Source organism: Pelodiscus sinensis, chromosome 14 (assembly GCF_049634645.1).
Source record: "Pelodiscus sinensis isolate JC-2024 chromosome 14, ASM4963464v1, whole genome shotgun sequence".
NCBI lineage: Eukaryota > Metazoa > Chordata > Testudines > Trionychidae > Pelodiscus > Pelodiscus sinensis.
The window spans coordinates 11,570,680-11,859,037 of record NC_134724.1 but is presented as its reverse complement, the minus strand read 5'-3'; the positions used below and the strand labels follow the sequence as shown (position 1 = coordinate 11,859,037).

The 288,358-nt window shown below is 43.2% G+C and overlaps 1 protein-coding gene and 1 long non-coding RNA gene across 13 annotated transcripts; one reads left to right on the top strand and one right to left on the bottom strand.

Moving 5' to 3' along the window:
• Positions 1–63,337: 63,337 nt before the first annotated feature.
• Positions 63,338–245,978, top strand: MCTP2 (multiple C2 and transmembrane domain containing 2). 11 transcript variants are annotated; one of them, XM_075896995.1, is made up of 24 exons: positions 63,339–63,829; positions 78,905–80,194; positions 88,602–89,134; positions 101,622–101,684; positions 106,427–106,535; positions 133,920–134,062; positions 134,858–134,934; positions 135,649–135,760; positions 138,041–138,076; positions 145,460–145,624; positions 147,616–147,746; positions 159,020–159,206; positions 160,110–160,203; positions 166,880–166,982; positions 169,135–169,237; positions 181,487–181,588; positions 183,134–183,208; positions 184,004–184,123; positions 215,585–215,707; positions 218,525–218,566; positions 232,827–232,936; positions 235,388–235,497; positions 239,909–240,006; positions 243,041–245,978. In XM_075896995.1, exons 3-24 carry the CDS (start codon positions 88,673–88,675, stop codon positions 243,107–243,109), a joined length of 2,634 nt encoding a protein of 877 aa, XP_075753110.1. In that variant the 5' UTR covers positions 63,339–63,829; positions 78,905–80,194; positions 88,602–88,672; the 3' UTR covers positions 243,110–245,978. The 11 variants fall into 11 exon arrangements, with proteins under 11 accessions (XP_014430897.2, XP_075753115.1, XP_075753110.1 ...); XM_075896996.1 differs by lacking the exon at positions 63,339–63,829 and adding an exon at positions 76,069–77,243; XM_025186568.2 differs by lacking the exon at positions 78,905–80,194 and having other exon boundaries at positions 63,339–63,783.
• Positions 77,372–83,883, bottom strand: LOC112546392 (uncharacterized). Of its 2 annotated transcripts, XR_012895718.1 has the most exons (5): positions 83,805–83,883; positions 83,091–83,144; positions 79,872–79,987; positions 78,282–78,405; positions 77,372–77,520 (listed from the first exon to the last, which is right to left on the bottom strand). It is a non-coding gene; the product is annotated as an uncharacterized LOC112546392 (long non-coding RNA). The 2 variants fall into 2 exon arrangements; XR_012895719.1 differs by lacking the exon at positions 79,872–79,987.
• Positions 245,979–288,358: the final 42,380 nt, after the last annotated feature.

The window sequence follows — 288,358 nt, the reverse complement described above, 5'->3', positions numbered from 1 at the left end:
ACATCAACAGCTTTTAATGGAAAATATGCTCTGGGGAATCTATGAGGGACAGTGTTGGCCTTTCTCCTCCCCTCCCCTTGAGTTAATATTCTTTCTGTGGTCATATGACATCTGACCCTGATCGCCAGGGGAAATATCTAACTCCACATTCCCTTTGTGGAACAGCTACACCAAAGAGTGGAAAAAGTACTGTTAGCAACCTCAGGGAGTCCGTAAACATCAGGCCTACTTCAAACCTAAGTTGCAAGGAATGGGGAAAGATCCATACATCCCTAAACCCCTTGCCTCGCCAGTGGAGAAATAGTTCTCCAAAGCAAATAGAGGGCCCCAGTGTGCCATGGGTGAGGATGAACAAGCAGTAGGTAGCATTTTTTTTGGTAACAAAGTGGAATGTAGAGCCTGGAACGTGAAAAAGGGAATACAATCCCTGATCTGAAGAGCTTCGTCTAAATTGAAAAGACAGGCAAAGGGTGGAAGAAGCAAATATTATCTCCAATTTTACAGATGGTGAGCTGAGGTACAGAGAGACTATGGGTATGTCTACACTACCCCGCTAGTTCGAACTAGCTGGGTAATGTAGGCATACCGCACTTGCAAATGAAGCCCGGGATTTGAATTTCCTGGGCTTCATTTGCATAAGCGGGGAGCCGCCATTTTTAAAACCCCGCTGGTTCGAACCCCGTGCAGCGCGGCTACACGGGGCACGAACTAGGTAGTTCAAACTAGGCTTCCTAGTTCGAACTACCGTTACTCTTCGTGAAATGAGGAGTAACGGTAGTTCGAACTAGGAAGCCTAGTTCAAAGTACCTAGTTCGTGCCCCGTGTAGCCGCGCTGCACGGGGTTCGAACCAGCGGAGTTTTAAAAATGGCGGCTCCCCGCTTATGCAAATGAAGCCCGGGAAATTCAAATCCCGGGCTTCATTTGTAAGTGCGGTATGCCTACATTACCCTCCTAGTTCGAACTAGGAGGGTAGTGTAGACATACCCTCAGTGACTTGCCCAAGGTCACAACGGAAGTCTGTGGCAGAGTCAAGAAGCAAGCCCAGATCTTGCACCCCCCAGTCTAATGCCTTAAAGCACAAACCCATCCTTTCCTGGATAAACTTGGACATGATTCTGGCACTAAGCAAAATACATTTCACAATCACCCAACCCAATTTATTAAGCAGATGCTGATTTGTAGCTAAGCAGGCTGGAACTTTGTACAGTCTGCCACATCCTGGAGATACAGGTGCCCTGTCACAGCCATTCAAACACCACACTATCACTGATCCTTTGAGGTATGTATACACAGCAGGGCTAAACTCGAAATAAGCCACGCCACTTGAGCTATGCTAATTAAGTAGCTTAAGTCGAAATACCTTATTTCGAATTTGGGAATGTCTACACAGCATTTATTTCAAAATAGAGCACTCTTCCTCCGACTTTCCTTACTCCTCGTACAATGAGGGATGCAGAGTCTGAATAAGAAATCCTCTAGCTCAACAATATTTTGACGTTATGTCGAAATAACTGTTTGTGTGTAGACGTGGATTACGTTATTTCGGATTAACGAAGAGTATTCCTCAATAAGGCCACTGTGTAGACATAACTTTGGTGTCCAGCCACATGAATACCCTGCTCTGGACAATGTATGCACTCACATCTCCGAAGCAATAAATTACCCTGCTTCTCTGCCTATTATACCCTGTCTTCTGCGTCTTGGAACTGCTAGTTCGAAATCACCCTTCCTTTAAGAATGCAATCTCAGCTCCCCCTTTACACTACAGATTTGTATGTAGATCCATATCTTCCCCTAGGCCAGACTGGAAACTGGATTTTGCATCGACCTTTATAATGGAAAGAAATTGCCCTCGGAGAAGAGATAGCTTGGACCTGTTCAGACAGGAGATGTTGCAAAATACTGCCACACTATAAAAGGCCCTTTATCATCACACTTTATTGTAGATCCTCACATCACAAGCTAATAGGTATGTATCCTCTTGGGATACCCACTTTGTATCCCAGCCTGTCTCTCATCTCATTTGCTGCCTTTTCTATGTCTCCATTAATATCTTCCTCACTTCTTTCTTATTTTTCTACCTTTTCAACTTCTTTCCTACAATCAGACTTTTACTTTATTAACTCTCTCTCACCCCAAACAGTGACAAACACCATTGATCAGACTGAAACTTTGAATGTTTTCCTTCTGAATTTTCCCCTCTGTTGTTTTCTGGAGAATTGCCCGGACAGACTCCCATATCACCAACCCAGATATTCAAATCATATTAAACACCCAAAAATTATGAGATTTTAAAATACATAAGAAAGGCTATACTGGGTCAGACCTAAGGTTCATCTAGCCCAGTATCCTGTCTTCCAACAGTGGCCAATGCCAGATGCCCCAGAGGGAGTGAACATAACAGGTAATCATCAAGTGGTCCCTCTCCTGTCATCCATTTGCAGCCTCTGACAAACAGAAGTTAGGGACACCTTTCCTACCCATCCTGGCTAATAAGTATGGATGGACCTAACCTCCATGAATTTATCTTGTTTTTTTGGAACCCTGCTAAAGTCCTGGTCTTCACAACATCCCATGACAAGGAGTTCCACAGGTTGACTGTGTGCTATTTGAAGAAAAACTTCCTTTTGTTTGTTTTAAACCTGCTACCTATTCATTTCATTTAGTGACCCCTGAGTTGGTAATGATTTTCACCAAAAAAAGTATTATTTTGGAGGGAATTTTTTTGTCTTCTTGTTTTTAAACAGTTTCAAAGTTAAATTTTGTTTTGTAAATTAATGTTGAGATTCCCTCAACATCACATGACTCAAGGAGCTGACGTTTGGAGGAGAACATCAAACATCATGAGCCCAATGATAAAATAGCAAGACTGTTAACAAGTGACTGATTCTGTAATATCTGCTCATTCTTTGAAATTGTATTTTGTTGGATTGTTATGGGGAGGAAACAAATAAACAAATCACTTAAAACCATCCATATTTAAAGAAGAGGAAAAAAGTGACAATCATGGCTATATCATTGGAGCAACTCAATGTAACTAGTGTGAGAGAGGCACAAGATGGGGACAAAAGGAACTGTTGCTGTCCAGATTTGAGTGAGGTGCACTGAGCTGTGTAGGAAAGGAGCTGGACTAAAGTCAGGCCTAAGTTAGCTTTTGTATATGGGTTTAGGGCTGCTGAAAAGAGCTGGACTGACTGTTGGAGAGTGAAATCTGCTTCTTCACAGAAAAGGCAAACCATGGGCAATGGCAGGTCAGGGATTTCTGCCAGTGGGCTTTCTGCCATTTCCTCACCCCTTATATGGGAGAGACCATTTATTGGGGCAAGAGAACAGTTAGTCTGCACAGTTTGCTATCCCTCCTCCAGGCTGAGCGTTCCTTAAGGTTGCCTGTTAAATGCCAGCAGTGGTGATTATTTCTGTAATATGGACACGTGTCTGCTGGAAATTAGACTGGGTGCAGGTATGTAGGCAGAGCTGTGTGCAGGAAAGAGAGTGATATGCAGTGTCAAATGCTTCTACTCTTACCACAAAAGAATTGTCACGTTAACCTGTTATCACCATTTCTCAAGTCTTGAAAAACTTTCTATTTGCCTTTGTCACTTACTTGTGATGTCCATTTCTGTTTTGCTCTACATTTTCCAAAGAGTAAATAAAAAGTCTTGCATGGTTTCCTGGAACCTGAAATCCTCTCCAAACCCTCAGTCCTGAGAATGAAGTATTGCCAATCCTGAGATTTTTAGGGTTTCACTAATGCCAATTTATATATTTGACTATAGATCTAGGCGTTAAAATTGGAAAGGGTGCTGGTTTGCAACATATTTACTCACATATGAAAAGGATGTATGTTGTACACCAATACATTCCTGACAATATCCAACATGTGGGACAAGGACACATATAACATCCAGGTCAGAATGTTGCAAATATCTTAACAGAAAGTAGGATTCATTTTGTATCGATCAAAGTTGGGATCAAACTAGACCCTAATATTAGCAAGTTTAGGCCAAAAATCTGAATTCAGACTTCATCACTTAGGGCATGTCTAGACAACACCCCTCTTTCAAAAGAGGGATATAAATTAGACAGATCAAAACTGCAAATGAGGCAGGGATTTAAATATCCTGAGCTTCATTTGCATAATTGTGTCACAGCGTTCTTTCGAAAAAGGGTATCTCAAAAGTGAAACTGCAGTCTAGACGTGGTTCTTTCGGAAAAATCCCCGCTTCAAGTGCACTTTCAATCTGCCTAATTTACATCCCTCTTTCAAATGAGGGATGTAGTCTAGACATGCCCTTAGGGACATGCAGGTACAGGCCTACCTCTAATCCTGGAATTGAAAATACACCATATTTGGGGAAAGATCAGAATCTGTTTTGAGTCAAATGCCAATCTGGTGCCCATTCCCTTTTCTACTATACATTACATTGCTGCAGCCTCCGGGCATTGCTGGTGTAAACAGTTTGTGATGATACAAGTGACATACTCAGGCCCGGTCAAAGAGTGTGCGGGGCCCAAGTTGGCATGTTATGGTTGGCTGCACCACGTAGCTGGCCGGCTCTCAGCCAGGGCAGTGAGCAAGGAGCTGGGCGGGCAGATGCCGGGCAGCATGGGGCCCTGAAGGCATGGGGCCAAAGACAACTGCCTCGCTCGCCTTGCCCTAAGGCCGGACCTGGACATACTAGCATATTTGTGTGAAGCAAGTGGGTACAAAAGAAGATCTGAGAGCAGAGCGCATTCTTTGTAATGAATAGCTAATCTGACCAACTTCCTTTCCTTTTGTTCTCTGAGCACTGGACAGTTTTCTTATATGTATACATGGAAATCACTGGACTGAACTTTTCATGAAATTTAATGGTTCTGTGGGATGTTTCTCACAACTAGCCACCTGCCATGAGAGCTGGATTGTTTAGCTGTCGGTTACATAACCCCTGTTACTCTGCATACCTCTTCTCTTCTACTGTCTGTGCCATGCCTGGAGATTTGAGTCTGTTACTGGGTGGGAATGAATGCTCATGCACCTGTGCTAATGCATGTAGATCCCAAGGTTCTTGTTTCAGGGCCTGCTGCCTCAAAACCTGGCCAGGGATATGATATGAAAGGCCATATGGGATTGTGTCTGTTCCCTGACTGAAGGACTGCAAAGGGATCAAAGAGGAACATCTCCTCATCAGCTTCCATCCAGAGATGCAGTTAGCCCTCAACTTTAAGGTGGCTATGAGGGAGGAGGGGCACAGAGAGGAGACTCTGAGCTTGCTTTGTGCAGCAACACTTAATAGATTCTTCTCCTCGTTACCCTCCTGCTAGATTGATAGGCTCAGGCAGGCCCCAGACACTCTGATTGTGGCCTCTGGGCAGCGGGAGCCACTATGCCTCGCTGCTGGGCAGACGGGAGGCTTCAGATGTGGCTGTCAGCAGCCTGTGCAGCGCTGGGTTGCCCGGTTCCCTTCCATGCTGGCAGGGGGCTGGCTGGTGTAACAGGTTTGCAATCAGCACCATGGTGCCTCCTTCTGGTCATTCCTATAATTAGCTCTTTCAACTCCATGGTACCCTCCTCCAGCATCTTCCCTGCTATTACCTGCTTCTCCTAAGTTTCCACTACAGCCCTCTATCAGGACCCACATTCCTACCAGACCACAGTACCCTCTTTCTCTGGGTACTGCCTGTTTCAGCACCCATGTTCTGGGGTCATCTTCTCCCAAGGAATCCCGTTGCCCCTACGCCTACTCTTTGCCTCAGTGACTGACTGCCATCTTCCTCAAGCCCTTCCCCTTAGTCACATACTACAGTTAAATTTTCCATGCTCATCAAGGAGAAGGGGTGGGGTGGGGTGGGTCTGGATCTGATGCCTATCTCTGCCTGGGCTGCCCTGCTGCAGCCCTAGTTCCTTCTCAGAGCTTTACAACAAGGTCCCAGTCTGGGAGTTCACTAGGCCAAAGCTTCCCAGTCCCTCCTGCCCTTCCCCATCACTGCTCTGTTCAAGACACCCCTATCTGTATAGGCAGAACATCCTCTCTCCCATACTGAAGAGAGACTGTCTCCCTTCTGCACTGCAGCCCTTTTTATTGGGCCTAGCCCAGCCCTGACTGGCTGCCTCATGCCCTCTCCTGATTAGCTCCTGGGACAGTACTCTCCAAGGGCTGACTTTAACCCTCCACATTCCAATGCACGGCAACTTCCCTGTCACAGCTGGGAGAGCAGCTGCTTCTCCCCTACACTCCTGTCCAGCTTTAGGGGATCAGTACGAGCAGGGGTAGGGATGTACCAATATGGAGAAAGATGGCACAAAGGAGCAATAGGAATGGGGGTGACATTGAAGGGCACAGAGAAGATAGGCATAAAGAAGCAGTTGTGGTGGGGGGAGGCAGACAGTGGTATACATGGGAGTAAGAGAGCAGCTAGAGGGGGTATAAATGCTAAGGATAATCTAGGCACAGGGGACAGCTATGTGTGGGAATTTGAGGAGGGGGAAAGAAGATGGCAGAAGTTTGGAGGGAGGAAAGAGACTGGGTGAGGGGTAGTTTGGGGAAGGTGTTGGGGTGCTTGAAGTAAGCAGGGGAGAATGAGGCAAGTTTGGAAGTGGAGCAACTGAGGTTGGAGATTAGAGACTGGGATTCGGGGAAGGAAGAATCTGGGGAGAGGGAGGTGAGCTTGGAGTGGAAAATGGGGGCATTTGGGAGGGTTTCACATAGAAAGGAAAGCAGAGGTTCATGGGTTGGAAATGCTGTAGGCTATTGCAGCATAAGAAGGAAGCCAGTCCCGCACTTGTACTGCAGGAAGACTAGAGGAGGAGGCCAGATGAAGTGTTGGGGTCTTGATTTTTATTTTTACCAGCCAGAAGGAAGGAATACATGTGTGAATTTCAGGGGAACAGCTATGAGGGGGGATTAAGGAGATGCAATGTCGTTGGGTGCTATAGGAGAATTTCTCTCCCCACTCTCCCCCAGCTTTTTGGCCAAAATGACCATGTTGCACTGTTTCTGAAGAGCTTTTGAGCACACTCATGAAACATCACTGTCTGCAAAGGACACGACCTGAGCTTACTATTTGTCTTCTGCATGGGCAGCTCTATGACACGCGAGTTTGCAGTGCATGAACAAAGAAGGAGCATGAGCATAGCTAAGCCAATTCATTAAGCAATTCTAACGAACGTTTCCCAGCTCTTTGAGGGATGTCTCACAGAATGTAGGTCATCTGGGTAATTAAGGGCCTCATTTGCAGGTGCAACCAGGCACTTAGTTGTCTCCATGATGTGAATAGGTTAGCAAAAATAATTGTGGCCACTGTTTAATAATCTGACCCAATGGATGCTGAGACAAAGAATAATATTTGCAGTGGCGGTTATGGATTCTGCTGGCATAGACTAAGAAGTCTGTGCAGAATAAAATCAAACGCTATGGTAATGTAAGAATGCACCGTTGATATATATAAGTAGTAGAGGGATACTTGTGAATAGTTTACTGAAAGAGGCAGCATCTGGAGCCACTTCAACTCACTTCCTGCTGCGGCTGCATCCCATCTAAAGTCAGGAAAGAATTCTCCATGGCAACATCCTTCCTTAAACACCATAACAAGAGAGTCCCCTGCTGGAGCAAATGTACCCTGACATAAAAAACTCAACACCTCTACTTAATATGTTAATTTGCATTATGGCAGCAAATAGAGACCCCAGATTTATTGTGCTAGGCACAGTACAAACTAATAACAAAAGGGTGGACCCTGTTGCAAAGAGCTTATGCTCTAATGATAGACAACAAGTGGATACAGCAACTAGATTTAGGGAGCTGAGGGTAATGATGAGACCATGGGAACCATGTGATAAGCTCTTGGGCACAGGGAGTGCTGGAGGGGTTATAGAAATACCTAAGAGGACCAGATAGTGTGAGAATAAAGTAGCATTGTGTTGAGACTTCAGGAAGAAATGATCTCCCCATTACAGAAAGTGGAACAGTGTAGCATGCTCACCAGACCCTGGGGTAGATCCAAGTTTCTTCAGAGCAATAAGTCACAGATTTCTCTAGGGCAGGGGTGGACAATAACATGGTGATGGTTCACCAAGGTTACCCCAGCAGGCCACTGTTGCTATATTTACCTGTACCTCTGCAGGTACAGGTGCCTGCAGCTCCCGTTGGCTGGAAATGGTGATCCGTGGCCAAAGAGAGATGCAAATGCTCATATCTGCAGAGACACAGGTAAATAGTGGCAGCAGGCCACCAGGGGCCTATCCTGGCAAACCAGATTTGGCCCGCAGGCCAGCATTAGCCCACGGCTGCTCTGGGAACTTGGAAGAAGCTTTCTGAAATGCACGTGGTACAGGTTGAACCTCTCTAGTCTGGCACCCTTGGGACCTGACCGGTGCCAAACCAGAGAATTTGCCGAACTAGGAGAGGTCAATATTGTCTAGCAGCATTACCAACACTTTCACTGCTTACTGGACTCTTAGAAGACATTTAGGGGTAAATTAGAGCTAAATAACAGTACAGAGCATTGAGAGACAGGACTGGTGTAAACAAACTTTGAGACCATGGAAAACTTGGCCACACCCATGGTAAGTGGACATACGGCTAACTAACATCATTCCAGACCACAGATGTTGCTGGATCAGAGAGTGCTCGACGAGAGAGGTTCAACCTATAGTTGCATGTAGTTAGAGGCAGCTTGGCTTGCTGCCTATAATGATCTTCTAACCTATGTGCCAGGCTTAAACAGGCAATTGCTCTCTCTCTGAGCAGCAATATTCATGACCTGATCCTCCTCCCTCTGCAGTCTGTGGCATTACTCTTTTTCCACCAGGGCAAGGGGAGAAGCAGGTCCAAGTCTCCACAGAGCAAAAGCAGGGAGAGAACGAATGGCATCCGGAGGGCACGATGAACATTGGAACGCAGTGGCAATAAGATATCAAGAAATTAAGTGCTGATTTACAGTCTCTGCTTTCAGAGCCTGTAATAATCATAACTTGTCTCTGCTTTCAGAGCCTTAATAATCACAACTTTTGGCAGCAGCAGCTGCACCTAAGAGCTTAAGTGTTTATTAGATTGTGTTACTGATTGTCCCTTGAATACAATATTACTTGAATATCAAAGACACGATCTAGGATGCTCAGCCCAGTCATCCAGCATTATTCCTAGAAGAGACCCTGTAAGTTACTCAAGGGCTCTTCTCTTGTCATTCTGCTCAACCTTACATGTCATTACTGTCAAGCAGACAATTTCTCGAGGAGTCAGTGCACCTTTGATGGATGGGAATTGGCAGGGGGAAGCAGAGTAAGGTGGTAAGTTTTCTTTTGCATCTTGGATTCAATTGTGTGGAGGAGGTGTCTCTGGGTAGCAATAACAAATGGCATTGCCTTCATGAGAAGGACATCTGGGGAACATATCGCACTGCTGCTAAGAAAAGCGAGCATAGACTCAAGGACGATAAAAAGCAAAGGGATTTGCACACGTGCTCAAGAGAATATGGAAACAAATATACTGCGCATGCCCAGCACTGGAGTGAGTTCACTCAGGAAAACCTGCTGGGCCATCAAAGTAGCTTTGTGTGAGGGAATGAGCAGCACAGCCTTAAAAGGAGAAGGGAGTTTGGGAAGTATCAGATGCACCCTCCCCCCCCCCAAAAAAAATCTTTAGTTGATACTAGTGCGGGCAATTGGGATGGAATAAGTCCTATGTCCTCAGCAAATTTCTAGTACCAGTTTCTTTTTAGGACAGGCAAACCCAGTTTTGGTTTCCTATTTCATGTGAATCGATCAGAATGTGAACCCCTTAAAGTTTGAAAACATTACCTAGTGGCTAGAACGCTGTCTGGGGACAGTTCCCAGCTCATCTGCTGGCCTGGACAAGTCTTGGACAAGTCACTTTGCATTTCTGTCACTTGGTTTTCCCATCTGTAAAATGGGGTAATGATACTAAGAATGCCTTTGTAAGGCACCTTCCAAAGATTTACTAATGAAACTGCTATGTAAGACCTAGGTATTGCTAAATAACTTTCAGAGTTGTCTATGCTTCCAGGCTCATGATGGGACCAGAAACAAGAATCTTGTCAGGAGTTTTTCAAATCTCCATTTGCAAATGTAACACATTGTCTGGGCCTGTCTTTATTTCTAGGATATTCTAGGAGGGTTATTCTAGGAGGGGGTGGGTGAGATTCTGTGGCCTGCATTGTGCAGGGGGTTATACTAGATGATCATAATGGTCCCTTCTGACCTTAAAGTCCATGAGTCTATGACTATATGGGGGGATATCAGCCTACTGCTATTATAAGCTAATTGGTTTAGTCCTTTGGTTTAGGAGGCAGAAGCCAGTGCTTTAGACACAGGATCCTTAGATTAAGTTCCAGCAGATAGTCCAGTCGGTGGGTCAATCAATAGGGTAAATGGAATCCAGGATCAAAAGAAGGAATAGTTTGGGCTGGATAAACATTTGTCTTTTAATATGTTTATCCAAACCACACCTCTGAACACTGGGCATGTCTACACTAGGGAGTTTTTTCAAAATACTAATTTCAAAATAGAGCTGTTCCTCTTCAACAGCAGGAGCTGTTATTTCGAAATAACAAGTCTTTTATTTTGAAATAACAGTCTTGGTAGTGTGGACACTCGCCTTGTTATTTCGAAATAAATCCCTAGTGTAGACATGCCTAACTGTGAGATTTTCTTTTCCTCACTGCCACCAAAGTGTACATGTTATGTATTCTTGTGTGGAAGATGATAGTCACAATGATAGCAAACCTGGCCTATGGGCTCCACACCACAAATATCCAACCAGTGTCTTAAAGCAAACAGTTAAAGGAGACAAAAGATTTCTATTGCAATTCATCTCAAGGTCAAACTAGAATCTGCCCCTACTAGGGACCGGACTTCCGTGGAAGGTCATGTCAGACAGATTTCCGTGCATTCACAAACTTTTGAGAATGTGAGAAAGGCTAAACATAGTTATTTCTCCTTAAACTATTATTAGAGTATAATTGACAAAATTCAGCCTTTTACCCTCCCTCGTGAGAAAAATGAGACAGTTTTGGGGGACAGTTGCTATGATGCACATTTTCCAGAGTTTCTTCATAAAGCATCACAGAGTGCATGCCTGCTTTGCTCTCATTTATTCTACATACGTCTGGGAGAAACACACACATACATACACACACATACACTAGCAATAGTGGCAGCGAATATTAGAATGCAAATGAACAGAGCGTGAAGCAATGCACATAACTCATTTGTTTTGCCGCTTTTTCAGAGTGATCAGCAATGCATTTCTCCCCTGTTCCATTCACGGGCAGAGCAGGAGGTGGGGGAAATGCAGTCAAATGACATTAATGACTATCATTTCTCTAATGCTAGAGGGCTTTTTTTTTTTTTTTTTTTGATGAGTGATGAGAGCGTGAGGAGAGAATCCCTGCTGATTCCTCTTAATGAAGCTTTTGTTTATAAAATAGCTTTCCAAAGCATCTGCACCGAGTTCTGTTGAGAACCTGCCAAATACAGATATGAAGCTGCAGTAGTTACTGTGTGGCCATATCATCATCCACCTCGATAGCATGCCCTGGTCTTGTGGCTGTGGTAACTCATAACCAGTATTCCTATGGGAGAATGACCACATTCACTCAAGATGATGTTGTGTAATGGCATTGTGACAGCCAGTAATTCAAAGACAATCAGCTTTAAGTGGATGCTGGAACGAATTATGGGCCTGATCCAATGTCACTTTGAAGTCAGTGAAGAGCTGTGTTCACATCAACAGTTTTAGCTCTCAGAAGACTTTATGATAACAAATCTCTGTGAAGCATTGGTAGCTCCTCAATAATGGATCTTATAATAAGCATGCATTAGGAAATTAACTAGTATCAGAAAAACTAAAGTAAATTGAGTTTCAACCCCCCAAAGTGGTATTAGTAATAAAAGCATCTCATAATCTTACTTTTCAGAGCATACCAAGTATCTCAAAAGGGTCCTTTTGAGAGTGTCAGATTTTTACCTATTTTTATCTTTTTTTAAAAAAATGCCGAGGGTATTTCTAAAACTAAAATAATCCAGATTCAAGCAGATCAGCTCCAAGCATAACAGGACAGAACCAGCTAGGTTCCTTCTGCACCTTTGAATTCCCCAAACGGGTATTGGGTTATTGTTAGGTCCATACCAAATTTACAGTCCATTCTGGTCAATTTCACATTCATCAGATTTTAGACATGGTAAATTTCATGAGTTTAGCTATTTCCGTCTGGATTTGCCCCATGCTGTAATTGCAAAGATCTGACTTCAGACCCAAAAAGGAGTTGGGGGTCACAAGGTAATTGTAGATGGGGTTGTAGTGTTGCTACCCTTATCTCTGTGCTGCTGCAGCTGGCTGCAATACTGCCTTCAGAATTGGGCAACTGGAGAGTGGCAGCTGCTGGCTGGGGGCTTAGCTGCCGCCAGCAGCAGTGTAGAAGTAAGGGTGGCGTGTATGGTATCACTACCCTTATTTCTGCACTGCTTTTGGTGGGGTATTGCCTTCAGAGCTGGGCACCCAACCAACAGCCACTCTCCAGACCATCAAGCTCTAAAGGTGGTACAGAAGTAAGGGTGATAATACTGGGACTCCTCCTAAAATAATATTATGACTCTCCCTGTAGCTCCCTTTTAGGTCAGGACCCCCCAATTTGAGAAACCTGTTATCCCTGTCAAATCTTTATAATATTGACGATAAGACAGGATACTAGGCTAGGACTAGAGGACAATTGGTCTGACCCATATGATTTGAAATTCACCACCCTCAGGCAAAGGGTCCTGGTTCAGGAGACCATATCAGATAATCATAGGGTTCACCGGGCCCTGGATTTCACTTTTGAGCTCTAAATTCAGCTCTGGCACTGACTTGATGACTTTAAGCAAATCACTTACACATTTTGCTTCAGTTTCCCCATCTGTTTTTACAATAATGTCTCTAGTCACTTTTCCTTATCTGTAATTCTGGATATGTGTGAGGATTACTTAATTACCATTTGTACAATCCTTTGAAAAAATGTAAAGCATTTTATTAGGTGGTAAAGATACATATACAAAGTTGGTGAAGACTTTAAAGGGATTTATAAATGGCAATAATTATTAGGTAGAGGTCCCGATTACCTTCAGAGAAGGACATTAGAAATCCCTGAAAGGTGAATGTAAAAGCTCACTTTGGTTTAGCTACTACTCTGAATTTCTCCCCACCAGTTTTTTTAACCCAGTTGATTCCTGGGAGAACCCCACGGAAGTTAATGGAAATTATGGCCCCTTCAGACTATATAATACTGAGCCAGAACTTCAGAAGAATAGGGCTTATGGCACGATTTGTAGCATGTCCTTCAAATCAGGTTCAAAACACTTGGAAATGAGCCTTTTTCGTACTTCATTTCTACATTCAGTCCCAGCTTAAACCATGAAGTGTAGAGCAACACGAAAATGATGAAGAAAAGATAACCAAATTTTGATTAGCTGTCCAGAAAGGTTCAGTGTGACCTACTGGAGAGCACATTGAAGTAGGAAGTAGGAGAGCTGGTTTCTATTCCTAGATCCACAAGGGTGCATCTACACTGCACTGCAGCTCAAAATAAGATATGCAGTTTGAGCTACACAAATTGAGGATCTTATTTCAATCTTATATCAAGATAGCTTATTTTGTACACATTTCAAAATAACTTGCTATTCCGAAACATCCCTTACTCCTCATGGAATGAGGTTTACAGGGACTTCAGAACAGCAATCCCATTATATTTTGAAATAACGGGCTTTCTGTTAAGACACGGGATAGCTATTTCAGGTATCCCAAAATGCAGTGTAGACATAGCCCAACTGTCCTGTTGGGTGATGTTGGGCAAGTCACTTTGCCTTTCTCTGGGATTATGGTCTTTTGCAAATAACTTTGAGCTCGACTGTTGAATTAAGAATTATTTGGGCTTCAGTTTAGTTGTTGTTGGGAGCTGTTCTTATTTACTCTAACCCTGTTGTATTGGCACCTTCCTATCAGAAACCTGTGGGATCTTTAACTTTGGGACAATATTTGTTTGTCAAATGAAGAGCCTGTCTGTCCGCAGGAATAGTCAGAACCACCTTCCCACACAAAGTCTCCCAAAGTGCATCCATAACGTTGTACTACACACCCTTCCCAGAGCTCTGACTCTGCATTTACCAAGCAATGGGGCATGTTGCTCAGGCACTTCTGGCTGTTACAAAGGTCACTCTGAGAAATCTTGTCCCTGGGGGCCAAATCCATAAAGTGTGGCTCTGGACTGTTAACGTTTTGGCCTGGCTGTTCCCAGCGCAGGGTAACATGGGAAGTCAGGAATGTGTCAGTCCTGGGCATGGACTCTACTACTTCAGCTTCTCCTTGACAAAGTCATTCTCGTTTGATTTCCAGCGGCAAACATTTCCAAAGTTGTGAACACAAGCGCTCGCTAAATATTAGCTTTCAAGGCTTTAAGTCACACACTGTTTACACTAGTTACCTCCTCTTGAAGTCTATATAAAGGGTCATGTTTGCTCAGGCGTACTCTTAAGGGCCACAAGACATGGTTCTGTAAAGAGGTATGCAATAGAGAATGTAAATATTGCTGGCTCTGCTGTCGTTAAAAAGGGAAACCTTCCACTGAATCTATAGAAGGAGCTGCTGATGCTAATGCAGGGAAAAGAGGTTATAACAAGGCACAGAGATAACACTAAAGACACTGCTTGAGATGGATCATTTAGTAAAGGACCAAGGATTGTAAATATATTTCTTTTCTTATCCCAGTTTTCACCAAAGCCCTATGGTTGCATCTGCCCAGTTTCCTTGTTCCCAAGCATGTGCTAAAAACCTCCCTGCTGCCTTTTCACCAGCTGGGTCTCAAGTGGTGGTTTCTAAGCTGTGATGTGTGTAGCAGTTACTGGTGGTTTGTGGGGAGCTAGCTGGACAGATTGTGCTAGCTTCTCCTTCTTGTTTCCAGCTGTTATTGTGCAGTAAAAACTATATCACCAGCTTTCCTAATGTGACTAGTAAATGACTGGTGAAGTTGCCCAGGGATGTTTTGTGATCAGGGATGTGAAGGGAAGCAGATTGCAGGGTGGCGGTTCCAATCAGAGGTGTTCCAGGCAGTCAGGAACAGGAGAGGAGCTTTGGCACTTCTGGAGAGTCAGAGGGAAATAGTTGCAGATCAACCCAAAAACAACTTTAAGAAAATTTGGTGAATTGAAAAGCATTTAAAACATTTTTTTGGGAGGGCAAACAAAACACTTCATTTCAATGTGAGGGTGCTTTACTTTTTTCCCCTGTGATTATTAAAACTTTAAAAACTAAAGGACATGTCAAAATGTAAGCTCATTTGAATTGAAAAAAAAACATCATTTTTTTGTTTTGAAAATGTTGCCATGAAATATTTTGATATTTGTTTAACTGGAACAATTTGACAAAATGAGCTTGAGAGCTTGAAGCATTTTGGTGTTGCGAAATCTAGTGTTGTTCACTGAAAAGTTTGTGTCAAGGATTCCACCTAGCTTTGCCCTCAAGACTTCTTCTCCAAATGGTGTCCCGGAATATGAAAAAGTTTGAGTTAAAAATCAAAACAAATAATTGATCATTACATTCTTAAATTGACCTTTTCTATTAGGATGAAGATAGCTCGAGTCTTGAGAGCCCCTCTGTTGGCTTCTCTTTCCTTAGGATAGCGGAATAAGTATCAGCATTCCTGGGTTTTATTCTTTATCCTGCACACTCTGCATCCTTGGGTAAGTCTCTCAAGCCTCTTTGTGCCTCAGTTTCCCCATCTATGCAGTGTTTCTGCCCATATTTACCTATTTCACAGAGATGAGTGAAGATGTAATGATCTAATATTACGAATCCTTCAAATCCTTGGATGAAAGGTTATCAAGTGCACATTAATAAGCATATGATAGCTAGGTATGTTGCTCATGGAATTATCTTTATGATTGCTCTTGTCTCCTAAGGGTCTGTTGTGTGGGTGTTGAACAACACTAGATAAAAGAGAAGAACTATAGCTACTAGGGTTGCCAGGTGTCCAGTTTTGATCCAGACAGTCCAGTATTTGAGCTTTCTGTTCGGGAAACAAATTGAGAAAATATAAATGTCTAGTATTTTCTAAATAAGATGTAATGTAGATTGTGATGTAATGTCAAGCGTGCCCAGTATTTTTGTTGAAACCATCTGGAAACCCTAATAGCTACAATTGTAGCTACAATGCTGGTGTTTTCAGTTTAAGGAAACGAGTGGGAATATCAACCGTTATAATATGAGTGATGACATTTGTTGAATCATGTTTATGATCAGAATCAGTTCATGCTTCTGGGGCTTACATCTTTACCTTTGTTCAAAGCCCATGTAAGGTCTCCCTGAGGAGACTGAAAACAAATCCGCCCTCTTCTGGATGTATCCATGACTGGTCTGAAATATTAACATGTAGAGTAATGGCACCATCTGCTGGACAGAGTACACAAAAGTTTTAAAAGTAAATGAAAACACGTGTAAGGTCCTGGTTTCCTGTAACCCTCATTTAGAAGGTTGCATAACTCGGGAGATTTGAACTAGGCTTTGTAACCTTTAACTACTTGGTCAGTGGTTTGAATTCAGCCCAACTTTACAAATATAATTTTTTTCTGATCAATCCCATGACGGGGCTCCAGCCCCCGCACTAAGAGCCACACTGTTTCCATGATCTGGGGAGCGGGCTCCGAGCCACGCTGGGTCTGCCGCGCATGTGCAACAGCACACCCAGAACCGGCGGGGCTTAGGACCAGGAGGAGAGGGAAGGTGGGGGAAGCTGCAGTGTCACCCCGACTCTACACTGAGCGCGGGGAGTTCAAAAGGAGATTGGTAAGCGTAGGAGGAGGGGGAAGAGAGCCGGGAAGAAACAGAGTGGAGGCTGGCGTGTTCTCCCCAGCAGGAGACCGGAGGGGTGAGCCGAGAGGACTCTGACCCAGACCCAGAGCATCCTGCCCAGTCCAGAGGAGAGCGGAGAGGCTGGAACCCTGGAGGAGAGCCCTGCCCAGACATTGAGTGACGGGGACAAATGGAACTCTGTGGCATAGATATTGAGAGAGGGGAGGCCAAAGAGGGCTAAGAAGCATAAGAGAGACAGAGTGGGGGATATGGTGCGGGATGGATCCCGGAGGCAGTCCCTGGACTCTGTTATAGATCACTTTTAAGTAAATTCGTGTGCAACTGTACAAATTCCTTGTCTCCGTGGAGCAAAGAGCAGTGTGCACCCGATGTTCTCTGGAGGGGAATTGTGTGAAAACACCAGAAAATGACCAGCAGCATAAATCATATTTTTGCTCAGTATAAAAAGGGGGATATTTTTCCCCAGGGGAAAAATTGTATGAAGAAGCTGCATTTGCCAGAAGTTTCATTGTAGATCAAGCATGAAAATTCTTGGGTTCCAACAGAGAATACTCATGGTTGTTTCATGTACCTCAATTAGAAAAGAGGCACATTTGTAACAAGGGCAAAAATAAACAAAGACATTGATAGCTTGTTTCATCTTCTTGGTGCACCTTAGCAGTTGAGAATTAAGAGTGCACCTACAGTTCCAGGCCTTCTCCTCCACAGATGTCCACAGCTTTTGTAACATGTTGTGATGCAGATTTGATTAGCTCCATCTAGGCATTTTATGGCTTAACCCCACTCCTGATCCTGGCTCTCTAGTTCCAGTTAAAACTGGAAACAAAGTGAGGGTGCTAATAGACAAAGATCCAGTGTGATGAAAGGGGTTAGTGATGGTAGGCACCAAGCTGAATTCAAATGAGCACCTTTGCAGATATGAACCTGGAGCTAACAATTGTAAGAGTTGTCAGAATGAATTGAGACAGGAAGCCGCCAATCAGCAAGCTGTCAGGAACTAATGTTCACGGGAGTGTCTCTAAATACAAATTTGATTAAGGCAAGTGTTTCTTGGCCTCTCTATCAGAATATCCCAAGACTAGCCAATTAATTCCTGGAAAAAAGGAAGCAACCATCCCAGTTCAAGTGCAGTTACGTGGTCTCTTGCTTTGTTTTCTGGCTGCTAAAGGGTAGAGCAATGGTTCCCAACTGGTGGACATGGACCCCTGGTGGTTTGCAATGGTCCTGTAGGGGACCCGCAGAAAGTTTAAAATAGAAATTAAAATAAATGTACAATGTATAAAAACACCTCAGAGTTGTTACATTTCAATGTGGACACCCTGTATTATCTCGCAATACTACTATATTTGTTTAGATAACGTGAACTATTATACATTTCAAATGATTATCAAGTAACAGCTATATGGTTGGGGGTGGGGTGTGTCCCTACAATTGTAATAGATTGAAAAGGAGTCTGTATGCTTGGAAAGTTTGCTGTGGCCACTGTGTAGCAGCAAACAGTTCATGGTTTTTCCTATGAGCAGCACATCTGAGTGATAGAGTATGTCTACACTTGCACCCTCTTTCAAGAGAGGGATGCAAAAGAAGACAATATCCCGTGCTTCATTTGCATATTCACGCTATGGTGCTATTTCAAAATAGTGCTATTTCGAAATAACAGACACTGTTAAGACGTGGTTATTTTGAGAGAAATAACTGGTAAACCTCATTGTGGGGGTATCTAGATTATAGGGGGGGTTTTCGAAAAAAGTGACCTCTTTTCGAAAAAACTTCACCTGGGTCTAGACTGCTTCAGCGTTCTTTTGAAATTAAATGGAAGGAACGGAGCAGTTTTTTCGACTATGGTAAACCTCATTTTACAAGGAAGAATGCCTTTTTTCGAAAGTGCTCTTTTGAAAAAAGGTGTTCTTGAATGCAAACAGGGCTTTTTCGAAAGAGAGCATCCAGACTGCCTTGGTGCTCTCTTTCGAAAAAGCGTCTCGCTTTTTTGAAAGAAGTGGTTACAGACTAGATGCTCTCATTCGAAAAGGGCTTGTAATCTAGATGTAGCCTGTATGAGGAAAAAGGGTTATTTTGAGAGAAGGGTTTTCTCTCGAAATAACGGCGTCATAACAGCATCTGTTATTTCAAAATAGCGCCATAAAGCAAATATGCAAATGAAGCATGGGATATTTAAATCCTGGCTTCACTTGCAATTTCGAATGTCTTCATTTGCATCCCTCTCTTGAAAGAGGGTGCAAGTGTAGACATACCCATAGGGGTTAATACAATCCTATGTGCACAGAGTCCAGTCTGTGGGTTGGCCCACCAACCAGCTGTTGAAATGTGCACTTAATAAAACAAATTATGATCATCCGAGCATAAAGAAGCTTAAGGCAAACATTAGTCTCCAGTGTCTGGGTGTAGCACCTGTTTGATATGCCTGCTAAGGTAGGGAAATGCTGATGTCACTGGAATAATGAGCTGTATTATTGTCCTTTGTTAAATCCTCAACTCCGGTTAAGAACACCCAGATTAATTCTATGTCCTCCTGCTGGTGAGGTGACAAGATAACCAGAGGGACACAACATGAACAGAAAACATCATTTGTTCAAGTTTCCAAGTTTCACTATAATGTGATGAGACTTTGTAATGGGGGCTTTCTGGAGGCAGAAGGAAATAAAATCTAAGGAAAGGTAGATGCAACTGCTGAAGTAGGAAGAGAGAAAATCAGAGGAATAGCTGGAATGCAGTAAAAATAGTCTTTTTTAAATAAAGAGAAAGCACAGGCACCTGCACACCACACAGATTTCAGGGGCTCACCCAGAGGTTCAGAAGCTACTCGACTTCTTTGGATTTCAAATCAGGCTGCAAATGTTACCAGAATGGCTTTTGTGGGGTATCTGGTAGTATTTCCTGCCCCAACAGCGGTGATAGCAATTTAAAATTTCTTACAGGTACTGTCCTATCGCAATCCTGGCCCCTGCCAGCTTTGTAAATAGCTCCCAGCTGGTTTTTACTGCAGCTCAGCCAGCTCTTGCTGGAGCTGCGCAGCAGGGCACACCCGCTTGCTTTCACCTCTGTTACCCAATCAGGCATGCCAAAACTCAAACGATCTTTTCTAAGCACTTAAACATTTTATTTTTGAACCTCAAAACATTTTTTGTTGGAATTTAAGTCTTGAGGGTGATTTAAATTGGTTCTTTTATTTATGAAAATATTGATCATAAAACCATGCAGGGGAAAGCATTTAAAGGAAATAAGAATTAGAGTTAAAAGCATGACCAAAAATCAAGCTAGTCTCCACCAAATCCCTGCTCAGTTGTTATTATACTTCATTATTTTTATTTCAATAGTCCTTGGAAGCCCAGAACCCATGGCTCTATGTACAAGGCACTATAGAAACACATAGTAAGAGATGGTCCCAACTCAGAAAAGTTTACGGTTTAAATAGAGATGATGGACATCAGATGAGAGAAAGAAAATATTCAGTCCTATTTCACAGCTGGGGAAATGGAGGTGCAGAGACTAAGGATGAAGTTTGCAAGAGCACCGAAGTGGAGACAACTAAGAAGTCTAAGTCTGATTGATTTTTAATAGGGCATAGGCTCCTAAGTCACTAAGGCCACATCTCCTCTTGCTGTGTTGGAGATCAATCTTCGGGCATTTGATTTAACAGGTCTAGTAAGACATGCTAAATCAAATGCTGAGGGTGCCCCCAGTTGTTGCTGGCACTCCTCACAGTCATGAGGAGTAAGGAAAGCCAAGGGGAGCATATACTTCTGACAACCAAACACGGTGAAGATGGCGCCAAGCTCTGCTTAAAGTATGTTGACTCCAGATATGTTATTTACGTAGTTAGAGTTGTATATCTTAAGCTGACCTTCCAAGTCTAGTGTAGACCTGGCCTTAGGGTACAATTTTCAGAAACCCCTTTAGGGTCCACATGAAATCTGCAGAACAGTCAGAAATCAAGGGCGGAATTTTGGGCAGATGGGTCAGGCAGACGCGGCTTGCTTTTCATCCGGTGCCTTGGATGCTAAGGGAGTGAGGGGAAAGTACTTGCGTTCTGTGCATGCCTGTCACACCTGGCTGGTGAATTCCCTTCACCTTACTCCCTTAGGCTACATCTATACTGCAGCATTCTTCTGCAAAAGCTTATGCAAATGAAACTCAGAGTAGAATATCACCGTGCTTCATTTGCATAATTAATTAGCAGCCGTTTTTGCTCCAGAGGCTTTTGCGCAAAGAACTGTGTAGATGGCTCCTTTTTGCGCAAAACCCCCCTCTTGCACAAGAGCTGTTCTTCCTCATTCTTTCACAGCTCCTTTCTGTGCAAAAGCCTCTTGCACGAAAACGGCGGCAAATTAATTATGCAAATGAAGTGTGGCGATATTCTACTCTGAGCTTCATTTGCATAAGCTTTTGCGGAAGAAGGCTACTGTATCATCGTAGCCATAGTGCCCAGGGCACAGGATGAAAAGCAAACCATATCCTGGAGCACATGGCTGCTGCCCCTCCTACCCATCCAAAATTCCGCCCTTGTCAGAAATTGAACCGTGAGCCCCCCTGAACCTCAATGGAGTACCTTAATCACAAGATCTGCTTGTTCTAGGAAGCCTTCAAAGAACTAAAATTGAAGGGCAGTCAAATAGAGATGATGGCCCTGTGCCTGAATTATGCTCGATAGTGGGAAAGGTATTTTTGTCAGTGCCAGCTTACGTTCAAACACAGTGCGCTTAGGTGAGTGTATTTAGGGGAGGAGCTGTGCTTGATAAATAATTGTAAAATAGAGTACACAGCCAAAGGGAGCAGAAAAGACAGAGACTTAAAAAAGCCACAGAGTCTAGGAAGGAATGTGGTCATGCAGGCAGGCAGGAGCAGAATTCAGCAGAGCCATGAAGTTAAGTTGCAGCAGTTTGACTTGGACATGAACTAAGGAGATACTGATAAAAACGCAGGGAGAATATTCTGATTGTGGCTACTTTTAATCAATGGCATAATTCAATATTTTAGTCATATTTTATTTTACTTGCCTTAAATAGGAAATGACACACTTTGCTTGCTAAATAGCTCAACAGATGAAAAATATCTGCTATTCAGCCACTTTTTCACCTTACCCATGATAAAAGGGTGCATATCTAAACCTAAGATAATAAAGCCATAAAGACGTGTTAGAGCTGTTTGATGAAGCCTGTAGTTTGGTGTTGTTTGGCTGCGGTTCCCCTTTACAGTTGCATGCCTGTTTAGTACCTTTGTTCTCTTTATCTTTTCAAATTCATCAGAAATGATGTATTATAGATCAGACTTATTTATCTTAGAGCTATCAACAACTGGATGGAATAAAGGGGTTGACACCAATGTTAAGCTTTTCTTTTTCCACTAGCCATTTATTATATAAAAAAAAGTCCACTACCAACCAAAATAGATTTTGTTTTACCTCCTGCTCCATAAATCTTAGTTGTGTTTCTCTCATTCTCCAGAAGAATAGGCAAGGAATCTTCTATCAAGATTAATACTTCTCTCCGTCCAAGGTTGAGCACAGGATCCAAATGCTAACAGAGCCCCCTGCAAAGTCTCACAAATAATGTGTCTGCTCTGAAGACAGATGAACTTCCAAATATACCTGACAAATAACATGTTATAACATGAACTGTGTATCTGGATGTTCACTAAAAAGTAACTTTTTAAAGGATCAAAGGCTGGCCAATTATCAGTCACAAGATGCAGACACCTGAGATATGTTTTGACAAATCCTTCATGAAGGGTTTGAAGATAAGATTTTGTAGACTGGTAAGGATGGTTACACTCACCTGATTTATGTGTATAGAGCTGTGTGTGAAAACTGAATATTTATAAGCACATGTATCCAATCAGAGACAACTACCTGAAGAATAATATGGAGGTACATGCATGTAAAATTTAGGACATGTGTGTGCCTTTGGAAATCTGTCTCTTTTGAAAGCTATCTGGTTGTATCAGAATAATTTTCTCTCTTTCTGAGTTGTATGGGAGAAATACAAGGATCAGAGTGCTATCTGCTCATTTACTCCTTTGTGGGTCCATGTTGTTGCTACTTTACTCTGTCCTTTTGCTTGTGCTGTGGATCCTTCTCATTGCCTGGTCTTTCTTGCTTCTAGTCTGCAAATTGGTTGAATTCCAAGGGCAGTTTTTCATTTTCCCCCTTAATCTTCAGCTTTTTCGATACCACCTGCTACTGAAACAGTGAACTCTGTCTGGAAAGAACGTTGTTGCTGCTTCAGTCTTTAATTTCCCCACTCTCTTCTAGGTCATCCCTGAGATCTCACTCTAGTTGGTCCATTCTGGCCTCTGTGTCCCTCAAAATCCACTATTTCGGTTGTTGATTTGGGCATGTCTATTAAGCCACCTCCTGGTTCTGGAATACACTTCTTTTCTTACCTCAGAGTATAGCAGTCCACCAGCTGGGCCATCATCAGCTCTTGAGAGTTTAGTTGTCCATCTCTGCATAATCATATGAACTGACTTTTCTTGAAGTACTCATAACTCACCTTACCTGTATCTTTCCCACAAATACGACAAGACATTTTTTTCTCTTTACTTTTTCTTACTACTGCACCATTCCTGCTTTTAGCACTCTTGGGGTACATCTAAACTACATGGCTCCATCGACGGAGCCATGTAGATTTGTTTGTTTGGCAAAGGGAAATGAAGCCGCGATTTAAATAATCGTGGCTTCATTTAAATTTAAATAGCTGCTGTGCTGAGCCGACAAACAGCTGATCAGCTGTTTGTCAGCTCAGCACGCTAGTCTGGACGCTCCCCTGCCGACATGAAAGCCTTTTATCGACTTCCCCGGTAAACCTCATCCTACAAGGCATAACGGGGAGGTCAATAAAGGGCTTTCAGGTTGGTGCGGGAGCATCCAAGCTAGCGCACTGAGCCAACAAACAGCTGATCAGCTGTTTGTTGGCTCAGCGCGGCAGCCATGTAAATTTAAATGAAGCCACGATTATTTAAATCGTGGCTTCATTTCCCTTTGCCGATCAGCCTAATCTACATGGCTCCATCGATGGAGCTATGTAGTTTAGACACAGCCTTGGTGTTAAATGGAAATTCTCCATTGTCACTAATCCATCATGCTGCCACCGTATGTGTCATAACTTCTGGGGTAACAACACCATGGACCCTGACTTATCTTATGATGTACTGTCTCCAATGTTCCCTCTAATCTTTTCTGATCATGTTCAGAATAAATTTTGTTATATGCACCAGGACAAGTGTAAACATGCACCATCAAGAGAAAGACAAACCTAGCTGTGGGCACTCTGCTAATCAGCTTACAGGGAACACTGCCCATTTTAGGCCTCCAGATCTAGTCTGAAAGCAAGAGAATCTTCTGCAATCCAAAAAAGAGAACTGTTTTAGGCCTGAGATGTGAAGGGGGATACACTGAAACAGACCACAAGGTCTCAGGGGTGCAGTTATCCTTGTAACTCTGCCACCTATGATGTAATAGAACATATTATTTAATATAACACAATATAACAGCTGTTCTTCTTGCAGAGTAATTCTCCCTCAAAAATGCTGCAAGGTCTCCAGAAGGAATGGGCATGTTCTAAGGACCACAACAAAATGTGGATGGTTTCTGAGTAGCTTTTCATTGTGTCACTAATGTTTTGCACGCCTCTAACAAGCATACCAATGTATAGTTCCTTATACCGGTTCAAAGTCCAAACCTCCAGCCAAATTCTGCATGCCTTATTCACGTGGCAGACGGGCGAGCGCCTCTGAGTGAAATAATAAATACCACTCTTGATGAAGGTAGTCCTTGCACAAAGTTCACTAGCATGGCCTGACCAACCTCTTCACAGTGATATTGGGGGGAAGGGCAGATTCTGGTCTCATTCAGGGATGTAAAACAAAGCCATTCTAATCCACTTAGTGGTACTGAAACACTTTCAGTGATGGGGGTGCTGAAAGCTAGCTCCCTTACCTTTGTGCATGTCCGTACTCCTCAGCTGGGGCTGGGAGCAGGGCCTGTCTCTGGGAGGGGGGACCCAGATGAGGTAAGGGACCACGGCTGGCATCACAACTGGGGTGGGCACGGGTTTAAGTGTGGATGCCCAGCCATGGACTGGTGGCCAGGACCTCGGGAGCCATGCCAGCTACAGGGCCCCAGGATTGGGGCCGGTGGCCAAGGAGGGGGGGGTATGGTGTTGGTGCCCAGGAGCAAAGCCCCAGACATGGGGCCAATGGTCAGGATCTGTATAAAACCTGATGGCACTGCAGCATCCCTATCCCCACCCCTCCTAGTTTCTGCAGGTATGAATCCAGTGTAACTGAGCTCACCACTTGCCCACAGCCCATCTCAGTAGCCTCAAATGTTTCTATGCAGTGCTACATCCACATCAGTTGAAAGCCAAATTAGAAGCAATGAAATGACATGACTCATCCATCTGCCATTTCTAATGCACGCAACATAATCTACGGTGCTTCATAAGCAAAAGGAATTCATATTTGTCATAACAAGAATAGGATCTGGCACTTCTCTGGCAGTAAAGAATGGGGAATTTAATGTTCATTTCAGATGAAGGACTAGAGGGTTGAAGGTGAAAGAGGCCTTCTATCAAATGCTGCCATTCTTTGGTAGCTTTGGGAGCAATATTTCATACACTTTCCTCTTTATGTACTTTAATAAATCATAAAGGAGCATCAAACTCTGAGTAAAGAATAGCAGCAAAGGGGAAAAAATTACCCAGATAGTGATCTGTCTTCCTCCAAGCACGGATGGTCCTTGTGTCTGTGTGGCCACAATATTCTTTTTAATGCTATTTTCCCTGTCTTAAGGTTTACCCTTGATGCCTCTCCTCCCAAACTTATGACTGTTGTTATAGGAAACAAACATTACTGAAAGTCCAGGATGTTTATCATGGTCTCAATAGTTTAAAAATATCTTTCCCAGTTGCAATGAAATTCCAAGGGCTCTTCCCAAATGTGACAATTTTAGAATCACAGAATAAAATTCTGGCACATTCTAAAGAACATTGTCTACTTACAAAAATATGATGTTGTAAACAAAACAATGACCCCACTTATATCACTTATACCTTTGATTATTAAAAATGAATGAATTTTAAAAATCCAGTTTACTTGACTCTTTGCATTCTCTACTTGCTCTCGGCTTGGACAACACAAATCAGTGAAGTCCATTTTATTTTTGCTTGCTATTGGTTTCTCATTTGGGTTCTTTTCACTGGCTGCTTGGGTTTTAGACTTTGCAAGGGGACAGTTCTTTGTTTTAAAATAGTTGTCTTTATTAGAATCTTTCCGAATGTGGAAACCTTCCTGACGATCTTAGGTTGCTTCCTTTATAAAATGTGATGTGTTGCCAAATTTGTCAGGTTGCAACTTAGCCAACTTTCCCAGGAAGGACACCCTGCCACAAATCACACTTACTATTTGTTTGCATAGACTTTTCAATTTAATTCCCAATCCGTATGTATGAGAAGGACTATATTCCATCCAGTTTGTCAGACCACTCTTCCCCTCTCACCCCCTCTGCACAGGCATCTGCACAGCTTTCATTGTAGGGTTTAAAATAGAACAGCATGAAATGTTCATAAATAGTGGTTCAGGTTTCTGTTCTGTTTTCTCATGCATCTGAAATGAAGCGTATATTGTTACCTCAGACTATTTGTATTTCACTGAGAAGAAAACAAAGCAAATACAAACAGATTGTCTCTGAATGGCAGAGTAACTTGCCCTGTAATGTTTGCAACAAAGTCAGGCCAAGTGGCTTCAATGGAGGGGGAAAAGGCAACCCTAGAAGGGTAAAAGGCCCACTTTCCTATTAACTAGAAGTGGATTACTGCAGGTCAATCAGAATCAGGTAAGAAGGAGTTGGCTCAGACAGATTAGGGTCAGTTGAAACGGGGCTACCTTTCACCAACTAGGAGCAGCTGATTGCATTTCAGGGCTGCCTCCCTGTTGGGAGAAGTGGGGAAGAGGAGAAGCATGCCTGTGTGTGGATGTAGGCATGCACACACTAGAAACTGTAGGGGAATGTTCATCTTCAGGAGGGGCGCTCTCTACCCATGGGGAAGATGATGAGCCTAAAACCTCTGCTAAAGGGAAGGCTGACTGCATGAACATGACAAATAGGGGTGCTTTACCCGAAGCCCATCTTGCCAAGCGGGAGAAGTGCAAAGGCTAGGAAGGGAAATAAGAGCCCTTGACACATTTGTACATCTTGGGTATACAAAATGACAGATGTCCCTGCAGCTGGCATGAAGATGCCTCCTTATCTAAAATGCCATGCACTGATAACAGGATGACAGCATTCCCTCCATTTTGTGACTATATACAACCCATGTTCAGTTTGGCTATGTCTACACTACAGCGTTATTTCGAAATATCTTATTTCAAAATAGTTAATTCGAAATAAGTTATTTCGAAATAACACGTCTACATACCAAATGCATTTCAAAATAGCATTTTGCTATTTCAAAATAGCTCATCCACACTGACTGGATGCTGAATTGCATTTAAGGGCAGCTGAAACTGGTTCCAGAAGGGCATCAGGTCGGGAGTTACTTTGTGTGGCTGCTGCCAGAGGCTATCTGAGGCTTGTGCTTAAAGGAACCCCCTTGGACAGCCGGTTCTCAGCTTTCCCTGCTTGCTTGCCTACCTCACTGAGGGACACCAAAGCATTTTTGTCTCTTTCTGCCTTAGTTGCCCTGACTCAGGACACCACAGCACTTGGCATCATGGAGCCGGAGCTGCCCCTGGGCACTCTGGTGCTCATTTTGGACATGTTGCTGCAAGCCTGGCTGCACTTTCTGCAGGCTGCCTTACAGCATCTGCTGCAGTCCAACCCCCACACCATCCTTCGGACCCTTCTGGAGGATGAGGAGGAACAGCTGCAGTTCCTGGATTCCAACGTGCCCCGCCGCATCTGGCGTCTGGACACCAGCAGTGACTGGTGGGACCACATCATCCTGGAGCACTGGGGAGACCAACAATGGACCCAGAACTTCAGGATGAAGAAGGACACCTTCCTTGAGCTCTGTGAGTGGCTCGCCCCTGATCTGTGGTGACAGAACATGCACATGAGGCCCGCCATTCCCCTCCACAAGCGTGTGGCCATCGCCCTATGAAAGCTCTCCACACCGGATAGCTACCGATCCGTGGCAAACCAGTTCGGCGTGGGGAGATCCACCACTGGAGCAGTGCTCATGCAGGTATGGCAGTCTCCAGCCACTGTGCCAGGAGGGGGGAGGGGTGGTGCAAGGAGGAGATGGGCTGCCCCAGGGAAAAGTGGGGGAGGTGGTGCAAGTCTCCTCCATGGGAGGGTTTGGTCTGTCCCACCCGCACTATGGGCTTCCCATGGTGGCCAGGATTGCAGGGGGGGTTGCTCCTGGGCATGGGGGCACTGGGCAGTGGTGGGGAAGGAGCACTATCAGCCACCCTGGCACCCTGGTGACTCTCAGTGGTTTTGTGTGTCCCTCTGCAGGTGGTCAAGGCCATCAACAGAGTGCTGCTCCACAGAATCATCCACCTCACTGATGTGGACACAGTGATTGAGGGGTTTGGTGCCCTGGGCTTCCCCAACTGCAGAGAGGGGGGCAATCGATGAGACACACATCCCTATCCATGCCCCAGATCACCAGGCCTTCCTGTACATCAACCAGAAAGGAAACTTCACGGTCATCCTGCAGGCTGTGACTGACACCCGGGGCCAGTTCATGGACATCAAGGTGGGCTGGGCTGGCAAAGCACATGACGCTTGGGTTTACTGCAACTCCTCTGTGTGCCAAAGGCTGCACGCTGGGACTTTCTTCCCTGACTGCCACATCAGGGTCGGGGACATGGACGTGCCTGTGTGCCTGGTGGGGGATGCGGCCTATCCCCTACAACCCTGGCAGATGAAGCCCTACACAAGACACCTCAACCCCTCCCAACAGGCCTTTACTTCCAAGCTTGGCAGGGCCCGCATCGTGGTGGAGGGCGTTCGGTCGGCTGAAGGCCTGTTTTAGATGCTTCCTCACCCACCTGGACCTATCCGAGTGGAATATGCCACACGTGGTGGCAGCATGTTGTGTGCTGCATAATTTGTGCAAGAGGAAGGGGGAGGCTTTCCTGCCAGGCTGGATGGCAGAGGCCAACCACTTGGCTGGCCTGTATGCTCAGCCCACATGGCTGCCAGCTGGGAGGCCCATCAGGAGGCTGTCCATATCCCGGAGGCCCTGCGGGAGAGCTTCCACCTGGAGGAGGACTAAAGTCTCCCTGGTGTGCCCCACTGGGGGCTTGTGCCTCATTTTACCCTCACATCTTTTCACTGACCCCTCCATAACCCCCTTTCTATTAAATAAAGACACATGTGTTGACAAAAACAAACTCTGTTTATTGAACAAAACTGGGGTGGGGGGGAATGAGGGTGGGAGAGGGGAGGTGAGAGGGTGGGAGAGGGGATAGGTAAACTTGGGAGGAGGGAGCTGGAAGCAGGAGGTGAGGGAAGGAAGGGGGAGGAGAAGCTCAGGTTTGGGGGTCTTGCTGGTCCACCTGTCTCCCAGCACTGTGGGTGTAGGGGCCTCAGCATCCCCGGGGGGGAGTGGGTATGGAGAGTGGGGTAGCTGGGGGAGGAGGAAGACGCTGGAGGGGGAGCAGGTGTGGGAGGAGGAGCGGTAGCTGGGGCTGGAGTGGCAGGAGGCAGCAATCTCTGCACCAGAGTCTGCAGGTGGTAGGAGATGGCACGGCCCTGGACAAGCAGCTCTCACCAGCTCTCCCGCCGCAGCTGCAGGTCTTAATGTACCCAGTGGTCGAGGGTGCAGTGCTGGCCTCGCAGGATCTGCAGGTGCTGCCGCTGGTATCCCTCCTGGTTACAGGTCAGCCTGCTGGCCCGGATGCAGGAGGCTGTCCTGGGCGGGGTGGTGCGCCCTGCACTCGCAGCTGGTGCAGCTGTGGAGAAGAGAAGTGGTCAGTTCTCCCTGGGGACACAGTGGTGAAGCCCAGCCCCGCTCTGCAAGGCAAAGACGGCAGGTCTCCGCACTATCGGCTGATGTGCTTGCACACAGGCCATGTTTGGCATGTCCTGCTATCCCCGGGAGTGTGAGCTGGCCCGGAACTGCACCTATGCCCCTGTGCTGTATCTAGTGCGGGGGTGAGGGGAAGGGGAGATGTGCCCTGACTCTGCGTAGAGGGGGCTTGTGGAGGGAGGGCATCATGCAGTACACACATGTGGATAGCAGGCCAGGGATGTTGTGTGGCAGCCAGCCAGGGCCACATGTCCAGGGTGGCACGGCACATGCACAGGTTGCTGCATGCTCTGTGGTCAGCAAGGCCCACACATGAAGTCCCTGGTCTCCCTCTCCTCCCCTCCACCCCTCACCCCCCCCCCCCCCCCCCGCATAAGGGGACAGTGATGGCACTCACATGTCGAGGCCTCCCTGATCTCGGATAACATCGGCGACAGGCTTGCTGGGATGGCTCGGGGGTCCTGGGTATGGGACATGCTTCCTTCAGGCTCCTGCGGCTCCTGGCCATCCTCCTCCTTCTCCTCCTCCTCCGTGTCATGGGCAGGGCCCTCTGCCCCAAGGTCGATGACTACCTGGGGGGTACGGACCGTCTGACCTCACAGGATGCGGTCCAGGGCATCACAATAGGGGCAGGGGTCTGGATCAGCCCCTGGTTGGGAGCTGCTCCCTGAGGCCCTGGCATAGGTCTGCCGCAGCTCTTTTATTTTCATGCGCACCTGATCCTGGGGTGCACATGTAGCCTTTGGTGGCCAGGCTGTCAGCCATCCACCTGTAGATGGCTGCATTCCTGTGTCTAGTGCAGAGATCATGGACTTTGGAGGCCTCCCCCCAAACCTAATGAGGTCCACAATCTCCGCATTAGACCAGGAAGACGTCTGCCTTTTGCGGCCCCTGGCAGACTCCTGGGAGCTGCCAGCCTGCTCCTGGGAAGCGGTGGAGGGCTGGGTGCCACTGGGTTGCTGGCTCATGCTGGGCCAGGTGCACGGACTGCTGGCTCTGTGCTGGAAGGCTTGCAGCTGGCAAAGGCACTGTGGCCAGAGTCTACCCCTTTAAGGGCTCCGGGGCTGGGTGGGGAGAAGAAGAGTTTTCCTGGTTGTGCCCAGACTGGCCACCAGGCCACCCTAGGAAGGGCTGGAGGCCCCCTATTTTGAAATAAGCATCTACACAGCGCTTATTTCGATTTAGCTACTTCGAATTTGGCATTATTCCTCATGGAATAATGTCTACCAAATTCAAAATAAGCGCTCCGCTATTTCGATTTAATTTCAAAATAGCGGTTTGGCTGTGTAGACGCTAGGAAAGTTATTTCGAAATAATGGCTATTATTTCGAAATAACTTTGCTGTTTAGACATACCCTTTCTTTGCAAGCCTGTTACCCAAACCACTGGCCATATTTGCCAAAATATTCATTCCAGGTACATCTATACTACAGAGGAAGATCAAAGTTGCCGCTGTTGATTAAGACAGCTAATTTGAAGTGAGGGGTGCTCTGGTCAATGCCGGTATCCCTGCTTTCATGAGGAGTAAGGGAAGTCAAAGGAAGAGTGTTCTCCCTTCGACTTCCTGTAGCATGGACAGTACCAAAGCCAAGTTAAACTACTTCGCCTTCAGCTACACAATTAACATAGCTGAAGTTGCGTATCTTATTACGACTTTGTCCCGTAGTGTAGACATACCCTCAGACTGGTAACACTGGTCCAGGTTATAAGTGATGCCAAAGGGGACAGTTTAATTGGCTTCACTCTGAGTTTTGTGGGTTGTTCAACTCTGAAAACTCCAAAGTCAGCGCATTGGTTGCAGTGTTTTTGGGGAGCTTGGAACGTTTTGCATGGTTTCCTGGGCAGTCAAAGCACCATGTTTTATTTAGTTCTAGTTTAACTCTTGGAGTGAGGTTCTGGGGGTTACACATGCAGACACTGGAAGGTATGGTGCAGGGGAAAGGTGACTGTACACTGTCTTTTCACCCATCAGCTTTCTGGACTGACCAGAGGCCAAACGAGACCAAAAAGAGCTGTAAGTTAGGGTTGCCCCGAGTGGTCACAGCAGTGTGAACTTTGTCCACACTCTTTTCTGTCTCACCCTGGAATACCCCCAGCATGAGGCCTTGTAAGGAGGCCAGCGTGGGGCTCTCTATGGCAGGCCTGTGTGATATCTGTACTATGATACTTCTAAAGCTAAAGGGCTTTTATGGTCCCTACACTATTATTTATTTTAATCTATTTGTGTTACTGTAGCACATATGAGCCCCCATCATGGACCATGTCCCATTGTTGTACAAATAGCAAACAAAAAAGACAGTCCCTGATCCTGCATCAGACTAGAGACAACATCTGGATACACATGCACAGAGGGGGACGTACAAGGAAACAATGGGACAACGTTAGTCAGGATATTTGGAGGCGGTCTCAATATGCCGGCAACCTAACCATTGTCCATCGTTGTGTAGTCCCCGTGTCAAAGGAGGGTTTGAGGGAGTTTGTTTCACAGATGTTTTTAGGGCGCTTCTCCCAGACATGAGGAGCAGCAAAGGAGACAGCCCAAAGGTGTGTGTTTGAAAGTTTCACAAGTGGGTGATGGAGGCTGGTATCCTGAGCAGATCGTAGGCAGGAATTTTAATAATGAGAGATAAGGTGAGTGAGAATCAGCTGTAAAGGGTCTTGGGAGTGAAGGACAGTGGCATAGATGGGAAAGGCCCTCCTTGTATTCACAGCAGTTTTGCATTCTTGCCAGAAGAGGCAGCCACATCTCCCGCTATCATGTGGCCTAGGATTGTTGAACCCCTGTTAGGCTACTAGGTGGAAGTGCACAAGGTAGGAACCTTGAGAAAAACAAAACTATTGACAAGAGTCCAGGAACTTATGCTTTGTGGTTGGTTTGCTAAGAAATATACTGCCTTACCACAGTTACTTCAAAAACCCAAAGTCCTCCCCCCCCCCCCCCCCCCGAACCAGTGCTGCCCAGAGGATTCAGGAGGCCTGGGGCAAAGCAATTTCAGGGGCCCCTTCCATAAGGGGAGCACGGGGCCCAAATTGACTTCAGACATTCTCATGGGGGCCCCTGTGGGGCCCAGGGCCTGGGGCAAATTGCCCCACTTGCCCCTCCCCCCCATCTGGGTGGCCCTGCCCTGAACCTTTATTCTAGGCAACACCAAATTCTGCCCATTACCTGATTTTCAGTCTTGTTTCCAATGTTTTCTGACAATGAGGCTCAGAGCTGGAAGGATTACCAGGGTGTCTTATTGAGACACAGTTGGAGCTATGATTTCACACTGGAGTTATGATTCCACCTCCAGCTGGATTGGGTTCCTCATCCCTTGGAAAACACTCTAATGTGCATAAGAGAGTAAATAAAGCACCTAACAGTTTGGATGACCTGCTGTTTTTTAAAGATTAAGGTATTGTGATAGTGCTGGCTTGATAGGCAGTTATAGATGCTCTGAAAGGTGTTACATAATCCTTCAGAACACTGTATTCAGACACAGACATTTATGCAAAACAGCTGCAGATTCATATGCTCAGCAATTCATCTGTGCTGGCAACAGGTATCTTACCTCCTACATCTCAACTATTTGATCCAGTCTTAATCCCTCCAATATTCCTTACCCTTTTCCAGCTTCCCATCCAGAAGTGCCCATCTGGGTTACCCTATCCGCCTGCTGGCTCTGTCCTTAACGCCCTACAGATGTGCCCTATTGGCTGACCTATCTCTAGTCAAGAGATGGCTGGCTCAGGAAAGCTGGAATGGGAAAGCAGATCACAAAAGGGGAATGTATGGCAATGACTACGGTGTGTTTCCTGACCTTGCTCCACACAAAACCCAAGCTCTTTTGCTTCCTGTCTGCTTGACACCTCTGTTATATCACTCCCTCCTCTCTCCGCAAGGGGAATCAGTATCCTAAGGGTTAAAAGGAAAGTAAATGTTTTCTTTACTGTAAGTTTTATTTCACAGTTTCCTTCTTGAGTTGCTCCATCACAGTCAGTGGTTTGCAACATTTAAAGATTGGTTGTGTTGAGAACATGGGTCATTTACACCCTGAAGTAAGGCGAATGTATTTCTCAGAAAGGCCAGGGAAAGGGCATTGTGACTTGTCACCAGATCTGACAAACCAGTGAATGCCCCCCACTCTCTCCTTCATTCAGACTTGGGGACTTAGGAGAATTTGTACCTTCAGAAGTTATCTTCAGTGCTAAGGTTAGAAGGGGCTAAGATGGACTATCCATGGGATCAGCAAAGAGTTCTCAAAAGCAATGACTCCTGTTTTTCCTTAGGGCCCCAAAAAGCTGGCAAGTGAAGACTTCCCTTTTAACGAGTCGGCCTCATGTGCAGGAGTCAAATGATGTAATAGCATGCTGCAGAAACATATTTCAAGAGCAACAGTAGTGGATTTACCTAATTACTATTAATTATTCTTTGCTAACCCGTGACAAAATATAGTATATCAGCATGTTGCAATGGCAGAGGGAGGCAGCAACAGCTAGAAGACAGGGTAGCAACGCTGACAGCCCTAACATTACATCATTTTTCGATCTGAATTGTGTGCTTCTAGTGGGTAGGTGAAGAAGTGCTCTGAGACTCCACCTGCAGATGCTGAGGGCTCTAGATGGAACAATCACAGGATGATGTCAATGACGATGTCTTCACAAAGTTAGATGTGATTGCTGCAGGAATCTGACCAACTGACTCAGACCTTTCCCCCTATGTCATCACATGAACAAAGACATCAGACCGTACCCGACAGTCCTCAATGGCTGTACAGTGAACTGGAAATTAATAGCTGCTATAATCTACCCAGGAGGAGACTGCATGAAAGAAAATATTCCTATAAGTAGTTGGTAGAGCACTTAAAGACAGATTTTACATGGTATTTGGGTACCAAAAGATTTATTAGGGAATGAAGTGCCATTTTGCACCTCTAAATATTTAGGCATCTATTAAAAGCTAGCCCTTTGTGAACATAAGGACATATGAATGGCCATCCTGGATCAGACCAAAAGTCCACAGAATCACAGAACACTAGAACTGGAAGGGACCTTGAGAGGTCATCAAGTCCAGTCCCCTGCCCTCATGGTAGAACCAAGCACATCTAGATCATCCCTGATAGATAGCTATCCAACCTGCTCTTAAATATCTCCAGTGATGGAGATTCCACAACCTCCCTAGGCAATTTATTCCAGTGTTTAACCACCCTGACAGTTAGGAAGTTTTTCATAATGTCCAACCTAAACCTTCCTTGTTGCAGTTTAAGCCCATTGCTGCTTCTCTTATTCTCCGAGGCCAAGGAGAACAATTTTTCTCCCTCCTCCTTGTAACATCCTTTTAGGTACTTGAAAATCGCTATTATGTCCCCTCTTGGTTTTCTCTTTTCTAAACTAAACAAGCCCAGTTCTTTCAGTCTTCCCTCATAGCTCATGTTCTCTAGACCTTTAATCATTCTCGTTGCTCTTCTCTGGACCTTCTCCAATTTCTTCACATCTTTCCTGAAATGTGGTGCCCAGAACCGGACGCAATACTTCAATTGAGGCCTAATCAGCACAGACTAGAACTGAAGAATGACTTCTCATGTCTTGCTCACAGCGCTCCTGTTAATGCATCCCAGAATCAGGTTTGCTTTTTTTTTGCAACAGTGTCACATCGTTGACTCATATTTAGCTTGTGGACCACTCTGACCCCCTAGACTCCTTTCTGCAGTACTCCTTTCTGGACAGTCGCTTCCCATTCTATATGTTAAAACTGATTGTTCCTTCCTTAGTGGAGTGCTTTGCATTTGTCCTTCTTAAACTTCATCCTATTTACCTCATACCATTTCTCCAGTTTGTCCAGATCATTTTGAATTATGACCCTATCCTCCAAAGCACTTGCAACCCCTCTCAGCTTGGTATTATCTGAAAACTTAATAAGTGTATTCTCTATGCCAATATCTAAATCATTGATGAAGATATTGAACAGAATCAGTCCCAAAACAGACCCCTGCGGAGCCCCACTTGTTATGCCCTTCCAGCATGTTTGTGAACTGTTAATAACTACTTTCTGAGAATGGTTATCCAGTGTGACAGACCGGGCCGTGTCTGGGCACAGCTGAGGACATCCGCTCAGGGCAAATTGCTCAAATTCGGGGCTCCTTACACCCCCAGACTGGTGACCTCTCCAAACAGGCCACAAACCAGTCCCACAGAGTGCTCCAGCAGCCTGCCTGAAGCCTCACGAGCAAAACCCCTCTGATACCCCAGCAATATCCTTGGCCCAGATGGCCCCGGGCCTCATAAACCGGTGGGGGGGTCTTGGAACCCAATCCTACCTACCCTGAACAAGATCTGTCCGGTTCTAAGAAACCAGCCACAGATCCCTGGTCAATTTACCCTCTGGATCTTACCCACAAATCACGCTGAGCCAATACTTTAGCATCTAACGTCTAAAGCAGTGGTCCCCAACGTTTTGGGGCTGCTGGGCGCCTGGGGGCGGGGCCGCTCACATGCTGCGCATATGGGGGCGGGGCCGCTCACAGGCCACATGACTGGGGGCGTGGCCAAGCATTCGCCACACGCCCGAGGTCAGCACCGGTATGTGCTGCGATCCCAGGCAGGGGCTGCCCAGGTTCCGCGCGGCACCCCCGGGGCTGGGGCCGGGGCCAGGGCCGGGGCCAGCGCGGCGCCCTCGGGGCTGGGGCCAGGGCCGGGGCTGGCGCGGCGCCCCCGGGGGCGGGGCCAAGGCCAGCGCCAGGGCTGGCAAGGGCACGCGTGGGGGCCGAGGCCGGGGCTAGGGCCAGAGCACACGCAGCGCACCCGGGGGTGGGGGTCAGGGTCGGCACCGGCACGCGCGGCGCACCCAGGGCCGGGGCCGGCCATGCGCCCGGGGCTGGCACCTGCCGCACGCCTGGGGGCGGGGCCAGCCCGGATTGCTCCGCGGGCGCATGTAAAGGGCCCGGCGGGCGCCATGGCGCCCGCGGGCACCGGGTTGGGGACCACGGATCTAAAGGTTTACTACTACAATAAAGAAAAGCATGAGAGTAAGGTTGTTAAAGGATAGTACATTACATGCATCGAATCTCCCAGTTCTCGATGCAGGCTCTAGCAGAGATGTTACAGCTGCTGGCTTAAAAGTCCTTGTTGCGCATCCTAGGATCAGGATGGGTCTACAGTTCTTTCTGGCTCTTCGATCCCTGGCTCTTCGATCCGGGATGAAGTGCTGAGCTGTGAACAAAAGATGGAGTCCACCACATGGCCTCTTTATACATCCTTCCTGGTCTCTTCTTGGCTGCAGCAGGTCACCTGGCCAGCAGCCTATCCCTGTGTTCCTTGCTGGCAGCCCTTATGTGTCAGCCCTCATTCTTTAGGTGTGTCCTTGGCTCATTGAGTGTCATTGTCCCTCAGGGCCTCGCTAATTAGCATGTCCATAGGCCGGGCTCTGCCCAATGCTCAACCACATGCAGAGAAATATTCAGTATCCACACAGATTACAGATTCCTAACTACACACACAGACATTATACAATCACATGACTAGCGTGCATAGGGTTAGCAGACAGTAAGCTTCTATTCAACACCTCACATGGCCCCTTGTTATACCATTTTTGGGGCCAACACCCCCACCTATGGGTGTAACAGTGATCTGGCTGCTTCTCTCAAATTCAGTAACGTGACATCCAGCCAGTTATGGACCCTCCTTATAGTAGCCCCATCTAAGTTGCATTTGCTGAGTTTATTGATAAGACGATCATGCGACCATATCAAATGCCTTACTAAAGTGTACGTATACCACATCCACCGCTTCTCCCTTATCCACAAGACTTGTTATCCTATCAAAGAAAGCTATCAAATGTGTTTGAAATTATTTATTCTTTACAAATCCATGCTGGCTGTTACCTATCACCTTATTTTCTTCCAGATGTTTGCAGATGAATTCCTTAATTACTTGCTCCATTATCTTTCCTGGCACAGAAGTTAAACTAATTGGTCTGTAGTTTCCTGGGTTGTTCTTATTTCCCTTTTTATAGATGGGCACTATATTTGCCCTTTTCCAGTCTTCTGGAATCTCTCCTGTCTTCCGTGATTTTTCAAAGATAATAGCTAAAGGCTCAGAAACCTCCCCCGTCCGCTCCTTGAGTATTCTAGGAGGCATTTCATCAGGCCCTGGTGACTTGCAGACATCTAACTTTTCTAATTATTTTTAACTTGTTCTTTTTTATTTTAATTTCTAAACCTACCCCCTTCCCACTGTCATTCACTATGTTAGGCATTCCTTCATTATCAGACTTCTTGGTGAAGACCGAAACAAAGTCATCATTAAGCACCTCCACCATTTCCAAGTTTCCTGTTATTGTTTCTTCCTCCTCACTGAGCAGTGGGCCTACCCTGTCCTCGCTTCTAATATATTTATAGAATGTCGTCTTGTTATCCTTTATGTCTCTAGCTAATTTGAGCTCATTTTTGCCTTTGCCTAGCTAATCTTGTGCCTGCATAACTGTATTGTTTGCATATATTCATCCTTTGTAATTTGTCCTAGTTTCCACTTTTTATATGACTCCTTTTTTATTTTGAGATCATGCAAGATCTCCTGGTTAAGCCAAGACAGTATTTTGCCATACTTTTATCTTTCCTACGCAGCAAAATAGTTTGCTTTTGGACCCTTAATAATCCCCCTTTGAAAAACTGACAACTTTCTTCAGTTGTTTTTTCCTCTTAGTCATACTTCCCATGGGACCTTACCTATGAGCTCTCTGAATTTACCAAAATCTGCCTTTCTGAAATCCATTGTCTCTATTTTACTGTTCTCCCTTCTACCATTCCCTAGAATCATGAACTCTATGATTTCATGATCATTCACCCAAGCTGCCTTCCACTTTCAAATTCTCAACCAGTTCTTTGCTATTTGTTGAAATCAAATCTAGAACAGCTTCCCCCCAGCTTTTTCAACTTTCTGAAATAAAAAATTGTCTTCTTCCATCTATCCCAGTATCCTATCTTCCAACAGTGGCTAATGCCAGGTGCCCCACAGGAAATGTACAGAACAGATAAGCATCAAGTGATCCATTTCCTGTCACCCATTCCCAGCTTCTGAAAAACAGAGGTTAGGGACACTATTCCTGCTCATCCTGGCTAATAGCCATTGATGGACCTATCTTCCATGAATCTATCTAGCTCTTTTTTGAAACCTGTTAAAGTCCTGTCTTTCTTGTGCTCCATTTAACTACATCAAGTAAATGAATTAATTACTATTTAGGAATATGAACAGCAAAACCACATTTTATACTCTCGTGTACCTAATTCCATGGAACATTTTATTATACGGTTTATAGCGATGTTATGTATGAAATAATAGAAAGCTCTTTATAATACCCATGTTCAACCTTTTTCTTTGCCTTCCTCCAACTTTTACTTTCTTTTTGTCTTTTTAAAAATTCACTTTACCTATCCAGTAAAATATGTTCATACTCATGCAAACTTGGTTTATGGCCTCTACATTCCAGACCTTTCAGAGCTGTTCCTTTGCAAAGGTACATGCCATATCACTTCCAGGTTTCATGCAAATCGAAGATGATGACAGCATATGCATGGCTCTATTATCAGATACTTGCTGAGGCTGGATATGACAAACCCCAGCCTTCACATGCCCAGCTGTTACCTGGAAACGTAATTCTCAACTTTATTGATGTTTATTTTTCTTGTTCTTGACATAATCCATTCGGATCAAAGGCTTTAATGCCAATTGGTCTGGTTTATCAGAACAATTTGCAAAGCATGACATCCTTTTTAGATATGTGTATTCATTCTTAAGCTCCTGAGGCAAAGATATTTGTATTCTATCATTTTTAAGCTCCTGAGGCGAAAGGCAGGCATTTTTTAAAGCTACGATTAAAGAAATCTTCAGCATGATGTTTTGGTGGCAGGATGACTATTGGAATCCTAGACTGAGAATTTAAGCAAACATACAATGCATTTTGCATTATGTTTCATAAGGATAAGGTTTACCTTTCATCTTTGCATTTGAAAAATTTAGCCAGTGTTGTCTCACTTCAAGGAGACAAGTCTGAGTAATAAAGTCTGGATCCAGAATAGGGTCATGTTTGAATATTCCCAATGTTCAGGGAAGATAAGAGCAGGCTTGAATGTGTATGTTCAGATTTGATGTCCCCATTGGGACCAGTATAAAAACCTAAATCATTTCATTTGGCTCAGGGCTATAACAACGTTTTTAAAATAGAGTTTTAAGTACCTCCTTTGATTTTTCTTTTAAACTGAATGGGATCTAACTCCTTGCAGTTGAATAGGTGGGAGGAGTGGAGAAGTAAATCTAACCCCACAGTCTTCATCTCCATTCTTGGGGTGGCCAGTGGCTGGCTGGCAAACAGATTCCCAAGTAACTTAGAACAGCCTCCAGGACTGCTGTAAATCATACCTGGCTAAGGATCTGGCAGAGTGTTATGTATGAGAAGATAGAGAGAAGCGAATGGGTGTTTTAGAGCTGGCTGTGCCAGCATTGCACTTACTGAGGATTGCTGAGTGCTGGAGAAATCCTCAGCTGTCCTCTTAGGCAGCCTGGAAAAGGAGTGAGGATGAAACCCAGTGTTTTTATTCGGAAAAAAGAGACATAAATCAGTCAGGGAGATAAATAGTGATACAGGGTTACAGTTAAGCCCACAGAGAGCAGGGGTGGGAGATGCTGCAAAGTACAAGTTAAATGTCTCTAAATCTTATGCTCTGAGACCTAAGCAACCAGAATAACTAAGGAGTAATTTTCCTAAGTGCACAATGTTACACAATCTGCTAGGTACATTAGAGGGGGTTTCTACTTTCTTCTGCAGCAACAGGTTTTGCTCACTGCTAGTGGCGGGACAGGAGATGGCTCAATGGACTGATCCGGTATGGCAAATCTCTCATTGTAAAAATAACAGGTCATTCTTACCATTTCCTTATATTCAAACAGAATTTCCTGCTCCCTCCTCTCCCCCAGATTTTTCTCAGGCATATGTAGGCGCACTGTTTTGAAGAGTGTTGAGCTCTGGTGGAAAGCTCTCCATGTGCTGAAATAACTGCATTTAAAGAGGAATGAATGGGGACTAAGTTGGCAGTTTGGGCCCAGCATTTAGAGCCTTTGATCACAGTCAAGGCAGTTGTGGTGGATGTAAATTAGCCAGCGTGCTGCCCATTTTTATCTTGTTTCATGTGTGTGTGTCACATAAAGATTTAGCAAACGCACTCTGTCAATTAGCTTCATTTTATTTCTATGCCCAACGGCCAAAGGGTCTCATTTTACTGTTACTTCTAAGGAATTAGATATACAGGGATAGATCCCCTCCTTTGCCAACAGAGACTTAGCTCAGCAGAGTGGGGTGAGGGACTGATGGGCATTATATGATGGGACACCAGCAACTGCCAAGAGCAAAAATCCCCAGTGGTTGGAGATGGCACACTAGATAGGAAGGGCTCTGAGTTACTACAGAGAATTCTTTCCCAGATCTCTGACTAATGGGGCTTGCCCACATGCTCAGGGTCTTACTGATCATCATATTTGGAGTCAGGAAGGAATTTTCCCCTGGGTCAGATTGGCAGAGACTCTGGGCTTTTTTTACCTTCCTCTGCAGCCTGGGACACAGATCCTTTGCATCTTTTAACTAAGGGTATGTGTACACAGCAAAGTTATTTCAAAATAACTTTCCTAGCGGCTACACAGCCAAACTGCTATTTTTAAATTAATTCGAAATAGCGGAGCACTTATTTTGAATTTGGTAAACCTCATTTCACGAGGAATAATGCCAAATTCGAAATAGGGGGCCTCCAGACACTTATATCGAAATAGGGGGCCTCCAGCCTTCCCAGGGTGCCCTGGTGGCCCTCCAGCCTCAACCACGAACACTCCTCTCCCTCCCTCCTCCCCCCTCCCTGGAGCCTTTAAAGGGGTTGACTCTGGCCACAGTGCCTGTGCCAGCTCCAAGCCTGCCACCCAGATCCAGCAATCACTGCCCCGACCCAGTGGTCGCAAAACATGAGCCACCAAGCCACTGGCAGCCAGCCCTCTACCGCTCCCCAGGAGCAGTCTGTCAGCTCCCAGGAGCCTGCCAGGGCCTGGAGAAGGTGGGCACCTTCCTGGTCCAGGGTGGAGATCATGGACCTTATTCATGTTTGGGGGGGATGCCCCCAAATGCCCATGATCTCAGCACTGTATGGAGGAATGCAGCCATCTATGGCAGGATAGCTGCCAGCCTGGCCACCAAAGGCCACATGTGAACCCAGGAGCAGGTTTGCATGAAAATCAAGTTGGTCCGGCGAGACCCCCAACCCTGAGCCCTGAGCTTCTGCTCCCCCTTCTTCCCCTTGCTTCCTCCTTCCAGCTCCCTCCTCCCAGGTTTCCCCCTCCCCTCTCTCACCCTCTCTCTTCCCCTCTCCCACCTCCTTTCCCCAGTATCACCAGAGTTTCATTCCCTCATCCCAGTTTTGTTAAATAAGGAGAGTTTATTGTCATGAAAATACGTGTATTTTATTTGATATCAGGTAGGGGGGTTAGGGAGGGGTAAGTGGAAGGATATGAGGGAGGAATGAGGCACAAGCCCCCAGTGGGGCAGACCAGGGAGGCTCTGAGTGCTCCTCAGGGTGGAAGCTCTCCAGCAGGGCCTCCTGGATACTGACAGCCTCCCAATGGACCTCCTGGATGGCAGCCTGCTGAAAGTGCAGCCAGGTTCGCAGCAACGCATCCACAAGAAGCACCAGAGTGCCCAGGGGCAGCTCTGGCTCCATGTTGCTGTGGTGTCCTGAGTGAGGGCAACCAAAGAACACAGAGATAAAATGCTTTGCTATCCCTCAGCAAGGTAGGCAAGCAAGCAGGAGAACCTGAGAACTGGCTGTCCGGGGGGGGAGTTCCTTTAAGCACAGGCCTCAGATAGCCTCAGGCAGCAGCCACACAAAGACACTCCTGACCTGATGCCCTGCCGAACCTGGTTCCGGCCGGCCTTACATGCGATTCAGCATCCACTCAGTGTGGATGCACTATTTCAAAATAGTAAAAAGCTATTTCAAAATGCATTTTGTGTGTAGATGTGTTATTTTGAAATAAGCTATTTCAAAATAACGCTGTAGTATAGACACACCCTAATGGAAATGGTGACTTATCTGATGAAGTCTTTGAACTATGAGTTGAGGACATCAGTAACTCAGCCAGAGGCTAGGGGCCTACTACAGCAGTTGGCAGATGAGGTTCTGTGGCCTGCAATGTGCAGGACATCAGCATTAGAGGATCATGATGGTGTCATCTGACATTAAAGTCTATGAGCTGGTTATGGCTCCTGAGTCTAGGGACCAAACATTGGTGACCCCAGCAATGGCACAAATTAGAACAGGCTCGGAGCCAGGGCCAGCCCACAACATTTTGGCACCTGAGGCGGGGAGCTCAAATGATGCCCCCATGCCCTCTTTTCTCCTGCCTGCCTGTTACATCTCTTGTGCCCTCCTTCCTCCAGCACAGCACTCCACCATCTCTGTGCATCTAGAGCAGAGAGAATACATATGCACCAGCAGCAGACACAATTTTCTACACTCTGGGTCCTAGTGGCGCCCCCCCACAGTCTGGCACCTGAGGCGGCTGCCTCAGAGTGCCTCATGGTAAGGCCAGCCCTGCGTGGAGCTTCTCTACCACCTCTGCAGAAGCCCTAGGGACAGAAGATGTTGGCAAGCTGGAGAAGGGAGGAGTCAGTGGAGACTTATATCCTGGCTATTTAGTGATGTGCAAAGGGCTGTAGGCCATAAAAGGCATGCACCATGGGCTGACTTGGCTCTGATTAAGGGTGGCATTTAGGAAACTAATTCCCTATTAATTAGGTGCCTAAATACATTGGCATACCTCTCTTCCTTTCATCTCTGTTCCGGAGTAAGGCTGATGCTCCTATGGAGGTGTAGATAGAGTTATCAGTGCTTCATTTACCATTTGGCACAGTTAACTTTTATAATCCTGTTGTTTCTGATTTTCCAAACAACCCTTCTGTAGAAAGCCAGTTACAAAGCCATTGCATGGAGGAAAGAGAATTTCTTCCTTAAAGATAAATAAAGGTATTGACAGTCCTTTTCTAAAGGCTCATTAACATTAGTTAATGATTTCCAGCTTCTCATTAGTCATTTCCTATTGCCATATGTTGAAAAAAAAATAGTGTGAGATTAAAGAGGCAGAGTCTGAGGGCCATTGTCATGCACCGTGGAATTTGTAGCCAGCTAAGCACAAAGATGCTTAGTGGCAGGGTTGGTGTCTTCTTTGTCGTTTCAAGCTGCTGAGCTCTGAATGCGCTACCCAGGGCTTTGAGTCATAGGCTGTGTCTACATTGGCAAGATTTTGCGCAAAAGTGCACACTTTTGCCCAAAAACTTGCCGCCTTTCTACACTGGCTGCGAGTTCTTGCGCAAGAACACTGACGTTCTAATGTGTGAAATCAGTGCTTCTTGCGCAAAAACTATGACGCTCCCGCTCAGGAATAAGCCCTCTTGCGCAAGTGTTCTTGCGCAAGAGGCCAGTGTAGACAGGCAACATCAATTTCTTGCACAAGAGAGCCTCTACACTGGCATGGATGCTTTTGCACAAAAGCACATCTCTTGCGCAAAAGCACATGCCAGTGTAGACGCTCTCTTGTGCAAATACTTTAACGCAAAAACTCTTGCATTAAAAGTATTTGCGCAAAATCTTGCCAATGTAGATGTAGCCATACAGTGAGGAAGCATACAGCAAAACACAGTGAGGAGGATGCCTGAGGTTGTGTAGCTTTCATCTATTTGTGAGATCTAAACTCTGGATTGAAGATGCAGCATTTCCAATATTGAATTCACCGGAATGGGCACCAAGAAAAGGGTGAAATGTGGATCTAAAATTTCTTCATAATCCATAGGCAGAGTTTCCAGATAACACAGATGTTTGGTGGGAGGAAATACAAATTGTGTAAAGTAATTTGTATATGGTCAGTGGTCATTCTGTGAACAGATGAATTATCGTTATTAATCATCATTCCCCTAATAAACATAGATCGTTCTTGATGACATTTTCTTAGGGTGGGAGGATGCATTTACCTATACATCTGCATGAAGTAACAGAGACCTATTAGTTGGTTCTTGGTGGAATTTTGCATCACATAAAAAGAATCTGATATCACATGTCTGTAATCAAGGTGATTGCTGGCAATCACTCGATGCATGCAGACCTGCATAGCTTAGACTGGGAGGGAAGAGGGAGAAATGGTGGTTCTATTCCAAATTCTGTTTCTAAGCTAAGCTCTACCCTAATGAGATGTGTTGTGCAAAGCCTGTGCTCTTAAATCCAAGGTAACAAATGTCCAACACTGGCTGTTACGTAAAATTATTTATCATAGACTCATAGAATACTAGGACTGGAAGGGAACTCGAGAGGTCATCGAGTCCAGCCCCCCGCCCTCATGGCAGGGCCAAATACTGTCTAGACCATACCTGATAGACATTTATCTAACCTGCTCTTAAATATCTCCAGAGATGGGGATTCCACAACCTCCCTGGGCAATTTATTCCAGTGTTTGACCACCCTGACAGGAACTTTTTATAAAAATAAACATAAAATGGAGAGAAATAGAGTGGTGCAAACTCAGTTGTGTAGATTAAAAGAACTGGGGCCTGGGGTCTTCCAGGCTCCTGGCAGAGTTTTAAGCTGGCCTGACCAAATTATGTTACAGGTTTCTAGAAATGGGAGGAAATGTTTACAGTTGAAATCCTTAAAATGGGTTTGGATCAGTAAATGTTAATGGGATGAGTGGCCACCAGGGAAACCTGAGAAGCCTTAGCCTCCCACTAGTTCGAATTAAGGGTCTACACAGCCCTTAATTCGAACTAGCTAGTTCGAACTAGGCTTAATCGTCGTAAAATGAGGTTTACCTAGTTCGAACTAAGCGCTCCGCTAGTTCGAATTAAATTCGAACAAGTGGAGCGCTAGTGTAGCGCCTATTAAAGTTAGTTCGAACTAACGTCCGTTAGTTCGAACTAACTCTGTAGTGTAGACATACCCTTTGTATGCCCAAAACCTGGGTCAGGGCAGAGCAGCAACAAAGCAATTTGTAAATCTGAGCCCTGGTTCAGCACCGGGCTGCAGCAAGGCAGTTTATATGCTGAAGCCCTGAGTCAAGGTCGGACAGCAACAAAGCATTTTGTAAGTCTAAGTCCTGGTTCAGGGCAGGGCCTGCAGCAAGGCAGTCCTCACGTAATGTCCCTGGCAGCCCAGGCCAGTTGTCAGCTTCCCCAGGGTCTAGGTCCTCGCTTGGTTGTTCTGGGGAGGCTTCTGAATCCTCGTTGGCTGGGGCTTGACTGACCTTTCTGTCATGTCTTTTATATCTCTGGCCCCTCCTCCTGGCTTCCACCCAGGTGAGTTGTTAGAGCCAAGTTCTGCCCACCAAGGCTCAGGGAGAGGCTCGTCCCCCTCGGGGTCAGTGGGTAGCCACTCTGACCCACTACATCCCCCAAAAGGACAGTTAATGCCATCTTTAATACCATCTGAAGCCAGGTCTACACTAAAAGAGAAGGTCAAATCAAGATATGCAACTCCAGCTATCTTAAATTAGTAGCTGGAGTTGATGTACCTTGTTTCAAGTTTCCCTATCATCCCCACAGCGGGAGGCTGATGGGAGCCAATGCTCCTGTCAGCTTCCCTTACTGCTTGCAGAAGCATGAGTATGGGCCATCGAGGGGAATGAATTCTGAGTTTGATTTAGTGAGTCTTTACTAGACTCGCTAAATCAAACTCTGGAAGCTCAATCGTGGTAGTGCCAATCTTTCATTTAGTGAAGACATGGCCTAAGACTGCCAGACACTAGGAGTTCCTGTAGGAGAGATCTCATTAAGTAAAGGAAAAGGGAAAAAAGGGATACTGTTAAAATGGAAATCCTCTTTGATGTTTTACATATAAACCCTAAATTAAAAAATTAAATTAAAAAAGAGTCATTGTGGCTTAACCACCATGTAAAAGAAGCAGTTAGGGACAAAAAGGCATATTTCAAGAAGTGGAAGTCCAATCCTAGTGAGATAAATAGAAAGGACTGTCAACTCAAGTGTAAAAATGTAATAAGAAAAGCAAAAAAAGATTTTGAGGAACAGCTAGCCAAAAACTCAATTAGAAACAGCAAAATGTTTTTTAAGTACATTAGTAGCAGGAAGCCTGCTAAAAAACCAGGGGGTCCCCTAGACAATCGAGATATAAAAGGAGCAATCAAGGACGATAAGGCCATTGCAGAGAAACTAAATGATTTCTTTGCTTCAGTCGCCACGGCTGAGGATGTTATGGAGATTCCCAAATCTGCACCGTCCTTTGTGGGTGATGAATCTGAGGAGCTGTCCTGGATTGAAGTGTCATTAGAGGAGGTTTTGGAACAAATAGAAAAACTTAATGTAAACAAATCTCCGGGACCGGATGGCATTCATCCAAGGGTTCTAAAAGAACTCAAATGGGAAATTGTTGAACTCTTATCTGTGGTTTGTAACCTATCCTTTAAATCGGCTTCCATACCTAATGACTGGAAGATAGCTAACGTGACACCAATATTTAAAAAGGGTGCTAGAGGAGATCCTGGCAATTACAGACCTGTAAGTCTAACTTCAGTACCGGGCAAATTAGTCGAAACAATAGTAAAGAATAAAATTGTTAGGCACGTAGGAGAATATAATTTGTTGGACAAAAGTCAACATGGTTTCTATAAAGGGAAATCATGTCTTACTAATCTATTAGGGTATGTCTACACTACAATGTTAGTTCGAACTAACGGATGTTAGTTCGAACTAACATTCATAGCCGCTACACTAGCGCTCCGCTAGTTCGAATTTGAATCGAACTAGCGGAGCACTTAGTTCGAACTAGGAAAACCTCATTTTACGAGGATTAAGCCTAGTTCGAATTTACTAGTTCCAATTAAGGGGTGTGTAGACCCTTAATTCGAACTAGTGGGAGGCTAGCCCTCCCCAGGTTTCCCAGGTGGCCACTCTGGCCAACACCAGGGAAACTCTATGCCCCCCTCCCGGCCCCGGACCACTTAAAGGGGCACGGGCTGGCTACGGTGCCCGTGCCAGGTGCAAGCCTGCCAGCACCCAGCCAGCAGACCCTGCACCTGGCACGGCACAGAGCCACCCACCCGATGTCCCCCAGCCCACCCCCTCTTCCCGGAACCAGGCTGGCGGCTCCCAGGAGCTTGCCCAGGACCGCAAGAGGCGGGCACCTTCCTGGGCTAGTGCGGACATCGTGGACCTCGTCCACGATCTCCGCACTAGGCACAGGAAAGTGGCCGTCTAGGGCAGGAGAGCTGCCAGCCTGGCCACCCAGGAGCAGGTGTGCATGAAAATCAAGGGGGTCCACTGAGACCCCCGATCCTGAGCCCTGAGCTTACAATGGCCATCCTGGGTCAGAGCAAAGGTCCATCTAGCCCAGTAGCCTGTCTGCCGACAGCGGCCAACCCTAGGAACCCTGGAGGGGATGGACCGAAGACAGTGACCAAGCCATTTGTCTCGTGCCATCCCTCTCCAGCCTTCCACAAACTTTGGGCAGGGACACCACTCCTACCCCCTGGCTAAGACTACTCCATGGACCCAACCTCCATGACTTGATCTCACTTCCCTTTAAACTCTGTTCTAGTTGTAGCCTTCACAGCCTCCTGCAGCAAGGAGTTCCGCAGGTTAACTCTTTGCTTTGTGAAGAAGAACAACTTTCCCTTACTAGTTTGAAGCCTGCTACCCATTCCTTTCCTTTGGTGTCCTCTAGTCCTTCTTTATGGGAACTCATGAAGAACTTTTCTGAATGCACCCTCTCCACCCAACCCCTGCTTTTAGAGACCTCTATCCTGTCCCCCCTCTGTCTCCTCTTTTCTAAGCTTAACAGTCCCAGTCTCTGTAGCCTCTCTTCATCTGGGACCTGTTCCCAACCCCTGATCATGTTAGTTGCCCTCCCCTCTCCCAGCCTTTCTCTTCCCCTCTCCCACCTCCTTTTCCCAGTCTCCCCCAGTTTTGTTCAATAAAGACAGAGTCAATGTTGGAAGAAACGTTATCTTTATTTTGTACATCAATAAGAAGGGGGGCTAGGGAAGGGTAAGTGGAAGGAGGTGAGGGAGGAATGGAGTACGAGCCCCCGATGGGGAGGACTGGGCTGGCTCTGCGGGCTTCTGGGGGTGGAAGCTCTCCTGCAGCCCCCCGATTGTCCCCTCTCCCCAGATGGCAGCCTGCGGCAAGTGCAGCCGGGCTGATGGCCGAGTGGTGTGATGTGCCCAGTTTGGGTACTCCGGGCACTCCAAGCCAGAACTTCTTTGCAAGCGGGGCACCCCTTAGAACTGTGTGTCCGGGGTGGGGGTCGGGACCCTTTAAGCGCAGCCCTCGGCTAGCCTGAGACAGCATCTCCACGCTCTAAGTCCTCCTCTGATGCCCTGCCGGCACTGCTTCCGGCCATCCTTAAGCCCTGTTCAGAGTCCACTCAATGTGGACTTGCTAGTTCGAATTAGCAAAACGCTAATTCGAACTAGTTTTTAGTTCTAGACGCGTTAGTTCGAATTAGCTTAGTTCGAATTAACTAATTCGAACTAAGTTAGTTCGAACTAGCGCTGTAGTGTAGACATACCCTTAGAGTTCTTTGAAGGGGTTAACAAACATGCAGACAAGGGGGATCCAGTAGATATAGTGAACTTAGATTTTCAGAAAGCCTTTGACAAGGTCCCTCACCAAAGGCTCTTGTGTAAATTACATGGTCATGGGATAAGAGGGAAGGTCCTTTCATGGATTGAGAACTGGTTAAAAGACAGGAAACAAAGGGTAGGAATAAATGGTAAATTTTCAGAATGGAGAGGAGTAGCTAGTGGTGTCCCTCCAGGGTCAGTCCTGGGACCAGTCCTGTTCAACTTATTCATAAATGATCTGGAGGAAGGGGTAAGCAGTGAGGTAGTAAAGTTTGCAGATGATACCAAACTGTTTAGGATAGTCAAGACAGAAGCAGACTGTCAAGAACTTCAAAAAGATCTCACCAAACTGAGTGATTGGGCAACAAAATGGCAAATGAAATTTAATGTGGACAAGTGTAAAGTAATGCACATTGGGAAAAATAACCCCAACTATATGTACAGTATGATGGGGGCTAATTTGGCTACGACAAATCAGGAAAGAGATCTTGGCGTTATCATGGATAGTTCTTTGAAAACTTCCACACAGTGTGCAGCGGCGGTCAAAAAGGCAAATAGGATGCTAGGAATTATTAAGAAAGAGATAGAAAATAGGACCCAGAATATCTTACTGCCCCTGTATAAACTATGGTACACCCACATCTTGAATACTGTGTACAGATGTGGTCTCCTCACCTCAAAAAAGATATTTTGGCCTTGGAAAGGGTTCAGAAAAGGGCAACTAAAATGATTAGGGGTTTGGAACAGGTCCCATAGGAAGAGAGGCTAAAGCGACTGGGACTTTTCAGTTTAGAAAAGAGGAGACTAAGGGGGGATATGATAGAGGTATATAAAATCATGAGTGGTGTGGAGAGGTGAATAAAGAAAAGTTATTTATTAGTTCCCATAATAGAAGAACTAGTGGATACCAAATGAAATTAATGGGTAGCAGGTTTAAAACTAATAAAAGAAAGTTCTTCTTCACACAGCGCGTAGTCAACCTGTGGAACTCCTTGCCAGAGGAAGCTGTGAAGGCGAGGACTATAAGGGTATGTCTACACTACAGCACTAATTCGAACTAACTTAATTCAAATTAGTTAATTTGAACTCAGCTAATTTGAACTAGTGCATCTAGACCTAAAAACTATGCTAATTCGAACTAGCATGTCCACATTGAGTGGACCCTGAACCGAGGTTAAGGATGTCCGGAAGCAGTGCCGGCAGGGCATCAGATTAGGACTTAGAGCGTGGAGCTGCTGCCTTAGGCTAGCCAAGGGCTGTGCTTAAAGGGACCTGACCCCCACACCGGACAGACAGTTCTCAGGGTTCCCCACTTGCTTGTCTAACTCGATGAGGGACAGCAAAGCAGTCCTGGCTTGGAGTGCTCTGAATGCCCACACTCGGCACATCAGAGCACTCGGCCATCAGCCTGGCTGCACTTGCCGCAGGCTGCTATCCGGGGGGGCAGAGGGTCAATCGGGGGGCTTCAGGAGAGCTTCCACCCCGAGGAGCCCACAGAGCCACCCCAGTCCTCCCCATCGGGGCTCATACCCCATTCCTCCCTCACCTCCTTCCACTTACCCCTCCCTAGCCCCCCTTCCTGATGTACAAAATAAAGGACACGTGTGTTCAAAAATAGAAACTCTCTTTATTGAACAAAACTCGGGGAGACTGGGAAAAGGAGGTGCGAGAGGGGAAGAGAGAAGGTGGGAGAAGGGAGGGCAACTAGAATGATCAGGGGTTTGGAACAGGTTCCATATGAAGAGAGGCTAAAGAGACTGGGACTTTCCAGCATACAAAAGAGGAGAGTAAGGGGGGATATGATAGAGGACTGTAAAAGCATGAGTGGTGTGGAGAGGGTGCATAAAGAAAAGTTCTTGATTAGTTCCCATAATAGAAGGACTAGAGGACACCAAATGAAATTAATGGGTAGCAGGCTTCAAACTAATAACAGAAAGTTCTTCACAAAGCAAATAGTCAACCTGTGGAACTCCTTGCCGCAGGAGGCTGTGAAGGCTAGAACTATATGGGTATGTCTACACTACCCCGCTAGTTCGAACTAGCGGGGTAATGTATGCATACCGCACTTGCTAATGAAGCCCGGGATTTGAATTTCCCGGGCTTCATTAGCATAAGCGGGGAGCCGCCATTTTTAAATCCCCGCTGCTTCGAACCCCGTGTAGCGCGGCTACACGGGGCTCGAACTAGGTAGTTCGGACTAGGGTCCTATTCCGAACTACCGTTACTCCTCGTGAAACGAGGTGTACCGGTAGTTCGGAATAGGCACCCTAGTCCGAACTACCTAGTTCGAGCCCCGTGTAGCCGCGCTACACGGGGTTCGAAGCAGCGGGGATTTAAAAATGGCGGCTCCCCGCTTATGCTAATGAAGCCCGGGAAATTCAAATCCCGGGCTTCATTAGCAAGTGCGGTATGCATACATTACCCCGCTAGTTCGAACTAGCGGGGTAGTGTAGACATACCCTAACAGAGTTTAAAGAGAAGTTAGCACTCCATAGACCCAACCTCCATGAATTAATCTATTAGCCAGGGGGTAGGAATGGTGTCCCTGGCCTCTGTTTGTGGAAGGCTGGAGATGGATGGCACGAGACAAATGGCTTGGTCATTGTCTTCGGTCCACCCCCTCTGGGGCACCTAGTGCCGGCTACTGTCAGCAGTCCATCCCCTCCAGAGTACCTAGTGTGGGCTGCTGTCGGCAGACAGGCTACTGGGATAGATGGACCCAGTACGGTCGTTCTTATGTTTTTATGTTCTAAGCTCAGAGCTCAGGGTCGGGGGTCTCACTGGACCACCTTGATTTTCATGCAAACCTGCTCCTGGGTGGCCAGGCTGGCAGCTATCCTGCCCTAGACGGCCACTTTCCTGTGCCTAGTGCAGAGGTTGTGGACGATGGAGGCCTCCCCCAAACCTGGATGAGGTCCACGATCTCCGCACTAGCCCAGGCGGGCACCCTCCTCTTGCGGCCCTGGGCAGGCTCCTGGGAGCCACCAGCCTGGTCCCAGGAAGAGGCAGAGGGCTGGGTGGCAGTGGGTGGCTGGCACGTGCTGTGCCAGGTGCAGGGTATGCTGGCTGGGTGCTGGCAGGCTTGCACCTGGCACAGGCACCGTAGCCAGGCCGTGCCCCTTTAAGGGCTCCGGGGCTGGGAGGGGGGCAAACAGGTTTCCCTGGTGGTGCCCAGAGTGGCCACCAGGGCAAGCTAGTGAGGGCTAGCCTCCCACTAGTTCGAATTAAGTGGCTACACAGCCCTTAATTAGAACTACTTAATTCGAACTAGGCATTAGTCCTCGTAGAATGAGGTTTACCTAGTTCGAATTAAGCGCTCCGCTAGTTTGAATTAAATTCGAACTAGTGGTTTGTATGTGTAGCGCCTATCAAAGTTAATTCGAACTAACGTCTGTTAGTTCGAATTAACTTTGTAGTGTAGACATACCCTAACAAAGTTTAAAGAGAAGCTAGATAATTTTATGGAGGTTAGGTCCATAAAAGGCTATTAGCCAAGGGATAGAAATGGTGTTCCTGGCCTCTGTTTGTGGAAGACTGGAGAAGGATGGCAGGAGACAAATCGCTTGATCATTGTCTTCGGTCCACCCCCTCTGGGGCACCTGGTGCCGGCTACTGTCAGCAGACAGCCCTACTGGGCTAGATGGACCTTTGATCTGACCCAGTACGGCCAGTCTTATGTTCCTATGTTAAACGCTTTAACTGTTTTTCCTTTTTCTGTATCCTTAATACAATTTTTAAAGATGGTTAATGGTGGCTGTTACAGAGAGCATTCTATAAAATCATGGATCACCCTTAAGTGTTTAATGTTATTATTAGGATGAAGTTTAATAAGGACAAATGTAAAGTACTCCACTTAGCAAGGAACAATCAGTTTCACACATACAGAATGGGAAGGAAGGAGTACTGCCAAAAGGGATCTAGGGGTCATAGCGGACCACAAGCTAAATATGAGTTATCAGTGTGATGCTGTTGCAAAAAAAGCAAGCCTGATTCTGAGATGCGTTAACTGGAATGTTGTGAGCAAGACGTGAGAAGTCATTCTTCTGCTCTACTCTTTGCTGATTGAAGTATTCTGTCCAGTTCTGGGCACCACATTTCAGGAAATATGTGAAGAAATTGGAGAAGGTCCAGAGAAGACCAACAAGAATGATTAAAGGTTTAGAGAACATGAGCTATGAGGGAAGACTGAAAGTATTGGGCTTGTTTAATTTAGAAAAGAGAAGACTGAGAGAGACAGGATAGTGGTTTTCAAGTACCTAAAAGAATGCTACAAGGGGAAGGGAGAAAAATTGTTCTCCTGGATCTCTGAGGATAAGACAAGCAGCAATGGGCTTAAACTGCAGCAAGGGAGGTTTAGGTTGGACATTAGGAAAAACTTCCTAACTGTCAGGGTGGTTAAACACTGGAATAAGTTGCCTAGGGAGGTTGTGGAATCTCCATCTCTGGAGATATTTAAGAGCAGGTTGGATAGACATCTATCAGGGATGGTCTAGACACTACTGGGTTCCGCCATGAGGGCAGGGGACTGGAATCGATGACCTCTCGAGATCCCTTCCAGTTCTAGTGTTCTATGATTTTATGTTGTAATAGTGAACACGGGTTTCATTAACATATTATCCCTTGTTGGACTACAGACATTCCCTTTGGCACACAATGTGTGTCACACAAAATATATAGTGTAGGTATTCAGAATACATTCTCCTTGGGCTCTGATCCTCCTCATCAGGGTTTGAATATGCTCATGGGGTCTCCTGAACTTCAGATTGGTGGCTTCCTCTCTGTTAGGATCAGGTACCCCTGGCAATGTTCCCTTTAATCTTTTCCATCCATGTGCGGAAAACATGTTGGCTGTGTCTACATTGGCATGATTTTGCACAAAAGCAGACGCTTTTGCGCAAAAACATGCTGTCTGTCTACACTGGTGGGGAGTTCTTGCGCAAGGACACTGACGTTCTAATGTGTGAAATCAGTGCTTCTTGCACAAGAACTATGATGCTCCCGCTCAGGAATAAGCCCTCTTGCACAACTGTTCTTGCGCAAGAGGCCAGAGTAGACAGGCAACATGAATTTCTTGCACAAGAAAGCGTCTACACTGGCACGGATGCTTTTGCGCAAAAGCACATCTCTTGCGCAAAAGCACATGCCAGTGTAGACGTATTTGCGCAAAATCTTGCCAATGTAGATGTAGCCCCAATATGAGAACATGTGCCACCAAAAGAAACAAAAAACCCAGCTGTGGGCACCCTGTTAATCAGTTGGACGGTATCTGGATCTCTTTTGAACGGCTGCACATGTGCACAGCTTAAGGGAGGACACTGCTCTCTGGATTCAGACAGGTTCCTCGGTCTTGAGTTCTTGTTAATTTGTATGGAGTGGGGAATAATAGTATCTCCCCAGAGCTGTAACTCAAATCCCTGAAATGTCCAGCAGACCTGCATAGTAACGCCCTCCCACTCTTATCTCATGTTGTGATCAGTGAGTGATGAAACTGTTAAGGACTGCACATTTAGAGTCTCTTGCTTAAGTGTCTGGGTTAACACCTTCCTGAGAGGGCGAGGGCAGTTTACTCTTCCCACCACAGCTATTTTTTGAGTTCTCACGAAACTCAAGCAGACATCTCTGCAACATTTACACTTGGCTCACATTTTGAAGGTTTGCTTAGTCCCTCTAAAAAGGAAGCCTTCACTGAGGCTTGAGGTCAATTGAGCTAAGCAAGTGAATAACTGCTGTAAATAAGAGGAGATGCAGGCTCTTTCTTTTTCAGAATGAAAGCATACACTTGCGAGCACAAGATGGTATCCTGCAGAGATGTCGGCGTGCCAAATATACACCCACATAGGCTCCCACATTTGGGCATACTACTGGTCTTAAGGAGTGTATAATTTATCTGCCTTATGCTTAGCTAACTATGCCCAGAAAGCGTGTTAAAATAGATGATAAATATTGTTTCCAGCAATTTACTTCAGTGACAGTAAAAAAACATGGGTGATTCATTGGAATCTTAATAAATATCTATTTTCAGCACAGGATAAGATCAGGACAAGTTCTCAATATTTCCTGTTTCTTGCTTATTCTTATAAATAAATGTCCTAGACACTAGGGTTCAGAAAACCACAAATAGAGCAACTACAGGAAAGGTTCCGTGGAGAGTAGATTCTGGTGATAGATGAGTCATTAGAGCAGGAGGTGACCAACTTACTGACTCTCCGACATCTTCAGAAGTTAGAAAGCTGGGGCTGAAGCTGTGAGACTCCCAATACTTGCTGCCAGAGATGATGAGTGTGGGAGGAGGCATATGGGGTTATATGCCTCCTGCACCCAATTTTTGCCAGGGTTTGTTGGCTTATTCACGTGGTGCTGCCATGCCCCATCTCTACACGGTAGCAAGTTGGGAGCTACAGCTGTGGGGAGAGACAGCGGCAAACAGCTGGGAGCTGTAGAGACAGCTGATGCTTTTTCTGCTACCTCTTCCCATGGAGCGGCCCCTCCTGCTGGCCTCTGCACATGGAACGAACACCTAGGAACTGCAGCGAGGGGACGCTGAGGGTAAGAGGCGGGGTGTGCATGTGGGGGACATGACTATTGGGGGCAGAGGTGCCAACAGCCTCTGCAAGCCCCTAAGCAAGGGAGGGGGGCGTCTGGCTCCACACTCCTGGAAGAGGTAGAGCCCTCTGGCAGGAGTGGGACTGGGGCAGCCATTCCTCCTCTCCCCCTCGCTAGACATTAGAGCCACATGGAGCGTGCTGTGCGGCCGCTTTGACAGTGTTTTAAAGGGCCCAGGGCTCTGGTAACCGGTGCTGCTGCAGTTGCAGCGGCTGGGAGCTTTGAGCCTCTTTGAATCACTGGACCCCTGGGCAACTGCTACCTTTGCCTCCACAAAGGGGATGATGAACCTTTAAATTTCCCCCCTCAGAAGGCACCAGCTGTCTCTGAAGCCAGTAGCTCACCACACTACCGGTCCGGCAGAAGCCCCAAGATTCCCCCTCCCCTAGTCTGGTGGTTGGGGAAAAGGAAGGGTGAGGCATTTGGGGTTCTACAAACCCCACATTAACTGTAAGCTGAGCCACATGCTACTCTTTATTTGGCCACCCCAGCACTAGAGCCACAGAACTTGACTGGAACTGAAAAGCAGACATCACTTTCCTCCCCAAATGCCTTTTTCCACTGGGACGGCACGAGCAAATGCAGGCAGGAACAAAACATATTGCTATGGAAGAGAGGCTTTGGTTCCAGCTCCCTGTCAGCTTATGTGCGATAATCCTTTATTTGTTTTCCAGCTATTCTGTTGTCATTTTATTTTATTTACAGTGAGGCACAGACGCACCTTCACTGCTGTTCTTTGAGCAAACACACTCACTGCATAGTTGTTGAAGACAAATAATTACAAAATAGCATACACCTCCGAACTGTGCTGATGGTAGAATGCACAATGACTAGGGATAACTTTTAGTCTACACTACGAGTTTTCACTGCAAAAATATGCAAATGAGGGACTCATTTGCATGAGTCACAATCTCATTTGCATATTTCCTGCCAATCCATTTTTGCGCTGGGGTTTTTGCGCAAAAACGAGCTGTGTGGTCATTTTCTTTTTGTGCAAAACCCCCTTTTCCCTCAAGATCCTTATGCCCCCAAAAAGAAGGTTTAGTGTAGACATAGCCATAGGGGCAGCTGCAGCCACCAACTGCAAAATAATGCCACTATATTTAGACATCCCACATTTCCTATCCAGGTCGTTGTCTATCTCTATTGAAAATAGGGAACTAAAATGTGAAGCAGTTAACTGGTTACCCGGTAAGCATCAGCCTTACCAGCATGCTTACCTAATAAGGAGCAGCCCGGCAGCTGGCTGGAGCAGCCCTGCCTGTGGTGAGGTGCAGCCAGCTGTGCCCAGCCGCAGTGCCCTACCTATGGTGCAGTTAGGCAGGCCTGGCCTGAGCTACCCCAGCACAGCTCAGCCTGGCATGGTGGGTCCAGCCTTCCAGAGTTAACCAGTTAAATGCATCGTTTACTTGGTTAACTTTTAAAACTGGTATTTACATCCCTAATTGAAAATACTCCATAATTAATGTTTTGGCCTCAGTCTAGGCCTTCTTGCATGTATAGCTCCTAGTTTACTGGCCTGTTCTACCTGTGTCTGTATTAATTTGCAATGCCAGGGTTTTTTTTTTTTTTTTTTTTTTTTTGTTCCCATCTTCCACCTCTTTGCTTTAACGGCCAGTATACACAAGTGCTTTATTTTTTGTTTTATAACTTTCACTTGCCACATCTCTGGAATCTTGCTGAGTCCTGTCATGGTAATTTGATAGTCCAACTAGTTTGCTGATTAACCGAAAGAAAAATTCTTCATGCTGCATTAATGGTTTTGCATTACATTTGAAGTTTGGCTGTCTTGGCTGTAACACAGTGCAATACAAATGTATATGCAACCATTATAATTAGATTTAGCAGAACTAAATTTTTATTTTTTATAATTCTGATGAATAATGTCGATGTTATTTTTAAGCATTTTTATTTTTAACAATTTAAATCTTCTTAGCAGTGGCTATATTATGGAGGGGTGGTCAGACAATTATTCAATAACAGTAGATGTTGAGATTCAAAAAGTTAAAGTTTTATAAAATATTAAAACACAAATTGTTAACAATGTATGTTAAAACATACAAAATAAATATAAAATCAACAAATCATACTCACATTTAGGCTATGTCTAGACTAGAGGCTTTTTGCTCAAGAAGCTTTTTTCCACACACAAAAGTGCATGGAAAAAGCGATGCGCTTTTGTGAAAGAGAGCGTCCAGACTCATTGGACGCTCTCTCGCATAAAAGGCCACCTGGAACCACTTCAGGCAGGGTTTTAGATCACCAGTTGCTTCTGAGTGCTGGTGCCAGAGCCTTGCAGAGACACACGTTTAAAGGGACAGCTATTTCTCTGCTTCTGCTGCATGCTTGCCTACTTCTTCAAGGGACAGCAAAGCTCTGGCAGTACCTGCTGTAGTTACCCTGTTCTTTTTGGATGCCACCGTTTTTTTCTTTGTGCCATGGAGCCGGACCTGCCCGATGGCATGCGATGGCCCCACACAGCCATGCTGCAGGTTTTGCAGCACTTTCTGACAGCTGCCTTCCTGGTCCTGCATGACCTGGACACCGAGTTCATTCTGGGGACCCTCTCCGTAGCTGCGGCTGCTCCACTCTCGCAACCACACCCCACTGGGGAGAGGAATTTCTGGAGACTCAACACCAGTTCAGACTAGTGAGACCGGCTGGTCATGGAGCAGTGGGACGACCAGCAGTGGCTCCAAAACTTCCACATGCGAAAGGCCACCTTTTTGGAGCTATGTGCCTGGCTCGGCCCTGCCCTCTGGAGACGCAACACCCACCTGTGGCCCACCAAACCTCTGGAGAAGTGGGTCGCCATTGCCCTCTGGAAGCGTGCCACCCAACAGCTACTGGTCGGTGGGCAACCAGTTCGGTGTGGAGAAGTCCATCGCTGGGGCCCTCCTCATGGAGGTAAGGAGCTCTTGGGCTGCAGTCCCTGCAGGGAGGTGGGGATAGTGATGCATAAGGGGGACCCTTGGGAAAGGGGGACTGGGAGCTGTGGGGGGTGGAGTACGTGGGGAAAGCCCTGTCCCTGGGGGGGTGCAGTCCTGCCCTCACACAGGCCTGCTGCGGGGAGGGGGAAATGGTCTCATAAAAGGTGGCTCCTGGGGTGTTTGGGGGGGGGGGGCAGGAGAGGGGAGCAATGCAGGCACCCTCTCTCTCATTCTCTGTTTTGTGTGTTTCTTTGTCTCCTTCTGCAGGTGGTGAGGGCCATCAACTCCATCCTGCTGCGGGGCATCGTCTGTTTGGGAGATCTAGATGCAACCGTGGCAGGATTTGCTGCCCTGGGGATCCCGAACTGCACCGGAGCCATAGATGGGACCCACATTCTGATCCGTGCACCAGACCATTGAGCGGCCCAGTACATTAATTGAAAGAGCTACTTTTCAATGGTTCTGCAGGCCTGGTCAACCACTGGGGACACTTTACAGACATTTTTGTCATGTGGTTGGGCAGGGCACATGATGCCTGTGTCTTCAGGAACTCTAGGCTGTACGGGAAGCTGGAGGCAGGAACATTCTTCCCACGCCGTGACTTTGCGGTGGCGGATCTGCAGATGCCATTGTGCATCCTGGGGGATGCGACTTACCCCGATGCTGTGGCTGATGAAGCTGTACCCCGGCCACCTGGATCCCATCAGGGACCAATTCAATGCCCACCTGAACCGAGCCCGGACCCAGGTGGGGTGCACCTTTGGTTACCTCAAGGCACGTTTCCGTGTCTGCTGACCCACCTCGAGGTGGGGGAGCACAACATCCCCGAGGTGGTGGCGGCATGTTGTGTCCTCCACAACACTGTGGAGAGGAAGGGGGAGGCCTTCCTCCTGGGGTGAGAAGCAGACACTGGACACCAGGGGCGAGCCTTGCAGCAGCCACAGACAGTTGTCATCCAACAGGCCCATCAGGTGGGGTGCGCATTCAGGAGGCCCTAAGGGAGAGGTTCTTTCAAGGACCCTGGTAACTCTCCCGAGGGCCTCCTCTCTTGGGTCCTCTGCCTTGTGGCTCTATCCCTTTCCCACCACAACCGCTCCCTTTGCCCTTTCCTTGACCTCCCAATAAACACGCCTGTTTGGTTTTTAAAGAGCTCTTTCACAAAAAGGCTTCTTCCTCGTAGAATGAAGATTACTGCTGTCGGAAAACCCCTCTGTTCTTTCGATTTGCTTGCGAAAGAACACGATTGCAGTGTGGACATGCCTCGAGTTTTGTCGGTGGACATACCCTTACTTTTCATTCACTAGTCCATTTGTAACAAGTCTAACCCAGAAGTATAAATCACCGTGATTTTGATTTTAATAAGTTCTCAAGTAACATGTTTCCCATTTTGGCTATCTGTAAAATTTGATTATTGACAAAAATATGTTTTCATCAGCTTTGTACGTGTGTACAGTAGAACTTACATTTCCCAAATTTACCAATAAACATCTAATCCTTTGAAGGCTAAATAAAACTAATATGGGTGTGTTCAGAACCAATAGAACTGGTTTTTCAAGGGCATGTGGCTTTTGTTCCGGAAGCTATTTGGATAGCTGAAACAATTTTTTAAATATAATTTTGCGAAGTCGGAAAGAGAATGATGAAAAATATCACACCTATAGGCAAAAGTTGTTTCTTCTTGCAGAGATACAAATTTTTGGTTCTAAGGTAACTTCCTCTGGGGCCATTCCTTTCTACTTGCACAAGCTAAGCAAGATTGTCCTGGTAAGAATTTGAGTGAGAAACTCCCATGAAGTGGCTCCCTTTGAGCCAATAATGACTTAAGTGAATACTGCAGCTCAGCGACATACACCTAGAATGTGCATTCTTCCTAGCATGTGGGCAATGTGCCTCAGGAGGCATGTAACCTGGATTCATAACCGATTTTGGTCTGCTGGTTGGATCATTAGCTTGCAGCTGGGGAGTATGATATTCGCATTGATCCATGTCCCCAAAACTTGAATTGCGGCCCTGACATTTCTACAGTGCGATGTAGTGGATGGGTCTGCCTATGCAACTGTATCATGAATTATCGGTCTCCAAGTTAAGTATAGCCTTGGCCAAACATGCTTACACATGTGGTGAATAACCCTACTTATGTGCGGAATCTCATTGCCCCTAATCCTGCATTCAGACTCATGTGGAAACCCAGCACATACACCCAGTCTGCCTGTCCAGAACTGAAGGCAGACTAGGTCACAAAATTCAGTGGCACTGCTCCTCTCTCTGTTTAAAAGATTAGGATCTGGGGCACTTTGGTTACAAGTGTTTTTTGTACAGATGTAGCTACGCCACAGAGCCCCACAGTCAATTCACTACTCAAGCCCTGTTTAGTACCATGTGGTGTATTTACACTCATCATTTTCACCAAGTTACATGAACACAAATATCCCTCTTTTGGGACAAGCCCTTAGCTAGCATTTCTACTTCTACTGAAGGAACAGTGTCCTTGCCCTACATAGGGATGTAAAATCCCATGTAATCAGTTAAACATTAAAACATTAACTAATTAAATAGGGGCAGGTGGGGTGGTTAACATTAATTAATTAAATGAGGACAGGTGTGTGTGTGGGGGGGCTGATCTGTCCCCTTGCCCACATTAGCCAGGGTGGAGTGGCCCCCACACCCCAGGCAGGGGGCTGCTTCAATCTGAGTGCTTCCAGCCCTGTGTGAGGCTGCTGACTTCCAACCTACGAGCTTGTGTGGGCTGGCCCCCGTCCTGCCTCCTCTGGGCTACTGCTTCCAGCCCCACATGAGGCTGCCAACTTCCAAACCATGCAGGCTAGAAGTGGGCAGCACCATGGGGCTAGAGCGGGGGTACTCTCTGGTAACAGTTTACCATGTAGCCAGTTACCCATTCACATCCTTAGTCCTGCAGTTTGACTTACACTAAAGTAAAGCAATTATTAATTGCTATCAGATAAGAATGATAGTACATTACCCCCATTTTGCCATGATGAAAATGTACCCAACGTTAAGGCAAAGTAAGAAAGAGGCCTAGTCTACCCTTGAAGTTACAGACTAACACAGGTACCCCGCAGAGACTTAAACATTAGATTAACCTAGCTATATTGCTCAGGACTGTGAAAAATTGCAAAGGACTGAGACTGACCAAATCCCTGCTGTAGGCAGATCCACGGAGTAATTCTTTAGTAGGCCTCGCTATGGCCTCTAGGAAAGATGGATTAATTACCTGAAGCGTTTAGTAAGTGTCCACCCATTTAGTAAGTGTCTACACAATGACACTACAGCAACAGCTGATGTGCTATAGCAGTGGTTACCAATTAGGAGATCGGGACCTACTGGTAGATCTTGGGAGACTCTGACAGGTGATCCTGACTGATTTGGCCAAGAGGCTATCAAGTGCCAGCATTTTAGCTGCGCCTCCCCACACTGCTGCACAGCTCCTGCCCTATGCCTTGGAACTGTCCTCTCAGGAGCTTCCTGCATGCTGTGCAGGTGAGGGAGAGGAGGGCATGCTGATGTCAAGATGGTTCCCTCCCACTCTGTATCCTTTCTCCAAAGAGCAGAGTGGGAGGCACAACAGGACTTGGGAGGGACTTTGTTGGCTGCTTTTGGGACTGGTGCAGGGCCAGGGCAGGGGTGAGCCTGCCTTAGCCCCTCTGCACCAACGACAGGGCCCAGCTAGAGCCCACATCTGGAAACCCTACCCCAGTCATGAACCTCCTCTGCACCCCAAGCCCGTCCTAGCCCCAAGCACCCCTGCATCCAAATGCCCTCCCAGAGCCTGCACCTAGAACCCCCTCTGGCCCCCCCAACTGCCTGCCCCAAGTCCAGCTCAGAGCCCCTCTCACACACCAAATCCCTTAAGGCAAGACCAGAGCCTGCACCCCAACCCTCTGCCCCAGCCTGGTGAAAGTGAGGGAGGATGGAGTGAGCAGGGGGCGGGGCTTCCAAGAAGAGGCACAAAGGAGGCGGGGCCAGTGTGTTTGGGTTTGAGGTAGATCTCGGATAGCACTTAAATTCAAAAAGTGATCTCATGCTTAAAAAGGTTGGAGCCCCCTGTGCTATAGGAACCCTAGTCTAGATGTACTGAGGCCTGAAGATACTACAGACAAGCCCTGCACTATTACAACCCTCTGTATATTTATTACAGCCATTAGAAAGAAAGGTGGCTTGAAAACACACCAAAACCATTATTCACTTTCATACACGATGAGGTCACCTTCGTGTTTGTTAATGTGTTTCCATTAACGAGCTTGTATAACGCTATTGCACAATTATTTTCCTGTGCCAGCATTATAACTAGGCTGAGAAGTCCATATAGGTAGGTCGCACCCACAAAAGGTGGGTCTCCAGCTTTGAGAACAGAACTGTACAGCTCGGCTAAGGCTGCTTTAGAGACCTCCATATGGTGCCTTTTAACCCGGGGTGACGCCGCGTGGCGTGCTCGCTGGTCCCAAGCGGCATCTTCAGGAACCTCAAGGCCGGGCCGTGCATAATTATTGGCTGATCCAGTGACCCTCCCTCCTCCGGTTTCCTGCAATCGCCACCAGCCAAGCGGGGCGCACCGCTTAAAGCCAACACCCCGAGCCGTCTCTCTACCTGCGGGGCGGGGAAAGCGAGGAGCTGGCCCGCCGCGGGATTTCCCAGGCTGGGACTCCAAGGCTCCCCGGGGCGCTGGGATTTCCCTGCCCTTTGGGACCCGCCGGCGGCCCGAGCTGCAGCTGAGCTGGGGCTGTGTTGGTGGGAGCCCGGCGCGGCTCGGCTCCTCCCCTGCGGCGGCGGTGAGTGGCGGCGAGGCTGGGAGAGCAGCCCGGGGCACCCCAGGCGGTAAGAGCGCGGCTCCCTCGGGGCGGGCGGCTAGGGGAGGCATCGCGGCGCTGGGGCGGGCGCGGGAGGGGGCCCTGCCCGTGGAAGTGGAGCGAGAGAGGCTCTGGGGGGCACTGACCGACGGGGAAACGCGGGGAGGGCTCTGGGTGCAGCCAGGGAAGACGGGGGCAGCCCCTGGGTGCACTGATGAGGGGAAGGCACCAGGTGCAGCCCCTGGGTGCACTGGTGGGGTGAGGGGTGGTTATCCGGTGCACTGAGGGAAGGGGGCAGGCACTGTGGGAAGGGGGACGGCACTGGGTGCGCTGGTGGGGTAAGAGGTGGGCACCCGGTGCACGGTGGGAAGGGGGAAAACCCCTGTGTGCACTGGTGGGGTAAGGGATGGTTATCCGGTGCACTGTGGGAAGGGGGCAGCCCCTTAGGGCTTAGGTGCATCGAGGGAAGGGTGGTGGGCACTGGTTGTACTTCGGAGGGAAGGGATAGGCTGGCATTGGGTGCTTGCAGAGGAGGTGGAGGGTGGATGCTATGTGGGGTGATGGGGACTGGGTGTATGTGGGGCAAGTGCAGCAATGAGTGCACTGATGATGATGGGGGCATTGGGAGGAGATGAAAGAGTGCGCATTGGGCAAGGTGGGGGACACTCAGGGAAAGTGGAGTGCTGGACACTGGGTATACTTGAGAGGAAGGTGGGGAGCTGTGGGCAGGTGGCTTGCTAGGTGAAGGGATGCGAATAGGGGTGGGTATTGTGGCAGTAGGATGTGCCAGAAGAGAGGCTGTTCTGCACCGTGCTTCTCCTAACTGTGAAGCTTCTCCACTGTATCCTTGTGTTTGTTGACAACCTAGTCTGGAGACAGACAAAGGGATGGTGGGAGTTAAGACAATGAGCGGAAAGTCCAGGTCATCTTGTGTAACAGGGATTTCCCTCTGTTTAAGTCTCTTGGGGGCTCACACGTGCAGCTCATCAGCACAGCTAATCACTACTACTTGATTACTAAACCTGGGTACTGGCTTCCTTTTTCTTGTTCCTCAACCTATCACTTACAAATCCTTTTCAGACAACTGGGGATTGATTCGCTTAGGAACACGTAAGCGGAAATCCAATGGCTAATTCTCGGATTACAGACTCCACTGTGTGATTGTTGGGAAATCTGTATGTCTGGAGCAACATTTGAAAGCCAAGTGATGATGACTGGGTTCAAGAGTAAATGTTAAAATGATAAATATAGTAATCAGATTACATTTGTTTAAGCAAATCATGCAGTTTTGAGCGCTGGGGGGACACAGCAGTTGGCAAACAGTGCATCTCCCTTCCTATCCAGAAGCAAATAGGTAATCTGGTGCTGTCAAATCTCCTTCTGTAATATGCTGCAGGACAAATGCATTTCACTGGCAATACACCCTAAGAAGTTCTCCTCCCAACAGCCCTCTCCCTGCTGGCTTAATGCATTTTACAGTATAGAGTTCATCAGCATTTGTTACCTTGTTTGAGGTTAAGTACAAAATTGTAGGCTGGGTCTTGAAGGGAATGTACGGTACCACAACTAAATACAACTTTCTGGGCACTTGCTGAACTTTGCCAATTATACATCTTGGCTCTTGGCCAGGTAATAACAATACTTGACCCCTTGCATAGCAGGTTTTTATCAATAGATCATAGAGATGAAGCCTGATTTTTGTGGCTGAAGACATGGGATTGGATCTTCCTGTGGAACTTTTCTCAAGTTACTTAGGGTAAAATTTTCATGCTTGGGTCATTAAAGTTAAACCTCATCTATGGGAGAAAAGGATTTGCACTTGTTTAGCTACATCAGCTTAAAAACAGATTTCTGTTAAACTGGTTCTGTCTATGTGGACTCTTCCCCCACCCCCTCTTCTTTTGGGGGGGGGGGGTGGGAGGAGGAGGCAGGGTAGGATAGTTTAAAAGAGGCTTTACTTTGGTTTAAAGTCAATCAATTCCCAAGCAAACTTAAAACTCAGCCTAGTTTAAACTTAGAAGAAGGGCACCTCCACTGGTGAACCCCAGTGTAACAAAACTGGCTTTGGTTTAAAAACTACAAACTTCTTGTGAAAGGAAGAAAAGGCCTTTGCTCCTTTAAAGTCCCTTTATGCAATAGTGTTACCACCTACAATGTCAATTAAAGTCAAGGACCCTTATTATTTTCCTTGTTTTATGCATGCCGGTCACTTGTAGCATGCTGCAGAGTAAAGCAACTTCCAAAGCACTTGGTACCAGAAATGACTGGGATATTGCAGTGTATTTATTTGTACAAATTCTGCCTCACGTGCTTCTTCATGGTGTCTTTTAATTATTCAGTGTCCAGTATCACTGTGAAGGGGTAGTTCACATGTGAGAATAAATAGATGGAAAAAGCATAGGGTTTCATTGCCATTATCTTTTGTAGTTATAGGAAAAACTTTACACAATAGCTCATCAGATATATGCTGATCATGTCTTGTAAATTATCACCTGAAAGCAAGTTCAGTTGCCATAAACTATTGTAAAATAAGACCAGTAAGTTTTCAGTATTCATGTTGATTTGGTGGAAACTTAAATTTCTCAGCACTTTAAAACACTCTTAAAATTATTTATGGTGTGAGAGAAGCTGTAGGGTTTTTGTTGTTTGTGTCTTTAAGAAGCCCCTCAGTTTAATCATCAGTGTCTTAATTTTAAAAAACAAAGTTCCTGACTCAACCCATGGGAAGTCATTGGGGGTTACGGCACCTTACTGGCATTCATGTCTGAAAATTGTCCCTTTTTTGTCCAGTGAACAGTAAGCTATTAGAGGATTAGTTGCATTACTACTCATGTCAGTCAAGTTAATTATTACTGTACCTGGATCAGATTCAATACTAGGTTTTTGTCAGCATCTTCTGCATGTAGCAATGTAAGCCACCTCTTTCCAACTCACTAAACTGATGAAATTTCCCTTATTTGAATGCTGCCCTGATAAGATAATTAGTCAGCATACTTGCTCGGACAAGTAATGCTCTTCATGAGATTGTCTTTTGGGGTTAGAATACTGAAGTCAAAGGGCATATGTCACTATCTCCAGTGTAAAGAAGATCAGGCTCTTAATGTACACAAGGTGTAAAGGGTGGTTGTGGAGGAAAGCTTGTTGTTGGTAAGTACTTTCTTTTTTAAGAGTCTTTCCAACAGTGCTATTTTTGTGTAATGCAGTAGTTTCAGTCCATCATTAGCTAACTTATTTTCTTCTTCAGTAGCATCTAAAGGCTGCAGCATGGCCCATGCAGTAAGGGTACATCTGTACTACAGAAAAGATTGCAGCTGCCACTGTTGATCTTCCAGTGTTCGAATTAACACGATTCCCTGTCCCTTTCTCACCATTGAGTGGAAAGTTGCTCCTATCTTCCTCTGACCTCCATGCTTTGCTGCCACCTCTTTGTGCTCTCATGTTCTTCCATTCTTCACTGTTGAATAAGTCTCACACTTTTTTTCTGTGAAATTAACATTTCACAATTTTTTTTTTTTTTTAAAAAACCTCTGATTTTCTTCTTCTACAGAGGTTGTTTAAATCTTCAGAATTTCTCACCTGGATATAGCATTACTGACAAATCCCCTTAGATGAAGCTTATACTTCAAAAAAGACACTTTGCCAGTATGTGACCTACACACCAGATGTGTGGGTTACATCTGTCCTATGCAGTGGCACCTAGACCACAGAAACAGACAAGATCGAGAGACCTCTACAACCAAGGCTGAGAGCCAACTGGCTTTATAACTCTAAAATCCAGAGGCCCCAGCTTCAGATCCACCTGGTGATCAGTTACACCAATTGTCAGACTGAAATAAGCTATATCAGTGGGAGTACTCTTTTGTGATAGTTATGCTGGAAAGTTATCACAATGGTAACCTACATAGCTGTGGCAACAAAACTTGTAAGTACAGATGAGGAGTCGGTCTGTGCAGGATTGGGGCCTTAGTGCATGAACATGAGAGAAACTGATTAAAAATTGCCTATAAACCAGAGGTGGGGAACTTTTTGGTGGGGGAGGGGAGGATGCTGACTCAGAAAAATCTGTTAGGGTACCACATAATCAAAACCAAACCAAAACACCCCTCACTGACATGGCCTCTGAGAAGTTGAAAGTCCCCAGGTTCCCCTTGCACACCAGAGCCTTGGGCAAACCAGTCTAGCAGATTTTGTGTGCTCCAGCCTCTCGGAGAGGGAGAGGGAGCTTGAGCGTTGCTGGGTGGTAGAAGCTTTGAGGGCTGGATCCAGACAAGCTAAAGTCTGCATCTGGCCCCCAGACCCAAGGTTCTTCACCCCAGCTATAAAGAAAACAAACATGAAAGGCATGTGGTGTTACCCAAATTGAATACAATTCAAAATAACAAACAGTGGGGGGGAAAAAAAAGACATTTTGAGCCTTCATTCACTTATACAAGCCTCTTTTTACACTCAGCTTGCTCTAATATTCCTGAGAGAAGATCTCCACTGGTGTTTCTTCTAAGCTGTGCGGTAGTACAGCCTCAGAGCTGCTTAATCAGCCCTGCCCAGTCAGGGGCTCAGGACCCTGAGCAGGGAGCTGCCTGACTGGGTGGGGCTGGTTTAAAAAGCTGTGGAACTGTGCTGCCATGCAGCTTAGAGGGAACACTGATCTCAGCTAGCGAGAGAGAGGCTCCAGCTGCAGCAATGTACCCTTTCTTTGGACTTAGAACCAGCTGCTCTCATTCGGTTCTCAGCTTAGCTTAGCTTAGGTGATAACTAGCATGGAAGTGTCACCAGTCAGTTTAGCTTTAGGCCTGGATCTAATGTGTACGCTCTTTTGTTTGATCTCTTATTGGTGATGGATAAAAATCAGGTGTACATGCTGATTATTTAGTTCAGTCAGCTGCCTCCAATACTGATCACTAGAAATTGAGTGGTCAGACATAGTAAACAATGTGTGGTCAGTCAGCTGTAGACAGTGGCTTTTAGATGATTCAGTCCTTTTCTCTCTGAGGATCTCAGAAGTTAGTATTGGGCAATTGCTCCTTTGTTCCAATGTCTCACTGCTCTTGTTCCACATTGTACTATCTTGCTATTCCTCCAGCTTAACATGTTTGTGGGATTGTTAGGAAGATGACTGAAGACAGGCTGGTTGTGGTGCCTTCATTCAGCTGATAACATCCTGCTTCATTGATCTATGGTGTTTCTGCAGAAAGCATGTTGTAATGTGATGTGCAGTTGATTTCTCGCTAGTAGTTAAGACCTAGAGGTTGCTCAAAATGATCATTTGGGTCATAGATAATTAAGAACTGCATCTCTTCTTGTATCATACTGTGTTATATTTACAGTCCTTTGTGTAGCAAGAGCAAATGGCCTCTTGTTTAAATAGAAAAAAGTGATGCCAAGAATTCTTTAATGGTTGCGACCTTTGGAATTGGCTCTCCAGAGTCCAGATTTGCTAACATTCAGGGCATCTTGGTTCCCTCAGCTTTTTCTTAATTGATGAAGGTCTTGGTTGATACCCATAGATTTGCAGGGCTCGAAGCATAGTTATTGGCTTTATATCCATGGTATGTGCATCTGTGGATGCATATATCTGCAGCGCAGTTTGCGGCTATGGATGCAGATGTGGATACAAATTTTGTGTTTAGAAACCTGCAAATTTGTAGGCATCTGAGGACCAGGTTGAAGATTTGAAAGTGGAGGGCAGCTTGGGTGAAAGTGATCATGAAATGGTAGAGTTCATAATTCTAAGGAAAGGTGAAGGGAGAACAGCAAAATAAAGACAAAGGATTTCAAGAAGGCAAACTTTAGTGAACTCCAGGTGCTGGTAGATAAGGTCCCATGGTAAGCAAGATTAAGAGGAAGAACTGAACATAGTTGGCATTTTTTTCAAAGTGACACTGTTAAAGGCACAAGAACACACCTTCCTGTCTTTTCTATGCAATGGAATGTATGGAAAGAGACCACTCCGGCCTAACCATCAGACCTTGAAAGACCTACAAATCAAAAAGGAACCCTACAAAAAATGGACACTGTAAAAATACAAAGGATGAATATAAACAAACAACGAAAGTATGTAGGGGCAAACTTAGAAAAGCAAAGGCATAAAATGTGCTCGGTGTAGCTAGAGACGTAAAGGATAGCAAGAAAACAGTCTCCAAATATATTAGAATCAAGAGAGAGGCCAAGGATAAGGTAGGCTCACTACTCAACGAAGAGGGGAAAAACAATAACAGAAAATGTGGAAATGGTACAGGTGCTTAATGAAAAGAGGCAAATATAAAAAAGGGAAATAAGGACAACTCAGGAAACTACAGATCAGTCAGCTTGATTTCTCTGACAGGAAAGATAATGGAGCAAATAATTAAGGAATCCATCTGAAAATATCTGGAAGATAATAAGGAGGTAAGTTACAATCAACATGGATTTGTCAAGAACAAATGTCAAACCATTCTGATCACTTTCTTTGATAGGTTAAAAGGCCTTGTGGATAAGGAGGAAGCAGTAGATGCAGTATACATAGACTTTAGTGAAGCATTTGATACAGTATTTGATACCTTTTTTTATCAATAAACTAGGAAATACAATGTAGTTGGGGCTACTATAAGGTGGGTGCATAACTGGTTGGATAACTGCTCTCAGAGTAGTTATGCCCTTCCAGCATGACTGCAAGCCATTAATAACAAGTGCAATTCTCCAGGGATCAGTTCAGTTCCGTTTGTTTGCGGCCCATGGTGTAGTTTGGGTTCATGCAGGGCTCAACATGTGGCCTGCGGGTGGGATCCTTTGAACATGGCCTCTGCTGGGAACACTCCACAATGGCGAGGCAGGGTGAACATTGAAAGATGAAGTGGATGGGCTGGCTGGAACAGACAGGTACAGGGTGTTGGCGTTTCTAACCCCCCAGGGAGGGAGGTGCCGGGGGGACCAGGGCATTGTGGGACGTGCTTTGTATTCATTTCCGTCAGTGTGAAAGAAGCTATTTGCATATATATTTTCATGTATATGCAACCGCACTTAAGTTGCGGCCTTTGGCATATGCTGTGAGTATCATTGTGACCCCCGGGATCTCCAAAGTTGAGAAGCCCTGATTTAGATAATGGCATAGAGTGGAATTCAAGGAACCAGGACACTGTGAATGCGGCGTAACATTAAAAACTGGATTTCTCAGCTTGACACTGGTCTGCTGTAAAACTGTCATAGTCTGTCAGGGATCTTTCTGCTTCTGGCTTAGCTTCACATACTGATGATTTCTATGTAAGAAAATTCTGTCTCTAACACAGTGGTTGTCCCTGAAAGGGAACAAAATACAAGACCCTTCAAATCAGAATGTAACACTCTAGTCGCAACTTAAGCTGATAAGAAGACTTGATACAGCTTTGTATAAAGGTTGAGATGTCATTCTAAGCTCTGACATAGAAGACTGATTTTGTGTCCCAGTCTTAAAGTTGGGTTGCAAAATTGAAGTGAGAATTGAGTTAAGCATGGGTTTGTGCTGCATTTTGTCCCACAAGCCATGTCTCTTGACATGCCATGTCTCCTGAAATATGAAGGAAGAAGAGATCTGAAGTCAACAGGCTTGTTAATCTAATATACAAAGATCTAAAGATCCAATAGGTGAAAGTTGAAACTAGCAGAGCACAAACTGGAAATAAGATCCAATTCTTCATTACCTTCATTGTTAAAATTTTGTAACCATTATCAAGGGATATGGTGAATTATCTACCACTTCTATTTTTTAAATTTAGAATGGACTGTATTTCAACCATATGCTGTTGGGCTGGAAGCATGACTCACTGGGTAAAAGTCTGTGTTTGTCTTATGTTAAGTAGAAGGTCAGACCAGATGATTGGAATGGTCCCTTCTAAAAAAACAAGCCATGTATAAGTCCACACAATAAGTACAGTGTGGACAACGGTAGCGGAGTTTTATACAATGCCCTACAAATATCCCTCAGAACTTCTCTGGAAAGATCATCCTTAATGGGAGAGAAGGTTGTTCATTTTCCTTGGGGATTTAAATGGCATAATGCTGTGGCTTTCACCACTCTTTCCTTATCTGCCATGAATTCTCACATAAATTTCCAGATAAGTCTATTTTCTACTAACAAGAATATTACTCTTCAGACTGAAATAAGAACCAGATGTCTTAAGAGATCTGAAAGTGAAATTTGGAGTTTGAATCAAGGATTCTGTTTCAAACAATACTGGGAATAAAAGTGGTGGCATCTGAATTTAAAAAAATTAAGTGTCCTTGCCTTTAAGAGCATTGTGGCTAGATTATTAGTTGCTATCCTGTCTTGAAGTTACGGTGAACATAAGTCTGTACTGTTGAGTTGGGCTTTCAGAGAAGCTGCAGTGAAAATGCAAGTAGGTAACGACACATCAAATTAATTTTAAGTTAAGGTTAGTAAGCTCCAGTATTGTGCATTTTGACTTTTTTTCTTAAATGCCTACTGATTAGGCATAATAGAATGATGCTTGAGATGGTGGTGGACATTAGGGACTTGTTTGAAGTCCCACTCCAGTTTATAAGTATTGAGATTCAACAGAGCGCACAACTGGCTGCCAATACATATTAATTTGATTAACCCAACCTTGTCAGACCCATTTCAGTGGGAAATTATGCAACTAACATAATCTCAGGCATCCTTTTGTATGTATTTGCTTTTTCAACAAGGACAAGATAAGAACATTTCTGGTGACATGCCAGGGACTAGAACATAAACAAGCAGCATTGGGAGAAACCATTCACTGTGGATTGCAAAAAGCTTGTCTTGATCTCTGGGACAAGAGCATTATCCAAAAAAAGAGAGACTCATGCAAACAAAAATGGCCCCTGCTTAAAATTAAAAGGTTCCCCCGGGACCTATGAATTTGTCACTCTTTGGGCATAAAACGTTTTACTGTCACATTATTCCCCTTGGGAACAATGCAAGTTTCTTAAAGGATTGCCCATTTGTTACCTGCATAAATCAGCTTCGTTTTGCTTGAAGCAGTAGCTTCATATCTATCAGAATGGTTACTATAAATTATGTAAATCCAGTGCTTAATTGGTAAAGAGAAGTGCTGTGGCTCAAGCAATCTAAATTTCAGAGATCAAATAATTCTTTTACATTCCTAACCAGGTGTGTGAATATGTGGCCAACAGGCTAGATGTGGTTTGCCAGGGTTAACCCCTGGCTGGCTGTCAAGTGCTTTATTCACTGTGCATCTGCAGTTCCTGCTGACTGACTGGTTTGACATTCCTAGCTAATGAGAGCTGTGGAAAGTGGCATAGACCAGGTCACCGCTTCTGTAGCTCCCTTTGGCTGGGAATGGCAAACTACAGCTAACTGGAGCTGCAAGCAGTTGTACCTGGGGAGGTACAGGTAAGTAAAGTACCTGGAGGGTTGTTAGGGCTAACCCTGGCAAAACGCATACGGGCCTCTTATTGCACACTCCTGCTCTTAACTGATGCAGGAAACCCAGAGGTGCCTAGATTATAAACTGCCAAGTTTAATGGCAGTGGGTTCAGCCCTGGCAACATCTGGCACAAATTAAACACTGAGTAAACCCACTACGCACTAGTATGATAAGACCCTTAAGTTTAGATTTCTGAACACAATCCCTAATTAAAATGGAGCAGAATCCCACCAATTGACACTCCTTCATATTCTGATGTCTAGGTAGTGTAAGCAACAAGTCCAAATTAGTGGTGTTGCATTATCTTGATATCAATGGAGCTCAAGGTCTTGTATGTGTCTCTCTCTCTCTCCCCCCCCCCCCCCCCCCCCCCCCGCCTTTGTGTGCTTTACTAAGTGTCTTGCTAATATTTACAGTGACTTTGTTTCTTTATTAGCTAAACTTTGTGGTGTCTTTTTGTTACCTATTATCCAAACTACTGTTTTCTTCAGGAGCTCATTGCTACCTGTTACAAAACAAAATAGGGGAATCTTAGGGGAAGTTATGTTGGGTGATGTGCATCTTTTTTGACATTTTTGAGTCCTCGTTGGATAAGATCAATGTTTTCAGAACTGTTTCCTAATTTGGCATACTTCTTTTTGGAGACCCAGCTTGACAAACATTGTCCCTTATTGTGGGGTGGCTGAGGGCCAACAGTCCTTAACACAGAATTCAAAATAAGATCAGTGGTTTGTTACTGTAGCCTTGTACGATATGGCATACAAAACTATTGTTGATCTCCTGGGGATTTAAGAAATGTCACAAATATCTTTAAGTAATACTAAAATTGAGGAACACATCAGTGGGCAGGAAGTAGTTTCTCAAATACAAGAATTGCTTATATAACTTGTGACCTTGAAGTAAAAAATATTTATTGTGGCAGTGAATATACTCTTTCTGAATCCAGGTATTTTAACTCCCTTGGAGCAGACCATCCTTTCCTTTGCCTTAGTAATTGTCCCCCCCCCCTTTTTTTTGCATATGAAGATTTTTTCCCAAGTCTCAAATTTACCATTTAAACTTTTCTACTATTTTTGTTATCCAGTCATGAATTACTTGTACATTCAATGATGTGTGAACTAATTTTCATGCTCTCTGAGCCTTGTTTAAAGTGACTGCAACAAATGGCACTGAAGTTCCAAAACATTCATGTGTAACAATGGATTTCCAAGCTGCAGTATTACAAGGGATTCAGAATCTCTGAATCTTATTTAATACAGTCTTCTACTTTTGTGTGAATCCCTAATGCCACATATAAAACAGGAGAACTTATCTAAGTTACATTTTTCAGCACAGTTACACTGTTTGCATTTCAGAAAAGCAAGGGCTTTCTTGAAGAAAACAAGGACTGCTAAAAGATGAGACCTTATTAACTGTTTGGGTCTGATATCCTGCACAATTTCACTTTTTTTCTTCCTCCATCCTTTGTCATGAAGTGGGCAAAAGGAAAATGTAGTTCCTTTGTGTGCTTCATTCTAATAAAAGATAATGTTAAACAGAAGTTCAAATTGTAGGATTAAAGATCCCTTCATATCTACAAGTCTGAGTGGAGGTTGGGATTCAATAATTAGTTACTGACTCTTCATAGTGCATTCTGAACCCTAAATCTAGGTGCTTAGGGCCTGGATGCAGGCTAATGGAGCTGTCTGAGGGAAAACTGGGCAGCAGAACAGTTGAGTGAGTGTGGTTTTTGATGGACCCTAGTCATCAGCAGGAGGGATTGAACCTGCAATGTTAGGTGCTAAAGCCATGTGCCCATAGCAGTAGAGCAGACTCTTTACTCTGAGAGTATGTCTACACTACCCCGCTAGTTCGAACTAGCAGGGTAATGTAGGCATACCGCAATTGCAAATGAAGCCCAGGATTTGAATTTCCCGGGCTTCATTTGCATAAGCGGGGTGCCGCTATTTTTAAATCCCCGCTCGTTCGAACCCTGTGCCGCGCGGCTACACGCGGCACGAACTGGAATGAGGAGTAACGGTAGTTCAAACTAGGAAGCCTAGTTCGAACTACCTAGTTCGTGCCGCGTGTAGCCGCGCGGCACGGGGTTCGAACGAGTGGGGATTTAAAAATGGCGGAGCCCCGCTTAGGCAAATGAAGCCCGGAAAATTCAAATCCCGGGCTTCATTTGCAATTGCGGTATGCCTACATTACCCCGCTAGTTCGAACTAGCGGGGTAGTGTAGACATACCCAGAGAGAATGAGAGATTAATACCAGTAGATGAGACAGTACACCACACCCAGAAGGTGTATGGGTTACACTTTAACTTGAAGGTGTAACTGGCAGTCTCAGAGCCATTCTTGCTGTGTGAGGTTGATCACAGTGGTCTGTTTGGTTCTTTGCTAAATAAAAACACAGTACAGGGTCACATTGCTGAGTCAAACTACTAAATGGCTAACACATGTAATGCCCAAGTCCTTCTGACTTTTTTTTAAAGACTTCTATAGCTGTTTTATCTCTCTACTTTACATTTCCATCTTCCTTATGCTGTTTGTGCATCTTCTAATAATTTTTAGAGATGTTTTTACAAATTTCTATTGCTTGAGTGTATAGCTGCCAAGTTTTGAGGCGCTCCATGTGACATCTTATGAAGTTATTTAATGAGTTAATTTCCATAGTACAAAACTTGCATAGAGGCACAAACATTTTTTTTTTTTTTTTTTTTTTTAAAGCTTTGTGCAGTTAGGCCTGACAAAAGGCAACAACTTAGTTGACCTCTAGTCGAAACAAATCACTAATTTCCTTCACAGGGTTGGCTTCATTGAGGAGTTGTGAGAAGGCAAATCCTTATTCCTGGCACCCCTGAGAATTAAAGGGAAAATTTAGCTTTGTGGCAGGTAAATGAAGGTCTAAAGGAGGTGGTGTTGATGTGCTGGAGGGAGTTAGCACCATTACCCCCTTCCATGCATTTGCTCCAGTCTCTACTTTGTCCTTCTATTCAATTGCTTAAATCCCCTATCATTCCTACTTCCAATCTGTTTCCCTTATAACTCTATAGCTACCTCCAGTCCCACTCTTGGCTTTGGACCAATAGGCCTTGAGTCCTCTAAATAGCTTCTCCTTCCCCTGGGTACCTCCCGTATCCACCCACTGGTGGGCAATATGCTGTAGCATATGATTTATGAGGAGAGGCTGAGGGATTTAGGCTTATTTTGTCTACTGAAGAGAAGATTGATGGGAAATAGCAGCTTTCAACTACCTGAAGGGGGTGGAGGGGTCCAAAGAAGATGGAGAGAAGCTGGTGTCAGTGGTGACAGAGAAAGGAACAGTGGTTTCAAGTTGTAGTGGGGAGGTCTAGGTTGGATGTTAGGGGAAACTATTTCACTAGAAGGGTGGTGAAGCACTGGAATGGGTTACCTAGAGAGGTGGTGGGATCGCCATCCCTAGAGGTTTTTAAGTCCAGGCTTTACAAAGCCCTGCCTGGGATGATTTAGTTGGAATTGGTCCTTCTTTGTGGTTGGACTCATTGACCTCCTGAATTCTTCCAACACTATGGGTACATCTGGCCTACATGCCTCTGTCGCCAGAGGCATGTAGATTAGGCTACCAGGCATAGGAAAATGAAGCGGCGATTTAAATAATCGCCGCTTCATTTAAATTTACATGGCTGCCGTGCTGAGCCGACATACAGCTGATCATCTGTTTGTCGGCAAGAGTGGAGAGGCATAGAGGCTGCCTCCTTTTTTTGCAGTAGGGGCCACTGGGAAGATACTGGCAGCTCCCTATTTTCTGGTTTCTCTGAGCTCAACTGAGTGCATCATATTTTATTCAGTTTGGCCTATGGGGATCTATAAGCTGGGGCCTGCATGCACGAGTGACCTGGGAAATGCATGGCATTTAGTGGCTCTCCTTGTGATATTCTGACAGTGAGGGTTTTCTCCGAACAGGCAGCTTGCTGTGAGCCTGGGTGGTAGAAAACCAGCATGAAACAAAGAAGACTTTCTGCCTCCCACTTCTATGGCTATGGAGCATGTGGTCCAGTGCCTTGCTTTCGGTGGCAGAAAGGGTGAAAAGTATTGGTGAGAAATATGAAATACAGCATTTCTTTTTCTGTTTTACAAGATGATGTAAGAAGTGAAAGTAACATGCCCACAAGTTGGAGGCAGGTGACGTGTGTGTTTCTCTCTCCCCCCCCCCCCCCCCCGGTTCCACTAGTAGGTACTATTTTAAGATGTCTGTCTCATTTATTTGTCTGTTACTTCCAAGAGTGGTTTGCTTCTGCATGAAAATTAAAACAAGCTCTTCAGATTGTGGTAAGAAGTATCCAAGGAGATAAGGCTTCTTCCTTCCTCTCCCCTGTCAGGACGGCAGAGAAAAATGAGAGTGCATGTCATGTACTTATCATTGCAACTCATTGTATATGTGATGGATAATTTTTTTAAAAAGCAAGAGCGCGGGGCTTAATACCCCTAGGTATTTATATTTGTGTGTACGAGAAACAAATATTACAGCAAGCCTTGTAAAATGTTTCTGTTTGTTAAATTCAGTGCTTTCCCCTTGAGGTTTTTATGTTGGCATTCATCTTCAGAGACATAGATTTCCTTCAGATAACTGAATAAAAGGAAGTCTGTTTCTGTGGTGGGTTTTTTTTATTCAAGCATTGTAGCATGTAAGTTGTCTTTCGTGAAGCAGTGAGCATTTAAAGATGCTGCCTAATGCAGTAAAAAGCAATGTTAAGAGTGGAATGGACCAAACCAAAAGACTATAGTGTACCTGATTTCAGAATCTCACCATTTTATACCTTTTCTAGCTAAAGAATCCCAAAGTACTGTTTAATCATGGATAACTTCCAATTGAAGCTGCAGGGAAAATGTAGGAAGATAAGATGTAATTTCTAGGGTTAGAATCTGGTTGAAACACTTAAATTCCTGTGGTTGCAAAAAGTCCCATGAAGTCTTTAATGACCGTGTTTTATTAGACTTTATCTGCACACTTGCCCTGCAATATCACACATGCAATATCAAATTAAAACACCAGCCTGGGACAGGTATTAGTACAGCATAGGGAAGAATACACTGCAACATGAGTGAGGCATTTCTCACTGAGGCACAACTCACTGAGGCATTTCTTGTAGACCACATTTTGCCCTTGTTTGTTTAGATTGTGATAAGAGATCACAGCACCTGGAGGTATGGCTGCAAGTCCATCCAAATCAATGCTTCATTTTGGCATCAATTTTTTCTGCAGGGAAAATTTCAATGACTTAAGCTGTTAACATTCTCAGGATAAAATCATGATCCTATTGAAGTGAATGGGGCTCAGATTTACCTTTAAATGCTTAAAATTGGTGTGTCAGAGGGATTGAATTTGAAACCCCAAGGATAAATGGATACACCTGAATGCAAACACAGGTACTTTGCACAAGTGTTTTCAAAAATCCTTTTGATCAGGATTGCTTATCAGAAGGAAGCTATGTATCCAGATAATTAACTAAATGTAAGTTTGCAAAGCTTTCTGCCACTAAAATGACTTGCTCATAATTCGTATTTGAGTGAGATTCTGTAAGCAATGATCAGAAAAGTGTGTGTACACACACACACACACACACACACACACACACACACACGATCTGTTTCATATCTCACCATACTTTAACATACCCATTGTTCTCTTTAATTACTTCAGCCATTTGGTATAAGATAACAATTTATTTGCCCTGCTTTTTTCCTTTCCTCCACAGGAAGGAGTTTATATTCCAGTTAGTGTAATTTGTGTGCGGAGAGCCAGAAGAGATGGCAGAGAAAGGAACTACAAGCTGGACCTCCCTCATCCAGCACCATCAGGACCTGACCGGTCCCGAATGAGGGAATTTGTCAGATCAGGGGAGTCCCCTTGCCATCAGCCCCCCCCAGACCACTGCCCCGACCTGCTGTGGGCCCTGCTTTTGATTCCACTTTGGTCCCATGGCTACAGGGCCCCAGCCCACTGCCACTGGCACAGCTGGGGCTCCCAGGACTAGAGCTTGCTGGCCATCACTGGCCCTGCTTCTGGGCTCCCCAGGCATGGTGCTCACTGATCCCATTACTACTTGACTGGGGTTCCCCGGGGATGGGGCTCCTGCGTGGCTGCTGGCCCCGCTGCTGCCAGCACACGCTGGGGCTCCTAGCTGCTGGACTCCTGGCCAGTTTCCACTCCTGGCCTCTGGGGTGCTCTTGTAAGTTTGCAAAGCTTTCTGCCACTAAAATGACTTGCTCATAATTCGTATTTGAGTGAGATTCTGTAAGCAATGATCAGAAAAGTCCTGGATTTAGGAGGTTCAACTATGATAGTAAGGTGTGAAAAGATGTAACCACCAGACAACTGTGGGTGTTCTTTCTGTTACACCTCTCAGCTAGCACCATGCGTTTTAATTAAGAATTCTTGTTTAAATCAAAGAGGGATTTTCCCTAAATGTGGCCAGGCCAGACGCTTGTACCTATATCAATACAAATTATTTTCGGCAGGCAAAGCTGCTGTTGTCACAAGGGAGACTTATCCTTGCTGGGACCCAGGAACTGGAGCATTCCTTTGATTTTACATTTCTTGTTTTCATTTCCAAGGGCATTTCTGCAGGGATTTGGTCCTTTGTTGGCGGTGGAGTTTCTCATTTTGTACATCTCTACCAAGCTGATTTCTCTTTGATCCAATCTGTTAAACGCAAACACTACCTGTCACTTGTTGGTCTTTTCTTGCCCCCTGCCTGTCCCTCTGGTGACTCCTCTCCTCACACTGCTTGCACCAAAAGATATCAGTTGCTTATGACTCAGCACGGCACAGTGTTTCTCTGGATGAATGTGATTACATAGACAACAACTTATGATGTTAGCACCAAGCATTTGATCTTTACAGTAGGAAAGGCAACTCTTCTTCTATGGTGGAAGAAGAATATGTAGAGAATGCTGAAAGTATTGAAAATAAGATCAAGCTTCTTATGAGCAAGTGAGAACCTGCTATGTATTAAAATATGGTTACTGTGCTGCTGCTAAAGATGGTGAGTAAAAATGGGAAAAGATCATTGTAGAAAGGCTGGGGTTTGGCATTTACTGTAGATCACTTCTCTGTTAAGAGAAATACACACATTTGTGCAATCTCACTAGCATGTACTTCCTTGCCCACTGTTTTGATAAGACAGTACTGTGGTGAGATGTTTTTGGGATGATCTTTCTTCTTCCTGTGACGTGCTCTCAGGGTGTTTACAAGAGTAGTCACGCAGTCACCCTTCTGCATTAGTGCTTAAAAGACAAAAGTGTCACTACTCAAAGTACTAAAATGTCTTTCTCATTTTGTAACCTCTAATTATACAGTAAATCAACAGAAAAAAATAAATATTGTACTTACATTTCAGTGAGATAGTTGAGCCAGGCTTCACTTGCAAACCTTGTCTGAAGCCCAAACCTTGATGCCCAAATTGAAACATAAAATCCTGCCAGAGGCCATCAAGTCCAGACCCATTCTAGATCATCCCTGATAGATGTTTTCTAACCTGCTCTTAAATATCTCTAGTGATGAAGATTCCACAATCTCCCCTAGCCAATTTATATCCATGTTTAATCACCATGACAGTTAGGAATTTTTTCCTAATGTCCAAACTGAGCATCCCTTGCTGCAGTTTAAGCCTAGTGCTTCTTGTCCTATCATCAGAAGACAAAGAAAATAATTTTTCTCCCTCTTCCTTGCAAAACCCTTGTAGGTACTTATAGACTGATATCATAGCCCCTCTGTCTTTTCGTTTCCAAACTAAACAAACCCAATTCTTTGTCTTCCCTCATAGCTCATGTTTTCTAGACCTTTCATCATTTTTGCTGCTCTTCCCTGGACCCTCTCCAATTTCTTCACATCTTTCCTGAAATGTGGTTCCCAGAACTTGACACAATACTCCAGTTGAGGCCTAATCCATGCAGCATAGAGCAGAAGAATGAATTCTCGTGTGTTGCTCGCAATACTCCTGTTAATGTATCCCAGAATCATGTTTTTTATGGGGTTTTTTTGCAACAGTGTCACACTATTGACTCATACTTAGCTTGTGGTCCACTTTAACCCCTAGATCCCTTTCGGCAGTACTTCTTCCTAGACCATCACTTCCCATTTTGTGTGTGAGAAACTGATTGTTCCTTTTGTGAAGTACTTTGCATTTCTCCTTATTGAATTTCATCCTATTTACCTCAGACCATTTCTTCAGTTCAGTCCAGATAATTTTGAATTATGACCCTATCCTCCAAAGCATTTCCAGCCCCTCCCAGCTTGGTATCCTCTGCAAACTTTATAAGAGTATTCCCTCTGTCATTATGTGCAATTGTTGATGAAGACATTGAACAGAAACCATCCGAAACTGAATCAGTTTTGTACCTCCAAGCAGAAAACTGTAAAACTATGAGGGTTTAATGCTTTCAGTGGCTACTGCTTTGATATCTAACATTGGGGTACTTAGGTCAGTCTGACCAGTGCCTGTAATTTCCGAATACTGTATTGTTTTCTTTAATATGTTTTGTTCCCCCCCCCCCTACATTTCTTTGATAAGATTGTCATGAGGAAAAAAGTGTTCCTTTAGGATGGTGGAATAGATATTGAAACACACAATTCTTTTTTTCTTGAAGGATCTTGTTTTTATGGCAGATGATAATGTCATGCAACTTATTGAGGAATTACTTCATTTATAGTTTGAGGAGTATCAGTTAGTCTGTAACAGGAAAATCGTAAAAAAAAAAAAAGTCTAGTAGCACCTTAAAGACTAACAAAACATGTAGACCGTATCGGGAGCAATTGTGGGCGAAAGAAGTGGGTTTTGCCCACGAAACCCTCTATATGCTTTAGTAGTCTTTAAGGTGCTACTAGAGGGTTTCGTGGGCAAAACCCACTTCTTTTGCCCACGATTGCTCCTGATACGGTCTACATGTTTTGTTAGTCTTTAAGGTGAACCTAGATTATTGCTTTTTAAAATTGTATTAGAAGATTTATCTGGCATTGCTTGGAACCCTAACTTAACTTTTTTGTTGTATTTGTTTTTTGGGAAATAAATAGGTTTTCAATTTGCTGAAGAATCTTGTCTTGTGGTTGTGTTTTTTTTTAATTTATTTATTTATTTATTTATTTTTTTAAATTTTAATTGCGCTGGGGATGAGGGATTCAGTGTGCAGGCTACCTGGGGGAGAGAGAACTATCCCAACCTCCTCTCACTGCAGTAGCTTGGGGTCAGGTGAGAGGCGCCGATCCATGGTTGCTGCAGCTCCAGTGGGCATACTTAGGGGAGGAGTGCGTGTTCCCTTCCTGGGACAGATCCAGGTTAAGCTGTATGGGGGTCACAGGAGGCCCACCTGTTCCCTGGCATCTTTGAGTTGGGTACCATGGCTGGGGGGAGGTGTTCCCTCCCCTGGAACCAGCAGGGAGCAGATGCAGTTGGGGACGGGGGAATCCCCCTCTCTCTGGCCTAAGCACATTGATGCCACCGATGGGTGGAGGCAGAGCCCCTCCACTAGCCCAGAATGGAGCTGCTGGGGCTGGTGAGCAGAGGAGGCACCCTGCATGCTTAACCTGAGCCCCTGCCCTCCTCCAAACCTCATTTGCTTAGTTATATCAATTTTGAGGGCTGTGCTTGATTGGTGACTGTCTGGTTTTCTGTTTGGTTTTATGAGAAGCAGTCCCATTCCCGGCATGTCCCATTTTCCTGGCTCAACCAAACCCTTCTTGATTTTAGTTATGGTAAGAGGAAGCTATATACTGAATTTGGTGATCCTAACGCTCACCATTTAGGAGGTGTTCTTGAACAAACAGACATACTCTCTCAAATATATAGCACATGTACCATATGCCTTTATAAGGGACTTTACCACAGCAGCTATCATTCAGAGGGCCCTGTTCTACAAATATTGTTTACTGAGTGAAGCACTTACCATCAATGAGTCCTTTCATTAAGAACTTTGCCTTGTAGCGCTGGCATGACCAGGCTGTACGTTAGATAACGAAACAAAAACAAACAAAGAAAATAAGCCGTGGTGAACAGTCAGGAATGTTGGCGAGGCGAATAATGGAAAAAATAGGAAGCAAAGCTTTGAAGAGCCTTGTTCGTTTAGGGAAGCACAAGTTATAACCTGGCCCTGTCTTCATTTTGAATGTGATAGACTCTCTTACCCTTGGGGGGGGGGGGGGGGGATGTCTAGACTACATTGTTTTTTCCAAAAAAAACCTGCCCCCCCCCCCCCCCCCCCCCCCGGGAAAAACATCACCTGCTTCCACACTGCAATCCTGTTCTTTCAAAATTAAATGGAAAGAACACAGGAGTATTTTCAACATTGGTAAACCTCAAATTACAAGGAAGAACGCTTTTGAAAAAAAAAGAGCTCTTTTGAAGAAAGGGGTGGGGGGAGAGGTGTGTGTGTGTGTGTGTGTGTGTGGAGATGCAGAACAGGGACTTTTCTTCCTCCGCCCTCTTCTTCCCCCCCCCCCCCCCCCCCCCCCCCCCCAAAAAAAAGGCAATCAAAAAGAGCACAGATACCCTGGTGGCCATTCTATGAATACTAATCAGGGCTTTCTTTCGAGAGAGTGTCCATACAGACTGGACACGCTCCTTCAAAAAAGCAGATTGCTCTTTCAAAAAAGCTTCTTACCCTAAGAGCCAGTAAAGCAGAAGGTGCTGGATAAAGATGAATTTTAATTTCAGTAGCATTATTTTATGGCATTTTCTACACACGTTTGACCTAATAAATGCTGCTGATTCTAAATGATGTAATAATAGAAGCATAGGCCCTATGACTGCCAGTGGCCAACCGTTTTTTTTAAGGGGGAAGGATTTCTACATGAACAGTCAACAAAAGAGAGCTCAGTATGGCATCCCCTGATTAAAGCACTGCATTGGGATTTGAATCTTGCCTCAGTTGCTGGCTTTGCCATGGACATCCCTGTGTCCTTTGGCAAATTAAGGCACAGATTTATTCATATTTATCCTCCCTACAAGAGCAGTCTATGTTCTTGGGTACGTCTAGACTACAGGGTTTTGTCGACAGGAGAGATTTAAATGCTGCCCAGCTGCTTTAGCAGAGCACCTGCAGCTAGGTTTTTGTTTCTACTAGTGGTGCACGTTCACACACTTCTCGGCACACACAAAAATGTATTCCACAAATGGAAAAAATCCATACATGGATGGTAAAGATTAGAGGGAACATTACATACCTCCTTTAAAAAAACAGGCCCCCTAACTTCACCATTGGTGAGATGTGAATAATTCTTCCTACCTCACGAAGATAAATTCATTTAGGCTTGATCTAAACATGGTTTTTATGTACCTGTATTACTATCTGGGTTAAGCATGTGACTGCTTGTTTTTGTTTTGTAACCAAAATAATGGTACGGCCTCTAATGGACACAGTTTTTATACCAGTAGAAAGATGCTGTAGATGGGTAGAGTTGACTTTTCTTCCCTGTATGGGATAAGCTATGCTGCTATAAATACCTTTATACTGAATTCATCACACTGCAGTATTGCCACCCCAAATACTCAAACCACACATTAGGGTCCCTCCCAAAAATCAAAGGATTAGGTTAAAAATCATGAGATGGGGGGGGGGGGGGGGGAGGGAACCAAAACAACCCCAGCACAAAAGAGGATTATTTTTGTGTTCCTTCCGACTGGTAACAGATTTCTTTTTTTTTAAGCTGGCTATAGGGTTTAGAAAATGTACAGTAAAATTGGACAAATGTGTTTCCTATGTTCCACCCATCTGTGATTTGTCCTGGTCCACATTTTTACAAAGATCTAATACCCTCTGTGCAATTTATTAAGCTTCTTTCACATATAGGGGCCTTACAAATGTATAGTATATTTGGTCGCTGTTTTCTCAGGATGTGGTAAACGCCTTTTTTTTTTTTTTTTCTCTCCTCCCCTCAACTCATGGACAAACAATGTTTGCACACAGAGAGGTTGTTTGCTTCCACAATGACCTGCTTTGAAAGGAAACCACTTTCCTGCTTGATTACTTGGAATATCACTTATATAGCGAAAGCAAATCCTCCCAAAGGAATTGCACTACAAGAATAATTATGAAGCATTAGATACCAGTAAGTGATTCAGCCATTAAGTGCCTAATCCAAAGCCCATTGGAAGCCGTGGCAATCTTTCCATAGACTTCAGCAGGCTGTGGGTCAGACTTTTAGAGTTACATATAGTTGCAGGTTGGTTTCTTGTTCCCTTTGCACGTAAATCAGCTTTGGAGTCAATGGAGCATTCAGTGACGTTTTTAAGGTCTGCTCGGGAAAGTGTGTTTGGGAATACTTTCTTCTTTTTGAGTCAGGTTATTATCCAAATAACCTATTTCTGAGATCCCATGCTATTAATGCTGTAATCAATAAGGTTTGTATTTAGTTCAGTTCATTATTAATTGGTTTTTATTATTCTAATACCCAGAGGGCCAATTTGGCATCACAGTCCAGTTGCGCTAATTGCTACAGGGAGGAGAAAACAGTCCTCGCCTGAAGTGCTTACAATCTAAGATGATGAGCACTGTGGCGGGCGAGTGATGCATTTTCTGTTTCATAGGTTGTAAGATTGTGTAACTGTTATGAGGTCAGCAGGGACCCTTTTGATCATTTAGTCTGGAGTGGGGACCCTAAGATCCAGGGGCCAGATGAAGCCCCTGGCTTGCTTGGATCAAGCCCCTGAGGCCCGGAGCTCTCCTCCTCCCTCCCCCAGCATTGGGGAGCCCCTGTTGGAGCTCCAATCCCTTCCTCCCCCACTGTCCACCTAAGGGGTTGGAGCACATGTAATTTACTAGCCTGGGCCCTGCTAGACTTGGTGTGTGAGAAGAATGTGGGGGATCATTCTCCTTCTTAGTCGGGGTCCTGACAGTGAGGATTTGCAGGGTGGAGTTTTTTTTTTTTTGTTTGTTTTTTTTTTTTTAAATTGTTGGTCAGCAGCCCCCAACCTAAAAAAGTTCACCCTTGTGATCTCTAGCATAAGACAGGTTAAAAAAACACTCCCAATAACTTCTGCATCCAACCCATAACTTCTATTTGAGCAGTCGCTTCTAGAAGAATGTCTAACCTTGATATTTATATGCGTGTTCTAACTTTGTAAAGTTTTATTTCACCAAAAATATCAGCATCTCTCATTTGTCTTTGGGTCTTGCTGCATCACCACTGTCTGACTGCATGAAAGCACCATGGCAGAAATGGGTATGAGGGCATTGCATGTAAGAGGAGTGGGATGGAAGGATGTTCAAATGCCTTCATGGGAGGAGTTGACAAGTGAGCAATTGAGGTTGGTGTCATTGGCAGAGGGAGGGAAACAGGGAGAGGGGTAGAGAGATACAGTAAGGGCCATATCCTATACCCATCAAAGTCCATGGAAAGAGTCCCATTAATCTCAGGAAACTTTGAATCATCCACTCCTCCCCTCCCACAGGCTAAGTAGGAAGGAACAAAGTTTAATATGTGGATTGGTGGCTTGTCCAGCAGCAGCTGGCTAGTTAAATTAAGTATATTCATCTCCTTTCTACTGTTGAAAGCCATAGCTTGGTTTATAAAGTCGTGTAGAGAGAAGAGATGAGTTCCCTAAGTACGTTGGCATCAGGTACAAAATGCCCCGTGGCTGATCTAATTGTATTTCACCTCACACCTGTCTTGAAGTCCATTTAAAACATCTTCCTCCCTTGGTCCTCTCAATCTGACTTTGGCCATTCTAAATGAAATTAAAGGGCCTTTCTGATGCGACTAGTCTTTCTGATATCAAGGCGGCTATTTCTGTGGCTTCCTGATTCAGCGGATGCACTGTACTCTAAGTGCCAAGGTGACACCGACTTCCTACAGCCACATCCTCTGCCCTGACACCAAACACCTAATGTTGGCCTGCAGAAGAAAGGGAGGCCGCATGAAGTGGTGGTGGAGAGTGAGCCTGTGTCACACGCACCCTACAACATTGGCTCCTGTCCTAGAGAGGTGGGCCTGACTCCTTGCTCCAGGCCTAGTGATCTAGTGCACAGGGTCTCAAATGCCAGTAAGTCAGATTTGTCCCCACCACCTCTCCATCGTGATGGAGGAATTTTTTCATGCAAGTAGTACAAAGATCTGCAAGATCAGGCCCCTAAAGCATCTATGACTGGGGGACATACATTTGAACAAGTTTATCTTTTTGTGGGTGTACAGATTAAAGTATGTTTCTTTAATCCAATTCAGATTCGTGCTCTCCTTGCCTGCAGGCACGTTGAAGGTCTACTACACCAAGAACTATACATCCAAAGTGGGTGCCTACAAAGAATAATTATGACGTGGTGGTGTGTTTCTGCAGAGGGAGGCTTCCAGGGACAGTAACGAGTACAGAGAAGTCAAGGAGAATAAGTTCAGAGAAGGTTGTTAGTGGTGTGTCAGTTGAAGCCTAGATGTTGCCTTGAGTCATCTCTGTTCACGCCACCGTGACTGATGTGTGGTAGTCCTTGGGGTTCTGTTTCTCAGTTGATACCAACTGGCTGCCCAAGAACTTGCTGAAAGTTTTAGATACTCTCACCAGAGCTATCCCTTCTGGTTGATGTGGCTGAAGTACTCTTCTCTCTTCCCCCCCCCCCCCCCCCCCCCCCGTGAAGTGTCCGAAGGAAGCCTTTTAGAATGAATTGATTATTTAAACAGGAATAAGTCATTAGGGTCAGATTTGTATTTACCCAACAATTCTTAAGGAACTCAAATATGAAATTGCAGAACCAATCTATTGTTAAAACCTCTAGACCAGATGACTGGAAGCTAGCTAGTACAATGCCAGTTTTTAATAAGGTCCTTCACCAAAGGCTCTTAAAGAAATTAAGAGATTGTGAGATAAAACAGAAGGTCCTGACATGGATCATTAAGGTTAAAAGATAGGAAGCAAATGAAAAGACAGGGATTGATCATTCCAGCTGCCCCAGTCTATACACGATCCCTGAAGCTTTGGTACTGGCCGCTCTCCGGGACAGGATACTGGGCTGCATGGACCACTGGTTTCATCCATTATGTCATTGTTTATGCTCTTAGAGGCAGGCAAATGTGCACAGAAGGTATAATAGTATTGCAAATTTTTTTCTCCTGCAAATGTTACCATGAGTCAAATTGTTGTTCAATATTTAATAAGCTAATCACTTTTCCGGGTTACAGTAACTCCAGTAGTTGTCCAGTTGAATAATTTAATTAATAGTTTGATAACACATTTTGCGTTTGAAAGGGAAGAAGTGGAAATTGCCTACTTCTGGATCTCCCATAATCTTTACCATCATTTGTTACTGTATGGCACTCTTTCTGCTGGTAATTCCCTCCCTTACTAATGCAGCCTGAATTCCTCTTGCTTGTTAGAAAATGGACTGCATGTGTATGGTTGAGACATTGTCATAATCCCCAATTCCTGTTTACTTTTAATAACTGAACTTTCATTCTTTCCACATTCTTTTTAGTCACCCTATGAATTACTGAAGTTGTTTAAAACCAAGAATGCCAAGGAATTGTTGACAACCCCTTTGCAACTATGGATTTGGATAGATCAACTCTCTGGGGATCCCTGAAACAGAAAACCAGGCCTTTGTTACAAAACTTCAACATAAAGAGGACAAGGAAAAGCTCTAGAAAAATGGTGGATGGAAGGCAAAGGCAGTCATTTGACCGACGCCTCAGCTTATCAGTGCCTGACCTACTGGAGAGTGGGTCTGTCGCAGAAGAATCTACTTATACAGATTCCCAGGCCTTGCCCACCTATATCCCCAGCATTCTTTCCAGCTCAATTGTGTCTCTCAAGAGCAGCAGCACTTCTTTGAAATGGACAGGGGAGGACCGGCAATGGAGAGAGCAGGGATCTGTGCGCACAGAGATCAACACAACAGAAACGGAAGTAATACGCGTATCAGAACCCAGGCGCAAATCCAGCATTGACTTCTTTGCATTGCTACAGAGAGCACATCTGAGTGGTGATTTGACAGATGCAATCACTGAGGTAAGGGGCTATTGGATAAGCCAGGGTAAATAACCATGTCAGAATTTTCACTCTGTACTTTATCTTGGTTATGAAGTGATGGAGATAATTTAAACTGGCCTAAAAATAGTTTTTAAACCTATTGCAGATTTTCCTTTTCATAAATGCCACATTAGAACATTGTTCTATAATCTGGCCTTGGCAAGTATATGATAGTTGTAAAGGCAAATTTTTGAAGGTTCTCAAAAGAACTATCCCCCCCCCCCCCCCCCCCCGATTCAAAAAACACTTGAAGGCTTTTGACGGTTTAAGTGTGCTGCTCTCTAAAACACGTGGTGTAGCACTTTCTTTGTAATCTATTGATTACATCATAAAGTAGAGACCCACCCAAAGCAGATGGATTAATAGAGGGGGAAGGGAGAATGGCCTGAAATGTGAACTAACTGGAATAACTTGATGGAGTACAGTGAACTTGTTGGGTCCTGCTTAGGAATATCATTCATGTTTTCACTACAGGATCATCATTGTGGAAAATGCACAGACAAAAGGGTTTTCTAACACTACCACCGAGTGTGCTGCTATAAGATCTGTAGTGCAAACCTGGCCCAAGTTAGCTCTTAATCTTCTTTGTTCAATTTATGTAGCTTGCCGTTTTGAGTCTATCTCTAAGGCATGTTTCTAATTCTGTCATCATTCCTGTAGCCCTTCTCTGAACTCTCTCCACTGGCAGAGACCTACCAGTTTCAACAAAGATTTTGTTAGTGCGTCATGACTGATCAACCCTCGCATTCCATAGCCTGGTGGTTAGGATCCTAGAGTGGTACCAGGCAGACTCAGGTTCATGTCCCTGCTCTGAGTGATCTGGGATGAAGAACTTGGTTCTCTATCAGCCAGAAGAGGGACTTGAATCTGTGTCTCTCAGATACTTTTTTTTTTTTTTTTTTTTTTTTTTGGCTTATTTGCCATGGCATGAAACAATTCTCGGCTCCCCTTTTCTAACACTAACATTTCCTTGTTACATCTTCATTACAGCATTGGTCCAGAGCCTGCCCCCCACAATGGGGTTCTCTTGCACTGCCCTGAGAGTACAAACTGGTTGCAAAGCTGACCTAACTGGGCAGCTGAAGACTCTTGCAGCTCTTATCTCTGCAACATCACCTCTCAGGCCCTGAATCATGAAGGGCACCTTGCGGGAGAGTAGCTGACTTTTGGCTGATCCTCAGCTGGTGTAGTGACTCATTGGGAGCACAGTACCAGCCAGTCTAACTTAAGCAGCCATAAGTTATGTAGAGGGCCAAACTAACTCCTCTTCACTTGCCTGATGTCTCCATGGGTCATAAAATTGTATAGAGCCACCTCCTCTCACTTTCCAGTCCTCCTCCAGACACCATTTCCCTGGGCCCAAGAACTGGAGCCTGGAAGTCTCTAACCTGGTCACTTAACCTAAGATGCTGCTTCTGATTAGGGATGTGAAAATGCACTAAAGTAGATTAGGGAGACTCAAACAAGCTGATGCAAACAGTATAAAACACACCTCTGTGAATCTCCCGCACCCACATCTGCTGTAAGCCTAGGGGGTTTATCTGTAGAAAAAGCTATTCCTTCTGCCATCCTATTGCACCTAGAGTGAATCTGGTCTACTGCTTTAGCCTTGGCAGTGATCTAGTCTAGTTACAGGCTTAGCCTAGGATGCGGTTTAATCTGCATGCTTGCAGTTAAAAAATCACTGTTGCTAACACTGCGGCAACTCCTTGGTGCTGTTCCCAAGCCATTGCCAGGGTGCTAAATGTTCTGCAGCCACAGAATCCAACCCCAGCCACAGAAGTGTGCTCCAGAATTTAAGCTTTCAATTTAAAACAAACGTCCCACATGATTGCAGAGAGCAGTTTCCAAGAGCGAGACCAGTGCTCAACCAGTGTAGTGCTCCTGAAATCTGCCCATGAAACAATACAGGCACTCCTCGAGTTACAAACCTCCGACTTAGGAACATCTGCACATACAAACCAAAGCTCACCTACAGACTCAGGGGAGCAGGCAAGAGGCATGCGTGGTTGTGAGCAACACAAGTGCTGGCTGAGGGACTCTGAGGGAGCAGGGGAGGGAGGCAGTCATGCGGCTGGAGAGAAGCTTTGAAGGGGAAACTGCCGCTTGTCCCTAGCCATGGTCTGCATAGCCTTGCCCTGCTCTTCTGGAGACCTCCAGCCAGTGCTTGTACCACTCACTGTCTCCTGGGGAACGGGCACTGGGTGCAGCCTGTGAGGTAGCGTGGTCAGGGGATGGGGCTGGCTGAAGGAGCCAGCACAGCCCACGGAGGGAGGGTGGTGAGGGGATGCCCTGATGTCACACTCTGTCTCCACCTACCTCTTTGCCCTACGCTAATTAAATCTGCCTTTCCTCAAGCATTCAAGGTTAAAGTTTAAAAAAACTAATTTTATTATTTTTCATTGCAAATATACAGTATTTCAGCTACATTATGGGCTAGCCTGGGAAACCTAACTACCATTTATAACCAGGGTTGGTCCTAACCAATTGGAGGCCCCCAGCGACTGCTGGAGAATATTTGTCAAGCAAAAAAGAAGGGAGGGAGGGGAGGGCCAAAATGTGGTCACGGCCCCTTTAATTGCTGCGTGTCTCGAGCGGGCTACTGCCCAGCTTGCCCACCCTTCAAACTGGCTGGCTGTGTCTAGACGGGCAAGTTTTTCCGCAAAATCATCTGCTTTTGCGGGAAAAACTTGCCAGCTGTCTACACTGGCTGCTCGAATTTCCACAAAAGCACTGACGATCTCATGTAAGATTGTCAGTGCTTTTGCGGAAATACTATGCTGCTCCCGTTCGCGCAAAAGTCTTTTTCCGAAAAACTTCTGTGCAAAAGGGCCAGTGTAGACAGCAGAGAGTTGTTTTCCGCAAAAAGTCCCGATCACGAAAATGGCGATCGGGGCTTTTTTGTGGAAAAGCCCATCTAGATTGGCCATGGACGCTTTTCCGCAAAAAGTGCTTTTGCGGGAAAAGCGTCCATGCCAATCTAGACGTACTTTTCCGAAAATGCTTTAACGGAAAACTTTTCTGTTAAAAGCATTTTCGGAAAATCATGCCAGTGTAGACGTAGCTGCTCTGTTTATAGCATTGCTTTTATGGGAAAATGTGACTTACAAAGTTTTGAAGCACAACTCATTCTCAAGTTGGGGACTTCCTGTAGTTCTGACAGATGTTCTGCCCCATTTATTGTAAATAATTATATAGTTAGCTGTTTCACTGCTGATCATTGTAGCAGAAACATCCAATCCCCCAACCCCAAACAATGACAAAATTGCTGACTTTCCCCTCATATGCAGATGTCCTAATTTAGGGTTGGTCTACATTATTAAATGTTATTTCAGGTGCCCAACTTTCCTAACTTCACTGTAAAATTGTAATGACGTAAGCTGATGTACATGAGGAATATATATTACTGTTATAATTGAATAATCATGCTGTATGTATGTCCAGTCACCTTTTCCGTAACACATCTCCCTACACAACCTGTAGATGCAGTGTAGAGATTACTTGAGGCACAATTCTGCCGCGTAGTATAAATTATTTTAATGTCAAATTATATATAACAACAAATACTGTACTGACCTACTCAGTTCATATTCAGTTCAGAATTTCCTTGTGTGGCTTCCTAATTTATTTGAAGCTTGCCACAGAATTTGCAATCTGCATTGGCAGAGTGCCACAGAAATCTGAGGCCTTTGCCACACAGACACTGCAATGGATTATTGTCTGGTGCTTTGCCTAATGCTAACTAGATAGGACTGGTTTAAAGAATGCAACAGTGTTGCCAGGGGATGTTGTGAAGGCCAAAAATATAACTGGGTTCAAAAAATTAGATAAATTCATGTGGATTAACCCACTATGACAGGGAATACACCACAGCGACTCATCATTGTAGTGCCCTTTCTGAAATTAAACTCTACAAAAAAACGAGGAAGTTAAATTAAAAGGTACAGTGGCAAAAGTGAAATCCCTGTGAGCTGCATAGAAACTTTTTAAATAGTGCCACCGTGGCTAAACCAAAAAAGAAAAAGAAACAGTGAGAGGTAAAAAGACATTCTGTTAAACAATGGGTGTTAAATCCTAGTGAGGAAACTGGAAAGGAGCATAAACACTGGTAAGTGGAGTGTGTATATATGTAACTTAGGAAGACCAAAAAAATTTGAAGAACAGCAAAATAAAATAAGTAGGAAGCCTGCTTAACAACCAGTGTAGTGTGACCACTGGGCAATTGAGATGCTAAAGGACAGTAAGATCATTGTGCAGAAGCTAAATACATTCTTTGCGTCAGTCTTCACAGCTGAGGATGGGAGGGAGATTCCCAGACTCTCTAAGCCATCCTTCTTAGGTGACAAATCTGAGGTTTGTCCCAGATTGAGGTGTCCTTAGAGGAGGTTTTGGAACAAATTGATAAACAGTAATAAATAACCAGGACCAGATGGCATTCACACAAGTTCTAAAGGTACTGAAATGTGAAAGTGCAGAATTAACTGATTTGTAACGTATTCATCAGCTTCTGTACCCAGCGGCGGATTTAGGGCAGGGCGAGCGAGGTGGCTGCCTCGGGCCCCGCGCTTCCCGAGGCCCCACGCATGCGCCTTGGCACCACGGCGCATGCGCTGTGTCAAAGGGGGGGGGGGGCTCGCGAAATTTTGCTGCCCGGGGCCCTGCGGCGCTGGCCTGGGCCCCGCGGCATTCTCATCCGCCCCTGTCTATACCAGATGAGTAGGGGATAGCTAATGTAACTCTAAGCTTTAAAAAGAACTCCAGAGAAGATCCTGACAACTACAAGGCCTGTAAGCCTTTATTCAGTACCTAGCACACTGGTTGACATAAAGAACAAAATTGTCAGACCATAGATGAACCTGCTTTGCTGAGGAAGTGTCAATAAGATTTGTGTAAGCGGAAATCATGCCTCCCCAATCTACTCGACTTCTTTGAGGGGGGTCAACAAGCATGTGTGCACAGGGGCGATCCAGTGGATGATGTGTGCTTAGATTGTCAAAGACTTTCTGATAAAGTCCCTCTCTAAAAGCGCTTCAGCAAAGAAGGCTCTTGTGGAATAATAGGCATGGTCCTCTTATAGATTGGTTATAAGATAGGAGACAGTAGGAATAAATGGTCAGTTTTCAGAATGGAGAGAAGTAACTAGTATTGTCCCAGACAGGTCTGTACTGGGATCATTACTTTTGAATGTTTTCATAAATGATCTCGAAAATGGGTTAACAGTGAGGTGGCAAAATTTGCAGACGATACAGAACTACGCAATAAGTTAAGTCCCAAGCAGACTGTGAAGGGCTTTAAAAGGATCTCACAAAACTGGGTGACTGAGCAACAAAATAGCAAATGAAATTTCATGTTGATAAATGCTAAGTAATACACACTGGAAAACATAATTCCAACTATATATTTGCTCGACAAATAATGCAATCTACTTGCCCGTGGCGAGTAGATTGCAACCCGGAAGAGCCGGGTTCGGGCGATCTGCGTGGTTCAGTGAGCCGTGTGTGTGTGTGTGTGTGTGTGTGTGTGTGTGTAATTTTTATTTTTATTTATATATAATTAATTTTAAAAAAATGATTGAAATTTTCTGTTACCACTCAAAGAAATCTTGGAGGAGTTGTCAATAGTTCTCTGAAACCATCCACTCAATGAACAGTGGAAGTCAGAATAGCAAACAGAATGTTGGTGGTCATTAAGAAAGGGATAGAAAATAAAACCAAAAATATCACATTTCCTTTGTTTAAATCCATAGTAAGACCACTTCTTGACTGTGTGCAAATGTGGTTGTCTCATCTCGGAGATATACTGGAACTAGAAAATATTCAGAAAAGGACAGAAAAAATGTTGGGGTCGGGAACGGTTGCCATATGAGGAGAGAAGGGGCTTTTCTTCTTGTAAAAGCTAACTAAGGGGTGATGTGATTTTTATAAACCTCTATTATGACTGCTGTGGGCAAAGTAGATTAGGAAGTGTTATTTACTCATAAGAACTAGGGGTCACTAAATACAATTCTTTTGTTTGTTTTAAACCTGCTGCTTATTAAAGTATTTTCCCCCTCCCCCCACACGATGTACAGTCATCTTGTAGAACTCCATGCTAGACATTGTGAAAGCCATCAATGGACCTATCCTCCAGGAATTTATGTAGTTCTTCTTAGAATCCTGTTACAGTTTGGACAGGGATGGTGTTCCTAGCCTCTGTTTGTCAGGAGCTGGGAATGGGTGATGGGGTGGATCACTTTATGATTACTTATCTGTTCTGATCATTCTCTCTGGGGCATCTGTCATTAACCACTGTCAGAAGACAGAATACTGGGCTAGATGAACCTTTGGCTTATCTAATATGGCCTTTCTTATACTCATCTGTTTCTATTAGTAGGCCTCTTCAAAATGCACCATGAATTTGGGTGAATTTCACAATCCTAGGATTTAAAAAAAAATAGTAAATTTCACGATTTCAGATATTTAAATCTGAAATTTCTTGTTGGTGCAACTATAGGGATCCTCATCCAAAAGGGGGTGAGGATGGGCCACAAGATTAGTGTGTGTGGGGGGGGAAGGGGTCAGAGTATAGCAAACCTTACTTCTGTGCAGCTGATGGTGGCAGCACTGCCTTCTGAGCTGGGCAGCCAGAGAGTGGCAGCTGCTGGTTGGGAACCCTGCTTGGAAGGCAGCACCACTGTGAACAGCAGTGCAGAAGTACAGATGGTTTTGTTACCCTTACTTATGTGCTGCTTCTGTGTCCCACTGATTGCCTTCATTCCACCAAGTTTCTGTCAACAAGTCATGCCAAACTAATCTGATAGCTTTCTTTGATAAGATAACAAGCCTTGTGGATAAGGGAGAAGCGGTGGATGTCCTATACCTAGACTTTAGTAAGGCATTTGATACGGTCTCGCATGATATTCTTATTGATAAACTAGGCAAATATAACTTAGATAGGGCCACGATAAGGTGGGTGCATAATTGGCTGGATAACCGTAGTCAGAGAGTTGTTAACGGTGCTAAATCCTGCTGGAAAGGGATAAGAAGTGGAGTTCCTCAAGGGTCTGTTTTGGGACCCGTACTGTTCAATATCTTCATCAATGATGTAGATATTGGGATAGAGAGTACGCTTATTAAGTTTGCAGATGATGCCAAACTGGGTGGGGTTGCGACTTCTTTGGAGGATAGGGACATAATTCAAAATGACCTAAGCAAGTTAGAGAAATGGTCAGAGGTAAACAGAATGAGGTTTAATAAAGAGAAATGCAAAGTGCTCCACTTAGGAAGGAACAATCAGTTCCATACATACAAGATGGGAAGCGACTGTCTAGGAAGGAGCATGGCGGAAAGGGATCTAGGGGTCATAGTGGACCACAAGTTGAATATGAGTCAACAGTGTGACGCTGTTGCAAAAAAAGCAAATATGATTCTAGGTTGTATCAACAGGTGTGTTGTAAGCAAAACTCGTGAAGTCATTCTGCCGCTCTACTCTGCACTAGTTAGGCCTCAGCTGGAGTACTGTGTCCAGTTCTGGGCGCCACATTTCAAGAAAGATGTGGAGAAATTGGAAAGGGTACAGAGAAGAGCAACAAGAATGATTAAAGGTCTAGAGAACATGACCTATGAAGCCAGGCTTCATGAACTGGGCTTGTTTAGTTTGGAAAAAAGAAGATTAAGGGGGGACATGATAGCGGTTTTCAAATATCTAAAAGGGTGTCACAAGGAGGAAGGAGAAAATTTGTTCCTCTTGGTTTCTGAGGACAGGACAAGGAGTAATGGGCTTAAAGTGCAGCAGGGGAGGTTTAGATTGGACATTAGGAAAAAATTCCTAACTGTCAGGGTGGTCAAATATTGGAATAAATTGCCAAGGGAGGTGGTGGAATCTCCCTCTCTGGAGATATTTAAGAACAGGTTAGATAGACATCTGTCAGAGATGGTGTAGACGGAGCTTGGTCCTGCCTTGAGGGCGGGGGGCTGGACTCGATGACCTCTTGAGGTCCCTTCCAGTCCTATTATTCTATGATTCTGTGATTCTATGTCTATTATATCAATATTCTCCTTTAATACGAGGCACTCTAGCTCACCTATCTTATTCTTTAGACTTCTATCGTGTATAAGCACTTAAATTTATCACTATTTATCTGTCTGCCATTTCCTGATGTATTAGACTCTTTTTTTTTTTTTTTCCATTTGATTCTCATCTGATCTGATCCATGCTTTATCATCTTCCATCTTCTTCTCCTGACTAGATCATAGTGGAGTGCCTATTAATAGACATTCTCTAAGAGATGTCTGTCTGATCCATATGCTCCTCCGCACCAGTCGGCTTTCCTCTAGCCAGCAAAACTACTCTAACGTAGGCTAAAACTTCTCTATGACCTTTTTAGTGTTAAGTGCCAGCAGTCTGGTTTCATTTTGGTTTAGGTGGAGCCCATCCTTCCTGTATAGTCTCCTCCTATCCCAAAAGTTTCCCCAGTTCCTAATAAATCTATACCCATCCTTTCTACACAGTCTCCTCATCCACTGTTTTATATTCTGGCTTGTGTGAATGACCAAGAATTAGCTACTAGAAGACTTACCCAGTGTTGCACGGGTCCTTAACTCAAATAAGTCTTGTTTTTTCTTTATTGAAATCCTTGTTCTGGGGTGGGATAAGGGATGAAGGGTTCAGTATGCAGGCTTCCCTGGAGAGAGAGGACAACTCCAGCCCTCTCTCACCACAGCAGCTTGGGGCAGGTGAGAAGCGCCTTTCCATGGCCACTGTAGCAGACCTAGCCAACGGAGTAGTGCATGTCAGCTGGCTGGGGGACTGACAGACAGAAACACAAACAAACTCTCTGAAATACATAGTAGGTAACGGTACCCTTCTTAACCCCCGCCCCCTGCTGAATAAGTGGGGTAATAGCTGTCTCGGTCCCCATCTCTGTTCTCTTTCTGCTACCCCACACCTCCACTGTGGTCATTCTACAGTATAACTGTCCCTTCTGTCAGATTCCTCTCTTTCCATTTTATGAGAAATAATCAAATTCCAGGTGCATCTTATTGTCCTGGCATAAGCAAATCCTCACATTGCTTTAAGTTATGATAAGAAGCTTAATATCAAATTTAGTGGTCTTAACTCTTACCATTTAGGAGGAGTTCTTGAACAAATGGACTCAGTTAGATAGTCAGACACATTTCTAAAATATATAGTAAGATGTGAATTATATTGATTTTACAATTGAAGTATAGGCAGTCCAATTCTGCAAACCTAATTTGGCAAAATTATCCTTAATTCATTCTGACCCTGAGCACCTGACTTAACACTTCTTTATATGTAAATGAAAAGTCCATTTTGACCAAAGGCAAAATGTGTTGTCTCAATTTATTTGCAAAAACTAATTTTGCTGCATTTCTTGTTATATGAAACCAAAGAGTCAACGCCACATTTTTAGGAATACATATTCAAGAGTCTCAGTGAAATTAGATTTACTGAATAATAGGACTCTCTAGAAATCTAATGATAACTAGTTTTAATATCTGATAGCTAGAAATTTGTTTCAGAAATAGGATGCAAAATGTACAAAAAGATAACTAGTTTTAATATCTGATAGCTAGAAATTTGTTTCAGAAATAGGATGCAAAATGTACAAAAAAATTAAAGATTGAACTAATAATTTGGGTGTAGGTAGCTTGGTTTGCAGGTAACAAGAGACAAACATTTTTCATTTCACTTTTCTGCAGTGTTCTTCCATCTTTTGTTTTATGCAATTTAAAACAAAGCTGTAGAGCAAGACTACTACCAATACAGCTGAAGGCGCCTGAAGGAAATTCCTTTGAAATATCAGACTCCTAAAGATACTCTGTTTAATGCAACACAATTGAAATATTATGCACCCCAGTTAAGAAATTCAAAGTTAAGATTCCCCAAGTAGCTGTAACTCAGTCCTTTCGTGCAGGGAGTCTCTTCTATTGCATTATCGGATGATCGTGTTGCTGACTTTAAATGTGTTTGCAGTGTGGCCAAGGTGGGGTTACTGTGGGAACTTTAAGTTGACGTTTCCTGCCTGTCCGACAGATAAAATGTCAGTTGTAACGTTGCATTAATGTAGTTTGTAAAACATTTCTATTTTGAAAATTAAAAAGCAAGTGATAGTTTTGAGGTATAAATACTTTTGCAATTATTCATTGTATCTTTCAGTCATATAGACATTGATGTAGGGTAGCGGCTAGTCTTTTTATGTTTGTACAGTGCTTAAAACAACAGGGCCCTGATTGTATCTTTAAGCGCCATCAATATACAAATAAATAATGGTGATAGCACTTGACAATTGGGGGGAGGGGGAGAGGGAGAGGGAGAGGGTGTGTGTGTGTTAGTGAGTTAGTTCTGGGCCATGTGTGGAGTGTGAGACTAAGTCTACACTGGTACTTTACTGTGGTGCAACTTTCTGACCCGTGAGTATGAAAAAAACATCCCTCCTCCCCTGAGCGCAGCAAGCTACAGTTCTGTAAAACTACAGTGTAACCAGGTTCCCAGTTCTGTTAGCTACTGCACTGGTAGAGGTGGTTTACATAGGGTACTGAGAGTGCTCTCTCCCAGCATTCATGTTGTGCTCTTGCCACTTCTCCCCAAACCCATGCCACCTTTCTAGAGTCTTTTCTAGCTAGAGCCTTTCCCAGCCACTAGTCTTTCCTTGCAGTGGGGAAAGGCTGGGGCAGCTGCGCACTCATGGAGTTTTCCCCCACTGCTGGGGAGCTGCTGGAGCCTTTCCACTATGCTTAGCCCCTGCCAGAGACTTGGCCTGCTCCCAGAGCCTGGAAAAGATTTTGGCAGGCAGAGGGCCACTATGCTGCTATAAACTGCACTGTAGATGGGTGAGGCTCTGTTTGAGTGCTTAGTGAGCTGTGCAAGGTGCTGTTTACACACTGCACATCCCCAGGAAATAAGTGCCTTGCACGTTGTCTTCTAACTTGTGCCATGTACATAACCATAAAACACCTGTGGATGCAAACTAAAATTTGGAGAAGTTGTAATTTGGCAGAAGTTGAACAAAGGCCTTCCTCCATTGCCATATCTTTCCCCATAGGCACAGAAGGGCCAGGTAACATTTTATTCAATAATTATAGAAAATGGCATAGGGCACATTTTTTGTCCCTCTCCATCCAAACTGTCTTGTTCAGTCTGTTTTTCACTTAGTAGAACATGCTTCCCTCGTGAAGAGTTATAAACATCATATGCCAAGTTTGAGTTATTGAATTATTTGAGTTTTCTAAGATTGTACAGTAGACTTCTGATAATCCGGAACCTATGGGACTTAGGTGGTGCCGGATTATCAGATGTGCCAGACTATCAGGAGGTGCTATAAGCAGGTTTTTATATATATATACACACACACACACACTGTATACATTATATACTGTATATAAAGTGGTGTTAACCCTTTTTATTGTACATACTGTAATGTTTTAGTTTTTTTAAAGCCTCTTACCCTTTTTCGCTCAGTTCAGCTGCTGCCGCTGTTACCTTGTGACTTTTTTTTTTTTTTTTTTTTTTCTGAAGCTCATTCACTAGGCTTTTGCCATTTTGATGCTGGACTATCAGGAGTTCCGGGCTATTGGATGCCGGACTATTGGAGTTTTACAGTAGTCTGATTTTTTTGTACCTCTCTCCCCAAGCTGAGATTTCAGAACTAAAATAGTCATATTATAAGGATTCCTCATTGGAAATAAAACCTATGCCCTTGGATTGAGAAAGTGAATTAGAAATTTCACCTCGCTCTTATTCTGATATGCTCCCGCTCTTTTTTTTTTTTTTTTAAAAGCACCTGAGTTAAGATTGTGACAAATGTCTCACTATCTACAAGTACAGCATCACGAGGACTGTTGGAATGCAAAGTGGTAATCTAATTCCAATAGCTGGAAGAACTAGAAGGCTCTTCTTTTTTGTGTGGACCTGCCATCAGAGAATGAAGATAGCAATATTTCAAGATAATCTGTTCGCTTTATGATTGATGCCTGATCTACACACCGTGCCAATACAAGTGTATGGATTAGGGGTGGTGTGTGTGTGTGTGTGTGTGTGGGGCTTTTTTTTAAACCAATTATAGTTACTCCGATACAGCCACTAGTGTGGATACAGTTATACCAGTGTAAAGATGTCTTGTATTAGTGTAGCTCATACCTGTTTCTACTTGGGAACAGAGGGGCCAGTGGACTTACCAGGCCCCTGGAGAAGGCGCAGGGGGCAGTTCCATGCCCCAGAAGGGGAGGAAGGTGTCAGGCAGAAAGGACAGGCCCTTTGTGCAGAAGGGGGAGGGGCTATGGATAGCTTATTGCCCCTGCCATCTCTCGTTGAAAAGGCAGAGAACTGTAGAGGTTCAAGGGTGTCTCTTTCATACATTTTGCATAGAATATGAAGAACTGAGAATATTTGTTGTGGTAAGTGAAGGAGATCCTAGTATTTCTTTTGCTTATTTGATGACCTTTTTTTAAATTTTGTTTTTTAACAGCATCCATGTGGAGGGCTAGATCTGGACTCTTCAATGTCCTCTCAACTTTTTGATGAACAAATTGTAAGTTTATGTGTTTCAGAATGTTTGAGTCTTGAGCAGACTCTCTGGGCAAATGGGGATTAGTTAGATCTCAGCTTCTTACAGAGAAAGGTAGAGCCCTGCATTCAGGCCAGCTGATGGGTTGGGGGGAGGATGGGAGAGGACCCAGACATTCAACTTACCAGCCACCCTTGCCGCATTGCTGCCCTACACAGCTCCGAGGGCTGGAGTTGGGTGGGGGAGATCAAGCCATGGTCCGTGCAATGGGAGCACGGAGCCTGGCTGCCTCCCACCTTACTCTAGGGCCCATGATGGCTGTCGGCCCCGCCGCCTGTACAGATATAAAATGAGTATCCACATCCGCATTTTCATTTGCGAAATGACCTGTGGATACAAAGCAGAGATCTGCAGATTTGCAGGCTTCTACATACAAAATGTGTATCCGCATCCACATCTGTCTCTGCAAAAATGAGCTGTGAATATAAAGTGGATTTGCAGGGCTTTTGTCAGAGTATACTGTACAGCTGAACCTTCAACTTCCTTAAAATATTTTGGTTTAGTTTTGGGGGTGGGGATGGGGGCAAGTGGCGTGAGACAATAACACATGAAAAGAGCCAAGAAAGTAATACCATTTTCAAATGAGATCACATGAATGCTGCCACATTTTTCAAATACTGCTCAAAAGAAAAGGCAGGCTACACAAGAGCTTTCCAATTGCATTGCACATAGAAAATCTGATACTAACAAATTGCTTAATTTTGAGGAACATGCTGCCAAAAGCACTAGGGTAAATATTCAACTACTTGGAAGATAGAGGGAAATCTTGGGGTGGATTTTGGGATAGCAGGATACTATGTGAATATGGATTTAGAGCCATTTTAGTATTTTATATGGGCTTAAGATTTAACTATTCAATTAATCTTTTATCATCCTCTAGGTCCATGGTGTCCAACCAGTTCTGAAGTAATAGCCTCTATTGTGGCTACTTCTGTAGCGAACAAGCTATGCTCAACTGGCTAAATAGCTACATGTGGCTAGTGTTTAGCGTGTTGGACACCATGTCTCTAGGCAATACGATCTCCAGACAATCTAAAGTAAATTGAGTTATGACACATGCGGGCCATCTTAAAAAGGTAACACACACACACACACACACACACACACACACACACACACACACACACGCATGCTGAATGGGCAAAAATTGTATATCCAAATTTCAGATTAAAAACTTTTTTTTTTTTAACCATTAACATGATAAACTCCCATTATTTTCCTTTCTCTTTGTGAGAGTCAGGGTTTGGCTGTGGCAAATCAATGGGATGTGCCTGGAATCTGACTGTTTCTCAACAAACGGAAAGGAAGGGCTGTGACAGAGGGACAATTATACTCCAGAATGACCATAGGGGCACAGTGAGCAAGGAAACCCCCAACAGCCTCCAATAGTCCCAGGCCAGCCCCGGGGAGCCACGTCACTGGCAGGCCTGGCTGTGTGGCTCCCACTACCCCATGCCGGCCTCAGGAAGGCACACTGTAGGTGGGCTGGGTAGCATGGCCCCTGCCTGACCCTGGGGAGCAGCTGGTGGCTGTCCCTACCCCCTGTCCTGAATCCCCGTCGTCTAGCCTAACTTTTGCACCCCCAGCTTTGAAGGACCTGAGCAGTGCTGGGTAAATCTTCTAGTAATGATATCAATCAGACATCCTTTTGGAGAATATACAGCCAGAGTGGTGATAGTTAATAGTGTGGCAACATGTAGGGTTCCCATCCAAGATTATCTACATGCTGCACTAACACATAGAGACTGAAATATTAGATATCTTTATGAAAGGTTTCCAGAGAAATGTTATCTATCAGGAATCAACATTTTTGCTGAAGGTGAATGTAGAAAGTAAAAGAAAGTTGCAGTAAAAAAATTTTATGTTACTCTTGCAAATGTTAATAGAAATCATCAGTGTGCAATGCATCTCTATGGTGTTATTTGTCATTCTCACATATAGCCCATCCCTCTGCATTCCCCCACTTCAGGGCTGTAAGAGCTGTCTGGGAGAGGCATGGCCTGGACTAGTCAGTACTGAGAGCTGACTCCTAGCCCTGCCTCTTCCATCTAAGGCCTCGCCCTTTCAGGGGGCCTGGAGCTGAGGTGTCTCTCTGTCTCTCTCTCACACGCGCGCGTGCACACCTTCCCGCCCCCCCCCCCGGACCCTGCAAAATCTGTTGCCAGCCTTACCCCATTACGCATCCATAGGAAGTGGGCGATGTTTTTATTACAGTACTATTATTTGTATTGTGTGTTGGTTATGATTATTGCTAAAGCTGGCTAAAATTTGGGATTTCTAGTTCATAGGAATTTTCAATATTTCCTGCAGACCAGAAATTTCAAAAGAATTTTGCTCTCCAAGCTCGGACACCCGTTTCAAAATGAATTCTGCTCCCAGACCAAGGCAGCTGCTTTCTGAAAAGGGGAAAAACCAAATGGTCTATTGCTGGTATGAAGTGTTGGGTCACAGAGACTGTCACTTGATGAACTGATCATATTGCTGAGCCCTCCTACCTAACCTCCCTCCCCCTCCATCCTACTAATCCAGAAACTCTAGTCTTCCCCAGCAAAGGCACAGAGTTGGGGTAACAGTCTAGGAAGGCTCAGTCACAGAGACTTGACATAGCACTCAAGTGCATGGACCCCAGTGTGATCAAATCTTCAAATAAATCCATCTTACTCTGCATACAATTTTTATGCAAAGTAAGCTCATAAGGTGTTGCCCCCTTTAGTAATGAGAGATGCACAGCTTTTGTTTCCTCTCGGGTATAATTTATTTGCATGGGATTTGATAAGAAACAGAAGTGATTTTTTTTAAATATAAAAAGTTGGATATAAAAGGTTGCCAGTAATAATGGATGACTCAAAATAGACTCAGGAGGTAGCCATGTTGGCTTGTGACTTTGAAAACAACGCGTAGTCCTGTATTACCTTAGACTAACAAATACATATATAGTATCATGATTTTTTGTGGTTAAAACCCATTTCCTCAGATCCTCACAATTTATAGCAGAAAAAGAAGGGAGAGAGGAGGAAAAAAAGTACCTGTCAATTGTTGTGCTGGTACTAATGAGGCTAATTGAGTGGGCTGGAAGTGTCCCATACTTAGCTTTTGATGTCAAGTGGGTGTTGAATGTAAGGATTGCAGGTTTTCTAATGGGCCACCCAGTTCAGGTTTTTGCTCAAGCCATGTCAAATTTGAATAAAAACTTAAACAACCGATAGTCTGGTAGCATTTTAAAGACTAACAAAACATGTAGATGGTATCATGAGCATTCGTGGGCACAGCCAACTTCTTCAGATGACCAGTGATGTTCATTGAATGTTCAGTGAACGTTCACATTACGTTCAATTCCACACTTTCTCTGTAGTTGGCTTTTGAAATTCCTTTGTAGAAGATTAAAGGTTATTAAGCAAAAATAAAACCAAAGATGCCAGTTAAGCTTAATATTCTCAGAAACTAGGTACATGCAATTTTTTATCCTAACTGTAGTTTTAATAATTTTTCTCACAAACTGGGTTACCTGCTAGTTTGTACCTGATCTTCCCCCTGTTCACTCTTAATTGTTTCCAGCTGTCATCTTAGTGATAAGCAGAGGGTATCTTGGTGTCTCGAACTGCTAATTCCCCCTTGTTATCTGGTTTCCTGCCTATAGATTTTGCCAAAGGTGGGAATCTTTTGTTTTTGGTTTCAACCTTCTCCTCCTAAACGTTCCCAGCCCTGCCTCTCCTCGACCCCGAAAAGTACCACTCCATTGGTTCCAGCATCAGGTGATCTGGGAACATGTCTTTGTAGGATCAACCATAGTTCAAGCTTACAGGAAAAATAAGACTATTCACAGATGATTGTTTTAAGTACAGGGCCATTAAGTTCCTTGACTACTGCTAATGGCCTTCACTAGCATATGTACGTCATCTAGATATATAAACAGGTTTATACTTCATATTTTTAACTTCATATATAAGAATATGTGCACACAAATAGAATATATAAATTCACGGGATTACAGGTTACATGCTCCAATTTGCATAAAGCATATTTGAGTTAGGCATATTCATATTAAAAAACAATATCCTAGCTGAGGCACCACATGGAGCCAACTGGCTGAAGGCAGCCTACGTAGCTGTCTGGGTGCTGTGGATCATGGAAACTTGTGCCAGAATTTTATGACTCTTGATCAGGGAGTCTGGAAACCATAAATGCCTGCAGCATTTTTAGGCTTCCAACTGTGCAGCAGAGAGCTTTCAATCCATGGAAGGATAGGGCTGCCTTGGATCTGGAGCATTGTGCATGGCAGAGCTTCTCTGGAGCTGTGGATGCTATGAGCCCCCAAGAAGGTCCTCAGCAAGCTGCTGGAAAACCAGATCAGTTTATATGGGAACTCCTGCCTGTGATCTGATTAGAAGTTAATCAAACTCAAGATGTTTCCATTAGACATTTTGGGTTCACCAAATCAGCGTGTTTCAACAAAGCTCTGTTTTGTTGGAAAATTCCCGACCAGCTCGATTTATTATTGATATGAGGAAAACCAGTAATTTTGACAATTCTTCAAAACAAAGTCTTTGGAAGTCAGTTTTGTGTGTGTTTGCACCTACATAATCAGGATTGCCCCTTGCATAAGGAGAGGAAATGAGGCCTGAGAATTTCTAGTCACTCCAGACATAGAAAGCATGTTTTTGTGTGCATTTTTACATGTGTTGAAACTGACTTTTCTCTTACCACAGGCTCTTGAGGAAGGAAATGACAGTTTAAGCAGCTTACCCAGCTCCTTTACTTACCTACTGACAATACACCTGAAACAAGGCCGAAACCTGGTTATTAGGGACCGCTGTGGTGAGTTTGCCTGTAGATGTATACCTGATAACACTCCTTGTTTTGTTTTTGTACGAACAAACTATGGGTTTGATCCTCCCCTCATTTTGTTTTCAAACCAGTGTAAATCAAGTGTCTTCTCTCTCACTTGGATTCTTCGCAGATGGGCACTGACATTATTTCTGTCTGCCAAACCTGCCAGACAGAATGTGAAGTTTCTTGTCCCATAACCATGTTGGACACCCAAGTGAGGGGTCAGGCAGATACATATTGCTGCTTTTCTCAGGTTTCAAAATTGCATGGTTCACCATGTGACCTTGCAAAGCCAGTGCTTTCCTCCTACTTCTAGCAAAAGACCCAGTTTGATTCTAGTTTACTAGAGGAAACCAAAGGTTGTTTCAAAATCTAGTGAATAGTAGTGAAAGAGAAGACCGCTTTCTGGCTTTCAGGACAGTGTCTTTAAGAGTCTTGTGTGTTTTTATAGGGAGGACGTTAGTAAAGAACTCATAATTTGAGGGTTGCAGTGCAGGGAGGGTTTCACCTAATAAATAGGATGGGATAACGAGCCTTGTGGATAAGGGAGAAGAGGTGGAAATGGTGTACCTAGACTTTAGTAAGGCATTTGATACTGTCTTGCATAAACTAGGCAAATACAACTTAGATGGGGGCTACTATAAGGTGGATTCATAACTGTCTGGATAATTGTTCTCGGAGTAGTTATTAACGGTTCACAAACCTGCTGGAAGGTCATATGTGGGGTTCCACAGAGGTCTGTTTTGGGACTGGTTCTGTTTGATAACTTCATCAACAATTTAGATATTGGCATAGAGAGTACGCTTATTAAGTTTGCAAATGATACGAAGCTGGAGGAGGGGCTGCAAGGCTTTGGAGGATAGGGTCCTAATTCAAAATGATTTGGACTAACTGGGGACATAGTCAGGTAAATAGGAACATTTGCATTTGTCCTTATTAAACTTCATCCTACATGGAGTAATCAGTTTTGCACATACGGAATGGGAAGTGATTGTCTAGGAAAGTACTGTAGAAAGAGATCTAGGGGTCATAGTGGACCACAAGCTAAATATGAGTCAACAGTGTAATACTGGTGCGAAAAAAGCCAGCATGATTCTGGGATGCATTAACAGGAATGTTGTGAGCAAGACACGAGAAGTCATTCTTCTGCTCGACTCTGCACTGATTAGGCCTCAATTGAAGTATCGTGTCAAGTTCTGGGCACCACATTTCAAGAAAGATGTGGAGAAATTGGAGAAGGCCCAGAGAAGAGCAACAAGAATGATTAAAGGTCTAGTGCAAGGGTGGCCAACCCACCGCTCACGAAAAAAAATTGCGGCTCCTATCGGAACTGGGACAAACCTGGAACCACTCAGGTCCGCTGGTCTCGTGACCCAGCCACTGTGAACCGCATGCGTGCTTGCTCACGCCCTGCGCCGTTCTGCTCACGGCTCCCAGCGCACTACTTCATATCCTGCATGTGCAGGCCGGTCGTACTCAGTGTCCCAGCATGCACATGCTAGCAGCCGGCCACTGAGTGCAGGCAGCGGCTGTGCCTCCAGCTCCAGGTGCAGCGGCACCTCTATCCCCGGGACCTGGGCATAAGGTTGAAGGGGGAGAATTGGGTTAGAGCAGGAGGGAGATGCCTGGCTCTGAAGAAGGGAAGGAAGGGGAGTGGCATCGGTGGTGGTGGTGGTGCGCATGGTGTCCTGGCCAGCATACGCTCAAAGCTGGTCGCTCAGCGCACACATCCAGTGCCTGGGGATCGGTGGCAGCGGCTCTGCTCCAGGACCCAGGCATAGGGTTGAGAGGAGGGGGATTGGGTTACAGCAGGGAAGGGAGGTGTCGGGCTCTGGGGAAGGGGAGGAGAGTTGGATTGGGTGGGGGGAGGGGTGCACATGTTGTCCAGGCATCCCGACCAGCACATGCTCAAATCTGGCCAATCAGAGCACGCGCCCTAGCGCCTGGAGAGAGGTGCGTGGCAGTAGCAGCGGCACTCACTCTGGGACCCGGGCATAAGGTTGTGGGGAGGGGGCTTAGGTTAGAGTGGGTGGGGGTGGCTCGAGGGGAGAGGAGGGGGATTGGGTTAGAGCAGGCAGGGGGCCCTGGCTCTCGGGGGAGGGGATGGAATAGGGATTGGTTTGGAGTGGGGGAAAGGGAAGGGGGTAGGAATCCAAGTACTGCATGCCAGCTCCAACTTCTCAGGAAGTATGTGGCTGTTGTGGGGAGCAGAGGAAGAGCACGTACTTCCTGAGTAGTTGGAGCTGGCATGCAGTCCCGGGACTCCTGCAAGGAGGCAGGCAGGCGGGGGGGGGGGGGGGGAGGATTTCCCTAGACCCCGTATCCCCAGGTACCGTCCGAGCTGTCCGTCCCGTCCCCTCCCCTCCACCCCAGCACCCTGCCACCCGCCCCAGTACTCTGTCCTCTGCCCGCACCAGCACATTTGGGGCCACATTAGTGAGGCTTGGGATTTTTTGGAGGGGTTGATTTTTTTTGCATCTCACTTGTGTAGCCCTGACGGACTTTTTTCTGTGGGTCAGTGATCCCTGACTCAAAACAGGTGCCCCACCCCTCTCATAAATAAAGAGTGCTGAAACATATTGTGTTTACACATTTTATTTAAAAATGAAGCCTGGCCAACAAGCCCCCAATTGGGGCCAAGCCCCCATCTGGCCACAGCATCATAACACTCCTGCACTCCCCCAGATCCCAAACATGAGCCTGTCATACACTGGAACCCCCTGTCCTGAGCCTCTCACATCCCCAAAACTCCTGCACCCCCACATTCCCAGTCTTCTGTCACAACACTCCTGTGCCATCCACACACTGTAAATCTGTGTCCTTAGCCTATCCTACTCCCAGCCTCCCTGCCCTGAACCCCCCCATACACCCAAGCCCAAACTCTTGCACCCTCACAGACACAAGCCTGCAGCTTGCTCAGCACCCCAACCCTCCACCTGACCACAACACTGTCCAGCCTAGAGCCCCCTCCCTGAGATGGAGTACCGGCACCTGTATCCCCCCGGCATGGCTGGGTTTTTTTTGTCAACTTTCCGCCCTGGTACGTGGCTCTTCACACTCTGTCCACCGCTATTTTGGCTCTTCAGCGCTAACAGGTTGGCCACCCCTGGTCTAGAGAACATGACCAATGAAGGAAGACTGAAAGACTTGGGCTTGTTTAGTTTGGAAAGGAGAAGACAGAGAGGGGACATGATAGCAGTTTTCAGCTATCTAAAATGGTGTCACGAGGAGGGAGAAAAATTGTTCTCCTTGGCCTCTGAGGATAGGACAAGAAGCAATGAGCTTAAACCACAGCAAGGGAGGTTTAAGTTGGACATTGGGAAAAACTTCCTAACTGTCAGGGTGGGATAAGTTGCCTAGGAAGGTTGTGGAATCACCATCTCTGGAGATATTTAAGAGCAGGTTAGATAGACGTCTATCGGGGATGGTCTAAATGGTACTGGGTCATGCTATGAGGGCAGGGGACTGGACTCGACCTCTTGAGGTCCCTTCCAGTTCTAGTGTTCTGTGATTCTATGATTATTATAAGGTCTGGGGCCAATATTTTATGGCTTGGTGAAAGGAAAGACATTAAGGGGATGAGTTATTAATGTCCCACTGATTCAAATATTATAGAAAGTGTTTGGCATTTGGATCTTTGCTAGCTTGCAAGAGTTGCACATAGTCCTTGATTTAAAGGAAATGCTCCTACATACAGAGCTTAGACATGGATCTCATTGCCTTTCCAGAAACACAATTATTAGAGTTAAATTATAACTTTTTGTCCATGCAGGAACCTCTGAATATGTAAAAGGATAAACATTTTTTTCTCTTGAAATGGACACACAGTACACACGAATAACAGGAAATCCTAGACCAATTTTACAGATTTATTCATTTTCTTATAGTGGGCCCTGGCTTGTTATGGACTCTTTTCTGAAAATTAGGTTCATTATTTTTTCTACAGTATATTTTACAGTGCTAGCCAGAGGGTAAGCTCCTTGTCTGTTACCTATCTTGGCCAGCTCCTAGCACTCTGAAGACATTAGTGAATAGATGTTATGTTTCTAAATCCGTTACTTTTTAAACAGAAGTGCAGCATGTTGCAGGCTCACTAGAAGCTGTATGTGCCAAGTCGTACTACTAGAGGGCTCTGTGGAAAGGATGCTACATGCTACAACAAGCAACTCAGGCAGAGGAATGTTTCCTGAGAAGAAAGTGAGCATTCTCTCTCACACATTTGGCTCGCTGTGTCTTACAGTGGGCCTACACTAACAGATAAAGTTCAACTAAGATGCGCAACTTGAGCGACATGAGTAGCATAGCTCGAATAGACATAACTTAGTTTGAATTTCCATGGCGTCCACTACGGGAGGTTGATGGGAGAACTTTTCTGTTGACTTCTTACTCCTTGTGACTTGATGGAGAATTGGAGTTGATGGGAGTGTGTTCAGTGGTCTGTTTAGTGGGTCCTTGCTAGACCAGCTAAATCCAACCTTGAGAGATTTATCTCCGCAGTGTCGATCTCCTGGTAAGTGGAGACAAGGCTTGAATGAGACACTGAACAGGTCAACTCAGTGTAACATGGCCACACAAAGACTATCCAGGGGAAGATGGATTTTGTTGGCTTCCTGTCCCATGGCATACCAAGAGGAAGTTCATGGGGAGATGTACAATTCACTAAAATCCCTCTTATATTTGCGTACAGAGAAGTATAAAACTTGGGTTTCTCTGTCTTTCCTTCTGTCTTCCCACTGTTATGGTATTTATACACAAACTCTTGACTCTGAAAGCCCAGTTATGCTCAGACTTTTGCCATTGTGGTATTTTTTTTGACTCATGGTTTTTTTTTTTTTTTTTTTTTTAAATGAGAATCTTAGCTGGGCTTCTCTGTAGCCGTGAGTATTGGGATAAAAGAAGATCTTTTCAAAGTATTCTTAAAGGTGGAAAGTCTTGGGGTCATCCAACCCCCCCAGCAATAGGAGAATTTAACAGGCAAAGGCATGATGCCTGCCCTTTACCCATTGAGAGTCTTATTGTGGATCTGTCAGCCCATTAAGTCTTGGAAGGGCACTGGGTTATTGGGAGTCACGAAGAGGAAGTTCCTGAAATAGCTATCAGTCTATTCTAAGATCCTGGAGGAGCTCTAGTATCTGATAAGGATCCAGTATGTGTCATGGTGCATTTTATGATGTGTTCCCAATGGCCTTTCTTACCTAGAAGGTACAGTAATTACTTGTTTAACATGTGCCCACTTAACGCGTTTTTGCAATAGCACGATTTTTTTTAGGGTACATTTTTTGAATAACACGACCGTCCTTGAAATAACATGAAAACAATCAAGTGGCAGACTACTTTGCATAGCGGTATAAGTTGGTGAAAACAGTGGTAATTCGCATGAGCGGATGAACACACGTGATCACAGTGCTCCTCTGCTCACTCACGTGTTTATCTTTGTGTGTTAACAAACCGTGGCGATTTGTTGCTAGATATCTAATTTTGGTGTTGGAGTCCCAACACCAACAAATTGACTTTGCCACTACCACCTGAAACGCAAGTACCACCTTTTCCATTATTTTTAATGGGAAAATTGACCCCGCATAGCATGTTTTTGCTTAGCACGAACATTTTCAGAAACACATCTATTGTGTTAAGTGAGGAATTACTGGTTGCACTGTCTTGTGCTGTAAATACATGCTTCTGGGACCAATTCTATTCAACTTATTTATAAATTATCTAGAGAAAGGGGGTAAAAGTGAGGTGGCAAAACTTGCAAATGATACCAAACTGTTCAAGATAGTTAAGACCAAAGCAGAATGCAAAGAGCTTCAAAAAAATCTCACCAAACTAAATGATTGGGCAACAAAATGGCAGATGAAATTTAATGTTGATAAATGTAAAGCAATGCATATTGGAAAAAAATAAATGTACGTACATTATGATGGGGACTAATTTGGCTACAACTACTCAGAGTGATCTTGGAGTCATTGAGGATAGTTCTCTGAAAACATCCACTCGGTATGCAGTGGCAGTCAAAAAAGCAAATAGAATGTTAGGAATCATGAAAAAAGGGAAAGAGAAAAAGACAGAAAATATCTTATTGCCTCTTTGTAAAACCATGGTACGCCCACATCTTAAATACTGAGTACAGATGTGGTTGCCTCATCTCAAAAATATATATTGGCATTGGAAAAGGTTCAGAAAAGGGCAACAAAAATGATTAGGGGTTTGGAACAGGTCCCATGTGAAGAGAGTTTAAAAAGACTTGGACTTTTCAGCTTAGAAAAGAGGAGACTAAGGGGGGATATGATGGAGGTCTATAAAATCAGGACTGGTATGGAACAAGTGAATAAGGAAAAGTTATTTGCTATTCCCACAATATAAGATCTATTGGTCATCAAATGAAATTAATAGGCAGCAGGTTTAAAACAAACAAAAGGAAGGTTTTCTTCACTCAGTGCACAGTCAGCCTTTGAAACTCCTTGCCATAGGATGTGGTGAAGGCTAGGACTTTAAAAGAGAGAGCCATTGGTGGACCTACTCTCCATGAACCTATTAATCAGGATGGGTAGGAATGGTGTCCCTAGCCTCTGTTTGTGTGGAAATAGGTAATGGGAGGATTCCTGTGATGATTACCTGTTGTGTTCCCTCCCTCTGGGGCTTCTGGTATTGACCACTGTTGGCAGACAGGATACTGGGCTAGATGGGCTGTTGGTCTGACCCAGTATGGCTGTTCTTATGGAGGCAACCTATGCAATTAGACAATAAATATTCAGGGCCATTCTGCTTTTATTGCCAAATAATATAATGCATGCTACGGGGCACTCAAAAATGTTCCCTTAGGAAATAGATAGATCAGTCAGAATATGAAGTCATTAAACACTTGAAAAAATAACGTACTAAACTTCAGCCACTGTGGTTACGTTGGGATTTGGATGGGTGGAGTTTAGTTTTGTCATACATTTATTACTCCTCAGGCTTTCCTGAGAGCTCTGGGAAAGATTGCAAGTTACCTCCTTAATCTTATTTGTGGAAAAAAGTGGGAAAAAGTATTTGCAGGTGAGGAGGCAGGCAATTCTGGAGATAGTTATCTTGTGCATATCTGCACAAGGATCACTGGGACTCTTCCAAGAGAGCTCCTGATAATATGAAGGTTTCAGATTTAGTTATTGTCTCCCTTTCCCCAAGTGTCAACTGATGCTTCTGAAAAGTTTGGGAACTATAAATCTCCCCAGCTAACCAAGCAGTGCTGTTAAATACAGCCATCAAGTGGGTTATAAATCCACAATCCTAGCTGCCTTATTCCTGTCGTGGCATATTTGTTATACACAAGTATTTTGGTTCTGTAGAACTTCTGGGACTCTTGTAAGCAGGGTTGGTGCATTTCATAGGGATTTTGCTGTCTGTTGGGTTGAAAATATTCTTAATTTACTAAAAAAGTGTGGATCAATGTCATCTGGCAAACTACAGCAATGTTACATTACATAGCTGTCAGAGGCATTCATATGGAAAGAATACACCGTTTACCACTGTACCTGTTTGTGGTTGGCTCTGATTTGAGATCCTATTCCAAATTAGGGGAAAATTCCTTTCCAGTGACGCAAGATGAACTCCACCCTAAGATTTCTTGTCTGTTATTCTCTGTCCTGTGACTATCCCTGTGTATGCCATATGCAGAATACCCAAGGTATATAAAGCTGTTAGTATTAAACTTCAGTTGAACAGGGGTTTTATAATTTTTGTTCTAAATTCTAGAGTATAATTTCAGAAACACAAATTTTGAATAAAGTTTTGTCAGTCTTAGTCTATGTTGGTAACATGATTCTTTGACTGATCACTTTAATTTTTTGTTTTCTGTTCAAAGATTATTTGATCATAGTGGGAAAAGATGATTCCAGATGCACAGAACAACTCTGTAGTAAAATAGCCACTTGGGGAAAAATCTGTATGATCTTTATTTACATACAGATAATCCACAACAGGGGTGGGGAACCGAAGTCCCAGGGGCCAGATGTGGCCCCTGGCGTGCCTGGATCCTCCTCCCCCAAAGCTCAGGGCTTCCCCACTCCCAGCATTGGGGAGCCCATGGGGATGGAACACACACAATCTACTAACTTTCCCCTTTCCCAAAGGCTCTAGTGTGGAAGGGGAATGTGGGGAGGGTCGGTCTTTCTCAATCTGGGGCCACATCACTGAGGACTTGGGTTTTTTTCTTCCTTGTGTGTGGTCCCCAACTGATTTTTCTGTAGGTCAGTGGCCCCTGACCAAAAAAGGTTCCCCCTCCCAATCCATAAGCTCTACATGAGTAAATATGGCATGGAGGGTGACTGATAGAATGTTGTATGCAGAGATGAAAAACTGTGTTAGTGGTGCCCTCGTGTGGTAATTTAAAATGCTGCAATACAGCAGCATTTTAAATAATGAAGTAATAATAATAATGAATAACAAAGTTTATAGTACTGGGCACTTCCCTAGAAACCTTATAGGTTGAACTCTAAGCAAATACTTTACAAATATGAAATAATTCATTCAGGCCTTTTACTTGTATTCCACTACTTACCTGCACCACTTCAGGCATGGAATACAGATGCTGTTTAACAGCAGATACTAGCGCTACAGAAAAAGTTAGGACAAGAAAACAAGAACATGTTCATTGGCCAGTACTCCAGGGAACACATGAAGTTATGGGAGTTGATAAATCTGTGTGTGTGGGGGGGGGGGGGGAGGGGCGGGTTGTTTTATTTTTTACATTTTCCTCAGATGGATATCATCTTCAGCATCTCAGGCCTTCCTACCAAGAGGTTGTGGTTTTTGACCAGAAGTAGCAAAGGAACTCATGTGCCCACTCAATTGCCAACACTTGAACTAGCTCTTCTAGCAGAGATTTAAATATGTGCAAGTCCCTCATTGCCTTGCTCACGATCACAGAATTGCCTAAGAGAATAGACTACTTTTTGTCATGTGGCTCTTCCCAGACTGGCTGTTCTTCTTCCTTCCTGCTGGCAGCGGGAAATGCTGATGATGGGAGCTTCAAATGCACTTAACAGATTGACTGCCCTTGCCAGCTGTCAGACTTCCTCAGAACTCACTAACTATATTCTTAACGTCTATTAAGTTTTTGTTAGTGAAACTTGGTTAAATTCATCTCTAGTGTAAGGTTTTTTTTATGCCATCTCCTACCTGTGACATCCAGAGTCCCATCAGCAGAAAATCTTTACTTCATTGTCTTTTACCTGTTTCCTTCGTTTCCCCCTCTTCTTTCATTCCACTCTCCCAGTCTGTTTTAATTGTTCTGCATTTCCTTCTCTTCATATCCCTAATTCCAGATTCTGTTCTCCTTTTTTTCCCTCTGGTTTGTGGTCCTCATTCCCTCAGGTTCTCTTTTGCTTCCCCTCTTCATCTTCATTCTTATCTTCCCATCCCCTTAATCCTCTTCTCCTCCCTGCTTTAGCTTTCTTTCCCACCCATTCTCTCACTCTTCCATTCCTGGCAATTATGCCTTCCCTCCCACCCCCATGTTCCTTCCCTTGCTGTGTTTGGGTGCAGGGAGAACAGTTTTCCCCAACCAGCTGGAATGAGGGTGTGTGTGTGCGCGCTTTTGTCTTTGTCCTACGGATGGGAGAAGGAGGTAGGTTTCCATCCACCACTAACAATGTCTGTGGAGAAAAGTACCTGCTAAACGTCCTGGCCGCATGGCCCGCAGCTGCTTAATCAGCCCTCCCAACCAGGGGTCCAGGGCTATGCACACAGTGCCACCTGGCTGAGTCCTTCCTAGGGTGCTGCTGCTGTAGTTAAGGGAGAAGTGCCCTACCCACCCCCCCACCAGGCAGATCTGTGCGTGGAGCCCTGAGCCTTTAGCTGGACTGGGACCATTAAGTAGGGCCTGTGCTGTGGTACAGCTTAGCAGGAGCCTTGCTGTGGAGTTGTTAAGCATCACTCTCTACTAGCAGTGAGGAGAGGATGGGCCCAATCAGTTGCTTAATTAGTTAATGCTCAACTGTCTCCTAAGAGTTCCTGTTGGAGTCAGGTGTTAATTTAGTAGTAAAATTCACAGATACAAAGATGTAGGTTTTTTTTTTGTAGTGACTTTAACCAGATCTGTAACCTGCCTGGTGGTAGATAGACTTGTAGGCCTTAACAAGTACTGACCATACGTCATCTATGGGAAGTACACAGACTCCTCTCACAAGGTAATTTGGCTGCAAGCCAAACCACCTTACTTCACTTTACAATGACACAGACAGGATTAGTTTCTTCTCCCTTTAGTAGCTTTACTTACATAAACTTGTAATTTTCATAGTTAAATAACTGTGCATTGGACTGTGTGCATCTGTACAATTCTGGGTGTGGGATTAAGCCAAACTGTACAATTTACTGCTTAAGCATGGGCATTTAAGCTTTAATGATTTTCTTTGACTTTCTGGGTAAGTTTCAATTCCTATCTATCTAACCAGAAGAAATATTTTTGTGGTAAAGGTTTTGGGTAATTTTGTCTTTTGGGGAGTTTTGCTTGTCAGTAGTTGATGGCTTAAACTGTGAGGTGGATGGATGTTTAACTTTGGTACTATAAATTGTAAGAAATCACCGTAGGTCCTGAGGGTGCCGGGCAAGAGAAGTTCAACCTGTGCTGAAATAAGAAACAGAAATTCAGCTTCTCTTTGTTTCAGTTTCTGTATTGTGGTCAGTTTCAAAGTCAATTCCTGGCCTCACCCTAAAGGTATTTTTTGCCCTGAAACAGTGTATGGTTATGCTGAGTATCATAACTTATTTCTGTTAAATGACGTAACCTAAAGGGCTTGTCTTTTTTTTTTTTCTTTTTTTTTCTGGCCACACACTACAAAAAAATTGGTCTTTCTGTCTCTTTTCCACACCAATCATCCATGAACATATAGTCGTGGGTGTTTTTGTACCTTCTGTGACAGTGTTAGCACTGTGTGCATTGCTTTTTGCATCTTTCTTGCCCTGTGTGATTTCCTTAATTATTTTCTGATGTTGTTGTTCCATGATTTGATCTCTACCCTGACTTTACAGATAAATATTGTATGCGCAGATCTTGATTTCTCTCACATGGTTCCTCTCTTTTTCCCAAATCCAGGCAAACCAGGAGAGCATTCACCTGTGCATAAGGCACTAATTTCTATATGCTTGCATACCCATCTTATTACTTTGTGGATTGATTGGGATTCATTTGACTAGCTCCATTGAGGTGCATGCACCAAAGTACACTTTAAAAGAAATACATGAAGCATAATATATTTAAATCGGACCATAACTAAAAAATACTCTGATACCTTCACAATGCTAGGATATGCAGTGGCACTCTATTAAATCTGATTACAAATTGTCAGAACACCGGGGAAGGGACTGAGTTTTATGCACGTGTTCATAGCAGCTAGGCCGAGAGTAATTCATAGCAAATAAGGGATCTGATAAAATTTAGACTTTCTCTGCTTTCATGATATTTGCAATCAGATCATTAGTTCCTCTGATCTATTCATAATTTAGATTTACTAGGCAACTTTCTACCCCAATGACTGATGTAAGGCTTCCTTGTGAACAGTTGGCAAATATCTGGAATTTGAACTTTGTTAGGTAGCTACAGCTTGCTAGGTAAAAATCTCTCTTCCCTGAGTGCCTGAACTTGCAACTTCTGCTACCTGTACTGAGATGTGCCAGATGCAAATTCAATTTCTGTAAGTGCTTGTGCATGTAATTCTGAAACTGCCTCCCTTTACACTCATTCCAGTAAATGTAGTCACTTGGATGCTCATGAGAAATGGACACACAGAGGAAAGAACATTACCAGAGTGATTTCATCTAAAACCAAGAACTGTTAATTGAATATATTAAGCAGAGTCCATGCAACTCCAGGAAGAAAAATGTAAAATCTCAAACCTATGTTGAGTACGTACTGCCTCTAACAAGCAATCCATTATCTTAGGCAAAGTCATCTTTAGATAATTCCTGCTTGTGTGGGAAATCAGACTTGATTGTCTTTTTTCCTGCCTTAAAGTCTATGAATTTGTCAATACATCTTCTCTTTTTTTTTTCCTCTTCTTAATTCCACCAATGAATTAAAAAACACCTTTTAAGTAACTGACTCTTCCTGGTCCTTGGGGTGGCTGCATAGTGAGGTCTCACTGTATTGTAGAAAACATAGCTTACTACTGGGATTGCCCCAAATGACTATATGGAAAGCACTGTCAAAGATGTATAAAATAACATAGGCTGGATGTTATGGAATGAGTTTATCATCATTGGAGTCCATCCTCCCTACTTTGTTTGCTATTGATGTGTCGTTACCGTAATGAGATCAGGTGAGTGTGTTGTCCCATGTGAATTGAGTTGGTGTCTGTGGAGTTCCATGTGGGCAGGAGTTCAAAACACAACTGATACTATCATAGGTCATGCTAATTTAATTGGCTTTTTGGCAGTCCTGCAGAGAGACCAAGTGCTGAATGGACCTGGCAAGTGAATTTCCCTTACACCTTTGGTGGTGCCTTCAATGAAAGATGCGAGTCCCATTACCCAAGTGGAGTGGGGAAACTTACCCTTCCATTGTGCTTATTTTGTTTATAGTTAGAGGACTTTAGTCTTCAGGGATCTCAACCCATCATCTTTCACCAGCTGAACATTACTTCCATTTTTAGAAAATTTTTCACATGACATCCCCCACATTTTTAATACATACTCTGTGGAACATTGACATATAGGAAACAAATGAAAGATACAGTTGTGGAAACCACAGGGGAAGGCTATTTGAAAGTAGTCATATGGGCTACGTCTAGACTGGCCCCTTCTCCGGAAGAGGCATGCAAAGCAGGCAAGTCAGAATAGGGAAATCTGCGTGGATTAAATATCCCCCACGGGATTTAAATAAACATGGCCGCCGCTTTTTTTCCAGCTTGGGGAAAAGCCAGAAAAGAGCATCTAGACTGGCACGATCCTCCGGAATAAAGCCCTTTTCCGGAGGATCTCTTATTCCTACTTCCTGTTTGCTTTAAAAAGAAAAAAGTTGGTGTCACAAGTTGATTTTTGAGGCCCTTGCATTCAATAGCCTTTCTTAGAGATCAGCTTTTTGCAATATATCTTATGCTGCATCTACAGATGGTTCTAAAAAACAAACCTGCCTGCAGCTGTACACTCCTCTGAAGCTGAGCTGAGCGATTCCCTTTGGGAACATACGTTTCATTTCTTCTAGATGCCCTTGACATTTTTCCTTTTCCTTGTGTGTGTGTGTGTGTGTGTGTGTGTGTGTGTGTGTGTGTGTGTGTGTGTGGTGTTTTTTTTTTTAAGAGAGGTGAGTTTCCATAACTTTGTTGTTGGTTGTTCCTAATGGAGAAATATCCATATCATAAAATTTCCACTGTAAAAAGCTCTGTCTGGGGCTCTTGTTAATCTTTAGAGTAAGGCAAATTATTGTTTGGACAGGAAGGCTTAGGGCTTTATCTACATCGCAAGTTACTGTGCAGCAAAGTGGGGTGTGAATCTACTGCTTGCAGGTGGCGGTACAGTAATGTGTCTCGAGGACACTGCTACAGCACTGCGAAGGTCCCAGAGTGCAGCTGGCTTGCCATGCAGTAACTTGCTACATAGTCAGGCCTTTAATTGTACTGACACCAGTGTGTTCATCATAAGAACGACACTAGCAACACTGACGAGTCTATCTAAAAACGTTGAGACAAATCAAGTTGACAAAGTACATTAGTAAAGCTTAACAAAAATTCTGATTCCACACAGAACTTTTACCCCAAAAAGATGTACCAAAGGTGCTATTAATTCCAGAAGGAATGTAGCTCCTTCTATATAGATGATGCTTAGATATTGTGGTGAGCGGCAAAGTGTAAAAACCTAAGGTATAGTCTCTTCCGTATATGCATACCAGCCTCATCACTGCAGTATTTGACCAGCTTCCAGTAGCAGACCAAGCAATGTGAATAACTTTATCTATCTTGTGTGGTTTGTTCTTCTCATTTCCCCGCCCCGCCCTGGGGAATTGTGTAATGTTTTGGTTTGGCTCATGAGCACGTGTGTATGTTGTGTACAGTCTGAATGTGTTACAGAAAGCAAGTTTATGGAAGTGTGCCTTGCTCTTAATGTAGAAGGAAAGTAGGTAGGTTTATGATGGTATTTATTTCCTGTAGGCGTTCATACCCACTGCCTGGGAGAAGGAGAGAGCATTTGTTGAACAACTCCTCCTAAAGAGTAAGCGCTAGGGCCACCAAATGTTGTATGCTGCTTCCTCTTACCATAACTTAAAGCACGGTCAGGGTTTAGTTTTCCCAGGACAACTGGAAACCCAAGAAGAGGGACGGTTTTCCATAACCTGCGAGGGAAGGGGCTGCTGATCTCAAGGATGTGATGTGTGTGGCCACAGTGGACAGCGAGCCTGCAGAGTGTCCCCTGGGGGCAGCTGCAGCATGAAGGGAGAGGCCAGCAGGGCTGGGGTTCTGCCATCTTGCCTGTCGGCACACCTGCCCCAAGCCCTTTTTCTCTCTTCCGGCCCTTAGCCCTAGTACTGCAGGGGAGAGGAGAGAACAGACCCCAGGTGGGCTGGGGGCGTTGCCTGCGATGGAGAGGATAGCCTCCCTCTAGGTGGGTGGAGGGTGTTCTGGGGGGAGAGAACACGCCCCTGGTCCCCAGCTTCCTGCACCTCCCCACATTCCCAGGCCCTGTCCTGAAGGACCCAGGCAACACTCCTAACAAGTCTGCTAGTAAGAAAGTAAACAGCTATGCGGGTCAGCCTAAAGGTCCACCTAGCCCATTATCCTGTCTTCTGACCATGGCCAATACCAGGTGCCACTGAGGGAATGTGCAGAAAAGAGAATAATCAAGCGATCCATCCCGTCACCTATTTCCAGCTTCTGACTGAGGCTAGGAACACCATTCCTACCCCTCCTTAATATTAGCAGTTGATGGAACTCTCCTCACTAAATATATCTAGCGCTCTTCTGAGCCCCAGTGTAGTGTTGGATTTCACAACATGCTCTAGCAAGGAGTTGCACGGGTTGACTGTACTATATGAAGGTGTACTTCTTCTTCGTTTGTTGTAAATCTGCTGCCTACTAATTTCATTTGGTGACCCCTATTTCTTGTGTTGTGAAAAGGAGTAAATAACTCTTCTTTATTCATTGTTTTCCCATACCAATGATGATTTTATAGCTCTCTATCCTATCCTACCTTAGTGGTCTCTTTTTCTAAGCTGAAAAGTCTTAGTCTTATTAATCTTTTCTATATGGCAGTCATTCTGTACCCCTAATCATTTTTGTCCTTTTCTGAAAATTTTTCAATGCGAAGATATCTTTTTTGAGGTCGGGTGTCTGCAGAATTTAAGATCATGCATCTGACGAAGTGGGTCTTTGCCCACGAAAGCTTATGCTTCAATAAATCTGTTGGTCTATAAGCTGCAAAAGCGATGAGTCCTGTTGCACAATTCAAGCTGTGGGTGTACCATGGATTTATAGAGAGACAATAAAATAGAGAATATCTTAGTCTCTGTCCATTTCTTAATGATTCCTAACATTCTGGGTGGGTGGGTTTTGCACATCACCTTGTATAATAAAAATATATACACTTTGACTAAGGTTGAGATGGACATAGGAGATGGCATTGACTATCCAGGCAGAAGAGGTGGATGAGGCTTTTTTTTTTTTTTTAAACTAACAAAATAATCCAAAGTGCAGGATTTGGTGGTGATGGCGGTCTTCAACTATCCAGACTTCTGTTGGGAAACTAACACAGAAGGGCACAGATTATCCAGTAAGTTCTTGGACTGCATTGGAGACCATTTTTTAAAAAAAATTTCAGAAGGTTGAGAGAGCTACTGCGGGGGGAGGGAGGGAGGGAAACTCTTCTATATTTGATTTTAACAATAGGAGGAACTGGTTGAAAGTAGAAGGCAGCTTGGGTGAAAGTGAGCATGGATTCATAGAGTTCATTATGCTAAGGGAGGAAAGCAAAATCAAGACAATGGATTTCAGGAAGGCAGATTTTAGTAAACTCAGAGGGCTGGAGCTCAGGCCCTATAAGAAGGAATACTAAGAGGGAAAAACTGAAGACAGTTGGTAGGCTTTTTTTCCCCAAAAGGACATTATCAAGGGCCCAAAACAAATTATTCCCCTGCATAGGAAAGATAGAAATTTTGGCAAGAGACCATCTTGGTTTAATCAGGAGATCTTACATGATCTAAAAATAAAAAAAGGAGTCCTATAAAAAAGTGGAAACTAGGTCAAATTATGAAGGATGAATATAAGCAAATACCACAAGTATGCAGGGGCAAGAGTAGAAAGTAAAGGCACAAAATGAGCTCAATCTAGCAAGAGACACAAAGAGTAACAAGAAGGCAGTCTACAAACATATTAGAAGCAAGAGGAAGACCAAAGACAGGGTAGGCCCATTGCTTAATGAAGAGGAAGAAACAATAACAGGAAACTTGGAAACGGCAGAGGTGCTTAATAACTTCTGTTTCAGTTTTCGCCAAGAAGTTTGGGGACGGGATACCTAACATAGGGTGTGTCTAGACTACATGCCTCCGTCGACGGAGGCATGTAGAATAGACAGATCGGCAGAGGGAAATGAAGCCGCGATTAATCGCGGCTTCACTTAAATTTAAATGGCTGCCCCGCTCTGCCGATCAGCTGTTTGTCGGCAGATCGGGGCAGTCTGGACGCGCCGTGTCGACAAAGAACCCTCTCTTGATTGGCACAGGTAAACCTGGTTTCATGAGGCATACCTGTGCCGATCAAGAAAGGCTTCTTTGTCGGCGCGTCGCGTCCAGACTGCCCCGATCTGCCAACAAACAGCTGATCGGCAGAGCGGGGCAGCCATTTAAATTTAAATGAAGCCGCAATTATTTTAATCGCGGCTTCATTTCCCTCTGCCGATCTGTCTAATCTACATGCCTCCGTCGACGGAGGCATGTACCGTATATTCCGGCGTACAAGACGACCTCTGATGTTAAAAAACATCCCCCAAAAATTGGGGGTCGTCTTGTACGCCGGATGCCCCGCCGCCGGAGCCCCTCCGCGGCTTTGAAAGCCTCGGGGGAAGCCGGCGGCGGGGCATCCCAGGCGCGCATGGGCTGCCCCCCCGCCGGAGCCCCTCCGCGGCTTTGAAAGCCTCGGGGGAAGCCGGCGGGGGGGCATCCCAGGCGCGCATGGGCTGCCCCCCCGCCGGAGCCCCTCCGCGGCGGCGCGGAGGGGCTCCGGCGGGGGGGCAGCCCATGCGCGCCTGGGATGCCCCCCCGCCGGCTTCCCCCGAGGCTTTCAAAGCCGCGGAGGGGCTCCGGCGGGGGGGCAGCCCATGCGCGCCTGGGATGCCCCCCCGCCGGCTTCCCCCGAGGCTTTCAAAGCCGCGGAGGGGCTCCGGCGGGGGGGCAGCCCATGCGCGCCTGGGATGCCCCGCCGCCGGCTTCCCCCGAGGCTTTCAAAGCCGCGGAGGGGCTCCGGCGGGGGGGCAGCCCATGCGCGCCTGGGATGCCCCCCCGCCGGCTTCCCCCGAGGCTTTCAAAGCCGCGGAGGGGCTCCGGCGGGGGGGCAGCCCATGCGCGCCTGGGATGCCCCCCCGCCGGCTTCCCCCGAGGCTTTCAAAGCCGCGGAGGGGCTCCGGCGGGGGGGCAGCCCATGCGCGCCTGGGATGCCCCGCCGCCGGCTTCCCCCGAGGCTTTCAAAGCCGCGGAGGGGCTCCGGCGGGGGGGCAGCCCATGCGCGCCTGGGATGCCCCCCCGCCGGCTTCCCCCGAGGCTTTCAAAGCCGCGGAGGGGCTCCGGCGGGGGGGCAGCCCATGCGCGCCTGGGATGCCCCGCCGCCGGCTTCCCCCGAGGCTTTCAAAGCCGCGGAGGGGCTCCGGCGGGGGGGCAGCCCATGCGCGCCTGGGATGCCCCCCCGCCGGCTTCCCCCGAGGCTTTCAAAGCCGCGGAGGGGCTCCGGCGGGGGGGCAGCCCATGCGCGCCTGGGATGCCCCGCCGCCGGCTTCCCCCGAGGCTTTCAAAGCCGCGGAGGGGCTCCGGCGGGAGGGGGGGGGGGCAGCCCAGGCGCTCCTGGCGGCTTTGCTCCCGGTGCCTCTGGTCTGCTGGGGACCATCTCCAGCAGACCAGGGACACCGGGAGCAAAGGAGGCGGAGGGGAGCTGGGGTATAAGATGAAACCCTATCTTTTAATTAAAAAGATAGGGGGTCGTCTTATACACCCAGTCGCCCTATACGCCGGAAAATACGGTAGTTTAGTTGTACCCTTAGTGAATGCTAGTGGAAATGGGGTAGGTTTAGAAGTTAAAATTAAAAAAAGAGCAAGTTGAAAATGTCTTAGAAAAGTTGGATGTCTTCAAGTCACCAGGGACTGATGAAATGCATCCTAGAATAATCAAGGAGCTGATAGAGGAAGTATCTGAGCCTTTAGCTATCATCTTTGAAAAGTCATGGAAATTGGGAGAGAGTCCAGAAGACTGGAAAAGGGCAAAAGTAGTGCCCATTTATAAAAATAGAAATAAGAACAACCTAAAAAACTACAGACCAGTCAGTTTAACTTCTGTGTCAGGGAAGATAATGGAGCAAGTAATTAATCTATCTAGAAGACAAGGTGATAAGTAACAGCCAGCATAGATCTGTAAAGAAGAAATCATGTCAAACCATTCTGATAGTTTTCTTTGATGGGGTAACAAGTCTTGTGGATAAGGGAAAAGTAGTTGATGTGGTATACCTAGACCAGTGGTCCCCAACCATTTGATGTTGCTGGGCGCCAGCGGGCGTGGCCATTTGCCTGCCAAGCACCAGAGGGCGGGGACACTCACGCACCGGGGGCGGGGCCACATATATGCCACACCCCCATGAGCCACATGCCTGGGGCTGGCACCCCCCATAGCTGTGCACCAGGGGCTGGTGCTACTCATGTGCTGCGCGCCCGGAGCACTGACGGCCGCTTTGCCGCGGGCCCAGGGACGGCGCTCCTCCCCCACCCCCCCAGCCGTGCGCCTGGGGCCGGCACCCCCCCACATAGCCGCACGCCTGGAGCCGGTGTCCCTCCCCTCCCCCCCCATAGCCGCGTGTCTGGGGCCGGCGCTCCCCATGTACTGCGCACCTGGAGTGCGGGTGGCCAGCCCCAAGCACTTGGCGGGTGCACATAAATGCCCCCACGGGCACCGTGTTGGGGACCACTGACCTAAACTGTAGTAAAGCATTTAATATGGTCTTGCATTACCTTATCAGTAAACTGGGGAAATGCAACCTTAATGGGGCTACTATAAGGTGGGTGCATAACTGCCTGGATAACCGTTCTCAGAGTGTACTTATTAGTGGTTCATGGTCATACTGGAAAGGCATAAGTGGGTTTCCATAGGAGTCTGTTTTGGGACTGGTTCTAGTCAATATCTTCATCAACAATTAAGATACTGGCATAGAGATTACACTTATTAAATTTGCACATGATACCACGCTGGGAGGGGTTGCAAGTGCATTGGAGGATAGGGTCGTAATTCAAAATGATCTGGACAAACTGGAGAAATGGTCTGAGGTAAATAGGATGAAGTTTAATAAGGGAAAATGCAAAGTGTTCCTTCCGAAGTGGAGTAATCAGTTTCACACATACAGAATGAGAAGTGACTGTCTAGGAAGGAGTACTGTAGAAAAGGATCCAGGGGTCATAGTGGACTACAAGTTAAATATGAGTCAACAGTGTGACATTGTTGCAAAAAAAGCAAACATGATTCTGGGATACATTAAAAGGAGTGTTGTGAACAAGATGTGAGAAGTAATTCTTCTGCTGTACTCTGTTCTGATTAGGCTTTGATTGGAATATTGTGTCTTGTTCTGGACACCACATTTGAAGAAAGAATTGGAGAATGTCCAGAGAATAGCAAGAAAAATGATCAAAGGTTTAGAAAACATGACCTATGAGCGAAGATTGAAAGAACTGGATTTGTTTAGTTTAGAAAAGTCAGAGAGGGGACATGATAGCGGTTTTCAAGTATCTAAAAGGGTGTTACAAGGAGGGAAAAGAATTGTTCTTCTTGGCTTGATGATAGGACAAGAAGCAATGGGCTTAAATCGTAGCAAGGGAGGTTTAGGTTGGACATTAGGGAAAAACTTCCTAACTGTCCGGTTGGTTAAATACTTGAATAAATTGCCCAGAGAAGTTGTGAAATCTCCATCACTGGAGATATTTAAGAGCAGGTTAGATAGATATTTATCCGGGATGATCTAGATTGTGCTTGGTCCTGCCATGAGGGCAGGGACTGGACTTGATGACCTCTTGAGGTCCCTTACAGTTCTAGTATTCTATGACTTGGTGGATGTTTTTCAGAGATCTATCCACAATAACTTGAAGATTTCTCTCATGAGTGGTAACATCTAATTTACTCCCCATTATTTTATAGGCATAGTTGGGATTATGTTTTCCAATATGCATTACTTTGCATTTATCAATATTAAAATTCATTTTCCATTTTGTTGCCTAGTCACCCAGTTTTGTGAGATCCTTTTTGATACTCTTAAGTCTGCTTGGGATTTAACTGTATTTAATAGTTCTGTATCATCTGCAAATTTTGTCAACTCATTGTTTACTCATTTTCCAGATCATCATATATATATATAGTAGCCCAGTGTGTCTGAGTCTGTAACGCTGAAATGCTGGCTGTTCCCTCTGGGCGGCCCGTGTTGCATGGGGAGTTTTGGGCCCAAATGGCCGCTTGTGCCACTAGCTCCCCCGCGGCGGCCTGGCTGAGCTGCGCAGAAGTCAGCCGAGTGCCACGGTGGGAGGCGAAGGGGGGCGGGGTGGTGATGAGAGGCGTGACAGCAGCTCCAGGCCCTGCCCCCTGGCCATGAACATCATCGCCCCGCCCCTTGACCGTGAACATCATTGCCTCCATATTGGGAGGTGGGTTAATGATTTCTTGTTTCCAAATGAGCCTCACCTGAACACAGCCGAGCAGCCCTTCGCCTCCTGCCTTGGCACTCGGCTGACTTCTGCGCTGTTCAGCCAGGCCACTGCATGGGAGCAAGCAGCGCAAGCGACCGTTTGGGCTCCGTGCCCCCCATTCAGCATGGGGACTGTGGAGCCCAAACAGCCATTTGGGCTCCACGGTCCCCCGAGTGAGAGGCAGGAGGGGGAGGAGAGCTGAGAGAGAGAGAGAGGAGGAGGGAGAGGGAGAAAAAAGACCGACGTGGAGGAGAGACCTGTAAATCCTGTCTTATGACAGACTCATTGGCTAGTTTATGAATATTGTGACAGACCACAAACTGCAAAACTTTTATAGAAGGCAGCCATATTGGGAGGTGGGTTAATGATTTCTTGTTTCCAAATGAGCCTCACCTGAACACAGCCCAGCAGCCAGAATAGAAAATAGAGGCCTAATTAGGAGGCAGCTTGCAGCTGGGGTTAATTAAGCACCTGCTGCCAATTAAGGCCTCTGGGGTCCTATAAAAGGATTCCTCCCAGGCAGCCCAGGGGGATTTTTGGGAGGCCCACAAAAGAGAACTGGAGAGCAAAGGAAATGCTGAACCCCCAAGGACTGGCCTGTGATGAGAATGACTTGGTAAGCAGGGACCCTTGTTTCTAGGGAAATCCCAGGGCAACAAAGGGGGCTCCGGGAGTCTCTGAGGCACTCAAGTAACTGCCAAGAAGTGCAGAACCCCCAGGGAGCTACCAAGGGACTTTGTCACAATATGTTGAAAAGGAATGATCCCAGTACACCTGGAATACCTGAGGAACACCTCAAGTTACCTTTCTCCATTCTGAAAACTGACCATTTATTCCTCCCCTATTTCCTGTCTTTCAACCAGTTATCCATCCATAATAACTCTTATTCCATGACAGTTTACTTTGCTTAAGAGTCTTTAGTGAGGGACCTTGTAAAAGGCTTTCTGGAAATATAAGTACATTATATTCACTGGATCCCTCTTGTCCACATACTTTTTGACCTCCTCAAAGAATTCTAGTAGATTGGGGAGGCCTTATTTCCCTTTGCTGAAATCATGTTGATTTCCCCCACAAAATTATGTTCATCTGTGTGACAATTCTGATTGATAGGCTTAAGTTTGGGACTCTTCATGTCCTCAGCCATGAAGGGCAATGCAAAGAATTCATTTAGCTTTCCTGCAGTTACCTTATTATCATCCTTACGTGCTTCTTTAGTATCTCAGGCTATGTCTAGACTACAGGCTTCTTGCGCAAGAGAGCGTCCACACTGCATGGACGCTCTCCCGAAAGAAAGCGCTGATAGTTAGTCACAGAATGGCTACTTTTTTCCGATAGGGTTTTTTTGTGCAAAAAGAGGCAGTTTCCCGTCCACATACAACTTTTTCCATAAGAGCTCTTGTGCAAAAAGGAGTTATTCCTCGTAGAAAGAGGAATAATTCTTGCGCAAAACCCCCTCTGTTCTGTCGATTAACTTGCGCAAAAATGTGCTTGAGGTGTGGACGCTGTGAGTTTTTGTGCAAAAACGGCTGGTTTTGTGCAAAAACTCTGCAGTCTAGATGTAGCTTCAATCATCTTGTGGCCCCACTAGTTGTGTGGTTGGCTTCTTGTTGCTGACGTACTTGATTTTTAAATTTACATTTAAACTGCAGAGCTACTGCAAGGGTAGCTCCTGGACCAGTTTGAGCTGGGACAGAGCACCTTCCCTTATCAGCTAATTGTGTAGTCGATACAAATTGCATCAACTACATAATTAGTCAGTTACCCACCTCCTACCATCCTTAGTCTAATCCATGTACTCCATGGCACTTGTCATCTTTTCCCCAGCCTTTAGTTTAAAAACTGCTCTATGACTTTAATTTCAAATGCCAGCCATCTGGTTCCATGTTGGTTGAGGTGGAACTCCTTCTTCCTTCAAAGGCCTCCCCCTTCCCCTTTTTCAAAAGTTTCCCCCAGTCCTAATAAATATTATCCCCTCCTCCCTACACCATTGTCTTATCCATGCATTGAGACCCTTCAATTCTGCTTCTCTACATGGCCATGCGTGTGGAACTGGAAGCATTTCAGAGGATGCTACCATTCAGGTCCTGGATTTCAGTCTCTTTCCTTCCAGCCTAAATTTGACATCCAGGACCTCTCTCCTATCCTTCCCTATGTCATTGGTACCTACATGTACCATGACCACCAGTTTCTCCCCACCACTCAAGAGAAGTGCAGCCTTCATGGCAGGCAGACTATTCACCATGTGGCTCTTCCTGTCATCGCAGACTCAGCTGTCTGTTTCTATGGTCGAATCCCCCATTATTAACACCTGGGTGCTCTCCTACCATCTAGTTGCTTGATTCCCAGTGTGGTTTTCCATACCCACCTCAATAATGGACATGTGCCTTGGCTTCCACGTTCTTTTTAATGCTACTTGATGCTTTCTTGCCTCAGAAAAAGAAAGATATTTGTTAATTATTCCATCCTGATTGCTCTGACCTTCTACAGGCTGCATTTTACGAAATAATCCTTGTCTGCCTCCTTGTTTTTATCAGGTGTCAACTCACATTTTCCCTTTAAAAGCAGTGGCTTATTTCTGGGCTTACATACTTTCCAAATACGTCTTTACTGAAAAGTGTTTTCGTAGTTTACCAGAGGCCTTTGCTTCTTAACCTGTGTGGCTTATTCCCATTCTCTCACACACACAGCTTTTCAAATACAGTTTGTTTGTTTTTCAATTTTTTTTCCTGCTTTGCCCTATAGATATTTTGTTCATTTTTTGTTATTTCTGTACACAATTGTTAGGATATTGGCATCTTTGTATTCTAAACACAGTTACAATTCATATGCTTATGTTATCCAGCAGTAGGGGATGCATTCATGGTTTGAAAGAACACCAGCTCTGCTATACTTTTTTGCAAAGTATGAAACAAGTGTTTAGTCATAAAGTTGATGTGACAAATCTCATAATAGCTGCTAGAGGGCAGCAGTAACCATTTAAAAACACTATGAACTCTTTCTGAGAAACGAAACCCTATCTAGTTACTATGCACAGAATACATTTGTTTGTTTTAGGCAACTTCAGGTTCCAGTGAATTTAGTCCACCGATACTGAGTGAATAGACCTTAGTGTTACAGGATAAGCTGCTTTTCTAGGGAAAAATGCTACTAAAAATAATCCACCTAAAGCATGGTATAGGGTAAAAAGAAGGTCTTTCATATAGCTCAAACCTTATTCCTGCTGAAACCAAAGTCAAAAGCAAAGCTTCTCTTTAAATTTAATAGTGCAGGTCCATAGGGCTTAGTGCCTGCATTCTATTGTCTGTTTAGTTTAGAATATTATTTTCAAGTGGTGGTGGGTGGGAGAGTTATCTTTGTGTACTGGAGCCATGGCGCTTTTGCAGAACTCCAACAGGAGTACATGCATGCCCATATTCACATGCTCACTCACAACTGTAGAAGATAATGAATGATTCTTTAATACAAAAGTTAAGTACATTTAACAATCTATGGGGCATTATAAACCCCAAGGAGAAGAGAGAAGTGGTTATGCAGCGTGCTTTCATCCTGGCCACTGACTAGCACACACAGTCTGACTAATTACTTTACTTTAAAGGCAAGCCAGCTGCTTAACGAGTTGTAAAATCCAGGGAAGGATCACAGATTGAAAGAAAAAATTGAGAAACTGATTTTTAATTAAAAAATAAATTGGGTATAGTAAAATTTACTTTAAATAACCAATGTCATTTTAATAACTATCCTTCCTTTATTAATTAAAAAACCCCACAAAATTTTAAGTCACAATGGAATAATTTTTCAGAGGTCATTTTTTCCTCTCTGTTTTTATTAGGATTTAGCTTAAGACTCACAAGAAGCGAATCAAAACATGTTCATGCTTGTGTTATTTCTAGCTAATTGAGCACTTTTCTCTCATTTTCTAACTTACTGAAAATAAATTTCAAAATCTTGAGTCATACTCCTACCCTGTTTGGAAGAAAATTAAGCTAAACTGAACTCTTTCCACTGGAATTCTGAGTGAGTGTGTCCGTGCAAGGATTTAATGCAGTTTAACTAATCCAATTCAAAATTCACACCTTTAGTTAATTCAGATTAATTTTCCATGTAGACAAGTCCTAAGAAAGAGAACTGAGACAGTGAAAAAAGAGCTTCATTAGAGCTAAACAATTAGTTGTGTATTCCTCCCCCACGGGCCCTTTCTGAAAAAGGGTTGTGATTTAATGTTTTGTTCAGCTCCATTTCTAATCTGGTGCCATTGCCAGTAAAGGTTTTGATGTTCAAGCTATTTGGTTCCATCAGAATAAATACCACAGAGCTGCATTGTTTGTGAAGCTCCCGATGCAAAGGTTAAAGTCCATCTGTTGGCTGACAGAGAGGCGTCATCTCGTCATTTGTATAATCTCAGAGTTGCATTCTTGAGCAGCGGACCCCCTTTTTTTTTCCCCTGCTTGCCTAGTTGAGATGTTACTTTCCTGACAGTAAGACAGTTGTGCTCGGTGAACAAACCGCAGCATGTTTCTCCTGCGTGCTCTCCCTCAATTATTTTCCGTAACAATTAACACTGTACTAACGTGACACCCTTTTCTCGTTTGGCTTTGTAAACCATCATCCCTTTTTCTATTAATTCCAGACATTAATATTTTCTTTCACGCAAGTGCTGCCATTCACCCATGAAACAGTTTGAACATTATGTAGCTGTCAAGATACCTAGGGATTACCCAGGATGCCTTGCCTGAGTAAGTGACACCACTGAGGCCTGCTTTTGAGATGTTTATTTTGAGAGTAAGCTGACAAGCATGAAGGCTTGATCCCGGAGTGGCAATCTTATTTAATTAAAAAGACTCTTTTTATTATAGTTTTTTCCCACTGTTTTTTTTTTCATACGTGTGTGTGTGTGTGTGTGTGTGTGTCAGTGATTGCTAAAGCCTGGCTCACTTGAACAGTGCTCTTGTACAGTAAATAGAGATATATGGGGAAGAGCTGGTCATTCAAAGGAAGGTCATTCAACAGCCTTGAAACATTTCTTTGCAATAATGGCATAAGAACTCTCGCTTAGCGATTGGAGCTTGTGTTTCCTAGAAAAAGAGGCTGGTTATGTTTTGATTTTTATTCTTGTAGATTTTTTGGCTGTTTGCTTATGTTTATTTTATTTTGTAAAGGTTCCCTTCACTCAAAGTTTCTTTTCTATTCAAGAAACAGATGAATTAGAGCTGTGGACCACCTGCTTCCACTGCTCTATTCATGTTTTCATTCCATCAGTTCCCTTCCCTTGTCCTATCTTGATATGCTACCTCTTTGGGTGTAATGAATAGTTGGGGACATTTATTTATAATAACGCAGGCTGCTTCTGCTTATCGGATAGATAAAGGCAGTGTCTCTTCTCTTGTTTTTTCTCCTTTAAGAGAATTCCAATTTTCCTCTCCTGGAATATTAACAAAAGGCTACACTAAATAATCCTATTTATTGAATTTCCTAACGCAACCTCTGTTGACGGATTTTATGTTGGATTCCATCACTGTGTTCCTTTCTGTGCAAAGCGCATGTGCTTGTTCAATATTCCTTTTCTAGCTGTGTATTTCAGAAGTAAACATAAATGATGTTTCTGATTTATAGCTTAAGGGCATGATCTAAACCCATTGAAGGCAATGAAAAATCTCACTGACTACACGTGGTTTGCGGGTTGACCCTAACTGTGGGTCTCATGGAGGATCAGGAAAAAAAACTCCTTTTAACTCCTGTGCAGCATTGTTTCTATTTCCCTCTCTCCTTCCCTAATTAAAAAAAAAAAAAAAGAAGGGGGGGGGGGGAAATGTTATCACTGCATAAGTAAAGAGTGTTCTCTGGGTTGCATTTGAAAGTAGATTAATTGGGGGATATTTTGTCTTTCACCAAAATGTTTTCATACTATTTATCAAGCCACCTTTTATGAAGAAGACATTCAGGACTGAATAAGATTCTATAAAAAATTACTCTAAAATCCAATCGGAATTGGTAATGAATAAGCACCCTCCTATAGGTCTTTTGATGAGTCTATATAATTTCATAGCAGGCATACAATTCTCTATTACATTGTGTTGGCTAGTTTCAAAAGATCTGCCAAATGTAGTTATGTTCATATTGAATCCCATAACAGTTTCTATAAGTATAATTGATTAAATCTGCAGGCCTTTTTATGTATCCCATTTTATTTGTAATTCTATGTCTTTATTGTTGGTCTGTATGTTTTATAGATTCATCCTTTCTTTTGTTTGCTACTTCTCCCCCCCCCCCCCCAAAAGAGAAGAGTTAAGAATAACCAGTGTTTTTCCAAGATAACATGGCAGAGAGCACAAACATGATGTAGAATTCCACCCCTTCTTCCCACCAAGCCACTTTTTAGCCATGTTCAGTACAATTCTTAGGTTCTTTCTTCTCTGTTGTTTGTTCACTTTTTGTGCTTGCAGTGTTTTTCAGACTAATACCATTTGTATTGTTATTGTTTATAATAGGTTCAAGTGATCCATATGTGAAATTTAAATTGAATGGAAAAACTCTATACAAAAGTAAGGTCATCTCTAAAAACCTAAATCCAGTCTGGGATGAAACTGTTGTGTTGCCAATACAGACTCTTGATCAAAAGCTCCGGATCAAGGTAAATTTTGGGTTAGGGTTCTGAAATGTTTGGTAAAAGCTCTTTGAACCAATTGTTTTCTCTTTTGTGTGTGCTTATGTATGTGCTACATCAATTTGACATTTTGCTATAAATAACATGTATTCAAAACACAATGAGGATGCAAGGTTTTCTAAGCTTTATATTAAGAATTCACACACATCTTTGCCATCTTTTACTTGGATGTTGTGTTTTTGGTTTGTGAATGGCCCAGGTCAAAATAATCTGTTTGACTGGAGGCGTTTAAACCTACTGTACCAAATTCTGCCCTCAATTACATCTGTGTAACCTCAGTGAAATCAATGAGGTTTACATGAAATAATTTAAGAGTGTAATTTGGTGAACTGAGTTGAGTAGAATTATTACCTGTGAGGCAGCGGTGACAAGCGGCAAAGCCCTTTCTCATTATGAGGTAACTTTATAGTTAGCAGAGCTGCAAGCTACCAGTTATAAGCACTAATTGCTAAAACATCTGTAGCTAAAAATGTGTGTGGTTGTGTACAGTGTTTGATTCCAGTACAGACTGCAAAATATAGAGGAATGGTCACAATCCCATTGTTGCACACACAACTCTGTTCACTATTTGCCAAGAAGGCAAAACATGCTGTTAAAATACTCAGTTGAAAATCCATATTAAAAAGTGGAGAGTTATCCCTGACCAACATTCAGGTTTTGATTCCCAATATTCGAGATTAAACTCAAAATGTCAGTTCTTTTCTTTGATGTGGCAAAACTGGCTTGCGACGTGACGATAACATGCACTTATTTTGCAACTAGGTATATGATCGAGACTTAACTTCCTCTGACTTCATGGGATCTGCATTTGTGGTGCTTACACACCTTGAGCTCAACAGGTACAATAAGAATTTAGTAAAATGTTTCTGCACAGCACTTTTGCAGCAGATTAATCTTTTATCTGTGGTATGTTTGGTCTGAACGTGAAGCAGGGAGCCAGGAATTCATGTTTTATTCCTGGCTCTTGTACTGACTTATTGATGTCTGGGGCAAGTGCATTTTCTTGCATCATCAGCTCCATGACTCTTCTGAGTGCCTCAGAGGTAGGGAGACATTATCATTTCCATTTTCAGAGTGGGAACTAAGGCAGAGAGAGTTGAAATATTTTGTTCAGGGTGATGCAGGATATCTGCATCAGATCTTGGAACTGAACACAGATCATACAAGTCAAAGTCCAGTCTATAATTGTTGAATAATTCAGCTGGACAAGTCTTTGTCAGTTTCCTTGCCAGTAAAATGGGGATAGCATTGATCAGTGTTCTGCCTGTCTGCAGGCAAAAGTTATCAATATTAGTTAATTGTGGTGGAAATACTAACTATTAATTAAATGTGCTGAACTTTGTATGTTTTATGGAAGCTATAAGATCTTTTGACAGGGAATAGACGCCACAAAGAAATATGCCAGACTGCACATTTTTAACATTCAGACTCAATTTTGAAAACTTTAAAGTCTGCTAAATATCAGCCTAAAAAACCCAGAATTTGCCCAATTCAGTGTGACCTTCAATAATGAACCACAAGCTAAAAATGGAGCCTCTCTTTTCTCCTTGCAGAACTACTGAACAGATTTTGAAATTGGAAGATCCGAACAGTTTAGAAGACGACATGGGAGAGATTGTGTTAAACTTGAGTCTAACAGTCAAGCACGGAGACTTCAAGAGAACTGTAAGTGGCTTAGGAAATCAAATTTATAGCTGGAATGCACAAAAAAATAAAGCTTCCCTAATCTGATTTATTCTGTGCTGGGAAATGCCACTTTTATTTTCATCCTCTGAGACTCAGCATTGAAAACTTGATATTTCATGATTTAAAAATCAACCAGATTGGACTAGATAAAAGTTGCTTATTCTTCAAGTGCTTCTGTTCTGTGGCTTTAAAGGTTGAGCTTATGAATGAGAACAGTCTCCATATAGTTCTAGGAATGTGTGTGCATGTATAAGAGACAGATCTCTAAAAGTGTAGCACTTACTAAGTGAACGTATGCCCTGCAGAATTCAGGACTACTCTTTCAGGAAATACCATTTTTTCACTGTAAGCAAGGAGTTTAAACTTCGATTTTTGTTTAAAGGTGTGTTCTCCACATTAAACTGGGGTTTGAGAGAAATGGGCATGAGGAGCTATGTTCTTGACAAACTGGGAACATGTCAGGCACAGTCTTAAATTTCGCTAGTGTCTCCAGTGACTCACTTGGGCTTTGGGTCTCATTCCTGTTGCAGAAGTGCCATGGGCCTCTAGTATTGAACGTGGTGATAGGAACCCAGAAGGAGTTGGTAGAGGCTGCAAAGAGTGTAATTAAAGTGAGTCAGGACTTTCAGGATCAGGATTTGTGTGACTACTTTTTTTTTTTTTTTTTTAAATATCACCATTTGTGCTTCACTCAAAACATGAACCATGCCTAAGTCTGTAACTCAGCTTGCTGTCATTTAGGGAACAGCTTGACGGGGAAAAATCCCCAAAGTATATTATTTGAATAGCTTCAGTTTTTAAGCATGTGCAGTTTTAAACATGGAACTAGTAGTAAGTGTTGCAGGCAAAAAAATGGCAAGTGTTTATGTGAATATGAAATATGACAGTTTTATTTTTTTCAGAATTCAGTCTGAAAGCTGAAATCTAATGTAGGCTGTTAAACTAGACACATGGGAATTCACAATAGGCATGGGACACTCATGCAAGGGAGAATGATGATATGGGGAGAGTATAAGAAATAGACTTCACAAGAAGATGGTATGGGGAGAATATAGGAAATAGACTTCACAGGTGAGGTCTGCCTTTCATTATGGTTCCTTTCTAGTAGATGCCTGTTTTTAAGAGTTGTTAGTTTATTAGGTAATAGAATAGTGTGTTGTTGGAAAGGTTTATTTCTCATTCTGCATAGGATTATTTAAAACCTTTAGCAATACCTAATAATAATAATAACAACTAATTGTTCCAAAGCTCTTTATTTGTGTTGTGGTGATCCCACCTAACATTATATATGCTATAAGAAGATAGCTTTTCATATAAAAATAAAGACTGAATTGCCTGATCTTAACGATAAGAAAGCAAGATATTTTGTACACATGGCTGCTAATGTTTCTACCTTTCTAGTCATTAATGAGAAACTTTCTGTGTCAAAGTCCTCTAATAAACCCTGACCGCTTACCTTGAAATCTTGGCTAGACTTACTAATGTAAGTCTATTTGGCTGGGAGGCCAACTCCCCCATTAACTTATACAAAGCAAGGAATGGCAGCCTTAGGGGGTGAGATAGAGGTGCATGTTCCACTGGAGAGCTTCTGGAGGCATTTGGGAACAGTTCCTCTGGTAACATTAAGGGGAGATAGGCCAGAGTGCTACTGGGGGCTTTGGGATAAGAGAGGATGCAGCATTAGTTCTGAGTAGCAGCCTTAGGGATGCGGGGCCGGTGGGAGTGGAGGAGGAGTTGAGGGGTGTTAATAGTTAGAATACAGATGCCCGAAGAGTAGGTGCATTCTGAAAATTTAAGTGACCATATTTTAGACCTTTGTGTTTCAAATTAAAATAGCACAGCCATTTTCAATAGACTCAGAAGAGCAAAATGGCCTGGTCCATATTATGCACTTAAGAGCAAGCTGATTTCCAAACTCCTCCCCCCCCCCCTTAAATTAGTTTAGTAGGACCAGATGGCACCAGAAGTGTGAACAATGCATTTTACTAATGGCTCCAGGTCTCCTCCACTTTTTATTCTTGATGCTTTGTTTCCTTTTATTTCTGGTGCAATTCAGGTGTTTGGTTTTGTTGCTTGTTATGATCTGCGAAGGAAATAGTTTAATTGAATGCAGTAGTAGATCCAACTCTGTACTAGTAATATGCCTTCCTTACCACAGTTTACAAACCAGTGTTCTTAATTATCTGGCTAACCACTTTCCCTGTTTTCCTCCCTTTCCTTTGGATTTTCTCTGTTACAATGGTGGGCACGCATGGATAGAAGTGGTCAAATCGGAAGAAACGAACTTCATCCAAGGTAACTTCATCCCTTTTCCCCTGTAAGTTTCTTGTTCCCTTTCTCCCACAAGACACATCTTATGTGACATTTCTGTTACTGCAGAGGGTTTCCCTGAAGAAATGGACAGGTATTCTGGCTGCTAAAGAAATAAAATGATGCTATCAAGACGTGCATGTGCCATTACTATGTATGCACATAAACCTTTCAGTTTTGTTCATCTCTTTGGGCCTCCATTTTTTTTGTGTGCACCTACTTATTGCATCATACGTACATTGGATTTTAAACTGTTCAGGAAAGGGACTGGCATGATAAGCCAGCTGTATAAAGGACCCAAAATGCTTCTGCGTAGATGATAGAAACTTAAGATCTGATGCTGATATCCCGTATTTTGAGAGCTTACAACATAACTTTAGAAAAACCTAATTTGGCCCTTTTAAGAATGCATAACATCTGGGAGTTTCCTCAAGAAGCTATTTGTGCATATATTAAATGAATAATTACTTTTCCCTTCAGCGCATGGTAGGTAGAATCCACCAGGTATAATACCACCAGAATACTTTTTTAAAGAGAGGCCATGCAGTGCACATTCCTGGGCACAGGTCTGCAGCTATTTTGGCATACCCAACCCATTCCAGGAATAATGCTGGCTTTCCACAGCTGTATTCATACTGCAGGGATACAGCCAGAAATTGCTCAATGGAATATGACAGAAAGTGATGGAATAATTGAAGAGCTCAACAGTTTAGTTTTTAACGAAAGCTCTTGAAATTACTAGGGCCAACCCTTGATCAAATGTGGCTTGATCTCTTTCTGACATGTGGGCGCACACAGCTGTCACTTGAATCGCGTTGGCTTGGAGTCCCGGGCCACGGAGCCAGATATTCCAACTCTTGTCCTTTTGCTCCAAACCCATCAAAGTTCTGTGTTTCTTTTTTGTTGTACGTTATCTCTCTGTATTTTAAACACATTTTTTGAAGGGGGGAAAAAAGAAGATAAAGCTTTAATTCATGTTGGCAGGTCATTCAGTTCCCAAGGCTCCAGCTAACATCTTAACAATTCTTTTTAAATAAAATTAAGAGATGACAAAGCCTGATATTGGATTAGTGCAGGCAAGATTATTGTTGCAAGAAAAAATAACTGCAACCCTTTGCTCTATTCAGTTATAGCCACTAGAGGGTAAGAGCGCTTCAGTTCTTCACAGACAAGACATAGTTCATGCTCTAGTGTGATCTCTTAAGAAAAGCTTCTGCGGCTATCCGAGGCAGTAAAGAATTTCCCAGAATGTGCTGGAAAAAAATCTGACAAAGCAATATTTCCAGGTTTATTGATTCTGCTACTGCTTTAAAACACTAGTACTGTCCATCAATAACCATCTTTAGTTAGGAAACTCTGGGCTGTGGAAACCGTACTGGCAGTTTGTGGCAGAACATAAAGGCTAGAAAGAAAAATGGTGAGCATGGGGAATATAGATATGTAGGTGAAGGCATGAGAGGTTATAGAAAAATGGCCAGAAGAGCATGATGGGGTAGAAGAAATGCAGACGGACTGGATAAAGATACCAGAAATATGGGAGGGGGGAGCATTATATAATGGATACACAAACTTAGTACTATTGTTTAGGCTTTTACACTTTGAGCAACAGTGTAAATCTGCATCACACTGATTAAATTAAATGTGTCTCAGAAATCTACATCTCTAACATGATCAGGAAAACAAATATTTTATATTAGGGGTAGCTTAACTTTTTAACAAACTGAACTAAAGTGGGATTTTATTGTACTTTTCGTATCCTGTTGTTATGCAGTATTTTCATATGTGGGTAGAAGGACTTAAAGGGGAAAAATAAGTTATATTTTTCAGTCTTTGATTTCTCGACTCCTATATATAACTGAGGAGTCCTGTGGCACCTTCTAGACTAACCGAAGTGTTGGAGCATAAGCTTTTATGGGCAAAGACCCACTTTGTCAGATGCATGTAGTGGAAATTTCCATGACTATCCCTCTGATATATATCTGAGACAATTATGGCTTATAACTGGATCTGGTCCCCTCAGTTTTATCTTGGTTTTACGTAGCAGATGTCAATGTTGCAAATGAGTCTTATTATTTTAGTCACTAGTCCATCTTGCAGGTATCCAGAAATATCCCCAAAAGGAGCAATGATTTCACTCTGGTACCAAAAACTGCTGTAGTCTCATATGCAGAGTGGGAAAAATGTAAATTAAACCTGTTACCTTTTTAAATACTCTTATTTATTGCCTATCTTACTCTTTTTTTTTAAAGTAAATATTACTTTTTAATGAAGAAAATAGAAGATAAAAAATTATGCAAGTGTTGGCTATGGGTATGATGTAGAGACAATCTCCACTACTGAATAGTGAATATGAAATCAGTATGGTGCAAGAGGTATCAATTTGGCAGGCTTGTTTATCAGCATATATTTATCACTGATTTTGGAGGGAAGGGTCACATTAAGTTATGTGGCATGATTACATCTCCAAAGCTAGCAAGAGATATGCACTGTATTTGGAGCCCCTTGCTTGGGATGGGAATGTGGGATGACATAGCTTTATCAAAAAAAACCAAACTTGAGTGCGGCTTGCTTCTTCGCTTCTCAAACTTACCTAATGCTGCCGAGAGAAACATGGTCCCTTTGTTTTTCAGAAGCATTCATTCTACTTTCTCCATCTGTAAAAAAACAAACAAACAAATGAAGTGCCCCCTTCCCTTCCTCCCCCCCCCCCCAAGATTGCTTAGCCTGTAGAGGTATTTTGAGGCATAGGAGAAATCTATGGCTGATGCTTAGTAGCCTTGTTTCTCCCATGTGGCTAGACTTTTGCACCGAGGGTGCCCTGCATGTTATTTCCATGCTTTGTACAGATGAATAACCTTTCAGCGTTGAACATCTAGGAAGCAAACAAATGAGTTTGCTTGGGGGACTGAGGGGATTGACCTGCAGCAGTTTATTCCTAAACAAGTGATTAAATTGCCACCTTGATATCTAAAGCTGATTGAATAAATTGGTTGAAAGGATGGCTCTGGAATGAAGTACTCCTACACCTCTTATCACAGGGGATAATGCTTCACCCTCCTTTTAGCGTGTGTGTTAGCCTGCCTCATTGTATTTGGCTCTCTATAGCAATACCCTTTGGGCAACGATGCCATAGAACTCAGTTGCCAAAGGGTCATGTGTCATCACAGCAATCTCACGTCAGTTCAATTGCCTTTCTCATCCTCCACTCCTCTTTCCCAGAGGGAAACTGCCTCTGCAGAACAGTTTTCCTGCCTAATGAGTAGAGGTCCAGAAACTTACTTTTTTTTCTTATTTTATTTTGCAAATTAGAGTGGTTCCCATTTCTGCTTTGACCTGTTCACAGGAATTTGAACACTTTCTGTTGTCCTGTCTCATCCTTTTAAGTACAGGAGGCGAAAGATGGGTTCATTTTACGCTTGTCCACCTCACTGTATAATTTAAATAAATGTATGACAGTTTCTTTTTTTTATTGCTCACCAGCAGACAGAAAAGCTTTGACCCTTCCCCACAAGCACCGTGCCCTTTCTGGGAGGGAGTGTAACCTAGTAATGATTGGAGGAGTGTCTAGAAGTGAGGAAGCCTGAGTTGTGTTCTTTACCAGCTCTGCCACTGATTTGCTTTGAGATCCTGTGCGCATCGCTTAACTTTTCTCTGCCTGTCTGTAGTGTGGAGGTAATACTTTCTGATCTCATGGGGATGATGCAAGGCTAACTTCATCGACACTGTGTAATTCACCTTGAAACACTTAGGTGACAAGCATGAGAGAAGAGTTCTAATGAAATCATTATGATTTGAAAATGAATGATTAAATATCTGTCCCTTCTTACCTTGGGGTGACATTCGCCTAAGTGCAAACTGTCCTCTTCGACCCATGGAAATATCCACAGTCTAGCCCAAATACTGGAATTGGCCCCTGAACCAGTCACCTTCATTGTGGTGGGTAGAGCAGCCTTCTGAGGGCTGCTGCTGCCCCCCTCCCAGGGGAGTTGATGGCCTGTGCAGGCCCCATGGCAAGGTGTGTGTGTGTGTGTGTGTGTGTGTGTGTGTGTGTGTGTGTGTGTGTGTGTGTGTGTGTGTGTGAGGAGGAGGAGGAGGAGGAGGAGGAGGAGGAGGAGGAGGAGGAGGAGGAGGAGGAGGAGGAGGAGGAGGAGGAGGAGGAGCTGCTCTGTGCTCTCAGAAGAGGTGGGGCCAGGACAGTCATCCTGCTGCCATGCCCAGAGCATGGTGCCCCACCCCCTCCATCCTCAGAGCCGTGAGGCACGCTGGAGGTGAATTAAAGGGCCCGGGGCTCAAGCTGGTGCTGTAGTAGCAGCGGTGGAGGCCAGGAGCCTCAGGCTCCTTTGAATAGCTGGGCCCTGGAGCAACGGCCTCCTTTTCTCCCCTTCTCCTCCATCAGCAGGCCTGCCCCCTTCCCTGTGGAGGTGGACAGGGATGGAGCAGAGCTGGAAAAGTCCATAAGCCAGGAAGCAGAGTTTGATGTTCAGGTCTCCTCTCTTAGGCTAGGTCTACATTATAGGGGTGGTTTGTGTGGTGTGTTGTTTTTTTTTTTTTGTTTTTGGTTTTTTTTTTTTTGGTGGGTTTTTTTGTTTTGTTTTTTTGTTTTTTTTTTGGCAGAAAGCGATGCAAATTACGCTCCCCAATTTGTGTCGCTTTTTTAGATCGCCTTTCCGAAAGAGGCTTTTCCTCCATTTGGCCCCATTTAGACCGGGCCAAATAATGGAAAAGCCTCCGCTTTCGGAGGAGCCCTTATGCCTCATAGAACAAGGTATTCAGGGCTCCCCGAAGAGCGTGTTTGCTCTTCCTCGGGGAGGGGAAAGGCAGAAAAGCAAAACGTTCCTTGGACGCGGTGGAGTTTAGATGTACCCTTACTCATGGCTGGTGCTAAAGAAATCATGCATATGGCCTTTTGTAGCCCTTCATCTTATACTGAATGTTGCCCTGAGGACTTACATACTGGTTAAGAGGACCATAGGCCTGGACCGCCACCATTAAACACTGAACTGATCAAAACCAGAAAGGATCCATATGAGAAGACTCACCAAATTTGTTTTTAAAATTTAAGTGATGATAACTTTCTTTGTTGCTGAGCCTGGAGACACTAGCTAAGTGGAAATTTCAATTTAAAACAAAATGTACTGCAGATAATAAAGTTACTCTGTTTTTTGTGAACTAGCTTCAAAACCTTCTCCCTCCTTCAAGGAAAGGGGGGGGGGGCGGTGAATCCTTGGACCTAAAGCAGCAAGTACATCACATCAAACATGACTGTGTTAAATACTAAAATGTTCAAAGTACAACTGAGATAGATAAAGGCTTTGATGGGAAGTGGATATTTCCCAGGGACATTACAAGCAATAATCCAGATGTTATGGTGTAATGCAACGAGTGTCCATGGATAGATCGGGAGCTCAAGCCAAGCAACGCCTGCTGTAGGCCTTAGCCGTCCACTCCCATGCTGTTCTGCCATATGGAAGCAATCTCTAGGCCCCTTTAATAGCCAGCGTTGGATTCCATTTTCACAGGGCTCGTAGAGCTAAGTGGAGCTGTTTTATGGACAAGTTAGATAGAAGCCTTTCCAAGATAAACATCCAATTCAAAATTAGGACATACCAAGCCACAAAATTATTTTAGGGCATATTTCATGGAAGCACTGCCATTTTTCTTAGGCAATTGCCAGACTGTAGGATGCCCTTTGATCCCTTGTGGACATTACTCCCTTTTTTATAAAAAGGATTTTGAAATAGTTGCAGTGTTTAGGGAGGAATATATCTGCTGGGACTTTGAAGTATGTCCATGGGAACAGTCATGCTTTAGCTTTTTGGCCTACAAGATGAACTTAAAAAAATTGCTTTGCAGCTGGATTTATGAATCAAAATCTCATTTTCTTTTTAAAGGTAGGAATTTTCATCCAGCGTGCCAGGAAAGCCAAACAGTACGTTTTAAATAGAAGCATATTAATATGCATGTGGGATTCAAACATTTTGGTATTTTAACCAGTAAACATCAAGTTAAAATGTGTGTATGCGCCTCCCATGACTTAAGCATTTTGTTACTGTGTAATTCTTCCTTAAAATGCTATTCCCAGGCCTGAGGTGCTCTTGCCATCTTATTATTTAGTGACACAATTTCATAGTTGGTGAGGAATTCTGTGGCACCTTTATAGACTAACTGAAGTGTAGGAGCATAAGCTTTCGTGGGCAAAGACCCACTTCGTCAGATGCATGTAGTGGAGATTTCCAGAGGCAGGTATAAATATGCAGGCCAGAATCAGGCTGGAGATGACGAGATGGATCCAATCAGGGAGGATGAGACCCACTTCTAGTAGCTGATCTGGAGGTGTGAATTCCAAGAGAGGAGAAGCTGCTTTTGTAAACAAAGACTGTGAATGGCTCGCTAACTACAAAAGCAGCTTCTCCTCTCTTGGAATTCACACCTCCAGATCAGCTACTAGAAGTGGGTCTCATCCTCCCTGATTGGATCCACCTCGTCATCTCCAGCCTGATTCTGGCCTGCATATTTATACCTGCCTCTGGAAATCTCCACTACATGCATCTGACGAAGTGGGTCTTTGCCCACAAAAGCTTATGCTCCAACACTTCAGTTAATCTATAAGGTGCCACAGGACTCCTCATCGCTTTTGCAGATTCAGACTAACACGGCTACCCCTCTGATACATTTCATAGTTGGTTTTTAAAGTTAATACGTCCTGTTTTCATGCAATTAGTGAAAGATCCTCCTAACTTTTGGACTCACTGGTTTGTCACAAATGAAGCACAGATACATGGCATGTTAAAAATTGTTGCATGGCAATTTAAATGTGGCATATGTTACCCTGAGAAGAAAGAGGTAGCCTTAAATTTCCAGTTTTTTCTGCTTTGCCCCCAAAATAAAGGCCCCTTTAGTCATTTCCACTGCCAATAAAATATGACCAATGTTCTACTGTTAGGTACCACTGCATGATGAAGTGTGTATATATATATATATGGTGTAGGTACCGTATAACCACCAGATAACAGTAATCATGTTTCAGCGGGCATCAGTATTTTTGAGCCAAAAGCCCGAATTCTGATAAGAAATACTAAAGATAAGCCAGCGAAGTGCTATAGGCTCATAACAGGTGAAGAGAATAGTCTGGTGGTTTGAATCAGTAAACCCATGCTCAGTTACCATCCTTACCAAATTTCCTGTGTGATCATTGGGCAGATCATATAGTGTCTGTCAGCTCACCATCTATATATTAAAAAAAGGGATAACACTAATTCTGCACCTCCAGAGGTAATATGAGGCTACACTAGAGGTTGTGGCACTTGGAATATAAGTGCTTCAGAGATGTATCTAATGGTATCTTCATGAAGTCAACTTGTTTTTCAGACAAGTTTTACACGAAATATGCGACTGTCTGATTCCATGCGAAGGAACGAGCTATGGAATGGGATTGTGACCATCACTTTATTAGAAGGGAAGAATATCCCAGGAAGGGGCATGACACAGATTTTTGTCCTGTTGAAACTGGGAGATCAAAAATATAAGAGTAAGGTAAGTGTTGACAATTGCTATAAGTGTGCAAGTTGGGCAAATAAAAGATGTTTTGTTTTTGGTTTTTTTTCTTTACACCACTGAGACTCTTTATTCAGTGGAATGATTCCTGATTTATAGAAGTGTAAGTGAGATCAAAATCAGGTTCAGGGAGTTTAGATTTTTTTTATGAACCTTTTCCTCATATGTACATTTATCTGCAGAATGGGAAATAGCGAATACGTTGTGTGTTTATATATGTAAAATACACGCTTCACAGTGATGGATATGCAGCACTAATATATAATGAAACCATATTCATGCATAACACATGGTTTTGTTCTCTGCCAATACAGAAGTCATTTTGTAATGTTCAGTGCGCTATAGAGGACAGACCCTAAAAATCTGTGCCTTGACTCTTTAAAAACGTTCATTGGCTTTTAAGGACTATTCATATTTAATATTTAAAAAAAAACTGTGAAATTTCCAGTGTTGCTGTCCAGAGATTGTTCTACATTGTGCTCTTCCTAGAGCAGGGCCAGAATTAATGTTTACTTGCATCCTGTGCAGTTCCCCTGTAGTCCATAGTTTGAATGGAGTTCCATTGGGCTTTACCCTTTCATTCTAAAACTGGGGGAAACACAGTTAAAAACAAAACCCTCTTAATGCAAACAGATGAGCTAGATATGCTAGACAGGATCTGATAATTCTAAAAAGAAGTTCTGGTGAGCTTACTACAGAGTGTCCACAAAACGTGGTCATCTTGTGATTGTCGTTAATATAATTCTAACCAAAGGGGAACAGCACATGACCCTGTTTCATTTAAAAAATAGTTTAAAAAAAATAACAAACAGCTCTCTTAATCTTTATAGTTAAGATGCCTTCTTTCCATCTAGGATGCACTTTTATGTTTATCTCTAACATCCTAATAAATATTAAAATTGAAAATGATTCACATCCTTTTATGGGGATTGTTCCACTTACCCTTATTCAATCACACAACAGACAAAAAAGGATAAACACTAGCAGTGGTGCAGCTAATCCAGTATCCTGTCTCTTGTAATGGCCAGTGCACATATAGAAGGTCTGCTGGTGTACTTCCAATATAATCTAATCTATTGTGTATCACAAGCAATTAAGGTTCTTATCCTGCATACACTCATGTTCCTGTGTAAATTTCTGCATGTGAATACTCTCACTGAACTCAAAGGAACTATTTGCATGCATAAAGGGGTGTGTGTGTGTGTGTGTGTGTGTGTGTGTGTGTGTGTGTGTGTGTGTGAAGGTGCATCTACCCAGCGGCGCTAGCTCAAAATAAGCTATGCGATTGAAGCTACACAAATTGTGTAGTTTATTTCAAACTTATTTGAGAGACCACTGTTCTGACAAGTCCCTTAATTCTTGTGGAACCCTACCGGGATATTGGAATAACAAGTCCGTTATTTCGATAGCATGCCTGTTATTTTGAAATGCAGTTACGACACAGAAAAGGCTATTCCGGGATACCAGAAGTATCCTGACAGAGCGTGGCTGTCTAGATGAACCCTAAGGGTTTACAAGAGCATATCCTAACTGCATATTCCCATCTTTCTAAGGTCCCTGTGTATTTACATAAAAGAATGAAAACCTGGGACCTGATTCTGATCTCATTTAAACCTGTTGAATCTCACTGACTTCCAAGGGCTTGCGTCTGATTTATTCAATAGAAGTGACATTGAACTAGTCCTGTGGTCTATTTCAACTGGACATGGTGGTTCTACTTCCTTATATGAGCATTTCTCCTGCCACACATTCACATCCATGCTTTTCTATTTATCATTATGGGGAAGAAAATACCTTTAAGAGAAATGCAAATCTGCATGACAGATTGCAGACCTCAACTGTGGATTCTCCTCTTGGTATCTGATGCCCCACCTTCAGGCCTTATCCTTGTAGATGAAATTGATGTATACATAACTGTGGAAATAAGTGTCATTTGAGAAAAGTAAACGTTATAACTGCATGTTTTCTAGACACTGTGTAAGAGTGCAAATCCTCAGTGGAGGGAACAGTTTGATTTTCACTACTTCCCTGACAGGAAGGATATGTTGGACATTGAGATTTGGGGAAAGGATAACAAAAAGCATGAGGAGCTTTTGGAAATGTAAGTTTTTAAAATGTGGATAATGATGTGTTCTTTTTTTTAATTAAATGTGAACCATTTAACCTGCACTATTCAGTCCAGAGTAGCATTATACTTTGGTTTACATTATTCCCGCAGCACACAGAGAGTGCTGTGAGGAGTGCAATATAAATATGTACAGCTACGTCTAGATTGCATCCCTTTTTCGTAAAAGGGATGCAAATTAGACGTATCGCAATTCCTAATGAAACGGGGATTTAAATCTCCCCCGCTTCATTAGCATATAAATGGCTGCCGCTTTTATTCGGCACGGAGCTTCGCCGGAAAAAAGCGCCAGTCTAGACGCTGATCTTGCGGAAAATAAAGTCTTTTCCGAAAGATCCCTTATCCCTCTCTGAAACAAGGGATCTTTCAGAAAAGGCTTTATTTTCCGCAAGATCAGCGTCTAGACTGGCGCTTTTTTCCGGCAAAGCTCCATGCCAAAAAAAAGCGGCAGCCATTTTTATGTTAATGAAGCGGGGGAGATTTAAATCCCCGCTTCATTAGCAATTGCGATACGTCTAATTTACATCCCTTTTACGAAAAAGGGATGTAGTCTAGACATAGCCTACATGTATTGTGTTCTAACATAACATGCTGGTTATTTGAGCAGAGCTTGTGACTCGCATAACTACCCAATTTCATTCTGTTTCACAAATTCTTGTAGTTTGATCTGGTGAGTCATCTAATCTATTCTGTGGACAATATAGGATTTTCCTACAGGTTATTCCCTAATTTTTCATTCCAGTTTTTTGCTTTACATTTCACAAGTGAGGGGCTTGTATCATCTTTGCTGGTGAGATTTTTTTTTCTTTTCTTTTAAGGGTTAGTATTGGAGCTTTTTGTGTTTCTGTTATAGGAAAGTGTGTGTTGTAGCTCTTTGTCCTCACCTTCCCCTCCCTCAAGTCCTGCCCTGTTTGAATTAGACTAGAAGTCTTTGGTAACCCTGATCATAAAACTCCTTCTTATTGCCTTTTCCTTTGTTAGACTTTGTAATGTCACTACTTAGTCCCTCATGCTGAGATTGGATATTCACAAGTAGATTCATGCCGAGCTTTATGCAGCTACAAGTGTCCATCTGTGTCGACCCAATCTCAGGATCAGTGACTTAGAGCAGTGGTGTGCAACCCATGGGCCTTCCTGGGGGAGGGTCGCAGCTCTTGGATCCAGCCGGCCGCTTTCCTGGCTTCCCGGCTCAGCGCCCGACGTACATGCGGCGGGGATGGAGGAGTGGCAGGCGAGAGTGGCCAGACAATTAAAGGGGCCACTTCCTTTTTTTTTTCCCCCTCAACCAAATTTGGTGGCCCTCATGGGGATCGCAGATGAAAAAAGGTTGCGCACCACTGACTTAGTAATAGATTAGGTGAGCGGCAGATGTTGCTGACATTGGATGACTTAATCTGCCTTCTCTAAACACACACAAATCATCCAGCATTTGAAAGCTACTTTAAGAGGAGGTCTGATGTAGAGCTGTCACAAGGGGCCATTATCCTAGAAACAGAGATAAACAAGGACACCATCAACATGTTAAAATGGCCACTTTGAAATATTTGTATTTGTGAGTTTAATGATGGCAAAGCATGACAACAATCGGCTAAAGGTTAAAACAATCTAATACCTATTTACAGGTGTCACTGACATGTCACAGCACTAGTGTTGTGTCTACTCTACCTCATTACCATTGTATCTTTCATCACTATGATCTCTGTTAAGAGTGTGTGGGTTACCACAATCTCCATTGCATTCTGTGCAGGGAAGATTGTGTTGAAAACTAAGTTGGTTGTGCAGTGACTTCCCCTGGTGCATTCACAAAAGGTTTTGTAGAAGCTTAGATACCACTGGGCCCTTGACAAACCTGGAAAAGTATTTCATCATCCACATTTTTCTATCCATGTTGCAGCGGTGAACCAGTATCTGGCTTCCCTATGTTCAAAGACATCCAAATCTTCTTTAAAATGCTTTTCTGATGTGCTTATCAAAAGTATTCTCATATGGCGAGAGTTTGACCAGCGACTTGTTCTTTTTAGTGGCTAGTTTGAGGCACAAATCTAGCCACTTCCCTTTGGTCATTCAGCTCTGCTATCAACTTCATTGCTGCACAAATTGTCGCTTGCCTGTCACTTTCTCCCATTTGGCAAGATCTTTGAAGTGATAAGCTCTATTGGTTATGACAATATTTACAGATTATTTTCCACCAATACTGAATAGGGATGACAGTCACATCCTCTTATTTTGTGGACAGCAGGAAATATGTTGCAGAGTCAGGGGTGAGTACATCAAAAAATGCACGTACAGGCCTGAAGCAACCCTTACCAGTTGTGCTGATAAGATGTGGATTGAAATACAGGTTGAACCTCCTAAATCTGGGATTCTCAGGACCACGGATGTCGCTGGATCAGGAAGCCCCAGTGCCTGGAGGTGCAAACCCTATCCCCAGGGAGCCCCGGTCTGGTTATGGAGGAGCAGGGCCCTGGCGGCTGGGAGCTCCATCCCCAGGGAGCCTTGGCCAGGCGGGATGGCAGCAGGACTGGTGAGCCCCATCCCACGGGATCCCCAGCTCAGTGGGGGAAGAAGTGGCTGGCGAGCCCTTTTCCCATGGAGCCTTGGCTGAGGTCGGGCAGCAATGGGACCAGTGAACCCTGTCCTTGGGGATTCCTGGTTGGACAGAGGAGAAGCGGGGCTGCGGTGGTTGGCGAGCCCCGTTTCTGAGGAGCCCTGACTTGGCAGGGCAGCAGCGGGACTGGTGAGTGGCAAAAGCAGGGCAGCTGGCAAGCCCTGTCCCCAGGGATCCTCGGTCAGGCGGGGGAGAAGTGGGGCCATGGCAGCTAGGGAGCTCCCAATAGGCTGGAGCCCAAGTCCAACCCCTGCAGGCTGGAGCCCGATGTCAGTGGGGCCGTAGCGGAGCCAACCACAGGGAGGGGGAACGTCTTGGCAGGCCCGTGGCAGGGCAGAGGACCTCCCCTTATCTGACAAATTCCTTCATTTAGGATGTCAGGTCCTGAGGGTGCTGAACAAGGGAGGTCCAACCTGTAGGCACCTTTCTCTGTGTTCCATTTCTGGAAATAGGTCAACTGATACAGATGTTTTGGTCCTTGCTATTGACTAAAATAGTAGGGTTCCTTTGACACTGACCCCCCCCCCCCCCCCCGGAACACTGAAGCCATATTGCAGAAGCATCCATGTGTCATCTTCCTCTTGAGTATAGTACAAGCCTTGGGCTCGTATAACGCCTCTGCCAGTGATGAACTTTGCTATGTCATCACTTGAAAAGCCTCCAGGAAGAAGGATGTTTGCATCCATTGTGCTGCTACACTCTTAGGTGCATTTTGAACATTTCTTCACAGTGAAATCTGAGAAGCGGCTGCTTGCTGGATGCCATTTTCAGACACTTTTTTCCATTGGAGACACAGGGCATTCACCAATCACCTGGTGTTTCTTGCATCCAACCTTAGAACCTGACTGGCACTATCTTTCTACAGTTTCACAGAGTTACTGTTTATCATACCTGTCAAAGACTTCAGTTACAGAAATAGCTGTGCTAAATCCACTAGGGTGCGTTTACACAGCAACTTTATTTCGGAATAACATCCATTATTTGGAAATAACTTTGCAAGTGTCTATACAGCAATTCCATTATTTCAAAATAATATCGAAATAACGGGCAGCTTATCCAGATTCTGTAAACTTCATTCCACAAGAAATAGCATCTCTTCTGATATAGCTATTTCAGAATAGCAGTAGTGTGGGCGCTCCCCTGCTGCTATTTTGAAATAGTTCCTCCCCCTCGGCCATTCAAAGTAATTACTCCCCAAAGCTACCTGCGAGCTCTAAATCGAGGTAGCACTTCTGTGTTAGGGAAGCCCACCTTGGACTAACTCCAAGGCTTCCCTGTAGTGTGAACATGCTACTTCGAAAATTTATTTTGGAATATGGAATAGCTTATTCCAAAAGAAGTATGCAGTGTAGATGTAGCCTTAAGGATTAGCCTCTTATATTCAGCAGCCAGTTCACTGTATGTAAACGTATCTCTAGCCATCATTTGTATGGCAGCTGTGGTATCTCTGATGTACACTGCGGTTTCTTAGTTGCATGCTATTAGCTCATGGACTCTTTCACATTGAACTTCCAGCTGATGCCCTAATTCAGCTTTCTCTGTTCTTCTCATTGTTCCATCATCATGGAAGAAGGACATAGACACACGTCCTATTGGATGACTATGAACCACTGAAACGTCATTTCTGCATCTGTGGAAAACAATTTCTGGACTGATCGTCCTTTCCTTTCCAGACTTAAATTTGGTGGTCTTGGGCATGTTAGCAAATATTTTGATGTCTGATTTCTTGACTGGGTTGAAGAAGCCATATACTGCATCCGGATCCAGGATACCTCTCCTAATCAACACTGCACAATACACAGACTTTTTGCTACATGTTAAATGGATTTACCATTTCTGGAAAAAATACTCACATGAAACCAATGAAAATTTGTAATAGTGTCCTTGGGTAGCTTTGAGCTATAAACACCATTTTAAGGCATTGAAATTAATTAATGCCATTAATTAAAATGATAATAACCAGCATTCCCTGTAAGCTGCATGGCCGCACAGCTTTACAGGTGATGAACCAGCCCCGCCCAGTCAGAGGCTCAGGACTTGGTGCATGGAGCTGATTGACTGGGCAGGACCGATTAATCACCTGTGAAGCTGTGCTACTGCGCAGCTTACAGGGAACACTGGCAATAACTATAGTCATAGTCCTGTTGCAGTATTTTGGGAACTGTGCAGAAAATTATTTTCTTGTTTTGGGTACCATTGTATCACCTGACCTAGGTGCTTATGTCACTACTTGACAGTTTCACATCATACATACATAAAGTAAGCTTTTAAATGATGTGTGTGTCATTTGGTACCTTAAATTAAAGAATATGGCCCTTTTGGAGAGCTACTGTACATTTTGTTCTTTGGGCCAGGGGTCCTGGCTTTAATTGCATTGAATTTAGCATGCTTTAGGGGTACTCATTGGAGAATAACTAGTAGGAATAGTTTATTGCTTCATTTATTCAAATAATTTGAAACTCTTCACCAACCGAAATGATGCCCTCTGGCCACACACATATTTGTGGCTTCCTAGAACAGGAAATGCTTTCTGCTGAATATATTTCTTATCACATGGACAAATGTTTACAGAAGAATCTGTTTTTATTTTGCAAGGAATATGTGCTCATTACTCTTGATTTTTCTGTACTAGTTAGGCCACGAATATTGGTATGTTTCCTATCTGGCCTAGTCCCCTTAATGTTCAAAGGATTCCTCTCCTCTTGGTTTTCTTTTAGCATACAAGGGAAAAAGACCCAAGTAATTTTTTCAGCAGGTGAAGCTCACTATTTGTTGAGGCATGAATTCCTCAGTGAAATGATTTTTCAAAACAATAGCTTTAGAAAATATTTCTGCATTAGAAGAAATGCATATGTATGATCTAAAGGTTTTGTTGGATATTTTTCACTATTTACAGAGTGTGTGTGGGGGACTTTTGTCTTTCCAAGTGAAGGGAAATACTCTCCATAGAAACGCAATGTAGAGACAATAGGAATCTACAGTTGAGAGTCTAGAAGGGGGATTCCAAGTATAGGTCAGCACTCTTTCAGGAAGTGTAATGCCAGTGTTTGTTCACACCGTATAGGAAAACCTGGCACTCCGTAAATAATGTGTGTTTTGTGAAGAGTTCATCTACAGTTCTTATATAAAAACCAGTGCTGAAAAATATAGCATTTTAAGCTTGCCATGTTGTTTTGTCTCAATTAGTCACTTGCCATTCTGTGTTCTTCATGCTCTTGTATCTTTATCCATAATTAAGAAAAAAAACTATGGATAAATTCTACCCTGGGTTGCGCCTGTGTAACCTCCCTTGTCTCCAAATTCTGTTCTCCCCACTGTGCAACCCAGATATCTCCAGTGAAACAGCACAGTTGTGAGCAAGGGCAGAATCTGGCTTTTCCGCTGGGACTTTGTTAACCATGCTGTTGCCAATGAGGGAGCCAGAATAGAATCCCCTTTGCTCTTTCAAAACCATTTTGGCTGTGAGGTGCTAGTTGGATCTAAAAAAAATAAAATGTCCTTTAACACTGAAGCACCCCACTCCTAATAGAACATGTGGTGAAATCCTGAACCCACAGATTTCAACGCATATACTGTATACAGTGAGGTGGAAACTGTATGCGAAGTGTTGTAGCGCTCATCTGCCACACTGAACCCAGAGGGGGCTGTCTTCAGTGGTGGGTGAAATGATTCTTCTAGTTAGTCTGCTAGTTACATTGTTGAGTGTTTTTGTAGCCATTGGGATAAAAGGCAAACTGTAAGCAGAAGATGACTTTGATGGGTTAATAAATGAAGCTGTTCAAGTTTGCAGAATCTGTCTAGGCTGAATGAAATTGCTTATGCCAAATTCGAAGAGAATGTTTCTGCATTAAGGAATGCGCTTTGAGAGAGAGAGACTGTAAAATGTTGATTTTACACAAATTTAGTTCTAGAAATAGAGTTTAGGAAAATTGCTAGACTTAAGGAAAGATCATTATAAGCCATTAAATAAGAGAGTAGGGATGCCTCTGGCAAGTACCAGTCGTATCTCTGCACAAAGAAACAATCCAATTATACAGCAGTGCAGTAGGTACTGAGTTGTAAGGCTGTTAAAGCTGGACCGAAACCTTGGATTTGAGCTCTACCAAACTATAGGAAGAGTTCAGAAACAAAATACCTCTCTTTAGAGCAGTGGTTACCAAACTTTTCAGCATCACGCTCCCTTTTTGATTTTTGAAAAACCCTCATGGTGCGCCCCCTCCACCCCCGCAAAACTTGAGCCCAACAAAAATAAAAGGAACTGACCGGGACAGCAAAACTTGATGGGGAGGGGAGCTTGGTTGCCTCGTGCCCCCCCCCCCCCCCGGAATTTCTTCACGCCCCCCAGTTTGGGAACCCATGCTTTAGAGTGAGAGACTGCAAAACTTGCCTCCAAACACTCCTGGCCTTTGTGGCGTTTGAGATCCCTATCCAAATATTAAGGCTCATCTTTTAGTCATATTTTCTTTTACTCATGAGATTATGGAGTATAAGCTAGTCAAGTTCTGAGATGCCTGCAGTATAAAATATTAATGTAAATTGTGGTGGTAATGAGTAAGAGGTGAAGCTCAGTCACGGTGAGTAAAAATCAGATGTCTGCCAATTATATTAAATCACAAATGAGCATGGAACTCAAGAGGCAAAAGGGGGCAAAGAACTGAATGACGCAGAAGTATTCAGACTACAAAAGTTCCGAGGGGTGATTCTTCGAAACCTGTCTCAGTATATTACAGCCAGAAGATGACCTGGTGATGGGTTTCAAACTCCCAGCTTGTGGGCCAATCTCAATCTCTAGGTGCAATTGAGCAATCTAGCCCCGGACTGTCTTCACTGCCCCCAAAACCACACCCCTTCTTGTCATCTCTCCCTCCATTTCCCCTCATAGTACTCAGTCCCCTGAACACACCACTTTAGGGATCACTGAGGGTCTGGTGCCGTGCAGTGGCAGCAGTTGCAGCCCTCGGTGCTGTGGAGAAGTGGAGTGCACTGGATGTGTGCGCTAGCTCTGCTTTCCCATGGCTCCTTTGCCACGGGGAGTGTATGGGGCGGAGAGGGCACGAATGCTTCCCATGCCCCTCTGATGACCCCCAGAGTTGTGTGCTTGGGGTAATGAGGTATCTGGGGGAGAGGCAGGAGGATGGTGGCCCTGCAATGGACATTCCTGCCCACCCCCCAGCATTCTGGATCAGATTGCACAATCGCTCCCACACACGGGAGTTTGAGATCTCTGGTTGGTAGAGAGAAATAGGATGCATGCATAGAATGTAGCTGGTATCATGAGCTTTTGTGGGCACAACCTACTTCTTCAGAGCTTGCTATACCTATACCATCTCCATGTTTTGTTAGTCGTTAAGGTGCTGCTAGACTATTTGTTGTGTTAGAAGTTTTTCCAGTTACAGACTAACTCGGCTACCTAACTCGGCTACCTCTCTGAAGCTTTTGTATATAATGCGTAGCATTGGGGGATGTGTGTGTGTGGGGGGGGGGAATGTGATTTTTGTGATGGCAACGTACCAGGGATTGAACCAGTGACTTCCAGAGCTAAACAAGTGAATTTCTATAGCTGAAATTAAAGCAATAGCGGAGGGAACGAGGCATGCAGGGAGTGCTGCAGCACCCTGACTTGAAGTAGTTTCTATTATATGCGAAGTTTCCAGTTTGAGTACAACAGCTGTCAGCACCCCTCATATAAAAATTGCTCTCACCCCTGATTAAAGCTGGAGTTCATAACACACTCAATCTGTGTGGGTAGGGAACAGAGAGGGGATGAGTAACACATGCTGATTAGTAGGTTACATCCGTATTTCTGCCGAACATGGACAGGTGTAGTAACTCAGGGGGAGACAGATTCAACAGTACATTTTAGACAGGTGATTAGATCCAAGTGCTGAACTAAGAACTGGGGAAATGTAAATCGAGGAAAAGAGACCAGTAAAAAAATGTTTGCCACTACACAGGAATGTTATATTAGGGACTTTGCTGAAGGGGGATCTCCTAAAAGCATAATCTAAATTTGTAGATTTAGTAGCTTGCTCTCAGTTTGATCTGACTGTGAGCAAGCAATTGAATTACCTAGTATTACTCATATGATGCTTCTTCCCAGGATTTTATGATGCTGCCCAACATGGTAGTATCTGAACTCCTTCCATGTCAAATCAATCGTAATGGTGACGTTCCACTCACATGTGTAACATAAGTGGGTGAAAAAAAAAGTGGTTTCCAGAGTGTTAGAGAAGCTCCGTGAGAGTAATTCGCCAAACATAGTAATAGAGTAGTAGTAATCGAGAGCTGATTGCTGGTGTAGAAATTACTACAGTCATCTGTTAAACTCAATTCTTGATTAATTTTTCAAGATGTTTTCTTGCAGTCTTATCAATTAAATTAAACAACTCAAATGAATCAGATTAAGTGTTCTAATTCGCTAAGAGTTTTGCCATTTGCCAGTGCAGATGTGGAGCCTGTTTGCAATTTCTTAGGAAAAACTATACCACATATAGACAAGGCATACCGGCAACTTGAGTGAACCCAGATGTTTTGAGTCAGTTACTTTCCATAGAATTGAGGAAATAATGCTTACACTACTCCTGCAGCTTTCCCCTCCTCATCTGCCTCCCTCCCTACATCCTTGCACTCAGTCTACTCTTTGACCTTTTGTAGATATTAATTTTTTGATTAGATGAAAACAGTCAACCTGAACTAAAACAAACTGGAACTCAATATAACTCTACTTTTATGATACAGAAGTTTGTGATGAAATTGTCACCTTTCTCTCCAGTAATGGCCACCCTTCCACTCCACCCCACCATTCTTCTATGTAGCACCTAAAGTTATGATCAATAAAAGAGACTGGAGAAAAACCAATATCAGCTTTTTTTTCTCAATTTTGTTTTTGGTGTTTGGCAACGTTCTGCATATAGTTACCAGTATTGAATGAAAGCTGTAGCTAAGCTTAGTTAGGAGAGGTGTTAGGTTGATAGACTCTGAAAAGCAACCAGAAAACATGGCCAAGGTGATATCGATCTTCTGGGTCAAAGTGATAAAGAGTTGAAGAGAATGTCTTTGTGTTTCTCCTCCCCCACCTCCTCTCCTTCCAGGGCTGAAGTTGTAGCAAAGAGCATTAAATACAATCTCTTGCACTGGGAAAATGGGTTGAAATTTGTCCTTTTGTGTAGTCATGTGGCGCTTTGATGCTCTTTTCTGGGTTATCTTGTTTCCTCTTCCATAGCATTTGAGTGCTATCAATAAGAATAAACTTACAACAAGCTGTGTGTTTAACACCGTGAACTAAGCAGAACTCAAACAAGTTAAAGGCATGTCCACTGACTCTGGTAGTTAGAATCTTATACAAATAAACCCGTCCTAATGCAGAGCAAATGAATGGCTTTCGCTCTCATCACACCAGTGACTTTTACTTCTTAGGTTAGATTTTTGTGTGTGTTAATTTAAATGTTTTTGGGAGGCTTTTCCGAACATTCCCAGAAAATAGGCTGTTAAAGAGCGGAAACCATGCAATTTATAGCAGATGGGTACAAACTGCTCCAGCTCTACAACTGGAATGGGATCAATCAGGAACAGTGCATGCACCATTTACCCAGAAGAAACCCCACCTAGGGGACCCCTGTGGAATTTTTGCCTATTAAGACAACACCTTAACAAGTTTTGTTTAAATAAAAACTTGTCGGCAGGCATTAAGTGGAATAAGAATTCTATCATCCATCCCATATCCGCTTGAGAAATGTGACTCCCCATATACCGTGGAAATAAAGCTTCTCCTTCTTTGCTTTTTTTTTTTAACTGCAAACTTTTGTTCACCTTATTTTTAAATGCCAAAACTAATAGAGCTTCCTGAAAGTTCCACTCCATTTACTGGACTTCCAAATAGAAGGCATTTAGCGGTGCTAGGTGTATAGACTTTGTCACATTTGACCATTTGCTTCCAGGCTCTCCAGCAAACTCTCTTTTGCTTTCCCCAACCTGGTCTCTTGTTTTCTTGTCTCTCATTAATGTGTGCTTTTTTTTCTTTTTTTTTCCCCCCTCAAAAGTGTCAGAGACTATAACAATGTGCATTATGAGCTGGCAGGATACCTGCAAGCCACGCTACCCCTCTGGGAAATATAACGATACACTGAAGCCTTGATCTAGTAAGGTTTGTAAAGAAGATCAGGGCATACATGTAGCATAAAATGAAGTCTGTGACTTTAAAGAAGCTTTTTTTTTTTTTTTTTGACACACAACATTAGACTTTGTTTTTCCACCCACATTATTCTTATTTATTATTTAAAGAAATCAAAAGAAGTTATGTGAGGGATGAGAGTAGAGCTGCATTTAAAACCCCAACTTGTATTATCTCTAATCCTAGTATTCTATACCTGTGCTAATGAAGGGAAACCAGGAAGCGAAACTGACAAGAAACCAAGTGAAACAAACTAGATTTACTCATTCCTTAGCTTCCCCCTCCCCTCATTTTCCCCCGCTTGACCAAACAGCCCAGATGATAAGTAAATTAGTTTTCTAAACTTAGTTCATTTGTACCTTTTGATCATTAATGATGGGTTAAAAAATGACATTTTACAAGTCTGTGTGGGTTGTTTTTTTGTTTTTTGTTTTTGTCCTATTAAAGTAATCCTCTTTATCGTTGTTCTAGGTGTAAAGTGGATATTACTGCACTACCTACCAAGCAAACTCATATTTTAGAAGTGCCGATGGAGAAGCATCTGGGGTCTCTGCTAATGCTAATTGCTGTTACCCCCTGTTCAGGGGTTGCTATCTTTGATCTGCGTGCCTGCCCCTTGGGAGACCCCAATGAAAGGAAACAGATTTCCCAGCGCTATGTGAGTTTTTGTTTTGTTTCTACTTTATTAAAAATACTGAAAATTGCATCAAAAGACGATCTGTCCCAGTCGTAATAACACAGCTTCTAATGGAAAAAGGTATCACACACCATAATTATGTTTAGTGTGACAAGTGAATTGACAGAGCAGTTAGCCTCTAGCAATTTGGCTGTTTGCATTTGGCAGTTTTTAAACTAACATTTCCCTTTTGAAAACTTGAATTACATTAAGACATTATCTTAGAAAATGAGAGACCATGAATGTTAAAAAATCATAATGAGAGAGAGCAAGCGAGAATAGTGTTTACAATTCTTTTTTCATCCTGGCAACATGCTCTGGTCTGTTCACTTTGGGAAGCTCAAGCTTGATTATAATATTTAGTATTTTCTATACTAAACCATAGACCTTAAAGTGCTACATAAGATAGATACACATTATCACCCCCATTTTATAGACAGGGAAACTGAGGCACAGACGGTGAAATGACTTAGTCAATAGTAGAGCTATGAATTGATCCCAGATCCTTGACTCTGAATTCAGTACTCTAGCCATGGGCTTAATGCTGCCTCTCTAAGTATATCTTATACCTTGTTTTAGAATAATGCAATTTTAGTATTCAAATATGTGCATAAGCATGCTTGTTTCCTGTAAATCTGTTTGCCTAAATTAACTACTAAGCTCATGTATACTGAAGATTGGTAGAGTTGTATGAATGAGTATCTATCTGATAATGAAACACTGATCAGTGAGGACAGGGACCAAAATTAAGGACTGGTCTTCACTAAATCTGTAAGTCAACCTATGCTACGCTACTTCAGTAATGTACATTTTGTAACTGAAGTCGAAGTAACTCCTCTCGCTGAACTATTATTTTAAAAAGTCTCTTCACTATTTTTTTTTCAGTGTATAAAGAACTCCCTTCAAGACATGAAGGACATAGGCTTCTTACAGGTCAAAGTTTTAAAGGCAGTAGACCTATTGGCAGCAGATTTTTCAGGTATTAAGTGTCTTCCTTCTTTTTATTGTGGGTCTCTTCTGCTGTGTTTTTGATGCCATGTTAAGTGCCTTTGAGATGTAGTACATGTTAGTGAATCCATCACTCAATGAGGCCATACCACGAGTCTAGCACAGCAAAGTAAGACTTGTGTATCATCCACTCTTTAAAGCTATAAAAGTAAAATACATGCCTAGGTCCCACAAGCCCTATGCATTGCTTAAGTTCCCAATGTAGGGCTTATGTGGCATAAAAGTGGTGAACAGGGTTTGGGGACCCACTGTACTGGATCAGCTTTTCCATTCATATTTGAGTGGCATGTCCTGTAAGGTTTGCCTTTTCCCCCAATAACTTAAGTAAATTAAGCTTCTTGTGAGTTGAACTGTGGGATGTTTGGGTGAAGTACTGTCCCTGGTACCTATCTCTAATACTGGAACTAATCTTCTGGAAAACATTATCCACCTAGAGAAGGGATCCCTGGATCTAACTCTTAGCCCTGTGCTCACACCAGCACAGCACACCAGCTCATTAAGTACAGTTTAGACTTGATGTCAAGTATAGATGGAAAACGACCTGAGATTCCTGTCTGAAGCAAAAACGCTAAAGTGACCAAATTGTTGTGGCATCAAGGTCTTCCTAGGTCACATCTGACTATCTAGGAAAATTATTTTTCCATCATCACAAACTAAAACTCTTTATAGTCTGTGACTAGTTTACTTCTAGCCATTATGCATTCCCAAGCTGTATAGTACACAATGTGAATGTTATTACTTGTCTCTTGAAGTTCTATGCTCCCCTCCCTGCCTCACCCATTCATGGCTCTAATATAGACTAGTTTTCTCGCAAGTCAAGCGATCTATTATTACTTCTATAATTTGTGATTTGTACTTGCGATCTTTAATCCAGAAGCACACCTCGAGGAGCAGAGTTAAATGATCTGGGTTCAACCCTGCCAGGGGAGCCAACAGCCAGTCTGAGCCCCAGTATTGTGGGGGAAAAGAGGAGAGAAATCTCAGTTCCATGCTCATGGAAAGGGTGGGGCTTTGGGCAGAAGGGGCGGGGTTGTGCCAGCTCTCTGCACCACCCAGAGTGTGGTGTGCCTCCCCAACCCCATCATCCTTCTCTTAGTTGCTGTAGCCATGGCTGGTAGCTCCAGGCCCCTTTGAATCACTGGGCTCAAGGGCAATTGCCCTTTTGCTGCCCTCTCCCTCCCCCAGTTAACAGGCTTGAACACTGCATGCCATTTTCAGCAACAGCCCATCCTGGTTTGGTGGCTGATAGGTGGGGTGTAACTATGTTTTACATGAAGAAAAAGAAGTATGAGCCAAGGAGTGTTCTAAGGGATGTTAAATTTCGATTAATCATCTAATCAAGTAGTCGATAAGGGAGGCACTCGCTATCCCACTACCCTTCTGCCTTTGAAATGTATAAGAGCTGCCTTCACAGGGGGGGAAAACTGTGCCCACGGCTCTTGTATATTACAAAGGGAGAGGAGCAGCAGTCGGGATAGCGAGCTGCTTCAGTCCCCACTCACGCCATTTCGCCTCTGCGTCCCCTGCCCTGTCCTCTCCCCGCAGAGACCATGCTGGCAGGAATCGGCTTTTAACCGGCTCCCCCAGCACCGGCTCCTGCTCCGTCTGCCCAATTTGCTGCCTCCATCTGAAAGAGGCAGAGGTGGTGGAGGCAAAGCGACTAGTCGAGTCACTACTCGACAGGCATATGCTTATCGGGGACTTGACTAGTTTCTTCCATCCCTAGTATGTTAAGCCCCAGCTGGAGAGAGAGCCAGGCCTGACTCTGATGGCCCTAGAACGGAGGCAACGACAGCCATTAACTCATCGGTAATGTTCTGGCTATTGCAAAGCAGGAACTACCTATGATAACACAACCTGACACATGTCATTCATATTGCCACTAAAAGGTCCTAATCCTTGGAAGGAGTCGTCCCATTCCCTTGCCTTTGACTCCCTGCTAGATCACTGTAATATTGCAGTGTCACACACCAAAACAAAACGTAAAAACTCCCTCTGTCTCTGGGGCAGGCGGCACGGCGGAGCCGATGCTGAGGGGGGGCGGGGAACCCTCTGATACCTCTGATCAGATACAGAGGCAGCAGTGCAGGGTGCGAGGGGGCTCCCCGAGTGTGGGGCCGGGAGCACATTGGCTGCCAGCTCCACGCCCGGGAACTATTGAATAGTCATGTCATCGCAAAGACTTCATGCGGTTACACGACAATTCAAATACCTGTTATTTAACATGCCTATATACTGGATTGGAGAGAGGCCTGTCAGCTCTTCAAATATATATTTTTTTAGATCATGTTAATTTTTAACATCAGCTTTACTGCAGGCTGTACCCTTTGCTGAGGTGAATGTTCGTTTGTGAATTGTGACATGCATTATTAGGGAAATCCTTCCTCATCACTGTTGAGACCATGGTTTGCTAACTAATGGGAGGCAGGCTAATGGAAGGTAGCTCTGTTTTGGGGTGCAAAAATGTGGCCCCTCATTACATGGACTAGAGAGGAGTTAGGCTGCTGGGGCATTATTTTGCTCCTCCGTCTTTCAACATGAATCTGGAAAATAAGTCTTGAAAAAGGATTTAGAAAGTGACCATGATTCAGCTTAGGGATGTTAAATTTTGATTAATCAACTATCGATTAATCAATAAGGAGGGGGGAGCTGCAGTGGGGAACCCAGTGTGAGCAGGGACTGCTTCAGTCCCTGCTAACACCAGGTTCCCAGATGCACCTCTGCCTCCCCTGTCACGGCCCCCTCTGCACCATGAAGACTGTGTTGAGTGGAACCGGCTCCCCCCAGCTCCTGCTCCTTCCCTTGTTGCCTCTGGTACGGAGGCAGCAAGGGTCGGGGGGAATGCAAATAGTCAACTTGAGTACCCTGATAAGCTAGACTTATTTGACTACTCGTTTACATCCCTAATTCAGCTGCTATTTGCTTGTCTCAGCAACCGCTGTGTCTCAGTAACCACTTGTGAGCCCATTAATTAAATAATGGAATTATAGAAATACTCAGAGTCTTTAACATTACACATATACATAGTACCCAATTAAGCATTTGCCTAGGCTGTCTGAATGTCTGGGTCAATGCTCCCTTTTAAGCAAAGGTTTATCTCTGCTGGAAAACTGAACAATAGTTCCTATACAACTGAGGCTACGTCTACACTGCAGGTTTCTTGTGCAAAAAGCTTTTTGCGGAAGAGGTCTTCTGCAAAAAGTTCTTGTGGCAAGAGCACCTCTGTTCTTTTGATTTACAGTAAATTTACTTACGCAAAAACGCGCTTGAGGTGTGGACGCTCCGTGGGTTTTTGCAGAAAAACAGTTGTTTTTGTAGCCTGAGTAGCAAATCTGATCCAAAATACACTTAATATCTGTTTCTCTCTTAATAGGAAAAATAACTTCTGCCCTCTTTTGAGGAGAGCAGATGTTTTGGGACATTAAAAAAAAAAATCAGAAGATATTTTCATTACAAACCTGTATCTGAAGTATGCCCTGTTAAAGATACCACCTAGATAGAACATTTCTCATGTCTACCATGGAAATTTTTTTTAAACTAATCAGAGAGGCAGAAAACTACAGAGAATGCATTGTCGGTCCTACCAGGGGCCCTTTTTCGGGCCAATCTCTTATTCTAAACAGCACAGTATTTCTCCAAACCAAAGATACTATACCACATTTTCAAAAATTTATCCAGTAAGTAGTGTTACACTTAAGTGTAGTCCCACTCCCCCTGGGAACAGGCAATGGACTTTTTTATATACTAGCAATGCACTGAATAACTGAAAGGAGTAATGTGCTGAGCTTCATTAAAAATATAAAAAAAAGTTCATGGGCAGTAATGACCAGGATAGAGCTATGAGAGTCAAAAGCTCTGCCTTTGATCTTGAGTTTCCTCAGCTGGCCTTTCACCTGACTGATAAAGGGTTGCTACAGTATGTAAGCCTTTATTGGTGTATTAGTTACTTTAGTTGCTCTTCATTAGTAAACTTAATAAGGCTAAATGCACTGTAGTAAAAAAAGCTTTTATAAGCTATGGGACCAATTCTCTGTACAAACACACAGAATATTACAGGGAGACTTGCTCAAGGACAGATTTGGATCTTGGCTGTATTCATCCTTCGTTTAACTCCACTGAGGCCAATGGAGTTATAGAAGCAATGGATTTGGTCTCATTTCCCTAAATGCTTAAACAGGAGTGTGTGCATTTATGTGTGGATAATGAACATAGAACGAGATTCTGGGGATCTTGATTTTGCAATTGGAAGACTTTTCATAAAGGGTCTGACATACACACACACACACATACACGTTCTGTTTGCGCCGCACAGAATGAAATCCCATGTCAGTGCAAGGTTACTCAGACTGTCATTATATTCAAAATAACCCACGCTTGGAGCCTGAGCCTGATTCATGAGGCAACTGACAAATTGTTTTGCAATAGCAGTGCTGAAAATATCCTAGTATTATGTGGTAATAGACCTGCCAAACTGCAAAAGGATGCAGCCATTTTAGGCAAAAATAGCAGAAATTTCTGTTCATGAAATGAGGCTAAAGATTAATTATCTGTTCTGAGCCATTCATAAATGATTAGTGCAGCAATTATATGCTTCCATAATAGAACCCTTCATAAGGAGTGCCTGGGAGAGTGTTCCAATTTATTATTATTTTTATTTAAAGTCATTTAAGGTCCAGCTAAATATCTGATAGAAATAATCAAGGAGACAATAAACAATACATAGGCTTCCAAGAGTTAACAGAAGAACAGTCTGAGCATGTAGCCTATTTTCTCAGTCACACAATGATTCAATGATGGGAATACTTCTGCAGACTAATTATCCAATTCTATGTACAATACCATTTTAAACCTTGTTACTTACTACAGTAATAAAGGTCAGATTTCAGTGTGGTTGGTATTTCTGTTATGGCTGCTGTGTGTTGGTACTGTACAGTTTACCAAATTTGAGTTTTCAACCTCCAGTAATAATGAGAATCGGAACAGTACATTATTGCATGCGATTCTGGCTTGAAACAGCATTCTGAAAACGCAGGTACTGTCTGACCCAAGTTTAGACCAGTTACAGCGTCCCATTCCATATTGAAAATGTAGAGCTAACTATGTCTAAGCCTTGTCAACCCCAACTACTTTAGCTTCAGCCTTCCTGTTTTTACATACATTCTTAGACAGTAGTTTTGTCAATGTGAAATTACTTTTTCTGCTTCATTGGATGTTTATGTATGCACATGAGCATTCTGCTCAAAGACGGCATTTGCTCACTGACCAAAAACCGGTATTCAGAACACAAAATTATAGAGTAGGGCTGTCTTTTGGCATATACCATTTTGCATTTGAAGTAGTTTCTTTTCATGGTTAACCACTTGTACCTGGTTGCAAGATATAGGTAGGGAGGTAAAAGAGTAGACTCTACTAAAATGTGAGATAATTAAAACTTTCCAAGAGTGACTGGGAAATCTTCATTGTTTAGATACTGGAAAACATTACTACTTAGGCTGTAAACACCTCAGACCAGAGACCTTGTCATCATTTTTGTTTATAAAGTGCAGTTCGGTTAATATATTCATAACCGCATTTTAAAAAATCAATACAAGTCTGCTTAAATGTCCGTTTTCTTTTTTAAAATATCTCAATGGCTGAGGTGCACAGCAAACTAAATAAAAGTAAGACTAGAATGCCTGTAGTTGAGCTAAAGATAAATATGATTTTGTAAGACCGGGGTGGGCAATAACTGGCCTGTGGGCTGGGTTTTACTGGGTTAGTTCCTGGCAGGCTGCCACCACTGTACTAATCTGCGCCTCTACAGATATGGGCGCTTGCACCTCCAGTTGGCTGCGGATCACTGTTCTCGGCCAATGGGAGTTGTGGGAAGTGGTGTCCCAGTCTGTGCTACTACTAGCAGATTTACTGGTGTTGCTTGGGTACTTCATTACGTGGGGTTTTTTGGACAGAACTTTCCATTGAATCAGTTTCTCACGCTGTCCATCACCTGATCCAGCAATTGAGTCCATTGTTCTGAGCTGACTCTCACTGAAGTCACTGGCTGTCTATACGGATTCAGAGATCTACTCACAAAACTTTGCCGGTGCATAATATCATCTGAGTACATGTAGCCTCACAAAACAAGCAAAGGCAAAAAAATTCTCAGCCAATGATAACGCAAAATGAACTAACTGAAGTCCTGACATTTCTATAACCCGAACTAAAAGCCTGCATGGTTCATAACCTGTGATCATTCGTGGAGGATAATATGTAAATGCGGAAACGTTCAGAATGGCACTTCCTCTTTTATTGCACATCAATCACCATCATAAAAAATGATCTTTCTTAGTCACCAAAGATTTAAAGATTATTCTCTATAAGCATTCAGTTCTCTGTTACTAGGACAAGTTGCCTACATGAATTAGAATAGAGAGTGCTTCGATAAAGTTTCAGACAGGAAAACAGTGAATACATATAGGTTGTGGTGGTAATTTAGTATGTGGTGGTAATTTAGTAATCCAAGGCAATGTCCAGTCTCCTTAGTGCAGTTGACTTTTATTTGACCTACCCATCTCCTCCTCCCTACCTGACTTCAGAAAGACTAAACTAACTACATTCATATTACCTTTCTTTGTTTTATTTTGTATTTTAACCTGTTCTTTCCACAGGTAAAAGTGACCCTTTCTGTGTGTTAGAGTTGGGAAACGACAGACTTGAGACCCATACAGTTTACAAAAACCTCAACCCGGAGTGGAACACAGTTTTTACCTTGTAAGTGAATTGCATTGGGAAACATGATGTGAATGCAAAACAGTGAGCAGCCTTAGGATAAAATACATGTATTTTAGGAAACAACAGGTAAAGTTTGGAACGTGTCACTTTCTCCCTAGGATGAAGTGGTTGACTGAGTTTTATCTCATACTAGAAGATTTACCTGGCATTTCTTGGGTATTTACCTTAATTACATTTCTTTTAAAATAAAAGGAAAATATACATGCTTTATTTAAATGATCGTATTTTTCAAAAACGCTGGTTTTTTTTAAATAAAGTAAACTTTTATTTTGTCTTTCTTAAAAAAAATTGTTAAAATTTGTCCGTTTAATTTTTTTAGCAATTTTTTAAAAATCGGAATTTCATCAAGAATATTTTTTTTCTTAATGCCTATAAATGCTTATCATTCACTATGCTTTAACAAAAAAAAGCTACAATTTGCTTTCCACTAAGATTGTCTTCTAGTTTTTAAATCTTAAGCATTGATTTAGCGGTGTCAAAACAGATCACTCCTCCAAATTTCTTTGCTTTATCTATTTTCTATAAGGTTTATTGGGAAGCAGTCCTATTCCAGGTTCAGCCTATGTTTCTTGCTCATCTTTCAACATTCACTTAGTTATGTCAGTTTTGAGTACTGTATTTGATTTGGTGATTCTATGTCTCTTCTGTTCCATTTTTTATGAAAAGCAATCCTATTCCAGACACATGACACTTTCCTGCCACAACCAAACCTAAAAGGGCTTTAAGTTATGATAAGAGGAAGCTGTATACAGAATTTGGTAGTCCTCGCTCTTGCTGTTTAAAAGGAATTTTGGCTTAGGCTGTGTGTCTCCTTTTGTAACTCTCCTTACCTCATTTGTCTCTTCTGAAGAAGCTCCAGATCCATTACTATTTATCCTGAACTTACATATCTATGCTTGGTCCAGATTGGAAAGTTTTCTTTTTCTGTTCTGTTTAGGTTCCTGAACTATGCCCGTCACAGTGTTGTCTGAACAATTTGGGACATTTTACGTTGCTAATAGCCTGTGTACAACTATTTTGATGGTATCTTTCAGTTTAACTTTGAACAAATGTAGGGGTAACACCTCTGGCAAGTTCTGATAGCAGTATGAATTATGTAAATAGTCATTAAATGTATTTGAGAGCCCAGAAAAGTAAATGGATATCATGTAGGTATTTGTCTCCCTTTATCAGCCTAAGAGATTAATGAGTTTTCTGCAATAAATTGGTAGAGGAATTAGTATTTTAGTTTATGCTTTTAGTACAATAGGTTCCAAACTTAGTCTTTGATGGATACTCCTAATTTATGGACCTGTAGCTGGAATGTTCCTGGAATTAGCTGTCTTTTAGACTAGCAGCTTTTTGAGGCTCATCTTATAAGACAGTGGCTCTCAACCTTTTGAGACTACTGTAACTCTTTAAAAGTGTCTGATTTGTTGTGTGTACGCCCAAGCTTCATTTCACAGCTTGCTTACAAAATCAGATAAATAGAGCACTGTGTGGATACAAAATTTGTGTCTACATCTGCAACAAAAATCTGGGGATACTTTCTAATTTGTAGGGTTCTAGATACAAAATTTATGTGTGCATCTGCAAATATGGGCTGCAGCTATCACAGCAGGGTTTATCTGTGGATAAACTTCCTTTCCTCTCTCCTTTCCATCCCATCCTATAGTTATTAAACATAAAGCTTACACAAAAACAAATGTTTCCCTGGATGAATCTCTCATTTATCAATGATCCTGATGATCAGTTGAATTGAATAATTTAAAAATAAGGAGAATTGCTCAAGTCAGAAAAAATGAGAGAGGTTTCCTCTTGACATGCCTCTTTTGGTATATGCACATGGCTTCCTAAACTCTGACTTGAGCTTTTTTCATGTTCACCTTGCCCACCCTCCTATGTGCTATTAATGTTAACATCCACACACACACACAAAATCTCACCATCTAGCAATAACTGTTGCCTTTCACATGGAAATGTGTGAGAAAAGCATAGGGAATAGCCTTGGTTTGATTTCATTTTTGGAATTTAATTAAATGCTGGTTTTATGCTCTAAGGTAATGCAGACTTAATTAGTGGAACCCTATTCTCTGATCTTCCTGGAGCAGACTGCATGTGTACAGACCAATTTTTGTGCTTCTCATTCCAGCCCTGTTAAGGATATCCATGATATACTTGAAGTGACAGTGTTTGATGAAGATGGAGATAAACCCCCTGATTTTCTTGGAAAAGTTGCTATTCCTTTGCTCTCCGTAAGTTATCTTTGCATATGTATCATTTGAACATTGATGGTTTCATTGGTAGCGAGTTTTATTTCTTTCCCTCTCTAGAAGCAACTCAGATATAGATATAAACAACCTTTGGGGCAGGGTGTTTGTATGTGTACGTATGTATACCCTACTGGGTGTGGTTCACTGTTCCATGTAGAGGCACTTACAGAGAGAACGAATGTTTCTTCTACAGCCTTAACTGAGAGGCACCTGACTTTTAGCTCAAGCTGTAGAGGCTCATGCGCTAAGCTCCAGATGTCGCCGTTTCAGTTCTGCCTGTCGGCATTTCATACACATAGTACTAGTTCATCAGTGCAATATGCCACTTTGGTCTGAAAACATAATTGAACCGTTTTTCTTTTTGTGACATCAACTTTCAATAGTAACATTTCAGCTATGTCTTTGTTCATTGTTGTTTCTTGTTACTCCAAAAAAGTAATTGCCGATCACAATGGAATAGTGCAAGTAGTTGTTGTTGGCACAGCTGAGTAGAATTACGTTTTACCATGTAGAGTTGCAGTTTTTGTTCTGTGAGCAAATGTGAAGAGAGGGTGATCATGGAAGAATAGAAACAGAATTGCATTATGGTATTGCCTAGGAACTCCCATTTCTGAATCAGGACCCCATAGCTCTAGGCGCTGTATAAACATATAGCAAAAAGACATTCAGTCTCTGCCCCAAATATCTAAGTAAAAGACAGAAGACCACAAATGGATACAGACATAGGTTGGGAGAAAACAAGGAAACAATGAGACAACACACAAGCTGAACAATATTACAGTGCATATTGATAAACACTCATGATATTATAGTTGGAAAATTACCTTGCATGACACTTCCCTATTTTAATGTGCTATTGGCTTGTATGAAATGTTCCATGTTGATCTCTGGTCTTGTATTTATTTATTTAGTGTTTATTATTGCAGAAGGTGCTGGTGGGGGGAGAAAGTAGATCAAAAATTTTTAGCTGTTATTTTATTTTATTTTATTTTATTTTATTTTATTTTATTTTATTTTATTTTATTTTTGAAGTGCAGGAAAACCAGAAGCAAACACCATTGTCAAGAAGTTGTAGTCATTCATTTAACAGCAAACAAAAATTGGCTGGTGTTTTAAAGCTGACTGGGACATAGTCCTCACTGAGGACTAGTTCCATAGGCTTGGTTAGGTGTGCGAGAGGAGGCAAGGTAGGGAAAAATTACAATTAAAATAATTAAGCAACAGGAACATGGCATTGGTATGAGCTTTGTATTACAGAGCACAGTCCAAACATCAGTGAGGGCATCCCTCTTTATAATGGCACTTCCTATTCTTTCTGCTTGAACCAATTAAGGAACATTCATCTTAGAAGTAATCTCATTGACTTCAGTGGGGTAACCTGTGTGCTAAAAATTGAGCATGCACTGAAGTGCTTTCCTAGATAACTTCTGAGCCTACCTGTGACTTTTTGAATGTGAACGTTATTAAACAGGGACAATTTAATTATTTTAAACAAGGAAGTTGCATAAAAAACTCTACATTAGTTGAAAAACATTAGTTCCAGCAACAATGTTAACATAGCCACAGTACGGATGTAGTGGATAGTATAACTTTTTTTTTCTGCTCTCTGTATATGTTAAGAGATGGTGGGGGATGTGTTACATGGCTTACTATATCACTGTTAATATTTTAAAAGATTTATCATTACAATGTACATGATATGTACAGCAGTGGGAGTGTTGCTGTGAGAAACAAGCAAATCAGGTCCCCTTTTATTTATGCAGCTAAATATTTTGGTGCAAAATTTTAGATACCCAACTATGAAAAACTCGGTTTAAGTAAAAGAACTGGAAACAGAAAATTCTGATGGATTAAAATGAGCTCCTCCTCTCTCCCCCCCCCCCTTTTTTAATTCCCTTCTATCCTCTGTTATCTCTTTTTGTGGGAATGAAAAATGGAGTTAATACAGAATGGTATGGATGGAGTTTAAATGCATTACTTTAGTAAATCTTACCATTTGATCCAAAGCCCACTGATGTCCAAAGGAGTGTTTCCATAGATTTCAATGGGCTTTGGAGCAGGTTTGTTATGAACATAATCTCATAATATGCAAAAGTGCTTCAAGTACTACATATCCATGTACATTCAGTCTCAGATTGGAATCACAGCCAGTTTTGCAGCCCCCTCTTTGCTCCCGTGACTCCATGAGTCCTTTTGAAGATTTATTTAGTGGCTTGAGTCACTGACGGCTGCAATTTTACAACAATATTAAAGTCGGCTTCATGTAAAGAAACATTTGATATTTACAGGGAGGAACAACTCTGAACATCTTTTATTTCATTTTTGATAGCATGGTTAATTTCCCCCCAAGTCCTCATATCCCTGATGTTGCTGGAAGCGAGTGGCTTGAGCAGCTGCTCTCCTGCAGAACCTGTGCTTGCCAAATGGTCTGCATGATTGGCAGCAGGCTGTGTGGGCTCACAGTGAGGAGATGTTAGATTTGGATCCTCTGTTGATTTTATAGGCATTTGTTGAGTATCCCTCAGGAAGCCTGTAATAAGGCATAGGAGTGGACTGTGAATGTGTGTGGTAAAGTCCAAACCCCATTCCGGCTGCGTTCTTTGTCCAAGATTGGAAATAAAAAAAAAAGTTGTTTATGCTGTCTCAAGCCAACTGAACTTCTTCTTTCCTTTCCAAACTTCTCTGCCTCCTATTTCATGTAAATCTAGTGTAAATATACTGTTCTCTGCCTCTGATTAAAAACCGTCTAGCACCTATTAACTTAATCTATTCAGTCAGAGAATTGCGGTTTTCCTGTCTCTGAAATCAGTATCCTTTTTTCTGAAATCAGTATCCTTTTTTTTTAAACCCAACGTTGTTACCACTTTGTCCATACATTTGAGTGCATTCTCTAAACTCTTTAATAGAGCAATAGCTGGAATCCCGTGGAGTTGTGGCTGGTAACCCCACAAACAGTCTAGTTTGTAGATGATTTGGCTTAAGCGTTGCCTGGCATTAAATCCCTTGGCGAAAACCAAAAATCATTTCACAATAATTTCTATCTCTTTGGTTAAAAATGCATGAGTTTTACTTGTGACCTGTTTGCAGATGAGATGCATTTACTTGTAGATAATTATGGGTGACAGAAATTCTCATCTTAATAAAAATAGACTTCAGTCTGTGTGCATATGGTGGGGAGTATTCCCCAAATATTCAAATTTGAGTTTATATTTTAATTCAGATGTGCTCAGTCTTTTCTGAGGTTGATGCTGTGCACAAAATCAAGTGTGCATGCTTAATTATTGTGAATGCTCCTCACAAATGAATTTCAAGCTTAAAGGCACAAATATTATTAAAAAACAGTTGGCCTCTCATGTTCCATTGTGATATTTAACATTTGCACTTCACCCTGAATTTGTTTGTTCCATATATCATCCAATTTAGAAATGGACACAATAATATATGGCAAGAGGGAAGAGTTCAAAAAAGAATTTGTCAATCATTTCAAATTGTGTGTGCATTTCTCAAATTCATTTTCTGTTGGTGAAATGAATAAAGCAACATTTGCTGATCAAATTATTGGTTGTGGATTTTTATACAGCTCTAGCAATAATATTTAGTGCTTACCGTTTCTTTGGTTCTTTGAAAATTTAACTGATGTTTATAATGTCCCACTGAATGAGGCATCATCTACATTTTACAGATGAGGAGACTGTATGCAGAAGTTTTGACTTTCCCAAATCCCCACAGTGTGTCAGAGTGAGTCTGGATCAGCACTTGTGAAGTTCTGGCATCTAGCACTGAAATGAAGACTAGGCTTAATTTTGAGTGTTGCATGCACTGTAGCATGTGTTCTTTGAATGCGACTGTAACACAGGATCTCAGCATTGCTTAAAGCTGAGATAGGGACCACTGACCCAGATAAAAATCAGTTGGAGGCCACACACAGGTAAAAGGCAAATAAAATAAAATAACAAACAAAAAACCCAAATCAAAACTTAGACCCAACACTCACTGACTTGGCTGCCATGAGAGAGCACTCACACTCCAACCCTGCAGGGGAAGGGGACACCGAGGCTTGGAGACCAGCCATTGGGTTGAAGTGTGAGGGCTGGCTTGTCCTACTGCAAGGAGAAGCTTTGAGCCTCACCACAGGCCAGATCCAGGAATGCCATGGGCTAGAGCTGGTCCATGGACCATAGGTTCCCCACCTATAGCTTAAAGCATTTGAAGTTTAAAAAAAAAATTATACTAATGAAAGATAAGGAATTTTATAACATCTAGCTCGACAATATGAGGAATTGAAGCTTGGTATGTTGCAGCAAACTGTGGACCAAATACAGTGTATGTACTTTATATAGCCTATCCGCAGGAGAACTTGGCTAAGAGAATGTTTTTCCATGATTTTTTTCTCTTACCCCTCTTACCTTTTACCCCTGCTTCTTACTAAAAGACCATAAGGTCGTTTTCATTTTTTTGCTTCCGAGGTGTCTATATTATACAAAGATGCAAGTTATATGGAAGATGGAAGCATGTAATGTGCTTCAATGAAGTTGAAAGCAAAGTATAATGGTCATATATAAAATATCCCAATGTTGGAGGGGCCGTCAGATGAAGTATTATGTCACAGGATGGAATGTTCTTATCTGTAGCATTATCAGCTTAATGTACACTCCAGCTGCACTCCTTTAACTAACAGGAAAAGGTCTGTAAAATATCCTCATCAAATAACCAAATGGGTTCAGTATCCAACAGCACAGTGACAATAACTAACATAAATGTCTCAGAGGTTTAATTTTCTAAGAGATGTCTCCGATTCAGAACATAGGGACCTGATCTTGCAAGATACTGAGTGCCCCATCTCCCTTGGGAGTTGAGGGCACTTAGCGTTTGACCAGTAATGCTTGGTGTTGCAGGATTAAGCACTAGATGTAACACTACAGTTGTATTATCATGCAGTGAGTGGGCTGAATACGTGGCTTACCATGCCCTCTCCCTGGGGAAGTTGCCTTTGAATAATGCCATGTGTTTCTTATGCTAGGCACTCTATGTTGCTCAGTGCAACTGTATGACCTTGTGCATTAGGGGGAAGAATTTCAGAAGTCCCAAATGCCGTAGACATTACCCATTGCCTAAATAAAGGGTGGTGATGTACAAGAGTTTTGCCCAGCTGTGTTGAGTCATATCATGAAGATATGACATTGGATTTGCATCAAAGGAGAATACACGGTAATGTTTTCCTTCAGTGCAAAAACAAACAAAAAACACACCTAACTTAAAGCGTGTTTCTTTAAGATGAAACAAAGAACGGCCTTCCTTTCTTGAGTAAGGTTCCCGTGTTCTCAGTGTTGTATGTTATATGAACTATTGGTTTAACTATTTCATTAAAATTCTCAAGCAGTCAGTAAGGGGGTTGCTTAATCAACATCAATACCATGTTCAGTCACAAAATGAGGGTGTTTACAAGAACCATTCTGTAAATATATTCATTCATTTGAGAGAAACTCAATGCACTATTGGCCTGGATGGATAGAAAGCTGAGAGAGGACTTTACAATGGATTCATGCCTTAGTTCTCATTTGGTTTGAAGGAGACATCCAAGCTCAGATATAAAATCAAATTATTGGGAGGTACGTCATGGCATGGTGCGGGGTTGCAAAGGTGCATATCTGCAACTCTGGGCTGTTTCAGGTATGGAGCATAACGTAAGTTAGAGCAACCCTTGAGGCTGCCTTATTTTGTGTCAGCTTCCCTGTGATCACCAATGGGCTGCCATGTAATCCAAAATATTTCGAGTACAAAGCATCCCAGCCACCCCAGCCCCTCCCTGACATAATTCTGCCACATAATTCCTACATTACAAGGGAGGGCAACTGGGTGGAGGTAGCAGTGTAATGCTAGCTCTTTGTAATGAGTGAATTTCTCAAGTGCGTAGTATGCTCTCCTTGGAACAGCAAGGAAAGGGCCATCGCAGGTTCCAGAATCTGCCTGACCGTACTTACTTGAATACTTAGAGCAGGAATGTCTAAAGATCAGTCCAAGGACTAAATTCACACCACAGATGCCTTCTCCCCCCAAAAATGAAGGGTGAGGCCAAAGATGATCATGTTCTTCAGTTCACTCAAGCAAGAAGTTTCTATTGGTTTGACAAGAAAGCAACAAATACAGGCAAATATGAGTGTCCATTTTAATATGGCATGATGCTCTCCCTTCTTTTGATGGAAAAATGCTGTTATGGGAAAGTCAACATTTTCCCATGGAAAATTTCCTGATATTTTTCCCTTTCATCAGGAAAATCTAACAGGTTGACCTGGATCAATACATGTGTAGGTCCAACTTAAACTATTCTGTGTAGGGCAGTTAGATGTTTATCTGTGTCCTCCTAAACTACTGCAGTGCCTGAGGAGAGTTGTAATTCAGTGCCTCATGCTTTCTGGAAGAGTACATGTGTGGTTGAACTGTAGTAGTGCCTTATGGGAATCGCATGGTGTCAGCTGACTGGAAAGCCTGGCTGACATAAAAAAAGGGGGGCTTCAGGTGCTTGAAATTGATAGCTCAGATGGGACAAAGGTTGATTTCAAGCCAACTGGAAATGAAACATTTGAAAATTTCCATTTTATGAAAAACTTCAATATTTTGACTTTTGGTCCCACTTCAGGACAAAAATTGGAATTTCCTACAAGATGGACATTCTGGGGTTTTTTTCAACCATCTCTAGTCTCAGGTCTTGCCTCAGCTCTTGAAGTGACAATGGAAAGTCGGCGCTTTCTTTGCTTGTAAAGCTTGCAGGGGAATAGGGCATTTTAGATGAATTACTATGTTTAATAATCCTAGGACTGACTTACTTATTGCAGCCTATCTAGCAACATCACTCGTATTAGGACCCTGTATGCTAGGTGCATTACAAATTTAGAGAAAGCGACGGTCTCTGCCTCAGACAGCTAACAAACTAAAAGGCAATGTGTTACCTGTGAATGTAAACAAGCAAGTAGGGTGGGGTAGGGAGGAGGAAGTTAGGAGAATAATGGTATACAAGGAAATTTTACCATCAGTATCAGTAACTGTAGTAGATAGATAACTCTTCTGTATGCATCATAACAAGGGTGAGTGAGTGTCAAAGGCATTTAAAAGAAGATGAAGTGGAAGCTTTATGGATTCTTTATGGATTGGAAGGGGGTTTGTTTTGTTTTGTTGTTTGATGGAAGAGCTTACAAGTAAACACACAGGGACTCTTGGGCAAAGCAGAAAACTGGGACTCTGAGCTATACCATTGAATACATGTTTTTTTAGGAATGAAGAAAAAAATCTGTAAGGTGAGTGTGTGTGTGTGTGTGTGTGTGTGTGTGTGTGTGTGTGTGTGTGTGTGTGTAGACAATAGGGTGAGCAGGTACATCATACTGAAGAAAACTTTTGGTTCTGAGAATTCTTCAAATTTTCTGTTCAAAGCTTTTCTTAGACATTACTTTGTCGTTTGAAATAGACCAAGCTGTGATGATGTAGGAATCTTTTTCTTCTAGCATATTGGTCTACCTAAAACCAAATTGTCTAGGAAAACCATCCTATCTGGCCTCAGACCTTACAAAAAGGAGCAAATCAATAAGTCAGACTTTCCTGCCCTAAGCTTTAAATCAACCTGTTACAGGCAATCTTGCACATAACCAGCTCTCCCAAACAATGCAGGCATTCCGTCGTGGGAACCAATCAAGGTCTAAAACAAAGGGTCTTGAAGGAGCAGCCTTAACCAGCTCTCTGCAGGGATCCTACCCTCTGCCATGTTGAAATTTAGATCAGAAGTGTGTGTGTGCGTAAAACGCATTCCCTTTTTACCTAGATGTAATATTCAGTATTCATTGACAGCCTTCCCAGACACAAGTATTGCTATACACACAACTCATTGAACTAATTATTCAGTGAAATCTCTGGGGTACCTAGCCCAAAGCAAAAGTGATGATAGTTGGGGTTACAAACAGTAGGTCAGATTAAAGTATTTTCTATCTAGCTTCAGTTTATCTGTTCATATTTCCCAGAGCTCAAGGGAATCCTTCAGTTTATCTGTTCATATTTCCCATAGCTCAAGGGAATCCTTACAATGAACACAGCCATCCCAAGAGCCCTCAGTGCCAGACATGAGGCCGTCCCCACATAGCAGACCCCACCCTCCTCTCTACCCCTTTTCCCAAGCTCCGCCCTTGCTATGCCCCCAGCCCGCCCTCTTGCCTCCTCCCCATAGCATTGCAGCCCAAGGTATTACAGGGGTCTGGTGTGCCAGGTCTCTGCTGCTGCAGGGAAGCCAAGCTCATCAAGCTAGGACTGAAGTGCAGCAGGCCCCTGTAATTCTCCAGGTTTCTCCCGTCTATAGGACGGTTGGGGTGGCTACTGCAGGGCCTCCAAAGACATGGGGCATTGAGTGGCTGCACCAAACCGTCTTATGTTTGGGATGGCTCTGGCCATGAGCAGCAAAGGTGTGGGGAAAAAGTGGACCCCAAATCAAAACATTTGAATCTCTCTTGAATGGCCACACAAGTGCACAGCTCCCAGGGAAATGTATGGCAGTGAAAGCTATCCTGGGCATTTTTCTTCTGAGAACTTTTGAGAGATGCTTCCTTTTTATTTCCATGTGACCAAGTGTACTAAAATTTCCCCACTGCATTTGTTGAATCAAACTGGGTGCTACTAGGGGTTGTTTAATTCAGTAGTCAACAAAAAACATAAGGTAGAAAAACCACCACTTTATATTCAGTTTCCCCCGTTTTTGTTTTTAAGAAGGACAGGAAACTAGGAAATCAATGTGAATATTTTCGTGTTGGACTGAACTATAATTTCCCATTTCCTCTACACAAACTAAACAGAATTCAGAATAAGAAATAAAACTGATTGTATGTTAACTGATTGTTAACACTTCCAACAGATCTAATGTGAGTACAGTTGGTGAAGTATAATAGTAATGGTGATGACATTTAAAAGCACATTTCTGGCTTTTTAAAAGATCTTCCAAAGTGAAACATTCTCTCAGATTGTATAATTTGTTGCAATGGAGATTAATTCTTTGTTGATTCCAGACTTGCTGCACATGGAGCCACACCCAAAGCATTTGAGTCTGTTCTCGCTGTGTAAATCAGGAGAGAAATCAATGGAATTTGCTCTGGTATAAAAAGGCGTAATGCCAGAATCAAAGTCAGTAGTCGAGCTAAAGCTCTTGGCCATGTTTCGTACTACTGTGTTTGATACTTTCCTTGTCTAGATTTTTGAAATCGATAATTAAATAATATGCACCGTGAACAAATAAATGAATACTGCTTACCAGATTATTGTCAAGGATGTTTTTCCACACTAGGAGCAGAGGAAGAACTATGAGAAAAGTGTATCAGAAAGATGCAGAAAATCACCAAAACATGTATAATTAGATTATATAATTCATTTTAGCTTTTGATGTTATTTTTAATTATCAGACATATACATTAAAGTCTGAATTGTATGTTGAGACACCTATTGTGGATGCGTGTTCACATATGCATCTCTGAGAAGATGTTTTCAGCAGCATTCCTTTTACTTGCTGCAGAAATGTCCAATGTGTTCTCCAGGCTAACAGGCTGCCAGAGTTACTGGCCAAGAATCCAATACATCTGGATTACTTTGAGGCTTTAGATTGCTCTCATAATATTAAGGAAGAAAGTTGTGGAGATGATTGATTCTCTAAGGTCTATGGAAGGTGTTTTTTTTTTTTTTTTTAAATGGAGACCTGTAACACACTCATTGGCTGGTGGACGGGCTGTTTGGAAGACTCTATCTAAAAATTTGAGAGTGCCATTGGTTTCAGGCCTTCTTCAAGCAGATCTGATGTCTCTTTGGAGGCCTTTATTAGTGCTGTCTCTCCAGCTAGAATGATTCCATAGGATCATTGAATATTAGAACTGGAACAGACCTCGAGAGGTCATCAAGTCCAGTCCCCTGCCGTCATGGCAAGACCAAGCACCATCTAGATTATCCCTGATAAAATGTCTATCTAATCTGCTCTTAAATATCTTCAATGATGGAAATCCCACAACCTCCCTAGGCAATTTATTCCAGTGTTTAACCACCCTGACAGTTGGGAAGTTTTTCCTAATGTCCAACCTAAACCTCCTCTGTTGCAATTTAAGCCCGTTGCTTCTTGTCCTATCCTCGGAGGTCAAGGAGAACAATTTTTCTCCCTCCTCCTTGTGGCACCCTTTTAGGTACCATATGTAACATCCTTCTGTGGCTCATCTGCCCATAGGGAAGCTGACAGACTTGCACACACCCTTAGGCAAAGTGTATGGGGGTGCAACTCCATGTTCCTGGAAGAGATGGGGCTTTGAGTAGAAGGGGCAGGGCTTGGGTTACACTCTTCCAGTCATTACTGCTGGAGGTGTCTGAGCGCCCTGGATCCTATTGAATTGCTGGGCCCTGGGGCAGCTGTCTGCTTATCCCCTCGTTTGAGGGCCTGCCTTCCAAAGGTTCTTATATCACATCAGCTGGCTATGAGGAGTGAGTATAGACTTGGTGGTATTATGTCCATAACTAGCATGGGTGGGTTCATGGAGGGAATGACGGATGTAATACATAAAGGTTTCTTGTTAAGCAGCAGAGGTGAGTGAAAACTGTGATATGCATCATTACGAACTGTGTCAAAAGGGAAGCTATCCTGACTTCCCGAAGTGCTTTAATTCTTATCATATGTCTTTCATAAGGCTGCTTGAAAACTTTCAAACAAAACATAATCAGCACCTAGCAGCTCACATTGCATCCATATACTCTTGGAATATGAGGCATAAACATGACCCTACCACTAGTAGTGCTGTTATATTGAGGGACCTACCCCCCGACAGGTCCATATTTGGCAGCATTGTCTGAAACTGGTGGGCTGTGAAGTGAGCTGTGATGTATCCCCTTTATGTTTTATCCCATGTATGTTGCACCTGTATGTGGCTTGAAATGGTCATTTAATGAAAGCAGGATCAATCTAAAATCAATTAGATAGTGTACCATATATATAAAATATTTGAAAAATAAAACACAGACCTATCAATCCCAAAACCTCCTGTTTGGTGAATTTTTGGATGACGGCATTAGTTAAAACTGGAATTCCTGTTTGAATCCCATTGAGGATGCAAACTAGTTATTTATGGGGGCTCTCTTTCCTTTAACCATTAGCCAGGAAAACCATCAATCTGTTGAAAAACTATTCAGTGAAGAGAAGGTGGAGCAGCATTGGGAAGGAAATTACCTTTCCCTTGTTATCTGAAAACATTGCACTCCCGTTTTTGCTTTCTGCCCCTGCTTCCCCCCCCCCCCCCCCCAGCCTTTACCTATTTTCACAATGGCTTGTATGAGCACTTGTACTAAATTAATGCCTTGACAGCAATAGCTATTTTAAATATGGTTGCAATTTCAGGCCCCCAAATTTCCTCTGTTATCTTTAATCTTTGCGCATTACAGTCCCCAAATGGAGATTTTCGGTGAATGGCCGTTTTTATGTTGCTGCTGTTTAGAATTAACTGGTCTGCTTCCTAAAAAGCCAAATGTTTAATCAATACATATCCTACTGTGTATAATAAATACATTTCTGCCATCACTTTTGAAGAGAGGATGCCATTGATTTGAGCCAAATAGTTTGCAAAATGGTGAAGAAGATAGGTTGTTGGGTTTTTTTTTCATAGATATTTAACATGATAGGGCCAACAGGCAGATTAGGGCATAGAAACAGCATCTGAAATTCTAAGGGGAAAGTCTTTTACAGGAATTTGTTTATTTTGAACATTTGTTACATTAACATTCGTTCCAGTTACAATGATTGATTGACTTGGACTCTTTGTTTTGTGGCTGATAATTTGACAACCTTTCAATTCTCCAAAATTTGGAGAATTGGTATTTTGATTTTTCTTGTTGTGTGTTTCTTTTTCTAATCTTTGGAAGAAAACATTTTAAATCTGCAATAACAGAGGCTGATTACTTCACATCAACTCACTGGCTTCCAGGACAGAATTTTCAAGCTTCAAGCTGGTAATTGTTGTACTGCTCTGCTATAAAAATATAAGGTCTGCAAATTAAAGTTGGATTGTAATAGTTTTAATCTGCAATTTTATAGTCCTCTGAGCCAATGGTCATGTTGCATTTCAGGATTTTACAATACTGTTATCTTTTCTGTGAGAGGGTAGTCGTTCAAAAGCTATTTTAGCAGCAGCAGAGAGTTAATATTTATTGATACACTTTATTCATTTATTATAATTTTAGATTAGAAATGGACAGCAATGTTCTTATTCACTGAAGAATAAAGACCTTGAACTTGCTTCAAAAGGAGTAATTTACTTGGAGTTGGAAGTCCTATTTAATCCAGTAAGTTTAAATGTTTTCACTTAACTCATCCTCTGCAAAAGAAACTGGAACGTGTAAGCTGGCTAGTGCCAAGGGGTTGGGCTTTTTAAACAAAGGAACTGAATGGGGAAGGTCCTGACCTGGTTGCATCTGGAGGGAAGGTTGGGCTTTATTTTTTTTTAATATAAAGAAATACTGGCAGATCACAGCGCTTCAACATTCCATCCAAGTTGATATTACAATGAAATGGCAGCTTTGGGCTGGAGATGACCACAGATGTTGTAGGATGAAGTGTGGGTTGTTGCACGAAAGGGCTTAATTTACAGCAAAAACAACAACAACAAAAAGGGAGTTAATGTTTGTTCTTATGCAGGAATTTTAATTTCTTCCCAGAAGGTTGACCCACAATAACCTTTTCAGAGTTTGTTGACAGGAACAAAAATTCAAAGCCACAAATATGGGGCACCACGCATGAAGTGGAGGTTGCAGCTTGCATATGTCCCACAGTCTTTTACTGAGTTAAATTCTGTTTTACATTCAGTGTTGCTGGAGAGCATGAAACTCACTTCTTACTAGCCACTTTTTATGGTCATGTGGAGAGCGAAGTTTTATTTATTTCAGTGGTGGATAGGGACAATTTTGCCTTATATGGAGTTTAAGTTTGGGATGTTGCTATAGGGAACAATGATCACTGTTTTTTAGCAAAGAACAAGAAGCTAAAATAAATTATGCCCCCTACCCCATTTCCAGAGGCTTTCAAAGATCTCCTAAGTCCAATTCTCTTTTTCAAATAGTCTGGAATCTATTTACTGTTGTAGCCATCACTGTAATGTCTGGGAACCTTGTTATAATATTTAGTTTATTGTATCCACCTAGCACAGTGGTAATATACAAGATGATTTATTTACAGATGATTTATTGAGGCCAAAGTAGGCTAGACCAAGGTCATACAAAAAACTTATGACCAAACCAGTGCCCTATCTATTCTTTTTCCTGTGGCTAACTTACTTTCTGTGGGCTACATTATTCCATTATTCACCTTTGAATAGCACGTCACTCGATGGGTCATTCCATTGACTTCAGTGGATCTATTCCTAGTGCAATGTAGTGTTCAGTGTGAATAAGAATATCACAGTCTGGATTAAGGGTTTTACAGAACTGTAAAATACTTTTGTCTGTTACTGGATATCCCTTATTATTTATACCTTATTATTGAATATGCAGCACAAATAGGACATTTGAGGTTGTGATCTTCAGTTCCTGTTTCTTTCTTTTCTGTATGGGGTTGATCCAACAAAAAGCACAGAAGGCAGTATGCTGAACTGTGTGCTGAGCTCAACTTTGGAGGTGGTAACACCATGCTGTCTGCCGCTTGGCAGCCAGTTAGCTCTGTTGAGTAACCTGGATTAGCACCATGTCTGTGCAGAGTAACTGATACGTATACCTAGCGCCTTGTCATAAACCCTTTAGCAACAGAAATAAATCAATAAGTAAAGGATACCCGAGCTCCAAGATAATATGATGCTACCAAGTTTGAATATTCTAAATAAATTATTTCTTCTTCAGGTAAAAGCAAGTATTAGAACCTTCAAGCCACGAGAAAAGCCCTTTGTTGGAGACAACCGGAAGTTTTCAAAGAAGGTAGGTTGACTCTGGGCCCAGCTATCACCTCTAGCTTTTCAGTATCCTCACTAGCACACCCAGATGATGGAACTAATGGAACAAACTCTATTCACATATAGAAACACCGAACACCAATATCAGCTCTGTGTAGATATTTTCATGTGCCTAAATGCTGATTTGCATTTGTACACCCTTACTTCCTGATCTAACTCTATGGTCCTACGGCCCACCTGACTTCTGGAGGGAAAAGAATAGCATAATAAAGAACGTTAACATATATGCATGTTGCACTATTAATGAAATATAAAACAAAAGCCTGTTGTTTGGTTTCATCCCTGAAGAATAAAGAAAAACAATAAGATATTATAGAAATATAATAAGATGCTAAATCAATTACTATAAAATCTATAGTGTTTAATTGAGATTAATACTCTTGCTATTTTTAGTCATCTGCAGCAAGAATACAATTCTATAGAGAGATTGGAATAAAACCCTAAACCCTAGGGAAAGAGACTCATTTTCTATTAAATTCTGAAGGAATTTGCCATAAAAGGTTTTTGTGGTGGGAAGAAAAGCTTTCAATCTTTTTTTCCTTCAGACTTTGCAGATTTTGAGGGTGGGGGAAACTCTGAAATCTTGTGGTGTCATACGAAAACACGTGGTTGCCAGAGAGAATCTCTGAAATAGAAGCGGTAGCATATGGACAAGCACAAAGGCAATTGTAGCTTGAATTGTCACTGTTTCTGAAGCAAAGTAGGAAATTGGAGCTTTAATTAAACTCTTTTCTCTCCCCTCCTCTCCGACATTTACCAGATCTTATCGAGAAATATTGATCGTGTGAAAAAAATCACCATGGCAATATGGAACACAATACAATTCCTAAGGAGCTGCTTTCTCTGGGAATCTACACTAAGGAGCATGGTAGCATTTGTGGTAAGAGGATTTCTTCATATCCCATTGAGTCATAGAGTACCCTTCTCTCCTTCTTGTTTTTGGTTGGTGTTACTATTATTGTCCTTCGGTTTTATTATTTGTCACTGTAGTGCCCACAAGACACAAGCTTGATGAGGGTCTCCATGTGCCGGAGGGTAAATGAACACAACAGTAATCCATCTAGCACAATCTCTCTCCCATACTTTCACCTATTGTAAAGGCTGCCTTTGCAACAGAACCCCTTCAGTGACTTTGTGTGGAGAAGCTATGTTGGCCAAAAGGCAGTGCTGGGGGCTTCCGAAGGCTCTTCCCATAAGGATTGGATGGGCCGCACTGACTCTCTCAATAGGCTCATGCAGAGGAGACTGTAATGACTATTGGGGAGCCTCACTGGGTCCCTGGGCAAGCTCAGGGGCTTGGCTTTGTGTTCTGGAAAGGGCGGAGCCTAGGACAGGAGGGGTGGGGCTGGGGCAGCTGGCCCTCAGTATCCCCAGACCATACCTCCCCAGCCCATAGCAAAATCTGGACTGTGCAGCCCAGGGCTCTGCAGCATGTGGCATGAAGCTCTGGTGGCAACTTAAAGGGGTCCAGGGCTCCTTCTATCATTGCTGTAGCTGTGGCTGGGAGCCTTAGGCCCTTTTGAATCACTGGGCCCTGGAGCAGTCGTCTCCCTTACCCTTCCCTCCCCCCCCCTCCATTAGTGGTCCTGATGACCGTGGACCTGGTGGTCACTCTACAATCCCCACAAAGGCGTTACAGAAGGTCACGTTGTCTGGAGTTGCACTAATGGAATGGGTACAGCCCTGTGACCTACCTCTGGCTGATAAAGCACTAGAAGAATGAGACTATAGGGAACAATCTTTTATTGATGGGATAATATGAATAAATAGGGCTTTTCTGTTCCATCCTTCATTTCAATAAGACTGCCTTTTATTGTAGCTTAGTAATGCTTGCCTGCCCCGTTAGTCCAACTGCACACAAGCATGTCTGAGCTGACAATAATGGTCTCTTGCAAGTCTGTCTACCTGACTGTAATAATAACTATAAAAACAAAAGGTTTGGTCAGCAAGTACTGGTGTGGTCTGAGAACTAACAGCCAAGTTCCCCACCTATCTGACCCATTTTTTCAGCTGTATTCTCTGCCCCCCTCTTGTAGAAAATACCCTGTTTTAAGCTTTCTCATCCACTCAAGCACAAAGAGGTTTCTCCTCCTTTTTAATCAGTAGTGTGGCATTTTCTTCATGCTTGGAGTGTCTCGCATGCCATTAAAGGTTGCAGAATTGTTTTGTGATGGTCCAGAGTGGGGGAAAGTTTTTTTTTTGGGGGGGGTCTGTGAATTATAAGTTGCTTTAGTGTTCTTTTGATGAAAACGCTTCACAGAGTATTTGTACAGATGAGTAAAGTGAGCTGTCACTGCTTGAAAGGAGTGCAGAGTAAAGATGGAGAAGCTGTCTTTCACTTTGCAGGTTGAGAGTGATAAGGCAGGCAAGACTGAGGAGAATGAGAGATTTTGTTTTTAACTTGTGTTGATCATGTACACAGTTGAGTCAGATGGATCAAGAGCTTGAAGGGGTGAAAATTAGTGTTTTCCAGTCCACTCACTGATTGAGGTACTAATTGATATACCTTTTCCTGTGATGTAGTCAGATGTACTGAAAGCTAAAGGGAAGAAAACTAAAATTAACAGAACCCTGTCCTATAGACTATGAAATTCTGGATAACTTGGACTGCCGTTCTTATGCTTGAGAGTGCATGAGTAATAGCTGTGGTTCTGAGACCTAGATCTGTATGTATTCTGAATGAGAAGGTAGGATCGGACTCTTAGTTGCAGCAGGAGTGTGGGAGTGAACAGACGGAACTACATATGTGTACATGCTGGAAATGGAAAAGAAAGTGAACCTATTGTTCTTTGAATGATGTCCCTGTGGGTGCTCCACTTTGAGATCTGGTGTGTTCTCACACCAGCAACCAGAGATTTTTCTAGCAGTGCCCTGCGCATGTGCAGTAGTGTCTCCTCATGTCGTTGGTGTCCATTAGACGTGCACGCAGCACCTTAGTTCCTTCTCTGCCATCCTTGGCAGCAGCTAGAGCTCCCCTAAAGTCACCCTCTTTCCACCTGAAATAACAAAATCATTAAATTCCCTCCGTTTTTCTCTCCTATCCAAGTTTTTACTTCTTCCCTTCCTGCCTTTTAAAAAACAAAAAAACAAAAATAAAAAAACCCTAAAACAACCCTTCCTCCAGTTTTCTTCTCTGTTCTTTCACTTCAAAATGTCTGGCTCTGCAGGGTTTAAACACTTCGACTTCTTCTTATGAAATCATTCCAGCCTCCGACGGCCACTCTTCCTGCATAAAGTGCCTAGGAGAGGCACATATGTCGGAAGTGTTCACACTGCTCGAACCACACAGCCAGAACGAGATAGGACCATGCCAACAGACTGAAAACTTTCCTATCTGAGAAGTTGTTACAACCTTTGCATGATGACTTTCCCTCCAAAAACAAAGGTGCGGACAAGACCAGAGGTATAGACAAAAGTTGTCCCTCTACCTCTGTGACAAGGCAAAAGTGAAAGCCTGGGTCTCTCCCGCTAAATCATTGCTCCCAGCACCGAGCTCATGCAGGGTGACAAGCCCAGCACTAGAGTCATGGCACCACCTAAACAGTCGGGGCTGCTCAAGAGGACCCACTCTGAGCCGAGGCATAAGTTGGCAGTGCCAGTAGCACCATTGGCACCAATGTCCACCATGCTGACCAAACAGCATGGGTCAGCACTGAAGACAGTCCTGGAGAGAGCACCACATGCGGCACCTAAGAGACCCCGCACCAAGATGTCTCCTCCTAGGATGCTGCCACCAACCCCATCCTTGGTGCCTCAAAATCTCAGGCCATATGGCAGCAACCATGTATGTGGTGAGACTAGCCAGACCACACATGAGATGTTTACAGGCATGGATTTCCATGGCCTCTACCCACTCCGCGGACTCCCTACACAGACTTTTATAATACCACTGCATGTCCTCATCTCATTGCATTGGTGGACACCAGCCTCAGAACGTGCTGCGCAGAGTTCCATTTCAGCAACCTGCTCCCTCAGTTACCACAGGACAGAAGCATCTCTTATGGGGCGGGGAGCTCATCTTGCACACCACACAGTGCAAGGGAAATGGTCTCACCATGAACAAACGTTCCACATCAACCTTCTCAAGGTCAGAGTGGTACGATATGTGTCATTTCCTACCATCATCACCCACAAAATGATCAACATCATGACAAGCAATATGGAGTGTATGTACTACATCAGCTGGCAAGGTGGAGCCTAATCCACCTCCCTCTGTACAGAGACCTTAAATCTGTGGAACTGATCTATCAGTCACCATGTCAATCTTATTGTCACTTTCCTTGCCAGGAGACTTAATTTGATGGTGGATAACCTCAGCTGTATCATTTCAGACCAGCATGAGTGTGAACTAGTCACTTTGCAAATGTCTTTCGCAAATGAGGCCAACCGGAAAGAGATCTGTTTGCAACCAAGTCAATTGAAAATGCCATTTATTTTTTTCCAGAGCAGCCCTAGGCAGAGGTTCTCAAGGGGATGCTTTCCTTCTAGAGTGGGATGCTCCCCTCCTATATGCATTTCCACTACTACCTCTGATCCATCGAGTGATAACGAAAATCAGACAAGACCGAGCACAAGTAATTCTGGTCGCACTGTCATGGTACAGACAGACTTGGCTCCCTTACCTGCATAAGTTAGTGATTGCAGATCCTCACACATTTCCCCTGCATCACAACCTGCTGACTCAACACCATGACAAAATTCTCCATCCTGATCCAGGGAAACTTCACCTGAAGGCATGGCTCCAGGATGCCAAAATTACCTGTTCTGACGCAGTTAAAAAAAGCTCATCAACATACATTTACAAGGGGATGAAGTTTTCACAGTAGGTAAAACAGAACCATCGTATCCCACGTGATACCACTCCCATACCAATAATACTTTACTACCTCTTGGCAGCAATCACAGCCTTCCACAAAACCACTGATAACACTTCTATTTTTGCACATCCCATCACCAAGTGTTTCCTTACAGGCTTTCAATATACTTTCCCATCAGTACGTCCACTGACTCCTATATGGGATTTGAATTGTGTCCTGAAGAGGTTAACCAAACTACCCATCGAACCAGTAGCCACTTATTCCTGGCTACATCTCTGAGATGTGTGTTCTCGTGGGTGTTCCACTATCCTCCCTCCTTCCCTTACTTTGGAGACTCTTTGGAGCTAGAACTAAGTTAGAAAAGGAATGGAGATGCCGTGCTGTGCACACACCTACCGGACACCAAAGGCATGAGGAGATGCTACCACGCATGCGCTGCACGGCAGGGCGCTGCTAGAAAAAACTCTGGTCGACAGCACAAGGATGCACCAGCACCCAGAGTGGAGCACCTATGGGGACAAACATCTCAAAGAACCCACATGACTGCACCTGGTGAGCAACTTTCTTTCTTGGTGCCAGGTGCTCTGATTCAGCAAATTTCTTAAGCACTTGTTTAAAGTTAGGCATATAGTTAAGTATCTCGCTGAATCTGGGCCAAAACCAAACCTAGAGATGGGTCTGTTTCCAGGCTGTGGAGAAATTTCACAATGTTCGCTAGTGAAGGAAACTGAAACTGAAACACAAAGAAAAAAGTGCAAGTGTAGGAGGACTGAAAGTGGAAAAGTGTAGAGGACTATAAGGAGCTATAAGTGATGATCCAGCATGCATTAGGAGGAGGAATGGGGTCAGAAGGTGAAAAGGGCAATTTTCCAAATTCCTCTTTTCCTACTGCATGTCATAGATGCTTTCCCAATAGAATTAATGTCATTTGATATGTCATTTTGGAAGGTGTGGGTGTGGGAAATGACTGTATAATGTTAAAATCATAGAGAGTACCTTTCCCGTGACAAGACATTTTAAACCTAGCTAATTCAGCATTACAATGTTAATTCTGTCCCCCATCCCCACCCTACCCTGCACAATGAGTAGTTTTGGTATCTCTGCCAATACTTTTAGAAATGTCTTCTGCAGTGATCTAAGTGCAAAATGAAACCTGCAGCAGCAGTGAAAGTAACCTAAAATTTCTTACAGGTACTATCCTACTGCAACCCGGTCCTTGCTGGCTTTTTAAATACCTCCCTGCTGGCTTTTGCCACATCTCAGCCAGCTCTTGCAGGAGCTGCACTCTTGGGTGCACCTACTTACTTTCACTTCTGCTAGGCAGGTCAAAAGTGACTACATATAACGCTCTTGGTGTAGAAACGTCTGCTCTTCCTTCCTACTCCATCAGCTGCTCTTTCCCTGAGTTCTTGGAAAAGCCAAGGGACAAAAAGTTTAGGAGTACCTGCTGGGTTCTTATCTACTTACTGGTCAAATAATAATATGAATTAGACTAATAATGAAAACCACTTTTCTCCTTAAAGCAGCCTGATTTCAGCTGAGCCTGTTCCACAGGTCTTTTACTGTCTGGCCACTCTGATGTTAGAAGCAGGAGAGGGCTCTGAGATTCCCCAAGACATCACTTGCACGTCTTGATTCTGTTCATAATTGGAAGTACTGGAGGTAATTAGCTTCATTCAACCACAGTTGCTGATGGGCGGTACCGTGATAGTATATATTTAAAAAAATACTATTTGTGCATGATTGCCAGGCTTTAAAATATGACCAAAAACACAGGAAAGCTCCAGCCCTTCTTGCCCTCACCTATGTGCTGCTCTCAGACCTCCATTACTGTGTACCAGCAATGTTTTCTCCTCAATGTCAATAGAGCTGCAAATTTAACAAGAATATTTACTAATGGCCTGGAGGCACATTAGAGAAAGAGAGATGGATAGAACCAGAGACGGAGAGAGATCAACTGGGAAGGGGACACAGAAAAATGAGAAGAGTGCTATCTCCAAGTGGCATTAATCAAAGAGGGATTTTCCAACTACAGTAAAATGAGATTGCATTTTACTGTAGTTTAGTAATGCTTGCATGCCCTGGTAGTTGAGGGTGTGCTGCTTATCTGACTGCGGCAGCTTCCAAATGTGACTTGGCCCTCCAGTCTCATCACTAAGTTCCTCCCCTTCCAAGAAAATCCCAGTCATTCTGGACCAGCTGTTTGGTTGACATCTCTAATTGTGCAACTACTCAGTGGCTGGAAGGGTAACCTAGGTCCTTCCTGTATGCCGGATTCCAGCTCAGGGACCCTATAACATGCAAACAAGGTCTGTATTGTCTTAGCTTTTGCTGCTAATTCCCTGAGTTTCTTTCTACATTAGTCTCCCACCTTTTCTGGTTACACTAGCCTCCCAACTTCCTCCTCTCAGGGAGTAACTGCAGCCAGTCTTTCCTGAAGTGCCTCTTGCTATTTGCAGCTACTGGGCTTTTTACAGGCCCCTCCTATTCCATCCTAGCGGTGCCTGCCTCCCAATTAGTGGCTTCTTTCTGGCCTGTATCTCTCCCCTACTGGCTGCTTAATTGGTCAGTTAAGTTTGCCTGGCCTAATTTGCCCCTCAGGAGCCAGTGTGAGGAATTCATCCCATCACGCTATTTCTACAGACATTTGCACCGATACTAAACTTGAGTACTTTTTTCAATGACAAAGGTGTTAACATGAAATCAGAATTTAATCAGTTGAATCTTAGCATGTGGAAGATGAGGGGAAAGGTGGAGTTTCAATGACCAAGTCCATTGCACAAAGGGAAACTGTACATAGGGCCAATACAAGGTCTACGTACCACATCTGTGTTCAGGCTGTCTATAAACCTTTGGTTGTCTACGAAGTTAATGTCACAATCACAGCAGATCCAGAAAAAAATACATTGATATATTGGTACATAGCGAGGAATATCCAAATCAAACACATACTCCCACTAGAGCCAGGATGTCCCTGTTGCTATATTTAGGGTGCTACCTCAAACCACACTACTGCAGGTCTATCTACTTCCACTGGGACACTCACTCCCTGGTACAGTGTGAACATACACATAAAGTTTAAGGCCAGAAGGGACCATTAGTTCATCTAGTTTGACCTACTGGACATCTCATGCCGTTAAATTTCACTCAGCTACATCTGCATTAAGCCTACTCACAGGCCCACTGAAAGGGAGCAGTTGCCCGGGGGCCTAGCAATTGAAAGGGGCATGGAGTTCCTAGCTGCTGTCACTGCTACTGGGCTATTTACATCTCTGCCATAGCACCACATTTCAGACTCCGGGAACCTCTGAGGCTTGGGGCAAGGGGGCGCTCTGCACTCCAGCTGGCATGGAAGGCTGACTGCTCTAGGCCCTCCCCCCTTCTTCACTTCTGGAAGAACGGAGCCTCCCTTCCCACCTTGCCCAAGGGTCTGTGTTGGCTGTCGGCCCCCTTTCTCCCCCTCCCTCCCCCCCCGCCTAGTAACATCTATTTGGCTAAAGCCTATCTCCAGAAAGGCATCCATTTTTGACATGCAAGATTTCAGTTGATAGTTAATTTTAAAGGCTGATCTCCCTCAGTGTTAAAAATTGGTGCCTAATTTCTAAATTGAATGTGTTGATCTTCAGCTTCTAGCGGTTGGGTGTATACCATCATCCATTTCAACATCATTTCCTTAATGTACTACTCATGTATTAATCATGTATTAATTTCTATCTTCAGTCTGGAATTTTCCATAGGTATGTTCTGCTTATGAGCAAATTGACACACACAAATGGCCACAACTTGCTGGCTTTTTCCAACATTACACATATAAATGGAAATCCACAGCTTAAATTTATTTAGATGCTGTTTTTCATCTCGTTTAGTTCATAGTCAAAAAGCCCACAAATGTGATTGTGAAAGTTAAACTCAGAAGTTAATTGTGAAGTTAATTGCTATTGCTGTATATTATACATTTTTAAAATATTTTAAAAGTTAATTATAATCACAGAATGATTTTTATAAATAATTATGCATCGTTGCACGTTGTGCTTATGATTTTATACAACATAATTGCACCTTCTATTGACAATTTTCCATGCATTAATAGGTATGTCATTTAATGAAATTACAGTAATTGCATTAAGAAAACTATAATCTAGTGCAAATTGAAATAACCTATTGCCTGCCTTTTACTATTGTATTCCTTTTAAAAAAATTTCATGGAAATCGTAAGAGACATTTGACTACAGTCAGGCGTAAGGTGCAAACCAAAGATACCATTGTATCTGAGGTAACTTCTGACCTCGCTGTTGATCTCCTTCAGCAACTCCCCTGTCTTTCCTAATCTTCCATAGTGAGCTATGCCATTATTCCTCAGACTTGTTTTAGGCATATCCCACTATCTCAGTGTTGGGCCTCTGCTAATCAGAGCTGCCGACAGGGACAGAGACAGGTAGAAATTGTTTTCCAAGGCCAGACATAGCTGGTGGTTGAGGCTGGTTGGCCAGTAAATGTTAAGCTTTCTTTACCTTCTGAAATAAAAAATTGTCTCAATAGACAAAGCTACTAATGTGGTCCATGAGGTTCTTGGGCCCCAGTTAGTGCAAAGCATGATGATGAGTCTGTGAACTGGAAACTAGAACTGAGTCCCACCACACTCATTTCATAGAAGTTCCACCAACATCTCATTATATGTGAATCACTTTTAATCCTTGATTAATTGGGCTGGATCTATACTGGTGTCCTATAGCCAAAAGGTGCTGATGTTCATTAGCAATATCCCCTAATTAGCACCAGTAATATAGATGTAACCTCGTTTTCTGGAAAGATATACTGTATGTACATTTATTAAATCAAGTACTCAACTTTCTGGATGTAGGGTGGGTATTTTCTGGTTTCATAGCCACATCTCCCCCATGATTCTCAGCTTTCTACAGACAAAGCCCATCATACATGTCCCGCCCTGTTCTTAATGGGCAAGTTCTCAATAAGCCAAATACAAACGCTAAATATTCAGCATTAACGCACAGGTCAGCAAGGGGTTTTCTGCCTTGGGTAGCAAAACATTGGTATGTTTAGCTGGCCCTGTTCACACAGCATCCAAATTCACCTCCTAGTGTAATGAACAGGGCTCGCCAAGCCGTGGTGAGCCCCGCTCGCCAGCCATGCGGTTCAGCACGCTGCGCATGCCCAGACCACGTTGCGACGCCGTGCCGGGCTATAATCTACTCGCCCATGGCGAATAAATTACCTAAATTGTCGAGCCCTGATAATGAATATCGACATCACTACAATAGTTATTCCAGGCACTCCACCCTGATTTACATGAGTCAGGAGCTAGGTTTTAACCCACAATCTTGTCATCCCAGCACAGATCTCTGCTACCTCAGCCTTAGGTGAAGGGATGGTGTTATCTTTTATGAGAAATGTTCTGTAGAAAATAGGCAAATTGGCTCCCTGGTTTAGTTCCTGGGTTTGGAAGCAGACTTTGGTATAGTGGTTAGAATAGAAAAAAACAAGGCCCCTGTTTTCATCATTTGAAGGAGTTGAATCTGGGATCTTTAGATTTAAAAGCATGCGCTTTTACTGTTTGAATTAAAGAACAATTAACATCCTGTATGGAGGTATAGGATTCTGAGGCTTCCTCCATGGCAATGTGGTCCCTAGACATCCACATTGTGTTAGCAAGGGTTGGGCAAGCATTTAATTTGGTTCATTTAATTTGAAAAGTGCTGTTCCCAGCTGTGTCAGCAGTGACCATGTTTAATTTCTTAGTTATCTTTTCTGTAGTGTAGGTGATGAATGAGAGGTGCCTCCTCCAAAGTATTAGGGAGGCCTGGTTATGTAACAGTTGTGAAGTCTGCAAAGGTATTAAGACCAGCGAGTAGAAGAGCTGAGATTAGAACTCAGGAGCCATTTGCTTTTAGCTCAGTTCATGATTACAGGATATTTAGGGGGTGACTTTTCTCTCCTCCCATCAAGGTCTGATATATTATTGATTTTTGTAGCAGTGAGCGTGTGTTATGTGAGCTGTGACACCAGGCAGGTCTGATGACACCCAGGAAGGGAGAATGCTTGCCTAGCACTGTGACCATACAGATGGAAAGAGAGTGTTGCAGTTCTTAACCCACCAGGAATAGTGTGTGTCCAGAACTTGCTGATAGCTGCAGTTCAACAAGTGTCCTTGCTGTGTTTGAGTCACTTTTACCTTGCTGCCTGAGCAACAGTGAAAGATGTTAAACCTCCAGCGAAAGGGTTTTTGGGACTTGTACGAGGTCACACACTGAGTCACTGGCAGAGTGAGGAATAAAGACCAGGACTTCTGACTCACAGGCCTCTGCTAGAACCACATGATTATCTTTCCTCTTTAGAGCTGAAAGGCTAATTTACGTGAATCACTGCTCAGCTTAGCTTCACCCAAACTTTAAATGTTAAACATTGTCTTTTAACTATTGCTTACAATGTTGTGATGCTTCCAAGTGGCTATTTCCCTATTAACTTTGTCCATGCATTTTTGAAAGAGCTAGAAATAACATTTGTTTGCTTTTCTTGTGCGCATGCATCTCATTGTCATTACTGTGATTGTCACTGCTCTGGGAATATTAAGTGCTCTGGGAATATTAACTGCTGCAGCAGAACTCAGAGAAGAATCAGGCTTTCACAATAGTCTTCCATTCCTCCTTTCCAAAAATTCATAGCTTGGAGTCTCTACAAGAATGTGTTCTCACTGAGTTTCTTTTGTTGTCCATATGAGATTCTTGTTCATCAGAACTCTTGCCTGCATGTTTCTGGTCATGCTCATGTAATAGAGCTGCATGCACAAATGTGGGCTTTTATATGTAGTAGCAAGGCCATAGTGTAGAGCTGTGTTTCTCAACCTTTCTTTGCTCACGGCCCCCTTCTGACCCTCGTTTACCTCTGTAGCCCCCCTCATAGCCGCTGTTAGTTGGGGGGGAAAAAAGGTACATAATTTACCTAATGTTTCATTTTTTCCATGCGGCCCCCTGGATGAAGGGCGTTGCCCCTTGGGAGCCATATGGCCCACTGGTGTAGAGGAAGCAAAATGAAATCTTGGCTTTTATAATGTAGAGAATAATCTTATGAGGGTATAGGATAGGTCAAAGTAAGCTATGCAGTCTGAATTACATAAGTAGTGTAACTCAGATTGACATAACTTAATTCTCCTCATTGTGGGGTCCACACTAAGAGGGGTGGACCCAAAACAAAACCTCTCCTGTCAACTCCCTTACTTATCTTACTCTGCTGGAGTTGACAGGAGAGTGATCAGCGGTTGATTTAGTGGGTCTTTACTTACCCTTGCTAAATCAATTGCTAGTTGGTTGATCACTGAAGTGTTGATCCAACGTGTACTGGAGAGAATCTCATAGTTTTAAATAAAGGGCCTAATAAGCATCTCCAATCCAACCTCACCTCAGTCTGCTGAAAGTTGGGATCTGAACTTTGCAGCTCAAGCCAATCTCTTTCTGGATATAACTGTTGCTTCTCTAAAACTGTATTAGGAACCCAAGCAACACAGGAACTGAGGAAAGCCCTAGTCAGAAACTCTGAAATGAAAGGGAGGGGAAGATTGTCTCTTCGGTAGTAACACTGTTTTTCTTTTTCGAGTACTGTTCTTGTTCAGTGTGGGAAGACAATGAGTCCTTCTGGTGATTCTTTACTATTTCTATAGATCTATTTCTGATGTTTTAATTGTCCACATTTCAGTCTTCAATGACTTTTCAACCATTACTGCTACTTCCACTTACACTAAAGGAAACTTCAGATTTATGCAAAGATTTTAAGAAATCAAACAGTCATTAAGAATCTGACAGTCCTACATTGATTCTGTGATGGAGCTCTTTCTAAAGTGTCTTGAAGGACCACATCAAGCAAAACACCCCTTATGAAACAGGTTTATCAAATAGTTTTGCGGAGGGCATTTAAGGGTTAATTCTGTACTCTTCGTTGTCTGCTTAGCTGTACTGCACTGTGAATTGGACCTTTCATCGTTAGCTGTGAATTTTCCTGCCTTTGGTGGCTCAAATTCTTGCCATGATTCTAGCTTGTATTCATTTATGTGAATAATAGCAGCACTTGCATGCATCGCTTAGAAATTAATCCCTCAGCACTGGCGGCTTGGATAGTCTTCAGTCCTTGCTTCCCATTTGTCCTATACTTATATTAAACTGAATTTAAATGGAGTCTCAGGCTGTTTTATATTTGTAATCCAAAAGTTGCAGCCATAGCTCCCATTGCCTGTGGGTCATCAGGAGCCGCACATGCAGGCTTCCAAAGACAGAGATGAATTCACTGTTGTGGTACAAGGATAGATAACCCCTTAAAACAGCCCCCTCTTACTGAGCTGAATTAATAATGTGCAGTTTTCATCGGTGGCTGTCTAATAACGACACATAAAGTCAGCCCCAAATGTGCAAACATTTTGTCTAATGAAAAGGGTTCTTTAGAGCTTAAACTTGAACCAAACGTAGGTGACAACAGTTCTAACTGGCTTTCCGCTTGAGATGTGACCTGTTGGAGCACTCTGCTCGGCGCGTGCATTTCCAACTAATTTGATATTGCCTTTTTTGTGGTTCAAGCTTTGTCATTTGTTTTTAAGCTGTCATTTTTATTAGTCTCCCTGGCTGATCTTTTTGGGGCTCTCGTCAGGTGGTGTGTGTTCTCCATTGTCTGCCTGGTCTTGGCAAGCTGTCGGTCCTTTTATTGCCATATGACGTGGGCGTGCTTGTAGCAGTAGCCTGTAATTATACCCACCACAGGTGACAGTTACAAGAGAGCTTTGGTAATAATTTTAGCTGCCTGATCTGATGTTTATGAAGAGAGAACTCTCTTTGTGGTCTGGTTCGTTTGCTATAGTGTATTGTACCTTAGCAGTTTGATTTATGAAGCCTTTTTTATATCTTACATCTTAGTTTTTTGAAGTTATGAATCTAATTTTACAAGATATTATTGGTTTTATACCAATCTCACACAATTTCTATTTATTTAACGTACACTATGTTCCACAAAATAAAATCAGGGTCCAATCCCATTCCACGGGATTTCTAGTACTCCCTAGACTTTTAACAGATACAGTCAGAGCTTTTCCTTGTTGTTCTAATCACAAATCATCACAATCCAGTATCTTTCTTGGGATTCAACTAGCTGTCAAGGACATGGGTCCAAATTCACGGTCCATGTGTGCAGAATCTGTTCCGTTGCTGTCAGTGGAGATGCAACATCTACTCGTGCCAGAAATAGATTTAGCTCATTGTTCTTACTGTCATAGGTCATCCTTGATTCAGTAGGTCACATACTCCCCTCAGTCTCTATACAGAATTCCACTGACGCCAATAGGAATTTCCTACAAAAATATACAGACAAATACAGTACAATGTGCAGCTCTTCTGTCATGAGAGTGCAGTAAAACAAAATGTGTCTAGAATATATTTTGAATGTATGAGAAAACAATAATTGTAATTTTTATCATCTGACTATTCCACACACAGGTGGTAAAAATGTACTTGTAACCCATCAAATTGGCTCATTTGGTACTACTGGAAAATAATTCTCTATTTTTCAGTTTCCACACTTATAACACTTACATACTTGCTTTAGTTTTCACTTGTGGACTGCATCACAGAAAATTAACAGTATTGAAGGAATGAATGTTACCCATTAAAATTTCATGAAGATAAAACTTTTTAGCACCCTCAGAAAGTACATAGACATTAATATTAAACATTCAGTTAAAAATGTGCCACATTTTGCAAACCACAAAAGTACTTTTTTCTTTTTCCGGGATCTCTTGGAGTTTTCACTGTTATTTTAACCCTGTCATCTCTCAGAAAACTTCTCACAGTACCAGTAGGAGTATTTGTGGTATGAGGGAGACTCACACGGACCTTAATTGATTCTTCCATTAGTAGAGACTTCCTGTAGCAGTTTTATTTTAGTGTCTCCACTTAAAAAAAATTACTGAGTTTTTCATACAAGTATTATGTAAAAGAAAAAATTCTCTAAAAATTGGGCTTTTCACTCTCTTTTGAACTCATAGAAATAGTTAGAACTAGATACTCAAGTGGTAGAAATCAACATAACTTCACTGGCTTCTGTGTACCTGTGCCACTTTACACCAGCTGAGTATCTGTCCCTCTATTTTTGAGCAAACTGTTCATCTAGGATTTTTAATTGGTTTTCAAAATGAAGGAAAATCCTGTAGGTGGCGATAGACTCTCATGAATGATCACACTCCTGTTTTAATGGTTTTTTTTTTTTTTTTTTTTTTTTTTTGGGGGGGTCAGGGATTTTTTGGGCAGGTTTTTTTTTCTTCATAGTTGAACCATTTTATCTTTAATTTTCATACATACATTCAGTGCTAATCGAACACTACTTGCAGAAATCTTGACAAATGGAAGAAATATTGTGTTCTGAAGGCAATGCAACATTTTTGCTTTTGTGGTAACAATGACAGCAATGGTGAAGCACCACGAGAGGGCGAGGGAGGGAAGGGAGGTCAGCTAGCAAAGACCATTCTATTTTTCTGTTCTTTACAAGATCTGAAATGAAGGAAGCTAGGTGTGAAACCCCTTTTGCAAATATATTTTTTAAATATCTTTTCCCCCCTCTTTAGTTTTGCTTCTCTTTAATTGCAGTTTAATATTTGATGCACATGGCAGAGATTACATTCAGCCAGCAGGAAGTCCAGAGTTGTTGCATACAGTATGGCTTACGGATGATAATAATAATAATTATTAATAATAAATGTATAAATACCTAAAATCAAATAATAAGATTAAGTCCAATTGGATTTTTAGCCCAGTCTCTTCCTTTTTAGCCATTTTGAAGGAGGAGAGTAATGCATTTTTATCTGAGTGTATCCGCAAAGTCATAGAAAACTATGGAAAAATGAAATTGTTTATTACGGTGAGATGCAGTATCTCTATAGCAAAGGTTGAAACTAGATTCACAGTATAACCCTGATTTTTGACACCTTCTTTATTGTTTCACCAAACTCCATTAATCTGTATCTTTTTCCCAGCACATTTTAGAATTGTTTAGGTCCTCTTTACCTTTAATGTGTGATTTTTAGACATGTGTTTTTAAATATATGGATCATATGGTACTGTTTTTCCCCACAAATCTTTATTTTTCTGATTTATTTCAGTCTCAGCATATGAAAACCTTATATGAAAGTTAAGAGTCTCTGAGTGTAGCACACTATATTTGCAGGAACCTATGATTAAAAAAACAAACCCCAAAACAACAAACAAACTTCCCCTATTAGTTTAGGGTCAGAACTCCCAAAATTGCTTTCTATGATACACTAGTGCCTTTTTATTCAGCTTTTATCTTTTACTATCAAATAGTAACTATATAATTTTGTCTCAAAGCCAAGCGTTAATTTTCTGCTGTATTCTGTTGTTTAATTTTAAAACCACTGTACTATAATGTGATCTCTCTCTCACTCACACACACACACACACACACACACACACACACACACACACACACACACACACACACACACAGCTGCAACATGTTTTGTTGTTTTTCATGTTTTTGAAGTTTATGCACAGTTGAAAAATATTCTCCTGAATAAACTGAATGTATTTGTAACAAAGATACTTCACAAAAGCAGCTGCATGTACACTGGTGGAAATGCAAACAGAACCTTGCAAACTGTACCTAGGTATCTGACCCCTATTATCAGCTGGCCATGTACATCAAATGGTTTCAAGCACAGAAAAAATACTTATTAGCCTGATTGCAGCTCCCATTATTCAAAGGTGGGTGGGACTCTAGTTGGCTACTCTGTAAAAACCCATTTTGCAATGTCCACATAAACAATGTTCAGGGCTAGCCTCTGTCAGAAGATCACAACATAGAATTTGTCCCATTTTAAAAATGTGCTCAGCAAATTTTCTAAAAATGGTTAGACTATTAAATGGAGAGAGCATAATTTAGACAGTGAGATTAGCCTTTCAATAGCATGTTTCCATTAGGAACTAAATTATGCCTTGATCTACCAATTAGTACTTGTGGAAGTTTTGTTTTCTTGTACACATTTCGGAGGATATTTTACAACCATCCATTTTGCTTAATCCAGTAGATCAGTTTCTCTAATTCCCTCTCCTCTAAATCCCTTTATAGAAGTAAAGCACTGCATTCTTTTTAAAAGATTATTTTTGTCTAAAATGTTGTTTTAAAAACAGATTTCTCTGTTTAGGAATACAAATAACCTAAAATTATTATTAGTGTTGATATTCTGTAGCGCTGATGCCTGGTTTGTTTTTAAGTAATAACTCTACAGTCCCATAGATTGCAATGGTTTCCCTGCTCTGTGTTTTAGAAGGATACTAACAGAGATAGTGGACCTGTAATGCACAATGAATAATGTCTTACACACTGATACCTATAGTAACACATACAGAGTGACTATGAGATCAACTGCTCTGGCTAAAAAGCCTTAGGGAAGCATTATGTGTCTAAGTTCTGATCTATTGTCTGGGAGGTCGGAGAGTGTTAATGCACTCTGCAAAGATTAGACTCCTTCTCTAATTGCTCCAACACTTCCTTAAAGGATTTAAGCAGTCAGGAAAGGTGACGCTCCTTGTCAATTTTTGTCTTCTGACAGCCGTTGAAGTTTATCTGTCTTTCCACGGAGACCACTAGATCAAGTAAACCAGGCAGTGTCAAAAGCATAAACCCTGAATTAGGACTGAAAGCAATGAGTGACATTATTTACAGCTCATTTATTTCACCTTTTGGATTCTTTAAAGAGGGGGAGGAGAATCTGTTTTACATTCAAAATGTAAACAATAGAAATTGAACTAATAGCAGACAAACTCTATGAAAAGTTTAACTTCGTGAGTTTCCTTAGAAGTAACTGTTTATTTCCAAAGCTGGTCAGTTTTTGTTTTTCATTCCTTGACATAAGACTTATTGGGTTGATAATTCTATTCCCAGTGTAAATGTACAGTAACTAAATGTATATAATCTTAATTATTTTAACCACTGTAGTTCTAGTAGCCACTGTAATGCTGGTTGTGGGGCTAAGGTATGTAAATCCAGATCCTAAGCTAGTACAGTGGTGCTTGTACTTTATACAAGAGTATTCACCCAAAAGTATATGAAGCTCACTCAAAATCTGGAGCAGTTCTTATGCAGTATCGCTTTCATAATCATTAACGTGCACATGTCTTAATTTTTGGATCTGAATAGGAAATCTAAGAACAGAATTTATCAAGTGTACTCTGATCATTCTCACATGGCTAGTTGCCTCTCCCTTCTCTGCATTGCATGTTCTCTCACACTGTTGCTATATTACATGAAATGTTTCATCTGTATATAAAAATTAAAAATTCAAACAAAAATCTGGCCCACATGAAGAACAGGCCCTTTGGGCATATGGTTCATTATGCATATTCGTTTAATTACTAAAACACTTGGGATGTCTCTACTGCCCTTGCTTTCAACTTGCAAAGTTGGATCTGTTCTGCTGCAGCACGGAATATGTCGAACAGGCGTGTGTCATAAAGGGCTTTGATTTTTTTTCTCCTATTTAAAATATATATAGTTCTAGGATGCATTGTTAGAATGTATTGAATATTGGCCCAATTCACTTCATGAACTCAGCAGCTTCAATGTCTTTTTTTTTTTCCCCTTACTACTCCCCCACCCCAAAGACTAGTTTTACACTGGTTAGCTCATATCCATGTGAGTATCAAAGTAATGCGAGACTCAGGCTTTAGGTTTCAGGCACATTCCCAGAAAGCACCTAAAGCTGCACGTTAAAGCTGTATAACTTTTATTAGCTAAGAAAGGATTGCTGTGATAGTGTGACTTTAATTGATTTTCAGGGCAAACAGGTGGTGGTGGTTTAGGCATCCCCATGTCTCCTGCCATTCCTAATTTGGAGTTGTGCACATAATAGCTTTATTAAAATAAACAATCTTCTGGCTTTGGGTTTTTACCTGAACAGCTGCCTTAAATTGCAAGAAGGCCTTGCAACATTTTTAAACCATTCTGTATTTTGTAAAGCAAGATGCCATAGGCCTGTCACTGAAGAATCTTCGTTGCATAGTCCTGCTGTCAAGATTAGGGTTTTCTTGCTGCTGCTATTGATGGTCTAAAATATGCAAGACTGAGCTGAAGAAAGTTATCCTATTTAGGACTGTAATTACAATGACTATTCCCATCATTTTAGTGCATTCATTATGCACTGTAGTAATTTTGGAAGTATGCAGCTTATGAACATAATTGTGTGTGTGTTTTAATCACCGCAGGTTTTTTCTGGAAAACTAACATACTTGTTGGAGGAGGTTTGTGTGTAGGGGAGGGAGGGGAGTTACTGCTCTTGTCATCTTCCTGACTATTGAATCTTGTACTCAGATTGACAAAGAGGACTTCTGGATTCCCGAGCAATGCAATAGCTATAAACGAGCCTAGGAAACTATTAATGTACACACAGTTCTTTGTCTGAGAGTATGTTTCTTACCTTGGTGGCTTACATTTAGCTACATTTTTCTTTCCACAGGACCAGCTTGTATTGTGATCAGTGCATGCTTATCTGTTTTGTTTTATTTTTCGGCACCAGGTAAAAAACAAAACCCCTTATATTAATTCAATCAAACTCATCATGGAGTTCTACAATGGGGGACTTCATAAAGAAGGGTACCAGTTCAGTCTTAAGCACTTCAATGTACATACAGTTATTGCACACTTATGTGAGTCTATTGTAACCCAGATTCTTTTCATGTCATAGATGAAGGCTGCCAGTGAAGCAAACTTACGCACTGAACTGCAATACTCCTGCCACTGTACACTGAACTAATTCTAATTAAATACACTTGGTTTATTACAGAGAGACCTTTTTTTCTTTATTCATACTGATCTAATCTGCACTATGAACATGAGGCAGAAAGCCTTTTAAGTATATAGTTTAAGCCTCCTTTTTAGTAGCAGTTGTAACCTGATGTTGGTTTTTACCAAAGGCAAAGTACACTTATACTGAATATTTTTCCCACTTACTGTACAATTAAAACACCATCTGACTCTTACCACTAATGTTTCCTATAATGTTAACCAATATGTCTCCAAAGTGAACAGACATTTATCGGTGCAGTTAATGGTGAATTTTTTTCTTGACCTTTTTAAGTTGCTGAGCTTTACCAGGAACAAATAAAATGTTAAGTATTTTTTTCTCTTTTGCTTCCTTTTAATCAGCACAGAGGTTTTGCTGATGCTTTTTGAAAGAAGTATTTACTGAAAAATCCGACTTTCAACTTGCACAATTACTGGCATCTTCGAAAACCTATAATGAGAAACTTTCTGTCTGATCCTAGCCATGAAACTGTGACCCTACTGCTTCTGCAGAAAAGGAATCGGAGATCCAAAAATGTCATCTTTCATTTAGTTTGGACAAGATAAAGTAATGAAACATTTTTAAAAAAATCTGGTTTAAGGTACCTTTCTCCCGTTCTTTTCCCGGGATAGCTTGTTTTACCCATTGTAGGTTGGTATCAAATTGTCATAAATAATTCCTCCACCCTCTCACTTTATGAAGGTTTGCTGCATGAGGATCTTAGCCGTATTTTACTTGGCTCAGGAAATGTAAAATATGGTAGATAAAAACACAAGGGAAAAATTAGAACAGTCAGCATTCTAACAAATGGCTGTTTCTACAGTATTCCCTGAAGCCGCCTCACTCTAGAACTACTGTACATGCATAAAGATAGGTCCCTAGGACCCTTCTTACTTTACCCCTCCCTGGGGCTAGGGATGGGAGGAAGTGGTGGTAGCCACAAGAAAACTATATAAAAGCATCAAACTAGAGTTGTGGTAGGCTATTATGCTTTGGGGATTAAATGTACATATGTTAAAATCAAAGCTAGCTTTTTTTTTTCCAGTTCAAATATAGCATCAGTGTCAACACGCAGCTTGCATCATCCTTGCAATGCAGTACATAGCATTGGAAAATAATTAAGAGTGGTACTACTAACAAGTCACAACTCCACTATAAGGCCTAGTAAAATGGCAATGCTTAAGGGACCTTGTTTGCTCTACTGGGCTGCTAATTCTAAAGTGTGACCTATGACATGCAGCCTCACCGAAGAGGTCTGTGGCTCTCTCCACACTGGTGTGTCTCCATAGCACAGAAAAACCTGTGGGATCAAAGCTCAGAGTCTGAGTTCTTTGAACTGTGCCGTGGAGCTAAAAATAGTAATGTAGACATTTTGCTTGAGCTCTTAGACCCTCCCCCCTCACCAGATTTCAGAACATGGGGCCCTACCTGAGCGGAAACATCCATCCTGCTTTGAGCTTCCTGAGCCCAAGTCGTTTGAGTATTTTGGAAGGACTTAGAAACCAAATAAATTATCCATTCATCATTTGATTCTTTGCTGTCTAATGCTGACCTCACACGCTGATGGCAATGACAGTGCCCTGCCCTGGTATCCCACACAGGGGAGCCAACAGCCATGTCAGGCCCCTCGGGAAGGTGGGAGGGGCCTGGTTCTGCACTCTCAGGCTGCCCTCCTCCCCCACAACTCTTAGAACCGCCCAGAGTACGCTGCATGGTGCTCTAGCAGCTAGTTTAAAGGTGCCTTTGCTACTGCAGTTGCAGCAGCTGGGAGCCCCAGTCCCTTTAGATCTGCTGCCATAATAGCAGGAGCAAGTACAATGTACTATAGCGTAGGTGTGATAGGGTGGGCAAATAAAGACTGTGGTAATTTGCGGGAAGCCACACAATAACTTTTACTACTTACATTTAAGCACAGGGTAGAAAGAGATTTGATGCCTATTATAAAAGGAGTTAAAGTCTATTTTACATGATTTGAGCAAACTTTGATTATTCGTTGAAATGGAAGGAGAATTTTCAAATACTCACATGATGTTTTGGGGATGGTGGACAGGCTCATGTTTTCTAATGCTTAGGGTTGGTGACACAAATTGTAACTCCTAGAAGCACAATTCCTCTCCTGCTTCTTTCGTGCTTTAGGGAACAAGTAGGTTCCTTCACCCTTTTCACTGAGCAACGTGGTCCCCATGCTTCAGTACACATGGCTAGCTACACAGGTTCATGAATAGAGTGGGACGAAGCCAGGCTGTGCCTGTCTCTCCCCCCCCCCCCCTTAATCTTCTCCCTAATCTCTTTCTCACAGTGGGGGCTGTTGGATGATTAGCTCTTCCTCACCCCAGTGCATCTGAAATAGGTGCACTGGAGCTAAGGTGCTGATTTCGAGCTCCGAGAGACATTCCTGTGCAGTGTGATTGAGCTAGTGCGCTAAAAATAGCAAGGTCACCACAGTGCTGTGAACAGCAGCTCAGTACAGGGTGTCTCCACTGTGTTGCCCCGGTATAAGTCCATTCTGCACTAAAGTAGTTGACACTTGTAGGAACTGATGTGTTATAAGTCCTTCCATTCCCCGCTCTTCAGTCATGCAAAACCCCCTCCCAATTTGTGGAAATGGAAGTCAGCCATGGGGAAAAAATTAAGTTTCGCTATACGTCCATGTTTTTTGGACTGTATCTTGGACTTCTAGCGAGGGCGGCCTGTATATATCCTTTCGGAGATGGTAGGCCTGCACCTGATCAGCTGCCATAGCTTCAGTTTTAGCTCTAGCTCTATTAGTCATTGGTATATTTCCTCAAACTGAAAATTACTCCTCCATCTCGCAACATAGACATGTACTATATATTTGAGAGAGTTTGTCTGTCTGTCTATCTGTTCAATAACTCCTCTTAAATGATAAGAGCTAGGACTATCAAATTTGATAGGCCACTTCCTCTTATCGCAACATAAAGCAGTGTAATGGTTTGGTTGTACCAGGACAATGGGATGTGACTGGAATGGGATTGCTTTTCATTAAACCATACACAAAAGAAACAGAATCATCAGGAAGGTGAAAGGGGCTGACTGGGCACTCCTCCCTGTTCCCTCATCTGGGACTGCCCCAGCCCTGAACCTCCCACCCTCTCGGTTCCCTTTAGGGAAAGCGTGGGAGGCTGTAGCTCTCCTCCCTTTAATTTGTATGGGGACGTTACTGGCTGTTTCCCTTTGTCAGGGAGCGAGGGGAAAGTGCACCATTTGCTGCATTCCTCACTATAGCTGGAGAGCACGGGGGGGCAGAGAAACCTGGACCTGTCCCAGCCGACAGACATGCACCCCTTTCCCGGCTGTGCCTGCTGCAATGACCATGGAGAGGCGCTTCTCACCTGGCCCCAACCTGCAGTGGTGAGCGAGGGCTGTGGAAGTCTCTCTCCCTGGGCAGCCTGCATACTGAACCCCTCATCTCCAGCCCCATTCAAATGAAGCATGGACATTTTCATTTTATTTTCTGAAAAACAAAAATTCATTGTGTTAAGGACCTGAGCAAAGCATAAGAGGGAGAGCTGTGATGCTCTAATCCTTTGTAATGACTATCTAGGCCTTTTCCTTTTTGCTCCAGTTTTCTGTAACCAATACCTATTTGAGGTTTTTTGTTGAGTTTAAGAGCCATTTTATTACTGAGTATATGTTAGTTTCTAATCCCGGATTCTGTGCAGTGGCATGCATCTAATGCACAGAGACTTTGTTCTTTCTGGGCATGATTTCTTTTGCTAAGCAACTAGTCCTGTGTGTGATGAAGAGTTTGCAGAGGGCTGCTAACATTTATTGGCCAGAGGTATGCCCTTAAAATCAGACACTTGATACACTGATGAGATGCACAGGGCAGTGTAGTGATAGCAGGTAACATGGCATAAATATTTAAAGATCTCCTTTTCTTCAGGTCCTCTTTTCATTTCAGCGATCCAAGCTCAATGGAACATACACTTCTTAACACTACTGAGATTCCCCACATTCTTTTGCTGGGGAAAAACAAATTAGATCGAAAGCAAATGGGTTTCTTCTGTCAGCAACTGTCTATTTAAGCATCATTTCTCTTTCTGCCACAAATTGTATGTCTCGTGTTGTTTCATTACAAGGAGAGCGGCACTCTAACGGTCTTGCTGGTCAGCCATTTCTTGAATTTGAATTCCATTGCCATTAGGCAACATATCTGGTATACTGAGGGTGTTGCATGGGCAGGAGGATTTGGGGAACCCATGCAAAGGGCTCATGATGCACTGCTGCATAGTTGGGGGAGGAGGGAGCTAGACTGCACCAGACTTTTCTTCTCATGCATAAGGCAGTGAGGCTGTGCTGGCTGTGGAGGAATTGCCCAGTACATATAGTTTGGTAGCTCATACTTCATGAGGGGTGTCAGGATTTGGACTTGGGATGAGGGTGTATAAACCTCACATGGGTCAGGAAAGGCTCAGTGGGCTGTTGAGGACCCAATCACCCCCAAGGCCATCCTTATGAATTCTGATACCCTCTACTGCCCAAGTAGTTGCCCTTTGTATCCCCCACTGGGGGAAGGGGAGCAGAATAGCTTGGGGTAGGGGACTGTGCTCAAGGCTGTGTAGGGGTCAGGAGATGTGGAGGGGCAGAAATAGGGCATGGAGGTGGAAAGAAGAGTAGGAGGAAGTGATGCAGTGCACAGCTGCAGGCTAGGAGGCAGATTAGGGTGCCAGGAGATTGGGGCTACCAGTACCAGGAGGAAGTTGAGGCTTGGGATTTCACCGCCGGAGCCGGGAGACGGTTGGAGTGAGCGGCTGGGGGATTGGGCTGCCGGGACTGAGAGGCGAAGCCTGGGAGTTGGGGGGGAATTGGACTGCTGAGACCGGAAGTCAGACCAGGGGCTGGAGTATAGGGGCCTTTGGAGCCAGCACTGCCCATGGCTGACGCTAGGCATATGCAGGGTTTTACTAGGGTACTACAGGCAGTCCCCGGGTTACGTACAAGATAGGGACTGTAGGTTTGTTCTTAAGTTGAATTTGTATGTAAGTCGGAACTGGTACATATTGTACCCCAGGTGTCCCCGATTCAGCCGCTGCTGAAACTGACCAGCGGCTGACTACAGGAAGCCCGAGGCAGAGTTGCTCTGCCCCGGGCTTCCTGGAATCAGCCGCTGATCAGTTTCAGCATCAGCTGACTTGGGGACGCCTGGGGCAGAGCAGCTGGGGTGCTGCTGGGTTGTTCCAGTAGTGCCGCATCTCGGCGCTGTGGGACTAACCCGGCAGCCCCCCAGCTGCTCTACCCCAGGCATCCTGATTCAGCTGCTGCTGAAACTGACCAGCGGTGAGAAAAGCCTGGTCTGCTGGGGAGGGGTGGAGCGGCGCGCTAGCTGCGCCCCGCCCTCCCCCCCCCCCCCAGCAGATCAAGCTTTTCTCGCCGCGGAGGATGGGGGCGGCGGGACCACGGCACATCTCAGCGGTCCCGCCGCCCGCGTCCTCCGCGGCTTTGCTCCGCGTCTCCCTAGTCTGCTGGGGGGGGGGGGGCGGGAGCCCCCCCAGCAGACCAGGGAGACACGGAGCAGCTTTTCTCGCCGCAGAGGACGCAGGCGGCGGGACCGCCGCGGCGCGTCTCGGCAGTCTGCTGGGGGGGTGGGGGGCACAGCTAGTTCGGGATCCCTCACCCCGTTCTTAAGTAGGGATCCGACATAAGTCGGATCCACGTAACCCGGGGACTGCCTGTACTGAATTTGGGACACAGTCGTGGAACTTTTGGGTGACCCAACTGGATGGCTAAGTTCCTTCAAGGTGCTGGAGGCTGAGGGGAACAGCTTAAGGCCCCGAAGAAAACAGACTGCTCCACAGCTAAGCTATTCCACACCAGAAGGGCACACACTGCGGGGGAGTGTGGCCACAATCATCAATGTGAGAGTCTGAAACAGATGTGTGTAATAGCAGAGTATTGATAATGTGACATTTCCACACTTTGCAAGAACTTACTGCTGAAGCTGCTTGCTCCTTTTTAAAAATAGGAATAAGTCTCTGCCAGAAAAGATAGTTGTCGGTGGGCCTATTTTCTCCTTTACTTTTTGAGGGCAATACCATGTAATATTGGCTAAACTCCATAAATTTGTATGGGACAGGAAGGGATCAAAAGTATTATCTGAAGAGATGTATCTTGTACTTTTGTCCACCATTGAGCATTCATTCAGTTGTATTCCCATTTGATAGCCTTTATTATGTACATAAACACTTGACTGCTCTAGCTAGGTATTAGGTAGACTAGAATTGGCGAGCTCTTCTTCCCTATGGCCAATGCATTGGTCCATATTTGTATCTCCGGTCACAATCCGAGTTCTGATTTAGAGCTAAAATGGACATCTTGGAGCAACAACTATGAAGTAGCTAGTGTTTTCCCCCCAGTTGGCCCCAAGTTCATGGATCTAAGCAAACTTTTTGACAAAGTTGGTTTTAGATTTGAGATCAGTCAGATTTTAAGAGATGTAAGGGCTGGGGAGGAGGGCTAGTTTTCTTATTTGGGGTGTGTGTTTTGCAAACGTTTTTCATAGATGCATGTGGACTTTGCTTAGGACTTTGTCTTTGGATGGTTAGCCTGACAAATTGCTGCTTCAGTAAAGATTCTTTGTTCACATTTCTGTCCTTTCCTTTTTTTATGTTTTCCATCTGATGAAATTTATTTCTTTGTACTTTTCCCATCACCATCCTATCTGAAGAAATACAATACACTATTGTTTACCTTCACTTTACCTAAAAAAGGCGTAATGGGCCAGAAGGAATCTTGTGTTAATTAGAAATTAATATTCATACTGAGAAATTAATATTCATCCTATACTGAGAAATTAAACGGACACTGACAACACCTCCTCTCCTCCCAAATTAGGATTCTGACTCTCCAAACAATTATTCTACCTACTCCTTGTTTGTGTGGTTGCTTGTGATAAATATTTCATGGGCATAGTTCAGGGGAAGCCCTTCTAAAATCTGTTTTTAATAGTCAGATTCTAAATTGGAACCAGAGGGATAGAATAGCCAGATTCAAAACGTGTTTCTAAGAGTTTATTTGTGCTTTCAGCTCAGACTGCTCTTTCTCATCTTCTCCACTGCTGTCAAAAGGGCCACTCTCATGGTTGTTCAGACTCCATGTTTCTTGACAGTAACAGTTGGACTTCTCTTCAGTGATTTTTCAGATGAAATGGCTTCCAAATCTCCAGAGCTTTAGCTTGTAGTTATTTTAGCCTCTTTGAAATAGCAACACATTAATCAGCTGAAATCAAGTGGACTCATCTCCAAATCTGTGATGTTGGTGTTCTGTTCTAGATAGAACTCCAGTTTGAATCTTAACTCCAAGAATTCCTTCTTCTCTCAAAAGGTCTCTGTATTTCTCATTTTATTTTGAACTTTTGGTTATTAACGGTTTATAATTCTATTCTTTGTTTCTTTCCCTGCCTAATTCAGCTGTTTCACAAACATTATTTGGCTTTTTTCTGCTCTTTCCTCTTCCACACTCTCCCCCCAAATATTTGGCTTCTACTCTTGCATGCTAACTTTCCCCTCTGGAATATGCAGTGTACCAGCATAGATGGCGACAGCGTTAATGTTTGATAATGAAATAAATTAGGTATTAAAATGAAGTTAGAATAGAGTATTCTGGATAAGGATTCCTTGATTCTTTCCTGTTATTCCACTGACTCTCTGTGATCTTGAATAAATCCATGAACCTTTTTTTGCCTCAGTTTCCCCAAGTCTAAAGTGAGGAAGATAATATCTGACTTGCAGTGTGTTTGAATGGAATTTGTTATATATCTTTGGATGAATGATTCTATGGAACTATTTATAAGGCACAGTTGCCCTTGTCAGTGTACTTGACAATAGGGATTAAACCTCTCTGATTTCTAGCTATCGCAGAAAACTAGCTCTTTCAAAGCAGGCTTATTGGTTCTACTGCAGTACTGCCACCTCTGGGTTGAAACTTGGTAGCTGATTACTGGTGCATCAATAGCAGTACAATAGAACATTCAAAAAGGAATTGATGAACTATCTTGTCCAGAGATCCAGACCTGATACACTTACTTGTACAGAATGTGTTGAGTGACTTTTAATTATCATAAATGAACAAGATCTTGGTGTTATATATTATCTAGTGGGCAGAGGGTTTAAAAGTTCATATTAGAATTAAATTTAGGGACATCTGTTGGATCGTCTAGTGTAGATACCATGCAACAGCTTCACTAAAATATATGTACATAGGTCCTGATTTTGCAGTTTGATCCATCCAGATAGATTCTTACAGAAACCTCTTATCTTCTGTGGCACTCCAAAAGATGACTGCAGATTTGGGACTGTAAATCCAGCAATCCCTTTGTGTCATGATGGTATTGAATTCGGTATTATCGCAGATATGCGTTGCATACATAACCTCCATCAATCGGCTACACTGATTTTTAACTTATAACAGTGCATGCTATCATTGAAGAGCTCCCACAGAAATCAAAATTTTGGTTTTGGTAAATATATGGAGATCGTTCTGGTTCAGAATGTTGTTTAGATTAGGGTCAAAACTGAAATCACCCTTACTGTATCTTTAAAATGTTAAATAAGTATAGGTATGAGATTCAAGGCAAGGAGGTAGAACGGTGGTGGACAATAATTTTTGAGGAGCCACTCCAAGATTTTGGTAAGTGTTTGAGAACTGAACCCTCTCATGATATTAATGGAGGAGGTGTGGGATCTGGGATGGAAGTTGAGTGCAGAAGGGAGGTTGGGGTAAGGGATTGGGGTGCAAGAGGGAGAATGGCGTCTGGGAGGAGAAAGTTTGGGTGAAGGAGACAGTTGTGACCTGGTGCAGGAGACGGGTTCAGAAGTTTGGGATATGACCTAGGGCAGGAAGGGATTGTGACCTTGGGTAGGAGTTTGGGGTACAGGAGCAATGCAGGGGTTTGAGTTGGGACATAGGATAGGAAGGGATTGTGACCCAGTCCTGGGGATTGGGTGCCAGAACTGGGAGGAGAAATGGGTGCAGGAGGGGGGGCAGAGGTCTTGGGTATGTGAAGTAGGATAACAGAAGTGGGGGGCAGAGGTCTGGGGAAGTGAGAGGCTGGGGTGCTAGAGGCAGGCTGTGGCCACCAGATTTACCGGGGTGACTCCTGACCAGCAGTCCAGCACGTTTCTCAGATTGGCTGCCTGCCTGCCCAGCCCCTGCACAGACTGCAAGGCCACGTGCATATGTGAATGACTGTGAGGGGAAGGGGACATGATGTTTTGTGTGCTGCCTGTTATTCAAACAGGCAGCTCCCATTGGCTGATTTCTGGCCAAAAACTGGTCAATGGGACTGTGAGGGCGGGGGCAGCATTGAAGCCTTCGTCCCCTCTTCCCTGCTCACAGTTTTGAAAGAGAATTGGCCCAGTAGCTGCTTTTCTGGGTGGGGGGAGAGGAGTGGGGAAGGCAAGTAGAGAGTCTACCTTGTGCTCCCTGCTGTGTCCCGGGTTGGCTGTGATGGCTTAGCGGGCTAGATGCAGGTCGTATTTTGCCCAGACCTGGAGTAGAAGGTTGAAACAGGTTTAGAGGAATCTCTATTGTGAGACCTTTGCCACCTTCTTTAACACCACCTTCATAGGATCGCAGAGCTCTTTCCAAGAAATATTGACTAACGCCTTGCAGCAATCCTGCAAAGTTGCGGAGTGTTATCCTTATTTTGTCCAAAATTCCTGTCCTGCTACTGTGCTCATGGTTGCATACCTTGGCAGAGTGGAGTTATGTACATGTAATTTCCACTTGTCTTTTTTTTTTTCCCCTGAAAATCAGTGTGGAAAAATTTGATCTACCTTGTCATGGTCTAACTTCCAGTGCTGTGAATCAATAATATGAGACTGTGTTGTCTGGAATTCAGTCCGTTTTGTAAACGCATATATCACAGAGGTTGTTTTATTGGATTCTGATTGCTGATAACAAGAAGATAGCCTAATTCCTTCCATAGCAACAGCTAACACAAAGTAGGACTTATCTGTGAAAAATACTTTATTGGGGGATTGCCTAACTCTGAATGGATAATAGGATGTAGAATCTTTCTCCTCTATATTCTTGGACTGAGTTTGGCCCAAGGTGGATGACAACCAAACAGTTTGTCCTGTACAAATGTCCCCATTCCTCAGGGGCGAAATCCTAACCCCATTGAAGTCAAAGGCAGAGGGGCCAGGATTTTGCCATAGGAGTTGGAGCTGTCAGTTCATGTCTGTCACAAAATCACTGCCACAAATGGCACTAATTGGCATTCTTGTGAGCAGTGTCAAGGATTAATGGATGTGGGGAGACTCAGCTGTCCTCTCACCTCAGAAGTTTGTGTGTCTGTTTTTGGACTCATTGGCAGGAGGAGGTGGAGGCATTTTCATTGCTGTTGCTGATGTTGTATCTGCTATGGAAAGTGTCAGTTTCAATGAATTTGAAACTGATTTCTAACCTTACTATGCATTACCATGAGCCCCAAGCTCAGACCCCGTGATGTCAGTAAAAAAAAAAAACAGGCTTACTGCCATCTGCATACAGGAAAGAATAAAGTGCAAAAAAGCTGTTTAGTTTGCTCTGATCCCTCTGGAAACAAAACCAGGAGATTTTAGTTCTAGATCTCCATCAGGCAGATCCCATTCCTTTCTGAATCATTTTGCAAATCAATTTCATTTTGAAATTAGTCTTCTGCTTTTAGATTCTGGCACCATGAGCAAAAATCACACTCCCTCCATGGGACAAAAGGGCTGTGGGTACAACCGAAAGAATGTAGTTCTGCAATGTTTGGTGGTGGCTCGGGGACAGGAATTTTGGATCCTACCCAACATATTGTCAAAATATGTTGACAATATTGAGTTTTTTCAGAAAAACTTCAATTACATTCACACTGAAATCGTGTTCTTTCAAAAAAACAGAGGGTGTTTTCCGGCATTGGTAATCCTCTTCCTACAAGGAAGAAGCCTTTTTCCAAAAGAACTCTTTCAGAAAAAGGTGTGTGTAGACGGGGAAGAGGGAGTTCTTTAGGAAGAAGAAGAAAGAGGAAAAAGCACAGGTGCCCTGGTGGCCACTCTGTCCATAGTAATCAGTTTAAATAAGAGATAATGTCCACTCTGAATGGACACTATCTTTCAAAAAAGCAGATCACTTTTTCAATGCGCTTTGGCAGTGTGGATGCACTCTTTCGGAAGAAGTTTTTTCGGAAGTTCTCTTCGGGTACGTCTACACTACATGGCTCCGTCGACGGAGCCATGTAGATTTGTTTATTGGGCAAAGGGAAATGAAGCGGCGATTTAAATAATCGCCGCTTCATTTAAATTTACATGGCTGCCGCGCTGAGCCGACAAACAGTTGATCAGCTGTTTGTCGGCTCAGCGCACTAGTCTGGACGCTCCCCTGCCGACATCAAAGCCCTTTGTCGGCAGCCCCGGTAAACCTCATCCCACGAGGAATAACGGGGCTGCCGACAAAGGGCTTTGATGTCGGCAGGGGAGCGTCCAGACTAGCGCGCTGAGCCGGCAAACAACTGATGTAAATTTAAATGAAGCGGTGATTATTTAAATCGCTGCTTCATTTCCCTTTGCCTACAACCCTCATCTACATGACTCCATTGATGGAGCCATGTAGTCTAGACACAGCCTTCCAGAAAAGCTTCTTCTGAAAGAAGCCTGCAGTCTAGATGTAGCCCCTGGGAGACCATGCATCATGCTGGGTCAGAGTGACTGTCCATCTAGCCCAGTAGACAGACTTGATCATCGCCAATGCCAGATGCTTCAGAGGGAATGAATAAAACGGGGCAGTTATCGAGTGATCTGTTCCCTGTTGCCCAGTCCCAGTGTCTGACAGTCAGAGACTTAGGTGTTCCTAAGCATGGGCTTGCGTCCCTGCTGAGTTTAGCTAATAGCCACTGATTTTCCCTGAATATATCTAATGATTTTGGTAATCCAGTTACACTTGTGGCCTTCACAGCAAGCCCTGGCAACGAGAGCCACCAGTTGACTGTGTCTTATGTGAAGTTGTACTTTCTTTTGTTTGTTTTAAACTTTTTGCCTGTTTCTTTCAATGTGTGACCCCTGGTTTTTGTGTTATGGTAAGGGGTAAATTAACACTTAGTCTCTTTCTTTTTCAATATTGGAGATGTTTTGCCTCACCCAGGCAATGAAGAATCAGCTTGGGTGCAGGGAAGAAGCAGCAGCAGATAGATAAAGCACTAGAAGAATCTAGCGGCCAGTCATCCCATGGGGAGTGCATGTAGAGCAGCTCTTGGGGTGGGAGGTTTCAATCTCGCTCTCATTGAACTTGCTGGCTATTAGTGCTTAGCGAAGCTCGGTGAATTTCCCCCTTAAAAAGTAGCCATGTGCATTTGTTACGAGCTGGCATCAAGGACAATGAATATCCAGACTTGGCAGCATCCCAGTAAAGAGGAAATAATGCCCAGGCACCAGCATTATGTTGGTGGCCTTGTACTCCTTTGGGGAGATGGGAACGGAGAAGCTAACAAACGTCCGCCTAATGGATCAAACAGAATGGAAAGAGAATAAGCTATCAGGGTTGATTTTGTTTATCGAAGGGGAAGGGGGAGGGGCAGGAAAATGCGGTTAACAGAGATTCAAGGACGTATTTTAGTAGGGATAATGATTGAAAGAGTTTATTATTTGTCTCTTTAAACACTCATATAAATCCCCTGCTATTGCTTTGTGTCTCATAGGTATTTGTGGTCACTGTTTGGCACATAGAGCTGTACATGGTGCCCCTGGCTTTGTTGCTGCTCTTTGCTTACAACTTTTCCCTGATCACAACCGGGAAGGTCAGCAGTGCCCAAGACACCCAGGCAAGTAAAGTAACATTAATGTTTCAGGGCCAATTGGAATCCGCCTTGGAGCAAAAATGATCTTACGGTTTACTGGTTTCCAGCTAGTTCTATATATATTTCTAGGTTCCTGTTAAAAAGAAAATAATGTTCTCCAGAATGTTGTGGTTCATTTCCTGTCATAAACCATTGTGGGACAACACTTACAGCTCTTAAACTAACTGCAAATTTTCAAAATCTAAGAATGGGATAGAACTAATGCTTTGGATCTTTTACATTGCAAGGAGGCATGATTTGAACCCCCAGGTCCATATCTAGTCCTGCAGTTTATTTTTCAGAAATTTCTGGGGCTGAGGAAGGCCAACAAAGCCTCAAAAGGGAGGTCAATTTTTAAAAATCTATTCCATGAAATCGATATCCTCCTCATTTTATTTTTACCGTGACTTTAAAAAGAAAAACAAAACTGCTCTAACCCATCTCGATTTCAGTTTTATATCTGATTTTTTTTTAAATAAAATTATTTTCTATGCAAAAATAAATTGGAGCATGGAACTCTGTTATGATATGAAATGTCATTTTTGTGATATTAATGTTAGCACTGTCCTGACATGTTATACATAGCACAGGTCCTTAATGTTAGAAAGAATTCAAGTAAATTAACACCTAGAAGATTCTGTTTTAAACCTTCTAATAATGCTGTTAATGAAATCTTGGCAAATGCTCTTCTTGAAATTTGCCTAGAAAAGCACTGTCATTTGTACAAGCAAAAAGCAATTTAATATAGTGCAAGCACATGGAGACCTTGGAATAAATGCATCCCAGAACCAAAGTGTAGACAAAAATCATTTTAGTCAGGTAAATTGTTCCTAGTGAAGTTTTGAGTCATTCCCAGGTAGAAAGTAGTTACAAAATGATGAAAATCACATTTCCAGTAGCAAGCCACGCTACAGTTTTCTGGCCATTTATCCTCCTGTTAATCTGCTAATCTCCAATATCAGTAAAGTCTAGAGTATTCATAAACGTATAGTGTGTGTTCCCCTAGCCCTTTATTCCATCACCAAAATAGGAATTTCCCACTGGGGAGAATCCAGGACAAATAGTTTATTAAATATGAAGGATAATCTATAAAACAACGTTGAGTCGGACAAACCAGATAAAGCCAGGAAAGTGTAGAGTTAATGGCTGCAGCTGCCCATCATTCATTCAGTGATGAGTGTGTTGCATCCCCTAGCAAACAGAATCCCACTGAAATCTGTGCTGTGCTTGTGATGGATACCACAAAGTGCCATGTATATACAGCTGAAAAGTACAGAATCGCTTTTTTTCAGTAAGGACTCTGATTAATCAAAAGTTGGTCACTTCCCCTATACATGCAACTTGGGAGTAATCCACACCATATGTGCATATAGCAGTGCCATTGAACTCAGTAGGACATTCTCCAGTGAGGGGAGTTACACACGTGCACTCAAGTGTTTTGCTGGATTGGAGACTTATTGAGCCTCTAGCTAGTCAAAGCATCTTTAATATCCTGGAGTCTGTTTCTGGTACCCAGATTCTGAGCTTTGCGAATTCCAACACTGTATCGCCCTTGTAGCTCAAAATAAGTATTATGTTCTGAGTTGCATAATCTCTGGGTGAGAGGAGGTTAGCTGCCCCTTTTTGGGGACGGCTAGACAACACTTGTTTTTTGGAAAAAGCTATTCTGATTCTTTTGTTAGAGGTGGGGGGGGGAGGAAAGGGAGCAGAAGCTGGTGTTGGGGGGAGCCCTATTAAAAGCCACTTCCTCCCGCCCCCTCCAGCACCATCTCTGCAGGAGGCAGGGGAGTAGTGGGGACTGGGTGCAAGCCGGGAATCAGCTGATGCTGCACCTTTGCTTTTTAAATGTATTAAGAGCCTACTGGCATTTAAAAGTCTGGTAAGCAGTGCGGGGACCCAGCACAAGCCAGGAATCGGCTGTCCTGGCTCACATTGGGTCCTCCCTGATGCACTTCAGCCTTTTAAAGGTATAAGAGCCTACCAGCTCTTAATACCTTTAAAAAACAGTGCCACCGAGGGGTTAGCTTCTAGGGACGGGAGCTAACCCTACTGCAGCTCCCTTGCTTATCGACTAATTGAGTAGTCGATGGAAAATCCATCGACTAGTTGATTAAACTAAATTTAACATCCCTAGTTTTAAATATTGGAATATGGTAATTCAAAGCTTCCTATTAAATAAGCAAGGTCTAAATTAACGTGGAGGATCCTGTTAAAGGCTCAGTTAGTAAAATGCCTGAATTGAAAGCCAGGGGTCCCGAAGTTCACATTCTAGCCAAGTGTTTTGTTTTCTTCCGCACTTGTCAAAGTGGGAGTCAGACTGAAGGAATAATGCTGGATGTGATTCCTGAGATTGATTATGTTCATACTAATGTATTTTCTACTGTCTAATGTTTCAGTAATGGCCCTAAAGGGAGAGAGCAGTCATTGTAGCACTGAGGATAGAACAAACTGAGTACAGAATCTTCAGCCTTGACATACCAACTGGTTCATTTATCAGACTAAGAACAAAGCTGTTTATAGACACTAGAAATTGGCAATGAATTTAAAAGCGTGTTGCCTTCAGACTGCTGGGCCCAGCCACTAATACCTCTATGTAGGCTTAAAATTTGCATAGGTTGTTGCATGCTGTCATTTATGATCTTGAGGGGGGAAAGGCCTTGAACATAGAGAAAATAAAATAAAAGTGGGCATTTAAAAATGGTTTACAATGGAATGTAGCAAATGAAATGTGGTAAGAATTACATAAATGGTTTTGAAACTCTACTGCCAATGAAGAATGTAATGTGGAAATATGTTTTTCAGGAGACCACTTACCTAGATGAAGATGAAGAGGAGGATGACAAGGTAAGTGTGTTATATGTAGCTACATGAGCTAGGGTTAAATAATGCAACTGATACAATCTTATTTCAGGAGATCATGGTTTATATGCTGCACGGGCTGGTTGAGGGCTAGAAGGGTGGTTTCTATTAATGATGGACAAACCTGAGAATATCTGAGGTTTCATTTGGATAAGCATGCAAAACGTGGATGCCTATCTGAAGCTTATACAAATTTATGTTCCTTTGGAGGCCCCAAAAGTATGCTAGAAATCATGGGGAAAACAGGTTCTTTGGTACAATATTTCTTAACAATTCCAGGTCCGATCTCAGATGGAAAATCTACATGAATAACATTTCTTGTGGGATTGAGGCATTTCCAGTTTTGTCCAAGTTGGAGACCAGAAGTTCTGAGATTTGTGAAGGAATGGAAAGAGTTAGCTCAATGATATGTTGGTTTTAACTTGGCTCCCAAAATGTACAAAGGATTGTGGTTTGAGAGAGGTGCCCTTTAGTTTATCTGAACATACTTGTTCATCCTCTCTCTTCACTAAGAAAAATACATCTTCTCACCTCTTTATCAAGCCAAGATGACAAATGATTAAAAGGATTAGAAGGCATGACATATGAAGAAAGATTAAGAGAAGTATATACATCTTACAAAAACATAACTGAGTAAAGGGCAATCTAATAGCTTATAAGTACCTGAGAACTAAAAGGTAAGGAATTATTTAATGAACAACAGCTAGAAAAAGAAATTTGGATATTAGGGCATAAATATTCACAAAGTTATGTGCAACTTACAACATTTCATTGTAATCTAACATGCTATTGCTTGAATATTCCATAGGTTGATAACACTTTAAGCTGAAATTGTTAACTGTTCAGTACTAAATCAAAGACTTTAGTTAGTATACAAAATCTTAACATTACCACTTGTGTACATTAAGATTAGACCTAAACAAGCTATTTGCTGGAAACAACTTCTTTAAACTTACTTTACCTTCATGTTAAATTAAAAAAAAAAAAAACTGAGCAGGATTCTGTGAGAGTCCTGGTCTACACTAGGACTTTATTTCAGAATAATCCCCCCAGGTCAGATTTATAAGTGGAATATCCATATGACCAAGCCCATATTTTTTTTGAGTTAATGGGCTGCAGAATTTGAAATTTTGCATTCCTGCTTTTCATCAAGCATAATGCTAATTCCAAGGTAGTTATTTCGAAATAACAGTAGTGTGGATGCTCCAGTGTGGCTGTTTCAAACTAATTACTCCCCAGTGCTTCCTGGGGCTTTAAGTCTGGGGTAGCCCATCCCATTAACGGAGTCTGCCTTGGACTAATTTCGAGGATTCCCCATAGTGTGGACACACTAGTTCGAATTTGTTAAATTGGGAGTTAAATTGAATTCACTAATTTAAAAATAGTTTTCTAGTGTAGACATGGCCTTAGAGTTTTATACAGTTACTAGTTATTATTTAAAACTGTGTAACAGGTTAGTTATTTTAGCTTGTGGATTCTCTCACTTCAAGTTTTGTCATTTATAATTCATTGTTTACACTCTGAGATAGGAAAAAAACCAACAACGTTTGACCAAAGTGAACGATCCTAAAGCCAACAGGAATCTTCCTTGGTGGTCATTGAACACTTTTGTTGCTAATATTTGTGCTCAGAGAATATTTGTATGATGTTCCCAGAGTAATTATTCTTCTAACCAAAAGTTCCTGTGTACATATGTAACCCACATACCTTGTGTGGTTCACTGTCCCATGCAGTGGCACCTAGACCACAACAACAGATAAGAACAATTGGGGTATGTCTAGACTACATGCCTCTGATGACAGAGGCATGTATATTAGGCTGCCTGGCATAGGAAAATGAAGTGGTGATTTAAATAATCGCCACTTCATTTAAATTAAAATGGCTGCCACGCTGAGCCGATCAGCTGTTTGTCAGCTCAGCGCGCTAGTCTGGACACTCCGCGGTCAACATCAAAGGCATTTGTCGACCACCCTGTTATGCCTCGTGGGATGAGGTTTACTGGGGCGATCGACAAATGCCTTTGATGTCGACCACGGAGCGTCCAGACTAGTGTGCTGAGCCAACAAACAGCTGATTGGCTTAGCGCAGCAGCCATTTTAATTTAAATGAAGCGGCGATTATTTAAATCACCGCTTCATTTTCCTATGCCGGGTAGCCTAATCTAATGCCTCTGTCGCCAGAGGCATGTACTCTAGACATACCCCAAGAGACCTCTACAGCATGGGCTGAGAGCCAGCTGATTTGTAGCTCAAAGGATAGAAGAGGCTCCTATACTCCGCTTCAGAGGTCCCAGGTTCAAATCTGCCTAGTAGCAGTTACACAGACATTTACAGAAAATGAATAAAGGGGTTGGGGCTAGGCCCCCTTGACACTGCCTGGAGAGAGCTATGCTGCTCCTAGCCATTAGTGTTGCCTGGAGCATGGTATGCAGCACTCTAACAGTGACTTAAAGGACCCCCAGCTTTGGACCCTTTCATATTGCTGGGGCAACTGGCCACTTTGCTCCTGTGTTGGTGGATCTGAGTTTTGTGCTAATGTAACTACACTGACTCTTATAGGCTTGTGGTGATTTTGCACTGAGATATGAGTCCAATACTCTGCATTTTGCACTTCTCCAAACTTGACCTTTTCTTTTTTTTTAACCGCTTGGGGTTTGGAATGCTCTTGAGAGAAAATGTTCAAATGTTATTTCAAAGCACCATGATGCTGTGGTCTGTGTTGCTACTAGACCTCATTGCTATGTACATTGCATGCTCATGATAACTTGCAACTGATGGAAATGGGTGAAGCTTTTCATAGCAGAAGCAGCTGCTGTGCAAACTCTGTTATTACAATATCAAGCACCCATCACCATATTACTTCATAGCTAATTGCACTAAAAACTCTAATAGAGGTTACATGTTATGGTTAAAGTGAGCCCCTTGCATGGCTATTCTGTCAGGTTTACCCTTCAATGGAAATTGCATGTGTGCATTGAGAAAAGCCTAGATCGTTAAATACCTTTAACTAGGCTCAGTGTCTTCATAGTGTGGTTGTGCTAGGGGTGGTCAGAACACCCTTGTGAGTTAAAGAAAAATGAGTTAGATGACATTATCTCAATGCAATGTCTGCATTGAAAAGAAAAATATACATTTTGTTTCCTAGTACAGGAACTTCTAAAGTTGAAATCTGCTAGTAGGGACATGGTATACAAGGTCACTGTTTCTGTTTCCTGTCATTAATGTGTTGTATCAAAATACTCGCACACATAGCTCTTCTGGATTCTGTTGCATGTTAGACATAACAGACCGTGCTTCTGGGAACTGTAACATGACCCCTGAGAGATGAACTGTTTACAAATTATAAACACACAGACGCTAAGTTCAAAAACAGAAGAGCAGATTAACTCCCTTCCACCTAAACGATCAGTCTTGAAAATGACAGGGCTTAATTGCTAGCTCCTCCTTTTCCCCCCAAATGCCGACACAGAAGACTGTGAAAGATAAGAATGCTTCGTCCCTTTGGCATAGTCTGCTCAATGGATGAATGCCTTTTCGGATTCTTGCCATCTTGGATGCAGATTTCAGACTGCATCATGTCAATTCTGGGGTCTGTCAGGATATAGCTGTCTGGAGCAGGGATTGTTTTAAAATTACATCACTAAGGCATCTCTCCCCCCCAGTACACAGATATAGGAGAGTGAAATACAGCGCACAACATAGCCGATCATTGTCTTTGTTCTCCCTATTTCTTTCAAACAATGGCTGTAGTGCTTCAAGGGTAGATAGCATCCTCATCAACAAGGGTATGTCTACACTAGCTCGGTAGTTCGAGCTAGGTAGGCAAATGAGGGCAACCGGAGTTGCAAATGAAGCCCGGGATTTAAATATCCTGGGCTTCATTTGCATCTTCCCAGGCGCCGCCGTTTTTAAATCCCCCTTAGTCCGAACTCCGTGCCCGCGGCTACACGCAGCACAGGGTAGGTAGTTCGAATTAGGATCTCTAATTCGAACTACTGTTACTCCTCGTGGATGCAGATTTCAGACTGCATCATGTCAATTCTGGGGTCTGTCATGACGTGGAATGAGGAGTAACAGTAGTTTGAATAAGAGATTCTCCGGAAAAGGGCTTTATTCCGGAGGATCGCGCCAGTCTAGACGCTTTTTTCCGGCTTTTCCCCAAGCCGGAAAAAAAGCGGCGGACATGTTTATTTAAATCCGCGGGGGATATTTAAATCCCCCGCGGATTTCCCTATTCTGACTTACCTGCTTTGCATCCCTTTTCCGGAATTTGGGGCCAGTGTAGACGTAGCCAGTGGGATTTAAAAATGGCGGCGCCTGGAAAAATGCAAATGAAGCCCAGGATATTTAAATCCTGGGCTTCATTTGTAACTCTGGTTGCCCTCATTTGCCTACCTAGATCAAACTACTGAGCTAGTGTAGACATACCCCAAGGGATTTTTATACTCCTTTGGAAAGTGGAATCTTTCATGGCCTCAGGTTGTCAGGACCTTTTGTTTCTCTTTTCCTCCAAAAGAGACAAAGCAAAGTAGCTCCTAATAGCAAGTTTGCTTTGCACATTGGTGCAGCAGAAACTCTGAGGAAGGATGATCAAGTGATTAGGGAAATAGCAAGGAGATGACCCTAGAGCTATGCCAAAGCCTTCCTGCATGATAAGTCTTTTACCTTCTGTGTCTCCATTCCCAATCTGTAAAATGGGGATGGACAGCACTGCCTTATCTCAGGTGTGTTATGGGGTTAAATACATTATTGTCAGGTGCTCAGGTACTACAGAGGAACATATACATTACCAAGATGAATAAGGGAAACTATCCTCCTCCTGAATCAGTTCCACTTCTTGCAGCATCACCTGTTGTTTGGGGAGTCTCCGATTCAAATCGTGAGTAGTGCAGCCATGGTTAGCTAGTGAGATGCAGTGGATCAGATCAAATGAGACTATGGCTGCAAGCAGATGGTAAGAAACCCCCCCCCCCCCCCAAAAAACCCAACTTCCGATAAATATAAAATGTCTTGTGCTTGGAAAAGAAATTCCCAAAGAGGCAAAGGCATTTTTTCTGATAGAAAATTTCTGTTATACTAGTTGGTACCAAAAATACACCAAGTTTTACAAGCATAATTTAGAGGCTTCAGCCAAACAAATAAAAGTCAGATTCATCCAGTAGCAAACAGCTGACATTTTCCATTTGTGTTAGATTTAGCGTGTGGAAACCTTCCGTATGGATCTTATTTGTACGGGTGGATTACGCTGAAAATTGCATTAATTTTCTCCACAGTAAAGGTCAGTAATTGAAACATGAACCAAGAGTCTATTGTGTAAGATGATATATCTCCATACTTAAGAAAGGTCACTCAAGACAATATCATCTCATTGTTTTCATTCCTTAAGGTATAAATAATTGCATTAGGGTTTTTTTCACCCCTTCACTGTAACAATCACATATAATATGTCCACATATCCCATTAATATCACTGAACACTAAAGATGATAAAGGCTTGAAAATACAATAATCTACAAAGAGTGTTCTTGTTCTAATGACGCTGTTTTAATGCTAGCTGTGGAATAGACAAGGATGTTTCACCATACTATGTCTTAAAAAAGCATAGTAGGTTTTTTAGTAGTATGAATACTCCTTCCTCTAGTTCTGCCTTGACCATTGCTTAGCCAGACTGCTTAATTTTCTATTGTATTCTTAGGAAATATTACTCCTAAGACTATAAATATCTCCACTGGGAAATAGTGACAGAAGACCCCCAAATGACTAAAATAAAGAGACACCAATGATCTAAGAAGAAGAATAAAGATGCTCTAAACAAATGGTCACAATTTTGCAACCCTTTGGGGTTAATTTGGTTTCAGGTAATACTTAGAGTAGTTTTATAGCTGCTGTATGTTACACCTACCTGCCTATGGACCCAAATGGACATTTTGACAAAGTGGGAGTGTAGGTATTGCCATGGCACCTTCTTCCTGGGAGCCTCTTAGACCATAAAATGGGAGGAGTGGTGGTTATTATTAATGCTGATTATTTATATTGGAGTAACACCTAGAGGTACCAGCCCCATTTTGCTAGGCACTGGAAACACATATAACTCAGACAGCTCAGACCCCAAAGACCTTATGGTCTCAGTATAAAAGATCAGAGATAACAGGTGTATATAACAAACAGATGGGGATGGGGGAGTAACCAACAAGACAATACTGGTCAGCCCACCAGCTTTGAAAATATATCCTTGTGAGGTTAATGTTGCTCTTGTTTGAGTCACTCTGAAACTATTCCATTAACTCAAATTGAGTTGTTATGAATTTCACACCATTATACCTGACAGCATAATGTGGGTCTTGTATGTCACTCTAGTATGTATATTTTAATCTGTTGTTCATTGGCTAATTCAGAAACATTCCAGTTTCTGTTGGCAGCCAGGCAGTCATATTTTCAGCATGGTGCTAAAAAAAATAATAATAGAAAAGCTGAAATGCCTGTCCTCTTTGGATCATATGAAGTAGATGTACAAATCTAGGCATGCATTGAGTACATTTACCTCTCCTTCTGTTAAGTAACGTGAATCCTCCAGCAGCACACAATAGACGTAATAAAGGGCAAGATTGTCTCAGCAACACAGATTGCTGAGATCATTTCTGTCTGATTTATACTTCTCTGTTATGGCTGCCCTTGGAACAGAGTCCAGTTCAAGGTTGCTGTGCTGATTTTTCAAAGCACTGCATGAAATTCATCCTAGCTACTACCGAGGCTCTCCCTTTCCATGACCACCGTTTCCTACAACAGCCTCATTACACTGGAACAATGAAATTGTTAGCCACCGAGAGAGAGAGATTCATAATCTGAGGAAATAGAACCCCCATCAGCTTTGGATCAAGACACTGAAATTCGCTGCTAGAGTGACCAAGAACTTCATTCAGAGTAAAATACGCAGCCTACCTCTTTGCCTAAGCATTCCTCTATATTGAATAATAATTAATTGACATGAACTTACACCTGGTTCTGGCAGACATGCAAGGGAGAAAGGAGATAATTATTGTTCTTACTCTTGAGACATACTCATCTACTACAGTGATGACATCAATGTATCAATCTACAATCAACCATGTTGATACAAACAGCTTCTTTAGTAGCAGGGCAGCTATTGCAACTGAGAATACTTTGACCTGACAGAATATGGAAATTCACTCTGTCTCCTATACTGTCAATAATGGTTGGGAACAATTCTCTGAGGTTTATCATCAATGAAATCCTTTTGATTTCAAGGAATACACATCTATCAAGATATTGGTCTCTGGGAAGTTTTCTTTGGCAAAGATGGGTTTGAAATACCATCCTACTGCATAGTACAGAAGAGTTACAAGGAAAATCAGGCATTGGCAAAGTCTGCATTCCTTTAAATAACCACAACATGGTTTTAAATGTCCCCATCCCTCCCCCCCCCCCCCAAAAAAAAGAACAATGAAGCAAGTTCTGCATGCCTGAGTACTTTGGATTTTTTAAGACAATCATATTTCTTCTTAATACACTGTAGAAATTGTACCTAGTACGTTGGACAGTCCCATTAAAACACTACCCATGTTATGATTTCCAGGACAATGTCAGCTTGGGTTATCTTCTGCATAAGAGCTGATCATGATAGTTAGATCTGCCTAAGGGCTAGTCAAACTTTCACAACTGATTTTTTTTCCTGAAAATTTCCAGGTTTTTCATTCATGGTTTTTTTTTTTTTTTTTTTTGCCTGTCTCACCCCATATTCCATTTTTTGTGATTTACCCATGTTAATTTTTTCCTTGGTATCCTCCTCCCTCCAACTCCATCCCACCCTTGTAACATCCATTGAATTAATATAAAAATTTCCTATGGCAAGCCAAAAATGTGCTGATGAATACCAGTTGTACGAAAGTTACATGAAATATTTCTTTTTGTGTTTGAGTGTTTTATGTAACTAAACTGAATTTCGAGTGGTATAAAGCCATTTAGGAATAATTTGTGATTCTAAGCTTAAAGTCTCATAATACCATGTGAGTCAGAAGTGCACTTAAAGAACAGCATTAGAAACTGTTCTTGAATTTGTACAGTGGGTGTTTCTATGCGGGAAAATATGTAAAGGAGAGATAATAAGGTTCATGGCTCTAAGCATGTAGGTGATTAAACATTGGGACAAATTTTCAAGGAAAGTGGTGTATTCTCTGACTCTGGATGGCTTAAGTCAAGCCTGGATTGCTTTCTGGAAGACCTGCTTAGCAATGTTCCCTCTAATCTTTTCCATCCATGTGCAGAATACATTTGTATATGCACCAGGTATGTGTGAATGTGCACCACCAAGAGAAACACAAACCTAGCTGCGGGCACTCTGCTAATCAGGTGGGCGGGATTGGAATCGCTCCTGAGTAGCTGCACAAGCACTCAGCTTACAGGGAACGCTGATGCTTAGTCAATTACAAGCGAATGAGCTCAATACAGGAATAACTGGATGAAACGTTATGGCCTGTGTTACAAGAGGTCAGACTAGATCAGTGGTCACCAGCCAGTCGATCGGGATCTACCGGTAATTTTGGAGCCTCTACCGGGATCCTGACTCATTTGGCCAGGAGGCTATCAAGCGCAGCACTTCAGCTGCCCCTCCCACCACTGCTGCGCATCTCCTGTCCTTTGTCATGGAACTGCCCCCCTGGGAGCCTCCTAGGGTTGCCAGATGGTTTTAACAAAAATCTCGGAAACACTTGATGTGACATCACAATCTACATTCAATCTTATTTAGAAAATACCGGACATTTATATTTTCTCATTTATATTTTCTCCATTTGTTTCTTGAACAGAAGGCTCAAATACTGGACTGTCCAGTTCAAAACCAGACACCTGGCAACCCTAGTGTCTCCTGCCTGTGGTACAGAGCAGGGGAGGGAGAGGAGCGGGCGCTGATGTCAGGGTGCCCCCCTCCCACCCTGTATTCTCTCCATAGAACAGAGGTGGGAGGCACAACAAGGTTTGGGATGGAGGGAGTTTGCTGGCTGCTTTTGAGAATGGTGAAGGACCAGGGCAGGGGTGAGCCTGCCTTAGTCCCGCCGAACCTCCACCCAGAAGCCACCTGAGGTAAGCACTGTCCATCTGGAGTCCGTTCCAAACCCCTGCCCTCATAGACTTTAGGGTCAGAAGGGACCATTATGATCATCTAGTCTGACCCCCTGCACAGTGCAGGCCACAGAATCTCACCCACCCCTCTTAGAATAATCCTCTCATCTATGTCTCAGATATTGAAGCCTTCAAATACTTTGAAGGCCCCAAGATGCAGAGAATCCTCCAGCTGTGATCTTTACCCCATGCTACAGAGGAAGGCGAAAAACCTCCAGGGTCTCTGCCAATCTACCCTGGAGGAAAATTCCTTTCCGACCCCAAATATGGCGATCAGCTAAACCCTGAGCATGTGGGCAAGACTCACCAGCCAGACACCCAGAAAGTTCTCTATAGTAACTCCTATCATCCCTCCATTGACCTATTTACCACTGATAATGAATGGTCAATTAGTTACCAAGATCATGTTCTCAAACCATCCCCTTGTCATAGAATCATAGAACTGGAAGAGACATCAGAAGGTCATCAAGTCCAGCCCCCTGTTCTAAGCAGGACCAATCCCTAGTCATGAACACCCCTCCTACATCTAAGCCCCAGCCCTAGCCCTGAGCCCCCCCGGACCCAAACTCCCTTACAGACAGAGACTGTACCCTGAACCACCCCTAGTACCCTAACTCCCTGCCCAGGCTCAGCTCAGAGCCCCCCCTCACACTCCAAATCCCTTAGCCCAAGGCCAGAGCCTGTGCCCCAACCCTCTGCTCCTGCCTAGTGAAAGGGAGGCAAGATGGGGGAAGAGAGGACCCAGTTAGCAGGGGCAGGGCCTCGGAGAAGGGGCACGAAGGAGGCGGAGCCAGGGTATTTGGTTTTGAAGTAGATCTTACATTGCACTTAAATTCAAAAAGTGATTTTGTAGTTGAAAAGGTTGGAGACCACTGGGCTAGATGATCAGTCTCTTCTGTACTTTAAAATCTATGCATATATAGTTCCTAATGATTTCAACTGGGAAGTTTGAGTCTAGTAAATATATCTGACCAATCATGGATTTCTGTTCATTGTGAGATATTTCAAAGAATTGTCATCAGTTTTGCAGCTGACGTGAAATTTCTTTTGTTACTGTCCCTAACTTTCTGGGAAATTACAGGTCAGTGAGAGAAAACTGAGAGAAAGTACCTAACTCTTGAAGTGAATTTGCATGGACCAGTTATTCACAGCCATAACTCTAATGAAGAGTAAAAGCTGGAAACACGTTTCCTTACATGGGCAAAGTCTTTGTATCTTGCGTTCTAAGTTGAGGCCTATGTGCATTAGTTGGACATAAAAAGACTTAATTTCTGAATTTGCTGAACCTTTTTTTCCTGACATAGTTAATCTTTTATAAGACCCCTTTGTGTTTTTGTTCATGCAATTAATATAGAAATGAAGGTTTTCTTAAATCAGGGTATGCATGGAAGATTTAAAGTAACATACTGATTATATAATTAATTCGCACTCGTAAATCTATTTTGGTGGTGTTAATTCTTTCTCAGAGGCTGAAGACTAGTTTGATTCCACCTACAGTGCCATAATCAGCTGTAAAATAGGGAAGAAAAGGACCTTGAAAAATAGAGATTTCACTATCCATTTAAAACAATTCCTGGAAACAGGCAGGATATTTTATTTTAAATTTAAACTTCAACAAAGACCTTCTGAGCTAAGGTTTTAAACCACAGGTGTCCAGACTTTTTTTTCTTTTTTACTGGGCCAATTACACAATGCATTCAGACACCTCAGGCCACAAAAAGTCCTGGTACAGCAATATCAAAAGGAGTGTAATCCTGTGGAATCTTCAGGCTGGTGTACTTTGGAAAGAGCAGGGAAGTAAAATCTTCCTTTGAATTCATTATACATAGGGCTCAAATATAGCACATTTATTGATGCCCAAACCATTTTTTTTCACGATGATTGCCTGTATTTTATTTCTTTATAAATTAAGCAACAAAGAGCAATGGCTCTCATGATTTTGAAATGTTCTCTTGTATCACTCCTTGGGTCCAAAATATTGTGGGGTGCAAACTTCGGAACCTCACGAAAGGTCAAAGAACATTGAAAGGTCAGGCCTTTATTGTGCATTATTTATCTCCCTTTGTACTATTTAATGAGTTATGCTCAGTGTGTGTGCAGTGTATGTGTGTGTCTGGACTGTAAGGTCCTTATACTAAACCCCAATCCCTTTCCCCTCACCCCCTCGAATCCGTAATGCAGAACGAGGCATAGAACAATCCTGGATTTTTCAAATGATTCTTGCAAAAGCATTTCAGTATGTAGGTACATCACAAGAACCATAGCTAAATCTGGATTACTCGCTAATCAGAATCTCATTTCAGTGATGGCACGTGTTGATTATTTTTGTAGATTACACGTGGATGCACGCTTTTCTGTCTATGTGTTTTGTATTACAACTTGGATATGGCACTGTCTTGCTTTGACTTTATATGGGTGTGCTTGCATGTATGTGTTAGGTAAGAAAACGCATACAATGGCTATTACAGCCTTCAGAATGAATCAGTGTTTTGTTTTTCTAAGGCCGCTCGATTACTTCTGCTGAAGATATGTTGCGTGCGTTAAACTGTGTTATCACCACATTCCGTAGTTCAATCTGAGATGTGTAAATAAAGTCAGCATGATGCAGAAAGTGCTGCAAGATTATTTTACAACTCTGGGCAGCAAGAGTAGGCTTGCCCTGGAAGATCACTTCTGGAAATTTTTTGCCTTCTCTTTCGATTAACTACAAGTTGGACACTAGTATGTAAAGTGCATATCAGCAATGTACAAATATTTTAAAACAACTATGACATCATTTAATTCTGACCCTAACAAGGTTATAATGGACCCATGTGAAAATGACTTTTTATTTTTTTCTATGTTGTCACTACATGGTTATTTTGTTCTGGATCATTTCACTTTCAAGCGATTTCATTTTTTGTTTTAAAAACAATTGTGTGAAAGTACTCTTTCAGTACTCAAATGTGATATTTAAAATTCTACTTCTTTTTATTGCTAAGTGACTTATAGCTAAAAGGAATATCCAAATATTTAATTTTTCATCACTAATTTTTATTAGGAATGTTTGTTTACAATTTACTTTGTGACAAAAAAAGACATTCTTTAAAAAGATATGGAGTGGAGGAGGAAGCGACATCTAGCTGTTGTCTAAGGGGTTTTTGATTTGGCATAGCATCACCATAGCAGGATCTGTGGAAAGGGTGTTTGCCTCACATATACACAAACTCCTCCCCAAGTGACCTCCTGCTACAAGGGAAGTAGTGATGAATGTTCTACCATGCCAGCTGATGGCAGCGGACCCTTCCATTCCACTGGAACCAAGAGCAACTGTGTGGCAGAGGGCAGTGATGTGAAGAGGCAGAAATATAGGGCAGTTCCATGTGTGAGTATGTGTGGGGCCCCAGATTACCCTCATATGGCTCTAGTAAATGGGGAAACAGGTGATCATGCCAGAAGCTAGTAGCACCAGTCTTCCAGGCTCTCCCCCTCCCACCCCACCCATGTTGGACTTTAATTGGTTAAAACACCTTCTCACTAAAATGCAATGTAAAATCTGTATCTATAGGGGTTGAATTTTGCACACTAGAATGTTTTGTACACATGCTAGAATGTCTGTAGTCATATCAACACACATGGAAAGAAATGCAATGTTAACACTAAAATTGTATCTTTTCCATGGCTGAAACATTCTGATTTTTTAATACAATCTTTTCTTTCTTTTTATTGCTGCACATTGGGTTCCTGTAATCCTGTGGACTAAAATAAGCAGTAAGCAATGTGATTTCAAGATGGCATCTGTAAAAGAAATGTATTATTTTCCTTTAACTTTTTCACCAAAAGAAAAGGAACATTTCTGCAGCAGAATGCTTATTTCATGACCAAAACTGAAAAGTCCAAAGCTTGAAGAGCTCTGAATGCAAATGGCAAAGTTTATAGTTTTGCAGAGGGTTGGAATCTTTAGGATTTGAGATTTGGAATTGTAATGTGTCTCCAACTCAAATCACTAAATACTTTGCTTTTGGGTTTGCATGGAAATACTGGTGTAGCAAAAGCATTGGTTATATATGCGTTTATACAGGGCGTGGATAACAAGGATTGCTGAAAACAAATGGACGGGAAGACTCTCTTGAATGGACAGGTGTTTGTGGTGGCAAGTGGACCTTGTTAGAGTGTTTCATGGTATTATTGGTCTAATCATAATAAAGAAATTTGGACATTGCATGATAAGAGGAAAGAATGTCAGAGAGGAAAATCAGATCTCTAGCACAGCCCTTGTTCTAAAGTTCAGCAGAAGTGATTTGAGTTAACATATGACATGCCCAAAGGTAGATCTGTAAACCTGATGCTGTTTTTTTGTAGCCAGACTTGTTCATTAACACTTACTGACCAAAATTGGTGAAGGCATGTTGGGTGGTTGGGAGAGATCAACCCAAGAGACTGGAAATAATTTAACTTTACATTTAGTCTCTTGACACTTATTTGTGTGTAGAATAATGTAATTTATGTCAAAAAGGCTATGAAGCCTGTTTTTAGCAGGGCATCAGATGAAGAATGGTTTCATCCAAAGAATGTGGGAACTCATTGTGTCGTATATTGTGTTTGCTTCAGAAAACCATCGCCTAATTTTGCTGAATTTGTACACACTTTAGTTGTAGTTGCTTCTAAGTATCTGAGTGGCTTGAGCCTGAAAGACTCTGAGCACTTGCAATTTCAGTAGGAGTGACAGATCCTCAGCATCTCTCTTAATCTGGCTCTCAATACAGAATTTAGTGCAGCTCAGCCTCAAGCAAGTCTTGTAGGCGTGGTATGAGATGTATTTAATTGGCAGGCCTCTGTGGGATAGATTATCTAAATTATCAATGTTGAAAACTGGGGTCTTGAAAAAGAACTTTGCTCTCCTAAGAGAGTGTGTGTATGGAGGGGAGAGAAGCACAGAGTAATATAGTATATTATAAATGGACTTTAACTACTACGTGTACTCTTTCCTCCTCCCAAACTACTGTGTGTATTCTCTCCTGCTCCCAACTGAACACATATAGGTGTGGATATGAAAATCTATTCTGTACCCATTCTGTGTATGAACACATCAGGAAATGCAGAATACGTAAAACATTTGGTTTACTTTTTCAGGAATCTGAGAAAAAGGGATTAATTGAAAGAATCCACATGGTCCAGGATATTGTTATAACAGTTCAAAACATTTTAGAAGAAATAGCATCATTTGGAGAGAGAATTAAAAAGTAAGTGAACGATGTTTTGCTGCCAACTCATAAATTCCTCCCTCAGAGAGTAGCTGGGAGTTGCAGGGGAAGAGACCAGCCAGGCCTGGCTTTGTTTCTTCTCCACAGTGATGGTACAGGTTGAATCTCTCTAGTCTGGCTTTCTCTGGTTCATCAACATCCATGGTCCAGCATGTTTTTACCTAGCTGGATGGCCCCTTAGTCATGGGTGTGGCCAAGTGTGCCCGGTCCCATAGAGTTTGTTTACAGCCACTAGTCCTGGCTCTGTGTTCTGTGCTGTTATTCAGTGCTAATTTACCTAAATGTATTCTAAGAGCCCAGTAAACAGTGGAAGTGTTCGTAATTCTGCTAGACAATATTGTGCTCCTGTGGTTTGGCAAATTCTCTGGTCTGATACCAGTCAGGTCCCAAGGGTTCAACCTGTATCACAGAAAACAGTTCAAAGCAGAGAGGAGAAAAATAATCATCAGCAGCCCTACTTCTCAGCTATCCCCTGTGTCCTGCCCTCAAACCCCTTTCTTATCTACCCTCCTGGGTGGGGATAGGCATGGGGGACTCTGACCTGTGGTCAAGGGAAAGTGCTGCTGGAAGGAGGTGATCACAAAGGTGCATTTGAGTGTTATTCCTCTTTCTCATCCACTGTCTTTGAACTGAGGTGACGATTAATGCTTGAAGTTTCTTTCCCATTGGACCCCTCCTAGGCTGGACCTATGGGTTAACTGTTGCTTGTCACCCCTATCTTGTGCCTTGAAGTGCTTCTCTATACTTCTTGCTGCCATGTGGGAACCTCGATAGTCCTGAGGTATTGTTGCATTTGGAGCTATAGGAAAAATTGCAGACTGCTCCCAGGGCTGAGATCCTCAGGAGGTCCTTTATCATTTGTCACTACAGAAGTCACTTAGTTGATGCATTACACCAGGAAGCATGGAGATGGGGGGAGGAGGGGAGCTCCCTAAATAACTTTCCTACACATACACATTTGTTTTTTGTAATGTCACCCATAGTGGAGAAAAACTGAAGTATAACTGACCCTCGCTACTTTTCTCTTTTTAACACAAAGTGGTTGTCTGTAACAGAGCCATGCTTAAATAAGGAGCTGGGTTGGGGCTAAAAATATATCAAATCCATGTGTATTGGTTCCACTCCCTCCACCCCAGCTGTGGTAGAAATGGCCAGGAGATGTATTCCGCTCCATGAACAGGGTACTGTTCTGTCCAGCTGCATGGCAGGAAGGCTCAAAGTGCTTAAACACTATTAATTCTGGTATTTATGTTGGTAACAATGATCTTAAAGAACCCATTGGTATTAATGTGGATGCCCTATGTAATTCCCAAGGAATTCCATTGTAATTAAAAAATGATGTACCATTAAAAAATTGCTACCAAAGTTGTTTTTTAAAATGATAGACCAATTTGTGCCAGAGTTCTGTCTGTCACTCTGACTGTGTAATTCGAAGGATTTCTCTGAATTTAACTATATTGAGCTGTCTTGGGATTTGGTTTTTGCTTTTTGAGTCAAGCTACGCAGTTGTGCAATAATTGTGGGAGTCCTTTCACTCTTATCTTCTCAATGTTTTTAACGTCTATGGTGGCATTCAACTATTTTCCTCCTTCTATACGTTTTGTGTGTGAGATGAAGATCTTCTTATTTTATATCCTGATGTAGTTCTGAGTGGGCCTCCTTGACTCTCTCTTCACCTTCATTGTGATGTTGAAGGTGCCCACAGACAATCCATGTAATGCAAGGACACCCAGATCTGAAACTCCCCCCATGCATGGACAAATGCCTTTGTTCTGCAGTTTGCTCAAAGTTTAGCTGCTGTTGCCAAGGAACAGATGGAGATCAGAGATGTGGCAGAAGGGCCACAGGGTAACTCTGAGGAGGCAATAAATAGCAGCATTGAGTTATTTCACCACTAGCTATGCCATATGTGGTCTAGGTCAGTAGTCACCTGGCTGTATCATGACCTGAGTGAAATAAACTTCACTTTTCAGTCTTGTTCCTAACACATTATTGTCCCCAGCATAGTGACAGAAGCTATTATCAGTCTCACTAGGGACTAAAGACTGACTGGCTGTGGTGACTGCATTACTCCTTTACCTTTGCTCGTGGTCCTTCCAAAATAAGTCTGAATCACTTTGGTGATGTGGATAGGCTTGGACTGCTGCTGACTTACTCTATTTAACGTGTGACAGTCCCCTAAATAAAAATAATAATGGATTGGTAAAAGTTGAAGAAATGAAAGGAGATATGTAGACTCCAGAGACTATTCCCCTTGTCACATCCAGCTGCAGAAATCTCTGTCTTCCAAAGGCTCTGTACTTTTCTCTACAGTTTATTTATATGCATTGAATATTGCAGAAAGAGTCATTGAGTTCTTAATGGACTGTAAATTATAGACAGCATTTAAGATCAGTAACACTGAAGAGGTTTTCTTGTTGTTATTTACAGCACATTGAACTGGACAGTGCCTTTCCTCTCAGTCCTGGCCTGCTTGGTACTGACCGCAGCGACCATTATTTTATATTTCATACCATTGAGGTACATTGTTTTAATCTGGGGTAAGTACACCACAATGTTGCATTTGCATGAGAAGAATCCAATATTAATATATGAGAGAATTTATAAACTTTCTGTCACAGAACTCAGATGTCTGGGGTGGGCATTCTGAGGATAATAAACACTCCATAAACCTTGGTGGAAATGACCACTTGTACCAGAAGTTCATCTTTCTACTAATAGACTAAGAAGTTACCTACTCTGAGGTTTATCTTAAAATGTTCTCATGGTTACTCTAAGGGGAGCCTTTGTTCAGACAAAATGCTGCCGGTGCCTTTTGTGCTGAGTTACCTAGATATGCACTGAGCAGAATAAGATGCCAGAGGTTGAAAGGCTATTGCTGCATAGCATCTACAGAGGTGATTGGGGAATGAAGGGAATGTGAGAAGGAACATCCTGGAAGAATCATCTGGCCTTGGTATCCATGAACTGACTAGAAGTATCCGAATGGTTTAAGCACTGAAGAGCCAATCCTGCAAGATGACAAACTTCAGGAGTTGAGGGTGCTCAGATTGCTAGAGGCACTTACCATATTTCTGGACTCGAAGAGGGATAGAGAGGAATTGGTCCATGGGGTGTAAAAGAGGAAGGCTAAGTTTTGCTAGTGTGAAAATTGAAAAGTGGGGAGGGTGGAAAATGGGTGGAAAACAGTGTTTCACAAGGCCAAGACTTTATACTGCAAAGCCTGCAACAAAGCCACTTCGCTGGGACCAGGCTGGCAGGGGCAGCCCGCTTTGCACCTGTGGAGAAGGCTTAGCTGCCATACGTGCGAAGCTGCCTCCGGGAGCAGGGCCAGCAGGAGCTGCTGACTCCAATTCTGGAGAGGAGGCTTTGCTACTGCAGTGAAGATGCCTCTCGGGGTATGGAACCAGCAACCCCTGCCAGCCCTGCTTAAAGGGAGGCAGCATGTAACCTGTGGGAGGGACCAGGCTGGGCCCACCATGGAGAGCGGCTACTCTAGCCAGCCGGAGCAGCCCCTGCTTGGGGGTGGGTCCTACGAGGCTGGAGCAGCCTTCTGCATGGCTCAGGCGGGGAGTTGCCCAGCCCCTATTGGTTAACCAAAACCGGTAAGCCTCACTCATTAAGGGTGAAACTTACTGGTTAACCTTTTACATCCCTACTCACAATGCAGCGTTTAAAATAATAATATATTGTGATTGTGTTTTGCTGCTCCTTCCTTTAGTGGTGTATTTGAGCTGATGTTCAGTGTTCTGTGTCGTGTCCTGTTCTCACTGCCCATTATAAAGAAGCCAGGCACAAATTACAGGCCTGATTTTCAATGGGGCTGCAGCTTTTGTGTCTGATTTGGAACTAGGGAATATAATTTTTTAGGAAAAACCCCATTGTGTGCAGACTTATGTCTGCACAAATGAGCTCAATCTGAAAATCAGACTCTTTATGTATCTTGGTAATAAGAGACAGGTCATTTTTTTTTCTCAGAATGTTTTTGTCACCCTTCATCAGTTTCTTTGGTTATTTAAAATGCTAAATCTGGAGCAAGCGAACAAAAACCAGAGGGCAGGGTAGCCTCATTGAACAACTTTGCAAGGTCACCCCATCAATGTTACTGTATGCTTCTGGACAGTGGTCAGCCCTGATTAATTTTATAGTGCTGAAGCGTCCACTAACGTCACTATTACATTAGGAAATGGAGATGAGGAGGGTGAGTGGATGATATGTCAAAAGCTGGAGCTGGGAGAAAAACAATAACATAAATGATTAAATTCCACAAAAGTGCGAATAAAAAGGAGAGTGAGAGTGAGAGGAGATTACTGTGAGGTAAAAGTTCAGTAACAATATGTTTCTGCCTCAATGTGGAAGACATCCAGAGTACACCACGGCTATACGTCCAGTCAACATCATCTAGACTGACAGGCCCTTCAAATATGATACATGTTAAACAACTACCCTGTGGCAAGGCCTCAAAAGACCTTATGGTATTTTCTGTTTTTAAAAATCAGGTACACAGAAAATTGTGTTGGCATTTTGCTGCAAGAATATAGCTTAAAAGCTGCATTCATATGTGAAGCAGGTACATTTGAGAGAGAGAGAGTGAGCACAAGGGAGGGAGAGAATAGAAGTCACTGGATTTGAAACCATATGCAGAGAAATTGCTGCGAAGTTTTAACTTGGGTTGTGATTAGATTAGGCACTTTTGACCTCTTTCTTTGCTGATAGGATACCAATACCCTAATTTTCAAGATGCATTATTGTTTGCTGTCCTTTTTCTTAATAGTATTCAGCTCTGCTGTGGCACATTTCTGCCTTCCATCTAAAAAGCTTGCTAGTCAGGAGGATAAGCCATATTACAAATGCTTATATCCAAATGGAGAAACTGAGGCAAAGAGAAGTTGAGTGCCTTGTCAAAACTGACAATGGCTGAGCAGAGAATAGAGCCCACATCTCTGAATCCCAATCCTGGGCCTTGCTCATGTCGTTGCTCAGAGAATAGGCTGGCTCAAGATTCCCTTGGATACCTGTTAGGTCTTGTCCACACTAAATGGAAGAGCGACGCTGCTGCAATTGATCTTCCAGAATTCGATTTAGCAAGTCTAGTTAAGACTTGCTAAATCGAATTCAGAGGTTGCCTCCACCAGTGTCCAGTACTCCTGCTCTTGCCAGGAATAAGGGAAGCCAATGTTGGCTCTCATTCACCTCCGGCTATGGGGATGCCGCCAAACTTAGCTTAAAGTATTCTTAGTAGCTGCAATTGTGTACCTTAAGCCAAGCTGCTGGATCTAGTGTAGACCTGGCCTGAGTTAAAATTGTAAAACATGCCTTCACGACCTCCACTTCTACCCCCATGAGTAGATCTAGTCAGAAAATGCCATTTCTTTGAGACCTAAACAGTTCATCGAAAAGGGTCTCTCTCTTTTTTTTTTTTTTTTTTTGGCAGGGGGGGGAGAGAGGTATTTATTATTATCCTCTTCCAAACAAAAAATTCTGATTTTCTGAGTAGAAGCAACTTTTTGTTGTGGAAGGTAAGATAATTCAAGGACAGTAAATAATGGCAAAAACAAAATGTTGTGGAATTCTCAAAACAAAATATTTAAAGCAACCCAAATTAAATGTATTTAATGTTCTTGGTTAACAGACATTTTTGAGATTTTTAACTGTTTGGCCTGATTTGGGCCAGGAAAAAAATTTATATCGGACCTTTTTTATGGGATCAGAAAACTATTGTCTGCCCTGCTCTCCTGATGAGCCCTGGTTCCACTGACCGGGCAATCTACAGTTTGGCTATTTCTGCAGAGCAAAGTAGGGCTATGTCTAGACTGTAGGCTTCTTTCGGAAGAAGCTTTTCCAGAAGAGAGCTTCTGGGAACACTTCTTTCAAAAGAGAGCATCTGCACTGCAAAAGCACAACAAAAAAGCAATGTGCTTTTTCGAAAGAGAGCGTCCACATTCATTAGCCACTATCTCGCATTTAAGTTCTGATTCCTGTGGATGGAGTGGCCACCAAGGCATGTGTGCTTTTTCCTGGAGGCCTCTTCTTTTGGAAAAAACCCCCTCTTCCCCGCCTTTTTCATCTACACCCGCCTTCTTCTGAAAGAGTTCTTTCGGAAAAGGCTTCCTCCTCAGAAAGAGGTTTACCTCTGTTGGTAAAACCCCTGCGTTCTTTCAATGTTCTGTCGAAAACGCAATTGCAGTGTGGACGTAAGTGTAGTTTTTCTGGAAAAACTCACAGTATAACCATACCCTCGGAGTGACTATGGTGGTGGTTCATAATTCAAGTTATCAACCGTAGTAAGCTCAAAAAATAAAATCCTAATAAGTTTTCACAGTTTCCCACAGCATCAAAGTACAATGAACATGTCAAATCTGGCTCTGCAATGAAAGGATCAAAAAGCTCTGAAACATGCTGGGAGGGGGTGGGGAATAGATTTCAAAGATTTCAGGAGCTTGCTTTTTCAAATTAAACAGAGGAAAACAAAAAACCAAAATTGTCCTCTGTCCCATTTCTCTCCTCATCCTCCAGCATTTCCCCCCAAGTTTCACAAGAGGACCACATTGGGTCTCACGGAAGCCCGTGTCCAGCTGGGATTCTGTATTTCAGAACAGAATGGGCTATTTCTCTGCTCCCTCTTCCCCCTCCCCCCACTAAAAAACAGAAAAAAGCCTATGGGTTCCAGAATCTCCGTTTTTGCAGCTACCGTGTCTCCGCTGGTGTGGTAATGGGATTTTCACCACCCAAGTAAAGCAGAGACTTTTCTATAATAACTCCCTTTCCCTCCTTCCTTCCAAGAGGCAATCGTGAATGATTCCACATGACAGCAACATGTGCCTGACTTGAAGTCTAGTCATTGTTTTCACACTAATTTTTACTTGTGAATTCCTGCCCCTCCCTCCACCTGAGCAATTATAAATAAATAAATAAATAAATCGGGTTTGTATTTTTTTGGTTTTTTTTCAGGCATTAATAAATTTACTAAGAAGCTTAGAAATCCCTATTCCATAGACAATAATGAGTTACTGGATTTCCTCTCCAGAGTACCATCTGATATTCAAAAAGTAAGTAATGAATGACCGCCACCAACAGGGGCATCAAGGCTCATGAAGCGCTGCCAGCGCTGTCCTTGTGGAATACAATGCTGAAGCATTTTGAATAACAGAGATAAGGCATCAGGGAAATCCATAACTGGGGCAATGAATGTGAGCAAGAGGGGAGCTGAAAAACTTTGTTGGAAGCATAAGATGATTGAAGAATAAACTATCCTGAAAAGAGCTACTTAAATATGACCTGGAAATAACACTGCATGGTTACTGAGCTATAAGGTTTTTTTCACCTTTTTGCTCTGATGTTTGTATGGAGGGCAGGAGGATACAGTGTCTCTGAGGCTACGTCTACACTGTGGGTGTTTTGCGGAAGAGGAAATGCAAATGGGGCACTCATTTGCATATCTTGTGCTCTCGTTTGCATATCTTCCCATCCTTTTTGTGGAAGAGGTTTTTCCAATAAAAAGCCCTGTGTAGATGGGGCTATTTGTCGGGGAAAAAACCCTTTTGTGCAAGAGCCCTTTATTCCTCAAAAAATGAGGTTTGCAGGCTCTTGCACAAAAGGGTTTTTTTTTTCCCCAAGAAGGGTATGTCTAGACTACATGCCTCTGTCGCCAGAGGCATGTAGATTAGACTACCAGGCATAGGAAAATGAAGCGGCGATTTAAATAACTGCCGCTTCATTTAAATTTACATGGCTGCCGTGCTGAGCCGATCAGCTGTTTGTCGGCTTAGAACGGTAGTCTGGACGCGCGGGGGTCGACATCAAAGACATTTGTCAACCTCCCAGGTATGCCTCCTGGGATGAGGTTTACCTGGGATGTCGACAAATGCCTTTGATGTCGACTGCGGAGCGTCCAGACTACCATGCTGAGCCGACAAACAGCTGATTGGCTCAGCGCGGCAGCCATGTAAATTTAAATGAAGCGGAGATTATTTAAATCACCGCTTCATTTTCCTATGCCTGGTAGTCTAATCTACATGCCTCTGTCGCCAGAGGCATGTAGTCTAGACGTACCCTAAATGGCCCCATCTACACAAGGCTTTTTATCTCAAAAACCTCTTCTGCAAAAAGGATCGAAGGAAGATATGTAAATGAGAACGTGAGAGACTCAAATGAGCGCTCCATTTGCATTTTCTCTTCCGCAAAAAACCCTCAGTGTAGACATAGCCTGAGCGACAGAGAGAATCATCCAAAGAGGTTTACTGAATCCCTCATCTTCTCAAACAGGAGTGAGGGAGGTATTCCATGATTTTGTGTTTCTTGTGATCTGCCTTAGGCCATCTGCCATTCTAATTTCTTCTTTCCGTCCCACCTGAAACTTAAGATTTCCTTGGACAATGCTACACTCACTTTTTATTATACAAACTGGAGATCTGTATAAAATAACGTGTGATCAAGAAGATTGATCTTCCACTTGCATGGAATTATAACTTTCAGTCTATCCAGGGTCACCCTCCCCCACTTCAGTCATGTCTCTGTGTTCAATAATCTTGTCCAGCTGGCTGCAAATTATCTGAACAGTGGGTCTTTTAGAATGTCGAGATCTATTTATTTCTCTCGGCAGAAGGAAAATAGTCTTACTGGGTGGCAAATCGCACAAAGTAAAACAAAAGAAACAATCCTTTATGATCAGCCAGAATCTTATGACCTAGGACCCTGATTCTGCCAGCCTAAATCACAGTGAAATAGCTTTTTACTCCTCAGGCAACAGTACTTGCAGAGTAAGGTGCTGCTCACTGCACATAAGGGGATCACAGTCTAGCCCATAGTGATTTTACTCTGCTGAAGATTGGAAAATGATAGTCTCCATGCGGTGTCAATGCAGCCAGTAGAAACAAAGTTGGAAAAGGTTTTCATTGACATTTGTTTCAAGAGATCTCCAGATTGGTTGTTGCCAGTGCTATAGCTAGACAAAAATATCTCTCTAGATTGCAAAAACAGCTAAACAGAAATAATCATAGAGACAGTAAGCTTAAGTGTATTTGTATTTTTGTTGCTGTTATAGAATGCATTGGATTTGCAGAGATGTTTTGCAGTTGTCCTTTTAATGTTTATAGTTAAAGATAAGCTGCTTTTTCTGTTTGTGTTCTATTTAAGATTTACATTAATAACATTTCCCTGAATGGTTTCTGTTTGATTGAACTCTTTAAGGATGGTCTGATGCTATTTTCTATGAGGAAGTGTTGGTAAAACATATATGAAGGGATCTACTTTCTTAGGGGAGCTTTGCCATAAATACTAAATAAATACTAAATAGTGAATTCATTTGGCATCTGATACAAAAATCTAATTAAAGCTGGCCCCAGGCAATATCAAAGCCATATCTGCCTGCTCCACATAACATGTTGCTAAAGCACCTTCGTTTCATTTTGCTAGAGACCTATGAATTAGAAAATACCCTTAATATCATAGCATGTTACTGTATGCTAGTAGCACATGGCCTGGACAAGAAGTATGGAATAGGCAGCATATTCTTTGTAAGATTCTTATAATTTCAATGGGGACACTTTTCAGTTATGCAGCAGGTAGTTTATGAATGGAAATTATACTACATCTAGATTTATCACGGATGTTTTAACCATTGTGTCGTGAATGAAATTGTGGGGAAGGAGGGAGAAATCTTTTTATTGGGGAAAATATTGTTCCTCTTTAAAATGATTAAGCATGTCTGTATACAGTTTTTAAGACCACTCTGACCTTACCAAATATTGGGACCCACTTGCTTTATCATTCCCAAGAGAGTCTTATTAGACTTCTAGGTTAATACAATAAAAAAATAGTCCATTTTGGCATTGCAGAGATCAGGTAGTGCCCCGTGCATCTCATTAGAACAATCTGCTTTTAATATTTTGGTTTCAAGAAATGATGCATGACTTCTCAAATCCTTCCTGCAATTAATCCCCCATGTTCCTGTGTTTAGAAAATGATTCATTACTTTTGAACCTTCCTTAGTTTCCCTTGGTTTTTCCTTAGGGAGCCATTAACACACACTGTAGTGGGCTAGAGTTACCTAACTGCAAACGTCATGTCTATTTGTTTTTACAGGTGCAGCATGCTGAATTGAAACCATACAGCAACTCCAGTTCCCTCAGGAAGAAATGGAGTGCTCTATAGGATGCAGACAGATTTTGGAATGCAACATCCCCCTCCATACACTCACATGGAAACACAAATTTTTTTCTCCCCACACCCTTTTTTCAGTTAAGATCAACATTCTTATAATAGCCATGGGCCCAGGATGGTTCTTCTGGAAAACATCTATTTTCTGATGTACACCTATCCTGAAAAGGCTTTCCTTTTGGCACAGGGGTCTAGCCCAACCAGAGCCAAGTAGAATGCATGGACAAATGAGTGGGTAGAGAAGAGCACAAATGTGTGTTTACTTCAGTTATTAGGGTAAGACTGAACATTGCAGCTCTTCCTGTTTGTATGTAGCAAGATATAATTCTGCTTCACATAGCAGATCAGTGAAGCTGATGTGAGGAGATGCTCTGATTTCATTTTTAACATATCCAAAAGATTTACTTTACAATATGACAGCTATTCTTGTCTGTTAAATCACAGCATGTAGAAGCGTTTAAACTCTGAATTAACAAGTCTGATACCCTGCTTCTGTTCAAGCAGTGTCTATTTTGAAAAGTTTTTTTATTATAATTACCAGAAACAGTTAGAAGCTCCCATAGTATCTCAACACTTCATCTAGCACTTATTTTTTTTAAAACTGCTATTAAATCCTTGATGCCAGAATTGTCTGGCATAAGGTCCATTGCTGGCAATGGAAAAACCAAGATCTCTTGTTGTTGAAGGGTTAAGAGAATCCTCAGACCTGAAAATACCATATTTCTGACTTGCTATTGATAATTCAATCTCATTAAGGTTTTTGGCATAACTGTTGCTTTTGTCTAAATCTGGAGATGTCAACACTACGCCTCTTGAAGAAAAACACTTTATAGCCTTAAAGATGAAAGTGCTTGGGCAGGAGAAGAGCACTATGCCTAAAGCAGTAGTTGTGAATATGTTGCGTTACTGTAATTGTTCTCAAACTTGTGGTTCATCGACCATCAACGTTCTGTGGAGTTTTTCCTGGTGGTTCACAGACTGAAGAGATAAGAGAACCAAGCCATGAAGAACTGGTGTTTTAGTAGGGGATGTGGTCCCTGAGAAAATTTCAGTTCTCCCCCTAATGCAAGTCCTTATATTTCCTATCCACAGAACTCCATGTATTACAAAGTTGGGTATCCATTGTTACCCATTTCACAGATGGGGAAAACTGAGGCTATATCTAAACTACACCCCTCTGTCGGCAGAGGGATGTAAATTAGATATTTCAAAAATGCAAATGAAGCGGGGTTTTAAATATCCCCATAATCGTGTCATGGCGCTGTTTCGAACAAGCATTATTTCGAAACTGAAACCGTAGTTTAGACGTGATTTTTTTCCAACAACTGGGTGCTTTGTAATCCTTGAATACAGGATCTTTCGAAAAAGCACCCCATTGTTGAAAAAACCGCATCTAAACCGAGGTTTCAGTTTCGAAATGGCGCTTGTTCGAAACAGCGCTATGACGCGATTATGCAAATGAAACATGAAATATTTAAATCCCCACTTCATTTGCACTTTCAAAACGTCTAATTTACATCCCTCTGCCGACAGAGAGGAAATAAGAGCACAAATTCCACTGACTTTCAAGGAAACTTGTGCTGCTAAATAACTTCAGCTGGTGCTGACTTGACTAAAACCTAAGCCTCTTGAAAAAGAAATTAAAGGAAACCATAGTAAAGAAATTAGGGAACCACAGGATACAGAGGACTTGAAAATGCACTATTTAGAAATAAACTGATTAATCAATGTCTATAAATATAGGCCTGAGGATTTCCTGCCTACCTTTATTGGCAGCTCTGTCTTGAACAGTTATATTATGGTGTCCAGCACTGAATAAGGAATGTAATAGTGATAGCTAATGAATTATTACTCATTCAGTAATTTCCTAATAGTTTATTTTTCAAAGTATTTTTAACAATGTTTACAGTGCCTTAATTGAGGGAGAGGAATTTTCTTCATGTAAGATTTAATTTTATAAACAAGGTGTTTCACTGAGATATCATGTTGTAGGTATATATGTAAGAGTAGAAAATAAATGACCCCTCATTTCAAAAGGAAATGTGTGTTTTGTACAGAGGTACACATACATAAATAGTGTATATGTGTATATATATATATATAAATTTATATATATATATATGTGTGTGTATTTTGTGAGTGTATCTCACATACACATGCGCAGACATTTAGAATGCAGTTTAAAAATCTTCAAGGAAAATGTTTATGAAAAATGCCAAAAATTCTAAAGCTTATCATTTTGTGTCTGGTCTTTTTCATTTTGTATCTTTCCCGGCATGTCTTTCTGGCTGAGTCAGATCTCTGCATGATTTGATTTACTTCAAGTTAATGAAGCTGGTTGGAAAGAGCCTTGTAGAAATTATAAAAGCTCCAGTAAATCTATTTGTTCATACAGTAGATATCCACCGACCCCCTTTTTTTAAACCAGTTACTCAGTCTTCTGTGTAAACAATGCCTCATTGTCTCCATCTAAACTACCATCTAGTTTATCATACTATAGCCTATTATTTGGAAGGACAAAACTCTGAGATTTTGAACACAAATGTGAGATCTGTCCATTCATTTGAATGAAAACATTCCAAAGCAGCAAGCATATCTTATTTGTTTAGAAGGCGGGACCAATATTTTAATATTTTTTTCTATAGAATATTTTAGATTAACTGATTTCTGTTCAGGAGACAGGGTAATGTCTATTTTTTTAAAATTGTAAGTGTGCCAAATTCCAGACTATTTTGTATTAGTCTATTATGCTGGAGACACCCAAAAGTGAGAGTTTTGCTATGTTCCACTTCCCACATGTATTGCAATGTGCTATTTGTTATGGTAAATATTTGAAGTGCAATAAACACTTGATTTTAAGTTGCTTTGTTTTTAATTAATCTAATCAGAATATATATTTCCAGTTCAATGTAGAACATTTACCGTGGTACAATACTTAACATTTGACCATATAAAGTAAGCACAGTATATAAGTACATGTCTTGACAGGAAGGAAGTTCAGTCTAACAATAAGAGCAATGAATAGGGATTTGTAATGGAAGCCATGCTGCCATGGGAAACAGACTGATGGGGAGGAAATAGTCATCTACACAAATCCAAACAAATATCCTATCGTCTGCAGGATTGATCTCTGGAACTCAGATCATCCACAGGTTTGGAGGGTTTCTTCCCCTTGACTTATGGAGTTCTCTAGTCTTCACTTACAGGAGCTAGCCTTGGATGATTAATTGTTCCACATTCAAATGACCAATCTTCAACCTCACTACACTTTTCACTTGATCCAGAAGGGTGGGGTATGTTTTTGTTTTAAAAATCACACTCAAGTCACAGTTGGTATAGGTGCTGTATTGTTCATTTGCTATTGGAAGGTGTTGATATAATAGAAATACCAATACACATATAATAGTATTCACATCCCAAACTCTCGTAGGATGCGTCTACACAGCACCCTAAACTCAAAATAAGATGCTCAAATGGTGTATCTTATTTTGATTGAATTTTGAAATAGCGTATTTTAAAATTTGGCGCGTCTACACATCACCAAGTTTCAAAATAACGTGCTATTTCGAGACATTCCTTACCCTTGTGGAAAGAGAGTTACAGGGATGCTGAAATAGCGGGGCTGCTATTTTGAGATCGATCTCAAAATAGCGGACACATTTGAAATACTGTGTAGACGTACCCTTCCTGTCATCATGCATTCAAAAACACAAACCTGACTTTGAGTCCAAACTAGAGAGGAGTTGGAAGCAGTGCACACGTGTACATATACACTTCATGGACAGTTGTGCAAATATCAGATCTGATGGGTACCCAGGAGTCAAATATTTCTGCATACGTTCAGCCAAACACTAGCTGCTTCTGAAAAGTTGGGTTTTGTAAATGCACCTAAAGTCCATTTTCCTTGAACATTTGTATTGGTTAAGTTCTACCATTAAAACACTAAACCTGGAAACCAGGCAAATAAAGCTTGTTAACTCGGAATAAAGAGCATTAATTTTAAGTGTGAAACAAATATTGACAGATTTCTTTGGTGGGAAGGGAGAAGCTGAGGGGCAGGTATTTGCCATGCTTTTATTTTAACCTTAAGCAGTTCCATGGCAGAGTGGTAGGGCATTATGAAAGTCGAGACCTGTAAGGGGTGATTGGGTTGTTTGGTTTGAGGGGGCTGCTTTTTTAACTCATGACATACAAAATGATCTGTTAGAAACCATTGTTGGGGTGGTGGTTTTTTTAAAATCAACCCATTGTGTCTCTTTTGCATTTGTAAAGGGACACAATCCAATTCATTATTTTTTTTCAACAAATTCGTTTAAAAATTACATTTTTCTGATATACTATTTAAAGGATTTTCTATCTTGGGGATTTGGAGGGGGTGAAGGTTGGGGAGGGAATTAAAGGATGCTGTTTGTAAAGAGTCTTTTCAGCTAAAAAGGAAATGACTAAGGCTTTGATCCTACACCTGGATTCACAGGGGACTGGCAATGTTGATCAGTGCCTAACTGTACTAAGGGATTGACGCGCTCACAAACCCAAGAAGTAGAAGATAAAATTATGGGAAGTTTTCAGGTTTTCTTTTAATCAATAGCAATGATGCATTAAAATTTTATTTCTAGATTTCAAGATAATGGTGTCCCCTTACATGGCTGCTGGTTTGTAATTCAGGTAATGCAGACTTTTAGTAACATGCATTTTCTTGATGCTTATAAAATATTTTATTTTTAGCATTTGACACATTTTTAAAACACTAATACAGTGTGTGTTCCACCCCCTGTTAAAATACCTCAGAGAGAGAGCTCAAATATATCTTAGAGGAAAAGTAACGACTTACCTTAATTGTCCTGCTATTGTTCATTCCCTTTCCTTAATTCCATTTTTTACTTTTCTTCTAAGGAGTTTTTTATGCTTGCTTGACAGTGCTGCACTTGAATAACACTGAAATTCTAAATCCTAAAAACAGCCTTGTCAAGCCCTAGTCAAGTTTTCTCCTCACTTCTTCATCAGTGTTTTTTAACTCTGACCACCTGTACAGAACAGGGGTCAGATCAGGCTCCTACACTGGTGTCCTCTTCAACCTGAGCTGAGTAGCTATTGTGATGACAGGTCAGACAATATAGGCACTTCTCCACCAGAAATGAGACTGAAATCCACTAACTCACCTCATAATAGGCCAGAAATGAACAGACAGTACCGGTCTACTACCAACCAGAGCTAATGGTAGTTGTTAATAGCCTGAACAGTCTAGAGGAGAAAGATTTACTATTGTTCTAAATCAATCACCTTTTTTTTTTTTTTTTGAGACCCTGATCTTTCAAGCACTTTCACATGCAGAACTGACATTGACTTCCCCCTACATAGATAGAATTTCACAGGGGATGAATTTGGAGGATTTGTTGTTTTTGTTTGTTTTTAAATAAGATTCACAAAATGCCTCTTAACCAAACTCCAACCTTTAGATTCTCAGCCCTTTAAGTTAATAGACTGAGAAATGTTCACTTTGGCTTTAGAGACTATGGCATATTTTAGAAGTGAATCCTCTTCTGACTTAATATTGGACTTGCATTTTATCTGTAAAGCTGCATGTGTCAGTGCCTTAGTGCATCCACCCCTTCAAATCACACAGTAACACGATAAGAGTATCTGCTCTTTAGAATCCATAAAGTTAGCAACTCAGAGGGAGGCTGAGATACTACAAACGATTGTTAATCTGGTGGGTTGCAGATGGAGTGTTTTAATCGCTCTCAAATTGGGAAGAGTTAAGCCAGCTGAAACGCCATCATTTCTGGGTTGAGGTTCTCTCAGGTGATTTATTGTGGGGAAGCCAACCCTGCAACAACCAAAATCTTACAGTGCCAAGGGAATATAATGTGAGGGGGAAAATACTTTTTATTTCACATGTACATATCCAAACCGGTTGACTAATGGTTCATTTCATGTGTACCAATATGGGCTTTCACCACTTTTAATCAGCTATTTCCCCCCATATACTGGTTTAAAAGAATGCAGTGTTAACGAGGATTTAGAAAGCGTTCGTGCGTTTAAGATACATTATTTGTGCTACCTTAATATATTTAATCCTGAAAGCTCTATTCTCAGGCAAGAAGGAGCTATGGATACTGGTGATGTCACAGTAGTATTTATGCAATTAAAAACTGGAAGTGTGAGTTGAAATTCTGAGTGCAGGTGACCAATGGACTGGAGGGTTTTTTTATTTGATTTTTTTTTTTACTCTGATAAGATGTTGCCCATTGGGCTCAGTATTGGATTGGAGTGAACATCTAGCAGGATTAAATTAGCGGATACCTAATTAAAAGAAGGGAGGAGAGTTTGATGGAACATCTGCTGACTTAACTAGAATCATGGTTCTGACCCTCAGCTTCCTTGTGCCAGTGCAAAGGTGCCCTCAAACCTCCTAGCTAGACCCTAGCCTTGCATTGGGGAACCCAGTGAATGGGGAACAGAAGGCACGGACAGGTTATTCCTACACACGTGCAATCACCATCGGATGGAATGGCTTCCATGTGTTGGAACAGCCCCCAGTCTATAGAGTGATGAAAATAAAGATGATGAATATATTCAAATAATACAGATTTTGATAGAAATAGAAAAGTGACTCACAGTATGTTGGGGACCCTTAGGCTATGTCTACACTCGTGGCTTCTTGTGTGAGAAATATGCAAATGAGGCTAAGCGTGGAACATTGTCGAGCCTCATTTGCATACCTAATAAGCCACCATTTTTGCAAAAGAGGCTATTGTACCAGAAGGAGTTATCTACGCTGCTCCTTCTTGCGCAAGAAAAACCCTTTTGCACAATGCCACTACACCGATTATTTTCAGGAATAATGGCATTGCACAAGAGGGTTTTTCTTGTGCAAGAAGAGGCAGTATAGACAGCTCCTTCTGGCCCAAGAGCCTCTTGCAAAAATGACATCTCATTAGGTATGCAAATGAGGCTCAGCGATATTCCACTTAGCCTCATTTGCATATTTCTCATGCAAGAAGCCACGAATGTAGACATAGCCTAAATGTAGAAGTTCCTTTTCCCATCCCAAATTCTAGTGATGACTTTTTGAGTAGCTGAACAGATGAGGTAAATTTCCCAGTGTGAGCCTCCACACACTTGGGTGAGTGCAGGGACAGGAAAAGAGACAAGCTCATAGTAAATAGCTTGGTATTTCATTCAAAGGGTCTGAATGCCAAACCTCCTCTTACAGTTGGGAAGTAGATGTTGCATTCATGTTTCGGTCACTATTAAACCGTTTGGACCAGATCTTCTTCTGGTGTCAATGGAAAGGGGCTTTTCAGTTACAATGTTACAGCCCGTTTACATCAGCTCAAGATCTGGCCCTTTGAATGGATTGCTTAAAACTACACTGAGTAGAACTCAATAACCCAGACTTACAGAAAAAATACCCATGAGCAATCCATTGTTGCCATGTTCAAGTCCACCTTCTGTAGGTTGCAGATGGTATTTGGCTCAACTTTCTTATCCCCGTGCCATGTGGGGCAACTTCTTCTAAGGGAACAAATCGGTGTGTGCCACAACCACACATTCCCTGATTTCCTAACACCCTCTCCCAAATATTTCTCTTCAGTTCTTAGTGGAGATGTACAGTGCAAATAGTGCAACTTCCCTCATTCAAAACAACTGCCAGGAGGGGTTGAAAGTGCTTTGGAGGATAGGGCTGTAATTCAAAATGATCTGGACAAACTGGAGAAAAGGTCTGAGGTAAATAGGGTCTGAGGTAAATAGTTCAACAAGGACAAATGCAAAGTACTCCACAAACTAAATATGATTCAGCAGTAATACTGTTGAGCGAAAAAACAAACTAATCATTCTGGGATGCAGTAACAGGAGTGTTGTGAGCAAGAGACAAGGAGTCAGTCTTCCTCTCTACTCTGCACTGATTAGGCCGCAACTGAAGTATTGTGCCCAGTTCTGAGCACCACGTTTCAGGAAAGATGTGGACAAATTGGAGAGACTCCAGAGAACAACAAAAATGATGAAAGACCTAGAAAACAAACTGAAAGAACTGGGTTTGTTTGGAAAAGAGAAGACTGAGAGGTTACACAATAGTAGCTTTCCAATACTTAGAATGGTATTCTCCCAGAGGTGGGAGAAAAAATGTTCTCAATTTCTGAAGCAATGGGCTTAAAATGCAGCAAGGGAGGTTTAGATTGGGCAATAGGAAAAACTTCCTGTTCGGGTGGTTAAGAACTGGAATAAATTGCCTAGGGAGGTTGTGGAATCTCCATCATTGGAGATATTTAAGAGCAAGTTAGATAAACACCAGGGATGATCTAGATGGTCCTGAGATGAGGCAGGGGACTGGACTTAATGACCTGTCGAGGTCCCTTCCACTTCTATGATTTTAAGTTCCACCGCCTTATGTGCTAACCGTTGCTTTGATCATGATTATTTATTCCCACCCCCGTCTCCTGTATATTTTGGACCCCTTGAGAGAGCCTCTCGAACTGCACAGCAGATCACTGCTCTAAGAGAAGAGAAAAATACATGTGCAATCTCCCTCCATCCCTAGTAATAGACGACTTTACTGAAAGTCAATGCCATCCACTTGCATTTATCACTGCCATTCTTGCTCTGCATATTTTTGGTATTCGCTATGCATTGTTAACAGTGATTGTCATGTAATTAAATCACTGCTCATCACAAGAGCCTATTTTTATGCTGAGATAAGCATCAGAAGTCTGCTGCAGCGTCCCCCAGATCAATAAAGATGTTCCCTGTAGGATTACAAATAGTCTGGGGTCGTGCAGGGCACCAGAATTAATTAGGAATGATTTCTCTTTTTCTTTCCACTTTCAATACATTTTTAATTGTTAATTCATTTTCAATGGGCTTGTTTTTAACTCTGCCTTGATGCCCTGATGCTTCTGTTCAGGGATTTTGAATAGCATGTCAGCTGTGGCAACACCTCACCACTTGTGCCATCCTTTCTATAGTCATGCCTAACAGCTGGTTCAAAATAGCGGTAAATGTTCATCAGACTGAAACATTATGCATTTGTGGGCACTCTGATGGACTTCAGCTAGTGATGTTGATGTATTTGTGTTACAGTTTTGCTTTGAGTACCCCAGCTACATACAGGGCCCCATTGCATACAAACGCAAAGAGTCTATGTACATTCCAGCTTGCCACATATTGAGTTGCAGGTTCTTGCTTTCAGGTTCTTGACTTTACCCCTCTATAGTTCATGCTCAAAGCTCTTCGATATATATTCAGGGGTGTGTAGAAGTCCCATAAGTGCACCTAGGGTGGTGGGTGACCACCTCTCTCCCCTCCTACTCTGTGGTGTGGATGTAGCCACGATGTGGTGAATTGCCCTTGAGTCAACCTAGTCCATCAGCATCATTCCCACAATTCCATGTCCTCTACTTCTGGTCTTTCAGCCTCCTCAGTGTCCTGACTTGGTCTCTGTGGACCACAAATTACCTGCTATTTTGTATACACTCACTCAGCATTTCTCTCATCTCTTTCCACACGGACTTCTCCACCTCCACATCTTGCTCCAGCTCAGTTTTCCCTGATATTTGAAAATGTTCTCCCTGCAGTGTGTGTGTTGCAAGCTGGCCAGAGAGGCTCTTGTGTGAGTACACCCAGAACCATGACTTTAGCAAAATCCCACAGAATAATCACCTCTATGGGAGCCCATGAAGGCTGGTGGAGCAGGACATCCCTTAGACGGTGGTGTAGTGTAGGGAGCAGATGAAACATCTGATGTCCCTATGCCCCACGACCAGTAGATCTGGCACATGCCTAACACATGCCCCTACTATAAAGAGAGCAGTTGGTGCCACCCCAGCATAGAGCCCATCGTTCCCTATGATGTTCTCCTGACACCAGAGGGTCTGATTGTGAAGGTGGAAGAGGGTGGGGGGCAGGCTGCAAGATCAGATGAGACTATGGGAGGCTTGCAGTCCCAGAAGTAGAAAGTAGAACTTAAAACCCTGAATCAGCCTAATCAGCAGGGTGTGATAGTGGCCATTGGGCCCATTTTCCAAGGACCACTTTGGGGATCAAGGTGAAACAAGGGAGAAACCTTCCCTTAGCACTAAGTCCTTAGATCAATAGCAATCTCCTTCGAACATCCAACAATATGAAAAAATACCTTTCCTATTGGTATTTTGGTGGCCAAGGAGATCCTTGCTTCCTTGGTAGCCTGGGGGTAAAAGTATTGATTTGAACAGTGTACAAGTCACTGTGGGGATAAACAGTTCTCAGCATGCAAAGGAAGAGAAAGCTGGCAAGTTTTGTTCTTAATGGGCCTAATCTAAAGTCCACTGAAGTCAGTAGGAAGATTGCATTGGAGGTGTGGCCCATGCCTGGTATTTGTTAACCCTCTACAAGGGGGATCAATAATGGCAAAAGGCATCAGGGAGAAATAATGTAGCTGAGTCTAAACTGAAGGGTTGTGAGCTACCTCACAAGGGTAACTGGAGACCTCAGCAACTTGACAGTGGAGGAAATGCATTTTGGGGAGGTTTTTAATCTGCTGTTGTGTGAGGAAGGAGGGCGAGACATTAATATTGGCAACTGTGTGGGAGGTTTTCCCAGTGTGTGGAGGGCACTAAACAGCTGAGTGAGGAATTAGGTGTATTAAAGAACTAGTGCATAATGCAGCAAACATATTCAGTGTTGACTTCGATGCCCATGCTATGAATGTAGGTCAGTGAGTGGTGCAGAGAAGACCAGATGTGTATCGTTTGCTTCCTCTGGCATTACAAGGATAAAGGGACACCTGAAACTAGGAGGCAATTCACTTAAAACAGATGAGGAAAGCTTTCCCAAAATATATAGCTAGCTGGTGGCATTCACTACCTCAGGTTAATAATGATCTAAACAACACTGGTAAGCTACAAAATGTGATGAGACAGTTATATGCCTGAAAATAGCATGAGACTGAGATATCCATATCTGCCATCTGACTCCAACATCTGCCTTGACTCTGAATTTGGGAAGACAGGATTAAAGGGTTTCTGAATACTCACATTTCAGGGCATCCACTAATGTTCATCTGTGATCAAGGGAAATTTCCTTCATATTGTCGAGTGGCATAATGAACTGCCTTTGATAGGGTAAGTGACAATAGTTTTCTCTCAGATACTTGGGAATGGCCAGTATTTGCCATTGCTATCGGCTATATGCATCACTGTTCTGCCCTAAAGTGTTTTTTACTGTTTGTTTATATTGTAGGCATCTCTAGAGACCCCCCCAACTGCATTGGAGCTGATTTATACTAGGCAATAGCCAAACACACAAGATCTGTCTTCAATGCAGAGTTAACCTGGACTCTGCTTAAGTGATGCTGCTACCCCTCTTCTCATTCACAAACACAGCCCCCTCGTCTAAGGTTGGTAGTACTTTAATCCAGGGGTTGTGGGCCCAGCTGGGGCATAGTCAGAGGTCAGTAGTTGCTTTTACTCAGGCTGGTCACATGCTAAATCATGAGTGCTTGATAGTCTTCCAGTGCCTTTCATGGGTGGGGAGTGAAAGCCCAGCTGGAGAAGGCAAGCCCCTGGCCCAGTGTGCTCCTTCCACCTGCCCCTTGGGCCAACCATCACCCACCTCTGGCCCGATCCTTCCTGGCCATGTGGAGGGCTGAGGCTGTGTTGCTATGACCCCGCCCAGCCCTCCCCGGCAGCCCCAGTCTTCCGCGGTCGGGCAGGTAGGCAGTTTTGCAAAGGCTGTGCCTACATTACCCATGGTAATGGGCTGCCTTTCTACAGTTCCCTGCCCCCCACGCTCAGGACACACAAGTTCTCCCACAATTCCCTGGGGAAAAAAACCACGGGGAGCACAGCACAGTAGGGGACACGGCATCTCAAGCAAAGCTTTGCAGTTGTGGCTGTTCACCCCTAGATTAAACTGACTTGGGTGCTGATCGCTGGATCAACTCTACAGTATAGACGTATCCACAGTGAAAGCAAGTCCCTGCCCTGAGAGGCTTACATTCTCAATCAACAAATCAAAGGTAGGGGAGGGAAGCAATTATGTGTGTGCCCTTTTGAATAAGCTTAGACATGAAATCTCAGTTGTCACCCTCCTCCCCCAGGCTTTTAAAGACTGGCTCTTTCTTTAATCTGAAGTGCCTGGAACTTAATTTGATTATAGAGGAGATTCTTTGCACAGCACAAAACCCAGCAAGACTTCTGTGGTGGGGAGGAGGGGGTAGGTTTATGGAGCTCAGAATACTCCTGGGTTTATACTGAAAGCATTTGCCGTGCAGTTGCTGGCAAAAGGCAACTGTCCCCAGAGAATGAGAGAATTCACACACCTGTCAAGCAGCCCAAAGCTACCTGTCCTACATTTGCATGTAATGACACCATGCCTGAGGCCCGCAAGGGAGCAGGCAGCAGCTGAACATCCCCAGTTGCTCAATCGTCATTTTCCTGCTCGTGCACCAAAAGGCTCTGGTTTTCAAATGATCAGTGGGGAGTCGAACCTCAGCAAGCTTGTCTACACTGCCAACAAAAGACCTGCAGCGGCAGGTCTCAGGGTGTGTCTATACTACAGAGTTTTGTTGACAAAAGTGGACTTTTGTCGACAAAACTATACCTGCATCTACACTACCGCTGAGTTCTGTCGACATAACGTCAACAGAACTCAGCAGTTTTGTCGACGCTGGTAAACCTCATTTTACGAGGCATAACGCCTTCTGTCGACAGAGTTTCTGTCGACAGAAGGTGTTATTGCATGTAAACTGTCCTTTGCGTCTACACTACCATGTCGACAAAGCAGCTTGCTTTGTCGACAGAATCGAATGTAGTGTAAATGCTCTTTGTCAACAGAAGTTTTGTCGACAGTATGGGTGTGTCTAGACTACAGGGTTTTGTCGACAAAAGTGGACTTTTGTCAACAAAACTATACCTGTGTCCACACTGCCATTGAGTTTTGTCGACATATGTAAACCTCATTCTACGAGGAATAACGCCTTTTGTCGACAGAGTTCTGTCGATAGAAGGCATTATTGCATCTACACTGTCCTTTGCGTCCACACTGTTATGTCGACAAAGCGGCTTGCTTTGTCGACAGAATTGGATGTAATCTAGACGCTCTTTGTCGACAGAAGCTTTGTCGACAGTATCTGTCGACAAAACTTCTGTTGACAAAAGCCTGTAGTCTAGACGCACTCAGAGACTGGGTCAAGTGGGCTTTGGGCTTAACAATGACCCTCTAGACAGCTGGTGCCCAGGCTCTGAAATTCAATGAGGTGGGGACTGTCTTAGAGCCCTGGCCCCAACCCAAATGTCTGCCCTGGGTTTTAGCCAAGGAGCACAAGCCCTGGAAGCTAGGGTTGGTTGACCCAGGCTCTGAAATGTGCTGCCCCAGGTTTTTTGTTTCGATGTCTCTGAAATCATGGCATCTTTCTCACTGCAGTGTTTCACATTATTATTGGAAACCAATGGTTCTCTTCTCCTACCATGCCTGCAGAACCCCAGCGATGTCAATGGACTCACTGCTGATTTGCCCCATTGTAAATGAGAGAAAAATAAAGCTCAATGAGACCTGAATTTTTACCTCCTGGCATCTCATGAAAGCAGTTGGGTTTTCCTCCCCTTAGGCCCTCAGTTCCCTGAAGACCCAGAATGTGCCTGCATCCTCTGTCAGCCCTACCAAAGGGAACACAGTTAACAGCGTGTCCTGTCCCACCTGAAGAAGGCTTCAGTTAAAAGGCAACTGTTAATTAAATGCATCGCGAATCAAAGGGTGACCGAAAACTTGCACAGTGGGCAGGATCTTGTGATAGGGGAAGGGAGGGAGAAGCTTCCTGCCTCCTTCAAACCTGGGACTGGTGGGGGGCACAAATTAGAGCAGCCCCAGGAATACAGGAAATGGAAAGGGACGTTTAAAAGCTCTCGAGTGCAATGTTCAATGCCTGTCAAACACTGCAGTAGTTTTTCTGTAGCAGAGGGTGCTTCATGGAGGGGTGTGTGATGAAAGTTGTGTTGGCATGAGTTGGGATTCCGCAGCAGAGGCGTGGTGGGTTAAAACCTTGCTTTCCATGCCGCAGCAACATGTCGTCTGCACAGAAGTTATAGAAACATTATTCAATATTTTGTTTTAATTGGGCTGCCATCTCCAAGGCCAGTTGCCTGAAGTACCCTGGATAAAATCATAGCTCTGCTCAGTGAATTGAAAATTCTCATTGGTTTCAGGATTTTTCAGCCTTGTCCATGGCTGAGAGGGTGCCATAAAAACTTCAAAAACAGCTTGAGAATACCTTAATTATCATCCTTTTAAAAGCCTTTCCTGCTCTTACAGGCCATTGCTGTGCCTTGCCCATTCTTAGTATTGGGTCAGGCTAGTTTGGAAGGCATAGGAGGTGACATCCAAATCTGCGGAGAAAGAGGAAACATTCTTGGTTATTTGAAGAGTTTTGGATTGTTAGACTAAGGCCCAAAGAGACAGATTAAGAATTTGAAGCAGGTGTGGGAGTCAAAGCTCATGTTGCTTAATTTTTTTCCAGTGAGATCTTAGCTTCTACAATGAAGGGTCAAAGAACCTGGACAGAAGAGAAAAGAAAGCAGCATGACGAATTGCAGTGGCATGCAAAAAAATAATAATTAATTAAATTAAATTAAATTAATGGATGTCATGTCTGAATATGCAGTTGGCTATGTGTGACTGTGGGTATGTGAATTATTGTTTATATATATATATATATATATATATATATATATATATATATATATATATATATATATACACACACACATATACACACACACACACACACACAACCACACACACACCTCTATATGCATGTAAGTAAATCTTGTCAGTGTCTGTTTCAAAGCCCTTTCAGCTTAGTCTGCTTCCCTGTGTCCTTTGCAGCAAAGTCCTTGCAAAGAGCACCTCTGCTTTCCTCTTCCCCTTCATCGTCATTCTCCTCCCACCCCACCATCCTCACTGCTGCCCAAAGTCATCCTTCACTCTCCGAAAACTGACTTCTGTTTATGGAACGGCTGGCAGCAGCCACATTCCGGAGCTGAGCCCTGGCTAAGAAACAAGCCTGCTTTTCCCTGAGCTGTCAGGAGCTTTTAGAAATAACACCCTCCTCTGAGGAAGTCAGAATAGCAACAGGAAAATAAGTAAAACCTATTATAAAACAGTTGTCCAAGAACTTAGGCACGGCGCGGGGTAGAGATCGATATGCTGTGAAGGTTAAATCTATTTTCACACTGTGTTCTATTTCACAGTTTAATGGTGTTTTAATGTGTCTGTCACTGAGCCCCCTTCATGTTTTGCAGGTAGAGCCTTTACAAAGGAGAAAGAACCTTGGCTTTACAAGCTTCACAGTAACATCTTATTTACCAGCTGAGATCTGACACTTTCCCTTCCTCTCAGGAGATACGCCAGCATCTGACTATTTTATTTTTTAAAGGCATAATGCGGTGTTGCCTTTACAATAATTTCAAATGATTTTTTTTCCAATTGCTTTTCAGGAGACTGGGAGCAGTAGGGGACAACAGGCTTGTGTGCGGAGAGGGATGAAAAAGCCGAGGGAGAGTTTGGACAAGCTGCATGTACGAGGGATGGGCTAATGCTATTTGTCTAATTTGGAACCCAATGCAAAACGGTGGGTCCCAGGAGTTGGCTCAAACTTTAGTGCTAATGGGGTTTGTCTCCCATTTTGGGGGAGTGTGAAAAAATAAGCAGATGCACAAAGGTGAAGTGACAGCAAATCCAAGAAAAACATGGGAGTCAAAATGAAATAGAGAGAAAGCAGAAAGAAACACAACTCCGGGGTGACGCTAGAGAGAAAAGGGAGCTGCAAAGTAGGGGAGAGCAATGATTCTAGCAGCCAGGGGCTACGATGTTTTACGCATGGCCTAGTCGCTGTGCCAGCAGAGCTGTTTGAGAAGTAGGTGGCTTCTATCCCTAATACTTAGTCCAGCCTGCCCTTTAGCTTGACCAACCCCCGTTTTTGTTTGTTTTTAATTAAACCACCTGGATTTCAATTATAGGGCGGGAAACAGTTCGCAAGCCCCAGCCACTCATTATTGTTTGGGTTACAAGCCAACTGGTGATGTTTATGTTGCGACCTGCCTCGTACAGCAGCTTCAACACACCTCAGACTGCAAAGCATTCAGCTATTCCCTGCTGCTGTTGCTTGCCCCTGGCATACCACAGGTATGAGTATGTGGGAGAAGGGGGTCTGTTTTTGCACATTGGCACAGACCTCTGATTGTGCAGCTTCCTTCCCCTAGTAACTGGAGGCTCCCGCATATTTTTCATGGGATAGTTTAAAATGGCTTTCTTCAGGATGAACGTGGCGCAGGCATCTCTGGGTCAAATTCACCAGTGCCATAATTAACCAGGCTTACCTCTCGCTAAAGCCAGTGGAGTAATACGTGCTTAAGGCAACTGTTAATCTTGCCCTCTCTCTCTAGACACACTTCCCTCTTTATCTGGAACCAGTCTCTTCTCTGACCTTTTCCATAGCTTCACTCCTGGTGTTATGGGAGTCTTCTCCTCTGCATTGCCTGCTCTCTGGAATATATTCTTACATCTAATTTCAAATCTCATCTGCAAACACCGATTCTCCCTTTATCCATGTCTCTTCATTTTGCTCCCTCCCTATTTAACACTGTAGGAATATGCTGGGATGTACACTTTGTAGGAAATATAAAATGAAGGTCTATATGGTATTATATCTTACTTGGAATCAGCTGTTAAAAATCCAGTGCTTCCCCCGGTACTAGTTGCCTTGCTAGAGTAAAGTACATTTGTTCTTCCAAGTCCGTCATGGGTTGGTGCCTTCCAGATTAAGTATTGACCTGCAGAGCACGGACTTGGCTTAACCTATGCATCCCACTGTACAGGCATGTCTGTAATGTGTTTTTTGGCTTTGCTGCCTTGCATGTTCTGAGTTCCTCTTCTCCCCCTTTTCATTTTCCATTGTTGAAACAACAGTCTTCTGGTGAATGCGTAGCAGAATTGGTCCTGTATTGTAGAGCCAAAATAAACTCTGTGCTTAGTGTGTTTTCCATCCCTCGCAAGGTAAAATACCAATTCTATGAGCTACTGATCTCCTGATGGGAACTTGAGGTCTGGAAAACCAGTGGCAGACTTCCCGGGACAAAACTCCTTCTTAACCCACATTGCCAAGAGTTTATCTAGTGTCCTTGGGTATTAGAGGAGTAGCTGAAATTCATTTGAAATTCTGTAGCTGATTTTTTCAGCCAGTTTTTCCAGCTTTACTTTGAAAATGCAAATGAGTCTAATCCAAAATTACAGATCCAGAAGCAAGATCCAGATCCAGACTTTTCTAAATGTTCAGGATCTTGGATCATAAAAAGGAAACCTGCATCTGGACTTTGGATCCTGCATTTTGGTTCTACTCTCAACTCTGCGCTTTTTGGTGCTTATTCCAGCTGAACCAGACTAGATTGCTGAACACTTTGTGGGTTTGCTGTTCACTCTCTTTACCCTGCATGCTTAAAGGACTGTTTCTCTTAGCACAACCACTAGAGCAAACCCAAGAGCGCTTGCACTGCAGGCTAAAACTGAGAGAGATGGCTTAACTAGCACTGAAAAAGTGAGGCTGTCTTTCTGAAAATCCAACTGTAAATGTATGAACCTGTGTGAATTCAGCTTGGTCCTGAGACTTAAGTCAAATTTGCATGCAAAACCCCACAGATTAAAATGAAAATTTAAATCTGATGGGTAGTCAAACTATATAGAAACAAAAGCTTCAGAATGGAAAGTTCTGACTGAATAAGATGTGTGAAAGCTTCAAAGGGGTAGCCAAGTTAGACTGTAACAGGAAAAACTTAAAAAACAACGAATAGTCTAGCAGCACCTTAAAGACTAACCAAACCTGTCGATGGTATCCTGAGTTTGTGGGTACAATCCACTTCTTCAGATGACTGGAAGTCCAGATCCAAGTCCCCCACCTTCCTTTATTTATTCTTGGATCTGCACGTTTAATACTCCAGTCATCTGAAGAAGTGGGTTGGACCGATGGTACTGGGTCCACGTCAGCAGGAGGCCACACTGACTCCCTTTACTGCCCAGTTCAAGGACAGTTGCTGTGTCCCAGTGCATGACTAGTGAAGGGTTCAAGCCTCCCAGTATGCTGAGGGGTGGCTTATCAGGCTCAGCCTTCAGTTCAGGCAGAGCTGCAGGTCAAAAGTCTAGGGCCCAGCCTGGGCAAGCAGTTTATAGGGCCCAGCCTGGGACAGGGAAGGGCAGGCAAGCAAAAGTTTAACACAAGTGGTTTGATAGCAGTTTAAAGCTCTGGCCAGGTCCCAGCAGGGCAGGGGTTGGGTCTCCTCACTAGCAAAGAGCCAACAAGCATAGGGGTTTTCCCCACAGTGGGAACCTGCCACCCAAGGAAAGGGATGGCAGGGGGATGCAGGCCCACCCGCACCACTGCATCCCAGCCCAGGGCCCTTACAGTGGCAGCACGGCAGCCACTGGGTCAGCGGGGATCTGGGCCATAGCACACCGACTAGGTCTGTGGGTCAGCGGGGATCCAAGCTGCAAACACGCTGTCCACCCGACCTCCATCTCCTCTGTTGCCCCGGGGTCGGCTGTCCCTGGGCCGCTTCCCAGTTCCCCCTGGGGGCCTACCATGCTCAGGCACTGCTCCTCGGGCTCAGCTGAGGATGGAGGTACTGGCAGGGAGTCCATGGGTTTGGCTCAGGTAGGGGCCCAGTCCAGGCATCGGGGCCCAGAGGTCTTGGCATCTCTTCAGGACATGGCAGCAGTCTCAGTACCTTAGGCTAGGCATTGGGGGCTGGCAGGGGTCCTAGCAGTCCAACCCAGTCCTCCCGTCGGCTGTGGTGCAACTGAACCCTTTGTTGCAGGAGCTGGGGCCAACTGTCTGGCCTGTTTGGCTGCTGGGGTCTGACTGAGCTCTCAGCTTTTATACTCCTAGTCCCACCCTCCAGTTTCCTGTGGGAGGGGCTAAGTGAGGCTGGATCTGCCCACCAAGGGGTCTTAATGGGCCCTTCCTCTTCTGGATCAGAGGGAGGCCTTGTTGCTGTCCTAGACGCATTACAAAGCTCATGATACCATCTACATGTTTTGTTAGTCTTTAAGGTGCTGCTAAACTATTCATGTTTTAAGAAACAGAACTTGACCATCCTCTGGAATTTTGTCCTCAGTTTATCTTGGGGAGGAGGCTTGGGAAAAAATAGGACTTGAGAAGAGAAAAGTATGAATAAAACAGAAGGCTCACTTTTCCAGCCACAAAAGCGTGTCTATTGCTCTGTTTTGCAGATGACCCCTGTTTTTAAAAGTAACATTTATTGGGGTTGTCATGATCATGAGGGTTCTGGGAAATGAGGCGCTAACCTTACCTAAGTCAGGTAGATTCAGTCAATAGGTATGTAGGTAGGAATTTCAAACTGGGACAAAGGAATTTTTGGTTTTTCCCTCCTTTGTCCTGAGCAGTTTCTCTCCAGCTACTGAGGGAGTCAGACAGAATGTCTCCCTCCAAGAACAGACTCTTCTGTAAGTAGGGTAAAGTTTAGATAAATCCGTTAGGTTTTATTGTTTTATGGTTTGGGAAGTGGGATCTGATGTCTGTGCATTTAAAAATGGGCTTTGCTCTCTTTTGTAACTAGGTTCTAGGCCCATGGTGGGGGAACCCCACCATGAGTATTACTTTGTAACTTTTCCATCTAGTCATGGTGCTTGCAACAGGAATATTGTGGTGATAATAATTTTTTTCTCTTTTCTTTTTATTAACCTGGCATTGGTTAATTTTTGTGTCCTGGTTTGTACTTTAGGGGTGAGATTTCCCAAGTGATCTCTCCCCTGATTTTCTTATCATTACTTGGGTGGTGGCAGCAGAGTTTTTATCCCCAAAATCTAGATTAAGATTTTGGGAAGAAGTTTTTTCCAAAAAGATAAGGTTTTGGGGTACTTTTGCGGGCCTCCACTTCCGCATTTATCATGCCAGAGTGGAGAAGGAGCCTTGACTGGGGTAGTTAATGTAGTCATGTTGCTTAATAAAAACTCTTCTTTCCTAGAGACTCTGTAAGAAATATTTAAGGATCCAACTAAGAGACCAGACGAAACTTAAATGTTAAGGGAGGAATCAGAGGAGGGAGGCCAAGATGTTGTGAAAACTAGTTAATCCCCAGAGAGATGGAATGTGAGGATTAATTAATTTTAGAGAGTTTGAGGAGCAATAGGCTGCTCCTATGTAAGGGAATTTAAGTGGAGCCAGGTTGAAATCCAACATTGGTTTATATTGAGAAGCTCTCGCCATTATATAATGTGACCTTCTTCCTTCAAATCTGGGTTTCTGATGATGTAACCAGGCTGGACATTCACAGAAAAGGTGCTGGTGTGGAAGCCAGTGGTAGAGATTGGGCATGAGGTCCCTGAGCAGCTCCAAGCAAGGGAAGGGGGACTGGCCATACCGTGAGCAGATGTGCATAATGGAAGGGGATGAGGCTTGTTGGGTGTTGGAAGAGGTGAATGCTTTGGTGCTTGTCTAGGGCAAGCATGATTCTAGTGAGCTGATTTTAGAGACGAGTCCTTTATGTTCCCTCGTTTTCGGCTTACAAATTTGCTGATAGTAATTTACAGCTTTATCAAATGTACCTTTTTGTTTCCTGACGTGATGAGTACAATTGTGGCATCAGGTTTCTGGTTGTGATCGTCACCTTCTGGAGTTCAACATCTGCTGTTTGCACATAGTCTCTAATAGTCACTTTAATTTGGTTCCTCACAGAAAATTGTCTCCCTAAAAAATCTCATACATAGGAAGCCCCACCAGTCAATCCATGCAGTTGTATTCAAGACTGTTCATGAAACCTTTGGTGAGATAACTGCCCAGCTGTAATAATCAGTGTTCTGTGAATTCAAATGCAGGGCATTCAGGATCAAGAAAGGTGTTATCTCACCACTGAGTTCCAGTGCTTTGATTTAAGGACCTCCCTAGAATCAATGTTACAGTGATATAACATCAAAATTCACAAGCCATTAGTGTAAACCTTGTTCAAATCATATTCATGACATATTATTTAAATTTCCAGCAATGGAATTGACATAATTGGAAAGCTATCTGTTGTTAATGTGAAGTGATGTTTTATTATCACACTTTTAAAGATGGTTGGTAACAAGTTGAACGTCTCTAATCCAGCACCTTGGTACCTGATCACTGCTGAAGCAGAGAATTTGCCAAACCACAGGAGGTCAATGTTGTCTAGCAACATTACAAACACTTCCACTGCTTACCAGTGGCGTAGCAAGGGGCGGGCGGGGGGCAGTTGCCCAGGGGCACCACACTAAGGGGTGCAAATTTAGTCCCGCACCTCTCCCCCGTCATCCCTCGGCTCGCCTGCTCCTCCTCTGTTCACTGCTACCAGCTGGAGCCCCCTCCCCACCTCTCCACTCCCAGCTCAACCCTCCTCTATCTCCAGTGCATGTGGGGGCCTAGCCCCAAACTGGAGGGGGCGGGGAAAGACGTGGTACAAGCTCCCCTGCCTCAGGGCTGGGCTCATCTGTTTGCCAGGTTTGGGGCACTGCCACATGGCAGCGGGGGGACCAGCAAATTTTGCCTTTGCCCCCAGCTGCATAACACCCTCGCTATGCCTCTGCTTCTTACTGGGCTTTTAGAAAACATTTAGGGGTAAATTAGAGCTATATTACAGTACAGAAAACTGAGAGCCAGGGCTGGTGACTGTAAACAAACTTTATGGAAGTGCAGGAAACAGGGTCATACCCATGATAAGTGGACATCCAGCTGACTGAAATCATGCCGGACTAGAGAGTGCCAAACTAGAGAGGTTCAACTTATATTAATCAGCATCATGCATTGCAGACCATTGCACCAGTTAACCTTCATACCCAAGAAAGCTGCTTAGAGGCACAAAATTCTGTCCAAAATACTTTGGGTGAAATTCTTATCCTACTGAAAGTAAATGGACCCAACAGAGGGCAGGATTTCATCATTTGAGTTGGATCTGAGAGAGGAGTAGTTCAGTGTGAGTCCGCAGCAGGTGCAAATTGAAGAAGCTGTGCTGATTTACATGAGTTGAAGATCTGGCCCCTGGTTTGAAATACTGTAGTATGAAAACCTCATGCCCAGGTAGAACTGGCACAGACTGTGACATTGCAGAAAAATTATTTGGAGACAAATATGCAGTTGCACAGACCAATACATAACAATCATGCTCTTTTCACAATGCAAAGAGCAAGTAAGGAGCAGTTTTGGTTGATGGTCAGAATTTCAGTAACGTCTCTACAAACTTCAGGCGCCCATGGCATTCCATTCCTGGAGTGTTTTGTTTTCTTTTCATACCTCATTGAAACCATATGTAGCATCTCAAAGACATTTCCTAGACAGAGAGTGTAATATGTAAATAATTGAGGGACACTTCAAAGTTAGAAATCTCCTTTAAATACTCAAAAAAAAATATTAATTGTGGTGCATGTTTTGGCTCATTGAACGTTCTCAAGTGGGTACTCTTGACTTGCCTTTTGGAACCACTGCAACAGCCAGTGAAGCAGCTTTGATTTCTAGCATGAATAGATTCTTGCTTATTTTCATTTTCCAAACTATTTGCTGAGACACTTCTCCGCCACTGCATATCTGACAGCTGAGTCAGCAGTTGCTATTCTATGCTAGATGGTTAAAGAGAAGTTGTCAATGAGGTTTTGGTCTAACAATTAAACTTGTTTAAAAGCCTAGATTATGCTTTGAAGCTATCCCATATAAATACTGGTGAATTAGATCAGGCTCTGGCCCAGTATTTTTATCATTATTTGAATTTCAGCATCAGCTAGAAACTCAAAATTAGTATCTGGGCCTCTGTTGTACATATGCATTGCAAGAGGTGGCCCCTGCAACGAAAAGCTTATGACCTAAATAGACAAGGCAGACAAAGTAAGAGTGTGTTTTCATTTTCATATTATAGATGGGGACATGAAGCACAGAGAAACAGCCTAAGCCTACAGTAGACCAAGCAGGTCAGCTTAAGATACACCATCCAGCTACGCAAAATGTGTAGCTGGATTTCAGCTCCCCTTAAGCCGAGCTACTGCAGCATCTATACTGCAGAAGGACGATGGGAGCACATTCACCTGTTGACTTCCCTTACCTGTCACAGAATGAAGATCACAGGATACCAGCAGGGGCTGCCCTCAGCATTCGATTTGGGGGGAGGTCTACATTAGACCCACTAAATCGAACACTAGACGATCAACCTCCAGAGGGTCAATTTTCAACATAGTGTAGATGTGCCCTAAGTGACTTGTCCAAATCACTACTGGATGCCTGTGGCACAGCTGGGAATTGAATGCTGCTCCCTTTTGGATTAGCCCAGTGCCTTAAAAGCAAGACTGTCCTTGAGACTTATTTTCCAGGTGTTTTTTTTAAAGCACTCATGCATTGATTACATCTTTTGCATTTATACAAATGTGCACTATTAACAATAAGAATGTCACAAGAGGAAGCTACAGCACAAGGCCACACCAATAAGAAAACTTTGAAAAAAGCCTATTCCCAGCCAGGCTTCCCAAACATCCTATGCTGTATGCAGATGTAACCCACGCACCTACTGGGTACACTGCACTGTGCCACCTAGTGGCACCAAGACCACTTACAGGGAGAATAATGACAGGAGAATAATGAGTCTGCTCTACAAGCTTAGCTGAGAGCCAGCTGCTTTTAGTTTTGCAATAGAGGCAGAGGCTCATGCACTAAGTTCGATTCCAGGTTCGATTCCAGGTTCGATTCCACCTGTCGGTTTACACAGATCTCCGCTTTAACTTCCTTACTCAGGTTTTTGCCAGAATTGCCTGGGATCTAAGTATTTCCCTGTTGTGGGGTGAACCAAAATTACAACGATCCCACGGTAGTGCGTAAGAATGTAAAAGCGAGTCCTACTAGAATCAAGGGTGAAACTGACTAGTCTAGATTCATTTTACATGATGAATTGAAAGGCAACTATGGAAACAAAAGGATAAATGGTGATACCTAATAACATATTCTCAGCCATCTTACTTTAAATATCAGAGCAACAAAGGTTAGAAAGCCAGCATCACTTTGTTTTTAAAATAGCTTAGAGTTAGGTTGACATCATCCTTCAGCTAGACAACCTGGCCAAGTTAACACTGATGAAATTGACTCTCTCAGGCATTCAGTTACAGTTTGGATTAACCATGTTTACTGTGCAGCCAAGGGAGGATTCTACATTATGAAGTTCAGGAGAGAACCAACATCCTACTTTGTTTTGTTAAAGTAAAGGGAGTTATTTATTAACAAAAAATCTTGTCTCTGGAATAGTTTCCTTCCAGTATTTTCCACCCTCCCAGTTTGTCTCCTTTTCACTAACTTCACAGTTTCAGCAAGAACATGTTGCAAAGGAGCAGCATGAGTTAGTGGACTAAACCTTGGTCGAGGAGCCAAGAGTTCTAACCTAATATAAAGGAAGTTGTAAGCATGCCAAATCTAATTACATAGCTGGAATTTAGCCAGAACACTGGGGCCAACAGCTTCACCCTTGCCAAGGAATACTATAGAATTTCTAATGATCAGATATTGTCATGTTTTAAGATTTACATCTCCTATAAAAGATTGCACTTTCTACCAGTGCAACTTAACATCCTCCTTCACCATGAGTACCTTACCATACTCAGGCCAGGTCTGCACTCATAGGGCTTGTCTAGACTGCATTCCTCTCTCAAAAGAGGAATTGAAATAAAGCAGATGGAAAATTCAAATGAAGCATGGATTTATAAATCTCACACTTTATTTGCATAATCGCGTCTGAACGCTTTTTCGAAAAAGGGTTTTTCGGGAAAAAAAATACCCCACAGTCTAGACGGGGTTCTTTTGGAGAAAAAAAAGACCTCTTTTTCAAAAGAACCTGTATTCCTGAAAAAATGAAGTATACAGGTTCTTTCAAAAAAGGGTTTTTTTTCTTCGAAAGAACCCTGTCTAGACTGTGGGGTGGGGGTTTGAAAAACCCTTTTTTGAAAAAGCGCTCGGATGCGATTATGCAAATGAAATGTGAGATTTGTAAATCTGTGCTTCATTTGAATTTTCGATCTGCTTCATTTGCATTCCTCTTTCGAGAGAAAATGCAGTTTAGACATAGCCATAGGGAGCACAGAACTCTGTACACTGTTCTTCATTTTCCCGTCGACCTCACAATGGGAGGCCAATGGGAGCAAACGCTCCCGTCGGCTTTTCTTATGCTTCATACAAGCAGGCGTGCCAGCAGGGGTGCCCCTTGAGTTTGATTTAGCAAGACTTAACTAAACTCACTAAATCGCACTCTGGACGATTGATCGCAGCAGTGGCAATCTTCTGTTTAGAGTAGACATGGCCTCATAGATACAAATGCCACCCATGAAATCATTGGCAGCAACATGGCTTTCTCTTCTAGGTGTCTCATCTAGCCCATACCACATCTGACCCTTCTTTGTCTGGGCGGGGGGGATCTACCAACACCACAGTCAAAAGTATGATGTGCATTATAGCTGGTCTTTTTGCCAGAAATGCAGTTCGTTTTTTCTACTACCCCGATTAAAATGAGGAATTATTCATAGACATGGGATTTACAAACTGGATATGGCAAGTGCATACACTCTCTGGACCAACTGAGAATGAAGCTAACTTTAAAGTCAATCTGTTCCTTGGCGAGTTGGCCGCGTGTGTTCCCAGCAGGTCTGTTGGAGAGACACTGTGTCCAGTGTATTCTGGACTAGTGTAATCCCCATTTCTAATTAAGGTTATTTTCAAGTCCACTTATCTGGCATGTGCATGCAGCACAAAATAAAGCAATGAGAAACTGGTAATCTGCAAGGAAACCTTTGTTTTAAAATCCCCTCTTTTATCTCTTCCTCGCTTAAACTCCAAGCGCAGAAGGACTCCATAACAATTCAATCCGTGGCTGCAGAAGCTTGTGGCAATTTCAGAGGTTCCTATTGCTTCTCCTCTCCAGTCTATTTGGCTATAGACAGCGCAGAACTTGCTCTAAGGAAGGACTCACAGGGTACGTCTAGACTACAGGGTTTTGTCGACAGAAGTTTTGTTGACAGATACTGTCGACAAAGCTTCTGTCGACAAAGAGTGTCTAGACTACATCCAATTCTGTCGACAAAGCAAGCCGCTTTGTCGACATAACAGTGTGGACGCAAAGGACGGTGTAGATGCAATAATGCCTTCTATCGACAGAACTCTGTCGACAAAAGGCGTTATTCCTCGTAGAATGAGGTTTACATATGTCGACAAAACTCAAAGGCAGTGTGGACACAGGTATAGTTTTGTTGACAAAAGTCCACTTTTGTCGACAAAACCCTGTAGTCTAGACACACCCACATAGTCACCGTAGGCTTGATCTGGATAGGCACTGAATGCTATCACATCCCATTGACCTCTGTGGGATTTAAGAGTGCTCCAGCACCTTGCAGGATCTGCTCAGCTGCTTACAGGATTGGGCCCTATGTTTTCAACGCAATGTTCCTTCAGATGAATGGGGTACTTTCGCTATGGAGTCATTCACAGTCTATCTGGACTGGACTAGTTAAAACATGTAGGCTACATCTACATTGGCCCCTTTTCCGAAAGGGGCATGCTAATTTTACAGGTCGTAATAGGGAAATCCGCAGGGGATTTAAATATCCCCCGCGGCATTTAAATAAAAATGTCCGCCGCTTTTTTCCGGCTTTTAGAAAAGCCGGAAAAGAGCGTCTACACTGGCCCCGATCCTCTGGAAAAAAGCCCTTTTCCGGAGATCTCTTATTCCTACTTCAAAGTAGCACATCTAAATACAGGAATTAAATACAGCACATCTTAAGTACAGCACATCCTACTTTGAAGTAGGAATAAGAGATCTCCGGAAAAGGGCTTTTTTCCAGAGGATCGGGGCCAGTGTAGACGCTCTTTTCTGGCTTTTCTAAAAGCCGGAAAAAAGCGGCGGACATTTTTATTTAAATGCCGCGGGGGATATTTAAATCCCCTGCGGATTTCCCTATTATGACCTGTCAAATGAGCATGCCCCTTTCGGAAAAGGGGCCAATGTAGACGTAGCCATAGTGCAGAAATTTCCAGATTATTATTATTATTATTATTATTAATTATTTTGTGTAGGTGAATGGGCTTTCTGGTAGCTTTTAAGGTTGGCTCCATCCAAACATATCTGATCAATTAGGAACATTCTATGAATAGCCTCTGCTTTTTACCAGATCAGATTTGCATGTAGATGTGCGTTATAGCTGGCCTTTTTGCCAGAAATGCAGTTAGTTTTTTCTACTACCCTGATTACACTGCTTTCATCTCTGTCCACTTCAGTTGGCACCTTTTAAGTAACTTCCAGATCAAGTACTTGCTGACGTGATGCCGTTTTCTGTCTCCCAGCTGGATAAGAAAATAACCCTGCCTACGCAAGCTGAACCCCTTTGCTCTGTGGCAATACTGTCACTACTTTGCCATGAAATGTAGAGAATTTGTGAAGGCAAGTGGTGTGCCTGTTCGGCTTGCCTCATTAGTAACAAAAAATCTGTTTTTGTCATTAAATTAAAATACATTGGAAAAGGAGTCTCCAATTGCAATTTTTAGGGTACATCTATATGGCACAGCTATTTCAAAACAAGCTATTTTGGAATAGCTATTCCAAAATAGCTTATTTAGAAATAGCACGTCTACACTGAAGGGATGCCTCATAATTAGTGCAAGGCAAGCTACCCTAATTTAGATGTGCCATCTTGATTTAGATCCCCAGGAGGCACTGGGGAGAAATAACTTAGAATGGCCCTGGTAAGGGGCTATTTCGAAATGGCAGCAGTGGAGCATCTACACACACCTTATTTCGAAATAGCTATTTTAGAATAGGCGTTATTCCTCATAGAATGAAGTTTACAGATTTTGGAATAAGCCGTCTGTTATTTTGAAATTATTTTGAAATAACGGAATGGCTGTGTAGACACTCGCATTGCTATCTCAAAATAAAGGTACTGTGTAGACGCACCCTTAGTTTTTAAAATTAATTCCTGTATTGTTGTCAAGTGCCACATAGTCACTCTGAAGACTGGGGGCCTGGTTTTAAGGTCATATCAATGTAAATTCAGAGTAAATGCTTTGACTTTATTGGACATAATCAGCTTTATATTATTGGGCCTGGATCCCCCTTGCTGAGTGCAGTCTCAACATTAGGAGCCTCAGGTTTTTGACACACCACACTCTGCCAATGCACCTTGACCTTACTTTGAAGACCAGCCTGTTGGATTTATAGGGGTATTCCTTTCCTATAGTGAGTCAGGCCCTAGACTTTTCAGCTGAGACTGACAGTTAAGGAAGATGACAAGTTGAACCTTTCTGGTCTGGCATTCTCTGTCCAGCAACATCCATGGTCTGGCGTGATGTTAGTTATCTGGATGTCCAGTTATCATGGGCGTGGCCAAGTTCCCCACAGTTCCATAAAATTTGTTTACCACCACCACCAGACCTGTTTCTCAGTCAAGGGCAGAATTTCAAGAAAGAAGGAGGGGCAGCAGCCTTGCACACTGGGACGTGGCTTGCTTTTCTTCCTGTTCCTTTGATGACAAGGGAGTGTTCTGTGCTGTTATTTAGCTCTAAATTACCCCTAAGGCTATGTCTAGACTGCAAGCCTCTTTCGAAAGAGGCTCTTTCGAAAGATACTTTCGAAAGAGCCTCTTTCGAAAGAGAGCGTCTAGACTGCACGTTGAACTTTCGAAAAAGCGGCTTGCTTTTTCGAAAGAAAGCATCCAGTGAGTCTGGATGCTCTCTTTTGAAGAAGCCCTATTTACATTCAAGAACGCCTTCTTTCGAAAGAGGAACTTTCGAAAGAAGGCGTTCTTCCTCGTAAATTGAGGTTTACCGCCATCGAAAGAAAAGCCGCGTTCTTTCGATTTAATTTTGAAAGAACGCGGCTTGAGTCTGGACGCAGGTGAAGTTTTTTCGAAAAAAGGCTACTTTTTTTGAAAAAACCCCTGAGTCTGGACACAGCCTAAATGTCTTCTAACATCCCAGAAAGCAGTGGAAGTGTTGGTAATGCTGCTAGACAATATTGACCTCCTATGGTTCAGCAAATTCTCTGGTTCAGCACCGGTCAAGTCCCCAGGGCTTCAGACTGGAGAGGTTCATTCTGCAGCTAGGTTACATACCGGGAATTCTAGATCATGATCTCAGCCCACAGAGGACATCTCTGCTTTCGGTTATAGATTCTCTCACCACCCCCAAACTAGTCCCCTCCCCAGTGCATGCCCAGTGCTGCCAATCTTAAATGTACAAAAATCACCAGTCAGGTCTTCCCAAGTCATGCGCGTGAAGTGGGGTGAGGTTAAATGTGTTTTCATTTCCCTTCTGGTTGGTGTCCATGTGGCACACCTCATTTTTCCAAGCTTTTCTCAGTAACAGTGAGGGACAAACTTCCAATCTCTCTCTCTTGCTCGCTCTCTCTTTTCTTAAAAACACACACACACACACACACACACACACACACACACACAACCTTGAGATTTTCAGTTACTTTCTTGCTTCTAATAGCTCAGGCTTTAGGAAAAGCCTTACAATAAAATAAGACTCACAATAAAACTATAAAAGTTGTCGGCTTTGTACACCCTTCTGAAACCATCTCAACCCATTCATATGAACCTGTGGCCTCCATTGCTTCTGATAAATCCCCCATGTTCTTGCCTGACCAGGGCATAATTAAAAAAAAAGGGGGGGAGGGGGCTATGCAGGCAAAAACCCAGGCTGTTTATCAGGCAGATTATGACAGTTGTTCTTCAACTTTTTACAAAATCAGGCCCCACTTCTATCAAAATAAATGCTTTCTATGTGTTAGAGATTCATAGGCCACTTGGATGTGTAGAGCAGCCTTAGCCCTGACATCTCTCTTGGAGGATCTTGTTGCTGTAGCAAGGACTTATCCAGATGTGGAAAGACTGCTACTAGAAAAGAACATGTGAATCCTACCAGAGGCTCAAGGAGGAACATGGACCTTATTTTGAGTGACCTGTTGCCCCATGTGTCTTTGTCCCTTCATTTTTTCCTTCTCCCCTCCTTACTGGAGAAGGGCCTGAGGCAGCTGTTTGGCTTCTTCCTCTTTTCCTTGTGCCTCCCTCCCAAGTAGTTCCAAGCTTTGGGGGAAGGCGCATTAAGAGCAGAGCATGAGGAAGCAAAAGCTCTGTGTGTGTTGGCTCAATCAGCCCCGGGTGGCCAGGAGAGGTCTGCTCATCCCTGCTGCGTGTGAAAGACTGGCTGCATTTGGGACTGGAACAGGCCTACGGGGCAGTCTCAGAAAGAATCCATGGCTACCCTCACAGATGCTGTCCAGGCCCTTCTGGAGGAGCCAAAGAAGAGTCTACACTGGAATAAAAGACCTGTTGCCTGGATGTGGCCGGCCTAGGTCAGCTGACTTGAGCTCAAAGGACTCACTCTGTGCAGCTCAAAATTGCTGTGTAGACATTCAGGCTTGAGAAGAAGCCTGGATTCTGGAGCCCTCCCCCCTCAAGGCATCCCAGAGCTCATGCTTCAGCCCAAGACTGAATGTCTCCATGGCAATTTTTCAGCTCTGCAGTCAGACCCACACCCTCCCAAGAGAGCTGACCCAGGGCCAGTGGATGGTTTTTAATTGCTGAGCGCCCTTGGAGAGCCCTGGTCTAGGATGCTCTTGACACCACCAATCCAGACTATCAAGATTTGCCTAGACCTTGCTCTTCTCAGCTTCATCTGGGTTCCTGTGAGCCCTCTAGTCCTTCGTGTCAGTGGTAGCCTTACCACAAACGAGGGGTGGTCGAGCACTTTGATATCCTCAGAGTGAGAAGGGTCAGAGCATCATTGCCACAGCTTTTCTGGACCTCTATCACTGAAGAGGAATAAAATTAAACCATTCCTGGCTTAAAGACAGGAAACCATTTCTGCTGTGAGCTTAAATCTGCTGCAAGTGCAAGCCGGTGCCTCTAAATACTCTTTTATTTCACACCTCAAATTTAAGTCCCTCACTTAAGTTGCTTGTTTGCCTTCCCTTATTTTCCAGCGATTCCTTAATAAGCTGGAAATGCAGCTGGAAATTAATGCTTCCTGTCCTTTTACATAATATGACATTGAAATCCTCCCTTTTTTAAATGTGCTGGCATTTAACATGCCACAATATTTCAGTTATTTTACACTGGTTCGGGTGCCAGCATGTTATTACAGCTGTTCTGAAATTCTGACAAAGAGGTGCATGTCTTTTTTCCACTGTGTCCCACCATAATTGCTTTTTGCTGCATCTCTGAACTGTAACCATGGCGATGCGCAACATTCATCAGAGGACCCTCTTGTTGTTTCCCTCGTGTGAATGAAAGAAAAAAAAAGTGGCATAAAATATTCTGAGAAGTTTCCAAAAGGCGGCGGGTTTTTAGTTACAAACGGCAGACGCTGTGCTGGGGACGGGAAAGGACAGGAGTTTCAGCACACTGGGCTTGTTTCTATCTGAGAGAGACAAAGAGCGTCTCAATTGGGGGCCTCTTTTTTTGTGGCAAACATCCCGCAACTCCAATGCTGATGCTTTTTTGAAAGGAGCAGTTGTGAGCCGAGGGGGCAAATATAAAAGCTGGACTCTCTTTCGATTGTGTTTGGTGACAAACCAGGCCTTGTTTTGGGAATTAGTTAATGCAGATCATTATCATACTAAAGTCCTCTCAGTTCGGACCAGGGATGGAGAAACCTGCTCACTCTGAAAGTGGTAAACCACTGCTCTTTTCAAACCCTACTGGATATTTTTTCCTGTCAGTCTGCCCTTTGTACAGTATCCAGGGACAGATGTTCAAACAACTGGAAGTAGTGGGAGTAGGAAGGGATGAGAGAGAATGGAACCTCTTCTGCTCCGATATGCCTGTGGACATCTGGCACCGCTCTGTCCCGTGGTCTCTCCTCAAACTGATGTTTCAGATGACCCTGAAAACTGCCAGGTTATTAAGCAATTTAGGAATGTGTGGATAGCCTAGAGTTTCTTCGAAGCTGGGATGATAAGGCTACCCAGATTTTAGCAAAGAATGTCTTAATCAATTTTGCAGCCCACTTCAATATCTCAGAAACATATGGCTTACTTTCCAAGGCAAGATCAAAGAAAACCATTCAGTGGTTAATATGGGTTCCTCATGCTTTTTTTACTGTGCAGCATGTACAGTACATGATAAACATTTCCTTTACTGCAAAGCACTGGCACTCAACCTTTCCAGACTATTATACCTACTCCAGGAGTCTGATTTGTCTTGTGTATCCCCAGATAACCACTGACTTAAAAACTACTTGCTTGCAGAATCAGACATAAAAATGTCACAGCACATTGTTAGTGAAAAATTGCTTTCTCATTCTCACCATATCAGTATACAATAAATTAACTGAAATATAAACATCCTATAAACATTACCATAAATGTATAGACAAGTCATATGACATTTTGGTTTGTACCAACTTCACTCGTACTTTTTATGTGTCCTGTTGTAAAACCAGGCAAATATGCGTTGATGTATCTTGTGGAAGACTTCCACATATCCCCGGGGTAGGAGTGCCCTGGGTTGAGAACTACTGCTGCTGCAGAGCAGTGCGGGGCTCTTGGACCTTGTGCTGCTCCTCATGGCGCAGTTCATCCACACTGCCCCCATGGTGCTTCAGGACCACATTGACCAGCCTGGACCAGGGTACCTCTTCAAACAGACCCCGGCTCTCATGATGCACCAAATATCCCTCCAACCCCTGCACACACTGAAATGCTGCTTCTGGTGGAGGGAGACCAGTTCTGACTGGTGGGACTGCATTGTCCTGCAGCCATGGGATGACCAGTCGTGGTTCTAGAATTTCTGCATGCTCAAGTCCACTTTCCTGGAGCTCTGTGAATTGTTCGCCCCTGCCTTTAGGTGACAGGACACCCGGATGAGACCCGCCACCCCCCTGCAGAAGCATGTCACCATCGCCCTCTGGAAGTTTGCCACAAGGCAACTACCACTCCATGGGGAATCAGTTTGGTGTTGGGAAATCCACAGTCAGGGCTGTGCTCATGCAGGTCTCTTCCAACTCTAGGATTCTATGATTCTATGGGTGGTCAAGGCCATCAACACCATCCTACTGGGGAGAGTCATCACCCTGGGGGACGTCCAGCCCATCACCATTGGATTTGCTACCATGGGCTTCCCCAACTGTGGTGGGGGGGCCAATGATGGCACCCACATCCCCATCCTGGCCCCCGACCACCGGGCCTCCAGCTATATCAACAGACATAGGTACTTTTCAATGATACTACAGGCCTTCGTGGACCACAAGCGGCGGTTTGTGGACATTTACGTCAGGTGGTCGGGGAAGGAGCTTGATACCCACATATTTCAGAACTCAAGCCCGTTCCACAGGATACACACTGGTACTTTTTTCCCCAACTACACCATCAGGGTCAGGGATATTGACGTGCCCATCTGCATCCTGGGTGATGCAGTCTATTCCTTGTTCCCCTGGCTGATGAAGCCCCACATGGGCTTTCTGGACCCCACCAAGGAGCATTTAAATGCCTGGCTCAGCAGGGGCTGCATAATGGTGGAATGTGCCTTTGGCTGCCTAAAGGGGAGGTTCAGAAGTCTCCTCACCCAACAGAACCTCACTGATTGAAACCTCCTATGTGGAGGCAACCTGCAGTGTGCTCCACAAGTATCTCTGAGAGCAAGGAGGAGACTTTCCTGCTGGGGGGGGAGGAAAAGGTCAGAGGCTGAGTGACTGGCCAGGACTTATAAGCAGCCGGACACTGCTACCATATGGGGAACAGATCAGGGGCCTGTGCTCATCTGGGAGGCCTTGAGGGGGAATTTCAGCCAAGGCCATCTGGGAGACTCTTCCCTGGGCCTCCCCACAAGGGGCCTCTGCATTGCCCCTGTGTGTCTTTCCTCCCGCACTGCTCCCTTCCCCTGCCCTCCCTTTCCACCTTTCCCCCTCCCCTGCAGACCAAATAAAGACGCCTTTTTGTTTTGAAAAAAAACCTCTGATTTTTTTTTATTTGGGGCATATACAACTGGGAGGGACTGGGGAAAGAACCTGGGAAGGGGGACATGGGGGTAGAGAGACTTAGGGATGGAGCTGAGACTAATGACTGTCTTGGATACCTTGGGAGGCTTCCATTGCCTTGGAGCACCTACCGCCAGGGGGGTGGGTATGGAGTGGGTGCAAGTGCTAGGAGTTGGGGGATGCTGGTGCAGGGAGTTGGGCAGGGTATTCAAGGGACATGGCGAGGCTCGTGATGTGCTCCATACATGCAGCCATGTGCTCCATAACATGTAATTGAGGATCACATGAACTCGTGCTGGTGTGACAGCTACTCCTACATGGCCTTCTTCAGCTCCCAGTCAGCCCAGAACTCCTCATGGTCAGCAGCCTGCTCCTGGCACTTCTCATCAAAGCTCTGGATGAGGGACTGGAGGCAGGCCATGTGTTCCCTCAGCAAGTTCTCGTGGATTCGCCTCCGCCTGCAGATCTCATGGGGTCATGCTGATGGCATGGGAGATGGTGGATGTGCCACACTGGTAGCTGGCCCAGCTCTGAAGAAAAGTGACAAGGATAGTCATCTCAGAAAACTTTGTGCATGAAGCTTAGCCCCAATCTCTGAGCTGACACTGAGGTCTTGTTTATGATGATGGCAATGTGGTTCAAGCAATGCCATCTGTTGCCTAGATAGTGGGTACATTCCTACAGGGGCATAGATGTCCCAAGTGAACATCATTACCCCTGCGTTCCGGGGACAAGCAGAGGGGATGGAGTGGGGTGGCTTGGCTTCCTACTGTGTCTGGCACATGCCAGGTCCAGCAGAGAGAGAACTTCTACCCGTGCCCACTGGAGGAAGAGGGGCTGTTGGGTGAGGTGTGTGTGAGCAGCAAAGGCCACTTTCTGGAGAGAGGTGTATTAGGGTCTCCTCCACATTGCCGTGCTAGACTGGGAGCGGATGCTGACTGAGTGAGGCCATGAGCCTGTGTTGTGCATGGCACTGCTGTGTATTTCCATGACCCCAGCCTCCTTAATGGTGGCATGTCATGGGAAAGTGTCTGTCACGTTATTGGATTTTAAAGTGAGCAGACCATGGGTGGCGTTTGTTCCAAGTTCTGTACAAAGTGGGCCATGCAAAGTGTCAACTGAAAGCTTATGTTCTACTGATTCTATGTATGCTACTCATATCTTTATATGATTTTTGTATGTGAAGTTATGAATAGGAGCTCTGTTCTTGTATTTTAAATGTTCTCTGTCTGGGAGGGAGCAATGGGCCTGGACTACCTATTGTGAAGAAGGATTGTTCAGTGAATGGCTGTGCTAACTAACACTGTTTCATGGACAGTGGCTCTCAGAGTGGCCAATATACACCTGAGGAATGTGTCTGGAAGCCTGCAGACCAGCCAGTGCATAATGGCTACTTGCATGTGAGACACGGACAGGTCACTTGATCATGCGACCAGCTCCAGTTTGGGAAACACCAGGAATATAAAAATCCCATGAGGTCGTCTCCATCTTGTCTTCAATCCTGCTCCTGATTCCCGATGCATCCTTGCTAGGGACAGAGAGCTGGGAAGGATTTGTCGACCCATCTTGATACAGGATGTACACCAGAGACTTTTAAGCTAGTAGTTGGTAACATCACTGCTAAGAGCCTGCATCAAGAACTTGGTGACTGATATATGTAATTTATTCTCTTTAACAATCTCACTCTCAACCCTTTTCTTTCTTTTATTAACAAATCTTTAGAGTTTAGATGCTAAAGGATTGGCCCAGTGTGCTCTTTGGGGACCGGGAGAACCTGTTCGGAGTTGGTGAGATTGGGTTTTATAACCTCTCACCTGTGTGTAAAGTCTAGGTCTGATTGTGGCACAGGGAAAGCTCAGGTGAGTGAGGGGTTTTGATTGTGAGATTTCCTGCTGGCCTCATTGGCAACTGAAGTGCTCTGTGTGACTGGTTTGGTGCCCATGGGAAAGGACTCCAGTCAAGGGCTATAAGTAGCCCTGGTTTTGAGCAATTTGCCCTGAATGGACTCCCTCAGCGGTGCCCAGACCCGGCCTGGTATATTACAGTGTCCTACCACTGAGACCTGAGTAAGGCAGGCCTGTGCAGGAACCTTGTGAGAAGGATTGAGGGGTTCCTGTGTGACAACATCATGGGGCTGAGTTCTCTGGACTGGCACTTCATGTGCGCAGGCTGTGTGGAGGAGCAAGGAGTGTGCAGGCCCGCGCAGCCCACAGCCTGCCCCCCACATGTGTATAGAGAAAGTGATGGAACTCACCTGAGGTTCCTTCCCCAGGATCGTCTCAGCTCTAGGAGACATCCTGGGTGGGACACATGGTGTCCAAGCTGAGGATGACCTCCTGGCTGGTGGGCATGGTGTCCAAGCTAGCCTTCTACTCCTCATCCTCTTCTTCCTCTACAACCCCACCCTCATGGACGTTGATGCTGGGCGTGTCCTGGAAGGAGTCGACAGTGAAGGGATGACTGGCCCCCTCCCAGGATGGCATCCAGATGCCCATAAAAACATCAAGTGTGCTATGCCACCCCAGAGTGGGAACTTTGGCCCCTGGCCTTTGTGTAGGCCTGCCGGAGTTCTTTAATTTTCATTCTGACCTGGTCCAGGGTCCTCCTGTGCCTCTTCTAGGCCAAGCTGGCGGCCATCCATCCATAGACATCAGTGTTGCGCCTCTTAGTGTGGAGATTCTGGATGTTCATTTCCTCCCCCCAGATGAGATCTAGGATCTCTGTACCAGCCCAGCCCAGTGCCTTCTTTCACCCCTGGTCAGGGGCATCAGAGCTTGCTGCGGGCATGCTGGCAGCCATGCGGGGGGTGCAGAGGGAGTGCTGGGGTCCTGTAATGGCTGCTTTCCCTTCTGCCTGCAGCTTTAAAGTCTGTCAGGGGTGTGGCCAGAGGGGTCACAAGTGCAGCTGTGAGAGGCCTCTGAAGGCCAATCATTTCAACATAGCAGCAGAATGTCCACACGAAGGCTATTTTGAAATGAAATAAGCGCTATTCCTTATCACAAGCAAGAAGCCTGTTAAGTCGAAATAATGGGCTTGGTAGCGCGGACACTTGCCTTGTTATTTTGAAATAACTCCCTAGTGTAGACCAGGACCAGTAGAGCTACATGCTTGCTCCCATGAGGATGTAGTCAATTGCCCAGTATTATTTCAGTGTACATCAACATAATGCTATCCATGAATGAAATACATCAATATAAGAAGTGGCAGCTAAGACTATGATTAAGTAGCTCTGATTTACTTAAGTAGCCCAGTAGGCTGGGCATCAGGAGGTCTGGGCTCTACTGTGTGACCTGGAATCATTCACTGAATTTCTCTGTGCCTCAGTTTCCTCATCCTATCTTTGTAAAACACCAACCTCTGGACATAAAAACTGAGTCAAATTATTAAAAATTTCCCCAAGATTGTAAGGTCTTTGGGGACAGGGACTGGCTTTTTGTTGTGTGTTTGTATTGCACATAATGCCAGGGATATTTATCATTTGCGAGAGTCCTTTGTAACTCTTCATAGTCAGCTTTGGCTTTTATTATCTTACGTAATTTTGTTTCTTCTGTAAACTTTGCTCCCTTTTTATGCAGACTATGTATGAATCTGTTGAATAACTCTGATCTCAGGACAGATTCATGGCTTTCCCCCAGCCTTTAGTTTAAAAACTGCTCTATGATACATTTAATTTTACATGACAGCAGTCTGGCTCCATTTTGATTTCCGGGACAGCCTATCCTTCATATTTAGGGTCAACGTTCTGAAAGGCTCTCGGGTTCCTAATAAACCTAAAGCCCTCCTCTGAATGCCATTGTCTCATCCACACATACTGGCTGTGTCTACACTGGCATCCCTTCCGGAGAAGGGATGCTAATGTAGCACTTTGGAATAGGCAAATCCGCGGGGGATTTAAGTATCCCCCGCGGTATTTGCATTAACATGGCTGCTGCTTTTTTCCGGCTTGGAGATAAGCCGGAGAAAAGCGCCAGTCTAGACGTGATTCTCCGGAAAATAAAGCCTTTTCCGGAGGATCTCTTATTCCTACTTTCAAAAGGCTTTATTTTCCGGAGAACCACGTCTAGACTGGCGCTTTTCTCCGGCTTATCTCCAAGCCGGAAAAAAGCGGCAGCCATGTTAATGCAAATACCGTGGGGGATATTTAAATCCCCCGCGGATTTGCCTATTCCAAAGTGCTACATTAGCATCCCTTTTCCGGAAGGGATGCCAGTGTAGACACAGCCTGAGACTCTGCCATTCTGCCTAACTGGTCCCATGCGTGGGCCTGGAAGCATTTCAGAGAACATTACGATAGAGACCCTGGGCATTAATGTCTTACATAGGATTCTAAATTTGACACTTAGAACTTTTAATAGTGGTTCCCTCCAGTAAGGGATTTCAACCTGGGAGTTACAATCCACAGGGGAGCTTGCAAGCATGTGCGGTGGGGTAGGTGCAACCGTAGCCCAACCCTTCCTAAATTGCCAAATGTCGGGGGTCCCCACCCCATGGGAAGAGGGATTTTGGTGTGGAAAATGTATTGGGATCCCAGTGCGAACCATTAGCCTAGGTTCTTACTTGCAAGAAATGCTTTTCTTCCTTTTGTTTTGTGTGCAATGGCAGCAGTTAAACACTCGGCCGTGGCGTTAGAGGGAGCTGTTGCCTTTGGAAGATGCTGCTCCAGTGTTCCTCAGTGCGGCATTGTGAAGGTTCCCATGCTGGGAACCAGAAGCCCATTGTGATCAAGTACAGAGAGCCGAGCCCAGAACTGAAAATTAATTTTTTTAATTAAAATCCACATCTGTGAGCCTCTCGCTGTTCGCCACATTTCTGCTGATAAATTGCACGGTCGCTGTAGGACTCAAATGGCAGAGACTGGAAAGCCACTTTTCCTTCCAATTGTAATACTGGCATAGCAGCCAGCAGACTTTGCTCTTCAATTTTTAAAGAGCTGCTGGGCGGTGCCTCATGGTAAAAGGTTTGAAAATATTCCAACTACCATGAACCATTCTGGCTTGTGCATGGTATCTTATCTATATTTCTCATCCCTCATCACTTTTTACTAACTATCGGGCACGTTCCTTACATCTGGCCCCTTCTGTGCCAAACTGGATGCAAAAGTAGCTTTAAGCTGCCTTCACATTCTCTAATTGTGTGACTGCTCGATTCTGGCCTGCTCCCAAGGCTCAATTTAGAGCAGCCCCAAATTTCTGTTTGATTGCCTTGACTACCATTCTTATAGGTGGGGATTGCATACAGAAGGTCTTTAACTACACCCTCTTTTCTCCAGCCATGTCTCATATGCTGGGCCACAAATGGGGTGGCATAAAAGCTGCTTGTGTTGGGTGATTTATCACATATCTGGATACGTCAGATTTCTGGATGCTTTGTGCACAAGTATAAAGTGTTCGCTTCTGTTTCCATACACTTCCCCACACCCCTGGTTTGTTTGCACTTCACAGGGATGATCAACCAGATGATTTCCCAATGAGCAGAGTTTGCCTCTGAGTGGTCAAGGGATTAAATCAAAATGTCTGAGAAAGCAAACAGATATCAGGAGCAATTTTAATTTCTCATCTTTTCTACCATAATGGATTAAATATAAAATTCATTTCATATGATCCTTAATGTGGCTATACAAGCATCATCAGTGAACAGCTGAAGCAGTTAATTACATTCCACTGTGCTGTTCTGCCTGTGTTAGAGATGGTGGGAGACAGAGTTTGAAATGTGCTACTAATTATTTAGATTCCAGAGCTAACGCTCAGCACTTTTCGACATGGTTAGCATGACTCAGCCTCCCTTCCATCACTAATCCTATCTTATCTTTAGTGCTTCCTTCTTTTTATGCAAATTGATTTAGTATCACTGATACATAAAAAAACCAAAACCCTATATCTTACCTGAGGGGGGAGGGAGGAGAGGGGGATGTATAATAGAAGAATGGGGGAAGGTATGGGGAGGAGAGATGCCAAAAAGGTTCTTGCTGATGACACTAGCTGCAGAGAACAAGGTTCTAGCACCAAGAGCCAAGTGTTTGTATTGTGGGCTGAAAAGGATAGCAACATTAGGCCAAAGCTCATGTTAACATAAATGGACCAGGATCAGATCTTAAATGAGCAGAAGAAGGGAGAAAAGAAACAGTATATGAAAATGTTCACTGTGCAAAATCATGCTGTTTCCACTGCATCCTTCATAACAGTGAATATAGGAAAATTCTGCAGGTATACCTCTGCTTTTCATTTTATATTCTCTCTCTCTCTCTCACACACACACTCTCTCTCTCTCTCTCTCTCTCACACACACACACACACACACACACACACACACACACACACACACACACACACACACACAGAGTCTCCCACCATTTTCAGATGAATTCTTCTGAGAAAAATACTGATTTCTCCTGCCCTTTTCCCCCACTTTTTTCCCCAGAGCCTTGGGTGGTGGCTTCTATTATTTCAGCTATTTTACACCATCGAGTAGTTTTATTGTTTCTTCCATTTAGCCTGAATGAAAGGTAGCTAGCATGCTCACCAGCTTCAATGAGATCTGTAATTGCCTACAGGGTAAAGACATGGTTGCTGACAGTTATTTAACATCTTCCAGCAATAATGTTACTTTGTTTTAATTTCCACATTTTTATTTTCTTTTTTTATGTGGTTTTATAAATATATTATATTGGTATAATAATATCAGCATGGGTGTTTTACAAGGTTAAGGGTGAAGACCTCAGTAAAACCAAAGACCATCATCCCTTTCTGTTTTCCCAATCTGTTAGGAAACTAAATTCAATCAGTTTTGAAAGTTTAGCTTAAGAGGACGTCTTGCAGCTCATTCTAGAAGGGGTCAGGTTAATACCTAATCCTATTTCAGTTGCAAGCAAATCCTGGAGATCAGGCCTAATTTGAGAAATCTCTTGCTCCATATTCATGAACCGGGGCAATTAAACAAGATTGGTCAGTTCAACTTTTGTCTTATAGTCAGTTTCATTACCTGATTCTCGTGTGCTAGCACAATACTGTTATATTTGGTTTCTCAGTAATGGATGTAAATATTATAATTCTCCTGTGCCTACCAAATGTATCAACCTAACACTCTGCACTACAGTAAGTTTAAGCTGACAACTTATGCTGTCCTATCGACTCTGCCTACACCTCTCATTCTGGTGTCTGGAGTCAACAGGAGAGTGCTCAGAGGATGATTTATCAGTTCTACTACACATGATAGAACTGAATTGATCACTATCTCTCAATCCAGCAGGTAGTGTAGACATGCCTTTTAAAAGCTAACTCCTTTGCCCCGAGTAGAAGTGTCTGATGTACTGGAGTTGGGAGATGTGTTGCCATATTATTGGGATAAGCATGAGAAAATATTAAAGAGTTGTTGCCATGTTAGGAGTGATTAGCTGTCAGAGTATGTACCTAAGGTCTGGTAGGGAATTGTAAGCTGGGGGAGGGAGACTATACCCTCTTGCTGAGCTAGTTTGGGTATGTCTACTTGAGCTGGAAATTACACCAGTGCCAGTGTAACTGTAGCTGGCCTTGACTTAGGGCCAAAATGTGGATGAGGAGGAGGGAAAGGATGTTTATGCTTTATCCTCCCACTTCTGTATCCACACAGAGGTTGAAATCTTGCACCATATTTGGAAGTGGGAACGGACTTTCCACCATAGAGCACTACTAGTGTCTTCAGAGTTTTATACCCACAGAACTGCATGGACCTTTTGTAACATATCCATTGAGCCAGGTTTTCTGGGATGCCCAAAACTACATACGCTAAGTTGACCAGAGTTTTAGAAAATACTTTGGGGTTGGGTAAAAACCATAGGTCAGGTCCTCAACAGCTCTTCATCAGCTTCAGCAACAGAGAGTTTGGTCCCAAGTTACCACCTGTATTTGAGTCACAGATCGCAATTTTATAAAAAGGGTCCCTTTTATAAATAGTTTCTAAAGTGTTAATAAATTATGAATGGATGTTATAAGCATGTCGCACACATGAAGAACATGGATTGTAGATAATTATATGCACAGCAGTCAGTGATTATAAGCCACTTGTGGGACTCTTTCACTGCCTATGCCATTTATTAAAAATCTTAATTATTAATAATGTATTAACTATTTATACACATAATTTAAAGTCTTTCTGAATGTATCTGATTTGAAACAATTAAATATGAAGAGATTGTTCCAGATTCTGAATTTCCAGATTTTTTTTCTCCCAAAAGCAAACCAAAGTTTTCCCTTTGTCCCATGCTAAATTGAAAATATACCACTCTTTCCCCCCCCCCCCCCACAAGGCCTTTCAACATTTTTTGCTCCCTTTCATGCAGCTGTAAAATGTTTTTCAGTGAGCTCCAGAGTCTAGTGCATGGAGAGCAAATAAGTAAAAATAATGGTTAAGTTCAGGCTTTGTGGGAAAAGGCAGAAAATAAGGTCACTGCCTGCCTAATGGAAAGAACCAAAAATCAGAAAAGGTCTGGCTTCTGTGTATACAGGAGTTTTCTCTGCAAAAAATATGCTAATGAGGGACTCATTTGCACAGGTTATGCTCTCATTTGCATATTTTCTGTCAATCCATTTTTGCATTGGGGTTTTTGCGCACAAACAAGCCATGTGGACATTTTCTTTTTGCACAAGATTGTGGAAAAAGGGGGCTTTGCGCAAAAGGAAAACGTCCATATGGCTTGTTTTTGTGCAAAAACCCCAATGCAAAAATGGATTGGCAGAAAATATGCGAATGAGAGTGCGACCTGTGCAAATGAGTCCCTTATTAGCATATTTTTTGCTGAGAAAACTCAGTGTAGACATAGCCTGTATGCACAGAAGCCAGACCTCTTCTGATTTTTGGTCCTTTCCATTAGGCAAACAGTGACCTTCTTTTCTGCCTTTTCCCACAAAGCCTGAACTAAAATATGAACTTAGCATATTTTTTGCCAAGAAAACTCGTAGTATAGATGTAGCCACAGTGTTTACTAGAAAAGCTAGATATCTAGCCCTTAAAGCTCAAGTTGTCTGTCTGACCACAGTGCATGAGGTGAAATTGAGCAAGGATGATGTAAGGGGAATATAAGGAAACATTTCCTGATTGTGAGATCTTCTGTTAGACTGTTGAATACTCTCCCAAGAGAAATGGCGGAAGTCCTATTGCTAGAGTCAATTATAGAGTTGTCTAGACAAAACCCCAGGAGGATGTTCTTCTAAGGACCAACCATGTGTTTGGAGAAGAGGCTGGGGGATGGAAATATGAGATCAGTCTTTGTCACCTCTCTCTAACAATGTATTTCAATCCTGAGTTGGAACAGCCACTAAGACTCGGAGAAGAGGTCAATATCTGTGGCCCCTCTGCAGTGAATGCCAGCAAAGATATTGATAGAAATGTAGCCGTGTTAGTCTGGGGTAGTTGAAGCAAAATGCAGGACAATGTAGCACTTTAAAGACTAACAAGATGGTTTATTAGATGATGAGCTTTCGTGGGCCAGACCCACTTCCTCAGATCAAATAGTGGAAGAAAGTAGTCACAACCATATATACCAAAGGATACAATTTAAAAAAATGAACAATTATGAAAAGGACAAATCACATTGCAGAACAGAAGGAGGATGCGGGGGGGTGGGAAGGGGGAGGAAGGAAGGTAAGTGTCTGTGAATTGCTGATATTAAAGGTAGGGAGAGTGGGATGTTTGTGAGTTAATGGTATTACAGGTGATAATTGGGGAAACTGTCTTGATAATGGGTGAGAAAGTTCAAAGACTTGTTAAGTCCTTGTTGGTAAGTGTCGAATTTTAACATGAATGACAGTTCAGAGGATTCCCTTTCAAGTGCAGATGTAAAAGGTCTTTGTAGCAGAATGCAGGTGGCTAAGTCATTTAGAGAGTGTCCTTTCTGGTTAAAGTGGCAAGAAACTGTTTTCTCTTTGTGATCTTGTCTAATATCTGTTTTGTGGGCATTAATCCTTTGGCGAAGTGTCTGAGATGTTTATCCAATGTACATAGCAGACGGACACTTTCGGCACATGATAGCGTAGATTATATTTCTGGATGCGCAGGAATATGTGTTCTTGATCTTATAACTCACTTGGTTAGGTCCAATAATGGTATCAGCAGAATGAATATGTGGACAAAGCTGGCAACGGGGTTTGTTGCAAGGGAAGGTACCAGGGTTGGTATTAGTGTGGTATGTCCTGTATACCAACCCTGGTACCTTCCCTTGCAACAAACCCCGTTGCCAGCTTTGTCCACATATTCATTCTGCTGATACCATTATTGGACCTAACCAAGTGAGTTATAAGATCAAGAACACATATTCCTGCGCATCCAGAAATATAATCTACGCTATCATGTGCCGAAAGTGTCCGTCTGCTATGTACATTGGACAAACATCTCAGACACTTCGCCAAAGGATTAATGCCCACAAAACAGATATTAGACAAGATCACAAAGAGAAAACAGTTTCTTGCCACTTTAACCAGAAAGGACACTCTCTAAATGACTTAGCCACCTGCATTCTGCTACAAAGACCTTTTACATCTGCACTTGAAAGGGAATCCTCTGAACTGTCATTCATGTTAAAATTCGACACTTACCAACAAGGACTTAACAAGTCTTTGAACTTTCTCACCCATTATCAAGACAGTTTCCCCAATTATCACCTGTAATACCATTAACTCACAAACATCCCACTCTCCCTACCTTTAATATCAGCAATTCACAGACACTTACCTTCCTTCCTCCCCCTTCCCACCCCCCCGCATCCTCCTTCTGTTCTGCAATGTGATTTGTCCTTTTCATAATTGTTCATTTTTTTAAATTGTATCCTTTGGTATATATGGTTGTGACTACTTTCTTCCACTATTTGATCTGAGGAAGTGGGTCTGGCCCACGAAAGCTCATCATCTAATAAACCATCTTGTTAGTCTTTAAAGTGCTACATTGTCCTGCATTTTGCTTCAGCAAAGATATTAACTGTGCTTATCGTTTTGTCGTGTGGAAGAGGAAACGGACAGAGACCATACATTTAGTTCGCCCAGGCCAGCTATCTTGAAGCAGATCACTCTGTCTTTTGGTCCCTACTTTTGATTTGGGCTGGATTTGAACCAGTTAATACAAGGCAAAAAGCTCTCTGCTCTCTTAATCCTGAGTCAATCAGCTCTCCAGTGATTTCTATCTTAGAGCTTTTAGAGGCACAATGAAAACAAATTAGGCCTATAAAGCTATTCAAAACACTTAAGTGTCATGTTCAGGACACAGCTGTGTGGGGCCTCCCTTCATTA

Excerpts from the sequence above, each read along its gene's own strand:
- MCTP2 (XM_025186568.2), top strand. The coding sequence starts at position 88,673 with ATGGATTTGGATAGATCAACTCTCTGGGGATCCCTGAAACAGAAAACC. Across the intron at positions 159,207-160,109 it reads AACAGATTTCCCAGCGCTAT|TGTATAAAGAACTCCCTTCA; the intron begins GTGAGTTTTTGT and ends TTTTTTTTTCAG. Across the intron at positions 218,567-232,826 it reads ATGAAGAGGAGGATGACAAG|GAATCTGAGAAAAAGGGATT; the intron begins GTAAGTGTGTTA and ends TTACTTTTTCAG.